This window comes from Diabrotica undecimpunctata, chromosome 8, assembly GCF_040954645.1.
Source record: "Diabrotica undecimpunctata isolate CICGRU chromosome 8, icDiaUnde3, whole genome shotgun sequence".
NCBI lineage: Eukaryota > Metazoa > Arthropoda > Insecta > Coleoptera > Chrysomelidae > Diabrotica > Diabrotica undecimpunctata.
Genome location: NC_092810.1, coordinates 4,842,477 through 5,130,834, shown reverse-complemented (window position 1 = coordinate 5,130,834; position 288,358 = coordinate 4,842,477). Strand labels below are relative to the sequence as shown.

General features: G+C 33.5%; 1 protein-coding gene across 1 annotated transcript; it reads right to left on the bottom strand.

Annotated features, from left to right (window-relative positions):
* Positions 1-43,680: 43,680 nt before the first annotated feature.
* On the bottom strand, positions 43,681-44,780 carry LOC140448298 (zinc finger BED domain-containing protein 5-like). The gene is made up of 3 exons (XM_072541386.1): positions 44,604-44,780; positions 44,273-44,495; positions 43,681-43,991 (listed from the first exon to the last, which is right to left on the bottom strand). The coding sequence occupies exons 1-3, from the start codon at positions 44,778-44,780 to the stop codon at positions 43,681-43,683; spliced, it is 711 nt and encodes a 236-aa protein (XP_072397487.1).
* Positions 44,781-288,358: the final 243,578 nt, after the last annotated feature.

Below are 288,358 nucleotides of genomic sequence, written 5' to 3'. Positions count from 1 at the left end.
CTTGCTCATCTAATTTTTTTGAAGTAGTTTGGAAACATTTAGCCATTGAAGTTTGATGTTTTCCTCCTATTTTTCCTTTTTTTTGCAATGTGTGAAGCAGTTCTCACATGTTGGTCTATCTGAAATTTCTTCTCACATGCTATCTATAAATAAAAATAAAAACCTTTATTTTAACCCAACCTTTAAAATATAAAAATATACAAGGTGTTTTTGGTTAATCAAATAACTGGTTTGGAAAAAAAACACTCGCTAAGTGTTTTAAATGCAGTATTAATCCACAAATTAGTTTTTGTTACTAACCATTAATACATCATATAACTTATTTTAAAATTCAACAAAAGTTTTTTGTTTGTTAATTCAATTACAATAAAAATAATTGTGTTTTAGAATAGCTGACTTCATAAAAAAAAGTAAAGGTGAAAAATTTTTCTAAATACACACCATTGTATTGTACCTTGGACAATTTTTTCTCACTAAAGGAAGCTATTTTTCATTTAAAAACAACCTACGAGTACTAAATTTCAAGTAAATACGTTTATTGGTTTTAAAGTTATTGTTGTTATTAACTAAAAGAATTTAATTTTTTTTAATTTTAACACCCTGTATCTCGAAAAGTAAATAAGTTTGACCCCTCGTTAACTATATCGTTTTGTTCAATTTTTCGAGAAGTATCTTTAGTCAAACGTTGTAAGTGTCATTTGGAAACACCCTCTATGTATGAAATATTAGATATTTAATAGAAAATATTAGATACTTACAATTTTGCCACAGACTGAACAGTAGATTTTTCCCATATCCATAGACAGCTCTTTATAAGGTTTAATCCAAGTTGAAGCACTGGTTGTTTTAGGCATTATAAAATCACAATCTTCCTTTTTGTTACGCACAACGAGTGTTTACGCTTTGAATATCAAAACAAAAATGATTTACAAATCTGAGCATCAAATTAGAAATGTTTAGGTACCTAATTCAATAAACTGGGAGATTTTGGAAAATCCCTAAATTAGGAACAAAACTATTAGCCGTTTACCTGCTGTTAAGATACAATAAATTGTAGATAGATTTGGGGATTAGATCATAAAATGCAAATGAGCGAACCCTTAGCGATTATCTAATAACTGAATGCCTCAGTGACTGAGACTTTCTAAGAATGTTGAGGGCTACTTAAATTGATCTTCTTTGAAATTGTAAATGTTTTGTACCTGTAGAGATTACGTACTTAGATTATTTCTTGATTAAAATGACTACAAAATTTTATACAAGAATTGAAATAAATTGGTATGTTTAAAAATTTTCAAATACAGTATAAAAATCTGAACTTTTATGCACTTTATGCAAACTTTTATACAAATATGCCAAAATATGAAATATTTGCATAAAATATGCACAATATGCAAAATATGCAATATACATATTTGCCGAAGTCTAGTCATCATTGTCATTGTCAGTGTAGGCTCTAAGAAGAGCCGTTGATTCTCGTTACTTTATTCGGATCCAGTGGTGGAAGGATTGGCGGCTCGAGGGGCGTTTTCAGAGAGCGCCAGTGACATTTTGTTTTTATAATATCACTTGCGTCGAGGCTCCTTCTATGCTCCCATTTGTATAAATTGTATGAAAGCCTCATTTTAAACCGCATCCAGGAAACATTAGATGCAAAACTAATCCCACAACAAGCAGGCTTCAGACCAGGTAAATCATGCACAGGCCAAGTACTCAACCTAACAGAATACATAGAGGAGGGATTTGACCAGAAAGAGATATTGTGAGTAGCCTTGATATACCTCACAGCTGCCTATGATACGATAAATATCATAAATCATTAGATCACTGTTGTGTAATAAGACGTTTCTACATTGTGCTAAATGAAAAGAAGAGCAGATGGAGAACCCAAAAAAATGGCCTACCTCAAAGAATCGTTCTTTCGCCGTCCTTATTTAACATCTACACCAACGACCAATCAATGCACCCTCAGACTGAGAGTTTTGTCTACGCTGACGACCTTGGTATAGTCGTAAAGGGGAAAACACTCACACAAGTAGAGTCGACAATGGAAGAGGCTTTAAACATGATGTCAACCTATTACAAACAAAACTCATTAAAGCCAAACCCTACTAAAACCCAAGTATGTGCATTCCATCTCAACAACCAACTGGCGCATGTAAAACTGAATGTTTCTTGGGAGGGACAACGCTTGAAACATACTGATAGGCCCAAATATCTTGGAGTAATACTAGACCGGCCACTAACGTAAAAATTCCACTGTCAGAGCACAAGACAAAAGGTTTCTAAGAGAAACAACCTTCTCCGGAAACTTGTAGGGAGCAAGTGGGGTGCAAACCCCCCAGGTCTTGAAGACACCAGCTGAGGCCTTTTCTCAACAGGGGCTACGGACTCGTGGTGTTTTCAAGCAACTCAGTTTCGTTTAGAAGTAAATCGACAAACTTATCGCGAAAATTGAATCACTAGTGGTATTACTATTGATAATTATTTACTGACAAGCAGTACTTCGCTCAGGAGCGAACCTGTTACATATCTTCGCTAAAGAGTATTTGAACATTTTTCTCGTTATTTACTCTCAAGTGTACAATTTTCTTTAAAGTTAATAAACAGCTCTACCTGCTTTATTTTCATATTACATTTTTTGTATCCTACAATTAAATAAAAGCAATTTTATAAGCGGAATAAATTGCAGTGTGTAGGAGTAACTTAAATTTTAATTTTAAAAGATCACGAACGGAAACCTTTCTTGTCTAACTTTTTTGATTTTCGTGTAGAGTTTCTAGAAATTATTTCTTAATTTTTAAGAAGCCTTTATTTAAAAGTGATTTTTTACAAAACAATTAGCTTCCACCTACATTAAACGTATAGCCCAGTCTGGTTAAAAAAAAGGTCGAAAAATTTTTCGCAGATATCTGAAGCTTTTAAGACATAGGTGGGGGTTACTAGATGACGAATAGATGAAAAAGTACTCGTATTTTTACCTTGCGTTTTTTTTAACAATAATTTATGGTCACAATTTGATTTTTTGTCTATAAGTTTTTTCTCTTATATTTTACATAAACAATATTTATATCAAGAATATATTTATTTTCCTGTTTTTTAAATTAAAATGGATAAATAATTTACGGAGATATTTACAAAAAAGCAGTTTTTTTGCACTAATTTTTAAAAAATTATGGGTGGGGTGAAAATGATGTCATCATTATGAATACTGCGACAGACTATTCGAGCCAAACGGTGAATTTCAAATGCACTCAATTTTTCCGAGGTTTCCCATATTTCCTGGCCAGTGAAAACTATGTAGTTATTCATATTTCAACCAGCTACCCCAGATTAAAAAAGAGGCTTCTAGATGTAATGGAAGCCGAGATAATGTAAATTTTTGCTACGTGTTTCAATTTCAAGTGCCGATCTCGAAAAAAAAAACGGAGCTGAAACAGTTATCCCCTCCACTTTCCTATATCGATCTTTCGAAAGTACCTTCGTTTCGAAGGGCTGTAAGTTTCGAAAAATTTAATGAATTTTATAGCTATAAGTTTCAATATAAAGTTTAAATTTTATATTAAATATAAAATTATATATTAAATAAACGTGCTAAGTCGTTCTTCCTTCATGGTATTTCTAAGGAACGTTTTAATTCATTTTAACGTTGAAAGACAGCGTTCTGCTTTAGATCTTGATATAGCAATGGTAATTAAAATTCTAAAAAGTTTAATAGTTTCTTTAAATGTACATTTGAAACATTCCTCATTTAATAAAAATGAGTACGAAACAGCCCCAGAGGTAGTACCTACGTAATTCGTCTTTTTGATACAGTATTTGTAGATTTTATATAATTTATGGAGATAAAAAGAAATACACACAAAAAATTAACACGTTTTAAAGATAAAAAATATGTTTCTCCGTAAAAATACGGTAGTGCCATGGTTCTATGGCACTATCTTACATGCCAGCCCTGCCGTGAGGAATGTGTATTGCTTATCATCTTGAAAGAAAGCTTCTTTAAGTATACATGATTTTATAATAAATGATTTTTTTTTATTTATTTGAATCTTCTTCTTCCTACTTTATAAATAGGCAAAATGCCTGTTTAACTTGTTTTTAGCCTCAATTGACGTTGTCTGACCATCTTTTCCTCGGTCGTCCCAATGATCTTCTTCCATTTGGCGTTTTGTCTCTTGCTATTCGTACTATTCTATTTTCTGTCATTCTTTCGATGTGTTGATTCCATTCCACTTTTCTTCTTTTGGTCCACGCGTTTATTTTCTTTATACCACATCTCGCTCGTATTTCCTCACTTCTTACTCTGTCTCTTAGAGTTTGGTTATTTTTCGTAAGACTTTCATTTCTGTTGTTTCCAGTAGTCTTTGTGTTTTCGCCGTATCTGCTCTTGTTTCCGCTGTGTACGTCATTATCGGTCTTATTGTGGATTTATATATCCTGGTTTTCGTTTCCGTTGTGAGGTATTTGTTTCTCCAGATTGTGTTGTTGAGATTTCCTGCTGCTCTGTTTGACATGTTCACTTGTTTTTGTACTTCTTCTTCCACTTTTCCGTAGCTTGACAGTTTTATTCCCAAGTATCCAGTTTCCATCACTTGTTCTATTATTTTGTTATTTACGACTAGTTTATATCTTCTCGGTTCCGCTGATATCACTATCGCTTTAGTTTTCTCTGTTGAGATCTCCATGTTGTATATGAGCGCCGTATCTTCGAATTCTTTAATTAATCTTTGTAGGTCATCTTTATTTTCGGCTGTTATTATGGCGTCGTCGGCGTAGCATATTATCCTTATTTCCTTTTCTCCCATTCTATATCCTCTTCTTTTTTTAACTTTCTTTATGATTTCATCCATTATCAGATTAAATATTAATAGGCTCAGCGAATCTCCTTGTCTAATGCCAGTTTCATATTTGATAGGTTACGATAGTTTTCCTTTATATCTTACCATAGCGCACCATTTATTAGAATCCTAGTTCAATTTGAATTTAGATTATATCGGATTTTAGGAGGGTTCGTTACGAATTTGTATCCAAAATGCCCAAATACCTCGATAGCCAGAATAAAATATATTCTAAAGAGACAAAATGAAATAAGAGAGAGTATTTTTAAAACACGTTTTTATAAAAACAGCAAGATTTAAGGTAATAAAATATGTTTCATACTTTATGTTAAACCATTTATATCCAAGAAGTATTTGATTTTAACTAAGAAATAACATAAAATATATAACGTACTTTGCCCATTTTGGAGCACCATTTTTATTAAAGTTTGTTTACAAAAACAATTTTTTGTGTTCATTTTAATAAAATATTGTATACTCTGAGAAGCTTTTAGAAAAGAGGAAATAAAACAAAAAGCTTCTTCAGTAAATATAATATTTTTCTCTAGTATAATACTGCAATTAATTAAGGGAATAGAAATAATTTCTTACCCTGATAAAAATTTACGGCACGATTTTTATAGGTACAATATTCATTTAATGAAAACAATCTTAAGATAAAATAATAGAAGAAGTTAAGTATTGTTGGAAAAGTGTGTAAAAGCGTCCATAAGTATTTCGGTCAATATGCGCAAAGATGTATTAACTTTTAGTTAAATTATCACATAAATAATAAACATAATAATATGAATATCATCAGAGACAGTAAGTTCTAAGTAATATCGATTCGATACGCGAAGTAATTGATTTATTTATTCTTCTTCAGGTACCATCTCCGCTACGGAGGTTGGCAATCATCATAGCTATTTTAATTTTTGAGGCAGTAGCTCTAAAAAGTTGTTTTGAGCTTCATCCAAACCATTCTCTCGGGTTCTCGAGTCATGAAATTCGTCTTCTTCCGATGCTTTTTCTGCCATCTATCTTTCCTTGTATTATGAGTCGCAGGATGCCATACTTCTCGCCCCGCATCACATGTCCGAGATACTGTAGCTTTCTTTCTTTAATTGTTAGTTCAACTTCCTTCTTTACCTATTCTTCTCAATACTTCATTATTCGTAACGCTATCTACCCAGAAACCCACATAATTCTTCTATAGGTCCACATTTCAAAGGCGTTAAGTCGTCTCATTGTGTCTAGATTTAACGTTCATGATTCCACTCCATTTATTTATTGCTGCCTTCGAAAATAGACCCTCACCAAGTGTTACAACAGTTGAAAATACCATTAAACATTTTTAAACTTCGGGATGTGTAAACAGTTGTAAAAAATGTCATGAAGGTAATGGACCACGTGTTAGACCTGTCGATGAGGAGCGACAAAACAGGGATATTAATATTTGTGCTTTTGTGGAAGCTAGTGTGTCCAACACCACAAGTTAATGCAGATCCTCAAGAAAGTTGATATAGACCAAAAAGACATAAGATGCATTGAAAACTTGTACTGGCATCAAACGGCACAGTTAAAAATAGACAATTCTATATCCAAACCACTACATATAAAAGGGTCGTTCGACAGGGATGTGTGCTTTCCCCTCTTTTATTTAACATTTATTCGGAAGCCATATTTCAAGAGTCTTTGGAGGATGCAAAGATGGGAATCAAAGTGAATGGAGTATTGATCAACAACATACAATATGCTGATGATGGTGTCTTAATTTGTGACAACATAGTCGATCTTCAACAACTTGTCACTATAATCGGAGAATACAGTAAGCGAATGGGATTAGAGATTATTACCAAAAAAACCAAATTTATGATCATCTCCAGAAACTTGGATGCACTTGAAAATTCCACCATAACACTGAATACTAAGTCTATTGAAAGAGTGAGTAAATTTAAATACCTAGGATCGTGGCTTTTTGAAGACTGGGCATCGGACAGGGAAGTAAAATGTCGCATTGAGCAAGCTAGACAAGCTTTCGTAAAATTCAAGAAGGTACTGACTTGTTCAGAGTTCGATCTTCAACTGAGACTAAGGTTTACTAAGTGCTACGTGTGGTCAGTGCTGCTATATGGCGTAGAGGGCTGGACACTCAAAACGAGGGATATAAACAGATTAGAAGCTTTCCAAATGTGGCTCTATCGCCGTATCTAAAAATACCATGGAGCGAAAATCACAAATATATATGTCCTTAAAAGAATAAACCAAGAACGCCAACTTTTCGAAACCATCAAGAAAAGGAAAACGGCGTATCTAGGTCACATCATGCGAAATGAAAAATACCAGTTCCTTCAACTTATAATCGAGGGTAAAATTGAAGGCAAGAGAGGAATGGGACGCAAGAAAATGTCCTGGCTCCGAAACATAAGGCAATGGACAGGGATTAACGACATATAATCTCTGATACATATTCCAAGAAATAGAGAATTAATGGAAAATGTGATCGCTAACATCCATTAGTGGATTTGCATCTGAAGAAGAAGTGGAAGCTAGTGAGCCCTGCAATAGTGTACAAATTGCTAAGAAAGTTAACGTGAATGTTCGAACTGTTCAGCGAGTTCTCAAAAGGAATGGGTATCACTGTTTTAAGATACAACCAACACAAGAACTGTTTCCGGAAGATAACTTTAGGCGGATGGAGTTTGGTGAATTTATCTTAAATAAACAGAATGAAAATGTACACCTAAAAAATATTTTATTTTCTGACGAATCTTCATTTTCATTACATAAAAACACAATCCATCCGTTGCAAGGTATTATTCTCGGAAAAATAAGCACCTCAGTATTGCAGTGCCAACGCAGCATCCGCAAAAGTTAAATGTTTGGGCTGGGATGTTAGGCGACCATATTGTCGGTCCATTTTTTATCGGTGGAAACCTAAACGGGCTCAAATATTTACAACTTTTATAGAATGAGATCATTACGGCAGTTCGACGCCTTCCTGTTAATTTTCAGGAGGTTTATTTCCAACAGAATGGGTGTTCGGCTCACAACTCTAGAGCAACTATTGACTTCCTCAATCAAACGTTTCCTGATAAGTACACGTGGTACAATTAAATGGCCCGCTAGATTCTATAACTTAGCGCCAAACGATTTCTTTTTTTGGGGTTTTCTCAAAGAAAACATTTATAGGTATCAGTTGGAAAGGGCCACAAACCTAGTCGAATTAAGGGCAAAAATACTTCATTTCTTTTCAAGCATTACACCAGCCCTTCTCCAAAATATGAGGAGAAATCTGTATGACAGATTTGGTTACTGTTTAGCACAAGGAGGTGGAATATTTGAGCTCTTAATTCATTAATCTGCTTTCCTAATTTTTATTTTTTGTTAGGTACATTTTACGAAGTTTGTAGGTTCTTAATTAGGTAGTATTTTTTATGTTTGTTTGGAAGAATATTATTGTTTTTTTTTATTTAAAAGCACAAACGATTCTTATTCTGATTTTTTTCTTCTTTCTTGTCTTTGTATGAATTTGTACAATTTTCAGTGACAATAAAGCATATTAATTATTTATTTGTATTACTATTAAGGCTAAAAAAATAACCAAAAAATTAGTTTTAGAGCATTATAATAAATATACTTTATAATACATCTTATAGAGATGGGATTGCAATAAATCTTAATTCTTATGGTCAACAAAACAATGTCGTTATCTGTATATTAATATAAATAAGTTCGTTTAAGTAAATATAATTTTTATTTAATTGGTTATAATTAACGCCCAACAATCACAAAAATACTTCCGTAATTTAACGGATTGGAGGGTAAAACTTTATCGCGATAGGGATCTCGGAAGAATATTGACCTCGAAAAGAAACATTGTTTCAGTAAAGTCCAAAGTTCCGAGATGAAGTTATAACCGAAATCGGAATCATTTATTCCAGTCCATAAAGCCGAAAAATGAAGGAAAGGAAATCGTTGGAAAAACCGCAAAGCCCGCGACCGCTTCTCGCGTAAATGTCACACTGAGTTGTCGCTTCAACTTTTCAATATTCAAAATTTTGATTTATTCTCCGATAAGGGGCGCATTAATCACAAATGCCACGGCGTCCGAACTTTTCCAAATTAAATGTAATCTAAAGGTTAATGCCGAACGAATGACTTGATTATCTTGAATCTTTAATTAAGCCCAGGTCGTTTTGAAGCTAACTCATAATCATAAAATCGAAGATGAAACATTTAACTCTAGACATTTTTAAGTTCAAGCGTGGTGTGGTTGCGTTATCAGATAATTAACATCCATATTTTCGCAAAAATAATAAAAGGTTTCACGAAAAAGTGGCAATTGAGCCGCCTAAGCTCCCTGGGGTGGTTTTGTAAATTGTTTTGATAATTTGTAGCCGATTATTAGGGGTCGCAAAACCCATTTTATTCAAAAAATAAATTTAACGATTTTTCTTTGGTTTTTCTTAAATAGAAAGATGTGATCATTTAACTAAAACCAATAATTAAATTTTAAACCAAATTATTTTAAATTTTAATAATTTACAAAGTTAAAATTCAGGTTATAAAAGACCAATAAATCCGTAAATATTAGATACAAATTAACAATGATGTTTTAAACTTATTCGGGGTAACTATTTTGAGGTTTAGTTTAGTTTTCAATGTGGTAAGGTGGGGTAAGTACGTGAGCGGGGCTAGTCTTCTTCTTATAGTGCTGTGCACCTATAGTGCGTTGGCGAATTATCTTGTAACGATATATTTTGCCTACCATAGGGGTATTACTATTAGGGGTAGAAGATGAAAGATAGAAATTCTTGGGGCGAAGATAGGGTAAGCAAAATAAACGCTACTTGTGCGAACGGGCACTCAGGGGTTAGTTGGAGAGCTGGGGTCGTGGATAAGTAAAAGACAAGGGGGTTTTAATTGGGGCAACTACAGAAAAATGAAATAAAGGGTCATAAATCTCTTGGGACAAACAAAAACAAAACGAAGCAGGAAACACCTCAAGAAATTTAATATAGGGCGCCACTTGAGGTGCCTAATTATACCTATTACAACCAGCTAGTTGTAACTGGAGATCTACTTATCAGAAATGCAAAACATTCAAAATCTTTTTCAAATTAAACTCAAAAAGGGTTAGTTAAAAAAAAAATAAACAAATGTTAAGAAACAAAATTTAACATTTATTTTTGTGTCACCACAAACAGTTACAAAATATAGAGAACACAAGAATGCTCAAAAAAGACAATACAAAATTATAATGACAAAATACAAAAATACAAAAAAGACTTACATGTGTCATCTGTTTACAATTTCCAGGAGTTGGAGATACTACAAAACTTACAATTGTTAATGGGCGACAATTTGTAGCAGAAATAAATTATTACAAATCAAAAAAATATCTTTTTAAGTGAAACTATGCATAGTGATTAACCTTCTTTAAAAAACAAAAACAAAATCTCAAATATGATTAGGTATTTACCAAATGTCAAAAATAGTGCTAACTGTCATACGTTAATACTAAATCTTAAAACTAAGAACAATTAAAATGACAGCAAGCTAGGCCCCGCCCTAACATCTACAATTTTAGTTATTACAATTTCTTAAACTTTTATGAAAGCAATTATTATTAGAAAATGTTTATTTTTCCTTTAAAAGTTCAAACAAAAAAAATTACCTGGGTTTCACTAAAATTTCTGGGGTTACGAACTTTAGTTACACTGGAGATTTACTGCCACCCAAAAAACTACATCTAGTCTGGAACGACGACCAAGGACAAACAAAATTGAGGCTAAAAGTTGGCAGTGGACACAAACTTCGAAAATCTGCTTCTTTAAAAAACTGGAACCATGTGGGTATTTTTCAAATCTGTTGGAAACGCCGCAAATCTCTTAGATACAAATCTTTTTTTCAGCAAATTTGCCGGCTTCTTCAAACCACACACACCGACATCTGCTCTCAATGACCAATCTTTTCAACCTCATTTTAACTTCACATACAACTGCTACTATACTATACACTTTCCCATGAAAAAAGGCGAAAAACACAAAACATTACGAATTTTAAGGAAAATTCGAACTCCAATAAAACTAAACACGCCTTTAACAGCGGCCGGCCTTACCGAGAGTGACGAAATTTTCTTAAAAAATTGATGGCATAAACTAGAATAAGCAAAACGCCAACATAAACAAAACACAACGAAAATTAAGACGTAGATTAATTTAAAAATGCAATATCGGGCGGTTTGAACAAAGAAATATCGAAGAATTTGCGCCTGTGACATAAATAAACAATAAAATGATTCATGATCGACGGCGGCGACCTAAAAAGACGAAAGATTATAAATTGAAGGATACGAACTAAGACACATTGAAAAAATTCTTCGTTATGATAATGCATATATAAGGAGATTTCAATTAACACATATACGAGGGGATTCCAATAAATTTCAAATGCTACAATCTTAAGTCCAGACGTCTGTCTTTTACGACATGCAAAAGATCGCCAGTGTTATTTATGCCTGTCCAGTTCTTTATGTTCTGTAGCCACGACATTTGTTTGCGACCTACTCCTCTCTTGCCTTCAATTTTTCCCTAGATAATTAACGTATGGTCCTAAAGTTTTGGGAACAATTTCAAAAGCATATAGCTCTGACCACAATAATCTTATATTTTTATTAAATTATTCAACAATATAACTTAACTATCCTTATTATAAATCAAAATTTAAGTGATAGACAAGGGACCATTGTTTTCGATTTGCCTAATAATTCCCCTGACACGTTGCATCATTCTTTGGACGACCTCGGCGTCAATTTCTCTAATTTTTGTATATATGCGACGTCTTAACTGTTCCTGATTTTGTGCTTCCCATCCGTTATTATAGACTTTCCGACTTAATATTGCCCAGAACTCTTCAATTGGACGAGCCTGAGGTAGGTTGGGGGGATTGTCTGCTTTCGGTACAAAGGTAATGTTGTTAGTTTCGTACCAGTCCCTTGTGATCATTTGACTATTTGATCATTTGCATGATGTGTGTTCACAAACGGAAGCAATTTAGAGAGACATCTTTGAATATAAATATTTGCGTTTAAGGCTTCGCCTCGAACAACACCAATGTAGGGCTGTGAGATAAAGCCAGCCTCAGAAATTGCACACCATACCAACATTTTGTCCTCAAATTTTTTCTTACTTTTGAATTTTATTTCATCAGGTACATTTTCGTAATCGTTCGTGTAAAACCCATCGTTACCCTTCATCTCAGAGTTGGACAAAGAAAATATTTTTCATCGTCCATCACGATCAACTTGTTGACGAAATCCACTCGCCTTAACGCGCGGCAACATCTCGGAATTCTCTCTAATTGATCCTCTGTGTATTTTGGAGCTTTCCTTCTTTTCCGGTAGATAATATTGTTACTCGATAGGGTCCTGTATAGTGTAGTCTTTCCAACATGAAATCTTCTGGCCAGTTTTCGCTGTGAGACCCCAATTTTGTTCTTAGCTGCTTCAATCAGTCTTGCCTCTCTTATATGGTTCAAAATCCGCGGTCGCCCACTTTTACGCAAGTTAACACATGGTATCCCTTCTTCACATTCTCTGATTGTGCGATAAATTGTCGATTTGCTTATGTTTTGATCTCGATAAATATTAACAATATCTCGTTTCGACATTCGCCCAACCATATTATAAACACCTCGACGAATATCAGTTTTATAAGACATTTTGCAGAGCACAAACCAAAATATTCTGCTTTGTTTATTAAATGTCAATAACTGATGACATTTCAATTCCATGACCTTCTTTGTTAAATGCATTTTGCTTCTCAATCAGACCAGGTGAAATTTTTCCCAAAACTTTAGGACCATACGTTAGTTGAGGGACGGGGGTGGGGCTAGTGCATCAATCTTATCTGAATTTTTATTACGAATGTATTAGCTGCTGCCATCTAGCATCTAACGTTGGAAATACATTATGTGAGTCCAGCGCGCAAACAACCGACCGTCAGTCTTAGTTATTGTTGATTCTCAACGAAGCGAAGTTCGTGCATTAATATCATCGCATGGTATAAGGTGACCCTGAAAATTTCATCTTAATTCATCGGTTTCACCTATGCGTTTAGAAGTCTGATTTTTGGTGAGTAACTAGAACTTTTATATTGTTTTGTGGTAACACCTATATTTTAACGTTTTATTGGTTACTTTATTTAAAAAAAAATTAGTGCGCTCTTGCCCCAGTCAAAAACAGCGTTGGGGCTAGTGCGTTATAATTAAAGGGGGCAAGTGCGTTGTGTAGTACGCACTAGCCCTAATGTGTTTTTGATATTTTAGTTTAATCTTGTTTCTTTTGTTTCAGAATTCTAAAATCAGGATGGTGCGTAATTATATTCGGAAGAGTAATAGAGGCTCCACATATAGGAAAGAAGACCTAGCCACAGCAGTATCCGAAGTAATAATTGGCCACACTACTATTTACCGCGCCAGTAAAATTTATGACATCCCAAAGAACACATTGACAGATCACGTTAAGGGAAGAAGGGGAAAGAAAAGTGATACGTATGAAAGAAGGTCATATATCTTATATACTAAAACGCTAAGCCCTTTTCTTGTCCACCACTTTACTCAAAAACCATATTAGATAATTAAAATATTTTTTCGGAATATTATTAGTATTACGTATGAGATTGTCAAGATATACTTTTGGTACAAAAATTCACTTCCGGTTTTGAGATGACCGGAAGTTAAAATTTACTTTAAGTTTTAGACCCCACAATGTATATATGTATATATGGAAAGGTCTCGTCGAGACGAATCTAAATATGTACTTCCGGTTGCGATCCGACACCGGAAGTGACCCGAAACGCGCATAAAACGTCAAGATAGAGCAAATCTGACACCGGATTCGTGATCAGCATGCAAAATTAACTGCTGAATGATAACATTGTAACAGAAAACATTGTTTTCGACGAAATATTTCGTGATATTTAATACACTTTTTACATGCATTATTATTGATGAATGTTATGTATATTCTTGCTTATATTGTTTGTACTGATCTCTTAATTTTTCTCGCAAAATAAAAATTTCATTTAAAAAACTCGATGTCGAGTTGGACGGCTAGTTCCATTTAAAGATAAGGAGACCCTAGTCAACTGTATTCGACAAATGGAAAAATGGGGATTTGGATTGTTACGGAAGGAGGTGCTACAAATTATAGCAGATTATGTGAAAGCAAATAACATCAAAACACAATCCAAAAACAGTGTTCCCGGCGAAGACCGGTTTCTAAGGTTTAAAAAGAGTCACAATTTCTCAATTGAAAAGCCTTAAAGCGTAGAGTTTGCTCGCAAGAAGAATATTGATCCGTTTATTGTATACAGTTACTTCGAACTTTTAGACGAAACTTTAAATAATTTGGGATTGAAAGAAAAACCTGCACAAGTATGGAACCTTGATGAAACCAGTTTTTGTGCAGATCCGTCGAAAACTAAAATTATTGGACAAAAGGGTATGCCAGCAACCAGAACAACTAGTGGTCCGGGAAAACAAAACAACTATTCTTATAGCAAACATGTTTGGGACCAATGGGTAGCAAAACCTGAGACTGAGTACCCAAATACTACATATGCCGCAACAGTTAATGGCTGGATGGAAACTAATCTTTTCAAAAATTTCTTCGAAAAAGGCTTCATCAAGAATTTGTCTAAAGAGCGTCTCGTTCTTGTTATATACGACGGACATACAACGCATATTGGTGAGGATTTGATAACACACCAGCCACTTATTACAACCACTAGATCTATCAGTATTTAAGTCTCTTAAAATCGCTGGGATGCTAAATTAGTTCAGTGGCAGTGAAAAACTGTTGTGGTAAAACTCCCAACATGTATGTTTTCAGATTTAATTGCAGAGATCTAGAGAGAAACGGATCCAGGCATATTGATAAGTGATTTTACTACAGCTGGAAATTTTTCCTTTAAATCATATTGTTATTCTTCTTCTTCTTAGTCGTTAACCTGATGCAGGTATCGTGATATCATGAAGCTATTAGCTAAATTTCCCAATGTTCCTCCACGTTTTTCTATCTTCTGCCATTCTAGCACATTCTGACAATGGAGCGCCAATGGTAGCAACAATATGGTCCGTGTATCGTGTGGGAGATCTACCTCTATTTCTTCTGCCTTCTACTTTTCCCTGGATGGTAAGTTTTTCAAGACCATTTCTTCGAAGCACATGTCCGAAATAGCTTATTATTTGTTCTGATATTTGTGTTCTTAATCTTTTCTTTATGTTTAGCTGGTCCAGTATGGATTCATTTGTTCTTCGGGCCACCCATGGTATTCTCAGCATTCGACTCCAGCAGTACATCTCAAATACATCTATGTTCTTTTTGTCTTTCTCAGTAAGGGTCCAGCATTCCGATGCATAAGTAAAAACTGGAAAAACTAGACTTCTTACTAGTCTCATTTTTGTATTGGTAGTTATTTCATGGATTTTCCAAATTTTTGTTAATTTTGCCATAGCGCTTTTTGCGATTGCTGACCGCCGCTTTATTTCTTCAGTACAACCTCCTTTGTTGGTTATTAATGAGCCCAGATACACAAATTTATCTACAACAACGATATTGTTTATCATGACCAGATGATTTTGATTGTTGTTAGCTCTGTCAATTATCATGATTCTCGTTTTATCTCTGTTTATTTTAAGGCCCATCGTTAAGCTTACGTCTTCTATCCGTTGTAGCAGGTAAATCAATTCAGCTTCAGAACTAGCGAGGATAGTAGTTATACCACGGGAGTATTTCGATCCCTTAGCTTTAAAACGATGGTATGAAGACATACAAAAAAAACTGGGACTATCAACCGAGATACGGAGTCTCTAAAAACTATTTTGACCGATTCACCAATTCTATCTACTTCCAAAGACCCAGCTCACTTAACAAGCGAATACGAACTTTTCTTACCAAGCTCATCACAGTCAAAACATCTTACATTTGAGGAACTTCTAATAAAAGCTGTGAAATCTGATGCGACTCAAACAAAAAATCCCAGGAAAAGAATCTCTGTTGGAGCTGAAATAATCACACAAGAAGACGTACTACAACGACTGATAGATAACACTAACAAAAACTCTGTCAAAACTAAAATATGTAAGCAGGCGAATACGCTTAACGCAAAATCAAGAAGGACCTTGTTAAATATTTCGCGAAATTTATATCAAATAAAAAACTAAAAAATACGTTTTCAATTTTTTTTGAATCTATCGAATATAGTAAAATATTGTACAATTTATTTAAATAAGCAACGATTTTATAAAAATATTAATTGGTTCGCTAATTTTTGGAGCAGTATATGTTTTTGTACGATCTTTTACGAATCAATAATATTTTATCATTACCATTATTTCAAAGAACGTGTATTAAGCACCAATCTCCTCCAATTCGAAAAATTTTAAATTGAAAACATTCGTAATCATACTGACAAATTTTTGTGTATATTCCAGAAAACATTTCAAATATTTAAAGAACATAAGCATACACTTTCGACTCCAGGTGATTATACTCCTACTCTAATGTTCATAAATCTGTCTTAAAAATAATGTTTTCTAAAACTGTTCCTCATTATTTTTACCGAATGAGATCCATATACAAATAGCAGGGGAAACTCATTATACACATATCTACCATAAGATGTTTTCCGTTTTTCCCGCTACGCTGAAAATTCCATATGGATTTGAACTTCCTCTTCCGGTATGGGTTGTTTCCGGGAATGGGTAGCGCAAAAAATGTATTGTAGACGAGAAGTAGAGATGTTTTGCCCGATTAATAGAAAAACCTCAAAAGGTTACTAACGAATTACTTTTTCTTTAGAATTCATAGTTTTATAGAAGATTAGTTCTAGACTGAGAATGTTTTGAAATTATTTAAGAATGTTTATATTGATATTTTTATTATTTATAATTGTATATACATACATCAAAATAATCTAGAAGACAAAACCAAAATGCCAGATTACAGAAGGATTTCAAATAATTTATTTCACATATTTTTAATAAAAAGTTATAAGCAAGTGTCCCAAATGTAAAATAAATATTTTTTCTTATAATTATCGCAATAGCTCTTAAGAAAATTAAAAGAGATCTCCATGAGTCAAAAAATAACAACAAAAAAAATATAAATCCAATTTGTTGCCCCTCAACTCCCAACAAAGTAGTCTTTAGGTTAAGTTAGTACGGGGCCTGCGTAGCGCAAGCGGTAGGATGCTTACCTCGCATGCCGGTGGTCCGGAGTTCCAATCCTACCGCCGGCAAGAACAACTAGACATTTTTAAAAATGTCTATAGGCCCCAGGTCGACTCAGCCTGAATAAAATAAGTACCTTGGGTAAAACCAGGGGTAATAATAGGCGGTTGAAGCGTAGCACTGGCCATGTTACCTTCCTTGTATACCGTAGGCCCTAGATATAGCAGACTACCCTGCTATACTCCCAAAGCCGCGAAGCGGTATAAAACGGGAGACTATTATTATATTATTAGTATAGTATATGACCTCCACGGTTGTTGATAGCTGTTCTGTATACGATATAGTGCCGCTTTGGCAATGCTGCTATATTTGTTTTTTCTACGAAACCATATTTGCCATCTCTACTTACCAACAAGCTCTCTTACGTCACAAATAGTGGAGCTGTTTTACCCCCACCACAAAACGCTCAAAAAATGAGCAGAATGGATCTTAAGGCTCTGATCAACAGGCGAGTAAAACCGCGGTTTCAGGAAATCAGGTCTTAAAGCAAAAGCTTCATCGACACTATATACAAATGGTAGTGGATCGGAATCCTGAGTTGGCTTTTTTGGCGGTGGTATATTCAAAGTGCCTTCATCCAATCGCTTGTAAAATTCTGTTTTCTTTAAAACTCCTCCATCTGAAATGCGGTCGTTCGTGCCTACATCTACATATATAAATGCGTACTCACTGTTGACAATTGCCATAAAGACAATGCTAGGGAAGCTTTTGTAATTAAAAAAAATGCGAGCCAGCGCCAGGAAGTGGAACTATTTTGACATGTTTACCATCTACTGTACCGAGGCAGTTTGGGAACTGTGACTTGTTTTTGAATTGCTCAGCTATCATTTTCATTTCTTCTACATTTTTAGGGAACTGAAACAAGAGAAAAGTGTACATAAATAAATGTTTTTTTTTATTATATATATCTAGTCCGTCCCCATCGGTGAATTCACTGTCTAATTTTCTTCCTCCAACTCCATCCACATCACTTGGTACATCCTCATTTTCTGTCTTGGTACGTTTTCCAAAGCTGCTGATGAGGCGGCAAATTTTGTAGTTGTACCTGAGCGGCAAAACCTTTAGGCTCGGCATTAGTCTCGTTGTGATAATAGAAAATTATAATTATTATTGTAGCTTTCTTTCTTCATAATAAGAACTTTATCTATCCCCTTTGACTTTGACACACCTGTATATCTGTTTTGATCTTTTCTAACGTTTTCATCCCACACGTAAATATTTTTTAGGATATTTTGCATAAATCAGAATCTTTATTACTTTTTCCACGTAATCACGTCGCTTATCGAGAAAAATCAGAAATCACCTTAAAAAGTTCTAGCAATATTTTCTCAAAGTACTCAAAATCACTTATCGGACAAAGGGATGATTTATTTCGGCGCAACCCCATACACTGAAAAAACTTCAGATCAATTCCCCAAGTGGAAGCGAACGACTACGGAGAGCTTTTCAGAGATTTCTCGTGATTAAAAACTTCTCATCGGAACAAACACACGTCCCGGAGCATCTGCGGTAGCAGTGAAGACTCTGAGTAGGCTTCCGAGGTGGAACTAGCGAGTGAGGGTTCACCACTGCCTCATTACGTGAAATCAATCACTGTTTCTCACCAGGTGCGGTCGAACATTTATTTTCATAGGAAATCAATTTTAAATAAAAAATGCGAGAAGTATATTATGCTACTAAATAGATATATTTATACAGGGAAAATATTTTGGTTAATAACAAAAAGTAGCCGATATGTCAATGGCATAGGTATGTATTTATTCCATCTGACGATTGTTTTTCGTGGCCAGTTTCAGCTTTTGCGGAGGAAGAGTTCTGAACTAAGTAGGGATTCTTCAGCGCTCCGCAGAAGACAGACTGGGCGGGGAAGTCCTCAACCCCGACACGGCGGGTCCCATATGGCTGATAGGGGACGTCCTGTATATTATACAGGATAGGTGCGAATAAGGTTCGCCAAATAAGCAGCTGTGGATCAACTGAGGACATGGTATAGGGCAGCAGCTATGTCATTACTAACTCCAAGGCTGGGGAAGAATGGCTTCTTAATAGGCTTGGAATAAGATACTTATGGACGACAATCAGATATTGGTTTAATTGGTTATAATACTGCGGTGTAATAAAAATTACAAGTTAAAAATTGGAACCTGGAATGCAAAATGGACTCCCAGAATTACGAGAGGTATCCAATTTGTTTATAAGCCTAATATATATATAAAAAATGTTTAAAACTTTAAAAAAAATTTCTAGGCTCTTCTAGTGAACCGATTTGAATTTTACAAAAAGCGTTTGAAAGTTTGAGCCTTCCTTTATATGTAAAAAAATTTGCAACTATCTGAAACCTTATTAAGGGCCTACTATAAATTTGAAAATTTGCGATTTTTTTCCAGTATTCTGGATTGCAAAATTATTATGCAAAACCTATCCGACCGATCTTAACAAAATTTAGCAAACGTTTTAAACATATTAAAAAGTTTTTCTAGGCGGAATATGGAGCTTGTAAGTCAAGTTTAGAAAGTCGAAAACATTTAAAGGATTAACTTAATTTTTTTGTACTTTTTTTTCAATTATTGCTATTTTTCAACAATAAACATTAAATTTTCAATGTCTAGCTAACGAAATATTGTGTAAAATTGAATAACGAAACTTTTAACTTCTTATAATTTTTTTCTCTAGGATCAATATTTTCCGAATTATAAACGAAAATAGGAGCAAAAAAATTTTGTTAAATGAAAAATTTAGCACAGGGTTTGCAACTGGCGCATATCGTGATTATCGATATTGGGCACATCATCCTGAAGGGATTCTAGCAAAAAAATAGCTTCCTATGGAAAATGTCCATTATGGTCTGAATTTCTACAGATCCCGCCTAGTCTATTATTGCCACTGTCTTTTACATCTAAATTATAACTTTTATTTTATTATTAAGTTTTCTGTGAACCAAACTATTTTATGGCAATAATTTAAATTTCTCAACAATTATAACAATTCGGAAATTCAAATAAATTTGAACACTGTTTTTGTTTTGCTTTTTTTTTGTTTCTTTCTTATTGTTCGAACTTGTTAAATTTTTTCTTTCCTTAGAGTTGATCCAAAATAATTAATTTTAAATAAAACGACATCCGACTGCACGGAATTTAATTAGTTCTGTAGAGAATAATGCTGTCTTTGTAGAGAAACTTTCTAATCAAGCACTATTTTCTGCGAATAATTCTTCTTCTATTCCTAATTATTTCCTTCGAATAAAAAGTAAAAATACGCGCACCTTTTATGAAAATTCCTTTTTGAACACTCCAAAGCCAAGGTATTATTTCAGGCTGCTGATAAATGTTCTAGGGGCAACAGAGATATAACTCCGAACACTCGCCGTCATTTTTCAAATTCAATGAAATGTAATTGCAAATTGTCGGAGATTCAAATGCGATTAAATTTCTACTCTATGCAATCCCTCCAAAAGTGGCTGTAAAGCTCCGCTGACACAGCATATTTGCCCAGGGGCGGACTAGGAACTGATTTTGAAATTTTTGAAGAAAATGCATAAAACAAAAGTATATCTACTACATACCGTAGGTAAACGTTTGGAAATGGGCTCAGTGTCGCTCAGATAATGTTCTAGTAAACCCATTTGTTGCCAGTAAGTTGCCCATTGCCAGTTGCCATTTGTTCTAGTAAACCACATTCAACAATGACAACTCGTTGATTATAAAACAAACATAACATATATTAAAAAAACACAACAAGAAAGAAGATACAAAGAAATAAACGTAAATATAACAGAAAGGCGGTCTTAGATTTAATTTCAATGCAGGGCATCTGCCTGCCGCTTATACGTATTTCAACCTCATTGAGTATCATCAGAGCGATATATGCAGAGGCTCTGTTAACGTAAATAGTTTATTAGGCTAGCCCTCTACTTGGCGATTTGTAGTCGCGTGATTGTTAAGTGGCAAAGATTGAACATTATTTTGTTTTAAATTCAAGTTAATCCTTCTTCTTCTTTGAGTACCGTGCCCAAGTTTTAGGCGTGGGTACCTTCCATGACGATTTGCCGATATCTTCTTCTGATAAGCCAGTCCATTGACGAAGATTTCGAAGCCATGAGTATTTCTTCCTACCAATTCCTCTTTTTCCGTCGATCTTTCCGTTGAGTATCAACTGCATTATCCTGTATCTGCTTCCTCTCAATATATTCCCCAGATATTCGAGTTTTCTCTTTATTATCATGTTTATTAGGTCGCCTTCACCTTGACCTACTCTGTTCAAGACTTCTATGTTTGAAATGTGTTAAACCCATGATATTCTGAGCATTCTACGATATAACCACATCTCGAAGGCTTCTAATTTGTTCATCAAGTTAACCTTCATAATCCAGGTTTCACATCCATACAGTAATACAGGATACACATAACATTTTAGGAACTTAATTCTCAGGGTACTAGGTTCCCTAGGTACTTTCTCCTCCTCTGTTATGGGAAGCTGTACTAGAAATATCCACAAAAATCTTTAATGTAGTGGTTTCTCCTGGCCTTCGACATCCTGATGCCGTTGACGATTTCTTGGTTCCTCCGCCTTTGAGACCGATTTCTCGGTCTCAGAACAACAGAGTGCCCTACCATTCACCAACACATCCGCCCGAAGCCGTTGACCAGTAAGTGGGAGATTGCTTCTACCGGCAATCATTTGGTTTATCTGTAACCCTAGACAAGGGGCTCTTACAGAGTGCTATCAGCCGGGCCAGCTGAACTGTATTGGTTTTTTATAGAGGTGTTACTCCTCTCCCCTTTTCTTTTATCCGAGCTTGGGACCGGCTGTATTAGGAGTAAAGCTACTCAGTTCACCCGACGCCTAATACAGGCAGAGCTGAATACAAGTCGATCCATTTGCGACTAAATAATCACAGCGATTAAAAAAATGCAACCTGTCTTATTTTTACCGCAATGCGATAGCATAGACACTTACGATTGTTTAGTCCAATTTTAAGGTACATCCTGCATATAGAGTACTTCTACATAATTTTAGTTGTAAGAAAACTCTCTTAATACAAGAGAATTTTGAATATAAGAAAACTTCAAACTCATACGGTACTCTACATCGTCAGAAGCACTCCGCTGATAGCAGACTTGAGTTAAATCTCTAGTTTGTGGACTTTCGGAACGTTGAATTAAATAGTAACTTTAATAAGAAGATATAACCAAAAATCTTTCGTTCCTCTTTCAGAGCGATGGCTGGAGATCATCTACAAACTAATACCAAGGCGAATGAGCCAATGAGATGACAATATCTACCTAGATCAAAATCTAAAACTTGAGAAAGAGAACCAAAGTGTGGTAATCACTACAATAGCAAAATAGCAAATAGTGGAAATGGCAATATTAGGTATATGACGTTCAGATAGAAAGAGAGGTCAAATCTTGGGAGATGTCAAACATTAAATTGGGTTTCAGGTTATCCTGGATGATAACAATATGTACTCTTCAAAACTCGGCTGCTTATTTTTCACTCAAAACCATGTAGGCCCAATTAGGCCTCAGAAACGCTGTTATCAGATAACTTGACATGGAATATAGCAATAAACAGGTGATTATCTCACTTAACAAAGACTACCACACGGCATTTCGAGATTAAATCACCTTATTCTAACCAAACCTCATTGAATTAAGTGAAACTTTGCCGGATTTTAAAACTCTACGAGAGCGATGTTTTCCCGTTCAGACCCCAAGCTGTATGACAAAATTCTTCATGACTTCAACAATGAAATAGACTACCCTCGCAGCTGGTTCACCGAGGAGTGACATCATCCTCCCAAAATTATTCTCTTGTCAGCATACATTTTCCCACCAACCTAAGTGGAAAGATTCATATTTATTTCCAGCGTAAATATCTAGGCAGAATCAATATTAAAAGAAAAAACAATTTGTGTTATTATAAACAGACTAAAAAAATGTTTATATTATTAATCTCAGAGACGCAAAGAGATTAAGAATCTTTTTTGGTGTTTTATGATATATATGAAACAAAAATGCTACAAGACCACAGATAAGATGGATAGATGATATCAGAAAAATAGCCGGAACGAACTGAAAGTATGTTTGTTGTATTGTTTTGCTTACATTGTTTATTTGTTTCGTATATGAATCGCTAACTGCAGAAAGGCATCATGTCCAATATGTACGAATTTGGTGTATTTTATTAAAATTGTTTCCAGTAGCAAAACGCAACGTTTACTACAAAAAGGAAACACGTCCGCATATTAGTATTGACATGGCAACGCTTTCAATATTCTATTTACTGCAGAAAAGAAACTAGTCCAAGACTAGTCTCTTTCTGCGGTAAACAGTTGCGGCGCTAGAACTGCGTGGCAAATATTCGAACTATCCTCACAGCTGAGTTTAGTCAGACAATATTGTGCTGTGTTTATTGATAATTGTTGTCGTCTTTACTGTGATTAATCATTAGATTAGAATGAGTGGTTCAGATGAGGAATGGCGTGTAAACAAGAAGAGAAAAGGTTTTACGAATGATGACAAATATAAAAGGAACATAATAAAGAAGTCTAAAGTGGCTGGACAAGAACACGTAAACTGGGTTGGCAAAACTATACCAGCTAAAAAACCAGGCTCACATTTTTGCAGGTAAATATTGTTTTATTCATTGTTGTTAATTTGTACATTTTGGTTTAAATACCATTTTACTGATAATTTAATCTTGTATGTATTTCGAAGTAATAATAGGCTACTAAAATCTAACCTCAAAGCCATTTACTTATCTCCGATATCTTTTTCACTGAATTACTGTTACAATAAAGTCTTTTGTTGTTTCAGTTGCAAATCCAATTGCCTTGGAGTTTTCACTGAAAAAGATATGATTGAAATATCCCCCAAACTACATAACATAATAACCAAAACGGAACAGAACATTTACATCCAATCTGTTATGGAAATTAGTCAGATTGCAAGGGAAAGACCCAGGTCTAGTTCGCCAACCGCGAAACCCAAGGCTTTCAGTGTGATTTATTATGTAGTTCACAATGGAAAACTTACAAAAGTATGTAAAAATGGATTTATGAAAACCTGTTAATACACTGCAAAGCAGTGTTATCGTTTGTCCCATCTATTGCAACTAAATGAAACACCAACTGACAACAGAGGAAAAACCGTTTCAGGAAATACAAGACCTGGGTCCGTACTGTCTAAATTAAGGGTCCATGTAGAATCATTCCCCACCAAAGTACATCACTATACAGGAAAAGTATTTTTCAGTTAATATGAATTTAAACATCATGTACATGTTCGTTAAAACAGTACATAATTTCCTTATTTCAACATTAGGGACTGAGAAAAGGCTCTCCTACAAGTTTTTTTTAACATATTTCAAGGAAAATTACCCTTCTATTGGCTTTGCCCAACCAGTTAAAGATGTGCTACATGTGGGGAACTAAATTTAAAAATAAAAAGTCCTGTTTTGAATGAGAATGCAAAGCGAACAGCTGTCGCTGAGTTAACAGTACACAAGCGTAAATCTAAAAAGTTCTATGCATCACTAAAAGAAGTGACCACGCATTGTGTCAGTAAGCCTGAAGAAAATGTTGGAATCTGCAAAGATTTTATGGTCAACATATCTCTACCTTGTATTCCTGTCCAAGATACCTATTACCTTAGACAGCTCACTGTAAACGTCTTTGGTGTGCATAATCTCGCGACACGGGAATGTACAATTTTTATCTATCATGAAGGTGAAGGGAGTAAAGGCTCCAACGAAGTTTGTACTATGTTAGATTGGTACAAAAAAAAACAAAATTGGCAGTGGTGTAAAAAACCTTTATCTGTTTGGGGACAACTGCGCAGGGCAAAATAAAAATAATACTGTGATTCGCATGACGATGTACTTGTGTGAAATAAAAAAGTTTAATAAAGCCAAAATAACCTTTCCTGTTAAGCGCCACTCTTTTATGCCAAATGACAGAGATTTTGACATCATCAGATAAAAATTAAAGCAAGAAGAACGATATTTTACTATTAATGAGGTTGAAGAGCTTATAATGAAATCATCAAAAATTTACGGCAAATTTTCTGTTATTAAAATGACTGCTGATGATTTCATTGACTTCAGTTCATTGTAGCCCAAGTTTTATAAAAAAACCTACCTAAGTGATGATTCGTATGACAAAAATGTCCCAAGAAACCAAAAAAGGGCTTTTGCCATATCACAATACAGAGAAATGACTTTTTCATCAAAGAATCCTAACACGGTTCAATGTAAGATGAACATCGGCGGCTTCATAATGGATGAATTCAAACTACGGAATGCAGTACAGTCAATTCATTCCTACTAGAAGAGCATATTCAACTGTACTTCCAATTAACAACAAAAAAATGGACAACATGAAGAAAACATTGGTATACATCCCGGAAGAAAAAATGAATTTTTGGAATCCGATTTTGTCATGGCCAATTACACCGGCATTTACAGAATAAAACTAAAAACTTGAACTGAAATTTACTTTTAATTTATGATTTAATTGCTTTATTTCATGCATAGGACATTGTTTTATTTCATTAAAATTAATTCTTATAAAATATTCTGTTCGTATATTGATTGTTTTCCTTAGAACTTCTTAGAGTTTCTTGTTTACGGCAGAAAGGGAACATGTCCTTAGCACACAAAAAAATTGTCTACCCTCTCCTCTGAAAATATTTAAATATTTTATAAGTATGTAGTAGTCCAGAATACCCAATTACATAAACCTTAAATGCAAAAAAATTAATACCAGTAGTTTGTTTAAGTTTACAAAGTTTTTTGTCTCTCCTGAAAAATTGGCAAAACTGGACTTGTTGTTTTTTGCCGTTAGCGATTTATATATTAATAAAAAATGTACTAAATGCTGATATAATATGTTAATTATATGTAAACGTATGGGCAAGTGCTTCTCTGCTTGGTGATGATAATATATAATACCTTTCCGAGTGGCGGAGGAGCCCGATCTTTAATTTTAATACTGTTGATAAATGTGGGACATTTTCATTTCCGCAGCCTGTCTGATTAAGGCCCGATTTGCATTTTTCATTTTATGCGTTCGCCAGAGGCTTATATTTTTGAATATTTTAGAAGATTTATTAAATTATTTTATGGAAACTAAATTTAGCGAAAACGTTAGCTATTTCGCCTTATCAAAAAATAATATCGCTATCTAATTCACGCCATTTAACATTTTTATACCAGACTAAAAGTATAAATGGCACAGACGTTTTGACTAATGTCTTTTTCAACAAGATTTTTATCTTTTTCAAAATCTTTCGTGGGGTTTTTACCACTGCTTTTAATGAGAAAAAATATCAGAATAAAAATGATTGAATTTTTTAAAAATATTTAAAAGATTGTAATGATGTATTCTACAAAAGTATTACTAATAATTATGATACGATAATAACAAAAACATTGACTAGAAAATATAGTCATACTGAACAAAAGAAACAACAACAATACACCATGGTTCAGAAAAGAAATAAAAGAGAAACGAGGGGCCTACACGAATTACAAAACATCAAATACTCCAGAATGCCGAGACACTTATAGAAGAATACGAAATAAAACAAAGCAGTTGGTAAAAAGAACAAAAAATGAATACTGGAAACAGTTTACAAAAAGGATGGAAAGCGACTTTGATTGAGATTGATATTGAGATTCCTAAGAAACCAACGGAAAGAAATGGCAGAATTGAAGGAATACAATAATATACAAGCAAACGAATGGGAAAGATATCGTACGGAACTGTTTAAAGGACAGAAAAATAATAATCAACGCAATAGCACACCTGAATTAAGACACGAAATAGAAATCAGTATTCAGGATGTAGAGATAGCCATATCTGCCATGCTGACAGAAGATCGAACAGAATTCCAAGATATTGGCTACCAAAAATATGATATTTCCTACCGCGAAGAAACTGAAATAACACCAGAAGAAATTAAAAAACACGCTAACGCTATGAAAAATGGAAAGGATCCAGGATCGGGGGGAGTACCCATTGAACTGATTAAATATGGCCCTGACAAACTATTTCAGCTATTGGCTTATACTTTTAATTTATTCCTGAGAGGAGAAGAACTACCCCCAGAATGGAAAACTGCATATATCAGCAATCTATACAAAAATAAAGGCGACAGAAAAGATTGTAAGAACTACCGAGGGCTTAGTGTAACTAACTCAATCTGTAGAGTCTACGGGAAGATAATTAAAAGCCGAATTGAAGATTGCTGGGAAGACGCTGAAGATCAGAGTGGCTTTCGTACTGGTCGTTCTTGTATAGACAATGTGTTCTGCCTAAAACAAACAATAGAAAAGGGTTTGGAACATAATATGGAGACACACATGGTATTTATTGATCTTCAAAAAGCGTTTGACAGTGTCCCATTAGCCAAGCTATGGCAGGTGCTAGTAGACAAGAATATTCCACCGATTTACATTAATGCTGTAAGGGAGTTGTACGATGATATGACGAGTGTAATAAAGATTGGACAAAAAGTGACAAAAAAGATAAAAGTGACCAAAGGACTTCGACAAGGCTGCTGCATTGCACCTACACTCTTTAAGGTTTATTTGGAGGGGGTTTTGGATATTTGGAAAAGAAAATGTGAACCTATGGGTGTTAAAATTGGAGACTATACACTGTACAGCTTGCATTTTGCTGATGACCAAGTAATACTTGCAGAAGATCAAGATGATATCCACTACATGTTACGAAAAATAGATGAAGAATATACTAAGTGGGGCTTATCAATTAATCCATCAAAAACAGAGTACGTAGTAGTGGGAGGTGAAGGAAAGCACTTAGAACTAGGAAGCAAACAAATTCAAAATACTGATAGCTATAAATATCTCGGTGTAAACATTACAAACAATGGTCGGAATACAAAAGAAATAGCTACTAGAATTGGTCAAAGAAATTCAGCAATACGTCAACTGAATAGTATACTTTGGAATAACCACATCACCCGAAACACAAAAATTGGGATATACAAAAGTATCATAGAAAGCATTGCTACATATGGTTCAGAGCTTTGGGTAATAAATAAAAATGACGCATCCAAAATAAAAGCAATGGAAATGAATTATTGGAGAAGATGATGCCAACTCACTAGAAGAGATAGAGTAAGGAATACTGAAATCAGAGTGCGTATGGGCATAGACATTGACGTCCTGGAAACTATAGAATGCAAAAGGCTGAAATGGTATGGCCCTGTAGAAAGGATGAATGATCAACGATGGCCAAAGAGAATCTTACAGTGGATCCCCACCAACCGCAGGAAAAAGGGAAGACCAAGAAGATCGTGGAGACAAGAAGTAAAAGATGTAATGGAAGATAGGGGTCTACAAGTAGATGACTGGAACGATCGCAAGCGTTGGAAGCTAGGTTGCGAGAAACGGCGGCAGCTGTAATAAACTCGTTATATATATATATATATATATACATATAAATATATATATATATATACATATAAATATATATATATATATATATATATATATACATATAAATATATATATATATATATATATATATATATATATATATATATATATATATATATATATATATATATATATATATATATATAGAGAGAGAGAGAGAGATAGCCATAAATTCACTTAAAAATAGAAAGTTACCAGGACCAGACTACTACTAGAGATGACAAAACATACAAAAACTTATATTGCACTGCAAAGACAAATCACAGAAAAGGCCATCGAGTACAATAAACCAGCATATCTTTTATAGACCTGACAAAGGCTTTCGATCGTATTCAAGTCGAAGACGTCTTACACCTAGTGTATGTAAGATACATACCAATCAATATTATACAGAACATCGAAAACATCTACTTCCATAATCGAATACAGGCAAAGAGAACTGGAAAACTAACACAGTGTATACCAGTACAAAGCGGAGTCAGACAGGGTAACTCGTTAAGCCCACTTCTCTTTAATATAATAATGGACGAAATAATACCAGTAGTACGTAAAGGTCATGGTTACAGAATGGGGAACAAAGAAATCCAAATATTATGTTATACAGAAGACGCCACATTAATCGCCGAGACAGAAGACGAGCTCCAAAGATTAATACACATCTTCAATACAACAGCCAAAAAGTACCATATGATAATATCAGCAGAAAAAACTAAATGTATGACAACATCCAAATACCCACTGTTTCGTACTTAATGTACAGGACTGTTTTTAATTCACCTTTTTGTTTAAATAAAAATTTACAAGAATTTCGGTAATTGCCTCTTTATTCTTTTTTCTTATATATATAAAATCTAACCTCCCGATCTGCCAAAAACCGGCGTTTACACTTATATTTTTCCATAGGCAACACTAACTACATTACGTTATATTGGTTGCATAACCAATAGGGTATGAAAATTAGGTAAAATTAATAAGGCGTCAACACCCCCTACGATGTGAAATCGAAATTGATGGGAAAATAATAAAACAGGAAGTAAGGTTTAGATATCTAGGAATAGATATAACTAGTTACAGATATGTTGCAGAAGAAGTACGACAACAAAGCTTAAAAGTAAGTAAAGCAGCGGAATCTCTTAATGACACAATCTGGAAGAACAAACACCTAAGAAAAGACACAAAAACAAGAATCTGTAAAGCAGCCATTAAACATACACGGCGGAGACAAGACTTGACACATCTAAAACGAGACGACTACAAGAAACAACAGAGATAAAAATACTTCGACGAATATCAGGAAAAAGTCTGTTGGATAGGGAAAGAAGCGAAAACATAATAAGAACGTGCAATATAGAAGACATAAATGGATGGGTGATAAAACGGAAACAGGAGTGGAACGAACACATTAGTAGAATGGCAGAGGATAGCATAGTACGAATACCACGAGATAAGTCACCAAATGGACGAAGAAGTATTGGCGGACCAAGAAAAAGATCGTGCGATAATTTAAACAATTTAGGAAGCTAATACTGAAAAAGAAACAGGCTCTAAAGCCTACATACAAGAAGGAAGAAGAAAAAGAAGAAAATATATAACTTAATTGTCAAAATCTTTAAACAATCGGAGGAGAAATTACAAACATTTTACAGACTTACTCTCCGAAGACAAAATGTGTTAAAAGTCATTTTACTTCTACTTTTTCGAGAGAGTCGAGTAAGTCCTTACGCGACTAAGGACTCTAAGGACAACTAGGCCGCATTTACCATTTTACTCCACTGTTGCCGATCTTCACAGCATCCTTCCATTGCTGCAGCCCCATTTTACGTAGATTACTCGTTACTGCACCGTTCTACCTTTTTCTTGGGCGACAAGCTAACCTTCTGCCATCGAGTCTTTTCCGGAGGATTGTATTTAGTAGTCTTTCATCATTCGCTCTGAGTACATATCCTGCCCATCATACATAATTTGTCTTGGTGTGTCGTACTATGTTTTCGCCTCTAACTTTATAAATTATTCTTTGATTATTGAAGTATTGTTCCTTGATTTTCTTTTTTCTTCCATGAGTTGCAGTATATTGTCATTAATCAAACTTTTCCTCTTCTCTTTATTTTCTATTAGATGTTCTTCTCTGATCTTGTTAAAGGTTTCACATATATTCTGGAGTAATTCTTCTGGATCATATGTTTGGTCCATTTTACTAAGCTTTTCTGAAAGAATCCGTGCGATGGTTTCCTTTGTTTCCTTTTTTTAGTCTTCTCATATCACATTTTGTGTTACTATTCTTTTCTGAAACCTTTTTAAATCTAAACCTATATAACAGGAATATGATCTGACGATACGTCAGTACCAGGGTAACTTTTAACTGATAGGCATCCATTACGGAACCTCTTGTTCACCATTATGTAATCAATTTGATTCCTAATTATGTTTCCTGGTTGATCCTGCGAAGATACCTAAGTATATAAAGGTCTTGGTAATAGTTTGAAGAACGTATTTCATCATTTTGGCTTTACAACCCTGTGTGGGTCCTAGCCTCCCCAAGAATTTTTCTCCAGTCGTCCCTATCCATCGCCTTCCTCCGCCAAGTACGTATTTTCATATTTCTCATGCCTTCATCGATGTTATCTAGGAATCTTGTTCTTGGTCTTCCTCTTCTTCTTTGACCAATAGGTCTATCAAGGAGCGTTTTTCTAGCTGGGTCGGTTTGCTCCATCCGCATTACATGGCTTACCCACCTCAGACGTCCTATCTTTATGTGTTTTACGATATCTGGTTCCTGGTATATTCTATAGAGTTCGAAGTTGTATCGTCTTCTCCAGACACCATTTTCATTTACCGCTTCATCGATGCGCCGTAGTATTTTTCTTTCGAAACATCCTAACATGTTTTCATTGCTTTTTGTTAAAGTCCAGGTTTCTGAACCATATGTTATGACTGGGCGTATTATTGTTTTGTAGAGTTTTACTTTTGTATTTCTTGATATAACTGTAGATTTAAAAAGGAGATAAAGCCCAAAATAGCATCTATTAGCCGTGCAAATTTTGCGGTTTATCTCTGCGGTAGTGTCATTTTCTGCTTCGATGACGTCGTTTTCTATAACAAGTGACCGTAGTATTTGTGGTTGCGTACCTATTTTCATGTATTTCGTTTGATGGGTGTTTATTATTAAACCCATTTTTGTAGCCGCTTCCTTTAGTGCTACGTACGCCTCTCGTGCTGCGTTTTCCGTTCTCCCAACAATATTGATATCATCAGCATATGCTAGGATTTGCACAGATTTGTTATATATTACGTATTACTTTTTCCAGAGCTAGATTGAATAGTATACAGGAGAGTGGGTCTCCCTGACGTAGCCCGTTATTTGTTTTAAATGGTTCAGAGAGTTCCCCCTGGATTCGTACTTTGCATTCAACTTTTTCAAGGGTTAGTTTGGTTAGATTTACCAACTGATTTGGTACTCCTAGGTCTATCATTGCTCTTAACAATTCTCTTCTATTTACAGAGTCGTAGGCTGCCTTGTAGTCTATAAATATGTGGTGCGTGTCTACACTGTATTCCAGTGTTTTCTCTAGAATTTGTCTCAGGGTTGAAATCTGATAAATTGTTGATTTACCACCTCTGAAACCAGCCTGGTATTGTCCTATTATTCGCTCTGCATATGGTGCCATACGATAGCATAGTATATTGGAGAATATTTTATATGCTGCATTTAGGAGCGTAATTCCTCGATGGTTAGAGCATTCAAAGATATCTCTCTTTTTGTGTATGGTGCAAAGTATTCCAATATTCCAATCATTGGGAAGGGACTTCTGTATCCATATTTCTTTTATAAGCTGCTGTAGCGCTATTATGATATCGTGGCCACCTTCTTTATATAATTCCGCTGGGAGATTATCTATTTCGGGTGATTTGTTTCTGGCTAGTTTGTTTACAGCGTCTTTAACTTTCAGGATCGTTGGTGGATCCTCCTCCCTCTCGTCTGCTCCGCTTACCTCGCAGCTTTCGTCTTCCGGGTTTTCTTCTTCTTCCTCTATATTAAGTATCTGGTTAAGATATTCCGTCCATCGGTTTAGTACGTCTGTTCTTGTTGTTAATAGATCGCCATTTAAACTTGTTGTTGAGGTTTTCTATATATTGAAGTTCCTTTTTTAAGTGGTTTCGTTTTTTCATTCTGTGTATTTTCTTTTCTTCTCTTCTCTTTGTCTGGTAATTCTCTATACTTGTTCTAGTTCGGCGGGTAAGCATTTTTGCATAGGCTTCATTTTTTTTCTGTGTTGCGTCTTTGCATTCATCGTCAAACCAGTGATTTTTTCGGGTACAAGTTCTCTTCCTATTTCATCTTGTGCTGCTGACTCAATATCTTCCTTTATCCTGTTCCAGAATGAGTCTATATCTCTCTGGTCTTCTTCGCCTAGACTTTGATTTCTTAACCTATTGGTAATATTTTCCCAGTACTGTTTTGCAACAGTTGCATCTATCAGCTTCTGTACATTCCATTTCTTTCTATCTATTTCTTTTTCTTTGTTGGAGTTTGAAATTCTAGCCCTTAGTGTTGAGATCACTAAACAATGGTCTGAGTCTATGTTTGCGCCTCTATAACTTCTGCAGTTTATTATGTCCATTCCGTGTCTTGAATCTATTAAGATGTGATCAATCTGACTAGATGTTCTTCCATCAGGGGAGGTCCAGGTTACCTTGTGTATATTCTTGTGTTCAAAATAGGTGCCAGCAACGGTCATGTTCAGTGCTGCTGCTAAGTTTATCAGTCGTAATCCATTAGAAGAACGTATTTAGTATTGCAAATTCTTCTTCCTCTACAAATAGTTTTAATCTTTTCCCCCTTTCATTTCTCTTTCCTAGACCAAAATCACCAATTATTCCATTTCACCGACACATTTATTATTTAAAACAAAGTAATATATCACATAATATAAAAGTTTAAACCTTACCATTTTATATAAGCAGAAGGTCAAAGAAAAATAACTTTCTATCAAGGTTTCCTTATACGAGCTGTTAAACAGAGATTGATAATTCCAGAGGGAGACAAGGCCAATCAAGATGATGTATAAAAGCAGGTAATAGTTACGGGGCTGCATCCCACGAGACATCAGATTAGTTCCTGTAAAAATCCGAGGTAAATATGTCTTGATGTATTACATGCTGGGAAATTATTTTTCCTGTGGCTGTAAGGTTCCCTTGTTTATAAAGTTTTCCTCGAAGGAATCGATAGCTTAGTCTCGTATTAAATCTCTTTTAATCTCGTGTAGTAAATTAATATCGGTGATTTATTTTTTTATAAAAAATAGATGGAACAAAGGAAAATGAAAACACGCGAAATAATATTTGTTTTTTATTTGTACCTTTGGGATAATAATGGAGAACTCTTGGTTAATCTCTGTGCTTTTACCGAACTGAGAATCAATAATACATTTTTCGAACATAAGCTCCAGTATAAACATAACTCCAGGGAGCACAAATCTATGATTGATTTTATAGTCACTAATAGAAAAATTCACCAAAACCAGATTCTGGATATCCGAACTTTAAACTTTGGTGACAGCTAGAGATCATGTATACTTTTTTTTATTGCATTTTTAATTTTGAAATGAAGCTTCAATTACAGCCTTAGACTCTTCATTTGGCTTACAGAAGGTATTTTTTTGAGCAGCCAAATGAGATTTTAGTGCTTGAAGTTTTTTACTGATGTATTGCAGATTGAGCAGCAACAATTTTTTTTACCTTAATAAAGAAACATTGTAGCTCCCATTCTTGGTGAAAATAATAAATTTTTGATGTTTTGGAGCTGGTCTTTCAGACACCTAGTGAAGTAAACAATGATGTTAGTAACCAGTACTAATAGTAGAGAAACCAAAACTTAAACATTGTTGTTGATTTCAGATATAAGAACAACACAATATCAATGTAATTAAAAAAAGTAGAAATAATAAGCTTTACGTATTTAGAAATATTAAATATCTTGCTTGTTGCTTCATTAGAAATTGAAACCTCTCCTAAAAGTCTTCTAAACACTCGATATCGCAAAGTCACTGTTGTCGCTATGGTATTTCGCAATAAACTGATTTAATCCCGCGTTCACCCGCTTTGTTGTTGAGTCGCTTGCGATGATCGATGTAAGATTGCTAGCAGTCCAATAATTTTCGTAATATTTAGGACGGGAATAGGTAGGTATATTATACCGATAATTTTTCCTTGCCCGCGATCGACTGACCTATACTATAATTCCACTATTTTGAAGAGTGATTTCATCGTTTGAAGGTAGAGAAGTGGGGAAAGACGTATGAAAATCCAGTGGCGTACACTCACTTTTATTTCAACGTTAATTATATCATATTTTTTAAATATTATTTGTTCGATATAGGCCACAATATAAATTCATTTACAGGTTTTTACTGACGTTTCGATCTCTATATCCAAAGACCGTTTTCAAAGATATATACGATAGTTACATTTATTTTATTTGTTTATTACTATATATTTATATAATATTATTTATATAATTATATATTATTTATTTTCTTTTTTTTCTAACTTTAAAAACGGTCTCTGGAATGGAGATCGAAACGTCAGTAAATTAAATATTTGAATATATTTTGTGGCTTATTCCCTACATTACCCTAAAATACAGAATGCCATAAGCAAAAAGCTATAATTGATGGATTCGACGGTTACTTGATGGAAATTCATTTTATGTAACAATAAAACACTGAAAACTTTATTTTCAAAACTTGTACAAAATTTATTATAAAATCTTATCACTACAGCTGTTTCGGCAGAGTGCCGTTCTTAAGTGACCTATTTTTGGTATGCATTTACACTTTAATTATGCAAGTTTAATTTTGTAGAGTTTATTAGCCGAGTGCAGTGAGGTTAATAAATCGCATAAGCGATAAAAATTGCCTTATTGCAACGGTAAATATTAAAGCAAAGAGACCACTGAGCTTCCTCTGATTTGAAAATTATTTATCGCCTATTTTTCATAACTGTGATAGAGGCGAGACCAAAAAAGATTAGAAGACCACATAGAAAGGCACTAGATTTAAATAAACTTAGAAACAAAAATATACGACAAGACACAGGAGATCGATTGATTCAATTTTGCCAAAGTGAAGACTTCGTAATAACAAATACCTTTTTCAAATTACCTCCTCGACGGTTATATACATGGACATCTCCACAACATACCAAAGAAAAAATAGTGGGAAATCAAATAGACTACTTTATGATAGCAAGGAGGTATCATAATGCTGTTAAATGTACTAAGACGTACCCAGGAGCTGATATAGGCTCAGATTATAACCCGGTAGTTACTGTGATAGAGGCGAGACCAAAAAAGATTAGAAGACCACACAGAAAGGCACTAGATTTAAATAAACTTAGAAACAAAAATATACGACAAGGAACAGGAGCAGAAATAAATGAAAACCTCCGTTCAGTGCAGCAACAAATTAACGATACAAACAACATTAAACAAAAATTAAAGTACATAAATACAAACAGCAGGAAAGAAACATCTTACAAAAACAACAACAAAGAATAAGGGGTGGATGACACAAGATATACTAGACTTGATGGAACAAAGAAGAAAGATAAAGAATTACCCAGACAAATACAAAGAAATAAATAAACACATAAAAAAGAGAATAAAAGAAGCCAAAGAGGAGTGGATTAAAGAACAATGTGAAGAAATGGAAACCTATGAGAAAAAGTACGATGCGTTCAATATGCACAAAAAAGTAAAAGAGATAACAGGAAGCATAAAGAAATGCCAAATAGGTAAACTTAAAAACAAAGATGCAAATCTTATTGTAGATCTAGAGAATAAAATAAAAAGATGGACAGAATACCCGAATGAATTATTTGAAGACGATAGAAACAACTTAACTCAGATAATCAATGCAACTGGGCCAGACATATTGAAAGAAGAAGTAGAATACGCAATAATAAACGCTAAAAATGGAAAAGCAAATGGACCTGATGAAATTTCTACAGAACTGTTGAAGCTTTTGAATGATAAATCCGTAACCATAATATAAAATTTTGCAGCGAGGAGCTAAAACAGTTTCCCCTCCACTTTCCTATGTCGATCTTTCGAAAGTAACTTCGTTTCGAAAGGTTTTAAGTTTTGAAAAATTGGATGAATTTTATAGCTATAAAATTCAGTATAAAGTTTAGATTTTAGTTCAAAATTTGTGCAAGTTTTACTTCTTAATATTTATAAACAATGGAGATATAATTAACAAAAAAATTGTCGCTAACTTCGTTCCTATTGTTCATAGAAGGTTTATTTTTTTTTGTTGAATGTGAGTTTTTTACCAGCTATCTAATGGTTGTACGTACAAGTCTGTAGCTTGAAAAATATAGAAGTTATTACAATTGTTTATAAGTAAAAAGCATACCGCTTTTTCAAACGTTTATTTTGTAAATAATTTCGATGAAAACTCAATATTCATTTAACTTCTGAGATATTATAAGTCTTAAAGAATCCTATGAAATTTGTTAAATGTGTCTAGCATCATTCATAGGGCAAGTTCAATGGTTTAAATAATTAGTCCCAGGGATAAACAAATTGAATAACTTTTAAACTATTTGACCTATCAGGGGGAAATTTCGCAAAAATTTAAAGGACGGTAATTCCTCAATGTTGAAATGTATTAATAACATTTTATTTTGTTAATAAAAAAATTAATTAAATTTATAAATTAGTGCAAAAAAACTGCTTTTTGCAAATATCTCCGTAAATTATTTATCAATTTTAATTGAAAAAACGGGAAAATAAAGATATTCTTGATATAAAAAATGGTATAAATATTGTTTATTTAAATTATAAGGGAAAAAACTAATAGATAAAAAATCAAATTCTGACCATAAATTATTGTTTAAAAAAACGCAAGGTAAAAATAAGAATATCTTTTTATCTATTCGTCATCTAGTAACCCTCACCTATGTCTTAAAAGCTTCAGATATCTGCGAAACATTTTGCCGTGAAATCGATGATTTCTGTATAACCAGACTGGGCTACAAAGGTACAACACTGTCCCCTACCTAATATAAGTTATCTCTAATCTTCATTATAAAAAATGTTATAATTATCTATTTAAAATAAAGACATATCAGGAATAATCCAAGTTTCTGTTGGGCATATACAGTCAAAATCAAGTGTTATCTGTTGCATATTTAATCGTAACTGATCTAGATTTTTATTAATGCTTCTAATTAAAAAAATTAAAAAAAATATTTCAATTTAAACAAGTAGTAAATCAGATAAATATAGTATTTCACTGAATAATGAAAGTTTATCATAACAGAACGTTAGAGTTTTTATTTCATAAGAATTGTGCCAGAAACCACAGAGTAAAGCCAAAATGTAAATGTAAAAGTGATCCATCAAACCTGGAATTACCCTACAAGTTTTTGATAGTTATATATACCCTTAAAAACTTCACGAACGTAATATCGTTCTTCTGGTTAATTTTCTCCGCTAATGCCTCATATCCTTTATGACTTTTCAGTCATCGGATTTGTACTGAAAATTATATTAATAATAATTTCCTATTAAATAATTTATTATGACTTTATATATAGTCTCACCCTTATATCCATACATAAAATTGCCACCTTTAATACCCAACAAACGAAAATTATTAAACCGAAATTGCTTTGCACAGCGAATAGAGGTCCTTTTAGTAGGGCATCATGTATTAGTCGTCCCGGTGTGCAGTGCCTGTAAATATTCTAATTAACTCCTTTTCTACCTGTGAAGGGTGCTAGAGATGTTTCATTCGCGGACGACTGAACCTTTGTGACGGAATATCTGAGCTGAATCACTGATTGTTACCCTAACCGATCTTTGTCAATCGTGGAAAAGGGTGGATCATTTTAATTTTCATTTAAATATTTGAGATCAAAATAACATTTAGAAAAAGTTTTCCAGAAATTTGGAAAAGAAGCGAAAAGATACGGATTATATGGAGATGAGAGGATTATACGAACAAAAACGCAATATATGGAGATGAGAGGAGACAAATATATCAAAATGAAAGGAGCAGAGACTGTCTATAGTTTTAAAAAAGTGTCAGAATTTGAATACTTAGGAGTAACCATAATGAACATTGGAAAAGAAGAAAAATACATTACTGAAAGCAAAAAATGGGCCAAGAACAGCTAAACTGCGAGTCTACGAGACGGTAATTAGACCCACAGTGATTATGCCAGTGAAACGTAGATTATGAACCAGCAGGAAGAAAAGAAAGTAGATATCTGGGAAAGAAAGGTGCTCAGAAAAATCTTCGGAGGAATAAAGACGGCAGAGAATATGGGGAGAAGACGAACGAATAAAGAAATAATGAGGATTTATGGAAAACCAGCAAAACCAGATAATCGAAATGTTAAGACAATACTAAAGGAGGGAAGGAGTGAAGGAGGGAGGGAGGGAAGGAGGGAGAAATGAGGTGTTGAAGAACCACGTGTTCAACTCGGGTAAGGAAGCATGTTGCTCTTTAAGTATTAACAATTGCAACCTTTTTCATCGACCTAGGGTCGCGTTATAATTTAAATTTAAAGATGTAAACTATATATTGATGTCTCCACTGCAATTTTAGTGTTATCTACAGGTACCAAAAGAAGGCAATGAGGATGATCTGACTCAGATCGAAAACATTAGGCATCTATAAAAAATTTTGACGACACTTGAGTGTTATTTCTTGGTTTTTGGGGTGACGCATCATTTTCCACTTCGGTACCAAGTAGTTCTTTGAACTGCTCAACCCATCTGCTTTGTACTGCGTCAGCGGTACTGACTATATGTCCATTTTTGTCTCTACACATCGTCAGCCGTGGTTTAAATTCTTTTCTTGTCTTATTTAGGATATTATAGAACTTTCTAGTTTCATTTTGCCCCTTTAATGATTGAAGCTCTTGCATAATCTGATTTTCGAAGGTCCGCTTTTTCCTTCGATGTATGCGTTTTTCCTCCTTCCTAAGATCTTTGTACATTTGCTCCTTATCCCGTGTTCTTCTTTGTTGCATAAGTTTATATGCATAATTTTTTCTTTTAGTGATATCTTCACATTCATCGTCGAACCAACTGTTGCGTGGGGTGGATTCTTCTGGTCCTAGGACGTTGTTTGCCGCTTCCTTAATTATTCTTCTACATATATCCCATTGCTCGCTAGCTGTTAAATTCTCATCTGTTGTGCTTTCATGTTCAAGGTAATTTTGATACCTTTTTAGTGCACGGGGCTCTTTCAAGAGTTTTAAATTGTAGCGAGTACTTTTCTTGCCCTTTTCTTTTTTTGCATTTGAGATTCTTGCTCTTATTTTTGCGCCTACTAAGAAGTGGTCTGAATCTATATTAGCTCCACGATAAGTACGTACATCCATTAGATTAGAGAAGTGCCTGGTTTCTATTAGGATGTGATCTATTTGATTTTTGGTTGTACCATCAGGCGACGTCCATGTTACTTTATGGATATTCTTATGGGGGAAGTAGGTACTTCCAACGACCATGCCCTTGGATGCTGCAAATCCTATTATTCTATTTCCATTGTCGTTGGTGACGTCATGAGCACTGCATTTTCCAATGTATGGACTATATATATTTTCTTTCCCTCAAAACTATACCTCAAAGAATTGTGGATGTCATTAAACATAAAGGGATGTAACTTAGTGGTAAACTTTCACTTTTTTTTTGTTAATATTACATATTCTGAATGCATTAACTCTTCTAAAATTTACGCTGCGCTTTTAGTTTTGTTCTCTAAAATGAAATTTTCTTATCATTATAACGTTGGGCCAACTGATTTGGGATGGGGCTCGTATACAGCAAGGTTAATTATGCCTACAAACAGCTTTACAAGAGAAGACCTATGTCCAAAATTGTCCGATCAAATGAATCACTGTAAATATCCGATTAGACGCACCTCTACGTACACTTCCTGATGAGTAGATGGGCGTAACTGGCGTACCACAGGTGGCGTTAAATTAAGTTTTATGGCCTTCATAAATAAACAGTGATGAAAAAGTCTTGTTTCATGAAGAAAAACAACAAAAATTTAGATTAATATGTCCTTGCATGAAACGTGAGCTTCCTCATTTATAATACATATATTTATAAAACTTTTACCGTGTATATAAAATATATTATTAGGTTAGCGTTGACACTGCTCGAAATATACGACAAAGGTCATCAGATAAACTACCGAAAAAGAGATTTCCACAAAAATAGTTTAATTTACGTTTCGAAAATAATATATTATATTTTTTTTCCATAGCTAATGTTAAAGTGTTGCTATAACAACTATTTTGAGTAGATAAAGTATCATTTTAACCGCAAGGGTAGATGAAGTGACACTTTAACAGCAAGAGTAGTTAAAATGTTTTAACTTTTTTTTATTCAATAAAATTTACAAATTCAAACACATTAAGGATTAAAAACAACTGAAATTTTACAATTAACATTATTAGAAATATCTATTTTTGGAGCATCACAACTTGTATTCGTTTGCTTAAACACTTGATTCGAGGTACTGAATTGATTTTCTGGTCCGCCAAGTATACACTTGGATACAGCAATCTTATTGCTTATTGACTCTTCAATGTAAGATTCTGCAACAGATGACGATTTCTATCCACCTAAACCTTTAACTTTTACCAGATCAGCTTCAGAATTTGCGAACATAGTAGCTGAAGAACGACGGAAACAATGCCCCGTGTACATTTCTGAATTTGCAAGTTTCAAAAAAATCTGCAATCTTCTTGGGGATATTATATATAGTGTTAATCCCCACCGGTTGAGCAGTGCACTTTTGCTGTCGGTAATTTACAAAAAACTTACTGTGAGGTACGTTTTTGGGGCGCAAGGCAATATACTTTCTCACAATTTCCAAGAAACTCAGTCCACTTTTCTTGTCAGTAATACAAAACGACCTTTCCTGCTTGGTTTTAGTATCAGATAATGAAACGATTATCACCGATTTTCTGTCGTCCACGTTAAACACTTCTAACTTGTACAATTCATAGGACCTAATCGCTCCATGCACACCAAAAATAGCAATAACCTTCATCAACAAATAGACGTCATCAGGAGCTTCTGTCAGAAATTTAATAATGTCATCTGACTCCAGGATTTTGGACTTTTTAGCTTTGTATCCTCCACTCAGGTTTTTTAGTAAGGTGGTTAACTTGCTGAATTTAGAAATGTCACAATTTTCATTCACCAACAACGTACGCTTCAGCATCGAATAATACGATCATAATGACGATGGCATCGCTTTCTTCGACTTTTCAGAAAAATACGCCAGAAGTATTTTTTCACTTACGCCATTGATATTCTTAATGCTTTTCCACTTTTTAAAAGACTGGTATTCTCTCTCAAACATCATCCTAGATTTTTGTGGCAACAATAAACTTTCTGCTTCCAACGCTGCATTTTCTACATCTGATGGCAGGTTTTCCTTTTCTTGTGTCAATTCTTTTCCGTACATTTCGTATTTATTCACTTTGTACACAAAACGCAACAATATTCTCCGCAAAAACCAAAACGTAACATTTGTTTGACATTTGTTGACAGAGTAATTCATATCCCTAGCAACGGAGCAACACAATTGCGATTTTTGTGCTAAAAATTACAATTTTCTTTGAAATTCTATTTTTCACCTAAACTTGAAGTCTTGCTATAGAAAAAAATGTTGTATTGCACACGACGATAAAATCGCATTATCTTCTCGAGCATAATTAGCGTCTCGACTGACGTCTCGACGCTAAAAAACGCTCTCGAAGATAAAGTACAATTTTATTGTCTTGTACAATAAATAACTATTATAACCTAAAGAAAACAAGTATTATATAGTTTAAAGCAACTTGTTGGTTATCAGAATTATATTGGTCTCTTCTAATATACCTAATCATTTTTATTCTTTATCTCAGTGGTTCTCAAACTTTTTGAGTCGCGGCACCCTTGTAGGGCTAAAAATATTTCGAGTCACATCAATCCTTGAAGCGATTTGGGAAACAACAAAAAATGAAAAAAAAAAATACAATTCTAAGGCTAATTTGATTTTATTATAAACTTTATTTCAGTTCAATAAAATACAGTACATTTGATATTCAAATATCATCCTTACTTAATGTGATGAATTAAACTGTTTGGATGATATTTTCATTATATCCTTTATAATTATGGGAATCTTTGTATGTTTGACCCTCAAATCCCTTGATGCTTGAAGTTTGATTCTGTATTTGTTTTTAATGTAAGCATATGCGGAGAAAGAAGACTCACAGAGATAAGTCGATGTGAAACACACAAGTTTTTTCACTGCAACCTTTCCAACAACATTATTTTCTGAATATACCTGCATCCAGAACTCTTCTTGGCTTCCTTCACTGTATGAAGAAATGAACATATTGTTTTAAAATATAAAATAAAAATGTAATTCTTTAGACTTTTCTTAGTGTAGAATAACTGAAATTGTCACTTCATCAAGTTTGTTCGCGACACCGACTGACTGGCGTCTCGTCTGACCCTCTTAAATATTTTTTCACACCTAAATAAAATAAGAGTAATCTTCACGCATCAAGTGGTAATTTATCAGTTCAAGTTTACATATTGCCATCGAGGCATCGAATTTTTAAAAACTCTCAATTCACGTATTAAATATTTCTCTCCGCCGAAATCGGACATTTTCTCAACTGGTGTTTTCTTTTACGTGTTATAAAGAAAAAACTTTTGATATTGTATAGTAAGCTACGGTCGTGTTGGGCCTCTCTACTCATAAAAGATTTAATTATAAATCGATAAACTCAAAAGTGCTATTATCTCTCAGGAGCTATATTTGCTCATATTAAGAATCCTTATTCTTCAACGGTCACTGAAGAACCAAACCTATGGAGATACATTCATTCATAAGTCCTTGTAGGTAGCCAGTTACAAGGCTCCTTCACTGTATTTGAGTTTAAACTGCTATTTTCGCTGATCTTAAGTGGATTTTGAAAAACTTCATTTGTCATTCCGACAGGTTTATTTTTTGGGTCGCACGAAAACGGGTCCATCATCCAGCTATATAAGTCATCTGAGTCAATGTCAGGAAAATAGTTTACTTTCTTCCAAACCTTGCAAATGAGCAATAACAATTTCAAAGAAGTTTGTTCGAGGATTGATTTCATTTGTTATAACAAATTCCTGTAATCGAGAGACATTTGTGACGTTCCTCTTTTCAACACATGCTTTGAAAAATGTAACTTTTTTACGCAAGGCTTTGATTTTATCTAATTGTACTCCTCCTTTGCCTTGAAGCAAAGTGGTGGTTTTATTTATTATTTCGAAGATGTCTGAAAGGTATCCCAATTTTAGCAGCCAATTGACATCTTTTAATTCTTGGATGAAAGACTCCTCTGTAAATGTAATAATCAGTGGATATTTTAGTTCAAATAGTCTCCCTAAAATTGTTCCCCTCAATAGCCACCAGACCTCTGTGTGGAGCAAAAGATAAAAGTGATCTCTCTGATTGAAAAGCTCTTCACATGGTTAATTATTTTCACAGAACTATTCAATACGTGTTTTAAATTTTGCGGGATCTTTTTAGTTGCCAAAGAATGACGATATAAGATACAGTGACTGCTGGAGGCATTTTCTGCCACTACCTTAATTCTAGACACCGTCCTTCTAATTTTACCAACCATTGCAGTCGCTCCATCATTGCAAATATCCACATATTTACTTCTATCCATATCATTTCTTCTTATATACTCGTGGATAGCCGTGAAAATTTCTTCACCAGTAGCATAACTTTTAAGCTCTTCACACATAAGGAGTTCTTCTTCTATTTTCATCCCGAATTCAAACCCCACAAACACAAGCAGAACAGCAAGTCCAGCAACGTCGGTACTATCATCAAGCTGTAAACTTAAAAATTCATAAGTTTTTAATCTACATATAAGCTCTTTCTCTGCAAAGTCTCAAATAGTGTGAATTCTCTTGCTTATAGTGCTGTTTGACATCTGCACATTATGAATCTTCTTGGTCATATCTGGACCTAACATGCATTGTACGACATCCTTCACGCAAGGTTTAATCAGTTCCTCTGCCATGGTATGGAGTTTTCCAGCTTTTGCAATGTGCAAATCAACAATAAATGATGCTTCAGTGGCGATTTCGTTTTCATTTTTGCAGACTCTTTTCATCATACATGCTCTGCCTGACGAGATAAAGCACGCCGTTTAAAGGTACTTTCCAAATGTCTTTTTAATTTAGATGAAACCAAGAATCCATCAGTAACTTAGTACTCTTTGCGTACAATACAAATATGTAGGTAATTTGTTTATAAATTAATTAACTAATAAACAGAACCTTATTAAATATCATTGCTTATCTTCTATAAATTTCGCACATTAAAATTGGCTATATTTATATTTTTTATCAAAGATGAGGTCCACTTGCATATGATTATACCCAAATATTAGATATCTGTGTGGGAAAATCATTAATTTACCCCATAACGTTTGAGTCAATAGCCATTTTAAAGATTAACTTGTACATATCTTAATTTTACCTCTCTTAAATTTGATGATAGTCAAATCTCGCAAAAGTCCCCACAAGCTTGTCTAACGTCCATCTGCGTAAATAGAGTGGTCTCTTCTGATAAAGAGGTAGAATTCAATAAGAATTCGTGACGAAAATATCTTCTCTAGTACTTCGTCAGAATCTCAGCTTGAAACGTAGAAATCTCATTACTGCTCGCGTCATCGCAGACCATATTTTTTTACTTCCTGCGAGGATGACGATCATCAACGCCTGTTCTTATTAGCTGCTATTATCTACATCATTCAAAGGGTAAGTGGCTTCTATTTTGTACTGATAACAATTTATGAGTTGTGCCAATCGATTTGTTCTTATATTTACAATCATATGCGGCTTTAATGGGGCTCATCTATACATTAATGGGAAGCAGATAGAGCGAGTAAAACAGTATTGCTACCTGGGAACTATTATAAACAAACAGTAGAGCAATGTACAGGAAATAAAGTGCCGCGTAGGAAAGGCAAGAACGGTCTTTAACAAAATGAGCGCCATCTTCAAAAGTCACAACATATCCCTAAATACAAAAATGAGACGTTTGAGATGCTATGTTTTCTCTGTGTTGTTGTACGGGGCGGAGGAATGGACGCTTTTAAGACAGACACCACCACTATTAAAAAAACTTGAAGCATTTGAGATGTGGCTTTATAGAAGAATGCTGAGAATAACATGGACAGCAAGGATCACGAACAAGGAAGTTCTAGAAAAAATGAAGAAGAAACCAGAGATTGTGTTTACGATCAAACGCATAAAATTGCAATATCTGGGACACGTTATGAGAAATCAGCACCGTTACTCCCTGCTGCAGTCTATATTGCAAGGTAAAGTCAAAGGTAGCGAGGACCCGGTAGAAGGAGAATATCATGGCTGCAGAATTTAAGAACATGGTTTAAGAAAACCTCAACGGAGCTGTTTCGAGCCGCAGCGAGCAAGGTCATGATTTCCAATATGATTTCCAACATCCGAAACGGATAGGAACCAGAAGAAGAAGAAGCGGCTTTAATTAATTAACCAGCTAATTTTATATCTCCTATATAACATGCTGGCATACCAGTACTTATATACGTTTATGACCTTTAAGGGGAAAACCGTTACTTTTATCTTTATATTGTGCATATTTTTTAAAATTCATTTTTCATGGTCATGCATTTGTATCAAGTAAAGATATTCTTAGTTTCATACTTTAAAACATATATGTTACCATTTTGGTATAGAAAGTAATAATTTTAAATCCTAGATCCAGATATAAATTAAAAGCAAATCTCTATATTTCTCTAAAAACATTTTAGCCACGTCGAAATAATTTACTTTTTTACGTAAACACAAGTCACACAGTTTTATTTGCACAGAACAAATAAAATAAGCAACAATTCCGGGATTTTTTAGGGCTTTAGTTGCAATCAACGGAATTAATTAAATGCTCCTGCGATTGAATAGAGTTGCGGTGGATTAATGAGAACAGTGGACGGTTACGTTGGCGGCGAGCGATGAGCCAGCTACACAGAAGGTAGCACTGAGCCGTGGCGATAGAGGTGAGCAACATGTCGATATCAGGTATGATTTTACGATTAGTCGTCATATGTCATTGGTTTTATCCAGGACTTTAGTATAGCCCACTGATTTTTGTAATTTAATTAATTAATTAATATAAGAGAGAATACAGAGATAAACGAATCGTAACATACGTACGTAACATAATAAATATTTTATTTACGGGAATAATAAACCACACTGAATTGTAATAAAAATTACACATTTTGTTTTTTGTTGACGTTTCTATTTCTAATTCAGAAATAGTCCTCAAAAAATTTCTTATTTATCCCTAGAACAACAACCTGAAAGTAGGGTTATGATACTAACAACGTATATGACTCCAAAAGAACTGGCCGTAAAGCATAGCCAAAGTACATTATTTTTTAAATAAAGTGTTTTTAATTTTGGTTATAAACATATATATTCATAAATTTTAAACAAAAATGTTTTTGCATAAATAACAAATGAGATACTTAAAATAAAACTTCTAAAAATTCCAAAGCCATATTGGTAGTTTGGTATTAGGTTATTTTCCAAGATTTTGTATAACAATCATAAAGAATTTTTCAAAAACTTTTGCGAGAGTTGGCAGAAGATTTCTCAGACGGTATGATGAGAATTCATTTGGGTCTTCGCCAGGTTTTGGCACCATAATTATCATAGCTACTTTCCACATGATAGGAAAGTAATATATTTTTACAATAACGTTAAAAATATACAGTATTAGCCTGTTAGCCTTTTCAGAAAACTTTTTAGTATTAGGCCCATGATAAGATCACAACTGGTTGCTTTTTTGATTTAATTTTGCAATGATTTCTGTGATTTTACTTTTTTTTTGAAGTTATACTTCTATACGCACGGTCGGCGTTGGAAATTTGCATGAGAGTGAATCTGTCAAACCATTACATATGTAAGATAATGAGTAAGAGAGAGACAGAAGATATATTTTCTCTCTCTTCCTCTCTAGAATAAAAATGTTCCTTTTGTATTATATTTAATATTATATATATTATATATAATATTGTATATATAATATTATATATAATATAATATGTATTAATATTATTATTTATGTGATATGTTTTGTATTATTTAAAATTAAACGTTTATAATTATTTTAGGCTTTTGTATTTCAAAATAATCACTGTTTTACCGAGAACTGTCAATTTTGAAATCCGTTAGTGTCATGTCTAATTGACAAATCCTTTACGTGTTTGGTTCATACGCTGGTGGTTGTGAGTTCGAATCCCAATTATGAACTTTCTTTTTTATTTTTGAAATATTTAAAAACCTCACGTTAATCTTATTAAATATATGTGATATACGCAAAAAACATAAATTTTAAAATAAAATGAAAATTTACAACATATCCGAGTTGTTAGTTTTTTATTTTTATCTTCGTAAAGTAAGTTATGTATATTGGCAGTTTTAAATACTTATGAATATTACATTTTAATTTATATTGAATTATGTTGCAGTGTATTTAATGTATTGTAATTTTTATATTAATAACAAAATAAACAATGAATTTTACTGCAGAGTATGTGTAATTTTTTTTGCGTTCAACTCCTTTTATACATATATAAAAATAAAAATATATATTTTCATTAAAATATTGATACAATCCTTCATTTACTATACTCCTATTAAAGGTGAAATGTTTATATACAGCAAATAATGCACCATATACCTATATAACTAATTCTTTTTCTCTTTCTGCTCTCTCTTACCTATAGCATTACATATGTAATGATTGTGCAGATTGACTCCTATATAAATTTTTAACGGCGACCGCGTGTATAGAAGTATAACTTCTACAGTTTTAAGTTCTTTACAGTTTAAAAACTTTCTAAGTTTTTTATTTTTTTAGACGGTAGACTTATCTGACATTGGTTTCTCGTAGTGTTTCTAATGAGATTGGAATACAGACATAAGATGTTCCGCATAAGTAATTGCTTTATCTTCATCACTACGAGTCCAGCTACCATCATCTTTCTTTATAGGAGTCTTAGTTCGTTGTTGAGATTTCAGTTTTCCTGTCAGTTTCCATAGAGAGTTTTCATTTACAGAAAAGTTGTATAAAAATGTTTAATACCAGCCTCTATTTATTCAGTTAGTGCTTCTTTAAAATGTGTAGTTCTACTAAGATTTATTTTTTCTATTGAAGCTCGAGTACTTCACCATTTTTTCTTAGTTTTCTTTTTTCACAAATCATATTGTTGATATTGTCCAGATATGAGTCTGGTTTTTCTTTATAGTAGCTTTCTAAAGTAGCACCTCAGGCAGCTTCTTAGATTAACCTTGTTAGGTGTTGCATCGTCAACATACTTGGTGGCTTTAAGTGGCAGGTTCACGTTGATTGAGTCAGAGGCCAATTCGTTAAATATGTTCCAATTTGTTAAGTATGTTCCATTGTGTAGAATGTGCCAGACGCTAGTAAAAATCTTAAAGTATATTCGCTAGAGGTAACTGTTAAACAGTCTCATCTCTACATAGTATCATTATCTGGAACGATTAACAATTGAATTGTGAACTGTTTCCTGACAGAATGGTAAATGGTATGATGTTTAAAGGTAAACAAGTTGTTTCGAAAACTAACTTGATGAATGCTGCTAGGCGTTATTTCGATTTTGTTTGCAATTCTATTTGATTGTGGGCGTTAAATCACCATCGACATCATTCAATAACAAGTGTAAGTCATATGGATAATATTGCATATATTTATAAGATTGTTAAGGAATAACAAGTTGGTCTTAATAAACTATATTATGTAGGGTGTATTATGAATAATATACGGTGAAATTTTAAAATTATGTGTAACTTTCATCAAGAAATTAAATACAACACCCAATAGTTTGTATTTAGCAAAGAACCCATGTTGTGCTAAGTCATCGAATGTAAATATAGGTACAGTATATTATGGGCAGCATCTTTAGCAAGTTGGTCAATCAGTTCATCTTCCTTGAAGTCAATGTGACTTTTTACCCAAATAACTGTAACATATTTGTTATAATTGATGGAATCGACCGTTACTTGATGGAAATTCATTTTATGTAACAATAAAAGACTGAAAACTTTGTTTTCAAAACTTCCACAAAATTTATTTTAAATTCTTATCACTACAGCTGTTTCGGCTGATTTCCTTTCTCAAGTGATCTGTTTTTGGCATGGGTTTACACTTTATAGTCTCTAATAAAATAAGTTGAGGACAGGTGAACTGTTTGTCTCCAGCTGGTCATTCAGAATTATATCTGTGTTTTTTAATTTGTTGATTTCCATAGATTCTAACAAAGATAGCTTAAGGCCTTTATTTTGAATGTGGAGAATTTTAAATGTTTTAAATTAAAGAGAGTTTTAAAGAAAAATTTTAAAATTAAAGAAAGTGAAGTGCGTATGTAGAATCTGTTTTTCTATTATGGAAAGTCCTTTTATGTTCTGCTATTCGTTTATTAAAATTTCTACCCGTTTGACCAATGTAAGTTTTTGGGCAGTCGCCACAAGAAAGAGAAAGGCAATCAGCCGAAACAGCTGTAGTGATAAGAATTTAAAATAAATTTTGTGGAAGTTTTGAAAACAAAGTTTTCAGTGTTTTATTGTTACATCTTTGTTATATTTATTTTTAATACCACAAAGGATACTAGTTCTTTATGTTGAGTCACACTTAAGTTTAATCCTTTAATCATCGTACAACATTCTGAAAATAACTAGAGAGTTTTATAAAGACTTCTATACGAGCCAAAAGCCACAAGACAATTTCCCGAAACGAGTAAATACTCTCTAAGATGAGTAGATAAACAACAGGGTTTTCGTAGTGGAAGATCGTGTACAGATGCAATATTCGTTATAAAGTAAATTACTGAGAAATCACTAGAATTTAATAGACCAGCATTTCTGTGTCTAATTGACCTAAAAAAAGCGTTTGACAGAATAAGACTCAAAGATATAATCTATTTTTGTATAATAGAAAAGTTCTCCCAAATATTATAAAAATTATCGAAAACATCTACCAAAACAACAAAATGGAAGTCAGAATAGATGAACAACTTACATAACCTATAGAAATAGGCAGCGGAATAGGACAAGGGGATACAGGGGATTCTGAGCCCCATGCTCTTCAATTTGGTCATGGATGAAATCATTAAAAGCGTTAACAAAGGAAGAGGATACAGGATGGGAAACAAAGAAGTAAAAATACTCTGTTACGCAGACGACGCAATATTGATAGCCCAAGATGAAGATGATCTGCAAAGACTGATCCACAGATTTAACATAAGAGCAAAAGAAATTAAAATCTCAATTTCATTTCAGAAAACTAGAACAATAGTAGTCAGCAAAGAATCAACCAGACGTAAAATAGAAATTGATAGCATGAGTATTGAACAAGTAATGGAAATAAAATACTTAGGAATTACACTGTATAGCTATAAGGACGTGGACAAAGAAGTGAGAGATCAAGTACAAAAAGCAAATAGACTGGCAGAATGCCTTAATAATACTATATGGCGAAACAAAAAGATTAACTGTAGTAATAGGCCACATGGAAAATAAGAAGAGGCGTGACACGATGAAGTTAGACAGATAGAGATAGAGGTTAGCATAAAAAGATGTAACGTGTGTATTCTTAATCTTATACCTTTATTAAATATAATATTTAATAAATACAGAGTATTATTATTACATGGCGCAGTCAGTACAAGAGCCAAAAGTACAGTTATCCAGAATGGAAGGAAAAGTGCCAGAATCCATGAAATTCGAGAGGAACCTTCATGAAAATTTTAGACGGTTTTACCAAAATTTTGAAATGTATCTTATTGCAACTGAGAAAGATGACAAAGCCGATAGAGTAAAAATTGCTTTGTTTTTAAATATGATTGGACCAGAAGGAGTTGATATATATAACATTCTCAAAATACCAGAACCGAATAAATTTGATAGTGTCATATCAGAATTTAAGAAATATTGTGCTCCCAGAAGAAATAAAACATATGAACGTTTTGTATTTAATAAAAGAATTCAAGCTGCAGATGAACCTTTTGATAGTTATCTTAGTGATCTAAAAAAGTTGATACAAAGTTGTGAATATGACGAACAGGAAGACAGCATATTGACAGATAGGTTAGTTTTAGGAACAAATAGTCCATCAGTTCAAGAAAAATTATTAAATGCTCAAAAGTTAACGCTTGAAACAGCAATAGAGATATGCAGAAACTCTGAAATAACAAAAAAGCAGTTAGAATCTGTAAGAAACAATGAAAGTTTGGAAGTAAGTGCAGTAAAAAATAGACAAGACAGTGGAAATACACAAAGTGAGTTAAAATTTTTGTGTCGAAAATGCAAACGTAAACATGTAGCTGCCCAGTGCCCAGCGTTTGGAAAAAATTGCTTTAAATGTGGTGCAGCAAATCACTTTAGTAATGCGTGTTTTGCTGAAATGTCCAATCAGCAAAGATATAAAAGGCAAAATGTTAAAAAAGTTAAAGAAATTAGAAGACATGACGAGAACATTGATGGCTCTTCAACAGATGATGACATGCATGTGCATACCGTGAAAGGAGTTGGGGCAATCAATAGTACAAGTCGTAATCAGTGGATCGAGGTAGTCAACATAAACAACCAAGACATTGAGTTCAAGATGGACACTGGATCAGAAGTAAATATATTACCCAGTGATATTTTAAAAGTCATATTCAGAAACAGTAAGTACAAAATTGAAAAGTGTAATACTGTATTAGAAGCTTATGGAGGTACACGTTTGAAAACTTTAGGGAAAATTACTTTAAATTGTAAGAGGCTGGATAGGAATTATAATTTAGAATTTGCAGTTGTAGATTTAAAAGTCCAGCCAATTTTGGGTTTAAAAACATGTTATTCTTTTAACTTAATTAAAGAAACACAGAGTGTAAATGTTGATGAGGAAATTACTAATAAGGAACAATTATTACTAGAATATAAAGATGTATTTGAGGGAATGGGCACATTCACAGGTTTTTGTAAAATACAATTAAAAAATGATAGTGTTCCAGTAGCTAGACCAGCTAGAAGAGTACCATTTACTATAAAAAATAAGCTAAAAGAGAAATTAGTTAAATTAGAAAGTAGAAATATTATATCCAAAGTAACAGAAGCATGTGAATGGGTTAATAATATAGTTATAGTTGAGAAGCCAGATGGTTCACTGCGTCTGTGTCTAGACCCTCAAGAGCTTAATAAATGTATTGTTAGGGAATATTTTGAAATTCCTAGTTTAGAGGAAATAAGTTCAAAACTTTCAGGAAAAAAATATTTTTCAGTATTAGATTTCAAAGATGGCTTTTATCAAGTTAAATTAGATGAAAAATCTAGTTCCTTAACAACATTTGCAACTCCATTTGGGTGTTACAAATTTCTCAGATTACCATTCGGTCTAAATCTGGCCCCAGAATATTTTCAGAAATTAAATTGTAAAAATTTTGGTGACATTGAAAATGTAATTATATATTTTGATGATCTATTAATTGCATCTGATTCCATGGAGGAGCATGATAAGACACTTAAAAAAGTGTTTAATAGAGCTAGGGAAATGGGTGTAAAGTTTAAGAAATCAAAATTTCAGTTTAGGCAAATGACAGTGAAATACATGGGACACATTTTTAGTGAAGATGGTATGAAAATAGATAATGATAGATTGAGGGCTATAAATGACCTAAAAAACCCATCAAACAAGAAAGAGCTTCAAAAACTACTGGGTGTGGTAAATTATGTACGAAAATTTGTCCCGAAATTGGGTGAGATTGCAAGCCCACTGTATCAATTACTGAAAAAGAATGTTATTTTTCAGTGGCTTGGAGTTCACAGTAAAGCACTGGAAGTGATAAAACAGGAACTTGCTAAAAATATATCTCTAAAGAATTTTGATTCTAGTAAAGATATTGTAATTCAAACAGATGCGTCTCAGTTTGGTTTGGGATGTTGTCTAATGCAAGGTGGAAGACCTGTTGCTTATGCTTCTAGAGGTTTAACAGGTACTGAGGAAAATTATGCTGTTATAGAGAAAGAGTTATTAGCCGTAGTGTTTGCATGTCAAAAATTCCACAATTATATTTATGGTCGCTCTGTAAAATTCATAACAGATCACAAACCTAATGTAAGTATCATGAGTAAGCAAATAAGTCAAATTAGTTCTCCTAGGTTGCAGAGGCTAAAACTGAAGCTACTGAAATATGATATACAAATTCAGTATGTACCTGGTAAATATTTACATATTGCTGATTATTTGTCTAGAAATGTTAGTGATGAAAGTGCAGAGAATGATGCTGATATGAATGAAATGGTGCATTCACTAGAAAAGCATTTAAGAATGAGTGATACTAGAAAGATTCAGTTTAAAGCAGAAACAGTAAAAGATAATGTACTGAGTAAAGTCATTGAGTGTTGTCTGAGAGGGTGGAAGAATACAAAGTATGAAGGAGAGATGAAAGTTTTTCACCAGTTAAGAAATGAGTTGTTTGTTAATGATAATCTTTTATTTTTCAATGATAGAATTGTTGTACCTAAAGTTTTGCGAAAAGAGATGCTTCAAATTGTACATGAAGGTCATTTTGGTATAAATCGTTCAAGCGATCGAGCAAAAGATGTCTTATTTTGGCCAGGGATGAGTGTGGATATTGCGAATGAGATACAGAGTTGCAAAATTTGTGAAAAGTATAGGTATGCAAATAGTAAAGAGCCATTAATATCTCATGATGTCCCGGAATTGCCATTTCAAAAATTGGGTGCTGATATTATGGAACATGGTGGCAAAGCTTATTTGGTTGTTGCTGATTATTTAACGAAGTGGCTAGAAATAATCCCTATAAGAGGTAAACAATCGTCTGATGTTATAAATGCACTCAAGCAGATATTTGCAACACATGGTATACCAGATGTAATTATAGCTGATAATATGCCTTTTGGATCGTATGAATGCAAAAAGTTTGCAGATAAATTTGAGTTTAAATTTCAAACTAGTAGCCCCCATTACCCTCGATCGAATGGTTTAGCTGAGAAGTTTGTACAGATATCTAAAAATATTATTAGAAAATCAGATGACATGTGGGTTGCTCTAATGAACTATCGTAATACTCCTGTTACTGATCTCAAGAGGTCACCAGCTCAACTTTTATTTGGCAGAAAACTAAAAACTAAATTACCAGTTGTTGAAAAGCAAAATGATAATATCAAAGAAGTTGGGTCAAAATTAGAAGAAAGAAATAATACTTATAAGGAATATTATGATAGACAGACAAGAAATAGGCCCGAATATAAGCAAGGTGAAAATGTGGTATACAAAGATAATAATCAATGGAGTCCAGCTGTTATTGTCAATAAACATGAGTCTCCAAGGTCTTATTTAATTGATACTGGTAAAAATGTCTTACGTAGAAACAGCTGTCACCTGCGTAGGTCAAAAATTGATCATGATATTAGGCAGACTCAGAATTTAAGTGATGACAATGATAATACACCTAGTTGTAGTAAAGCTCAGAGTTCTAGCAGTTCAGAGTGTGATACTGACATGAGCTTGAGACCATCACGTACTATCATACAGCCTGCCAAGTATTCTGATTATATTTTATATTAGTACAGTTTACTCTGATTGTATTTTGTATTAGCATAGTTTTTTAGTTTTTTTTGTATGATTAAAGTTTGTTAAAAAAGTGAAAAAAAAAAAAAAAAAAAAATGTAAAAGGGGGAGATGTAGTAATAGGCCACATGGAAAAGAAGAAGAGGCGTGACACGATGAAGTTAGACAGATAGAGATAGAGGTTAGCATAAAAAGATGTAACGTGTGTATTCTTAATCTTATACCTTTATTAAATATAATATTTAATAAATACAGAGTATTATTATTACATTAACACTGAGATGAAGTCAAGAATTAATAAAGTCCAATAATGACACATGCCTCAGAAACAAGACCCGACACAGCCACAACGCAAAGGCTTCTGGAAACGGCAGAGATGAGGGTACTAGGAAGAATTACAGGAAATACGTTCAGAGATTGAAAGGCATTAGAGGAACATGTTTTGTACATTGTATAAATGAATGGACACAAAATAACAAGCAGAATTGCTTATAAAGAGGAAGAACAAGAAGAAAAATATTTGGGGTTACATGACTGTAATCTACTATGCACACAACACATCCATGTAGTTGTAAAGAGATATCAGTCTATCCCACATATTACCTTTCATTTGTTATGAGTAGACTTCGGCAAATATGCAAATAAAAATGTAGAAAATATGCGCATAAATATGCACGTGTTTACCCGAAAATATGCAAATATTTTACAAAATATGCATACAAATAAATAAAAAAATCGTAAAATAGTAACAATTTTATTTAAAAAAAAAAAAGTGTACATAACTAAATATTTCCTACTATTCATTAAGATTTACATTTATTTTAAGTAACTACATCATTTTTAAGTATGAATAAACTTATTTAGAATTATGGTAACAATAAATGACCAAGTGGTGTTCAAAATTTTCTAACAAAAACTTGTGGCTTCTGTCTGAGTACATATATTTATATATGGAAAAACTTCGTTCAACATCAACTGATGTAACGGGAGCATTTTTCAAACTAACCAAAACATTTGGTTCTAAATTAATTGTTTCCGAAATATTTCCAGCTAGAACACTGACTACTTCAGAAAGAATATGGTAACCTTTATTTTTTTCCATAGTAGCTTAAAATTTTTTTAAAATATCTTTTCCAATATTACCTCTAACGTTCCGACAACATGACGCAAATTCTTTTATTAATGCTGTACTTTCGAACAATGACAGTTTTGGTGATTCTAACTGAGTAATTGTTTTTTGAACAAAACTAAAATTTGATTTTATAAATGAAAGTTCTTGTTGAAGCAAGTTACTCTGAAAAGTTTGTTTAGAATCCAAAAGAGATTGGGAACTTTCATCTGTTAACGTATCAATTATGTTCTTTATTTTAACAAAATGATCTACATAAAAATTAGCTGCTTCTAACCATGTTCCCCATAGCGTTAAAATAGGTTGTGGTGGAAGAGGAATGTTAGGTAGCATTTCTTTATAAAGTTGAATTTTTATAGGAGATTTAAGAAATACTTTTTTGACACTGGATATCATGGTATTTACAAGAGGAAACTTTTTTCGTATTTCCTCTGCAACTCTGTTTAATCCATGCGCTACACAAGTAACATGTATTAAATCTGGGAAAAATATTTTTAAATTTTGTCCTGCTTTCACCATATAAGGAGCAGCATCCGATAAAATAAGCAGTAATTTATTAGAAGGAATAGTTGTCGGAAGAAAAAAAGTTGCTAATGTTTCTTGTATAAAACGCGAAATTGTTAAAGCATTTGTTTTCTCAAGTTGCTGGCATGAAATAAGATGAGATTTTGGTAAGGTATCTTCTTTAAGAACCCCAATCAATAAATGAGCAATATACTTTCCTGAGGAATCAGTGGTTTCGTCTACAGATATGTAAAAATAATTATCTGCAATTTCTTCCTTAATATTAATTAACATCGACGAGTATAGCCCGTTCACATTATTTCTTCTTAGAGACCGATCACTTGGAACATTAAGTTTGCAATATTTTTTTAGAAACGAACTAAAATTTACATTTGCTAATTTTGAAAGCGGTATGTTTGCAGACACTAATGCGCGACACAAGTCTTCATTAAAAGTTTCTTGCTCATCAATTTTTTTGAAGTAGATTGGAAACATTTAGCCATTGAAGTTTGATGTTTTCCTCCTATTTTTCCTTTTTTTGCAATGTGTGAAGCAGTTCTCACATGTTGGTCTATCTCAAATTTCTTCTCACATGCTATCTATAAATAAAAATAAAAACCTTTATTTTAACCCAACCTTTGAAATATAAAAATATACAAGGTGTTTTTGGTTAATCAAATAACTGGTTTGGAAAAAAAACACTCGCTAAGTGTTTTAAATGCAGTATTAATCCACAAATTAGTTTTTGTTACTAACCATTAGTACATCATATAACTTATTTTAAAATTCAACAAAAGTTTTTTTTTTGTTAATTCAATTACAATAAAAATAATTGTGTTTTAGAATAGCTGACTTCATAAAAAAAAGTAAAGGTGAAAAATTTTTCAAAATACACACCATTGTATTGTACCATGGACAATTTTTTCTCACTAAAGGAAGCTATTTTTCATTTAAAAACAACCTACGAGTACTAAATTTCAAGTAAATACGTTTTTTGTTTTTAAAGTTATTGTTGTTATTAACTAAAAGAATTTAATTTTTTTAAATTTTAACACCCTGTATCTCGAAAAGTAAATAAGTTTGACCCCTCATTAACTATATCGTTTTGTTCAATTTTTCGAGAAGTATCTACAGTCAAACGTTGTAAGTGTCATTTGGAAACACCCTGTATGTATGAAATATTAGATATTTAATGGAAAATATTAGATACTTACAATGTTGCCACAGACTGAACAGTAGATTTTTCCCATATCCATAGACAGCTCCTTATAAGGTTTAATCCAAGTTGAAGCACTGGTTGTTTTAGGCATTATAAAATCACAATCTTCCTTTTTTTTACGCACAACGAGTGTTTACGCTTTGAATATCAAAACAAAAATGATTTACAAATCTGAGCATAAAATTAGAAATTTTTAGGTACCTAATTCAATAAACTGGGAGATTTTGGAAAATCCCTAAATTAGGAACAAAACTATTAGCCGTTTACCTGCTGTTAAGATACAATAAATTGTAGATAGATTTGGGGATTAGATCATAAAATGCAAATGAGCGAACCCTTAGCGATTATCCAATAACTGAATGCCTCAGTGACCGAGACTTTCTAACAATGTTGAGGGCTACTTAAATTGATCTTCTTTGAAATTTTAAATGTTTTGTACCTGTAGAGATTACGTACTTAGATCATTTCTTAATTAAAATGACTACAAAATTTTATACAAGAATTGAAATAAATTGGTATGTTTAAAAATTTTCAAATACAGTATAAAAATCTGAACTTTTATGCACTTTATGCAAACTTTTATACAAATATGCCAAAATATGAAATATTTGCATAAAATATGCACAATATGCAAAATATGCAATATGCATATTTGCCGAAGTCTAGTTATGAGTGTTATGACTATTGTTGTTGATTTTTAATATAATCATTGCACCTTTTTCTTTATTTGTTACAAACTTTGCGACCTAGTTTTAAACTAAAACCTTTGGTGGAAATTTCATAAAGACACATGAATAATTAAAAATCTTTTACTGTTTGACAATTATTAGATCTTAATTTATAAGTAAAAGTTTATTATTAAATATCTATTGCGCCGCCTATGTTTTACAGAAGGCATCCACACTCTTATTAAATTAAATTTTTGTTTTTATACTTGTTCAATTAACATCGTATAAACTATACCACATCTCTATAAGGGGTTAGTAATAAGGAAAAGAAAAATATAGGTTTAATTAAAGTTATTTTGAATGAATATTTTATTAACTATCACATCGGCTTCTTTATATATTATTTATAAATGGGACATACTCTATAATGCATTTCCTTGTTTAATTGATGTTGTTACTAGTCTAACATGTACTAGTTGTGTTAAATAACAAGTGTTAAATAAAATAAACTAGAAAGAGGCCTAAATTCTGCACAAAGTTGTTCAAGTACTTTTTTTTATTTTTTTTCAAATAAAAGATGCTGGAGTAAATTTTTAATATTAATCTTATTCACACAATAAATGATAGCTTAAAATTATTGACTATTATTGACTGAACTGTTTGTAATTATTGTATCCGTAGGAACTAATTGTAATTTAATGACCAACTAGGAAAAAACTAGTTTTTCGAAAAAGTGATAAGAGGCAAAAAAGTTTTAAAAATAATATGTTAAACTAATGACGCCACAAAATTCATTTGATTTGAACGTACACAAAACTCAAAAAACTCCATCACGTCTACAAAAACCTATCCAGGCACTGATATAGAATCGGATCACAATCCGGTGGTGGCTGTAGTAAATATAAGATTCAAGAAACTACAGAAAAGTGCAGTTAAACAAAAGATAGACGTTAAGCAACTGAAAAACGCAACTATACTGGAAAGGACAAGAGAACAGGTAAACAACAATCTTAGAAATATCGCTGCAAAAAATAGGAACACAGGTAATGTAGAGAATAAACGGATGGACATAAAAGGCCCTTATGACAGCTGGTGAAGGCTACTTAGCTCCAAGCAAAATTAAGAAAAAGGAATGGATGACAAACGAAATTTTGCATCTCATGGAGGAATGGCGAAGAAATAAAACCAACAAGACAAAATACAAAGAAGTGAACCGTGAAATTAAGAGAAAAATTAGAGAAGCCAAAGAGAACTGGGTTCTGGACAACTGCAAGGAAATAGAAGAATATGATAGAAAGTACGATAGCTTTAACATGCATAAAAAGATCAAGGAAATAACAGGTAAAAAAGTAAAACAAGCATCCATAGTAAAGGACAAAAAAGGTAAAATAATTACAGATTTAAATGAAAAACTGGCAAGATGGACAGAATACATCGAGAACTTTTTGCAGACGAAAGACCAGAAATAGCAGTGGCAGAACCTACAGACGACACAACAGGGCCTGAAATCCTAAAAAGCGAGGTAGAATATGCTATAAGGAACACAAAAGGGGGTAAAGCTGCAGGACCAGATGAAATTCATGTGGAATTATTGAAACTAATAGACGACGACGCACTTGAAATAATGGTAAACCTCTTTAACACAATTTATAGAACAGGCATCATACCAAAGAAATGGCTCTCCTCTACTTTTGTCACAATCCCGAAGACGAATAACGCCAGAGAGTGTTCAGACCACAGAACTATAGCATTGATGAGCCACACACTAAAAGTATTTTTTAAAATAATTCACAAAAGAATATTTAATAAATTAGAAGAGGACATAAGCGCCACACAGTTTGGATTCAGAGGTGGACTGGGAATACGGGAAGCTTTGTTTGGTCTGAGTGTGTTAATGCAAAGATGTTTGGATGTCAACCAAGACCTCTACGTAGGTTTCATAGATTTTGAGAAGGCCTTCGATAAAGTCAGACACCAAAAGCTGTATGAAATCCTAAGAAGCAAAAACATCGACAGTCGCGACATTAACATCATATCCAGGTTGTACTGGGGACAAACAGCAAAAATCAAAGTTGATAATGAGTTAACCGAAGAAATTGAGATTCGTCGAGGTGTGAGTCAGGGTTGTGTCCTTTCTCCACTATTATTCAATATATATAGCGAAACAATATGTCAGGAAGCGTTCCTAGAGCAAAACATTGGTATGAACATTAACGGAGAGTTAATTAACAATGTACGATACGCTGATGACACGCTAATAGTAACAGATAACCTAGCAAATTTACAGTTTTTGATGGAAAACATAAACATCCATACCAAAAAGTATGGTCTAAAACTGAACATCAAAAAGACTAAATTCATGATTGTAACAAAGAAGCTATACACCAATGTGAATTTAACCATAAATAATCAGCCAGTTAAAAGAGTTACGTCCTACAAATATTTTGGGGCTTGCTTCACTGATACTAATGACTAGACAAGAGAAATCAAAAGGCGAATAGAGATAGCGAGACAATCGTTTGTCAAAATGAAAAAGTTCCTATGCAGCCGAGACATAAATATAAACTTAAGAACGAGAATGTTAAGGTGCTATGTTTTCTCCGTGCTGCTGTACGGCATGGAAGCCTAGACACTGAAAAAGATAAACATCAAAAACATTGAGGCATTCGAGATGTGCTGTTACAGGAGAATGTGGAAAATACCATGGACAGAAAGAGTAACAAATCAAGATGTTTTGCTGAAGATGGAGAAGGAATGCGAAGTCATAAAAACCATACAAACGAAAAAACTGGAATATCTGGGCCACATAATGAGAGGAGAAAAGTACTCTCTGCTTAGACTCATAATCCAAGGAAAAATCTCGGGAAAGAGAAATGTGGGACGTAGTAGGATTTCCTGGTTGCGAAATTTAAGGGAGTGGTATGGGTGCAGTTCAATACAGTTGTTCAGAGCTGCAGCCAACAAAGTAAAGATTGCTGTAATGGTAGCCAACCTCCGATAGGAGACGGTACTGCAAGAAGAAGTACTCAAAAGTTTGGGGGGATTTAGGGCTGCACACTTCCCTTACAATTTTTTTGTGCGCTTAGATTTTGGTGTTTCTTTTAGGTGTATCTTCTGCTTAGGTGTTGCTTAGGTGTTTCTTTTTTGTGAAAAATGCTTTCAGAACAAGAAAATAACGTGTCCATTTTTATTATAAAATGTCAAGTAGTTTAGGAGATAATGCAAAAAACAATTTTATTTTGTAACTTCAAAGGGCTGTAACTTTTTTGTGTACACTTTTGTACTAAGGTAAGTTGGATTCAATCAATTTATTTTTGTCCCCGGAATGCGTGATTTAATTTATGACATACCTTTTTGAAAGACCCAGTATATTCTAAATCGAAACAAGTTACTTCCATATCTACAATAATCTGTGCCTCTTAATAATAATACATTCAGTTGCCTTTAACAGAAATTATGCAATAGTAAAATATGCCGCCTTAACGCCCCTGTTCGTCCTCTAGGAGTAAATATATGCGAAACAACTATAGTCCAGAGGATTTCCCTGACCGCCATCTGTCTAGTCTTGTAGTCCTAGTTTTCTCGTCCAATGCTGATGACATCTGAGGCCCTGGTGACTTTCCGCACCTACTGCAATCATAAATCTTATTTGTTTTTGCCATTTGGGGCCTGTCCCTAAGGCGAACATTTTCAACCTGCTAAAAGGTTCAATGTTTGAATGACAGGATTTAAAGCTTAATATCCACGTGCTGTGAGGTATACAGAACGAAACGTCGCGTCGGACGAAAATGGATACACAAAGCTTTACTTTGTCGGTGAGATTCAAAGCAGTAAAGTAATAATTTTCGGCATCGTATTAGTAAAATTGATTTTCAGAAAGGGCCTATATATCTTTTACTAGTGTTAAGGATTTGTTAAGTTGTGTACTTTTTTACACTCTAGGTTCATTAGTTCAGACAAAACTCTATCTCAAACCCGAATTACCATCATAATTGTTGTTTAATATTTTATTTTTAAAATTCATTATTTTCATTCCTTATAAGAAAATTTACCCACAATTGAGAAGTAAAAAATACCTTGCAAATTTCTTATTTTATGATGTTCATTATTTTAGAAAAAAAGCATAACCCTTTGAGGCCGGAATTAATTTTTTTAAGAAAAACAAAGGTTTAATCGTTTTTTTTATATTTATTAGGGTTCTTTGCTTACTTCGAAAGCGCATGGTTAAATGCTACATTTGGTCAGTCCTCTTATACGGTGTCGAAGCATGGACATTAAAAATATCCACCATTAATCGTCTGGAGGCCTTTGAAATGTGGCTGCACAGACGTATACTAAAAATTCCATGGACGGCTATGCTGACAAATGTGGCAGTCCTTGAGAGAGTAAATGCTGCTCGCGAGCTGCTTGATAACATCAAATGTAGAAAGATGGCCTATTTTGGAGAGTAAGGGGAGACCGATATAATATTCTTCAACTTATTATGATGGGTAAAATCGAAGGACGCAGAGGAATTGGTAGCAACTCTTTAGAATAGCTCAAGACAGAGACAGTTTCGCCATGTTAATCGCCAACGTCAAGGGGACTTGATCGGGCACGTTAAGAAGAAGAGGGTTCTTTGAACTTACAAAAACATATTTTAATCTTTTCAGGACAACGGCTATCGCTACAGGATATGGTTACCAGTGGTAACCACTAGGCACTAAATGCAAAAAGAAGAAAAAATAAAAGTGGATTTAATAAAAAACAGCTTACAATCTAAGCCTATTTTGTATGAAATGACAAAAAGCAGTTTCTTTCTTTGTTTAGGCATAACCCAACTTACACGCTACACATTTCCAAATGGTGCAATGAACACCGTTTTTGTTACTACAAAATGCGCAACGTAGAGAGCTGCAGCGTTGTGGTAGATGCGCAGCTTTATCATAACGTAGTTCTTGAGGAACAATCCTTTTAAACTTATTTACTTCTTTTGGAAATGAGTTTCCACTAGCAACGCACATCCTAAATTCATTTAGACTGATGGATTTTGGGGATTTGCTTCTTTTTACATACAAAATATGGGCATTAGTAAGGCAAGCGTCCACGAAATAGAAGAATATTCGATCCCACCACTTGTGTGACTTACGGTCAATTTCGTAAAGGCCTTTCAGCATATCAAACTTATCGACATAACCCATATGGTCAATGTAATTATTCACCATTCTTGGACAACTCACTTTTTCTATAGACCCATCTTTTCTTTTGCGAGAAGCAACTTCTTTGATTGCAGGGTTTTCAAAATTTGACAAAAAAAGAACACTTCCACGGTTCATTCATTTCAACGCTGCAAGTCCTTCATTTGATATTCTCCAGTCAGAGTCATCTCTTTGTATATTTTTATCAGTTTGGAGATCAGGAAAATTTTTTCTGCCTTGCGGATCGTCCCGGAGGCATAAATTTGATTATATAACAAAGAGTTTTGTAATTCAAAGGAATTAAAATAATTGTCAAAGAAAACTTTATGATTTTTGCCAACTAACTCTTTTGTCAGATCTTTCACAACTCGCTTACCCAAATTTTTTTCTGTACTATTATTTATTTTCCTACATTTGGTCCAGTTTCTTCCCAAAACTCCTTAATTTGATTCAAGTGTGAAACGTCAAGTGTTCATTTTATGACCTCTTTTTGGAGTCTACTTTGTCTTTCAGTCAGAGGCAAGTCGTCATCACTTTCCTCATCTTTGCCTTGCTGAGGAACAATATTTTTTCTGTCCGGAGTACTCTAAAACTTCCAGCTCATCGTTCATTACATTCTCCAAATCTGGGTCACTTATCCAGAATCACTTGGTATTTCATCCAATAACGCCTCAAAGTGGAGTGGATTCATATTTTCTAAGTCTCTTACGGACCAGCGTGTCTTTGATTCTAGAAAAAAAATAACACTAAGTTCCTAGTGGTTAGTGTGGTTACCAACCAAAAACCGGCAATAAAACGTGCCGGTAACCGTTACATCAGATACACTTTTTATTCTTTTTATGTTGTTATTACATTTTCTAAACAATATACTACTTACCTGACATATTTTAGACACTTTTTATTAAAAAAACCACTTAAAATAAATAAATACAAAAAGCAAGACACATAATCTGTAAACCGCTACTGAAATACCATCGTGGGGTACATAGGCAACCAATTATACAGAACGGTTTTGGTTAGAAGCCAGCAGGCACATAAAGAGAAATTATTTAATTTGTGGTTAGCAGCGGTAACCACCAGTCCTCAAAGGGATAAGACGTAGCTATGAAGACTGACGACTCAGTGTCGAAATTAGAACTCTAAAAATAGACGTTTTATAGCAGACGTTTTATAGCAAGTCGAGGACGTTGCTATGATGTCTATTCTGATTACAGAATGAATTTTGTAGGTGCAAAATCCTATCTAGACGATATTAACTCACATTTTGATACAAACGACGTCATTACATGGCATTTAAATCCTGCTGTAGCTTAAAATTTTGGCGGATTGTTTGAAGCTGGAATAAAAAGCGTAAAAACATACACTCAGATGCAAAAAAACAAAACGGAGAAAATTTTGGACAAACTCAAAGTATTTTTATTTCAGTTTTTTTATTTTTAGCCCTATTTTGATGATTTTTTTAGCAAACTGTGTAAAAATTTATAAATTTTAATTTGGTATAGTGAGTTCTTTAATAACATTTTGTATTTGGTTTATTATACGGGGTTAATCGAAAGGTGGTTTTTTATCCTAACTTTGAAACATCCTGTGGAATAATTCCCTTAGCGGATTTTCGTAAAACTTTGTTTTTCGGTTGCAACCATACCTTCTAAGTATTACGTCTTCTGTTTCATGTGAAAATATGGATTGGTTTAATTTTAGGAGCGAAATGACTTTGCCACACACAATTCTCGACTTTTCCTATTATTACCATTATCTTTTGTATTAATTTATAATACGACGATAGGGGCTTTGGTGACTGATAGCCAAGGTATGTCATATCGACATCACAGAAGCATTATATTTAAATAATGATTAAAAGCAACGACATGATCTTGGTTTTAATGAACAATGATAACAATAACAAAACATAAAACAAAATCAACTTAAATGTAACTTAACCTAAGTACGCAAATAGCTTAAAAATAACGCAAAAATTGGAATCCAACTGGCCACCGTTCAGTCAATGTCTGATCAGCACTTGCAATCTATTTATCTTGCACAGCTTTTCTTACAAAATGTCACTCATTAATCCATACTTCAGGAATCATAAACAGAACTCAATATCTAGGAGAAGGTTCTTTTATGTAATTATTTCGAGACACATCTTATAAATTATTTTAATAATCAATTAGTTTATAACGTTCTAAGCCGTCTTCTGATTTCCAGCCTCCATTTATTCTTGGTCGTTCCAAAGGTTTTCTTCAACTTCTCTCTCCCTTAAATCTTTATCCATTCCTTCTTTACAACTTAATCTCAGTCTACCTTACTTTCTTCTTTCATGCGGTGTTCAGTTCAATACTTTCTTTGGTATTTTGTGTTCATCCATTGTTTGGACGTGTCCATACCATCTTAGTTGATTTATTCTGATGCCCTCTATTATATTGTGCTTAGCACCCATAATTTCTCGTATTCTTTCGTTTCTAACTCTGTCTAATCTTGATTTTCAAGCCGCTCTTCTCCAGAAATCCACTTCTGTTGCTTCTAATGCTTTTAATTTTTTTCCTTTCAGTGACCATACCTCACTTCCATATGTAACAATGCTTTTTATAATACTGTTATAGATTTTGTGTTGTGTTTTCTTTGGAGATTATTTTTCCCACAATACACTTTTTAATTTCCTAATGGCTTGTCTTCCCTAATTATTTATATGTTTAATTTCTTCGTCAAATTTGCCACCGTTGGTTATTCGCATGCCTAAATATTTGTATTTTTGACAGTGATTTATTTCTCGCTGTATTTCTTCCAAAATTAGATTTTGTTGAATTCCCCTAATACACATGTATTTAGTTTTTTTGTATGTCTCAAAGTTCTTCAAAGGCTCTATAGCTGTGGGTGCCCCTCTCACCAACTACGACGGCGAAATTGCAGCTATACACGAAGCTGCAAAAAATCTTGAGAACTTCTAACACCCCCAAAAAGTTGCCTTCTTCATCGACTGCCAAGCCGCAATCCTCGCCCTGTCGACTAATCGATACACCGACTGTGCCAAAAGAATATCTTGCCGCGTCCAACTATCGAACTTGATGGAAAAAGGGTGGCTGATTACTCTACAATGGATCCCTAGTCATGTCGGATGAACTTGCAAAAGAAGGCACTACTCTTCCACAGCCCCCTAGCTTCCAATCGTACACATCATCAAAGTCCACCATTAGAAGAGGAATCAAAGCGAAGATAAAAGAGCAGCAAGCCGGTGCTGGAAAATCTTGGGCCCACCTAATAGAGTCACCAATCCCTCGCAACTTGCCGAGACCCATTAGCGTAGCCGTGTTCAGAACAACTACGGGGCATGACTACCTGGCCTCCAATCTACATCGCATCAGCGTCCGCGAAAATGACAACTGTCCACTATGTGATCAGCCCCAGATGGATGCTGCTCACCTTCCAGAGTGCCCAGCCCTGAAAACAGACCCACCCGAGGAGGATGAAGATCGCCTACGAGAAACGGCTCGTCTATACTGGTCAGCGCGCCACCAAATGGCTAACATGCCAAGGGTGGGCGTTGGCTAGTAAGTAAGTAAGTAAGTTTTTTTGTTCGGTTTACGGGTCATATATTCGAGTTCTTTATAATCTTGAGCCATCACTAGCGGGTCGTCTGCAAAACGCAATGTGTACAATATTGCGTCGTTTAGAGAAATTCCCATGTTTCTGCATTTTCTTGTCCACGTCATCATCGATTGCTCCGAGTAGATCTTAAATAAAGACGGAGACAGCATCCTAGAATTTGCCTCTGGGGGGGTTTTGGTTGGTAACCGAAATTTTTTTTATGATGTTACCTCCATTTTGAGTCCTTAAAATGTGTGAGTAACAGTGTCGGAATAGGGTTATGGGGTGGGGGATTTTAACCCCCAAAACCCCCCCCGGATACGCCACTGCTCTGACCTTTCTTTATTTTACTTGTATTGTTCTTGTAGTAGAGGTCTTGAACAGCCTTGATTAAGGTTACTAATATTTGTTTTCTTGAGAGCTTCCCAGAGGTTTTTTTGTGACACACTATCAAAAGTTTTTTTAAGGTCCACGTAGAGGAGATGTATTGGTTGATTCCGTGCTACTTTTTTTACGATTAGCTGGGTAACAGTAAACAGATGGTCGATAGTTGATCTACCTGCTCTAAAGTTCTTCGGTCTCCATTCCACAGAATTCATCTTCCATTCTCTTTTTGATGAGTTTTCCGTAAACTCTCGACTGGGATGGACTGCGATTCCTCGATAATACTCACAACATACATCCTTACTTTCCTTCTTATGTATTGTCGTGATAAACAATGTCCTCCATTCCTTCGGTAAACTCCCTCCGTTATTACATTTTTATTAAAGGCTAAATGTTAATACATTTTTATTTTTGTTAATTACCGGTTTTATGAAGCCTACCCCTCTACCCCTACTGTACCGGGTAGCTGGATTTGCATCACCAAATGACCGTAGATGCGCCTTACAATATGTGGAGAAGTTCAGGCAAACTTTCGATGAAAGGCACCAATTATACGGGTTTGGCGAACCGCCAGGAATCAGCCGACTTAAATCAAGGAAAAGGTTTATGAGAAATGTCAGCGTCGAACCCCCTACATCCAGAACGACCTAATGGAATTAACCTGCACTGGAGAACCTGGCGGACACTCAATCGCATACGCACAGGTGTTGCCCCTGTAAAACAGAACCTCATTAAGGGGCATCAAGACAGACAGCGACGCACTTTGTGAATGTGGGGAAATACAGAACGTGGAGCACCTGAGAGTATGCAGACTTTGCCCATCACAGTGCACCCTCGATGATTTATGGCTCGCAAATACAAAGGGTGTAGACGTAGCCCGATATTGGTCAGAAAAACTGTAGTCGGATCCAGACACGAAAAAGTAAAAAAAAGTAAGTGTTAAAGGCTGGCTAGCTGCTTATAAATTATTTTATATTTTTATAAATACTGTAATTTATAGATCAACAAAAGTTTTGTTCTATGCTAGTTGTAATATAAACGAAAAGCACAATCACAAAAAACATCACTCCCAATTGAAGTTCGATTCATTTTTCATTCACTCACTAACAATCAATTTGATTATGTGTGCTCCTTTGAGCACGTCATTGGTGTGGTCATTGGATTCTATCATTAGCACTGTTAACGGTGTACACACTGTAGGCATGGTGACTTGGATGACGATTACGTGATCAATACTATGCACAGTGGACAACGGCCACAGATACTAAGTGCATATATTCGTGAAATCAATATTCTTGAAAATGATCTCCAAAAATTATTCACCTCTAGATAATACAGAAAGGCTTATTAAATAATTATGGAAGAGTGTTTATATTTGCATATTATACTACAAATATATAATTCGAAAAAAAATGTCAATATTTATAATTTATAAAATACGTTTCCGTCGAAATCCAAACTGATAATTTAGTATCCAGACTGCTACAGTAAAGTTTGGATTTATTCTTTTTATTAAAAGTTTTTCTACTAATTTGGAGATTGTTGATAACAGACTAATAGGTTGATAAAATAAGACTTCACCGAGATTCTTTCCTGGTTTTGGAAATAAACATATTTATGGAATTTTTAGATTGTTAGGTCAATAACTACACTTTAATATTGCGTTAAAGTATACACTGATAAAGTACAATACCCTTTTTGGGCAATTCTTTTAGCATTTTTGGGTAAATTCCTGGTGACTTTTTGATATGTAGTATCAAGATCTCTTCTTTAAGTTCTTTTGGCGTTATTAGTCCTATTGGCTTTACTGATGGTTATTATGAATTTAAATAATTAATAATTTCTAGATCTTCTTCATTGTTGTGTGGTTGGAACACTGTTGCAAAATGTTTATCACTTCTTGCCCATTGGTTCTGTGTGTCTGTGGTTTTTGTACTGGTGGCGATATTGTTTTAGGTTTTAAGGTTGATTTGATTGGTTTCCATATTGAATGGTCATATATATTAAATTATGTTGCAATTTTTAGTTGTGTTTTTAATTTATTAGTTAAGCGATTGGAAAACGTTTTATCTGCTGTATTCCGACTCCTTTGCTATTTGGCTCTTGCTCTTCTTTTTTCGGGAACGAGCTTTGTAATTTCTAGTGGAATATTTATTCTATCTCCAAATTTATTTTTAAATGCACCATTCGGTGTTGCTACTTTTGCAGAAAATTCATGCGCTAGAGAAAAGAGAAGGCCTTCTACCGTATAAAACAGCAGCCGCCGCACGAGAAAGGAGAGTCCCGTCCGAGTATTGATCTCATAACAACTCCCCTGGCCCTAGGGAGTTGACTAAAGACTAACCGCTTGGTCTTGGAGTATTGATTTGAGACAGACCTATTATTTCCTGTGATTGGGTACACTTCTTCTTCTTGCAGTACCGTCTCCTATCAGAGGTTGGCTACCATCACAGCACTCTTTACTTTGTTGGCTGCAGCTCTGAACAACTGCATTGAACTGCACCCATACCACTCCCTTAAATTTCGCAACCAGGAAATCCTCCTACGTCCTACATTTCTCTTTCCCGAGATTTTTCCTTGGATTATGAGTCTAAGCAGAGAGTACTTTTCTCCTCTCATTGTGTGGCCCAGATATTCCAGTTTTTTCGTTTGTATGGTTTTTATGACTTCGCATTCCTTCCCCATCTTCAGCAGAACATCTTGATTTGTTACTCTTTCTGTCCATGGTATTTTCCACATTCTCCTGTAACACCACATCTCGAATGCTTCAATGTTTCTGATGTTTATCTTTTTCAGTGTCCAGGCTTGCATTCCATACAGCAGAACGGAGAAAACATAGCACCTTATTATTCTCGTTCTTAAGTTTATAACTTGGTACACATTTTTGCACAAATTTTATCCTAAAGGGGTTTTTAAAGATGTACTTTTAAGTGCCTTTTAAATCCGCTATAGCCTTAAAAGTATCGCACTCATTTCCTCAAATTACTGATTCAAGCTAATATTTTAAATTTTGCAGATAATCGAAAATGATATAATACTGACTTTATCCTATGCAATCATATAATATGCAATATTACGTTTGTTTACTAAACTAATATGTGTAGTAAATATTAGCGAGATGTACGGCTTAGGAGAAATAGTTAATCTCTTAACCTTTCCTTATTACCGCTTCCCAAACAATTTCCGCAGCATAGTAAAAGTAGATGTACATAATTTGGGTCAAGTATACCCATGGGACTTTAAAATTATATAAATGTGAGGGTCGCAAGGCAAGATTGGTATTTATTAGCATTGATGATTTAAACTAATACTTGGCAAACTTGGGCTATTTTAGACTAAGTGACATTGTATAATCAGCTGGGACGTATTTTCTTACAAAGAGTAATCTGATTAAATGACTTGAAGTAAATCTTTAAGTATCGCATCCATTACAGAAATTGGCATTTATCTCGATTCAATATTTTGAAGTAGCTATTCTAAAGAGTTGTTTTAACTGCAAAAATACTATTCTTTTAGGTGTCTTAGCCAAGATATTCATCTTCTTCTCACGCGACTTCCGCCCTTTATTTTCTCTAATATTATATCCACCATATGCCATAATATTTTGGCTTTGGCCCCACCGTCTCTGATGCGTCGTTTAATGGTCACACATAGACTTTGATAGTTACAAGTTAATTATATTTAGTTTGATATTATTTGTAAAGATGTGCTGAACGTTCGAACCATTTCCACGACGAGACGACAAGGTGGGGTTCGGAGCGGGTATTTAAGGCGAGCTACTGGCGGAATTGGAGGAGTCTTGTGGCTAACGCTCTAGGCTCACTGGCTCGCTGGTGTATTGAATCTGCGAGCCGACCCGGATAGAGACACTTCCGTATTGAGGATTTTACTCTGTCCTCAATCAAGCAGAACCTGTGGGTATCGTGCATTGAACGTTACCGTCAACTCTAACTCAGAGTAGAGCGTGGATCTGCACAACCTAATATTATGAGTGCGTTGGCGCTTCTGAAGTGAGTATAAGTCTGCTTGCGATTGAATTCGCGTATTCCATTTTTTTGTTAGTAATAATAATTTTTCTATTACAGGCGTCCGCCAGGGAATTCACTCTCGCGGGATCCAGACGGGGACATAGAATACATTTTATTTTTATTTTTGTATATACGTGGAAATTAATAGATTTATTTTTATTTTAACTTGTGTTTTACCGTTACATATTTGAGCTAGTATCACATCTATGTATGCTACAAAAGATATTTTTCATTTTTATAAAAGTGGCACTTGCTTTTTTTTTAATTTTAATTTTCCTTTCGACAATGTACATTAGAACGAAATAACTATACATAGAACGAATATACGCAAAGCTGCTGTGTGCAATAGTATATTTCTATTGGCATTTTGTACTTGACAACACCGGTTCACAATGTTAGGACTTATTCCGGTTGTCAACTGTCACTTGTATATATGTCACAATGTTATACACTTTAAAATAAATAACTATCTACTATTAATTAATTAAATTACTAATGAAATTATAATTTCTGTTTTCTTTAAAATAGTTCTTCTGGAAAAGCAAACTGTCTACGGCTTTTGGAAAAACACAACAACTACGCCTTTGGAAAAACCCTTCGTCCAGTATTTTGGCACTGACATGTGAGACTCTATTCAGGTTATATCAAATCAAATTAATGCCCAGTTAGTTAGGGCGGTACGAAAATATTTGACATGCTGTTCCATTATATGGAGTGGATTGGGCGGGAAAATTATGTATTTGTTGTGATTGGACATTTAAGTCATCGCAGACTGATTGATGGTTAAAATTCAAGTACAATGAATACCGGTTTAGAAAAATATTATGTTAAAGTGAGTAAAGCAAGGGGCTGTAAATGACAGGAATAATTTTCTGAAAAATTGTATACCTTTCAAGAGTATTGTTTACACAGATTAGGTTTTATTCAAATAAGGAGATTTTTATAAAAACAATTTATTAATATGGTTGACAATATTATGTAATGTTAAACGTTGATAACCAAATAAATATATAATTTTCTCAGGCGGAAAAGCTATTCGCGTTCTCAAACGACCGTATGTGGCAGCACTTGTTTTAAAAGATGGCGGGCACAATAGGAATATCGTTTGTTACCATTGTTAATTTAATAGGGTATTTTAAAAGACCCCTAGTTGAAGAGCAAGCAATTTTAGATTCCAACCTTATTATTACTTGTGGAATATTATCATGTAGTGGGAAGACCGTAGTGATATAAGCATTGTGCCTTCAAACAACCAATTTGAGAGGATTACCCCACCAAATAAAAGTGAAAATTGAAGTAATTAATACTATTAAAAACATTGTTTGTAATAATTGTACATACGAGGCCGGAAATTTAGGGAAATGCAAACATATAATTGTCACATTACTTTATATTTTTCGGTAAGTGATTACATAGTGATTTGATAAAAATAAAAGAACCATTTTTCTATAACTTTATGTTTATAATTCTTTTTTTTTATTACTTACAGGTATACGATGGAACAATTGGACAAATTAAGGACCATAGACATCAAGTAATAATGGGGACAATTAAAAAAACATAATGGGTATGAAAGTATGGTGCCAATTAACCAGTTTTGCCACATGAAAAAAAAAAAACACTGCAAGAAGAGAATTAGATACGCGTCTATCAAAACCAGCAGACACTAAGATATTAAAGATATTACTCTCCTGAACAGAAGATTCAGAATTAAGTCTGGTTTTAGAAAGTGTGGTTCCTATACATCAAGATACAAAGTTCTATAAGGAAGAAATGCTTGAGATATGTTTATATCACAATATTATTGGCAACAATAAAGGTCTACCAGTCCCTGCTGATACATGGGCTACTGATATTGTACTAGAATATGATTTAGCTAAATTGTATGCAAATAATATTGAAATAAACTACAGTAATTCTGTTAAAATGGGTTTAGCTGTTCTAAACCAAACTGGAGAAGCGTGGAAAAACCTGAAGCGACTGAGAGTAACTGGAACCACTTTACTTTACTGAAAATAGTAAAAATAAAAACCCAAATTGGCCACTTAAAGTCAACCAATTGTATAATTCTAATTTAAAAGGAAACACTGCAACATTACATGGGAAAAAATATGAATCAGTTGCTTTAAAAATGTATGAAAAAATAACTTAAAGTAAAGTTGAACATTTGGGAATTCTTATCTCATATGATGTACCATGGCTGGCCGTAAATGTCGATGGAATTGTTTCAGGAAAATGTTGTGTAGAAATAAAGTGTCCTCTGGCAGGCGAAATAAAATCTGCAATACATTTTACGTGACCTTAAATGTTTATGCATAATTGAGGAAAATAATATTACTTTAAAGAAGATCATATGTATTATGGACACGTACAATTGCAAATGTTACTTACCGGACTACAAATATATCATTTTGTAGTGTTTTGTCCATTCGATAAGTCCACACTTATTATCAAAGTACCATTTGATGTAGAATTTATACAAAACATGTTAAAAGTTTTGATAGGAGTATATTTTTACAATGTATTACCATATATGCAGATAGGTAAGGGCATCCCTGGAGAATAGGACAGTAATGTCCACTCTGGGTAAAGCAACCATCAAAGCAAAAGTAGGTGAAGGCTGTCTACAAGGAGGAGTTCTGTCCCCTTTACTTTGGGCAACCTTGGTAGATGATCTCCTCAGATATCTGTCCACAGAAGGCTTTTATTGTCTAGGATATGCTGACGATATAGCAATCATTGTCAGGGGCAGGTTTGCTCAGCTTTCAGTTTTTTAAATCGTTTACCAGTCCTTATATCTAAAAAATAAGTAACACGTTACTTCATTTATTAAGAAAAAACCAGGCTGAGCTTCTTCTTCTTCAAGTGCCCTCTCCGCTACGGAGTTTGGCAATCATCATTGCTATTCGTATCTTTGAAGCTGTTGCTCTAAATAATTGGTTAGATGTGCACTGGAACCAGTCTCTTAAATTGCGCAGGCTGAGCAAAGGTTACTTAAATAAATTTCCTATCAAATATGATTTACCTGGAAAACAGTAATACAATTTCTTAAAGTGTCGGCTGTATACATTTATGAATTTTGTCACAGGTTTCACAATACGAAGAGCTACTTGCCAGTTTCTTCGTAATTTCTCGTCCCTTGGAAAGTAGTGGAGATGTATATCTTTCGTACATCGAGCAGAACATCGGGGCACAACAATATCTATTACTTTTCTTCTTATCGCTCAATATTTTTAAAATTTGATGAAATTTATATCAGTTTTAAACTCTAATTTGTTAAAATTTTTGATATTTGTCCATATTTTATTAGTTATCTATTTTGAGATGATAATCAGTGTATATAACTTGTCGTCCTAGCCTTTTATATAGATAGATATAAATTAACAAGATTACATAACTAATTTAGTTTATGCAACTTAGCGACATTCTAGTTATTAGTTCTTGGCGACATGCATTTTCTATATTATATCCTTATATAAAATAAAACAAACTACATAATCACAATCACTTCTAATTACATAGGAAAGTTATTAAAGTTTTCATTTTCACCGTTATGTTGCACCGAAGACGTTTAATATGCATCTAGATCCTTTAGTCCAGTCAAAAGTAATTTCGTTTGGAAAATGCAATATTTGTTTAAACCAATTCAACTATGCTTTATTATAAAACAATAATAACATACAGTGTAACAGTTAATGACACTTTGCTTACTCAATTAAAGTCTTTTAAAAACAAAAGTACACAAGAATACACCACAAAGATAAAAGTCGAAAGCTTACAGAATGACTCCACAAGATACCTATTCCAAAAAAGGGTAACCGAAAAAAGCAGAAACACATATATCATACAAAGTGATGGAGTCGAAGAAAGCTGGGCAAAAATTAAGTCTAATATCTTAGCCAAGGAAGTTCTTGGTGAAATAAATTTAAATAAAAATAAATCAGGTCAATAAATAAAGGTGAAGAAATCCATGGTTTTGTACAGAAGTGTAGGGAAAATGTAAAGAAAAGAAAAAAACTTACCTGAAATACACGTTAACCAAAACACAAGAAGCATAGCATAATTACAAGACAATTAGAAACGAAACACATGCATTTGTAAGAAAAATAAAAACTGATCACTGGGAACGCTTTTCGAAAGAAATAGAACATGATTTTTACGGTCTGCAAAAGGAAATATGGCGCTTCATAAGAGGTCAAAGAACGGAGGTAAAGGAACTAATAGAACCAAAACATATAGAAAAGGATACGTGGATTGACTATCTAAAAAAGCTATATGCAGAGGAAGAACAAACGACGCTAGAACCGGAACTAGAACCGGAAACACCAGCGATTACCACAAATGAAGAACATAATATAAATGTACAGCAAGTTCGGAAAATACTTGAAAACCTTAAGAACGGCAGCAGGTAAAGACGGGATACCAAACGAGTTACTGAAAAATTGTGGAGCAGCAATGACAGAACAATTAACAACATTAATTAATAAAATTATAAAACACAATAAAATACCGGAAGAATGGCAAAAGAGCGAACTAATTCTACTATTCAAAAAAGGAGATAAAAAACAGCCAGAAAACTACAAAGGTATAAACTTGTTAAATACTACGCATGAAATAAAATAGAATAAATGGAATAAATGGAATAAATGGAATAAATGGAATAAATGGAATAAATGGAATAAATGGAATAAATGGAATAAATGGAATAAATGGAATAAACGGAATAAATGGAATTAATAGAATAAATGGAATAAATGGAATAAATGGAATAAATGGAATAAATGGAATAAATGGAATAAATGAAATAAATGGAATAAATGGAATAAATGGAATAAATGGAATAAATGGAATAAATGGAATAAATGGAATAAATGGAATAAATGGAGTAAATGGAATAAATGGAATAAATGGAATAAATGGAATAAATGGAATAAATGGAATAAATGGAATAAATGGAATAAATGAAATGGACTAAATGGAATAACCACATAAGCAGAATGAAGGAGACTCGTGTCGTCAAAATAGCAAGAGATAAGTCACCAATGCAGAAGAAGTATCGGACGACTGAGCAAAAGATGGAATGACAACCTTCCATAGAGGTATTGTAACGATAATATTTTGCCTACCACACGGGGCATTAATACAAGGGGTAGAAAATTGGGGGAAGAAACTACTGGGAGTGGAGAAGGGCAAGCAAAATGATCGAAACATATGCGAATGGCACTCAGGTTTTGGTAGGAGAGCTGGGGTCGTGGATAAGTAAAAGACAAGGGGGTTGGATTGGGGCAACTGCAAGTAAAATAAATGGGTACTTATACAAATCTCTTGGGATAAACAAAACAGAAAGAAACAGGAAACACCTCTAGTAATTTATATAGAGCGCCACTTTGAGGTGCCTAATTATAACCATCATAAGAGCTAGTTGTAACTGGAGATATAATTGTTAAACATAAAAAACATATCTTTTTCAAATAAAACTCAAAAAGGGTTAGTAAACGTTAAAATAAAATTATAAGTTTAGGGTAGGTAGTTAAAAAAAATAAACAAATGTTAAGAAACAAAATTTAACATTTATTTTTGTGTCACCACAAACAGTTACAAAACATAGAGAACACAAGAATGCTCAAAAAAGACAATACAAAATATTACCACAATAGTCGCAAAATACTAAAAACCTACATGCGTTCTACTGATTTACAAATTCAGGAGATGCTACAAACACTTACTAATGATACTGACGTATAAACTGTGGTAAATATAAAATTTTTTACAAAAAAAATTATCCTTTCAAACAATGAAAGCAACTATTACTTTAGCAAAAAAATGTCTGTCTTTACTTTAAAATTTAAAACATTAAATATTACCTTGATTTTTCACTAGTAATTTTGCACTCAAACTTCTGAAAATCAAACAGGAACTTACTGGAACAACAGGAAACCATTTCCATAATCTGGAACGAAGATATGACGTAGATGGAGTTGGATCAAACAGGAAAATGACAACAAAACTGGTGGGACATCCTATATACTGCTTCAAAATTTCTAATTTATACAGTATTAATCCGCCAATAAACAAGCAGAATTGCTTATAAAGAGGAAGAAAAAGAAGAAGAAGAAGAAGAAGAATAAAAAGAAGAAGAAGAAGAAGAAGAAGAAGAAGAAGAAAAACAAAAGTAGATCATCTGTAGCAGCGTTTCCCAAACTTATTTTTTCGTGGCCCGGATATTTTTGTGCTTATCCTTTGTGACCCACTAATTTTTTGCATACCCTGGTGTGTGTGTACAAGAAAACACATTTAAATATTTACTATAGTTTTATATATTTTAATAAAGAATCATTAGCTTTAACAAAAATGTAATAAAACAAAATAAAAATCAAATACTTTATTAATGAGAAGTATGCAGTTGTTCCTGGTTAACTAAAAACTTCATGTTTGAAGGAAAAGATGTTAATTTTATCCTCAGTCCGGTTCGGTTCCAAACGGTTCCTATATTTATTTTTGAGGAAAACTAATCTTAAAAACCCTGCCTCACAGTGGGTCGTAACAAGAGGAAGTAGAAACGTTATCGGTTTTTCTGCTAAAACTGTAATAGGTACTGCCTCCTCCTGTTGTTTGTAAGTTAAGAACTCGTTACTGTAATTTTGGTTGGATGAGAATTTTTGATAGGTATTAGCTAGTTCATTTACTATATCCTGTGGATCAGTTAGTAACGTCCCTTTTTTTTCTAGACTTACGATTTGTTGGTAAGTATGCTGTCCTGTTATTTTTTTAACTTTTTTTCCAAACCGATGATATATTTGTGTTGCTGTTAATGCTAGATATCTATTTCTGTCAGGATAATTGTTTGCTTTTTTTATGATTCTCCTTGCTTTATCTCTACATTTTTTTGTACTTCGTTAATAGATCAATATTTTTGTAGTTTTTGTAGCAGTTCCAAATTGTTTTACTTAATTGAATAGCGGCCTATGAACTGCTTTGTATTTCTTTAAAAGTTCTATGGCTATATCAGCAGCATGCAATACAAGCTGATTAAAGCTTGTGAGTGTGTCGTCAATCGACTCTGAAATTTTAATCTGATTCAATCTCTGATATAATTTTTTCAAATTCAAACCAATTTGCTTTCTTAGTTTCCATTTTTGAGTTGTTTTTTTATTTGTATTTAAATTAACGGCATGTTTTATTAAGATTGTCAAGTGGTCACTACTATATAAATCTTTTAGTGCTGTCCAATCGAGTTGGGTGAGCCATGATGGTTCGCATATGGAGAGATCTTCTTCTTCTTCTTGATGTGCCTATCCGTTACGAATATTGGCGATCATCATGGCAATTTTTATCTTATCTACAGCAGCACGGAAAAGCTGCACATATGTTGTATTGAACCAGATTCTGAGGTTCTTTAACCAAGATGTTCTTCTTCTTCCTGGACCTTGTTTTCCAAATATTTTTCCTTGCAGGATGGCTTGAAGGAGAGCATATCTGGATTCATTTCGCATAATATGTCCAAAGAACTGTAACTTTCTTAAACATTCTTCGATATAGTCACATCTCAAATGCTTCCAGTTTTCTGCACATATCTTCGTTCAACGTCCATGATTCAACACCATAAAAAGGACAGAAAAGACTTCTTAGCTTAGCAGCATTCTTACTTTTGTATCAAGAGAGAGGTTGTGACTCTTGAAGAAGGCCCCCATCTGATTGAAGGTGGATCTAGCCTTTCTGATGCGTGCTCTAATCTCCTGGTTGTTGGTCCACTCTTCATTTATTATGGTGCCGAGGTAGTTGTAGTGCGTTAGTCTTTCTACAGGTGATTGGTTGACGTAGAGTTGACCTTTTGTTATTTTTTTCTTGCTTACTTACTTACTTACTTAGTCCTAAGCCTTTCTACCGTTAGGTGTAAGTCTGGTGGGGTTAAGATTTGCACTGTTGTCTCCATGCTATCCGGTCTTGTGTTAGATTTCGTGCAATTTCCCATGTCAATCCTTTTTTCTCAACTTCTTTTCTGATTTCGTCTACCCACCTAACTCTTGGTCTTCCTCGTTTGTTTTTCCCTTGCATTCTCGTTTCAAACACTCGTTTTGTTAATCTTTCATTCGACATTCTACACACGTGCCCGAACCATCTTAGTTGCCCCTCTACTATTTTTTCGTTTATTGGTTCTAGTTTTAGGTTTTGTCTGATTGTTTCGTTTCGTATTTTGTCTGTCCTCTTTCTGTTTGCTATTTTCCTCAGGAACCTCATTTCCATAGCATTGACTCGAGATTTTTGTCTCCCAGTCAGTGTCCATGACTCGCTATTATAGATGATTGTAGGTCTAACTACTGATTTAACGACTGCCGTTTTTACCTTTTCCGGTATTTCTTTTTTCCCCAAAAATGTTGTTTTCATAGTGTTAAATAAGCTTCCTGTTCGTCCCATTCTTTCATTTATTTCCATGTCTTGTTTACCGTTTGATTCAATTATTGCTCCTAGGTATTTAAAATGTTCCACTTGTTCTAGTTGTTTTCCGTTTAATTGTATTGCGTGTGTCTTTCTCTTATTTGAAATTATCATTGTTTTTGTTTTCTCTGTATTTATTTTCATATTTATGTTTGACAGTTCTTCTTCTAGGATTTCAAGGTTGTTCTGTAGGTCTTCTCTGTTTTCTGCTATCAAGACCATGTCGTCTGCAAATAGAAGCTCTGATAGTTGAGTCTGTTTCATTTGTCAGTATCCTAATGTTAGATTTCTCATTCTTCTCTTGGCTTTCTTTATTGCTTCATCCAGTACCACTGAGAACAGCAGTGGGCTCAACACGCATCCCTGTTTGACGCCTTGACTTGTAGTAAATTCTTCAGATTCCTCGTTGTTGGTTCTTACCGTATTTGTATTATTATTGTACATATCCTTTATTACATCAATTGTTATCCTGTCAACTCCTCTTTCCTTTAATGTCCTCCATACGTCCTTTCTTTGTATTATGTCAAACGCCTTTTCCAGATCAATAAAGCATATATGTATTTCTCTATTTTTATTGATTACTTTCTCACTTATTTGTCTTATTGTGAATATGTGGTCTTGCGTGCTTCTGTCCTTCCTGAATCCACATTGTGTATCTTCCATAGTTGGTTCTATTTGGGTTTTTATTCTTGTTTCTATTATTCTTGCGAATACCTTCCCAGGAATACTTGATATAGTAATACCTCGGTAATTATTACAGTTTCTCTTGTCGCCCTTTTTGTGTATTGGTAGTATAATGTCTTTCTTCCAGTCCTGTGGTATTTCTGCTCTCTTTATGATTCTTCATTCATTAGTTCTTTCATGCTGTCCACTTCCTCTATTCCCATGAATTTTATCATTTCCGCGGTGATATCATCCTTGCCTGGTGCTTTGCCTAATTTAACTCTTTCAAGAAGGTGTGCTTATAGTTTGAAACATCTGTCACATAAGAAAAACATTAAGTCTGAGAATAAATACGAACTAAATAAATCAACTCAGGAACTGGTCTAAACATATTCTACAATAAAGTTTTGTTTCAAAAGTAAAGTCAAACTGTCTAGCTCACCGCTACCGAAGTTGTTCTAAAGTGACACAGTCTCAGTTAGCCCGAGGCGTGTAATAACTTTCAGACTGCAGTTCTACGTGGTTTTGCGCCAATCTCTCCTTAGCCAGAGATGGATTAAATTGTTTTCGTGATGAAAAGTCACGGGGTTTACTTTTTTAGTATATATTGAAAATTTCATAGATTCAATTTGAAAGAAAAGCTTTTGAATTATTTAAAACCGCAGCGCACAAGATGGATCCATTTTGAAAGGAATATTAGTAGCAACTATTCTTCGTTCACAAATTGTTGAGAGCACGAAATATGCCTCAAACTCATAAAACGGTCGTAAATCATAGGCGTTCCTGAGGTGTTTATTCATTAAATAATAATATAATGTTTTAATACTGTTATATATCATATTGATAATATTTTAATACTAATATATTTAGCAAAAAAACAATTAAAACTTTCACGGCCAATGTTATGTAATTATATTATATTAATAAAAATAAGAATTTAACCATTAACAATTTTGTAAATAAGAATACCTTATCTCTTTGGATATTTCAATACTAATCTTCGCTTTTAATCACTTTACTAGAAAACTTGGAATTCATATCCGAAGGTACTATTCGTCACAAGATAATTAAGATGGAATTCCCCAGATTTTTAATATTATAATTATATTCGAAACTTAACTTGAAAGGGTGAAGTTATTACGAACGAAAACAATTTTTTTGTTTAGTCTGTTTTTGATCGCATGTAATTTACGGCTCGTCGGTGTTTCCGCGTCTACGGCAGTAATTAGCGTCTCGAATATTTCTTTTGCGAATTATATGCAGTGCGTGAGTGATTTTTTATTCCATATACCTACGAACATATACGTACCTTTCGCTCGTGCTCGTTTTGTTGGATTGTTTGTGATGGTTTCATCATCAAGTTAGAGACGACCCGGATTTGCCTCATATCGGACTAACTAAATTGTGGCAAGTTTTAAAAGAATTAAATTTCCGGTGGGAGAAATCAGACCGAAAATCACTTTTGATTGACCGGGAGGAGAAGATGATGTTGGAGAAGAAATTATCTAATATTCATACGAAAATTCCGGGCTGAAGAAAGGCCCATCTTCTACCAGGATGAAACGTGGGTAAACTCAGGTCATACTCTAAAAATAATTTGGTCAGATAAAAATATATTAAGCTCCAGGCAAGCCTTTATGGAAGGTTGGTCTACTGGTATCTCCCCACCTTCTGGTAAAGGCAGTAGATTAATAATTTCTCACATTGGCAGTGAAAAAGGATTTGTTAAGCATGGTTTGTTGGAATTTCATTCCAAAAGCACAAAAGACTATCACGAGGAGATGACAGCTGATATTTTCGAAGAGTATTTTGAGCAAATGATTATTGAACACATACCACCAAATTCAATTATAGTATTAGATAATGCACCTTATCATTCACGACTAGTAGAAAGACTTCTAACGAATGCGTGGAAGAAACAGGATATTCTTGTCTGGCTGCGAAATAAGTATCTGCCTTACGAAGATGGAATGGTAAAAGCAGAACTTTTAAAAATTGCCCGGCAACACAAATCTAAGTTCAAGAAATACGTAGTTGACAAAATGGCGGAAAGGCGAAACATCACAGTCTTTAGACTTTCACCCTACCACTGCGAAATAAATCCAATTGAACTCATTTGGGCACAAATGAAAAGTTATGTGGCTAGAAAAAATACGTCATATAAAATACAAGTTGTACGTGAATTGTTATACGAGTCTTTATAACATATTACAAAACAAAACTGGAAAGATGCAGTAAGACATGTAATAGAAGAAGAACAAAAAATATGGGATCTTGATAACATAATTGATGCGATCGTAGAGATTATTAACCTAATTATTAACCCTCAAGACGACTCGGATTCCGAAGTTGATCCTATTTATTTTGAATTTGAATAGTTTTCTAATCGTAATTATATAAGGTAAGTAATAGTAGTTGTAATCGTAAGGTATTAAAGGGGAAAGGCGCAAAATGTCGCCTGTCAAAATGTTCAATGTGTTTTAAATGTATCCATTTTTTTTTCAAATCCTGAGAAAACTAAAAAGCATTTTTGAAAAATTTAAAAGCAGAATGAAATATTTTTTAGAATAAATAAAAAGTTTCTTTTGCATGCAATATTTTCAATTAAAAATTATACTATATTTTCTCTTTTATTTTCACCCCTGTTACATAACATATTAAAATAAACATTGTAGAAGTTTTCAGGGAGTTTCTGCCCTGAGTAATAATGTAATCTTTCATTCTGCGTTTAAATTTTTCAAAAATATTTATTAGTTTTCTCCGGATTCGAAAATAATGGATATATTTAAAACACATTGGAAATTTTGCCAGGCGACATTTGGCGCCTTTTTCCTTAATTAAATAAATGTATCTTTTACAAATGGCAAGAAACTTTTTATTTTTGAATAAAATAAATAAGTTTTATTAAAAAATACAATTTACATAAGTACAATTTAAAAAATATATTTATTTAGTTCAAATAAATGTTTCAATCATATACTCTACGACACTGGTCGTTCATCTCTAACCATTCAAAATACCCCCGTGATAGGATTATAAGGTATTGTATTCCTTCAGATATAAGGTGGGTTAGTCGAAAACGTCTTAAACCGTCAGTTTTAGGTTGGTTTTTACTATTATATCGTATTACCTATCCTCTCTGTATTTCAGTTTTCTAATTAAGGTTAAACTTGTAGTGAGCTATCAACAAATTGTGAACCGACTATAGGTTGTCCTTATAAATTAGTATAAGGTTTGTTTCACACATACGGGTTTAGCTATTGATGTTAAAAAACATAGACGATATAATAAAAATAATAATAAAATAATAATAATGTTTATTAGTGAGATTCTAATGTTAGTCTTCTTTTTTCCAGATCTAGTGCTATTTAATAAACTAACAAGACAAACAACATTAATCGATGTGGCGATACCTAACAACAATAATCTGCATGTTAAGTACAACAAAAAGATTGCCAAGTACAGAGATCTGGAAATACAAATAAGTAGACAACGGAGAATGGAAAGTACCCAGACGATACCTATTATTCTTTCTCCTAGAAAACATAAAAAGCTGGGTCTAAATGAACATCTATATAAGATCATGCAGAAAGCTGTGCTACTTTCGACGTCCAGATGCGTGCGAAAATTTTTGGGAGATACACCGACGTAACAACTCACCAAGGACTCGATAACATGGAAAGAGTCCCACCAGAGCTCAATCCTTTTGATACCGTAGGTATCTGGGATGATTGAATTTTTCCCTTAGAAGGAGTGTGAGCCGTATGGCTAAATCTGGATGTTTATTAGAAAGCTTACGTAGATTACAATAAGCAAAAAGCATAGGGGAGCACGGGGCACAATGAAACACAAATTTGTTTTTTATTTCTCCTGTTTTTGCATGTAGGTATATCAGTTTGAAATGTGTTTTAAAAGATGTCCTTCAGTACTAGAAACAGACTTAGAGTAGTATCAAAAACTTTATTATTAACTGTTTTGAGTAATAATCAATTCAAGTTTAAAAAAAAGTTTCATTGTGCCCCACCACTGGGACACAATGTAACATACATAGAGGTATAATGTAACATATATAAAAGCTACACAGTTGTACAATAAACCAATGAGATTGCTTTAGAAGTATGCCCAATAAAAGTGTTATCCTATAGTTTTATTCCAATAATACAAAAAATTATATAAAATCAAAGGAAAAGTAATTCAAACGTTGAATATAGTAGTTAGCCAATATTTAAATTCGTCGATAAGACGATTCCGAAAGAAATAAATTGTTTTTGGAGTTGGGTTGATCCCGCAAAAACCGGGTTCTCTAAAATCATCTTAATACTATTCTCTACGGCTATTGATACATCTGGAACTGGTGGCTCTACATATATATATATATATATATATATATATATATATATATATATATATATATATATATATATATATATATATATATATATATATATATATATATATATATACATCTAGCGGTTAATCTGAGCTCCGTTCTAAAACGGTATTATACTAACTCCAGTAGAATATACACCGTGTATATTATTATCTAAGTAGCGCTTTATGTAGACTCCGACCAACATGTAGGATTAAGTGGACTCCACAACAGGATAAACCATTTGTGGGATCCGTATTTACCATTTTGCGTACACTTCTAATCTCCTGAGATGTTGCCAATAATTGTATTAGTAGTAGATTTTCAAATTTTACAGATGGTACATTTTGGAACTTGAAATTTATTTAAATATCCATCAATTTAGTCATGGAGGAATTTCAGGATTATTTGGCTAATGTAGTTAAATATAAATTGTTAACCGACACATAACTTTATTTTACTTTTTAGTTTTAATAAACAAGGCGGTAATTTATATTACTTGTTTTATATATTTTTAAACATAAGAAAGTGTCTATTATAAACGTGGAAAAGTTAAGTTTCCATTTTTATTAATTAGTATTTTTTATTAAAAGGCATTGTCACTAAAACATTTAGTTCATAAATGTACGTAGATCGGATAGAGTAATCGTGTAACAGATGAAAGTAGAAGCCCCTTCGGTAGGATTATAATGCTTGTTACCCTATTAATATAATTAAAGAAAACTCAAACAACAGGGAGATCTTTGTAATTTTTGGATTACTGCCGTTTATGACATGCAATGTTTGTTTTATAGCGTAGTTGAATTTAAACTACAATAATTTATGAATCAATCTTTAATAACATACTTTTTTACTGTCTAATTTCAATAGATAAGTCGATTTTGATTTAAAATATTTAATGCGTTAAAGTCGCGTAGAGATTTTCACTAAACATTTAATTTTAAAGCTATTATTATAATAGTCCAAAAAAAGTATAAAAGTCTAGGGAATTCAATATCCCACTATGGATTTGTTTTATAGATTATCGTAAAGCGTTCGACGGAGTCAACTGGATACACTTATGACTGATACTAAAAGAATTAGGTGTACAACAACACCTAATTTTGCTTATAACTGAACTTTACGAACACACCACTGGACCATTTAAACTAACATTAAAAGAAGATTGAAAATCAAACTAAATATAAGTATCTGGGAAAAATTTCTCAAACGATATTAATATTAAAAGAGACTTTAAAGAGCATCTGACAAAGCATGCTAAACCTTAAGTCGACTAAACCACACAAAATGGTTATTTGAGAAAAATTATAGCTCGTTCCAGAAAGAATTGTAAATATAATAACATTAATGTAGATTAAGAAGAAACGCTGAAGAAAAAAACAGTAGCGGTTAGCCTAAGTAAAGAAAGGCAAAAAGAAGATGTAGTTTGATGTTTTGAAAAAATCTGATCCGAAAACTATATGAAAAACATTTCATAGTATAGACATCGAGCGCGGCGGTGCCTCTGCCGTCTGGCGGCCTATATCGGAAACTTTTACTACCATTTGATTATTTGTGTACAATTTTGTGTATGGTTAAGTGGCACACCACAAAAAGTGTTTTTATTTTCTCTTTTGTTCAGTAATTAAAATGTATGCTATACTTCTAGATGTTCCAATACAATAAAGGATAATAAACATAAAGCACAGGGTAAAAAATTTTATTATTTTCTATGCGCTAGTTATTATAAACACATAAGCTATACTACAATTAAAAACTATGACCACTATGAAAAAAATACGGTAGACTATGACTACATTTGTGCTTTAGCACTATAGTAAGAACAAGATAAAAATCTAAATTCCTTCATAATTATAAAAACGAGAAGTTAATAAAACTTTTGTTCGTTATCAGTAAGAGAAAGCGCATTTCAGAATATACCTATAATGAAAAATGTTGTTGATATTACAATATCAGATGACAGGAATACAAAAATAAAAAACAACTTACCTTTTCAAAACAACAATCAATCACTTCATTTTATCACGAAAAATTTAAAAATTGCAATGTAACTGAACCCATTTTGCGAGCTATAGTTACATTGATACTTATGTGGCAATTAGCTGTAAAGTCATTAGTCTTTTCCGTCGTATCATATTTTCCTAATATTTTTTGTAGGCAAGCGGTTTAGTTTGTGTAATATAATATCCCCAATTCGTCTCATAATATTTAGTTTTCAAAACAGCTGTTAATAATTCGTTCACATTTTTTAGAGCTCTTTGCAGTACATTTGAAAATAAGTCGACAGTAAGATACTTTACTTGTAGATTACTCCTTGTTAAATTAGTTTATTAGGTAAGCCTAGTTCTGCCATGGTATTTCATAGTTTTATTCTTATGATTATATCAGTGTTTGTTTAAAATCTATAAATAACTAGTTTAATGTTTTTTTTGTATTCCCAACATTTCTCATTAACTGCCTAATAGTGAATAATTGATCAACGATTTATTAGTTTTTCTTATTCCACACTAATAGTCTCCTATTTGATAGTTCACCTATTCACTCAATCGTTCCAGGTGTATTAGAAAAAATACTGTATATCCTAATAATTAATAGATATATAGCTTATATATAGCTTATATCGCTATAGTTTGTGCAGTACATTTTATTATCCCTTTTGTGTATGGTATGCTTTTCAGCAAGTTGGTACTTGCTCTTACTTCTAAATTGACAGATCAGCTGTTTAACTGCCTGTACTGAACTTTCTTCTTCATTTTGCAAATATATATAAAAATTAATAAAACTCTGACATACCGTTAATTAAAATATTGGATACCCTATACTATTCAATCAACGGAAATACTAAGATCACAATAATCTATCTCTATCTAATTAGCCTTTTTCGGTCCATCTTTGGACATAGGCCTTCCCAATCCTTTTCCATTCTTCTCTGTCTGTCGGTATAGTCATCCACCTAGAGCCCACGTGCTTCTTGATATCATCTGCCCATCTCATTTGGGGCCTTCCTCTGCTTCGTTTATATTCCCACGGTCTCCAACTTATAAGAATTTTGTTTCATCGGTCTTCTTTTTGTCTTATATTGTGACCGGCAAATCTCCATTTCAATTTTGCAACTTCTTGTCTAACATCCCTCACTTTTGTTTTTTCTCTTATCCACTCGTTTCCCTTTTTATCCATTAGTCTTATGTGCAATATTTGTCTTTCCATTGCTATTTGGGTTTTTATGGTTATGTCCATGTTTACTTTTGTAAATGTCCACGTTTGGGAACCATAAGTTAGAACAGGGAGTACGCATTGATTGTATACTTTGGTCTTAAGATGCTGTGGATATCTTTTGTTTTTAAGAATGTAGCTTAGTTTGCCAAATGCCGCCCATGCCAGTCTAACTCGTCTTTTTATCTCTGCTGTTTGGTTTTCTTTGTTACGTTTTATAGTTTGACCCAGATATATATAATCCTGAACTTGTTCTACTTCATCTTGTCCGATTCTCATTGTGATGTTTTCATCTGTATTTGTTATAATTTTGGTCTGGCTGTAATTCATATTGAGGCCTATCTTTCCAGCTTCTACGTCCAGTTCTTTCATCATTTCAAATAATTATTCTCATTTATCTGTTATCAATGCGATGTCATCAGCGTATATTAGATGGTTTAAGCGTTGTCCACCAATTTTTATACCTTTTTCATCCCATTTTGATCTTTTAAAAATATCTTCCAGAGCCTGATTGAAAAGTTTCGGTGATTGTGTCACCCTGTCTCACGCCTCTATTTATTTGTATTGATTTTGTTTATTCATATACTTTAATTGTTGTTTTGGTTTCCTTATATATATTGGCTATTAGTTCCGTATATCTGTGGTCAATTCATTTTCTTATTCATTTTTCATTATTCATTTGCTCGTTCTATAAGTATTTTCATACTTAGTAAATGGTCACTTGTGCTGAATCCCTTTCTAAAACCAGCTTGTTCTTTTGACTGGTATCCATTGAATTTTGTCGTCAATCTATTGGTTAAAATTTTTGTTAGCAGTTTATACATTACATTGAGGAGTGTTATAGGACGGTAGTTTTTTATATCTGCTTTATCCCCTTTCTTGTGTAGGATAATGGTTACGGATTCCTTCCAGTTATTTGGGATTCTTTTTTCTTTTAATATCTTGTTAAAAACGGAATGTAGAGTGTTAATTACCACTTTTCCACCATATTTCAGCATATCTGCAGTTATTCCATCTTTTACAGGCGATTTGTTGTTTTTCATTTCTTTCAATGCCTTCTTTATTTCTGATTTGCTTATTTCTGGCTGTAGCTCTGAGTTGACATTTTTTACTTTAGCCTTAAGTTGGTTTTTAATTGTTTCTGGTGGTTCCTTTTTTGTTTTATATAGTTCTGAGTAGAAATGGTGGATAACATTTATAATGTCATCTTTAACGTTTGTTTCTAGTCCGTTTTCATCTTTTTTTTTTTGTTTATTTCACACTTACCTAATTTCGATCTTAAGCATTTCATATTTTTGTTGTTTTGTATTACTTTTTCTATTTTTATTTCTTGTTCTTTTCTCTTATTTTTTCTTATTATTCTGCTTATTGTTTTATTGATTTCTACATATTCTATAGCTTCCTTCTTTTATCCATAAGCTTCTTTGTTTCTGTTGATATATAATTGTTCTTTTTTAGATCCTTTTTTGCTATTTCTTTTTCTGATGTAATCATCGTTGCTGTAAGTATGTTGTCTATTTCATCTATATCTTTGTCATCACTGTCTAATTTTTAAGTAAGTTGTTCTTTTAATAGGTCTTTGTATATCTCTTTATATTGCCCTAGTTTGTTTCTATCTACTAGATCCTAGTTTTTAATTATTTTTCTTTTCATTTCATAGTTACCGTCAACACTAATTTTTGCTCTGACCATCCAGTGATCGCTACCTGTTGTGAATCTGTTAAGAACTGTTACATCTTTAATGATATATCGTTCCGTGGACAGTATGTAGTCGATCTCATTTTTTGTGGATCCATTAGGGCTGACCCATGTCCACTTTCGTTGGGGCTTCTTTTTGTAAAAGAAGTTCATTGCGTATAGATGCTTTTCTTCTAGGTAGTTCATCAAAGTAGCACCTCTATCATTTCTCTGACCATAGCCGAAATCTCCTATTTTAGTTTCTTCATTGTTTAGTTTTCTACCCAGTTTGGCATTGAAATCTCCAATTACTAGTATAAGACGATTTTTATGTTCTTCCATAGTCTTTGATATATCTTCATAAAATAGTTTGATATCTTCGTCATCATAAGCTGTCGTGGGGGAATATACCTAGATAATTTTAATTAATGTTCTTCTTATTTTAAGTATGACATAGGCTGTATTCGGGTTTCTTCTTTTCGTCGAGTTTCTGATAGGCCTATGATATCTCATTTTATGTTTGTTAATTCTTCTTCCAGTTCATGTACTTATTCATCCGTAGACATCGATCTAATATTGTATGTCCCTATTGACAGGTTGACGGATTTTTTTGATTTATGTTGTGTTCGTCTTAGTGGGTTGTTGTTTATATCTATCAAAAGCGAATTATTGCGTCTCCCAGATACAGCGAGGCAGACCTTTGAGGTGTGGAATATTATGGGTTATTTCTGGTTTCGTCATAATTTACACTGAAATTACTAACAAGATAGTGCTCTTACTTCCACATGTTCAAATTGATATATAGTACCAACAGATGCTAGTTATATACCATCAGTACTAATAAAATGGAAACTATCAAATTAATGTCAATTTCATTGAATAATCAAAACAATCGAAAATATAAAATATACCAAAACAACACAATAAAAGTAAAAGTAAAAGAAGAACTAACCGACCCTATTGAAACTGGTAATGGGATAAGACAGGGAGATTTCCTGAGTCCTCTATTGTTCAACCGGATTATGGATGAAATAATAAAAAAGTAAGAAATAAAAGAGGATACCAAATGGGAGAAAAACAAATTAAAATAGTCTGCTATGCAGACGACGTAATACTATTATTTCAAAGTAAAGATGATTTACAACGTATGCTACACCAATTTCATATAACCGCCAGAAAATTTAACATGTTAATTTCCTCAAAAGAGACAAAATGCATGGTTACAACAGCAAGTTTACTAATATGTTAATTGGAGCTGGAAGGTCAGATAATAGAACAAGTGATGAAGTTTAAATATCTAGGTATCACATTATCTAGCTACTGAAAGCTCGAAACTTAAGTGGAAGATCCACTGAATAGAGCAAACAGAGCCGCAGGCTGCCTAAATGAAACAATATGAAGAAATAAAAATATCGGGAAAGAAACCAAAGGCAGAATTTACAAAATTTACAATAATGACATACGCAGCAGAAACAAGACCTGACACAGAAGGACAAAAAGGATGTTAGAAATAACAGAGATAAAAACACTTAGAAAAATTGATGGTAAGACACTATGGGACAGAGCTAGAAGTACAGATATACGATGTAGATGCAAGGTGAAGAACATCAAGAACTGGTTAAGAAATAGAAGAGTAGAATGGAACGATCATATAAGCCGAATGACAACAAATAAAGTAGTAGACACGCCAAGAGACGGTTACCCAATAGGAAGACGATCAGTAGGAAGACCACGAAAACCATGGAACGGCAACTTACTGGAGGCACATTGAAAAACAGACAGAGTCATGTCTATATAAAAAAAAGAAGAAGAAGAAGAAGAAGAAAAAGATACACAGGATAAACATTAAAATAGCTGCAAGAAAGAGAAAATGAATCAGTCATATTAATGTAGAATAGCAGAGGACAGAATGTTTAGAGAAAATAATGAATCAGTCATATTAATTTAGAATAGCAGAGGACAAAGTATTTGTCATAGCCTTGGACAAGTGCCCAATTAAAAAAAGACCACAGGTCGTTCAAAAAAGACGGAACTCTAGAAAGAAAATAGAATAGATTTAAAAAAAAAAAATAAAAGCATAAACGTGTCTTTTCCTACTCTTTTAATATTGAAAATACGCAAATAGAACCTTGAATTAAAATGTAACCTTTGATATCTGTGATAAACCCATCACCTGAACAATGGCGCCGATGTATGAAGTTGAAATTTTTTACACCTATTTTAACTGTTTTTATTTTTTTATTATCTATATATGTGTTGCGAACGATATCACAAACTTATTTATTTTCCACAAACAGGCTCTTTAATACCTTAAATTATTACTATACAAATCTGATTCGAAATATCGTCAAAAAGTAATACACGGCATGTAAAATTTAAATTTTCAATAAAAAGTAAAATATTAGGCATTACTTATGGGGTTTAAAGAACGAGCCTTTACGAAAATTTAAGTACTAAGAAAACCACCACAATCGTGTATACCCAGGGTAATGATTAAATAATTAATCGGCTAATTCTTCAGTCACCCCTTTAATATGATTTTGTCAAATTGGTCCTTTTTAGGACAAACTATTCTAATAACATATGTTTATAACTGTTAAGGGTATATCTAGAGATCAAGAAACTTTACTTTACTTAAACTTATCAGACATATGCGCTAAACACGAATCTGACTTATTTCTAGTGCAGGAAACACATATAGGGCCTAACGTAGGGTATTTGGAATAAAGCTTATCGCTGAAAACCACATTATGGATATAGACATGCTATCTCTGTCGGAAAAAAGCAAAGAATAACTCAAAGTAAGAAAGGACAAAATCAGTCAGCTTTCAGAGAAACTTTCAACGATGTTGAGCTTGGATCCACCATCTACATATTTAATGAAAAATAATACAACTACCGACATTGAGGATCTGAGCACAAAGCTTATTACGAAATCTGGACCAAAAACACCACAATGGCTTATCCGGATGATGAACAACTGTATTCAAATTATGGAAACACCCAAAATCTAGAGACAAGCCAAAGTTGTTACCTTGCTTTAACCTGGCAAAAACTCCAACGACCACAAAAACTATCGGCCAATATCTTTATTTTGTCAGCTATTTAAAATAATTTTGCACAAGATCGTTAATATGATTTCACCGATATTTGAAGAAAAGCTCAAATTAAAAGACAAAAGTGGCTATAGATAGGGAAGATCAGGTACATTACAAATGCTAAATCTTACCCAACACATCAAAGACGGGTACGAAAAATATCGGGTATCAGGGGTGGTATTTTTCAATCCAAATGCCGCTTACGACACCTTAAATTACAAAATATTTCTCGAAAAACTATATGATATCCCCTTAGATAACAAACTCACTTATATTATTTGCGTATGCCTACACAAGAGAATATTTTTTGTATCACTCAATGTTAAGAATATCAGATGAAGAACGGTCTCGCTTGGGGTAGCATAAAGACACCTACACTGTATAACATTTACACAAACAAACGATCCATACCGGTAAATACTAGGACTTCTATTATATAGGCGAGACACCTATTATTGCACAATAAAAATAAACTATGAATCAATTTTCAGTCAAAACCCCTGAAAAACTCGTGGGTGCTCCTTCAATTTCCTCGACATAGACGTTTTCACAAAACTGAACATCCAATCTTGTCATAAAATCATTGAACTGTAGACTTCCTATAAATTCCTTGATAATAGTTTGTATCACACCGGGTCAGTCACAGATTATTGTTTAAAACTAAAAGGTAAATTGAGGACCAGAAATATTCTTCGCAAGCTTGTCAGCTAAAAATGAGGCGCACGTTCTTCCGCCCTTAAAACATAGACGCTTGTACTATATGCTTCTGCTGCCGAATATACCTTGTTAGACAAATTAACCATTCTTTCTTTTGATTTTAACACAAAAATATCTATTGTAGCACTTAACCATATTTATTTTGAGATAACCTTCTATCAAGATATCATATGTAGTACACAAATAAGACCAGAACTAAAATATTAAAAAAGCTTTATACAATATATCGCAGAAGATTGGATAAAATAAAAGTAGTTTTTATTATTCAGATGCTTACATAAAATGTACAAAGACATACTCACGTAAACAAAATATATTACGAAATTTCTGTAATTAAAAAAAACATCAAATTCGGCATTGAACTAATAAAATTATATTAAATAAAAAAACAACATCTTTAAAAATACAGAAAAAATAAAATTTTCGATGCAAGCGAACATTCCATTCAATAATAAGCCCAAATCCTTTTGTATCTACATACCTGTTTTTTAAAGAACCAGTTACATTTTAGTACTTAGTTATACCAGGTAATATGATATCCTCTGTTACACAGTGTAATGCGTATGACATTCCACTGTCTACAAACAGTAGATAAAAATAAGGAGCCCATATAAACCGTTCAAGGTATATGCTGAAAATATACGGTATAATCGCACAGTTGCCAGACTCTCAGAGCTTACTTAAACCGATAAACGTATGGTTCAAATATACAATGAAGAAGATCTGAACGACCCCTATAATATATACACGTGAACTAAGCGATATACATTTATGAAAAAGGGGTATTTACGGGCTCCAAAAAATTTTTATAAATTATTAAACTCTACATGTTGATGAATCGACTGAACCAATATTACGGAATTGTCAAGTGAGCTCCGTATATCGGTATCCACTTGACCACGGAGCTCAATTGAACCTGAATTTTAACATGGGCGGAGTTCACTTAATGCCGTAGATATATATATATATATATATATATATATATATATATATATATATATATATATATATATATATCAAAATCATCATTACTGAACTTCTAAAGTAGATTAACTTTATACTGCTGAAATTGTTTTTCAAATATTACAAATACGACCGAATAAGTGTTAGGAGGGGTATCAATGTCAATAGAATATACTTACATTTAAAACTTTTTTATCCCTCTTTTAGTGCCTACCACATATCTTGCTTGTTAATAAATGGCTTCATAAAATCCAACTATGTAAAATAAAATATATAACACACAGAAACATTGAAACTTAATAAAATTTTCAAGTACGTTTAATATTTTATAGGAAACGTTGCTGTGCCATTTTCTTCGTTTCCGCTCACGTGTATTATAAAATTTTATTGTTTTTATCACCGTTTACAGTGTACGGTACAAAGCAACGCAAAGGGGCTGTTTAAACACTGGAAAGTTTTGTATAAAAAATAAGTGAAATTTTTATTTTCATAAGAGAAACCCCACACATCAACTGATAAATATTAAAGGCAAAATATCCTCTAAACATACAAGAAGAAGATATCTTCTACAATTCTTCTAAAAAACCATATCTTTGTCTATTCGATTATGAATGAATTCTTAACTATTGTTACAATAAAAAGCAAGTAAAATTGCAATTAATTGGACAAAATATATGAAGCGTGAATTTCAGCATTAGCTATATTGTTTGGTTAGTAGAGAGTGGAAATTCTATACAAAAAACTAGCACATATTTTGATCTATTCACTTTGATCTATTATTTCAACATTTCCCAACATTTAATCGAATATTTTGACAATTATGTGCCAGTTTTTGCAAATTTGCTTTCATTATTTATTACGTTTATTAAAAAATGTTATGTTTATTAATAAAGTTATTTAATTAACAGATATTAACATTTAATGAAATATCTCGTTACGGTATACAATATTGCAAGATTCAATTACCTCTTTGTGGTAACCAATTAATTCCATATAATCAATTACATTATCTTCCAAGACTTCAACATTATTACTACATAGAATCTCTATCAGATCTAATTAGTTTCACCATATTTACCATCTAACCGCTTAACTAATTGATTATTCACAGAAAATTCGACATGAATCTTAGTAAATTAAAAGCTTTGCAGTAAAGTTGTTAGTATGAATATGTACTACACTATTATATAAATATGTTAAAATTCAAGATTAGTATTCAAATACAACTACAAAAAAATACACTTTACAATTTGTAAAAAAATTATATAAAGTCATATCTAAAAAATTCAAAGAAAGGGGTAGAATAGAGAAATATGCTTTATTGTCACTGAAAATTGTACAATTGAAAATACGACAATTTTATGGACAAAATTTATTTTGTATTACCATTTATACACTCGCGATCATAAAATCCGGGTCACCTTGAAAATTTCAAGTTTTTGGAATATTTTTGCCTCTGATGCAGTAATAACCTTTTTTTTTAGGCTAACGTATTTTTTATTTGTCATCAATTGTTTTGAAAAAAAAAAACGGTTTTTTATTGTTTTTATTGAAAAAGCAGAAAACAAACCAAATTGTTGATAAAACAGGCATACGAAAAAAAATGGAAAATACAGAACGTGGTAAAATGTCAGTGAAATTTCAATGACTAATATCGTGTATTGCCTCCACTTGCTCTAATGACCTCTTGCAGACGACGGGGCATACTCTCAATTTTTCTCCGGATTACATGGTTGTGGTATGTTATTCCACTCTCTCACTAACAGATCCTTAAGCTCCTGTGCGTTGTTATGAGGAGATGTTAGGGGTTGAATACGTTTTTTCAAATCGTCCCAGATATGTTTGATGGGATTCAGGTCCGGAGACCTAGCTGGCCAGGGTAATCTCGTAATTCCAACCTCGTCCAAGTATTGCATACTGATCGTGGTAACGTGCGTTCGTGCGTTGTTCTGCATAAAAACTACATTTTCTCCAAGCCTTGCCATGGTATGCATAACATGTTCTTCCAGAATCCCCGTAATGTCCCTTCGTGCAGTTAAGGACCCATTTTTGAAGGGTAATTCTGTGCGGAAGTCGGAAGATACACCTCCCCAAGCCATGACCGAGCCTCCACCAAATGGCATTCTTGGAGCAATGCAAGCTTGTGAAAATCATTCACCGGTTCTCCTCCAAACTCTTACACGTCCATCGGATCCAGTTAGGCAGAAACGGGATTCATCTGAGAATAACTCTTTGCTCCAATCGTTAATTCCACAATGCGCGTATTGTCGAGCAAAACCTAGTCGTGCAACTCGATGCGCCAAGAAAAGTGGCGGTCCTGTAGCCATTACCCCAGGAGATAGTCCAAAAGAACGGAATCTTCTCCTGACTGTTGAAACGCTAACATTGCGATTTCGTACTTCCTGTAGACGATTTCGATGTATAATCGCAGTTGAGGTCCGGTTTCGTAAAGCCTGAAACACAAGAAAACGGTCATCTCGTACCGTGGTCATTCTTTTTCGTCCAGTGCCAGGTCGTCTGAATAGCAAACTCTTCTCCTGAAAGCGTTGAAGCACTCGTTGAACCGTAGAAATGCTTACGACAACAGTTCTTGCAACTTGCCGTTAAGTGTGACCGTCTTTCAGAACCGCAACAATTTGTACCGTTTCAACAACAGTCAAGGGTATTTTTGGCAAATAATAAACAATAATAAACACTAATAATGGGACTAATAAACACTAATGGTGGCAATAATAAACGTTTGTTCGTTGCGTTTGAACATAAAATTGAAGCACAAATGAGATATTTAAAACAAGCGGCAGTTACAGGTACCGTTCATTTTGGGAAGTGTGCAATTTTCCGCGAAATCGGCACTATTGAAATTCTTTGTTGCAAAGGAAACCGCTAAGCCGACAACAATTCTCAGAAACATGCATTAGTTTGTATTTGTGTTATTATTATTTACGATAAAGCTCGTTAAAAATGAAATATCGGTGATTTTCAAAGTGACCCGGATTTTATGATCGCCAGTGTATTTGTAACTGTTTGTGGTGAGATAACCATAAATGTTTAATTTTTTTCCCTAAACCAATTTGTTTACTTCTTTTGTTAAAAAAAGTTTACAAACCCTTTTGTGTTTTTTTTTGAAGGAAAAGCCTTTTATTTCATCCAGCAGGAAGATTCCTTAAAGCGGCGTCCTTATTTTAAATAGCTTGGGAACCTTCTTGTGTTTTGTTTGTCCGGGAGACTTATCTGAATACCCTTTTGTTTCATTTTTGTAGTTACCGCAATTCAACCATCCTGCCATCCACTTATTCACAACCGAGCTCTCCAAATAAAACCCTGAGTGCCGTTCGCCAAAGCTGCGATTGAATTTTCAACCCCCTATAATAATACCCTATGTGGTAGGCAAAATAATCGTTAAAGAATCATGTATTAATGATTCTGATAATGAAGATATATTCTCAGACTCAGACGTAGATACTGATGACAGCGATGAGGATTTGATTTATAATTACAAATCTAATTTTTATTACAATGTTTGTATTTTATATTATTCTATACGGCAGACGATGGAAATTCCCTTATTTAGCTAAGTGATATTAGTTTCAAACCATCACAATACATTTATTTTATAATTAAATACCATTGCTATAAAAAGAGCTCATTAAGTCAAAATTTCTTGATTTCGAATATACAATAAACAACATACGATTAACAATTAATCACTTAAACATCTAGAATAACTACCCGCTCTATAAAATTGGCCCCCTTACCTCCGCTATACCAGGCAGCTGGTTTTGTATCACCAGAAGACCGTAGATGCGCCTCTTAACATGTAGAGAATTTCAGGCAAACTTTTGAAGAAAGACTCGAATTATAGGAATTCCAGGAACCGACAGGAACCAGCTGAGATGATGAGAATTGTTAGCAGCGAATCGCGCGAATTGTTCTTTCTACACTCAGAGCCACCTTACTGAATGGACCAGACTGACGGACATTTAACCACATTGTATCGGTTATATTTCCTACCACATTGGGATCACTTATAGGGGGTTGAAAATTGGGGACAGAAATTACTGGGCTCGAGATAGGGTAAGCAAAACAAACCGGGACGTTTGCGAACGGCTACTCTTGGTTTAATTGGAGAGCTGGGTCGTAGAGAAGTGGATAAAAGGGTCTGGAAAGGGACAACTACAAAGGAAGAAAATCAAAAGTACTTATATGGATTTCCTGGACAAAACAACACAAGATTGTTCCGAAGCTATTTAAAATGGACGCTGGTTACAAGAATTTTCCTGCTGGGTAGAAAGATAGGCTTTTCAAAACTTCTCGAAAACATATAGACATCTTTTAAACTGAATCCAACCTCATTAACTGCACTTAAACTCCACACTGCTACTATACTGCACATTTTCCGATGACAAAAGACGAAAACTGAAAAACATTACGAATGAGAAGCTAAATCCGGACTAAACAATGAAGTGACCACTTAGGCGATCCATTCACCCAACTCGGTAGGTATAAACAAAGCATGTAAACGTGAATATTTCTGTTTATTTGACGCGCAAAATATCCTAAAACGACATCTCGATCAAAAAAATACCCATCTGTGTTATATAAACAAACTTGAAATGTGTTTTTTATAAATCTCGGCGACGCAAAAAGGATGGAAATAATATTTCGGTGTTTTAACATGTGAAATAGGAAATAGAAATACATTGAAAATATTCCTCGGTGCTTTAATACATACAGGGTGATTTCAATACATGCAAAAGAAAATACAAATGCTACAACATACACACCAGAGCCGGCATTGCTCCCGTAAAACAAAACCTAATTAATTAGGGTAAGAGGATAGATATCGACGAACTCAATGAATGTGGGAAAATACAAAATGTGGCTTGAGAAGAAACAGTTCTCTCCTCCTAAACTTATTTAGTTAGTAAGACTATAAAGTGTTGAACGCATAACAAAAATAGCTCACTTGAAAAAGGCACTCTGCTGAAATAGCTGTAGTTATTTAAAATTATAATAAATTTTGTTAAAGTGTTAATAACAAGAGTTTTCAGTATTTTATTGTTTGGTAAAATAAACTTCGATCAAGTAACGGTCGATCAAATACTATTTACTTTTCCAAACAGATACAACTTGTATCATTTACCACATGTCAGATGTTTTAAATTCCAATTAAGATTAATTAATAAGATCTGTCATAATCTTCAGGATTAGTACTATTTAGTTTCTTTTCAATTACTTGATTTAATATCTTAAATCAAAAAAATGATATTAAATTACAATATTTTCATCAAATACTTTAATTTGAACACTAAAAAATTTTTACTCGATTTCATCTACTCTTTTTTGTGTAACATATGAAGCTAACATCTTTCTGTTGTCACTTATAGCAGGATATGATGTATTATACGTACATGTACAAATTTCTCCCATTCCGGCAATAACATAAGCAATAACTCACGGCAATAAGACGGATATCAGTCCAATAAATTTCTTGATGAAATATATTATTAGCAGACATGGCCACTCCATTAAACTCCTTGCAAAAATCAAGGTGTAAGGAGAGCAGTGCGTGAGCCGGTGGATTTAATCGTGATGAATTATGACGTATGGCGCTGGAAAACATGAAAAGTGGTCTAATCTCGAATACGTGCACCAGCTCTGGAAACTTTTCCGACGAAATCACATTGCAAACTTGATATCGCTTTTAAAGTTTAACAGCGAAATGACAATTTAAGTTTTAACTGATTTTATCAGTTTGTCTTATTTTTTGAAAGACCTAATTAGCAAAATATGGGCCGCACTTTTAAAATTACTTTTAGATTATGCTGTTTTTATACTTTTAAAACAATTATTATTTTTTAAACCTAGTCCCTTAAGTAAGCCAGCTGTGCAAAATGTATGTGTCCATTTTATGGCTTTTACGTACTAGCATTATCTCAAATTATAGAGTAAAATAGAATAAAATAGAAATATACCTTATTGTAACTAAAAATTATACAATGTTATAGACAAAGCTTACAAAAAGTAAAAAAAAACAACAACAATTAAAATTTACTAAAATTACATAAATCGTCAATATCACAAAACAAAACATAACAAAATATACAATGCAATTAGATTACGAATAAGTTTAAGCTGCTGCATGTGATACCCAAATATATATATACAAAAATACTTTCAAGAGGTAAAAGAAATAATAAATTAGACTTACTCATAATCAATTTAATTTACCTATCCAGACGACCGGTTTCGCTTTCTACAATATGCAAAGCATCTTCAGGTCTCAATACAAAGTTAAATAAATGCTGAAATAATAAACCCATATTAGGGTGTTGTCTAATAAAGATAAACAAAAATAGATGATATAAATTACAGTAATTATGCCAATATTACATGTCTGTGGTTTTTCAAAATGAATAAAATGTTTAAGCAGACAAGGTAAGACCCACAAATTGGTAAAATAGTCTATTAAATTGTAATAAATTAATAAATGAACAAATAAATAAAACATTACTTACATGCCGGTACTCTATTTATTGATGGTTGAAAGAACATGGTTCAAACTATCCTGTATCGTTGAATGGAGAACTTAAGTCTGCTATTGTAATTGTTTGACAGTAAACGGGGAAGTTCTTGAGGAGACAGATTTTATCTAATGAAGTAGAGATAGTTGTAATGTGATTGTTTGTTAGATGAAAGTAATGTTCCATACCATTGAGTTATTTAAAAGTTATTTATATTTATTCTAGAGATATATTTATGAAATGTGTGTTATTTATTGTTAACAAAAATCTAATACCGTCATTCTGTTTTATTATTTACTTCGTTTGAAGTACCAGAAACTGAATTCACTACGAATTTTGACCAGGATAAACGGCTTGTGGAATGCAATTTTAGATTCCCTTGCCGAGTAATTTATCCAGCTGTTTGTTTCGCAAATTTTAGGAAACACAGTGGTTAATCGGTAAGATAGTTTCGAAACAAACTCTTTAACATCTTTATCATCGTCTGGTCATGTCTTGCAATTTTTAGAAGGCTCCAGATTAAAGCAGAAATCTGAATTTGTTTCGAAACTATCTTACCGATTTTTCTATCAGATGTCGCTATTGCGTCCATAACGAAGTCATGTTATTGTTACTTCTAATAAGACAGAGAATTTTATTTTTCACGTTAAGAACGGCTATGAATAACTATTCTGATGAGCTTTATTAAAGCGAAATACGTATCAATAGATACATAGACGCTTTGAACGTGAAATAAAATCTTTTCTGTCTTTTTCATTTACAGTGGTTAATATTTGAATTCGGTTTCGCTAGGCAGAAATCGTTTGATTTCTATTTTTGTTTTAATTCTGTTTCTCTTTCTGCTATGTCTTACCTATAGCATTACATATGTAATGATTGTGCAAATTGACTCCTAAATAAATTTGTAACGGCGAATGCGTGTATAGAAGTGTAACTTCTGCCGGCAGTCCCATTGGACTGCCACACCCGTTTTTTTTAGTAATCTTAAGAAGATTTATGAAAAATATGCATTAACACCTAGTCAGGTATACAATGTTGACGAAACAGCACTAACAGCTGTGCAAGATACAGGAAAAGTAATAGCCAAAAAGATACAGAAACAAGTAGGCCATATATTCCAATTGAAAGAGGCACTTTGGTAACCATATGCAATGTAATAAACGCTATATGTAATTCGATTCCGCCGTTTTTAGTGTTCCCTAGGAAATTTTTTAAAGATTATATGGTTAAAAACGTACCTCCAGGCTCCCAGGGGTGTGCTGCACCATCTGAATGGATGACAGCAGAATTATTTGAGCAGTGGATAATACATTTTGTCAAACATACTAATCCTACAAAGGAATCTCATATTTTACTAATCATGGACAACGATGAGAGACATGTTTCTTTAGCATCTATTAAATTTGCAAAATATTACTCACATGGTTGTCAAAATTGGTTATTTAAAAAATCCTCGAAAGAGGATAACAATTTACGACTTACCAGAAATTTTGAGCGATGCTTTCTGTCCCAAAAATGTGCTTTCAGCTTTTAAAGCTACTGGAGTATTTCCATTCAATGATAACATTTTTAATGACGATGATTTTTTGGCTTCAACCGTAACAGACATGCCAAACATACATCAAGAAGAACAACAGCCAAGTAATTCAAATGTTAGCGATATACCACAAATAGACATTCATTTTCCTTCAACATCAACTTGTCCAGATAAAATACCACAAAAAAATCAGAAACATCCATCGGAAATATCACCTGAAAAGAAAACTGTTTCTTATGAAGCGATGGCAACTTCCAAGGACACACCCGAAAATCGATTTATTTTCCCTGTATTACTGCAACCATACCCTAAAGCTACGTTATTGCCATTAAAAAAACAAAGGAAAAAGAAGACTACTGAAATTTTAACTGATACACCAATTTATAAAAGAATAGAAGCGGAAACAGCAGAAAGAATATCAAGGCAAAGTAGAGTGAAGAGAGCTAAGATAATAGTAAAAAGAAAAATTGATAGTTCAAACAAGTCGAATAGAAGTAATACAAAGAAAAATAAAAGTATACCCAGTGATGACAGTAACAGTGACATTGAATTGTCTGATGTTGTGGATTCCAACGATGTTAGTCTATTTTCACAAGTAGATGAAATTTCTGACGAATACATATCCTCACGAATGGTGGAAGTGAATTCATTTATTTTCGTGAGGTTTCAAACGAAGAAAACTTCAAAATTTTATGTTGAACAAGTTACAGAAAGTTTTTTCTTCTGGTCAAGAATACAATGTAAATTTTCTAAGGCGTCACCGAATACAGTTTTCATTTCTTACAGTTACAGATTCTTCCACACTTATAAAAGAAGATGTTGAACTCATTTTAACCCAACCGAAAAGTGCTGGAGCAACACAACGAACAGCAAATTTGTATACTTTTAAAGCGGATTTATCATCTTATAATATTTGTTAAAGATTAATATTACTTTCCTTTTTTTATGAATATTATAAATAAAAATATAAGAATTGCAAGTAATTATCACCGTACCTTACCTTTGTGGTCACTGAACCATCTAGTTTGGTAGAGTGGCCACATTTTTTGAAAAAACAAAATTAGTTACTCCTGCATAACCTGTAATTTTTTAGGGATTACAGAGTACATTTTTAATTTACCATGTGCTTAGACATTGTTTTAGGTTATACTCAATAATATATTATGATTTATATTAAAGTTATCTTGAATTTACTCGAAAGGTAGCCACCGTAGCAGCTTCTCCCCTACTAGTCTAGGCGGGATCTGTTTTGGATTGGACATTTTTCATAGGAAGCTATTTTTTGCTGGAATCCCTTCAGGATGTGCCCAATATCGATACTCACGATATGCGCCAGTCGCAAACCCTGTGCTAAATTTTTTATTTAACAAAATCTGAAAACAATTGAAAATTTCTCATTTTTTTGCTCCTATTTTCGTTTATAATTCGGAAAATATTGATCCTAGAGAAAAAATTATAAGAAGTTAAAAGTTTCGTTATTCAATTTTACACAATATTTTGTTAGCTAAAAATTGAAAATTTAATGTTTATTGTTGAAAAAATATCAATAATTGGAAAAAAAGTACAAAAAAATGAAGTTAATCCTTTAAATGTTTTCGACTTTCTAAACTTGACTTAAAAGCTCCATATTCCGCCTAGAAAAACCTTTTAATATGTTTAAAACGTGTGCTAAATTTTGTTAAGATCGGTCGGATAGGTCGTAATAATTTTGCAATCCAGCCTACTGGAAAAAAAATCGCAAATTTTCAAATTTATAGTAGGCCCTAAATAAGGCCCTCAAATAGTTGCAAATTTTTTTTACACTTAAAGGAAGGCTCAAACTTTCAAACGCTTTTTGTAAAATTCAAATCGGTTTACTAGGAGAGCCTAGAAATTTTTTTAAAGTTTTAAACATTTTTTAGGCTTATAAACAAATTGAATAACTTTACGAGCTTTAAACATTTCATTTTTAAAATTTATACACTTAAAGAACATTAAAAGACGCTTCTTTAAAAAAAAAAGATACATTCGGCTTACTGGTTGCCGAGATATTGAAGGTCAAAGTTGGCATACATTTGCCGTGTAACCATAAGTGATATAGGGCTCGTTTTTAAACAAATACCCTCGTCTTGTCAAGTACTTTTTATATCAAAAGTTTTACGTAATGCGCTTCATGGCAACATCCATAAAAAAGAAAAACCGTTTTCGCGTAAAATGTCGCTCGGAATGCATGAGAGGTGGTGGTGGGGGACATTCACTCGAAATGTGAATCGGCTAGTTAAAAATCATAGCGCGCGCTAAAAATTGCATTATCTCGGCTTCTTGTTAACCAATTTTCCTTTTTTTTTAATCGCTGTCTCGGACGACAAGGATTTCAAATATCCAATTTTCAAATACCATTTTTAATTGCAAATTGGTAAATTTGCAATAAACAATTGTATGTTAAACAAGTAATTTCTTCATGCATTTTTTTTTGAGCTTGCAATTTATACATTGAAGTAAATTGTTACTTTTAGTAAACAAATATGTATTTATAAATTGTTAATAAATAATTTAAATTGTTAAAACAAAGGCGAACAAAAAAAATTTTTTTTTCATAAATAAACTTTATTTTGACTCAATCTTCAATAATTTTTTTTAAAGTCTTTTTCTTTTTTTGGAAGGATATGTTTAAAGCTCGTAAAGTTATTCAATTTGTTTATATGCCTAAAAAATGTTTATAACTTTAAAAAAATTTCTAGGCTCTCCTAGTGAACCGATTTGAATTTTACAAAAAGCGTTTGAAAGTTTGAGCCTTCCTTTAAGTGTAAAAAAATTTGCAACTATCTAAGAGCCTTATTTAGGGCCTACTATAAATTTGAAAATTTACGATTTTTTTCCAGTAGGCTGGATTGCAAAATTATTATGCAAAACCTATCCGACCGATCTTAACAAAATTTAGCACACGTTTTAAACATATTAAAAGGTTTTTCTAGGCGGAATATGGAGCTTGTAAGTCAAGTTTAGAAAGTCGAAAACATTTAAAGGATTAACTTCATTTTTTGTACTTTTTTTTTCCAATTATTGCTATGTTTTCAACAATAAACATTAAATTTTCAATTTCTAGCTAACGAAATATTGTGTAAAATTGAATAACGAAACTTTTAACTTCTTATAATTTTTTCTATAGGATCAATATTTTCCGAATTATAAACGAAAATAGGAGCAAAAAAATGAGAAATTTTCAATTGTTTTCAGATTTTGTTAAATAAAAAATTTAGCACAGGGTTTGCGACTGGCGCATATCGTGATTATCGATATTGGGCACACCCTGAAGGGATTCCAGCAAAAAAATAGCTTCCTATGAAAAATGTCCATTATGGTCTTAATTTCCACAGATCCCGCCTAGTCTATACCTTCGATTTTTCGAAACTAGAAATAACAGTTTGGTGTAACAACATAACATTATTCTAATTCAATAAAATTGTAGTTTTATCCCATATAAATACAATATTTATCTTGAACATGCCACAATAAAACGGTTTCAGAACCTGTAATACAAAATTTTACAGTTTTCTTTCTCACTATAAAGTACATATATCCTTTCCTGGAACGAAGTTTAATTTGGCTAAATTAACTTTTGACCAAGAAAGGTGTCAGGACCGTAACAAATGGCCAAAATTTGCGTGTCTTGGGGTGCAATCGAAGAAATAAATTACACAGAGTCTAAATGAACCCGTTAAAACACGCGAGATATCTATTATTCCGATCAGATATTTGATGTAACCTAAATTACGCGGAAACTTAACAATGGGGGTGAAATTTTCAATTGTTCTAACATATTAATATACATATTTATAATGTGTTAAAATTGACTTTTCTAATAGCTTGCTATAAAATATTTTATGTAAAATGATTCTAGGTATATTATAAGAAAAAAGTATATAAATATAAGTTATAATCAAAGAAGTTAATTGCATGTAAAATATGTAAAAAATTAAATACTAGGCGAAATTAAATAAAAAATAAATGTTTCTGTACGAAAAGAAAAAAAAATGTTATCTGTATTTCTTAGAGAACCGTTATATATTTTTCCGACTTTATGACGATGCCATCTAGTCAAGTCACGTCATCACGCCAAGTGGCTTTGTCATGACATTAATTTTACACACAAAAGTGCTAATAAATATTTTTGTTTAAAATTATCTCAGCTGTAATTTTTATTTAAAACATTTTTTCCACGGCGAACAGATTCTTGAGAAATCGATTTTTTTCATTTTTCCTCTCTACGAGGGGAAGCATTATGGCAAAGCCTTGGGGTAAAGGTGGTATGCCATTAGTATTCTGCCAAAAGATAAGCAAGCAAGTAATTTGATTAAACCCAGCCTGTGAGAAATGTTCACCCCTAAGAATTACGTTCGGGTGTAATAATTCATTGGAGCGAGATGTATTAACTCGAGTAAAAACAGGAGCAACTCCACCGCGCTCCAATGTTCCAGACTATCCCTTTCCCCCCTATAGCACTCTGATGACACTCTTCTTCTTCTTCTTGTGCCACTCTTATCGGAGATTAGAAATCATCAAGGCTATCCTGACCTTGTTTACAGCTGACCTAAAGTGTTCATTAGTGGTACAGCCAAACCACTCTCAAATTATGCATCCACGACACTCTTCTCTGATGCGCGATAGGGGCACAACTATCAGCCAAATGCTCTTCATCTGGGAGTCCTTGGTAATAGAACCCCAACATGGTTTCCTAACTGAATTCAAAACTCAGGACAACGCATTGTGGCTATAATCCTGTTATCTTACCGCGGCTTATCCGCGAACTATAATTGCTTACTTGAGCCTCAAGTCTCCGCTCTGAGCTAGGCTCAGTTCGGTGACTTGGTGGTCAAGGGGTTGGGCCCTACGTGCCCGGGTTGTTGGGGTTTTTTGTTAGTTGTTTTTGTTCGGTTGCGCCGGTTTTTGTTAGTAGTTTTTAATTTTTTTGGTGGCCGAGGCCGTTTTTTGTGTTTTTTAATTTTTTTTTGTAGGTAGTGTTTTCTTAAAAAAAAGTGTTTTCTCTCTGGTGTTTTGTTTTCTCTCTGGTGTGATTGTTGATTTTCTCTCTAGTATTTTGATTTTATTCTACTATTTGTTGTTTGGGTCTTTTGTGCTTCCATCTGTGGAAAGCGTCGTACCTCATGATCACTCGCAGTATGGGACTGGGATGATTCTCTATCTCCGCGAACTGTGTCCTTGCTTTTTCTTTCATTACATCAGTAAGTTCTCTAAAGAGGAATCTTTCTGCAACGTATCTCGGTACGCTGTCTGCTTCTCTTAGGCTGTTGTGTGCCGCTTGTATTTTCTTTTTTGATGTATTACATATGTGTTCCCATGCGAGAGATGCAGATGTTAGTACAGGAAGAATTATTCTATTTCGTAATCTTATTTTTGTTTTCATTCTAAGTTTGCTTTTTCTTCCTGCTAGGCGTCTTATTGATGCTCTTGCCATGTTGGCTTTTTGTAATGTAGCGTCTACATGTTCACTAAATGTTAAGCCTTTGTCCATGATTACTCCGAGGTGTTTTGCTTCGCTTTTTCACTCGATGTAATTGTCTTCCACAGTCATCTGTTCTTCTGGTTGTTGGTGCCCCTTTTTGAAAAGTACAGCCTGTGTCTTTCGGAGTTTATGGCGATTTTCCAATTTAAATTCCATTCTTCTATGTCATCTAGCTCTGTTTGTAAGTTGTTTACCGCTATGTCTACATTTCTGTGTTTGGCCGCTATCGCTGTGTCGTCGGCATAGAGGCTTAGTAGTGCACCTGGTGTTCTAGGTATGTCTGCTGTGTATATCGTGTACAGTAGAGGTGACAGTACCACTCCCTGTGGCACTCCAGCCTCCGGATTCCCGAGTTCGGATAGGACTTGTCCTATTGGAACTCTGAAACTACGATTGCTTAAGTACGAAGAGATTAGTCTTGTCATTGCTCCGCTGTAAAATGCTTCTCATTTTGTAGATAAGTCCTTTATGCCAGACTCTGTCGAAAGCTTTGCTTAGATCTATGAAGGTAGCTCTTATGAATTGTTTATTATTAAATCCAGCTGCTATGTACTCTGTTAGTCTGAGTACTTGTAGCTCACTGGAGTGTTCTCATCTAAAACCGAATTGGGCTTCGGGTATTATGTCTAGTCTGTCTGTTTCAGCTTGGAGTCTGCTGAGTATTACTCTCTCTACAATCTTGCTGATTGCAGGTAGTAAGCTTATTGGCCTGTAGTTTTGCGGGAATGTGCTGTTTTTTCCGGGCTTTGGTAACTTTATGACATGGGCCTCTTTCCGTTTGGGAAGTTCTTAAATCTTGAATCGCATTGATTATATTTGTTAAATATACTATGGCTCTCGCCGGTAAGTAGTTTAAAGCCTTGTTCGTTATTTGATCGGGACCAGGTGCTTTTTTCGGCGATCTGTTTTTAATTAGCTCGTTTAACTCCTCCGGTGATGTAGAAGGGATGATTTCGTTTGGGTTTTTGGGTCTTTCTCTTTGTGTTTCGACTTCTTGCGGTATATCCTTAAATCTTCTCGTGTGCATTTTTACTTTTTCTTCTGTAGTGCTGTTTTTGAGTGCTTGTTGGATGATGTTTTCCAACTATAGGACTCTGTCTTCTATTTCAAAAGACAACTTCGCCTCAAATTTCATTTTTAAACTAGAAGACATTCAGCTCTATTATAAAATATAATTTCATTTTACGATAACATTTTGTATTTTGTAACGTTTTTTCTTTCATAATCGTTTTTGTGTAAGTGGCCTTAGTAGCCGAGTACATTAATTTTAAACAAAAAAAATTGATATTCTATAAATTCGATCTTTTACCGTAACATGCATATTTTGCTGTATACACAATTATTTTGACTGTACGATAAGAGTGAAATATTTATTATATTAGTTCTTTGTGTTACTCTTACATTCGTAAGGAAAAAACCTTGATATACCGATTTGATAATTTTTTTTGTCAAATACTGTTTTTTTGTTTGGAAACATCGCTTACCTGCATATCATGGGAGTGTTAAGGTAATTAAAATTAAATATGAATTTGGTTGAAATATTTTGATATAATAATAATTTATGATCAAATTAAGTATTATGCCATGATAATTATTTTTCTATAAATGTATCTTATTTAAATGAAATACTCGAAAAAATGTCCAAAAGTAAACACGTTATTGAAAATATGATCAGATTGTACCTACTCGCTATTGTGTTGTATGAATACTCGTAGTTCGAATATTTCAATATTTGACTAATATAGCACGAACTCAATAGCGACCGTATTCAAACTTCACCTAAAAGATTTCTTTGTTAGGTTTGAAATGGAAGTATGTATTATGAATTGTACTTTTGATAAAAATATGTTTTCAAAATTGATGAATTATGTATTATTCTGAAATTAATCACAGGAACTTACTAAATTTAAATTTATTTTAATTTTAAAAGTTTAAATTAATAACCAAATTTAACTTTCTGTAATAAAAAAGTTTCTATAATATGTTTCAGCAAAATTTACTTATCTTTGTAGCTTTATTTTCGGACTATTATCTTGATTAGACGCTTGTTAAGAAAAACGGAACATTTGTCAACGATTGGCACAATTTTGGTACAGGTTTGGACCACTAGTTGGGTCAATGGATTGGTGGGTCAAGGCATTGGTGGCCAGCGTTGGCCTACAAACCGAATTTTCGTTCTACCAAACAGCGTTCACAAGTTGATAGTTGAGTTATTCCATTTCTCTGGTACTGTTTTATATTTTTGCGGCGTAAAAAGTCTATTTAACAGTTACAATAATGACATTTTGAAATAATAAAGAAATTTTCAAGTTTTTAGAATTGTACTAAAATGTACCAATTATTTTTAGTTCTAAACATAAATAATGTAAAAATAAGAACAAAGTAAGTAGTTGCGGTTACCGAGCACTGGCTTGAAGTCAACAAGCTTTTTTTTGTAGAAAAATATACCACAATTGCTAGGTATGATCGTTTAAGTTTAGATCATGGTGCCATTCTAATTCTTTTTACAAATATTGTTTTCTTTCCTATCAAAAAAGGTATGACTTTCTGTTGAATGAATCCTTTTTTGAGTTTTCATTGGTTTATAACAAGAATCTTAATCTATACATTCTTTGCATGTATAGATCACCTGATTCTTCCACGAAGCTATTTTTTCAGAACCTGTTACATTTGTTAGACGATCTGCCCAATAAAAGCACACAGATTCTATGCGGTGAATTGAATATTAATTATGTTCCGAAACTAAAACAAAAGAAAGAAACTGCGAGGCCAATCAAATCTAGAGCTCTTACATTTTTTGACTTTTCAATTTGGTCGGGTTCACGATATTATCACTTTTGTGTGAACGCATTAGATCCTTTAACGCGAACACGCACACATCAACGTGCACACACACGAACGAGCATACACATTTGATTGAACTTTGTGCTGTGACAATAAAGCGCGTGAGTACTTGTAATTTAATATAAACTTTATTGAATAACAATAAAGTTCAAATTGACTCTACATTTAGTTAGAAAATCTTTGTATGGGAAAAAGGAAAGGGCTGTTTTAGGGTTTTCCCGGAAATTATTCGAATTTTTCTCGCCGTAAAAACCATCCTTAGACTTCAAGGAACATTTTAAAAAAAGAATTGTTAAAATTGGTATATGCGTTGTTGAGTTATGCGCTTACCAACACATTTTGCGATTTATTTTTATAATATAGATTCAGAGTCACTTTTTTTAGATCTGTTAACTCATGGTCTGATTGCTTATCATTAGACTTCGGCAAATATGCAAATAAAAATGTAGAAAATATGCGCATAAATATGCACGTGTTTACCCGAAAATATGCAAATATTTTACAAAATATGCATACAAATAAATAAAAAAATCGTAAAATAGTAACAATTTTATTTAAAAAAAAGTGTACATAACTAAATATTTCCTACTATTCATTAAGATTTACATTTATTTTAAGTAACTACATCATTTTTAAGTATGAATAAACTTATTTAGAATTATGGTAACAATAAATGACCAAGTGGTGTTCAAAATTTTCTAACAAAACTTGTGGCTTCTGTCTGAGTACATATATTTATATATGGAAAAACTTCGTTCAACATCAACTGATGTAACGGGAGCATTTTTCAAACTAACCAAAACATTTGGTTCTAAATTAATTGTTTCCGAAATATTTCCAGCTAGAACACTGACTACTTCAGAAAGAATATGGTAACCTTTATTTTTTTCCATAGTAGCTTCAAATTTTTTTAAAATATCTTTTCCAATATTACCTCTAACGTTTCGACAACATGACGCAAATTCTTTTATTAATGCTGTACTTTTGAACAATGACAGTTTTGGTGATTCTAACTGAGTAATTGTTTTTTGAACAAAACTAAAATTTGATTTTATAAATGAAAGTTCTTGTTGAAGCAAGTTACTCTGAAAAGTTTGTTTAGAATCCAAAAGAGATTGGGAACTTTCATTTGTTAACGTATTAATTATGTTCTTTATTTTAATATTAATTATCGCATTAAAATAGGTTGTGGTGGAAGAGGAATGTTAGGTAGCATTTCTTTATAAAGTTGAATTCTTATAGGAGATTTAAGAAATACTTTTTTGACACTGGATATCATGGTATTTACAAGAGGAAACTTTTTTCGTATTTCCTCTGCAACTCTGTTTAATCCATGCGCTACACAAGTAACATGTATTAAATCTGGGAAAAATATTTTTAAATTTTGTCCTGCTTTCACCATATAAGGAGCAGCATTCGATAAAATAAGCAGTAATTTATTAGAAGGAATAGTTGTCGGAAGAAAAAAAGTTGCTAATGTTTCTTGTATAAAACGCGAAATTGTTAAAGCATTTGTTTTCTCAAGTTGCTGGCATGAAATAAGATGAGATTTTGGTAAGGTATCTTCTTTAAGAACACCAATCAATAAATGAGCAATATACTTTCCTAAGGAATCAGTGGTTTCGTCTACAGATATGTAAAAATAATTATCTGCAATTTCTTCCTTAATATTAATTAACACCGACGAGTATAGCCCGTTCACATTATTTCTTCTTAGAGACCGATCACTTGGAACATTAAGTTTGCAATATTTTTTTAGAAACGAACTAAAATTTATAATTGCTGACACTAATGCGCGACACAAGTCTTCATTAAAAGTTTCTTGCTCATCTAATTTTTTTGAAGTAGATTGGAAACATTTAGCCAATGAAGTTTGATGTTTTCCTCCTATTTTTCCTTTTTTTGCAATGTGTGAAGCAGTTCTCACATGTTGGTCTATCTGAAATTTCTTCTCACATGCTATCTATAAATAAAAATAAAAACCTTTATTTTAACCCAACCTTTAAAATATAAAAATATACAAGGTGTTTTTGGTTAATCAAATAACTGGTTTGGAAAAAAAAACACTCGCTAAGTGTTTTAAATGCAGTATTAATCCACAAATTAGTTTTTGTTACTAACCATTAGTACATCATATAACTTATTTTAAAATTCAACAAAAGTTTTTTTTTGTTAATTCAATTACAATAAAAATAATTGTGTTTTAGAATAGCTGACTTCATAAAAAAAAGTAAAGGTGAAAAATTTTTCTAAATACACACCATTGTATTGTACCATGGACAATTTTTTCTCACTAAAGGAAGCTATTTTTCATTTAAAAACAACCTACGAGTACTAAATTTCAAGTAAATACGTTTATTAGTTTTAAAGTTATTGTTGTTATTAACTAAAAGAATTTAATTTTTTTTAATTTTAACACCCTGTATCTCGAAAAGTAAATAAGTTTGACCCCTCATTAACTATATCGTTTTGTTCAATTTTTCGAGAAGTATGAAGAAGTCAAACGTTGTAAGTGTCATTTGGAAACACCCTGTATGTATGAAATATTAGATATTTAATAGAAAATATTAGATACTTACAATTTTGCCACAGACTGAACAGTAGATTTTTCCCATATCCATAGACAGCTCTTTATAAGGTTTAATCCAAGTTGAAGCACTGGTTGTTTTAGGCATTATAAAATCACAATCTTCCTTTTTGTTACGCACAACGAGTGTTTACGCTTTGAATATCAAAACAAAAATGATTTACAAATCTGAGCATCAAATTAGAAATGTTTAGGTACCTAATTCAATAAACTGGGAGATTTTGGAAAATCCCTAAATTAGGAACAAAACTATTAGCCGTTTACCTGCTGTTAAGATACAATAAATTGTAGATAGATTTGGGGATTAGATCATAAAATGCAAATGAGCGAACCCTTAGCGATTATCCAATAACTGAATGCCTCAGTGACCGAGACTTTCTAAGAATGTTGAGGGCTACTTAAATTGATCTTCTTTGAAATTGTAAATGTTTTGTACCTGTATAGATTACGTACTTAGATCATTTCTTGATTAAAATGACTACAAAATTTTATACAAGAATTGAAATAAATTGGTATGTTTAAAAATTTTCAAATACAGTATAAAAATCTGAACTTTTATGCACTTTATGCAAACTTTTATACAAATATGCCAAAATATGAAATATTTGCATAAAATATGCACAATATGCAAAATATGCAATATGCATATTTGCCGAAGTCTACTTATCATACATCGGATTTATTATAGGCAGTTTCGTCACAGTCCGTCACCACCTCTTTCATCAATTTTTTTTAACCACTCCTGCTGTGTTTCGTAATAATACATGTCTATAATAAGTTATAAATGAATAATTCAGGTAAAAACAACTGTATTCAATAATAAATACTTTTATAAATACATTGGTCACCGCACTACAAAGAGTTGGATTGGATGAGAAGGACATTCGGATCATCATGAATTTATACTGGAACCAGCGTGCTCAAGTCAAGGTCGAAGACCAGCTGACCGACCAAGTGAAGATCATGCGAGGAGTAAGACAAGGATGTGTGCTATCGCCGACTCTTTTCAATATATACTCTGAGGAGATTTTTAATGAAACCCTTACAAACCTAGACATGGGAATCCGAGTGAACGGTGAATACATCAATAATATCCGCTACGCCGATGACACTGTGTTACTAGCAACCAGCCTAAACGATCTGCAGGCCTTACTAGACCGAGTGCGAACTGTGAGCGTAACATACGGACTGAACCTTAATATTAAGAAAAGTAAATTCATGGTTGTCAGCCGTACAAATTTAGATCCCGGAGCACTAATGGCAGGTAGCGAAGAGATCCAGAGAGTCGACAGATTCACTTACCTCGGAACTACCCTCAACGTACAATGGGACTACGCTCAAGAGATTAGATCCAGAATTGAAATGGCACGGTCTACATTTATTAAGTTGAGATCCTTGCTGTGCTGCAGTGATCTCAGTTTGGGAACCAAGATGCGAATAGTGAGGTGCTACGTTCTTCCAGTGTTACTGTATGGAGTTGAAGCCTGGACACTGACGCAAGCCACTGAAAAACGAATCGAAGCCTTCGAGATGTGGATATACAGAAGGATACTAAAAATATCTTATGTGAACCATGTCACCAACGTTGAGGTCCTATAGCGCATGACAAAAGAAAAAGAAGTGCTTAATTTAATTAAACAACGCAAGCTTGAGTACCTCGGCCACGTGATGCGGAACGAAGAAAAATATCGAATTCTTCAACTTGTTATGCAGGGTAAAGTATTTGGCAGAAGAGGACCGGGACGCCGTCGTATCTCGTGGTTGAAAAATCTCCGACAATGGTTTGGGATGACCTCAGCGGAGCTGTTTCGCAGAGCAGTCAACAAAACCATGATAGCCTTGATGATCGCCAACATCCGGACCGGATAAGGCACTGAAGAAGAAGAAGAATAAATACATTGAGGAACTTAGAAAAACAGTACACGAGTGGTGACCCCGGTATCACAGACCGTTTAACCCTTTAACAGTCAGATGCAACAATAATTACTAAGTCACTTACAGTACTGTCTTTTAGCCCACGTAGATGCAATTGATTTTGATCTACAATAGCTATTTACCTCGTGCGCAACACTCAAAGGCTTCTATAGATGCCACTTGCCCTAGCTCCTCCAAAGTAAGATACAAGTAGCTTCGATGGGTGCCACTAACTGTTGCGAGCTGCTGTTTAATTTTGAAAGCACGTGTAGCTTGTGTACGTATTATTCTGCTGTGCTTAAATTATTTATGTTACAGGAAATTGTAAGTATAATTTTCATTGCACAATAGTGTTAAACTCAATTTCTGCCGCATTTTGGTAAAACAAAATATGTGTTATGAAAATACAGCGGGTCTCTTGATTATTTGTCGTATTTTTGGTTATGTTTTGTATTCTGAAAATTTGTAATATTATTTTATTTTTATTGCAGAAAATGACTTTAACTAGAGACAACATTACTATCCAGGAACTAGAATGGTTATCTGCTGATCAATTGTATGAGTTTAGTGATGGCATAACAGATGCTATGACCGAAGTATCTGCCATTGAGGGGAGGAGATATTGACGCCGAAGACAATGTGTTAGTCTCTACACTTAGCGGATCTAGTACATTCCGTTCTTCTAATGTTACTGTAATTGAAAAAGTAGAAGGAGAACACAGACAAAATCAAAATAAAAATTTCTACAGAGAAGTAAGACAACATAAGAGAGGCTCGTACATAAGCACACCCAATTTCGTAAGAGATAAAAATGGAGAAATGCTGGCTGCCGAAAACAAAATAATAGAAAGATGGGCTGAATATGTTGAAGAGCTCCTGAATATCCAAAATTTCACTGATGAAAACAATGAAAATGGTGGAAACAACGGAGAACATGAGTATCAAACGGTCGAATTAGAAATACCAACACCAAGCATGGAAGAAATTACGCATGCCATAAAAACGCTTAAAAACGATAAATCCCCTGGTCTGGACAATATTGATGCCGAGCTAATTAAAGCAGGCGGTCATGAACTCATAAGTAAAATCTATCAATTACTAGAAATGGCCTGGCAACAAGAAATAATGCCGAAAGAATGGTGTGGTAGTATTATTGTACCAATACACAACAAAGGAAAAAGGAATCATGCATGAATTACAGAGGGATCTCACTAATCAACACTACATTATAAAATATTGGCTTCGATATTATTAAAAAGATTAGTACTATACGCCGAAGAAATAGTTGGGGACTACCAGTGTGGTTTCAGGCCTGGCAGATCGACTATTGATCAAATATTTACAATAAGACAAATGCTTGAAAAGTATTGGGAATATAATCACGACGTGCATCAGATTTTTATAGACTTCAAACAGGCTTATGATTCAATTAATCGTGCAACATTATGGAAGGCAATGATCGAGCTCGGCGTACACAAGAAACTGCGGTAACACAAATGTGTGTAAGTAACTCTTTTGCACAGGTTAGAATAGGGGAAAAATATCAAATACTTTCTGCGTAAATTCTGGACTGAGACAGGGAGATCCGTTGTCCCCATTGCTGTTTAACCTGGCCTTAGAATATGTCATGCGAAAAATATATCCAAAAATCAAACCAGACATAACTGCTCGGGGAGCAAAAATCATACTCGCCTTTGCCGATGACGTAGATGCAGTAGCACAATCAACATTAGAAATTAAGGATATTTTCTCGAGCTTTGAAGAAGCTGCATTAAACATCGGTCTAAAAATAAATGAAGACAAAACAAAATACATGGTCGTCTCAAAACAAGAACGACGGCGAATAAGGCAAAACATTACTATAAATGATCACAACTTCGAAGTGGTTAAAGAATTTAAATATCTAGGAGCAACAATCACAAATGACAACAAATTAGAGAGAGAAGTTGAAACGAGAATAATGGCAGGAAACAGATCTTTCTTTGCAATGCAACATCTAATAAAGTCAAAACTTCTTTCACGAGACACAAAAATCCGGATATATAAGACCATAATACGACCAGCAGTCGCGTATGGAAGCGAAACATGGACGCTAACAAAAAGAGAAATAAATAAATTGCTGGTGTGGGAATGTAAACTTCTTCGAATGATATATGGCCCTTGCAGAGACAGCGTGACAAACGAATGGAGGGGCAGATACAATAACGAGCTAGAGTCTCTATTTGGAAAAGAAAATCTAGTCAGATATATAAAGGCCAATAGACTCATATGGGCAGGGCATGTGATACGCAGTAACGACAATCGCCTTATTAACAATGTGTTCTGGGAAAGGCCAGAGGGAAGAAGGTCTGTAGGGCGGCCTAGAAAAAGGTGGAAAGATGCAGTCAAAGAAGATCTAGAGAAAATGGGAGTGCGACAATGGGAATTACTGGCACAGGACCGACAAGCATGGAAGGCAATAGTAAACGCGGCAAAGACTCACGAAGAGTTGTAGCGCCATTGATGATGATGATAATGAATGTTACTGTACTGGACGAGTAAACCTACTTTTTCCTAAAAATTCAATTTTTTATATCAAGTAACAATGAATTTTGCTATTTAACCAAGGTTGAACAAGGACATTCGAAAAAATGTTGTATTATCGAAAAAAAAACTGTCGTGGGATTAAATGGGTTTTAAATACATTTTTTGCAATTAATACCTATGTTGAAATCTGATAATTGTTCTTATATTTACAAACATACACATTCTTTTACCTTTTTAATTAATTAACCAGCTAATTTCTTAGATAAACCTATACGTAGGGAGGATTTTCTTGATGATAACATTGGTACAGTAATGTAACTGCAAATACCTAATTGATGAATATTAGGACATCTTTTTTGGACAACCTCTATAACAAACTTCTCAAAAAGTGATTTTCAAGTCCCCTACACATAATTTACTGTGAGGCACACAAAAGATTTTAAAGCCAAACTTTCGATTGGAATGACAACACCATTCACCACATGAAATTTATGATGGACTTCTCGACCTGAAAACACCTCCGAAAAAACAATAATTTTTCTCTTACCTAAGAACAAGCCAAAAAGTTGTTGAATGACTGAAGTTTCCCCTTTTTGGGAACTTTTATGAATACCCGACGCAATTCTTAATTATTTTCCGCTATTTCTTGGTTTACCTCGCAAATATTAAGCATGAAACTTTTATATAGTATGTGGGATACATTTTATATTTTGTGTTGTTTTGTTTTGTTAAATATTTAACAATCAAAACTTTTAGCACTAGGACATACTCATTAACATTGGGAAATAGTTTAGGGATTTCATACTCATTAACATTGGGAAATAAGAGAGCAGGAAATCACAAAGGAGCTTGTAGAAAAAAATATAGATATATGTGCGCTACAAGAGACAAACAAAAAGGAAAGGGTCAAATTATGCTATACTTGAGAATCAAATTTATAGGCAGTAAATTCTCCGAACTGTGAATGCGATAAACCAACAACATCGTTGCCAGTTTGTAATGATAGATATTCTAGCAATTTATCATTTAATCATTGACATGCAGCAAAATTATCATATTAATGATCGTTTTGTATTTGTTAAGGTATAAAATAAAATGTATTTAGTAACATCAATATTTATGTATAATATTATATTTATATACAATACTTATATATAGAAAACATCTAAAGTACGATAATATTCTTTGTAAAAGTCATACATGACAACATCGCATTCTAGGACCGGTAGAATGGAATAGTAGATCAACGTTGTCATAATATAGAGAGATATAAATTGCTCATTGACTTCCTAGCTTAGCATTCAGTAGCGTATTGTTCACACTGTTGCAGTGACTTTTAAAAATTAATCTTAATATCATATGATATGAGACTTATATTTAACTTTGAAGTGTATACTTCCTATCACAAAAAAACACTTACTTTTAAATTCCATAATTTTGTACAAAACATACGAGACAAAGAAACTTTCTACGACATTTAATGACAAACTATAATTTTTTTTAATGACATTTTTTGTTTGTTACAAAAATTAATTATCAAAAAGGCAGGTAGAGAGATTTACCCTGCTGTTATTTCAATGAAAGGTTTCTTTTCATTGGAATTATTTATATTTTAAGTATACTAATTTACATAATTATGAAAATCCAATTCTGAACTTGCCGATTACATGAAGTGAACTTTTACTTTTAGTGAACATATAAACACTCATATATATTATAATTAAATAAAATAAATCGAATCGAATATACCTAATATATATATAAGAAGTATTCATTTTTTTAAGAGCAAAGTATATTGGTACAAAATGTATTTTAGTTTGAAAACTAGGTTAACAAAACAAACTTACTTACATACGAAAGTAATCTTAATAAAATGGTTCGACCTCCACAGGAAGTTAAAATATTAATCATCGTATGAAGACGACTCGTCGGCTGATGAAGAGCTATCGCGATCACTATTATTTACATTGATAATTAATGGTTCAACCGAAATGTCCACTCTTGTGTCTTAGTCGCACATTCTATCTTCTTCTTTTATAGTGTGTCTTATACAATTTTTCCAAGACTCAGGTGTGACATTTTGTATGGCAGTAGCTAACAAGCACTTCACCTCCTCCATTTTAAAACTCAAGTTTTCCCTTGCCACTTGGTTTTTTATTTGAGCCCATATAAGCTCGATAGGGTTCAGCTCACAATGATAAAGAGGGAGGCGATGTACAATTATGTTGTTTGCACGAGCCATTTCATAGACTGCATATTTCTTGAAAACGGGTATATGTATCCTCGCGAGGTTTAATAATTGTACTTTCAACATGTTGTCATTGAATGGTATATTTTTTTGAGAGAGACAGTTGAATATTTCACCTTTTTGCCAGGCAGTCGTTGGTGATGGCTCCAACCGTCGACTGTGGTATGACGCATTGTCCATAACAACGACAGAACTTGCTTCAAGGCTTGGTAGAATATTTGAAAACCAACCTTCGAATCTTTGAGCGTCCATTTCCTCATGGTAATCGTTGGTTTTCTTGGATTCGAATAGTAACAAGCCGTTGTCCAAAAAACCCGAATAGCTGCTTATATGTGTTATTATGAGCCTCCGTCCTTTACCCACTGGTGTTTTTAATCCTAATGAAAGCTCTTCAATGAAGGCTTGTCGACGACTTTTAATTTCCAAATCTTACCACACCTTTGAGACAGTATGACCTTGATTTAGCCAAGTTTCATCTAAATAGTATACTTTTTGTCCTTCACGACGATACTCTCGGATTTTTTGTAAGTAATTTCTCCGCCACAAAACAATTTCATCTTTTTCTAAAAGAACACTATTCCTGCTTCTTTTTATATATTTAATGTTCATTTGTTCTAATGTTCGCAATAAAACATGTCGTGATATTTTGGGTATTGAATTATCGGAATTTATTTCAACTTCAACTTTCTTTAAGGTTTGGATTTCGTTCCGAAAAAAGAAAGCATGGAATTTCCTCCGAATAGCATATTTGGTATGATCTTCAAGCAGAATGCGTTTTCTACCTCTGGTTTTAATGGTTTCAACAGGTCCATCATTCAATTTGCCTTCACTTTGTTTAAAATTGTTTACAATTCTGTAAACACTTCTCGTCGAAACTTTAGTCAAATCACTACACAGGGTAACTACATCGTTGAACATACTTTTATTCCTTTCACGGAGTCCACAATACACATCGAATATAATAGTTTTTTCTCCCATCGAAAAATTTGGACGTCGTTTACTTTTACTGCTTTTACTTTCCATATTACTCACAACAATAAAATAAGTGTTCACTGCTTAGATAATCTAATCGATATGTGAGTCATGTCCTGCGGTGGGGCCACGATGAGTAGAATACTATTTTGCTGACGTCACGTTGCGTAGCAACGACGAATAGAATCGACGGTTGCTGGGCAACGTGACGTCAGCAAAATAGTATTCTACTCATCGTCATCACACGACTGTTTACTTCGATAGCAAAACAACTGAATACCTGAGTAGCCGACTTTCACCGACTATCGCGGTTTTAGGGAGGTGTAACTATTACCGTCTAAACTAAAATTATTATTTATTGTAATTAATTCAAATTTATAAAATAATAATAAAAAGTAATGGGTTGTACAGCGATGTAGTATATCTTTTCTAAGTAAAAATATTAAGAGAATAAAAGTTTTGATTCTAAAAGTATGTCGAGTGGGAGATAAAAAAAAATTAAACGTATTAAACGAGCACTTAAAGATGTATGTGGCGTTCTTCATCATTTTTAGTGGCGAATTTTGATTTCTCGTCCCAAAAAACTCTAGCTTACCAAATTTCATGTTGTTATCCCATGCCTATCACGAAATATTTAAAAATAAAAGTTTAACTTTGACCCCCTTTATTTTGGTTATTATCAACTTTCGTACTAAAGTAAGTTAGTTTAAATCGGCTTATTTTAATCTCAGGAATCTAAGATTAAGTTATGGCCATTCGTTACCAAACACCATGTATATTATATTAATATATATAATAACCCAAATGTCAACAATAATCATATTAAAATTAACATAATTATAAATAGGTACATATTTATTTAATACAAATAGCTTTGTCGTAACTTCTTATGATATTTTTCGTACGCCATTGGAAGACCTACAATAGAAATGAACCATCACTAGTACTTCCAAGAATTTACTGCCTAGATTTCTGGATTCTGACTATAGATGACTATCTGATGATTTACAGTGGCGTTGCGAAAGAAACCAGAGCCAAAGAAAGAGTCGCCCTGTTAGTACACAGAAAATTTTTAGACCAAGTACAACAATGTAAATATACCTCTAAAAGAATATTAAGTATAAAAATTAAACATGATGTCAAACCTCTCAATGTGATAGCAATCTATGCACCAGAGAACAACAGAGATACCACCACAAGGGAAAACACCTTCAGATTGTAATAAACGAGACCCAAAATGATAAAAATATAATCATTATGGGTGATTGTAACTCCCGTGTTGGCAATGATATAGTTCCAGGAATAAAACAGCGATACAACGAAAATATCAGAAATGAAAACGAAGACCTTCTGACGGACCTTTGCAGTATAAACGAGATACGTATTAATAATACATTTTTGCCTCAAAAAAAAAAAACAATACAAATACACTTTTGAAAATAGTATAGGACAAATTAAAATACTCTGTTACGCAGACGACGCAATATTGATAGCCCAATATGAAGATAGTCTGCAAAGACTAGTCCACGGTAATATTCAATCTGTCACCATTTTTTAAGTTCAGATGATAGTTCAATCAAAAATAAAAAAGAACCGGGACCTGGAGGCATCTCACCTGAGCTTATAAAGTACGGCTCAAAAAAATTACACCGGACGATAAAATGGATATTTCAAAAAGCCATAAATGGAGAACAGCTTCCAAAAAAATGGACGGAGGCATATATGACATCTATATTTAAGAAAGAAGCTATAAAATGATTCGAAAACGACAGAGGAATAAGCGTAATGTCATCAATAGGAAGATTACATGGAAACATACTGCAAAAAAAAGATAGAGCAAGCGATAAAAGGCAAAATCGGGGGGAATCAGTCAGCAGGAAGATCATGCATAAACCACACACACACTGGAACAACTTTTGGAAAAGAAAAAAGCAAAAAATAGAGATATACAATTGGCATTTGTGGACTCTGCACCAAGGTCAGAACTATGGAAGGCAATGTACAAATTAGAAATACAGACGGAACTCATAGAAGCTACAAAAGCTCTGTATAAAGGGTCCATTAATCATCATCATCTTCATAAGTGGCTCGACAATCCGTTGTGGATCTTGGCCTGCTCACAAAGAAGTCGCCACTCCTGTCGATTCCTGGCAACTTCCCTCTCGCTTCTAACCCCTAGAATCTGTAGGTCTTCTAAAGTGTCCATTAAAGTGTCCAATAAAATGGGAACAAGAATCATAGTAGACTTCACCATAACAAAAGGGCTCATGCATAGTTGTTCCACATCTCCAATCCTATTCAAAATATACTTAGAGAAAGCCTTGACTACATGGAAAAGAGAATGCGAAGGCATGGGAGTACCGGTATGAAACGAATACCTATATACGTTAAGCTTTGCAGACGATCAAGTAGTGATTGCACAAGACTCAGAATACCTCAGTTACATTATGAAATAACTACAAAAGAATATATTAAGACTGGCCTAGATATTAACCTAGCGAAAACAGAGTACCTATCTACAAGTGAAGAAGACATAGAAGATCTACAGATTGACGACAACGTAACTAACAAAGGAAAGAATAAATTCAAATACTTGGGGTTTATAATCACGAAAAAGGCAACAAAAGAGAAAGAAATTAAGCAAAGATTAGGACAAACAAGAACAGCAATCCGACAACTTAACTCAGTATGGTGGGATAGATACCTAAATATGAAGGCAAAAAAAAAAGAATTATAAAACGAGATATTATGACATATGGGGCTGAAAATTGGATTATAAACAAAAAAACAGCATTAAGATAGAAGCAACAGAGGTGGAATCCCTGCGAAGATGCTGCAGCGGAACAAGAATAGATAGGAGAAGTAATGACGAAATAATGTAAAGAACATCAATGGCAACAAACATGTTAACATATATAGAACAAAAATATCTTTTTAAATAAAACTATTCATGAAGAGGTTAACCTTTTTTAAAAAACACAACGAACCAATGTCAAAAATGATAAAACTAGCTGTCATAAGATTTACAATATTAATTATCAAAATTTAAATTGTTATGAAAGCAATTATTATTTTTTAAAAAATGTCTGTCGTTACTTTAAAATTAAAACACAAAAAGTTACCTGGATTTCACTATAATACACATTTTATAATGTCTGGGGTCGGAAACTGGAACTACTAAAATTCCTGCCACTCGAACAAACAAAAAAACTACATCTCACACTGCGATAGGACTAACCATTTGAGGTTGAAGCTGGCACCGAACACAAAACTTGGAAATCTGCCTGTTAAAAGGACTGGAACAATGTGGGCATATTTCAAATTTGTTTTAAACAACACAAATCTCTTAGGTACTTAAAAAAATAGAAATAGAGGTGACTCTTTTCTAAACTGACATATTACATAGAGTCTAGTCCACTATTTTCATCAAATTTTGCCGATCTGCAAAAGTACATAACGACGTCTGTCTTCAATGGGCCATCTTTCAAATCTGACTTGAATTCCCCTCGACCTCAATCTTATACCGGCAAGGGCTACCGTTTCCCTTACCTCTCCACCGGTTCTTGTCATCAAAAAACCCAAAATTCTTGTTTTTAAACAGACCTCAACTATCTCGCAAAGCGACCTTGAAACAAACTACTTTTCAATTCGTAGAAATAACACGTATTATATTGATAATTTTAACGTTCTAGTTATAACCGGAATTTGGAAATCTTTTCTTTTAGCTCACAATGTAAACAGAGAATTAGGGGATTTGAATGTAAATAAAGACAACAAGATTTTTATACATATAGCCCAGGAGTTATTAGAAAATTTTTATATTTGCATATCGATATTTTAAGTAATTTCAACATGCTACAGTATTATAGTCGGTTCGTTATATTTACGCGGGTTTCGGATTAACAAAATTATGCTAATTACTCATTGATAACCAGTTGCAGTAAACGACTTCCCAGAAAATTAGGTAAAAACTGCATTAATGGTCAGTTGAATTGATTCTTTGTCAGTGTTGACATTGTATGTTTGGTGGAAATATTTAAAAATGCCTAGACGTGTGTTAGATGTAGATAGTCTAATTTGTAGTGTACATAAGTATTTTACGGACGAAAAAGAAAATGGCGGTCCATTAAAATCGGTAATTTCTGTTCAACAACGCGTATGTGATGCTCTAGGAATTAGTGAAACCAAACTAAGAGGAGTATTACAAAATCGCAATAATGAACGGCCGAAAGAAGATCACCGAAAAACTCGCCTATCATTGAAAACGAAAGATATTCCAGATGGAAAAAAATTTGAAATTCGTGATACCATTTATCGAATGAGAGCCAACAAGGAACATGTGACCTTAAATACAATTCTCTCGGAATTAAAAGATAAAAAAGTTGACGAAATTGGCAGAACAAGTCTATGGCAAGTGATACATAATTTGGGTTTCAAATTTCAAAAGGAGGATAACAGAAAAGCCATTTGTGAAAGAAGTTCTGTTGTGCATAAAAGAATTAACTTTCTAAGAAAATATTCTAAATTAAAAGAAGAAAGGGCAAATTTTATATATTTAGACGAAACATGGATATTTTCTAGGGGTGCAACCAAGAGAATATGGCAAGATGTTAACGTAAAGTCTATCAAACATACTGATGGAGAAGGGAAGCGACACATAATTTTACATGCAGGAGGGAAATCGGGTTTTATAGAAGGTGCTGATTTAATATTTTCATCTAAATCAAAATCAAGTGACTATCACGATAATATGAACACAGAAATGTTTGTAAAATGGTTACATGAAAAACTTCTCCCAGGTTTAAGTGTGCCCAGCGTAATTATTTTAGACAATGCACCTTACCATTCTGAAGTATTAAACAAAAGTCCAACGAATTCTTGGACTATTAATAAAATTAAAGAATGGTTGACAAAGGAACATATACCATTTACACAACATATTTTAAAATCAGAATTATTACGCTTGACAAATATCCACGCAAAACCAAAAACCTTTGTTGTGGATCAGATTATTGAAAGTTACGGTCATCAAGTTTTACGTCTGCCACCGTATCATTGCCAGTTTAATCCCATCGAATATATATGGGAAACAGCAAAACAATATTATGACAACCATATTGGGCCTAACGGTTATAGCGACGACGCAGTTCGGGAAACTTGGCGAAAGGCACTTTCAATTGTAACTCCAGAAGTGTGGTGCAACTGTATATTCAAGTGCGAGAAACTAATAGAAGATTGGTGGACTCGTGAAAATAAAATAAACGAAATAAGTCCAATCATAATAACAATTAATGGTGAGGACAGTGATGATGATGATGATTATGATATTTTTGATGATAATGACTGATTTTCATTTTTGTTGGCAAGTTAAATTTTTTTATTTTTCATTAGAAATTCTCTCCATGGAACAAATATACATAGACCATATTTTCTGTGTGAAGTGTAATATAAAATTATTATTAGGTTTATATTAGCCACATTAGACTCCATTAATGAAGTAATTCTGCTTATTATACTGTCAATTATATAAAACATTTTACATTATTATTTAATTAAAAAAAGTTATGGATTATTGTTCATTTCATTTGACCAGTTGATATTTCCCCAAAGAGCAGGTAATTAAAACTTGGTACTTACAATAAAATTTTTAATCCGAAACCCTCGTAAATATAGCGAACCGACTATAATATACTTTTGTATGATTTTCTATTTTATTTAGTCAAAGTATTCTTGGTTTTGTTATAAAAATAAATGTTTTAATAATGATTTTTATAATATTCGTAAAATTTGCGACTGTGTAGTAGTAATGTATATCAAAACTACTATAGCATTCTAGTCTTAATTGGCCGTCCCGTATAAGAGCGACACCAATTTATAAAATAACATATTTCTTATCAACAATTTATTTCAGTTCTTTATTTTCTTTGGAGAACAAAATCCATTCTACTTATAGTTCGTACTGCGAGAACTTCTAGTTTCTAAAATAAAGTTGAGGCGTGTGGACTATAAGTCCGTAGTATAAAATATGATCGTCTTATACGTCACTTCGGTAAAGTAGGCTGAACAGAGAGTGAACAGACGAGAACAGCCACGTCGTCGACGGCCCTAAGGGCCATAAATCTAGGGCTTCAGGTGGTCGTGAGCCGGCGGCAAAAGGGCTGCGGCCCTCGAAAATAGCGGGGTTAATTGACTGTAACCTTCGACTTGTAGTTGACAATAGGCTGCCTGCCGGCAGATGGTCCACCTTTATTAATAGTCCTTTCATTAACTTTATTGGTATCAGGACCATCAGGACTCGAGCAGGATCTTGTTACAACTTCGCTGAGAGGGTGAGTAGTGAAGCCTGAAGGAAGGTTTTGTGAAATTTAAACTTACGATATTTACATAGTATTGGTAGAATATATAGGCCTCAATCTACAAGGTCTTTGCTATAATATGTATAACGAGTAGGTTGTAATACGATAAAGAAAAGTACATTTAAGTAAGTCTTAGATTTGAGCTCCATATGTACAGTGGTGTTAAAAAGTCCTGCATCACCTTACCAAATATGTACATGAAAATAGAAGTTTAAGGCATTTATCTTAAATATTTTTTAACCATTTACTATCTACATCAAACAAGCACTTAAACACAATATTATAAAATGGAAACACAGCAAAAATTTTGATTAATAAAAAAAATGTAGTTCGGAAAATTTTTTATTCAATATTACAAAAATTAGGCTATTTACATCAAGACGATATTGTACATCACATCGAAGTAATTTAAACTAATTTTAATATTTAATTGGACAGCCCTTTTTTTTAATAACTAGTTCACATCTTTTGGGCATGGAGTTTATTAATTTTTGCAGTTCCTTCATGGAAATACAGTGATGCCAAGCGTGGATTAGAGATTCGATTAATTTCGTTTTATTTGTGAGTTTGCTCTTGGAAATGATGTTTGATATCCTTTGCCACAAATTCTCGATGGGATTGAGGTCCGGGGATTGCGTTCTGTCCAGTCCATCCTATCAATTTCATTATTCTCCATCCAAGCTTTAACCAATTTTGTTCTATGGCAAGAAGCATTATCATCCTAAAAAATAAATTTTTTTTCGCCAATCCGGTCTTTTCCACTACGCAGCATCTTATTCTGTTGTACCTCAATGTATTTGGTAGAATGCATCATCCCAGAGACAACGTGTAGGCGATAGGAGCGGACATGCAACCCCATATCATACCGGAGGTTGAATGTTTAATTGTGGGAAGAACACATTTTGGAGAAAATTCTTCACCAGGAAATCTTCTGGCCCCAACCATTCGGTGATCGCTACTTACTGACGCCTTATTTATTACTGTTACGTCCTGTATGATATCTGTTTTGTTACACAGCAAGTAATCTATTTCGTTCCGAGTTTTTCCGTCTGGAAATTCCGTCTGGGGATAGCCACGTCCACTTTCTTTGAGGTTTTTTCTTATAGAATGTGTTCTTTGCATAGTATTTGTTAACCGAGGTTTCTCCTCTCTCATTTCTAAGTCCAGAGCCGAAATGTTTCGGGTTTTTCAAGTCGTTGTCCGATTTTAGCGTTGAAGTCTCCTATTATCATCGTATACATGCTGTGATAATTCGTGCTAGTTTCTGCAATTTTCTCATAAAATTTGTCTATCTCTTCATCGAGATGTTCTGCGGTTGGAGCGTATACTTGAATAGTATTCAGGGAGATGTTCTCGTTTACATTTAGCCTAATCATTGCAATTCTTTTAGATATTCCTACAAATTACCCTACTTTATGTGCATACTTCTAGAAATCCTAGGCTATCTAGGCTTTGTTCTTCTCGCCCTTTGTAATATAGGATGTTACCGGACTCTAGTGTTATGCACTCTTCCCCTTTTATTTTTACCTCTACTAGACCAATTATGTACCATTTTAAGTCTTTGGTGTCTTCTTCGAATTCGTAGACTTTTTCATCTTTGCTTAAGGACCTTATATTTAGAGTTGCGATATTCAATCGTGTGATTTTTAGCGATTTCTTGCTTCCCCCAGACCCCATGAAGCTGTCCTTTTTATTTAAAAGGAGTGGCATTTGCCATTACTGTATGGTCTACCCACCTGGGACCCATTCCTTTTGTTATAGATATCGCTATGTTCCAGTTAGGAGGTTTTTTAGCCTTAAAACACCACGCTGGCTAGACGGGTTGGTGAGTAATTTTGTTCAATCCCTAAAATCAAGGGATTGCCACTTCCGCCATCCACACCGTACCGAAGGTATACTTCTCCGCCGTGGCTGCTGTTGTGGACTTCATCCGTGACCCTGTAAAAGGGACCTCTAAGCAGGTACTAGTTTCCCGGGTCAGGAAACACCTGGAATCTGCGAAGGCAGGGATTGATTCATTTTCCCTGATAGGACTTTACAAAGGAGTTCCTACTCGCTACCCATTTTGATTTATTAGCACTTGTAAAATTTTAGTTGTAAGTTTTAGTTTAGTATTTAAAAAGTTTATACCTCTGTAGTTTTTTTGAATAGTAGAATTAGTTCGTTCGTCCTCCATTCTTCCGGTATTTTATTGTGTTTTATACTACTACTACTAAGGATTTCCACAGTTTTCACTGTCTTCCTTCACTCAACCGTTTTCTCCAATTTTCCCTGTCATTCCAGTCTCCATCTCGCAGGGTTCTTTTCTCCATAGCCTCGTCGATTTCATCTCTGAATGACCTTCGGGGTCTTCCTCTCTTTCTTCTTCCAATCGGGCTCCATTCTGTGATTTTGTTTATCCAGCGTCCTCTGTCCGCTCTTCTGACGTGGCCGTACCAGGATAGTCTCTTCTCCTCTATATAGTTGATTATGTCTGATTGCACTCCCATTCTCCGCTTAATCTCTGCGTTTTCAATTCTGTCTCTTTTTGTAAGTCTACAGCTTCTCCTCAGGAACTCCATTTCTACTGCTCTTATTCTACCTCTATTTCTCTTGTTTATTGTCCAGTTTTCGGACCCATATGTCAGGATACTTCTTGTCAGGGTGTTATATATTCTCTTTTTTGTCTTTATCGTAATGTTCTTATCCCACAACACTAAGTTTAGTTGTCTTATACAGTTTCTTGTTTGTCTCAGTCTGTTGTTTATATCTTCTTCTGTTGTTCCCTGGTTCGATATTATGGTTCCTAAATACTTGAATTTATCTGTTCCATTTATTTGTCTTCCCTCGTCTATCTCTAGGTTTCTCATATCCTTGTTTTCTGTTGTTAGGTATTCGGTTTTCTCTAAGTTTATTTCCATTCCGTTGTTTTTATATTCTTCTTCTAGTTTTCTGAGCATAAAGCTGAGATCTTCTTCATCTTGTGCGATGACTACTTGATCGTCGGCAAAACTTAAGGTGTATAGGTATTCGTCTCTTACTGGTATGCCCATTCCTTCGCACTTTCTCCTCCATGGTTTGAGTGTCTTTTCCAAGAATATTTTAAACAGAGTAGGGGACGTAGCACAGCCTTGTAGAAGTCCTTTTGTCGTCTTAAATGGATTGTAGGCTTTATTTCCACATTTAATAGCTACTTTGTTTTCAAAAAAAAAAAAAAAAAATTGTGTTTTATAATTTTATTAATTAATTTTGTTGATTGTTCTGTCAATGCTGCTCCAAAATATTTCAGTAACTCGTTTGGTATCCCGTCTTTACCTGCTGCTTTTCTGTTCTTCAGGTTTTCAAGTATTTTCCGAACTTCCTGTACATTTATATTAAGTTCTTCATTTGTGGTAATTTCTGGTATTTCCGGTTCTAGCGTCGTTTGTTCTTCCTCTGCATATAGCTTTTTTAGGTAATCAATCCACGTATCCTTTTCTATGTGTTCTGGTTCTATTAGTTCCTTTACCTTCGTTCTTTGACCTCCTATGAAGCGCCATATTTCCTTTTGCAGACCATAAAAATCATGTTCCATTTTTTTCGGAAAGCGTTCACGGTAATCATTTTTTATTTTTCTTACAATTGCATGTGTTTTCTTTCTAATTATCTTGTAATTATGGTATGCCTCTTATGTTTTGGTTGACATGTATTTCAGGTAAGCTTTTTTCTTTTTTTTAAATTTTTGCTTCGCGTTCTTTGCGTTGGGAACGATTTACTTTTATTTATATTTCTTTCACCAAGAACTTCCTTGGCCGAGGCTAAGATATTAGACTTAATTTTTGCCCAGCTTTCTTCGACTCCATCACTTTCTGTGATATATGTATTTCTGCTGTTTTCGATTATTATTTTTGGGAATAGGTCTCTTGTGGAGTCATCCTATAAGCTTTCGACTTTTATCTTTATGGTATATTTTGGTGTTTTGGTATCACATATATATGTGTTTTCATTCGGATTTTGCACAATACCAATTTATGATCGCTCCCTATTTCTGCTGATGTTAGTGCTCTTACTGTGCTGTAACTAGTAATGAGCAAAGTCGCTATTTTTCAATAGCACTGCTATTTGCGATTGCTATTTTTAAATCGCTGCTATTTTTACTTGCTATTGCGATCGCAGTTTTGTTGCGATCCTATATATCACATAACGGTTAATAGCAGGTAGCGATATAATATTAGCAGCGAAGTTGAACATTATGGGGATAAAAAGAATGATCGCAGTCTTATTGTAGGCATCTTATTTATGATCTCACATTGTTATAGTTACGAAATTAGCAGTGACGGCGAACGATTATTATTATGATAAAAATTATGTTAATGATAATAATAATTATTTATTTCTGAAACAACAAAAAATGATTAAATAAAAATAAAATAAACCACATAAACTTGTAATATAAAATATTTGTGAAAATTATTGTACCTACTTAAATAAAAATATTTCTCTAGAATAAAACCTGATGCTTAAGAAATAAGTGTTGGTTTTTTTAATTATGTTTGGGTATTATTGCGAGTAGTTAGTATTTATCATTTTTTATTTTTTTATTTGAAAGTTGCATGGTCAAATAAGTTATAATTTATCTAATTTTAGCCTCGATATTAGCTTATACCTCGATTATATCACTTAATTTACTGTTTTGAGGTACAATACTAAAAAATATCCAACCAGCATTTTGAATTTAGTATTAGTCAATATTATCACAATATTGGTAACTCATGTTTAGAAATAATAACATTTTGGTTTTCTTATCACTGAGTATAGTTCTTCTTTAATTTAGTACTTGCCCAGCTTCTGAAAACAGCCTTTCACTGAGGAAACCAAAGCACATAATTTTTCTTTTGCTATTATTGATAAATTATTTCTTGGTAAAATTTCATCCTCCAAAAATCTTTGTAACTCACTAATGGCACGAAATTTGCTGGTTTCCCGGGGTTGAGCTACTGTCACAGACTTGTCGAAAGAGCTCCAGATTGAGAGTTCATCACTATCAGTGGAAATAGTTGATGTTGTTTCAGGACATAAATCTGTTGCTGAAATATTTTTTTTGCATATATAAGTTCTTCTACATATTTTTCTGAAACTGCTGCTATAATACATTGTTTGGGATTCACACATGAATTTATTTCAGAAAATCCAAACGTTTTAAATCTTGGATCTAAAAATGTTGAGATAATTAAAGTTTTACTTTCTTCTACATTTCATAGCCGCTCAGTTAAGCCAATCAGAATAGTTCTTAGATCTTAATAGGTTGGGAAAAATCTTTTTTATTAAATTTCTGTAAACACTTATCAAACCATTAGACATGGGAATTACTAATGATGCAGTGTAGTATAATTATCCACTAATAATTTTTGTACCATTTTTGAATGGTTTTAGAATACTACATAAATGTTTAATATTTTTCTAATCAGCTACATTTATAATCGGAACTTCTTCCAACATGTAAAAAGTAGAGTTCCAACAAACTGGTACAGCATTAAGCAATTTTAAAGGGATTTTTCCCAGGTTACGCTGATAAGACAATAACCTCTCATTAGCCGTATAACTCTTTCGGAAATGAGTTACAATCTTGACTTTACAAAGAATTTCCATAATTAATTTGTATTTTAAACCGTCTTTGACAATTAAATTTAGTGTATGTGCCATGCAGCCAAAATGATTCCAGTTTAATTTAGAAATTATTGCATTTTTAATATTATTGGCATTATCAGAAACTGCAAGCAATATTTTGTTTTCTATACTCAAAGCCTTTACAATTTGCTGAAGCTCTTTCGACAAATTATCCGAAGTATGAGTTACATCAATAGCACTACATTCTAACAGAACAGAGTAAAACTTAAAATTTCAATCTAAAAAATGAGCAGTTACACCAATATAGCTAATGGTATTAATAGATGTCCAACAGTCAGTAGTAATACAAAACTGTTAAATATTGCTATTCGATTCGCATATTCTTATAAATAGCTATATTTAGAATCGCGGCTATTTTCATTTTTCCATAACAGTTGCTAACTGTGATTTTCAAATGGCAGCTATAAAATCGCCGGTTGCGATATATTGCTCATCACTAGCTGTAACTCTCTATTTGAGAGATTATAGTCTATCATAGATCTTTGTCTTCTACTATTTTCAAAAGTGTATTTGTATTGTTTGTTGTGAGAGAAAAATGTATTATTAATAGGTATCTATCAAAACAAAACAATGGTAATTTTAAAAAACACACACCAGTTATAAACATACTAGTCAACAATAATCTAGTTAAACAAGTGAAAAAGTTTAAGTATCTAGGCTGTTGGATACATTAAACTATAGACCAAGAACAAGAGGTTAAATGTAGAATAGAACAGGCAAGAAACACCTTCTTAAAGATGCGACAGTTACTCACTACCCGTAATCTTGATTTGTCCCTACGATACCGCATGATAAAGTGTTATGTATATAGTGTACTATTACATGGCGTGGACGTTAACAGTCAGCTCATTACGACGTTTAGAGAGCTTTGAGATGTGGGTATTTCGTCGTATGCTGAAAATGCCATGGACCGACCGCGTTAGAAATGAAGAAGTTTTAAGGCGTATGAATAGAGAACGTGAACTCACAGAAATTGTCAAGAAGCGTAAAACGTCTTATCTAGGACACATATTTAGACACGACAGGTATAACTTCCTTCAGATTATTATAGAAGGGAAAATAGAAGGCAGACGCGGCCCGGGTAGACGACAAATAACCTGGCTGCGCAACATCAAAGATTGGACAGGATTAGACTTTTAAAGTTGAATAAGGAAAGCCCAAAATAGAGAAGACTTTGCAGAGGTCATCGCCAACCTTTGCTAAGAAGACGGCACCTAAAGAAGAAGAATAGGTATCTCGTTTATGTTGCAGAAGTCCGTCAGAAGGTCTCCGTTTTCATTTCTGATATTTTTGTTATATCGCTGTTTTATTACTGAAACTATATCGCTGCCAACACGGGCGTTAAAATTACATCATTAGCCTTTGTTATTAGACCCTTTGTTCATTCTTCGAAAGTTAGTAGTCGTCTGGTTAAAACTGCTGCGTTTTCGAATATTTAAAATTCTTAAATTCTTTAAAATAACCGTACTTTTTCCACAATTTCGTTACAGTAACATTGCTAACATCTAACTGCCTAGCAACGCTTCTACTTGAACTCGTTGAATCTACCTCTATTGTTGCACAACTTTGTGTATCCCGGTATTCTCTTTCTTCAACTTTTTCTAGTGACACTTTTTGAGCGTGACAATTTCTGCAATTTTTGAGGCAATATCAACTTTCAGAATTTGTAGCAATATTATGAACTGACTGTACGCAAGGAATTGGTCAGCCCTCAAAAAATATAGAAAATAAATCTACACATTGTTGTCCAGAATTACCACCACTAAACCATTTTATTATTTGAACCTTTTCTGCAGGCGTATAAACACACATGTTGTCTTCAAAAATAAATTAAAAATCTACGCTGTTTTGAACAACCACTGTATAATGACAAATTATTGGCGACGGGGCAACGACGGTTCGTGGAAAGTCGACAGCGCAGTGTTGCCATTGATAGTGTGCATATCTAATTTAAAACTTAACGCACTGTACATATCAGTACTTTATCATTGATATTTCCCAAAAACCCATTTTTATTTTATGGGTTATATCAAAAAAAGTTACTATTTACTTTATTTTCTTATAGTTTTACATATGCAACTAAAACAGCCTCCTTGTTAAACACTATCCTTAAATGGAGAAAAGTTGTTAAGTATTAAGTTATTAAGTATGCAAACAGAGTTACTTTTTTTCGACAACTGCTAAAAATCTATTACATATATCATCTACGGTAATTTCCCGCCAACACCTGGAATTTGTCGTAGCCAGTAGCATCAACATCACTGCGGGATTCCCCTGACCGTTGCTAGCAGCATCGCCGTCAGCTCGTTATGCGCCACCCCCCGTGGAGACGGTGTGTCACATCCTGCAGGACGCCAACGCCGCATACATAAATCCTAGTGGTCGGCAGGAATTCTTGGGCGACAGACAAGGGACAAGGGAATTGGGATGTCGGGATTTGAGGTAATGAGTTAGTGGAATTGCTTGCTGCGACATGACGATATGGCGGCAAAACAGGGACGGCCGATAAAGTAATTGCCAATTAGACAGTGAGAAAAAGTGTTGGGGGTTTGAGGTTTCCCGCAAATATTTCTCGACGTTTAACTCAAATTACTATACCGTAATTATCATCTCTACCTTGTATAGCTGTAATCTCCTTTTCTGCCTCTAGTTAGAGGCGGAAAAGATGATCACAGCTATTTAGTTTAACATTTAATAAAATAATATTTAAATAACATACGTAAAGAATATAGATCTAGTGGCAAGAAGAACTAAATTTAATATTAACCTATTAAATATATAAAAACTGAAAAAGAAATATTCTAATATTCTAATCTAAGTCTTTTTTATAGTGAAGTCATTTTACCCTGTCGTATTTCGGATTAACGTCCGAAAAATAATTTATGACTTTAGTTACAGCCACTCTGTTATGCTCTCCCTTTTCTACCTGCTTTGTGGTACCGAACCTCCTACTGGTCGGCTGTAGTACTTGAGGATAAATCAGCCCTACCAAAACAATTTTTTTATAAATCGTGAAAAAACGCAAATTGGATGCTTTGTGATGATTTATTTATTGAGAAGACTATGGGTTTTAGATACAAAAAAACCAATAATCGTAAAGTGTTGAGCGAGCTGTCCAATGTTGTTGGAAAAAGGTGGAAATTTATAAGAAACTATTTAAAAAACACGAATTCCGAATTTGCCATACAATTTGTGTTTCTGGACGAAATATGGATTTTTGCAAATGGAAATAATACCAAATGATCCTGGCAAGATGATTCTACCAAATGCTATTCGAGTACTAGTGCGAGTAATGGCAAAAGATATATTATATTGCATGCAGGAAATACGGAAGGTTTTATACCCAATGCTAGTCTTATATTTTCTTCTACAAAAAAAACTGATGATTACCACGGAAATATGGACGCCGATATTTTTGAACATTGATTTGAGGAAAAATTATTAAAAAATCTGGAAAATCCATCATTAATAGTCTTAGATAATGCTTTGTATCACACCAGAGAGGAGGAAAAGTTTCCCACAAGCAGCTGGAAAAAAGAAGACTTAAGAAAGTGGCTGTCGGAGAAAAATACAGAACACGAACATCTAGTTTTAAAAGCTGAATTATTAAATAAGTGCAAAGAACACATTACTGAGAAAAAATTTGTCGTTGACCAAATGGCACTAAAATATGGTCATGAGGTCCTAAGACTACCACCATGTCACTGCCAGTACAATCCAATTGAATTGGTGTGGGGCATCACTAAAAACTACTATGATAAACATGGATGTAAGACCACCGACGAAGCCAGCGTTTTACAACTCTGGCAAAATGCACTAAACCAAGTCAATGAGGAACAATAGCGGAAATGTATTGAGCATACTGAAAAAAAAATTTTAGAGTCATATGAAATAGAACAAGTTATTGATGGAGCAAGACCTTTAATTATTCGTAATGATGAAGATTCAGATGAATCGGATAGCGAGTCACATAGTGATGATACCTGTCCATAGATTAAGACGTAGATAGAAAAATTAACACAAAAGGGTACTAACCACAAAAAAAAAACAAAAAAAAAAATAAAACAAAAACCGCTTGCAGGAGAGAGCCGGAGGCACGCCGCACGACGCTCTTGAATGCAAGCACCAAAAAAATTAGATTAGCTAGTAAGGTAGATTAAGGACATGACTGGATGAATGACTGGGTATTAGACGACGGATGAAAGGATTCAATGCTTGCTCGCTCTCGACTGCACTTGGTGCAGAAAAGGGAAAGCAAGTATCGGCACACACAACCATCATTAGATCGCCGAACAATTGCTTTGACCGGTAGGGATGAAGCCAAATGGGCTAACCTACCACTTAAATGTAAATACACGGAAATCTCCCATTGCCTGACGGGGGATACCGCGAAATAGTCGAGACCTGGTTCCAAAGACCAGGGGGCGGAGGAAAGCCGGGGCTGGTTTGGAAAGCCCTACCTCGGTGGGTTTGGGAAGGTGTGTGTGGAAAGTAGAAATAGTTTTTGTTTTATATAGATATATATTTTTATAGATATATTTATAAAATATATAAAAATAAAAATATAATACAAAATTTTGAACACCCAAATTTTTAATTATCAAATTTTTTTATGCTTAAATAAAAATAGAGTTTAGTACACGCTGAAAACGAATTTTTGTTTTTTCAGCATAAATATTAACCACAATATTAATTTTTGAAGTTGCATATGTAATATGAAAAATTTTTCAAAAACTTTAAATATCTCAAAAACGGCTATTTTTTCGAGAATGGTATCCCAATAAAAATCGATCCAGAATTTTACGTAGATTCCAAAAAAAAAAAATAACAAAAAGCGCAGTTTCTATTTAAAATAAGAAACTTAATGGTGACTTCCGGTATAACCGGAAGTGCTAGAAAAATGAAAATATGTAAAAAATGAAGAATGCTTTGCATAACCCATTATTCCAAGTTTGCAGAAACCAATGACGACCAGAACTTTGAAAAGTTTTAACCAACATGTTGCGTGAATGACCCTGTATATTTCATACTCAATGTTTATCAATTTACATTATGATATTCAATTATTATACATAATACAAAGTTATTTTATTAAAAAAATCCCTAATGTTGTATTATCAAATTAAGAAAACCGTACATTTTTTATTTGAGAACCGCTGACTACCTGAGGCAAATCTGAACAGACACTTTTATTACTTATGCGACAGGCTAAAACGATCCTACTATAAGGCATCGAGACCAACAGTCGGTACTATGATTCTTCTAATTACCTTTCTCCCCTCTTAGAAAAAATATTTTTTTATGTAATGATGCTCATCCATATTTTATTATCTCTGCTACTATATCGTCTTCACCTTATGCCTTGCTTTCTGATTTTTTTTTTATGTTTTTGTATTTCGTCTGCTCTGGTATGACTTATACGTGCGGTCTGCTCTGGTATGACTCCCGGTACGAGCACGTAAACGGGAATATCGACGACTGGAGTAACATACTCTTTACTGATACGTCAAGATTTTGTTTATACACTTCAGATCGAAGAATACCAGTTTATAGACAAGATGGCGAGCGTTATTTTCAATGCAACCTAATACCGGCGACAAACTTTGGAGGAGGATCTATTATGCTCTGGGGCGAAATATCTCTTAGGGGTCAAACCAAATCCTTAACTGCTGATAGGTACATAAGAGAAATTTTGGAGATGCATGTTGTTTCTTACGCCCCATTTATTGGCAATGACTTTGTTTTAATGCATGACAATGCACGCCCATACGCCGCAAGAATCGTTACCGAGTACCTTCAAGAGGTAAATTTACAAGTTTTGAATTGGCCAGGGCACAGCCCGGACTTAAATCCAATAGAACATGTTTGGGACCATCTTTACAGAAGTGATGTCTGGTAATGTGACGCCAGCTAATCTTCAAGACCTGCAACGGTTGTTAACTGTCAAATAAGATAATATCGATCAAGATTATCTAAAAAAATTAATTGGAAGTATGCCACAACGTTGTCTAGATGTTATAGGAGCTAGAGGAGACAATCATCATCATCATCATTTTGGCTTTACAACCCTGTGTGGGTCCTAGCCTCCCCAAGAATTTTTCTCCAGTCGTCCCTATCCATCGCCTTCCTCCGCCAAGCACGTATTTCCATATTTCTCATATCTTGGTCTATGTTATCTAGGAATCTTGTTCTGGGTCTTCCTCTTCTTCTTTGACCAATAGGTCTATCAAGGAGCGTTTTTCTAGCTGGGTCGGTTTGCTCCATCCGCATTACATGGCCTACCCACCTCAGACGTCCTATCTTTATGTGTTTTAAGATATCTGGTTCCTGATATATCCTATAGAGTTCGAAGTTGTATCGTCTTCTCCAGACACCATTTTCATTTACCGCTCCATAGATGCGCCTTAGTATTTTTCTTTCGAAACATCCTAACATGTTTTCATTGCTTTTTGTTAAAGTCCAGGTTTCTGAACCATATGTTAGGACTGGGCGTATTATTGTTTTGTAGAGTTTTACTTTTGTATTTCTTGAGGAGATACAAAAGTAAAGAGAGGAAGTTCTAGAAGAGACAATACGTCTTACTAAATTATCATTACTTTTGATTCTTATTTTTTTTATTCATTTTTGTTTGTGCGCTTACTTCTAATATATGAAATAAATTAAATAAAACCTTTGTTTTTCGTACATTCTGCATTTTTCCTTTAATACTTGTTACGTACTTAAAAAATAAAAAAAAAACAACAGTAAAAAATCCATGTTTTAAATTATTTTTAATACAAAATTTGCAGTTTCATAGGTAATGCGATATTTTTTGGCGAAGTGCTTCTCGTATGTACTCTTTCCATCGTCGTAGTTTTTGTTCTGTCTCCAGTATAATATTTCCATTTTTGTCCAGCAATATATTCGAGGTTCTTCTACTTCCTACTCCGAATAGTTCTTTAACTTTTTTATGTAGATTAAAGTTGTCATATCTGCTTTGCAGTTCTTCTATTTCTTTACATTTTTCAGAGAAGTAGGTTTCTTTAGCCTCCCTGATTTTTCTTCTTATTTGGTTTTAAAGCTGTTTATAGCGCATCGTATTGATGGTTTTGTTTTTTCTCCTTTCATTCATCAACTCTAGAATTTCCTCGGTCATCCACTCTTTTTTCTTACATTTGGTTGTTAAAAGTACTTTCTTATTTGGCTCCAATATAGAGGTTTTGAACAATTGCCACTGCTGCTCTACGTTCCAATTATTTCTTGGGTTTCTATCTAGATTTGGGTTGATTTCGTGTTTCAGATTTTCTTTTGTTTCTTCTGACTTTAGTTTCTGTATGTTAAGTTTATTGTTGTTGCGGCTTTTTTGCGTCTTTTTTAGTTGAAGTTGAAACCTAGCAATGAAAAGACTGTTATCAGAGGATACGTCTGCTCCTGGATATGCCTTTACTGCCTGAATTGAGTTTCGATATCTGTGTTTTATTAGGATGTAGTGAATTTGATTTCTGACGATTTTGTTGTCTTTTGTTGTAAATATTTACTTTAATAATAATGAAATAAAATAACACTAGGAATCATAAGATTTCCTACTTGGAGAAACTAAATTCAAATCTTTACCACTGTGCTTTCTAAAACTTTCAAAGCAGACACATTGATACATTAGTCGACAAGGGAATCTATAATTTGCATTTCACATGCCGGTTATCACTGTCAAATAAAATATTACAAAACAAATTGAAGCGAACTTTGAGACCCAAACGCACAAATACTGCCTAATACCTGAAGTACAGAAAACATTTAAATTTTGTCGGAAAATTTCAACATTCTTTAATTGAAAATATTTGTAAATGCTGCTGTTTTATTCTTTGTACAATGGCATACCCAAATACAGACTATAAATTAGATAGAATCAGCTTGGAATCGGCAAGACAATTAACCCTTCATCCAAAAAAGGGTTCAAAAGGGAGGTAGAAATGAGACATAAGTGACAGTAAGGTTGTCGCGTGCCTCCGCTAATAGCTTTGGGGGAGGGGAAGAATTTGTGGACAGCAAGGACGTAGCACAAATTTATTATACCGATATTTCAGAAGGGACGGCATTTTATCTGGGTTAGTATTAATATGGTTCTTTTGTTGCAAATTTGGTTAGGAGTAAATGGCCAAAAACTAGTCCAAACCAAATATTTGACATTTATATTTCACTAATATTGTTCTAAAGCTATTTTTTGTGACATCTTAAAGCAATTACTAATTTTATTAGGAATAAGCCGCAATTAAAGTTTACAATAATTTTATTGACACTACTTTGTTTCAATTTCTACTTTGGAAATCTTTCTCAAAATACAAACATTATTAAATTGAACAAATTATTTTTTGTTACTTAGTGAATAATTCTTCTAATAATTTAATTTTAACTGACTCATTTTTAGTCTAGGCGGGATCTGTTTTGGATTGGACATTTTCCATAGGAAGCTATTTTTTGCTGGAATCCCTTCAGGATGTGCCCAATATCGATAATCACGATATGCGCCAGTCGCAAACCCTGTGATAAATTTTTTATTTAACAAAATCTGAAAACAATTGAAAATTTATCATTTTTTTGCTCCTATTTTCGTTTATAATTCGGAAAATATTGATCCTAGAGAAAAAATTATAAGAAGTTAAAAGTTTCGTGGTTTAATTTTACACAATATTTCGTTAGCTAGAAATTGAAAATTTAATGTTTATTGTTGAAAAAATAGCAATAATTGGAGAAAAAGTGCAAAAAAATGAAGTTAATTCTTTAAATGTTTTCGACTTTCTAAACTTGACTTACAAGCTCCATATTCCACCTAGAAAAACCTTTTAATATGTTTAAAACGTGTGCTAAATTTTGTTAAGATCGGTTGCATAATAATTTTGCAACCCAGCCTACTGGAAAAAAATCGCAAATTTTCAAATTTATAGTAGGCCCTAAATAAGGCCCTCAGATAGTTGCAAATTTTTTTACACATAAAGGAAGGCTCAAACTTTCAAACGCTTTTTGTAAAATTCAAATCGGTTCACTAGGAGAGCTTAGAAAATGTTTTAAAGTTTTAAACATTTTTTATATATATTAGGCTTATAAACAAATTGAATAACTCTACAAGCTTTAAACATATCAATTTCAAAATTTATACACTTAAAGAACATTAAACGACGCTTCTTTAAAAAAAAAGATACATTCGGCTTACTGGTTGCCGAGATATTGAAGGTAAAAGTTGGCATACATTTGCCGTGTAACCATAAGTGATAGAGGACTCGTTTTTAAACAAATACCCTCGTCTTGTCAAGTACTTTTTACATGAAAAGTTTTACGTAATGCGCTTCATGGCAACATCCATAAAAAAGACAACTAAAAAACCGTTTTCGCTTAAAATATCGCTCGGAATGCATGAGAGGTGGTAGTAGGGGACATTCACTCGAAATGTGAATCGGCGAGTTCAAAATCATAGCGCACGCTAAATCTCGGCATAAATTGCATTATCTCGGCTTCTTGTTAACCAATTTTGCTCTTTTTTTTTGAATCGATGTCTCGGACGACAAGGATTTCGTTTTTTCATAAATAAACTTTATTTTGACTCAATCTTCAATAATTTTTTTTAAAGTCTTTTGTGGACGGAGTAAGCCGAATGTATCTTTTTTTTAAAGAAGCGTCTTTTAATGATCTTTAAGTGTATAAATTTTGAAATTGATATGTTTAAAGCTCGTAAAGTTATTCAATTTGATTATAAGCCTAAAAAATGTTCAAAATTTTAAAAAATTTTCTAAGCTTTCCTAGTGAATTTATTGCTATTATATTGCCAATTATTGCTATTTTTTCAACAATAAACATTAAATTTTCAATTTCTAGCTAACGAAATATTGTGTAAAATTGAATAACGAAACTTTTAACTTCTTATAATTTTTTCTTTAGGATCAATATTTTCCGAATTATAAACGAAAATAGGAGCAAAAAAATGAGAAATTTTCAATTGTTTTCAGATTTTGTTAAATAAAAAATTTGGCACAGGGTTTGCGATTGGCGCACATCGTGATTATCAATATTGGGCACATCCTGAAGAGATTCCAGCAAAAAAATAGCTTCCTATGGAAAATGTCCATTATGGTCTGAATTTCTACAGATCCCGCCTAGTCTATTATATTGACAATTCAGACATAGACTCCCGTGAGTTCGATCACCTCGGGTCCGAACCCTAAGCCGATTTTAAAAGTGGACGAACTAACCCATGCTTATATCTAAAAAAATGCCCATTTATTGTTTGTATGGATCTAGCAAAAACAAAACACTTGTACAATAAGTAAAAGACAGAGGAATACTCTGTCATATATTTAACACATATGAAAACATAGACCGTTACAAAAATACTTTAAAACAATACTTACAGGCCTATTAAAATTTAAAAATATTATTGCACATTGGTGGTTTGGCTTCTTAAACACTTAAAAAAAGTCAGTAATTTTTTTCTGAATTTTTTTTTCTAATGATTTTTTATGTGCAAAGTTACGCCACTTTTTAATAATCATTACATCGATGCCAGTTGCTTCTTTGTGCTGTTCGACGTAGGTAGCTGCCGGTTACAAAACTGCTTTGCCTTAAGCGTAACTCATTTTATTTTCTTCATCTTCCTCTTCATTATCAATAGCATCTGTGTCGTTATCCTTCTCATTTTCTTGGCTAATGATACACTCGGCGATTTCGTCGTCGTTCAAAACCTCGTTGTGTAGCTCCTTTTCAAAGTTGATCCACTCCAAAACATCTTCTTCAACAATGGTACCACCGTTCTGTAGTTACTAAAGGTCGTGCAATAGAGCTACATGGTCATCAGGTTCGATAACAAGAATAATGTTTGGCTCATCTGCTAATGTGTTTGCTTGGTCAATATTATCTTCTATATTTGGCCAAAGTTTTTTTCAAGACTTTACAAACGTCGACGGTGGTATTTCGTCGTATGCCTTGGGCGATATGTACACAACATCCTTCATATTAAATAACTTCAGCACTTTTAAGAGGTCTAAGTTGTCATCAGCATTCAATTTGGAAAGAACTTCAGAGAGCAGTTTTCGACGATACTTTCTCTTGAAGCACTCAATGACTCCTTGATCCATTAGCTGTTGAAGATTGGTTACATTGGGTAGCAGGAACAGCAGTTTATTAACTTTTTCGTTGTCACACTGAAGACCTTCCTAGTGAGTTGTCAAGCAGTAGAAGTGCTTTGATGAGCAGATTTAATTTTGTCAAATGGTTTTTCACTTTCGGAACAAATTCGCACACAAACCATGTGTTCATCCCTGCTAATTTCTGCGACCGGTAATACACTGGTAGAGTTTCCATGTTTATGTTCTTAAACGCTTTCAGTTTTGCTGCTGTGCCAATGACAAATAGGGGTATATTGTGGGTCTCCGAGGCATTTGAACACAAGGCGACTGTTATCCTCTCTTTGCTGACTTTAAATCATGCCGCAGATGTTTCTTGTGGGGTGGCAAAGGTTTTTTTGGCAGAAGACTAAAATTTAACCCAGTTTCGTTGATGTTGTAGATTTGCTCTGCACTCAAGTTTTGGTCACCAAAGATTTTTAAAAATTCTGCAAAAATATTTTTGGCCGCTGTTGAGTCTGCTGACAGCTTCTCGCCACAAACTCCAATAAAATGGACGTCTCTTTTTACATCGGGAGAGCCATCCGTCACTAGCCGAGAACGCCTCTTCTGGTTGAAGCTTTGAGTGCAAGATCATAGCCTTCTCTTTAAGGATTGGTTTACTTAACGGGGTTCCTCATCTTCGTTCTTGAACGAACCACAACCACAGAGCATCTTTCACCAATTCGTGTTTTGCTTTTCTCAGAGTACAACGCTTTTGTAGAACTTTTCAGTCTTAATCTGTGCACAAAAGCCTTCGATAGTTTTTCTATTGCGCCGCCAGTCTTTGATTGTACTTTTGCCCACGTTTAAATCTTATGAATGAAAATTACTAAGTTCTCGGGAAGAACCGCGTTGAGAATTGAAAACTCGACGTTTCGGCATCTTGTATCTTGTTGTCGGCAGTATCTTGTTCTGTATAAATACAAGAACCGTCAAACGGCATTGAGGTCTCAATCTGCCTACTCCTCAGTGTCGAGTGACGGCCGGTCTTACCGGTAAGAACAAATAAAGAAGGAAAAGGCAAAGAATAAGGACACGACTATAAAAATCAAATGGGTAAACATTTAAATATAAACGAAAAAGATTAAGCTAAAAAGGAACAAACAAAAAAATATAAGTTAAGAAAAACCAAATTAAAAATAGCCACGTGGAGTGTTAGAAATATTTATGAAGAGAGAGGAGTGAAAAACTTAATTGGCACCAATCAGTGCGTACTGAACTATATTGCTAAGTTCTTCTCAGGATCCTTCGTTCAAATATAAGCAGGAGATTTTCATCTGCCTTGGAAATGGTCTATGTCTCCGATCCATATGTAAACACTGGTTGTATAAGGGTTTTGTATATGGTTATTTTTGTTTTTTGGCTTAAGTTTCTACTTCTCATATATCTACTAAGTCCAAAGTAGCATTTTTTTGCTAGGATTATTCTTCGCTTGATTTCTTCCGTCATGCCGTTCTCCTTGGTGATCAGGGAGCCTAAGTATGTGAATTTGTCCACCACTTCAAAGGTAGAGTTATCAACCGTGAATTGGTGGCCGATGTTTCTTGCTCTATTGTTGGGTGTTGAATCCATTATCTTAGTTTGATCTTCATTTACTTGCAGGCCCATCTTTTTTGAGGCGTTTTACAAGGTGGTATACATTTCTTCTAGCTTGCGTGTTGTGCGGGCAACTAGATCGACATCATCTGCATATGCCAAAATTTGGGATGATTTATTAAAAATGTTGTCTATTTGGGCATCCCTGACTGCCTTTTCCAGAGCTATGTTGAACGCTAGCGCATCTCCCTGTCGCAGCCCAACATGCGTTTCAAATGTCTGTGATTGTTCGCCCTGTATTTCGACTTTGCAAACAACTTTACGTTATTGCAAATTGTATTTGTAGCGTTAACTAATCTTCAGTTTATCTTCATACTTATTAAATAATATAAATCACCATTTAAAACCGTTAGAAATAATAAATGTTAATGTGTTTTGAGCTTTTACTTTTTTAACCGATCTTTTAGACACTTTTAGCCATTCTCTTTCCACTTCCCTTGTTACCATTTTTTACACAAATATTAGATATAACTTCTTCTATTTTAGTATATTAACATACAGTGTCTCATGCAACTATATAAACAAACAACTTCCTCTAAAGTACCTAAGTAAGCAAAATACATTCTTACGCATAACAAAATGAACAGAACTGTGGTTTCCATCTTTTGGTAATTTGCGCAAACTGAAGAAAACTTTCACAGAAATTTTTTTTTAACCATTTATTGTAGTTTGGTGAAATATGATTGATTTATGTCAGTTTTCTTGGTCTTAAAATGGGATTTAATGCATTTTTGTTTGGTTTTAATCATTCATATAGCAATATATATTGGGTTTAAAGCACATGGCCTGAAATTAATAATTTACAATGTAGATTGAACAAAACCAAGTACTACAACAAGAATGTCATATTTTACAATTTGTACATCTTCTTCTTCTTCTTCTTCTTTTTATATATACATGACTCTGTCTGTTTTTCAATGTGCCTCCAGTATGTTGTCGTTCCATCGTTCTCGTGATCTCTGATCGTTCTCTGATCGTTCTCTGATCGTCTTCCTATTGGGGAACCGTCTCTTGCCGTCTTTACTGCTGTATTTGTTGTCATTCGGCTTATATAATCGTGTTTTTATCTCTGCTGTTTAAAACATCCTTTTTGTCGTCTGTGTGTCAGGTCTTGTTTCTGTCGCATATTTCATTATTGGTCTGATGACTGTTTTGTAAATTCTGGCTTTCGTTTCTTTCCCGATATTTTTATTTCTTTATATTGTTTCATTCAGGCAGCCTCTGCACCAGCTCTCTTGGTGCGAGAATTAAGTTTATCTCACACCAAGCTCCGGTTAAAGACTTAACGATGTTTACAGTTGATTGTGAAAGATTCCATTTGTTTTTCCGTTCACTTGTCACTCTTTCTTTAAGGAACGATTTGTAGTCAGTAACAGACACTAAGTTCACTATAGTCGGTTCGCTATATTTACACGGGTTTCGGATTAACAAAATTATGCTAATGACTCATTGATAACCAGTTGCAGTAAACGACTGCCCAGAAAATTAGGTAAAAACTGCATTAACGGTCATATTTTAAAATACATTAAAATAACATTAGGGTAGGTATAAATTTGTTACAATATTGTAGTTGAATTGATTCTTTGCCAGTGTTGACATTGTATGTTTGGTGGAAATATTTAAAAATGCCTAGACGTGTGTTAGATGTAGATAGTCTAATTTGTAGTGTACATAAGTATTTTACGGATGAAAAAGAAAATGGCGGCCCTTTAAAATCGGTAATGTCTGTTCAACAACGCGTATGTGATGCTCTAGGAATTAGTGAAACCAAACTAAGAGGAGTATTACAAAATCGCAATAATGAACGGCCGAAAGAAGATCACCGAAAAACTCGCCTATCATTGAAAACGAAAGATATTCCAGATGGAACAAAAATTGAAATTCGTGATACCATTTATCGAATGCGAGCCAACAAGGAACATGTGACCTTAAATACAATTCTCTCGGAATTAAAAGATAGAAAATTTGACGAAATTGGCAGAACAAGTCTATGGCAAGTGATACATAATTTGGGTTTCAAATTTCAAAAGGAGGATAACAGAAAAGCCCTTTGTGAAAGAAGTTCTGTTGTGCATCAAAGAATTAACTTTCTAAGAAAATATTCTAAATTAAAAGAAGAAAGGGCAAATTTTATATATTTAGACGAAACATGGATATTTTCTAGGGGTGTAACCAAGAGAATATGGCAAGATGATAACGTAAAGTCTATCAAACATACTGATGGAGAAGGGAAGCGACACATAATTTTACATGCAGGAGGGAAATCGGGTTTTATAGAAGGTGCTGATTTAATATTTTCATCTAAATCAAAATCAAGTGACTATCACGATAATATGAACACAGAAATGTTTGTAAAATGGTTACATGAAAAACTTCTCCCAGGTTTAAGTGAGCTCAGCGTAATTATTTTAGACAATGCACCTTACCATTCTGAAGTATTAAACAAAAGTCCAACGAATTCTTGGACTGTTAATAAAATTAAAGAATGGTTGACAAAGGAACATATACCATTTACACAACATATTTTAAAATTAGAATTATTCCGCTTGGCAAATATCCACGCAAAACCAAAAACCTTTGTTGTGGATCAGATTATTGAAAGTTACGGTCGTCAAGTTTTAGGTCTGCCACCGTATCATTGCCAGTTTAATCCCATCGAATATATATGAGGAATAGCAAAACAATATTATGACAACCATATTGGGCCTAACGGTTATAGCAACGACGCAGTTCGGGAAACTTGTCGAAAGGCACTTTCAATTGTAACTCCAGAAGTGTGGTGCAACTGTATATTCAAGTGCGAGAAACTAATAGAAGATTGGTTGACTCGTGAAAATAAAATAAACGAAATAAGTCCAATCATAAAATCAATTAATGGTGACGACAGTGATGATGATGACGATTATGATATTTTTGATGATAATGACTGATTTTCATTTTTGTTGGCAAGTTAAATTTTTTTATTTTTCATTAGAAATTCTCTCCATGGAACAAATATACATAGACCATATTTTCTGTGTGAAGTGTAATATAAAATTATTATTAGGTTTATATTAGCCACATTAGACTCCATTAATGAAGTAATTCTCCTTATTATACTGTCAATTATATAAAAGATTTTCCATTATTATTTAATTAAAAAAAGTTATGGATTATTTTTCATTTCATTTGACCAGTTGATATTTCCCCAAAGAGCAGGTAATTAAAACTGGTTACTTACAATAAAATTTTTAATCCGAAACCCGCGTAAATATAGCGAACCGACTTTAACACTGAAGAGTCACTGTGTATTGGTTCGCTGATATGAAAATCTGCTTTTTCGTTTCCTTGAAGTCCAATGTGTCAAGTGGCTTATTTCGTTTTATAGATTTTAGTTTAAAAGTGACCTAAAAATTAAGAACAATAAAATAAAAATACTGTCAGTTACTTTTTACGTTTTAAAATTTTAACCCCTTTTTCAACTCCGTTCTCGTTCGTGAAACACGAACACGTAGGGTTAGAGAAAAATGACACTTAGCGCCCGTCCGGTTCGCATTTTAAGACATTAATAATTCCCAGCGTGGGGGAGATCGGGTCGGGTCTTTATTTAAGTATAATTGAGAGAAAAAAATTTAATGATGATGACGCCCGTTGGTTGACGCTCGTGGGTTTTTACGAGGGTTTAGGGGAATGACTGTGTAAGAGCTCTTTTTCAAATTGCCTACATTTGCGTTTTATTTTGAGTCCGGTTGTTTTGTTGGGTACAAAATGCGAGAAGTTACTATATATTTTTTGCAAATCAAATTCTCTTTTGTGAATAACTTAGCCATACATATACAGGGTAAGAAGTTTGAGGAATGAACATGTTGCACAGTTTTATATATAGATCTGTGCTATTGTTATAATTCTGGTAAATGGGGAGACACGAGCGTTTTATGAATATCAGAGAGATAAAGAAAGCAAAAACCTTATGTTATTTTTCTAGTCATCATCAATGGCATTACAGCTCGTTATGAGCCAAAGCCTTCTTCAGAACAATCTTCCATTCGCCCCTGTCTCTGGCAACTCTTCTCCATCTTTAACTAATGGATTTTAGATCATCGTCTATGTTATCTTGATACCTAAGTTTTGGTCTTCCTCTGGCTCGTCTTCCCACTGGTCCTCTTCGGTCGAGAATTTTTCTGATCGTTGCATCTTCATCTCGCCTAATTATATGTCCTATCCATCGAAGGCGTGCTAATTTAATACATTTTACAACGTCAGGTTCCCCAAAACTTCTATATAACTCAAAGTTGTAGCGCCTACGCCACAAACCCTGTTCTTGGATTCCTCCATATATTTTCCTTAAAATTTTTTAGAAGACTTTAGTTTAGAGCAACAATGGTACAAAACACATTTATTTAAAACATTATTTATATATATTTTTAATTAGAATTACACACCTGTTAACTTACCCTATGACAATTGTGCTTTTGTATGTATGTATATGGAAGCATATAAGAGAAAGCTAAAGAAATTTTCAACACATAAAGAAGACGGAGGAAGAAACCTAGAAGCTTCTACAAACTACTCGTATTATCAAGATAAACTAATTCGACAAGGTACAGTAAGCATGTTTCATGTTAATTTGCAGTGTTTTTCAAGTGAAGTCGATATGATCAATGCTTTTCTTGCCGATCAAAATTTATATGACGCACTATGTTTTTCGAAGCACTGGCAAAGTGAAGAAAATTTAATATTAATTAGTATATCCAGCTTTTCATTAGCTAATTTCTTTTGTAGGTAAAAAAGAAACAAGGTGAAGGTGCAATTTATGTAAAAGACAATCTTATGTATTCGAGAAGTAAAGACACGTTACTTAAACCTCGTTTAGGCGCCTCTTCAAGGTAAGGGCTCTCTGGCCAGGGAGAGAAGTGGTGAGAGCAGACGTGAGTCTACGATTGGGAGTTTGTGTGTGTTTGGGTTAATTTGTGTTGTTTTGTAGTGCGTATTGGTGTTTGTCGAGAAGGTGTTGGTTCATGAGTCATACAATTTGGAGGAGGTACCTCAGCATGTTACCAGCTATACATTTGGGAACGGCTCTTTTTGGTAGAGCATTTTTGGCTTGTAGATGATTATCTACGATATCTTAGGGGCGTCGCTTCTAGGATGTTGAAGTACTCATCAGGAAGTTCGTTTGTATGTGTCCTAGGCGGTGGCAAGAAATTTTGAGGACCTCTTTGGCTCTGGTGTTGAAGCTGGTTAAAGTGCGAAGTGTGTATCTTTTGTTGGTGTATGATTACTGACGGAAAATCAGCTCGCCTTCTCATGATCTTTCTCAAGATCTTTCTTTCTGTGGCCATAATGGCGTTAAGTTGGCGGTTGTTCAGTAGGGAGAAAAGAACCACCCTGTACTCAATAATGGGTCTGATGTACGTTTTGTACGTTTTGTAAGTGTGGAGGAGATTCTTACTGTGTGCCCCCAATCTTTACCAGTGTAACGGGATTTAATTAAGCATCAGATCTAAGTAATTCAGTTTGAAATTTAAAACCCTTTTAATAACAACTACACTATTATTGCTTAACGCAATGCTTGTATTATTGCTTAACGCTTGTTTATTTATGACATTGAAAATATCGTTGTAACGAGGACGCACGCTGACCTAGTGAAATTTACAATGTAATCAAAAGCTTATTAAATAATGTGTACAAATTAAACAAGTAAAAAACAATAATATATCAACAAACGCACGTGAGTTAAAAAGCTGGAATTAAGATTATTATTAAGAATGAAGAATGCAGAGAACGGTCTAAGTTAGTGTCGTCCGTCATTCCGTCAACTGAGTACTATCTGTTATTGTACTTGGAGAACTAATAAACGGAATTATGAGTATCTAGTGTGTTCAAGTAATTAACCACCTGCAAAGGGTAAACTACCCTGGAGTTTCACTATATGGAACTCTTGATAGAATCATTCCCATAAACGTTACAAGAACATATATACAACATTATTATACCATCTAGAGCTCCAAGGAGTTTAGGCCTTCCTCTCACCTTGTTAAGGGTGAGGTTAAGCTCAGTCTCCCAATTAAGATTCCTCTGAAATTGAACTCCCAAGTAGTTGACTGAACTCTGGAAAAGGAGTCTAGATCCGTAGAGCTCCAGCTGGTTACCATCCTCATCGATCCTGTAACCCGGGTATCTGAAGAGGATGGCTTTTGTCTTGGTAGGGTTGAGCGTGACTCTCCATTTGTTACACCACTCGAAAATATTGTCAAGTTGGGCTTGAGACCTACTGAATGCAGAGCGGCTCCTTATTGTTTCCTCTACTGTGCCTGAGGCGAGCAATGCTGTGTCGTCAGCATATAGGAGGATGGTTTCGTTTAGATCATAGGAGCGTGGGAGGTCACTGTTATAAACTGTTTAAAGGATAGGAGCTAAAATTGAGCCTTGTGGTACTCCAGCAAGTGGAGTGAACGGGGTAGAATTTTGGTCACTGATTTTAACTCTTATAGTTCTATTGGATAGACATGAGTAAACGGTTCTTAGAAAAGTAGTAGGCATATGTATTCTTCTCTTAAGCTAAATGAATATAATGTACATAAAAGTTCAAAGTTTTGTACAATTTATGTACCTTATGTCTATTTTTTGTATAGTCTTCCATGTTTATTTTGAGAAATATCATAAGTTTGTGGCTTATTAAGGAAATTCTTCTGTACTAGGAGCATTCTGTCGCATGTACTGACTGTAGTGTTACAAACGTGGACATTAACCAATCTTCGGGTATTACTTCTGTTGTATATACTTTGTTGAACATATTCAAAACTATATGCAGTGTTTCTTCATCAATGCATTTAATTAGCGCAGTGGGTATCTGATCTGGGCCTACTGATTTTGCGTACAATCTATGGACGCATATGGTAATATGTTAATACTTTTTTGCATGTATATTTGTTGACATCTTGTAAACATATCCCATCCAACGTACTCTTTGCGCTTTTACTTTTTGTATGATGCTAGTTGTAGAGCTCCATTACTTCCTTATTTGTTCTTCTTCTTCATACGCCGTCATTGTCCTTTATCTCACCATATATCTTGCGTAATATATTTCTTTCCCATAGTTCCAATCTCTGTGTAGTTTTATGGCTTAATACCCAAGTTTCGCTGCTATACATAAACGACGGTGGAACAATAATTTTTTAAATCCCAATTTTTGTATTTCTGGATATTAACTTAGATTTGATCATTATCTTGTAATCGGCACTCCAAGGTATCCGAATTGATCCGATTTTCCAAAAAAATATTCCCTACTTCCACTACTTATTCTTTGAGCTGTATTTTCTTTGCTCTCATTTCAAAGTATTTTGTTGCATTACTTAAAGAAGTCACCCAGTCCACCCAACCGAAGAAGGTTTCCCAATCCACCCAACGAGAGGGAGAACAACACACAAATTGCTAATCAGGGAAACGCCAACAGAAGCACCAACTAAACACTCATGTTGATGTGGTGCCTCAACTGAACCATATGGAAAAAAGGCTGCTCCAAACCAACCTATCACAACTGGGGGGAAGAATTGGTAACAAGAAAGTGCGAGCTCTCGTAGACACTGGTGCATTTGCTAACTTTATTGGTGTAGATCTCGTACATTCTGAAACTATAAATGGACAGCCCGTGGACCTACAGTTGGCGCTTAAAGACCAAAAGTTTCGATGTCTAGGAACCTCCGAAAATACCATTAACATCAAAGACCACCAATTTACTGCAACCTTCGTTGTCCTTCCAGAAATTAACCATAACGTAGTGCTGGAAATGTCATGGTTGAAGCAAGAAGAAGTTTTGATAGACATACCACGAAGATGTCTACACGTGGACACTTCAAGCCTAAATACTATCTACTGGTAGTCTCACATCCGAAGGACACGCCAAGAAGTTCAAGTCGCAGTAGACCATTTGCACTGAGAACGATTCGCAAACTAATGGCGGAGTACAACAATGTCTTCAATAACAAACTGCGCCAACCAACGACCAAGGCCACTAAGATGAAGATACAACTCCCCTAAGACAAAACTGGGACCTGCAAGGGATATAAGTATTCCCAAGAGAAGCCGTTTTATTGCCGCATGTTTTATTGACTATAATAAAACATTCGATAAAGTACGACAAAAACATTTAATGAATGTCCTGAAATCAAAGAAGATTGACTACAACGACCTCAGGATCATATCAAATTTATACTATAAACAGCGAGCAAAAGTACGTGTTAACGAACAGCTGTCAGAAGAAATTGAAATTAGATGTGGAGTAAGACAGGGATGCGTATTGTCGCCAATTCTTTTGAATGCCTACTCCGAAGAGGTCCTGAAAAAAGCTCTTGAGGGTGAAACAGCTGGAATAAAGGTAAATGGAGTTCCCATTAACAACAATAGATATGCGGACGGCACTGTGATCTTAGCCGAAAACATTGAAGATCTTCAAAGACTGGTGACCAGAATAGCAGAGTATGGAAAAGAGTATGGTCTAACAATGAATGTCAAGAAGACGAAATTTATGAGAATATCGAAAACTCAAAGAAATAACGAGAATCTTCTAATAAACGAAACCAACGTCGAACAAGTGGACAAATATGCATACCTGGGAACAATGATTAACTCCACAAATGATTACAATCAGAAGATAAAAATAAGAATAGAAAAGGCTAGAGCAAATTTCAACAAAATGAGAAAAGTTCTATGTACCAGGGATTTAAAACTGGAACTAAGAGTTAGGTTGGCGAGGTGCTATATTTTTTCGACTTTATTTTATGGAATGGAATCTTGGACCTTGAATGCGACATCAATGAAAAAACTGGAATCATTTGAGCTGTGGGAGTACAGAAGAATTCTGAAAATATCATGGACAGAACACGTCACAAACAAAGAGGTTCTGGGAAGGATGAACAAAGAAATGGAATTTTAAATTCAATAAAAACAAGAAAATTTGAATATCTCAGACATATTACACCTTGCTCCAACTGATTATGCAGGGAAAGATCCAAGGAAAGAGAAGCATAGGGAGGCGTAGAATGTCATGGCTGCGCAACCTGAGAGAGTGGTACGGATGTATATCAAATGAACTTTTCAGAGCAGCCGTCTCAAAAGTCCGAATAGCTATGATGATTGCCGACCTCCGCCGCGGAGATGGCACTTGAAGAAGAAAAAGAGAAGCCAAAAATAATGTACCAAGAGATACGTGTCAACTACAGAAAAAATAATGTTTTTTATATTTTAAAACGTGTGTAATCATCAAAATAATAAATCACCTATTTATTTTTATTATCAAATAATTTTTTTTAATTTTCCTCAATGTTGTAATTAACTACAAATGGAGTTTGTGCAAGGATCGCCTCTAAATGTACTATTTACAAATATCATTAAATTTTACTTTGAAATAAAACACTAATTATTTGTAAAATATATGTTCAAACATTTTCCGTGAAACTAAAAATGGACTAATCGAACCCCAATCTAACACCTTATAAATAAATTCATATTAAGCCCTCACGTATTCTTTTGAACATATTTCCAGCCAGTTCTTTGTGAGTGGTCATTTCCTTTTGGGGGTACCGCAAGTCTAATAACTACCCACATTCCCTCCCTTTCCTGCCGGCCCTCCTCATCGTTCCGCTTATATATTATGGATGAAGGCGATCAATCAGACGTGGGGCATGGGGCGATAGAGGGCAAGTAAAGGCAACTGGGGAGTTGAGTCGGGAATCGGGAGTTGGGAGCGAGAAAACAGCACACGGTTCGAACGTTTCACAATTTGTTTTTTGTCGGAAAGGTAGACAAGGTCATAAATAATCCAATCATTAATTTTTTATTTCTCATCGGCAACCAGATTAACTGTAATTTCTCGTGCTCTGCATGTGTACAGGGTAGTTTGACCTGAATTTAAGATATGTATCGATATATATTGTGATTTAAACAAAAATGATGGAGTTAATATTTACATTAAATCCTCTATAATATATAAATATTCTGTTGTACTATTGAGTCCGCTAGATGCAAAACTTTATATTTACTGTATAAGTCAAACTGAGTTATTTGCAAAAAACTGATAAATTTTGCAAAAAACCTTAGACATAATAAATGGCACTTTTTGTGATAGATAAATGCTTTATTAGGTAAAATATAATGATTTTTTTCTTAGAAAAGTTATTGGGTTCGCTAGAAAAGAAAGAAAAATTTGAAAATACCGAGTTTTGCAAGTGAACTATGTAAATACAGATTTATGCAACTAACATTTGCAAATACATGATAATAGTCAACCATTAACGATATTAGTGGTTGTTATATTAGTATTAGTAGTAGTTAGTGGAACAAGAAGAAGAAGAACCACCAGCAAAAATACGAGGAAGGTGCTGTTGCTGCGGAAGGCGTAAAAATAGAGTGACAACCATTTCGTGTCAGACATGCAGGAGAATGGTTTGCAAAGAACATTCCACCATTATTTGTCCTGAGTGTATTAACTCAAATAACCAGGAAGAAGACGAAAGTGAATAAAGACTCGTATGTGTTTATTTTTCTACCTAGTGAAAAATTTAAAATTTTTCGCATATTTTTTTAGGTTGGTGTTTCAATATGTAATAAATTTGCACAAAGTTGTGCAATTTTGTTTCTGTAGCTATTTGTAACTGGTGTATAGAGTACACCGCGCCCGTATTTGAGATTCATGGTTGGGCACCCGTAGTTAAAGGTTAAGGCAACCGGGTTCACTTTGTGTTTGGCGATAGTCCATGAGTGTTTTTGAGCTACGAACTGTCTTCTTTGTGCATTGTTGTTATTTTTGAAGTATATTCTCTCTATTTTTTTTCTCTGGTATTATTGTTTTAGTCTACTATTTGTTGTTTGGGTCTTTTGTGCTTCCATCTATGGAAAACGTCATACCTCATTATCTCTCGTATTATGTGACTGGGGTGGTTTTCTATTTCCGCGAACTTTATCCTGGCTTTTTCTTTCATCGTGTCAGTCACTCTGATTTGTTGCAATTCTCTAAAGAGGAATCTTTCTGCAACGTATTTTGATACGTAGACTGCTTCTCTTAGGCTGTTGTTGTGTGCAGCTTGTATTTTCTTTTTTGAGGTGTTGCATATGTGTCCTTATGTGAGGGATGCATATGTTAGTATAAAAAGGATTATACTATTTATTAGTCTTATTTTTAACATACAATTTACCTTTACAAATACAAATAATACATTTATGTATTTAACCAAACTGGTATTTTACATACAAATGACTCAGTCATCGTCAAGTAAGTCTCCTGAATAATCACTTTTAGTATTACTAGTATGCTTTAAGTTTTCATAAAAATCGTGGCAAAATTTAGGAACAGATGACTGTAATGCCAATAAATGATTATACTTTTGTTGTGATATAGGTATTGGACTTTGTGATACCGGATGCAAATCTGATTTGGATTTGCAATGTATGGTGTCGCCTTCGAAACCTAACAAGGTCAATCTGGTGATTTTCATCATAAAAATTACTTTTCAATAACAGAGTTCCCATGCTGTTTTGTTTTACTTGCAGTTTAACAAAGTTTGACAGAAGAACTTGTTTGTTAATGTCTCCTTTTCCATTAATCAAAGGCGGAATTTGAGATCTTTTGATATCATACAAAGTCCTAAAATTTTTAAAATCTTCTAGTTCCATATTATGTACGACATATTTCATTAAGTTTTGTCTGACTAACTGCTGCCTTTCCTAGGGTTTTTTAACTTTTCGTCTATCAGCGCATGGACAGTATCCGCCTCCATGTAGGTGTGGTCCTTTAGTAGAAAATTCTGAGTGATGATGATTCATTAAATGAGCCACCTATTTTATTTAAATTAGTCAATTTACAGCAGGTAATTGGTTATTTACTTGACCAATTACTTCCCGATATCGTCTATAATGCTTTCTATATGTTTTCGTGTCAACTAATTAAATCCAAGTATGTGATTCATTGTAAGTGTTTGGTTCAAATAATATTTTTAAGATTGGACGTTTAAAATTACTGCTTTTTTGTGATTAGTCGATAACGAACCTGTCTTTAAAATGTATAAACTATGTACAAAAAGAAAATAGAAAGAGTTGTTTTATGATTTGTATATTATTTAAAATATTTGTATTGTTTGGTTATATTTTCTAATATATTGTGAGTTTCGTTAATGGGAATTTCCATTGTGTTGTATATAATTTTGTACAAATTTTTTTTATTAGAAAAGTTGTTTATGTTAGTAAATTATAACCATACCAAACAGTAATAACATTGGATTGTGAGTATTTGTGTGTACTTTGCTAGTATAGTTATATGGCAAATTTATTTTATTGGATTATTTTTATCATAAACATTTTCGTTACTGATTTTCTTTTAATGAAACAACAAATCCTGAATATATTGTTGAAAATCGAACTGATATTCTACTGATGCTCATACAAGGATTGAATAAACTTCTGAGTGACGATTTTTACTTGAGGATACTTATTGAGTATCCAAAAAAAAAAACACATAATAATGCTTACTTTCTTATTCTGGCCGTACCGACCATAGTATGGTTTCTTCTATCTCACTGCCGGGAATGACGGTATCTGCCCATTGCAGTAATGCAGATCCGATTTTATTTCTACCACGAGTAGTTCATCATACCTTTTGTCTATATAAAACTCATCCTCTTTATCAAAACTCAAGGCATCTCTAATAATATGCTCTTCATTTAAGACATCATTGCTTGGCGTATTATTTTATTCTGAAATAAAACTAGGCTTATAGTATTGGTTGTAGAATATATTTTATAATATTGCTAGTCTACGGTTGGTACTTAATCACTTTATTAACTTTTTGAGGTTATGTTTGTTAATAATATAAAAATAATGAGCAAAAATGGTAGCTTACCTGTAAATGCAGTACAAGAATTCTTCAGTAGTTAAAAAATCTTTCTCTCACGAGAATTATGTACATTATTTATATTATTACTAACAAACAACAGTAAACACACCATAAATGGCAAAAGTACTATATTAGCTCACTTACAGTCAAAGGAAGAGCGCCCACCAAACTGGCATGACAAGTGACAAGTAGTAAGTAGCGCGCGTCTAGCATGTTACTTAAAATGTAACCAATGCAAACGAATTTGCAATTTGCTTCGCTACGTCGTTAAAAATAAAGCTTGTTCTACTTTTTGCCACGTGCTACTTGCATTTTGTATGTTTGTTTGTTGAAAAATATAAATATGGAAGACAGTCCAGAATTTAATATTCGTTTTGTCTCATTAATCGAGAAATTCTAGGTATCTATGACAGCACAAGTCATTCAGTCAAAGTTATTCATCAATAACTTTTTTGATTAGCCGATCTGTTTATTTCTTCAATGGCTAAAAATATGACATGTTTTTATTTTCAAGAAGTCTAATTTTTATCTAGATATTTTAAACACGGCCACACTCTTAGAGTTTTGTCTAGACCAGAGTCATACCTCACAAGCCGGTGTAAAACTAATCCGTTTATAAAATTGAGTCAATATATTTTTTAATAGCTCATCTATCTGACATTTTCGTAATGAAAAAGAAGCTGAATAAAAAGCTGTTGTTAGCTTGTATTGTACAACCATAATGGTTACAATAATAAAACTATTTGTTACGATGTTTGTTACGAAAAAAACGAATAAGGCAAAAGATGAGAGCTAAAAACACAATACCTTTTTACTAGAATACCTTATTTTTATTTACCTATTTAGACATATGTATGCACAAAGCTGTAAAATACAGTGGTCATTCTGCCAAGGCACCAGTAGGCTGATTAAAAAAACTACATGGTCTATTTCTTATCTCTAATGCACCATTTGTTGGCCTGCGATACCTCCCTGGTGTTGTTGAATATTTATTGGCTATAATTCTTTCAGTTGAAATATGAGGTTAATAAAAACTTCATCATGAACACGTATCAAAATCTGTAACACACAAATAGCTTAAATGATGCCTGCAATTTTGTGAATATTGCAACACATTGGCGTCTCCAATACTCTAAACATTGAAATTAGCAAACCAAATGCACACTGAATAGATCTTTACCCTCTAAAAAGTCTATAATCAATTATTCGTTTGTCATTTGTTAATTGTCTTCTGGGATATGGTTTCATCACACGATCTGAGAGGGGAAAAGCTTTGTCCGCTATAAAATAGTAAGGCTTGCATTATCATTTTCTCCTGGCCACGGTTTAGGTTCGGGAAGATCAAGTTGGTCGCTAACTACTGCTTTTCTAAATGCACTTTCTTTGAATGCTTTGCAATCACTATTTCGTCCATATTCCCCAATATCAACCGACAACAATAGCACGTCTGCGTCAGCCACAGCTAACAATACAATAAAAAAATATTCTTTGATCAGATAAAAGGCATATATCGAGCACAGTTTAATTTAATCTTGCCCAAGTACTTTCGATCCCTAGATCATCTTCAGGGGCATTTCGTCAATTTCGGCCTATCCGACAAGAACAAAATGTCATAAACATATAAATGTACATCACACTACATTACAAAAGGACAAACAAACACTTTAAAATTATTTAAGAAAGGCTACATTACTTGCAGAAGCCGGAGACAGAATGCAAATAATGCTTCTGCAAGTAATGTAGCCTTTCTTAAATAATTTTAAAGTGTTTGTTTGTCCTTTTGTAATGTAGTGTGATGTACATTTATATGTTTATGACATTTTGTTCTTGTCGGATAGGCCGCAATTGACGAAATGCCCCTGAAGATGGTCTAAGGATCGAAAGTACTTGGGCAAGATTAAATTAAACTGTTCTCGATATATGCCTTTTATCTGATCAAAGTTCATTTATTCGAGCATTCAACCTTATATTTATTTAAAAAAATATTCCTTGTACTTGAAATATGCTGACCCAGATTTTGGGGAGCTTTAATCCTGAAATGCTTTCCATCAATAAAGCCACAGCAGTTAAGCAAATTCCAAAGTTCCCAGTATCTACTCGCTGTTTTAAGCCATAATTCCCTTGATCGTTTGGTCAGATATTTTGGCTGTAGTATTGTCCAAATTTCGGCGGATATATATTTAATTCTTTAAATACAATAAATCCATTATGCCCTTTAATCTCTTTTCAATAAGAGTGTACCCAAAACTGACGTTGCGGAGAAGTTTTGTTCTATTGTTTACGTTTAAAAGCGGTAGCATAAGTTGATCCTCAGAGGACAAAATTATGAATTTTGAAAAAACTAGCCTTACTAATGTTATGCTACTTTAGTGTGCGCTACATGCTACGCCAGTGCCATGCCCGTGCTATGTCACTGCCATGTTACAGGTCACGCCAGTGTTGTGGGCGCTCTCCCTAATTGTCATCATAGAGGTATGCAACACTTTGTACTGGGTTAATTCACATGTGTAGAGGAATAAAACTGTCCACATGGTGTTCTATCCCTCTAAGTGAAAATGGACTTAGTATTTTTTTAAAGGTCACTATTTCAATTTGCAAATGGTTTAGGACCTAGTGATCTATTCCTTTAAAAAATAAAGTTATGAAAGTTGAAATCATTTTATTTTTCATTCATTGAATGTAAAAAGCCAAACCTGTGAATATCAAGTATCAAACACACATTAACAGGGTTATAAAATACACACTTTGTAATGACTAAAGGTCTGAAATTACGATTTTTGATAGGACCCATTTTTTCTAACTGGAAACTCATTGCTCGTTTAATTGAATTGATTCGACTGGCATGTGTAAACAGCTTCCGTCCAATAAACGAAAATTGCTTTTAATGCGGAAGTTAATGGCTGAGCTGGTTTTAATAAAACAATTCGGTAGTAAATCGATGTTAATGGTGTAAGATAATATTTGTAGAATCTTTTAAACTATTAAATGTTTTTAGAGGTAATTTTGCCACTACTCAAAATATTAGATGAAATTATGAAAGTACATTGAGGCTATTCGCGTTCTCAAACGACTGTAGATGGCAGCACTTGTTTTGATAGATGTCGGACGAAATAGGGATATCGTTTATTGACATTGTAAATTGGATAGGCAATTACTTATCTTCTGATTATTTTCTTCTTATTGCTCATTATTTTTTAAATTTGAATGAAATATTACCTGCTTTAAACTCTAATTATTCAAAATTTTTATTTGTTATCTATTTTGACAGTAGTTGGCAGCACCGTCACAGAATAAATAACAATCAGAATGCCCACTCTCAGATCCCGCCTTTGAAGTATGTCAGCACGCCACACTTTTCGTCATATTTTAAACGGAGACAATAACTCGAATTAAGAAATTTGTGACAAGCTACGACAGAACTGTAATTTAAATTTTTAGAGATTAATAATTTATTAAATTTGAAATAATTTAATCGATTCTTTAACTAAAAGTACGAATAAAGTAGTATTTCTATGGTTGACGTAAATAAATTAAACCGGATTAATGTTTCGATGCACATCAGATAAAATGTCAATGAACAGCACTGGTTCCGTTTAAAACATGGCTGATTCCGTCTGCGCGAACGAGATGCGCATACTTATCTTGACAAGCAGATTGGACATTCTGATTGTTTATTATTCTGTGGCAAGGTCGTTTGAGATCGCGAATTAAGTTAGAGTAAAGAAACAGTAGACCTTTTTTAGCTTAAACCACTACAAATTGACAGTGTTATTTAACATAAGCATTGACATTTAGATTTTGATATATAAAGTCGGTTCAATAATCCCATTTTCAACTGTCGAGTGATTTTAGTAATTATTTTTTGCAACGTTTTATTTGGACATACTAGAAGTGACTGTAAAGTACTTTACAACCAAGCACACGTGCTCCTAGCCCATATTAATTGTAAACAAACATTAATTTATAAATAAATGAATAAAATTTAGAACTGGCAGGTATCAGAGGACATCTCTATGTCTGACCACCTCTGACTAACCTACAATATTAGCCTGGAAAAAAAGCTTATGAAATCTCTCGACCCCAAGAAGGCGGATGTACAATTCTACAACCGACTCTTAGAAGATGCTCTGCGGAATGAAACGGCTTCAATTCCAGGAACTAATACAGAATTGGAAAGATATACGATATCTATCCAAAACAAAATGAGCTATGCTTATAAAAAATCCTGTCCGATAAGGATGGTCCAGGAAAGTCGCAAAACCAACTCTTGGTGGTGTACTGAACTAAAACACCTACTTGGAGAACCTACTGTGAGAAAATTGAAGATTTCTCCCAAGTTTTTAGGCTACAAAAAGCTCTCTTAAAGGACCCACATCGTCATATCGACATTTTAACGAAGGAAGATGAAAGAAAAATTTCCATCCTTTGAGAAAGTGCTAAAACCGTTATGAAGACACATTTCCTCGGTTCTAGCGCCTCAACAGCACCAAACTGGATGAAAGAAGCAATCACACCTTCACTGAATGACTAGCATATATTCAGCCCTATAACGGTGGGACTGGATATCCTTCTGCCGCACCTTGTGAAAGAATTCAGGACCTCTTTGGATCTGAGATATATTTCTAGAAAGTTAAGAGAGGTACATGGGGTCTTGATACCAAAACTAGGTAGAATGGACTACACCCTACCAAAGGATTTCCGACTAATTAACCTAACGTCTCAGCATGCATATATATTTCGGGAAGATCTACCGATTCTACACTGCATCAAGTAGTGAAAAATGTAAAGGTCTCAGGATAATAAAGAATTCAAGCTGGGTATATTTATAGACGTTGAGAGAGCGTTTGATAAAACCACATTCCCTAACATCCCAACAGCTTAATGTCAGGAATGCTCCCCTGGCCGTGAGTGAATGGATATTCAGTATGCTCTCTCAATGAGCAATGATATTAATGTAGAAAATGTTTCTGTTAGAGCCATGGTTACGACAGGTTGTTCACAGGGTGGGATGCTATCATCAAATTGTGATAACGTAGTTATATAGAAGAACGTAGTTCCAGCGGTTCTAGACAACTCAGCAGCAACGGGTTCTACACAATATATATTCAGACGATATTGGTGTCCTGCAATTCGGTGAGTTTAAGAGCACACTATGTGAGAGATTACAAGTTGTTCTTCGACTAATAGAAACATGATGCAAGAAATACTCATTATCTATAAATCCTAAGAAGACAGAAATGGTCCTCTTCACCAGGATTCTTAATCCTTAATATCCCCAAGGATTCTAAACTGCAGTCTAAACTTTTCTAACGAGGTGAAATACCTTGGTAGTACGCTTGGCAGGAAGTTAACATGAAACTCCAAGAACTGAAGTCGCACCTGAAGCCTTGCGCCTAGGATGATTGCCTGGATCTGCACTGCTTTTATTAGACCAATACTAACTTACGGAGCTATTGCTTGGATACCAGAAGTGCTACAGACAACAGATATTAACAAACTAAACCATATTCAATAGATGGCTTGCATAAATATAACAGGTACCATGAAAACAACACCAACTGCTGCAATGCAGTTGCTGCAAATAAAAATACCTGTTTTTAACTCATGCATACTTGCAATTTTGATAACACTAACGCTGGAACCAGAATTTTAACCTTGTTTAGGCTGTCGCCTCTTCAAGGAAGAAGAACTCCTTTTTTTGCGGAGTAATGGGGGTGTGACAAAACGTGATGATTGATGTTATAGTGGAAAAGTAGTAGACGACTAAGAAGCTTGGGTTCAGAAGGTGGCGTATATGTGTGGACGATATGTTATGAAGCGCATAAGAGGAATTTTGGTGAGAGAAGCCAAACATGTCAAAGGAGGCGAAGGAGGTACTTCAAGGGTTACCAGTCATACTGTAGGAACGACTCTTAATCAGTATCATCTGCGATATTTAATGGGGAATGTTTCTAGGATACCAAAATACTCATCAGGAAGCTCGTGTCCAGTGTGTGCCAAGTTTAGATGGAGGGAAGAGAACTTTTCTTTGAAGAAATCTGGTAAGTATTTGCCCTCGGCGATTACAAGGCTTCTTTAATATTTGTTTTGCTCGATTATTCGAGCCTGTGAGGGATAGGATTCTGTCCTTAATAGATGTTATATTTGCCAATATGTTTAGGTGAGCTGCTGGATAGTGACTGCACTACCTCATGCAGAATCTAAGAATTTTTCTTTCGTTAGCCATGATGGCGTTGATTTGATAGGTGTTAAGGTACATGCCTTGTATTCGATAATAGGTCTAATAAAGGTTTTATAGGTGTGAAATAATGTTTTAGATGACGTCTTGTCTATTTTGCCGCCTAGTACTGCCAGGAGTTTAAACTTCTTTCTCACCCTGTCGAGGGTGTCTTGAATGTCGGTTCTCCAGTTGAGAGTCCTAGTAAAATGAACTCCCAAATAGAAAACCGAGTTTCTGAGAATAAGGTCCTCTCGTAACAGAGTTATTTGGCCACACTAACGCTCAGGTATGTATATATTTATAGGACCGGTCAAAATTTAAAAACGCAAATATAAAAACAATTTTATGAATATTTTCCTATTAAGAACAAAATTATGGATAAGCAAACTTTTTAAATTTGGAAAATTATTGGGATAATATATAAAACCAGACATGTAATATTATATAATAATAATACAGCCGTTGAGCAATTGTTAGATCCTAAGCTATGCTGAGGTTTGTGTTATTTCTCCAATATCATGTCATTGTGTAAATATAAACGTAATTTTAAAGATATCAAAACTCCTGCTGCATTCCTGTCTCGAAATATTTCAACTAATAACAATGAGAAATGATAAGTCACGACGGTATTATATATCATAGGCGGACAAATATTTTTCATTTGAACTATACAATAAACAACAAAAGCGTGTTTTACATTATACCTGGAAAATAATAAAAGAAACTATAAATGACAAATCAAGCGTCGTAATTGGTCAAAAGTAGCCGAAATCACGTGTCTATGTTTTTACTTGTTTATGCTTTTGCCTCTTTAACCCTCCGTTGGTGTGGTGTCTAAAACTTACGTGTCTGGTGTGGTGCGGTGTGACATACCCCATAGTAAAATACGTCTTGGAAAACTCAATACTTGAGTATTTGCATCAAAAGTATATACTTTTCGTCTGAAATAGTGCGTACCATTAAAAAAATTGAAAAAGTTTTATCAGCTCAGACAATTTATTACACAGTTCAAAAATAGCAGAAATAGCAACTTAAAATCATTACATTTTTCTGAAATGAAAAAAAAAAAACTAAAGACTTCTGAACACAAAACACAACACAATTTTCTTTATTGACTTATAAACAAAATAAACATTATAAAGAATAATACATACATCAACAAAAGTTACAACATCATTTACTGACTTTCCTCGTTGACGCAAGTATCGCATTTGAAACATGCGTGTTCTAAACAAACAAAATGTCTGCAATCATAACACACGTAGAAACTTGGATATTGGATAATGGATATTGTGTACATTCTCAACCCTTAAATAATCTTAAAAACCACCCCTTTTAATAAAAATAATTGTAAAAAATGGTTTAACAGGTTCAAACGCTTTTGTAGTGCGTTTATATCATCTACAATGTAATTCTCTGCTTATATAAAATAATTTTGGTTGATTGCAACACTTCAACCCTTAAAATCTACCCCCTATGTCAAAATATATAAAAAAAATCTTTTTAAACAACTTCAAAAGTTTTTAATGTACATTTATATTCAAAAATTCCTTTCTTATCAATAAAATATTTTTTGATTGGTTGCTTATTTTCAACCCTTAAAAACCACCTCTATGCTCACGAAACAAATTCCCCTTTGGTAAATGTCTAAATAAAAAAATTAAGTATACTCATGACGTTTTTATTGCAAAAAATTATGCATGAAAATACTTTACATTAGAAAGTATAAAAAAAATATTTACAAAAATAAAAATTATTTACAATATATCAAATTATTCATTGTCTGAAATGTCATTCTCGTCGTGTTCTAACTCCACCTCTTCGTCTATTGCAGGACAGTTTTGACAATTGTCGCCAGAGCATGTTCCACACGTAGCATTGCAAAATAGACCTAGTCTACGACAGCCACACGCTGAGCCGCAACCCTTTTTGCAATTGCAAAAAATCATTTTTAATAGTTCTTCTGGTGCAGGTGAACTTTTCATTTTTATTGGTTTTAAAATATCATCACTCTTGAACCATCCCCAATCCGTTATATCAATCTCTTTGTTTCCAAGCCATATCTGAGTTTGTAAATAAACTCTTTTGATATTTTCATCCAGGCTCCACTTACAGTTGGTACAAGAGATGATAATTTAATGAGTGTTAGTGTGTCTGGTACCAGTTTTTCGAATATACTTGAATAAAGCATTTATATATATACAGAAAATAAGCTGATGCTCCAAAATATAAATAACATGCTCCAAATTGTTTTTAGAATAACTCCGTTAATTTTTAAGCTACAGTGTCCATTAAAAACATATTTTGAAGGTAATTTCAAAAGCTACAAGACTAAGCAGATTAAAATATGTTAAAATTCTTTCTTTTTTAATAGTAAAGGGCCAAAGTGCTGATTACAGGTGTGTCAGCCGCTTATCTCAAAATTCAATTGGCTATATCTCTATTATTTTTCGAGCTACAACAAAAATAAAAAAATCAAAATTTTTGTTAAGAAAAAAACTACATTTTGGTATAGAACCATTTTTCACGTATCTCTTATAGTTTTAGATTTATTTTGAAAAAATGTAAATTTTTAGATAATTAAAAAAAAAGATTTTTTAATTTAAACATGATTTTTTCAAAAAATACGCATTTTAAACAGGTTAAACTTCTAAAACTTATAAATAACACTAAAAAAATTAATTGTAGAAGATATATGTTTAATTTCAATTCTGATCGAAATAGTGTTACTTATACTGCTCGTTTTTTTTTAAATTAGTGATGAGTAATTCAAATTCTTTCCTTCGTATTTCGCTTTGTTTTAATTGAAATGGCTTTTAACATAGCTCATTTTAAAGGTTTTTTCTAGCTCTTTAAAAAGTGTTGTATGAGTTTTTATCAAAAAAGATGTCCATTTTTCGATATTTGATGTTAAATGCATCGAGTATAGTATCCCAAAAATAAAAAGTCATCTTCAAACAATTATAAATCGCTTAGTATTGTACTTATAAAACTTAATAAAAAAACAATCTCTTTGTTTTTTTTATAAGCTTAATTTTTGTTTATTATAGATTTTTCAATAAAACGCTTTGTTTTTGAGTTATTCGTACAAAATCATTGGAAAACATGTTTTTTTTGCGAAAAGTTTACTTTTTCAAGTGGGTATAACTCAAAAAGTATTGATGTAGCGAAAAAAATTTATATGACATTTTTTGTTTAAAATTTGATTCGCTATCAATTCCCGGGGTTATTGTGAGTGTAAATAGTTCAACCCCCTAGATGGGGTGCCAACCACCCCAGGGGTAGAAGCACACATCGGCACCATAGAACTTATGTTTTTTGAGTAATTTACTACCCACTGTAAAAATTTCAGATAAATCGGTGCAGTTATAAAAAAATTAAAGGGAAAATGCCACAGTAACTGGACTATCTACCTTGTACTTTCTGACGTTTAGGCAACGGTTCATCACAATCTGCAGTCTTATAGCCCGGTGTCTCACACAGTTTTCTCGGCAACCGAGGATTCTGTTGTCTTTCTTCCATATAATCTGCTATCAGTGATAAACTAAGATATTTCAAATATTTTCGACGCTTCAATGTATAGTCACTAGTGTTGATCTTATAGATTACTTGGAAGTTAATTCCATACATATTCAAGAGCGTGGACAATAAAACAGTCTGAAACCAAAAAATTAAACTCCTTTGAGATGTGGTGCTACAGAAGAATCCACATAATATCGTGGAATGAAAAAGTAACTATTATAGAGGTGTTACAAAGAATGAAGAAAGAATGTGAAGTCATAAAAACTGTTAAAATTAGAAGGATTCAATATCTGGGTCATATAATGAGGGCCGAAAAGTACGTATTACTTAGATTAATTATGCCAGGGAAGAGAAACCCAGGACGACGCAAAAATTTGAGAGAGTGGTTGGGTTACAGCTCATTAGAATTATTCAGAAGGGCCGCCAATAAAATACAGTATCATCATAATCCCATCTAAAGTTCTTAACCTCTATGTAATGCCACGAGACCTTGTGCCGCCTGTCCCATGTCATAGTCCTGTCAGGACTTTATATTCATGAGCTATTCAGTCTCATGACAGATACTATTTTAATGGGAATAAGTCGCAATTGAACGTTAAAATAAATTTATTGACGTTATTAATAATGACAAGCATTAATAAACTTGTTAATATTTTAAAATAATTCATTAATTTATTTCTTTGCTGAAGTATAACCATACGAATAATATTTTATTACTAAAAATTTATGCATATTCAGCTGTCCTCTATAACATATTTGCTTTTACTTACAAGTTTTAAAAATAATGCTTATGCTACTTTATCTTTATATCCATAGTTTTTTTGACAAAGCTTCAAACTTATTTAAATATACGTTGCTCAGCTATTTTAAATGTATTTATTATTAATTTTAATTAAACAGTGAAAATATTATACGTTTATGAATTTAATAAAGCTTAATGTCTCTTTTATTACGCCTTGGTTATATTATCCCAGATTTTGTGGAAATTTTATCACAATATAAGTAGGAGCTCCTTTTTTTGCTTTCTGTATTTCATATTTGGGCATACAAGGATTCATTAACTTGATAGCACTCGAAATACCGAAATCTAAAAACGAAAATATTTTCTGCGTCGGTTTGTTCAGGCGCATCACAGGTTGGTGCTTTTATCATAATTAATATGGCAAATCATCCTGAAAAGGATATAATTTCGACTAAAAATAGCACATACCAACACAAGCTGAAAAAAAATGGACACTGAATAAAGAGGATAAAAATATTTGTACGACTTTTCAAGCTATTTTATTACAAAATCTTACTTTTATATTTGAAGCATTCTACCGAACAACGTTTTTAGAACATGTTGCTTTTCTTGAATTTGCTGAGGGAAAATCCAATATAGACATTTATTCCAGAATGAATAAAAATTTAAGGCGTTTATTGAAATATGTATTTTATGCAAAAACAATTATTAAGAGGTAATCTAAATAAATTAACATAAACAAGTTGTCTGGAACCATATCCCCCTTGATAATGGCTCCAAAAATGGTGCCGAAACGTCGAGTTTTATATTCCCAACGCGGTTCTTCCCAAAAACTTGTGTTTGATATCATAATAGCATTAAGCTTGTATTTGACAAGTCGCAGAATGTGATTGGTCGAAAGAAATGGCGTCTTATGTACGATATGTGAGTCTGATTGATGAAAAGTAAAAGAAGGGATTGAAGTGAGTGAAGTCAGGTTTTTTTCCAGAAAAAGGAAGATTACTGTGATTTGAACGTCGGAAGAAGAAGCAAGTTATTTTTGTTCCATATCCTGCAGTTAGAGTTCTTGTCAAATAAGAATTGTGAAAGGTGTTTGGTGTCTGTGGAACGAACCCCAAGGATTGGTAGCAGTAGACAACGAAAGTATATCCTGTAATAAACAAACAATTGTATAGTATATTTGGTACTAGTCGATTAAGTGAAAATCCTTTCGATTAGAAAGAAATTGTGTTCCATGAGGTAGGAGTTTGGTCTAGGAGCTTTTGGAGAGAAAACTTTTTAAAGATGGTTACACAGAATTACCGAATGAAGTAAATTTGGGAGCTGCTAGTAATGTTGTAGTTCGATTGAGCAGAGAAATACCGTCCAATAAACACCACAAACTCTTTTACGATAATTATTTTTCAAGTATACCACTGGTATCATCTTTATCAAAACGAGACATACATTCTATCGCAACAATCTGTACAAATCTGTAAAACCGTTGTTTCTACTACTATTCCTACATACATATAATCGAAAAACGTGCTTTCGAAAGAAGTGAGGTTACGAATATTGAAAATGCTGTCAGAATTATAGAATATATATTACAATGAAAGTTCTCACCCCAAGAAAATTCTGCAGACCATAAAATGAAGCTTATATTAATTCCTACCTTCTTTTATAAATTTTAATTACAGACAAAAATAATCCCACTATGTCAGAAAAGCTGATTGATAGGGAGACTGAAATGAAGTTAGCAAAGATGTCATAGGATTTATGCCTATGTTGGAATTAGTTTTTCTGTCAACACAGAACAGAATATTTAGTCTACCGGACAGAGAGGGAGAAGGCAAATATTTATTCTACCGGACAGAAATAGAAAGAAAAGAGAGACAGAGGCCAAATACTTTTTGAATAAAAAATAGCAAAAACTAAACTGGATATAAAGGAATTAATGAATTAATAAAGAAATTAAAATAAAATCGAAAAATAGAAAGGAATTAATGAATTAATAAAGAAATTAAAATAAAATAATTATATAAACATAAATTAATAAAGAGTATTCTTTTTTTGTTGTAACCCAATATTCTTTTTTTAATTTATAAAACAAATGTACTTTCAGATGTAGAGATAAAAAATTGTATGTTCTATTTGTAAATATTTTTACTAATTGTTGAGAGCATTAGCTACATTCAACATTTCATACAACTAAACTCAGTAAACAGCCATATTTCTTATAGTCTGTTTTATACTTTTTAAATACAATTTATAGCAACTGAACAAAGAATATTATGCTGTACAGCTCCCTGTTTTTTTATTTTGTATCTAAATTACTACAAACTTTTAAAAACGCTTATGAAATATGAGAAAAATTTTCCCTTTGAATGTCTCCCAGGTCCCGGATGAAATTCCCTGCAGGTTTCCTTTTGTAAAATTCTCGGAATATCTTATTTCGCATTCACTTCTTTACAATAACAAGTGATATTTGATGTCCTACGTTACAAAAATAAAGGGTAAAAGATAAAAATTGTTTGACATATTTTTATTAAATTTGAAATTACTTTTCTTTATGACGAATTGGGAGGATTCAATTGTTTACTATAATAGTTCAAGATTCGGTGACTACGCTTGGTAGTAGCTTAGTCGCCTGTTGAATGACGCAAATTAGGAATGTTCTTTTGAAAAACACTTTTTTAAAAAGCAAAAAACTTAAAATAAACTTTCATTTACAGTAGTAAATGAAATGAATTTACACAAGTAGTGAGGAAAACTGGACGAGAATTAAAGACATCTTAAAGACTGCTCAAGAGACAAAATTGAGTGCCCTAAAAGCAAGAAAAAACAAGGGTGTATGACAAAAGAAATACTGAGACTTATGGATCAAAGAAGAGAAGTCAGAAATAAAGATAAAAAGGAATACAAGAGGATCCACGCAATAGTCAGGCAGAAGATAAGACACGCGAAAACACAATTTCATAGTAAAGAATGTTATGAAATTGAACAATATGAAAAGAAACACGATACATTTTATCTGCACAAGAAATTAGAAGAGGTCGCTGGAAACAAACGGAAACAAGTATCCCAAAGTTTAGAAGACAGAAGCGGACACAGAATATTAGACATCAATGAACAGTTAAAAGAATGGGAAAACTACATTATTGAATTATTTGAAGATGAGAGAGTAGAACACTATACACCGATTGCTATATCAGGTCCATCTATAACAGAAAGTGAGGTTACACGTTCAACACAAACGGCAAAAAATGGAAAAGCACTTGACCCCGATGAAGTAAGTGCTAAAACACTAAATTTTTTGGGAGAATTAAAGGGAGAATCTGTTAAAGTTCTTTAACGGAATTTATGACACTGGGATATTACCAACTGATTGGCTAAAGTCGACATTTGTCACAATACCTAAGAAACATCGTCCAAAGACATGCGGTGATTATCGGACAATAAGTCTGATGAGTCACGTTTTGAAGATCTTTCTGCGAGTAATACACAGCCGAATTTACACGCTGTTAGAGGACAGAATTAGCAATACTCAATTTTGGGTTTAGGAGTGGCTTGGGTACAAGAAAAGCCTTGTTTGGTATAACAGGTACTAGTACAGACATGCAGAAATATAAATCAAAATGTGTACATTTGTGCAATTGATTTTGAAAAGGCTTTTGACAAAGTCCGACATAACAAAATGCTAGAAATATTGGAAACAGCTGGATTGGACTATAAAGATCTACGAATAATTACAAATCTATACTGGCATCGAGTGGCAAGAATAAAGGTTGAACAAAAACTGTCGGATGAAATAAATATCAAAAGAGGAGTGAGACAAGGTTGTATATTGTCGCCTTTACTTTTTAACTTATATTCGGAGGAAATATTTAAGGAAGCCTTAATGGAGACAACCGAAGGTATTATTGTGAATGAAGTAAATGTCAAAAATATTAGATATGCCGACGATACCTTAGTGCTTGCTAATTGTGGAGAAGACCTTCAAAATCTAATCAACAAAATAAAACAGACTTGTGATCAGTATGGATTAAAACTCAACGTGTAAAAATGAGAAACGTATTTTGCAGTCACGATCTTAGCATTGACCTTAGAGTTCGAATGACATCTTGCTACATCTTTCCTATCCTGCTGTATGGAGTGGAAGCGTGGACTCTAACTGAGGCTATCCTTAGACGCTTGACAGCCTTTGAGATGTGGCTATACAGACGACTACTGAAAATAAGCTGGGTCGACAGGGTTAGAAATGAGGAGGTCCTTAGACGGCTGAACCAAACAACACAACTGGTCAATATAATAAAGAAACGCAAGCTGAAATACTTCGGTCACATTATGAGACACCCTGAGAAATATGATCTTTTACATCTGATCATTCAGGGAAAGATCCAAGGTAATCGTGGTCATGGTAGAAGAAGGACATCGTGGCTGAAAAATCTAAGGCAATGGTATGGAAAATCAACTACATCGTTATTTAGAGCTGCTGTCAATAAAGTCACGATAGCGAATATGGTAGCCAACATGATATCCAACGATCGATAACGGTCATGTAACTAGAAGAAGAAGAAGATTTACACTAGCAAAGATTTTAGTTACAATTCAAAATATATTATTCAGACTTCAAATAAAAATATACTGTCAGACTGTTAGACTGAAAATAGAATTATATCAGTTTAATATCACTAATGTCAGACTAAAAAACGGAGGTTTTACAATGCTTTGTTTATAATAATTCCACTTGCTGAAGTTACTGTTCTAATTCGCCGCAATTCATGTTGATTGACAGTAACGTGTTATTGAATTCGCGTGATCGAATTTACTGGATTTTAGCGGTCATTGTAATACAACTCGGAACAGTACTGGCTTAACATTGACAATGTGAAATTCGGTTAGGTCTATATATTTTGTCAAACATTTTTTTAAAAATTGAGTAAAAATAGTATTCAGCACTATATTTGTAACGAGCCATCGACATTAGAATACAACAGCCCAGTTCTACTGGTATCGAAGAGGTCGACAGATAAAAATTAAGTATGGAGGATATGCATACATTTCTGACAACTTTACAAAAAGATAAATGCTCGTTACCGAGGATAGACTTAATATTAATTTAAGTAATCAATGTTAGAACTCACTTTTAAGCAATATTTATTTCGAGCACTCCAGCTGTGCTTTTAATATCTACTTATACTTCTTCTTATTCTTTTTCTTCCTCTTTATAATTAATTCTGCTTGTTCATTGGCAGATTAATATCTCTATGAAAGGTTGCCACTGTATCTTTTGTGCTCCGTTCGGCTCGCGGAGATAAGAATACAGCCGAGGCGAGAAGAGCCTGCCTGTCGTAAGAGGCGACTAAAGGGTAGGAATCGAGAGGTGGAGAGACGTCGCTTGAGGTGTCGTGTTTGTAGAAACGCACACGGACGCTTAGGCATCGCGGTCACCGGTCTACACTCCTAGTATCCGAGACGAGACTCTCAGGGACCACTCTACTCTCATTCCAAGAGAACCAGGCGAGGTTGAACGAGCTGGGCCCGTACACAAATCTTTTGGCCTTACACCAATCGTGGTGTTGGTGTCCCGGCACGTACCCGCTAGGAGATTTAAGAGTGGTAGAGGAGAGGTCCTCGGCGGCGACCTGTCTACGTGCGAGGTGGAAATTCCTCTGCCTTCCTCACCTGTCCGCCTGTGGGATAACGGATAGGTAAGGTAATCGCAACACAGGTACTACGGGGAAGGTGGAGCCCCACGACACGTGCCTTGTGTACGTGACGTGGCACCTTCATTTTGGTGTCGGAATCGTAGGGGCAGTGGAGGCGCTTACAGTCGTATGCCGAAAGGCCAGGTAGACCAGGGTCCTGCCAAAATTTATTTTGGAGGGCACAAAGCTATGCAATGTATCTTTTTCGCGGTCGTCCGATACTTCTTCTGCAGATTGGTGACTTATCTCTTGCTATTTTGACGACACGGGTCTTCCCCATTCTGCTTATGTGGTTATTCAATTCTTTATTCTATTTTGTGTCCATTCATTTGTACACTGTAGGTTACATTTTCTTCTAATGTCGTCACTTTTCTGTCAATATCTCAGCGTATTTCCTGTCATTTTAATTTTTCTGTTTTAAATTTAATGTTAACATAAGACAGCTCCCTAGTTACAACTAGTTGTTGTGATAGTTATAATTAGGCACCTCGAAGTGGCGTCCTTTTTAAATTACTAGAGGTGTTTCCTGTTTCTTTTATGTGTTTTGTTTTATTTGTCCCAAGAGATTCATGACCTTTTGTTTCATATTTTTGTAGTCGCCCCAATCCAAACCCCTTGCTATTTACTTATCCACGACCCCAGCTCTTCAAACAAACCCTGAGTGCCGTTCGCACAAGTATCGATTATTTTGCTTGCCCTATCTCCGCCCCAATAATTTCTGCCCCCAATTTTCTACCTCTTATAATAATACCCCATGTGGTAGGCAAAATATTTCGTTACATAACTTAATTGAAAGGACATTTTCTGTATAGGTTCAATAAATGTGATTTAGAATAAAAATAACTCTTCTTATCTTATCGGGTGTTAACGTTAACACTCGGGTGTTAACGTTAATTTAACTAGCATGGGATTTTAAGACTTTATACATTTAAAAATAATAAGTTGGTTTGCTGGTTTTCTTGCTAGCGGGCAATATAAATTACCAGTACGAAATTTATAAAAAGTTCAGTTATACTTAAAAGTAAACGAAACAAGTAAATATTTAGATTAGCATAATACTTAAAGTTCGCTGTTTATTTTATGTAATTTCATAATTTTCTGCGCATTGTTTCTGACACAATCATTTTTTCGCAGCGACCAACTCCAAATTACGGAAGTTCAACTAACTTCAGAACAATTAGTTTTCATTCTGTGAAAGTAATTACTGAATGTACTAAGCTAACTGCATAACAAAATTTATACCAATTAAAAAGTTTTACCAGAATTCCGTTTCAAAAACATGTAACATTTCTGCACGGATAATGATGGTATCTGCAATTATTGTAGAAGCTGGAAATTGTCTTTTAAATTTATTCTTAGTTGTGGGTAGTTTTACTGCTGCAAATTAAGCAAGCTGTAAACGAGGAGTTCTAAACAATAACACGACATGTTGGTTTACGTCAAAAGTAATAAACTATTTACAAAGTTGAAATCAACTAAATGGTGAAACTCACTGGGTAAATATTTATTTATTTATTTATTATAATATATTTTCCGTCGACCATCCATTTATGATTAATTTTAACACCCTCAAAATCATTGATTAATGACCCCTATTAATGAATGATTTTCTATTAATGAACGATTTTATTATATGCAACACAACATACATTGCTTGTATAAATTAATTTAACCACATTTAACGCTCTGTGATTGGCAGTGACCTGTGGTGTAGGCAACCAAACATATAGGTACCTATTTATTTTCCCACTAAAAAATTATTTAAAATGACATAGCCGCTGTAAGTACTGTCTGTCATTGTATGTCATTATTTATCGTTAAGTAAATCAAAATTTAAACTAAGATATTTTTATTTCTGAAAAGTTCGGTCGACGGAAAAGTTTTGTTACGAACTCGTGAATTAAAACGGCGATTAACAATTTCGAACATTAACGTGCTCGCTTCGCTCACGCGTTAAAATACCTCAATTGTTAATCACCCTTATTAATACACTTGTTGGTTAAATAACTATTATATAACACTACAGGCCTTGTAGACCCCTGGATTTTAAAAACTTGGTTATTTCCCTCCATTTTTTTTCGGTCCTTTGCCTTCTTCTCCAATTTCTCACGCCTATTTCTGACAAGTCTTGCTTTACTGCTTCCAATCACTTCTTCTTTGGAAGTCCTCTTCTTTTTTCCCATTTCTTCCTCCTTCGATATTGTTTTAATATTTCGATTCTCTGGCATTCGTATAATGTGACCAAGCCAGCTAGCTCTTTGGGCTCTTATTTTTGCTGTAATTGCTGGTTTTCCATACATCCTCATTATTTCTTTATTCGTTTGTCTTCTCCAAATATTCTCTGCCATCTTTATTCCTCCGAAGATTTTTCTGAGCACCTTTCTTTCCCAGATATCTACATTCTTTTCTTCCTGCTGGTTCATATTCCACGTTTCACTGGCATACATCACTGTGGGCCTGATTACTGTCTCGTCGACTCGCAGTTTAGCTGTTCTTGACACATTTTTTGCTTTCAGTAATGTATTTAGTGACACTATCGCTCTGCTTTCCTTAATTAATCTTTTGTCTATCTCTTTTTTCTACATTTCCTGTGTTCATTATGGTTACTCCTAAGTATTCTGACACTTTTTCAAAATTATAGACAGTCTCTGCTCCTTTCATTCTGATATATTTGTTATAATTTGTTATGTCCTCTCTCATTTCCATATATTGCGTTTGTGTTTAGTTTATTATTAATCCGTATCTTTTCGTTTCTTCTTCTAATTTTTTGACAACTTTTCCTAAATATTTTTTTTGTTCTAGCTAGTATCACCATATCCTCCGCGTACGCTATGCACTGTTCCCTGCTATTGAAAATAGTCCTGTTTGTGCTTATATTTGATCTTCTTACGATTTGTTCTAATTCTGGGTTAAATAAATTCGTTGATAGCGGATCCCCTTGTTTTAAACCTCTATTCACTGTGAACTGTCTTGAAAAGCTTCTTTTTATTGTTACCCTATGCATCATGTTCCTAAGCGTCATTCTCACTAGCCTTATAAGCTTTTTTGTTATTTTTAATGTGCTCATGGCCTCATATAGCATCGTTCAATTTAGAGAGTCATATGCTTGTTTAAAATCGATAAATAGCATATGTAATCCCAAGTTTTATTCTTATACCTCGAGTGCTATACCTCTATAGTTTTCGCACTTCGTTTTGTCTCCTTTTTTATAGGTAGGACAAATAAGAGCATTATTCCATTGTTTCGGCATTTCTTCCTTTTGTCAAATTATAAGTGTCAAGTGAAATATCCTTCCCTTCAATATTTCGCCACCTTCCTTAAAAATCTCAGCTAGGGTACCACTTTCTCCTGCACTTTTGTTATTTTTTAGGTCTCTTATTATTTCTTTGACTTCATTCAGAGTTAGTTCCTCGCACGTTCCTTCTTCATCTTCTTGCCAATGCTCATTTTCCTCGAGTTCCTCTTGTTGGTCTATATTTAATCGATCTTTAGAAATATTCCGCCTATATGTTTAATTTTTCTGTTTTTTCACCTAGAAGTAAGTCTTCTTTGTTTCTGCAATAGGTACTGTGGATTATTCTTTGTAGTTTCTCTGAATTTCTTAACTTGTTGGTAGAAATTCTTCACCTCTTTGTTTAAGTAGGCTTTTTCTATGTTTTTTAATTGCTTTTCTAGCTGTTCTCTTTTCTTTTTTCTGCAAATTCTTTTCACTTCCCTTCTTCTTATCACACAGTATTTTCTCTCTTTGTAGTTTTGCCATGTTTCTTCTTGCCAAAACATTCTGCCATTTTTCATCTATATCCTGTTTGACTGGATTCTCTAGGTCTTGGTTTATTTCTTCCTTTAGTCTGTTTACAACCTGCTTGTATTAAAGGCTCTCTAATTGGTAATTTAATCTATCTCTAACCGGTTTCGGTATTATTGGTAGTTCTTGTTTTAGTTTTGCGATTATTAATCGATTATTGCCTTATTATATTTGCTTTCAATTAGGACATGATCTATCTGATTTTTTATTTTTCCATCCGGAGAAGTGCAGCAGTAAGATAGTAGCAACAGAGATGGAATGCCTGCGAAGATGCTGCAGAGTAACAATAATGGATAGGAGAAGTAATGACGAAATAAAACAAAGAACATCAATAGAAACAGACATACTAACATATATAGAACAAAAAAGACTAAAGTGATATGGACATGTAAGAAGAACTAGCGACATCAGATGGATAAAGAGAATAACCGAATGGAGCCCCATAGGAAGGAGGAAAAGAGGACGACTCCGAAAAATCCTGGAGTCCATGTTACCTTATGAATGTCTTTGTGATCAAAACTTGTGCTAGCTATCTTCATTTTGTTCTCTGTAGCAAATTCTATTAACTTTTTCCCGTTTTCATTTGATTCCTTATGTAAACTTAAACATTATTCCATAACTTTTCCTTTTAATAATATTATAAGAAAAGTAAAATTTTGCAAAATAAATATTAATTTTAAATTTTCACTAAAAATTTACAAAAACAAATTACATTTCTTGTTAATAATTGCGAATTCTTATATAAGAAACTTCGTTTATTCGCGCCAGCTCCTTTATAGCCGAATAGTTAGTTTATCCTTTACAGCTCATAACTGTTCCTACCCCGACACACAACATTACGGAAACAAGTTTATTACATCTCCTTTACCAGGCCCTTTTACCCTAACACAAATACACCTCCAAAATACCGCGAAATACCACGCTCATAATACTCCAATGAATATAGTCCCAAGATGACTCGAAAAATATGAATCCCTCCTCATAATTCCATAGACAAGATTCCTTGTGCCTCTAAAGGTCGGAAGGTAAGTGAAAGGTCTGATAATGCTCAATGCCCTTAGGAAAAAAGGGTTTCTATTTAAGGACCAAAGAACATAGAACTTGAATTTACACTGGGTCGGGAAAGTTTTAGATATTTTGCAGATAAAAGGATTTTTATGAATACAAATAGGTCACAAACTTATATATTTAATCTAAGTCTATGTGTATGGCTCCAATTATAAAATTTGTTAAAACAATTCATTTCTAAGATAGGGCAAAAAATAAATTAAATTAGGCAAATGTGGACTATAATAATAATAATAAATTGATTAAACGCCTTTAAGCCGGACACGGTCACGTTTTTATTAAAAAATCTATCAAAATTGTTTTGGTCCATAATTTTAAGGAAATTCGGCAACATGGCTCTGTGCTTCGGAGAGGATCGGGTCAATACGTAGGTCACACAGTACGATAAACGTGCAATGGTTTGTTGGGCAGTTATAATAGACTCGGAATTCGCCTAGAATATATACACCGAAAATACTTTGATTCATTCTGGCAACATCGTGTGAAGAACAAGAAGTGCAGTACATTCAACCAACTTCGCAGAAAATCTTTCGTTGCTTTAAATACTTTACAATGGAAAGAGACAATGGTGGACATTTAGGCAAGATGTATCAGATGGTCACGCGTTTTTTTTTATTCCGAGTTTGCGAGAACGCAGCATCGTTCCGCAGCATTGTGAACCGACACAAAACTGAATTCAATCAGGAGTATCGATTTACAGAGAGCTTCTATCTCCAGACCTCTGAGTACTGATTAAAAGTCACCCTTTAGATCGTACCTGTCGATCGAGTATTGATTTATCGCTTCAGTTTTTCATCTGTGTCGAGTATTGATTGACCAGCACCGTACCACCTCTAGCATAAGATGAGTAGTTGTCAGTAGTTCCCACGGTTTTTGGGTATTGACCGAAGATCGTCCTTTACCTCACCTATCCTAGTGCTTAGTATTCATTTTTCACCGGTATCTAAGTTGGACCACAGCTTCTTTGATTTCATTTACAAGGATTCGCCTTTTTATTTTTATTGTACGTATCATACATAAGTAAATTTTATTTTTTTTTATTTATTTTTATTTGGATTAAACTTGCGTTTTACTGAGTCTGATGTCTAGTACAGCTAATAGAGTCGTCACAATAATAATAATAATTTCTGATAAATAAGTTGTCGACTTTGAGAATGGGAGTTTGGAGTAACTCATTAAGTGGAATCGATTTTTTACGTTTCCAACATAATATGTATTTTAGTTTGAAGACTTTGAAAAAGTTAAATGCTAAAAGCTAAAATTGTCAAAATTTAACTGACTGTATAGAGCAGTTAGTGTATCTAATATTTATCAATTTGTCTATCCTGCGATTTTGCTTTTATTTCAAATTGAAACCTAATTTTAACCAATTAGACTAATAGAATATTCATATTTCCACAGTAAATTATTATGTTAATATGTACTATATTCGAGTGATTAAAATTTATTTTCACTATGGCCATATTTTGAAATATTAAAATACGTTTGAATTATGTACATTAGATTTCCTGTAATCAGTTTAGATTTTATTTTATTGCTGTATTTAAACGAGTTTATCTATTATAAAGATACATTCAATAAATGTTTTAATTTTTGTCTAACTAATTGCACCAACAAAAAATCCACCGATATTTTTGTCGTTATTTTAATATAGATGACAATACGAAATTACCTTGTCTATTACATTATATGGGTCCTGAAGCCTATGATACACTATGTTTACAGTCGCCCCTTTGGAAATTGATGCAATTTACAGATTTCCAACCAGAAAACAAGCCGAGGGAGAATCAGTGCAAGACTTCTTACTAGCATTACAGAAGACAGCAGTAAATTGCAATTATTAAGCATATCTAAAATCTGCTATAAGCAACCAATTTGTCTTTGGATTAAGTTCCAAAATAATACAAGCAAGACTATTGAAAACAAGGAATAAATTTTAGAAAGCGAAACCGGTCGTTTTTGGGTATAGTGTATTTTTATGTATGAGAGAGTAATAAAACAATAAATTATGTATGCAAATCCCTAAACTGTTGATACGGGTGACTCAATGAAAAACAGATATTTGTCAACAAGTTTACAGAAGTATATAGGAAAACAATTTTAAATTGAGTATGACCACCAGGTATAAAGGTTGGAGCAGAATAGAATACAATAGTTGTGAGACTTACTAATCCCTAAATAAGGTTGCCAGTGTCGGAGTGATGGAGGTTAACAGGTACTAATGAATTTGCAAGAAATGTAAGATGTTTATTTTATTGGTTATATATAACCAATAAAAGTTTAATAAGTACCTACCTATTTGCAAAATAAAGTTTAATTCTTTGCCTATTTGCAAAATAAAGTTTAATTCTTTAGATAAAATAAAACGTTTTATTTTATCTGAAATGAGTGCATTCCACGAAGTAAGGGTTTCAACAATCAAACATTTAATTCTTTAATTCCAGGAATCTACGACAGTAATTGACTAGATAATTACCTTCTAAACTTATTCCACAGAAAATGTGATAGTGGGTTTTTCCATTTTGTATATAGAAAGGTCCAAGTGGCGTATTCAAAATTCTTAACAGTTCACTAAAAGTAGGTACTTCAGTTGCAAGGTGCAGTTTATTGTGTATACTAGTGTTATGGAAAATTTGGAAGTGCCGTGTAAACGCCGAAAAATTGGTCCTCTAACAGTTAATGAAAAAACATTAATATTTAATTGTTTTAAATCATTTACAGACAAACGTTTATGTGAAAGTGTTGATGAGACCGTTGAGTTAGTTAGCAGTACACTTGGTGTTGGGAAATCTACGATTTACAGAGTTATTAAAGAAGATAAATGTGGTAGTTTTCAAATGCCACGTAATGCTCCAGGGAAACCAAAATTTCAAATAGAGTATCATTTTAAAGAAGGACTTCGACGGAAAGTGCATGAATTCTTCTTTAGACAAGAATTTCCAACATTGGATAAAGTTCTTGTCTCAGTTCGAGATGATAAGGATTACCCAGAAATGAGTCGAAGTACGTTATGGAAACTTTTAAAAGAAATAGGCTTCCGCTGGAAAAAGAATCCCAGAAAGTCTATTTTATTAGAAAGAAGCGATATTGTCATATGGAGAAGACATTTTCTAAGAACCATAAAGGAAATGAGAAACCAAAAAAGAAAAATATTTTATCTTGATGAAACATGGATCAACGAGGGTCATACACCAAATAAATTTTGGCAGGATGAAACTGTTACAAGTCAAAGGCACGCTTTTGTAAATAACTTATCTACTGGTTTAAATCCACCATCAGGAAAGGGACGCAGGCTGATAATAGTACACATTGGCAGTTCAGACGGTTTTGTTGAAGGTGGTTTATTAACTTTTGAATCAACTCGTACCGGTGACTACCATGAAGACATGAATGCTGATGTCATTCAAGAATGGTTCGAGCAAATGATAGATCTTCTTCCTAAGAACTGTGTAATAGTAATGGATAATGCAAGTTATCACTCCAGACTTATAGAAGGACTTCCCACAACCAAGTGGTTAAAAAAAGACTTGCAGAATTGGCTGAGTTCAAAAAATATTACGTACCATCCCGGATCTATAAGAAAGGAACTTTATTCGTTGTGTGCCCTTCATAAAGAAAAATTTAAAAAATACGAAATTGATGAAATTGCCAAAAATCGTGGAATGACAGTACTTAGATCCCCACCATATCATTGTGAATTAAACCCGATTGAACTGGTATGGGCACAGATAAAGAGTGAAGTTTCAAGAAAAAATACCACTTTTAAAATTCATGATGTTAAACAGTTGTTTTTGGAGGCCGTAAATAATGTAAAACCTGAAAACTGGGAAAAGGCAGTAAATCACACTATTAAAGAAGAGGAAAAAATGTGGAAGCTGGACAATATTACTGATAAAATGATCGAGCCAGTTATTATAAATCTTGGTTCTGAAAGTTCATCTTCTGAATCTGATTTGGATTTGTAACAAGTAGCTGTAAGTTTTATATTAATATTTTTATTCATCTATTTAACATACCTTAGACGGTTTTAAAAACTCTTTTTCTCTTTTGTAATTTTTAAAAATTAAAAAAAATGTGAATTTTTTAAAACCCTTTTAATGTAGGCCAGTCAGTTCTAATATAGTGTGTGATAAAAGAGGTCACTTTTGTTTACATACACATAACACTTTATAACACTGAAATAATTCATTTATTTTTTACAATTATTCAAAGTAATTTTTCAATTAATCTTGAGCACGCCCATGGAGTGGTCGGAGCTACCAGTTAAAATTATGCTAATTACTCTCTCGTTCATAAAAATAAACTATAGTAAAATTAAATTGATTGTATGTAAGTCTAATTTATTTCTTTTACCTATTTGAAATGGACTCACACAAGCAACACATTCATGATTTAGTTAATTTTATTTTAACTATATCTCTATAAATACACCAGCTATTATGTTAAAGTTGCGTTAGAGTGCTTTTTCTTAGTCCATATTAAAATAAAAAGTTTAGTTAATTCCGCTACTACAAGTCTTTCCCTTTATATAAAAATTATCTTTTATTTTGATGTGATTGGCCTCTCTTTCTGGGCACCGATGAGTTTACCAATACATGACTCAATTTCGCGTGTTTATCGTATTCTGTTTTACACCGTAGACACAAACGAGGCATGCTTTGCTTGTAAGTGTGAGAAATCACGCAACCTATCTATTACATCAATCACAAGTTCTGCATGAAATAGTGCAATTGAAAAAAACTGATCGATAGTCTTACCTACTAAATTTAGAAAAAGTTTTAAGAAGAAGGGTAATGTAATTACATTATATAATGCGAATCAGCCAAGATAATAGAGATATTAATGAAACAATGGATTATTTTTCACTATTAAGTCAGAAGTAAACCGATGAAAAAAGGGAAAAGCCTGAAATGATCAAAAGAGTAAGACCAAAAGCCAATTGTTGCAAATGAAAAGAGAAAAAAACAAAGTGTTAATCTTTTAAGTGGAAATTATATTGAATGAAGATAAACTGTAGTGAATAAAAATATTTATGGTTAAAATAAATTGTCAAACAACAGGGAATGTAACCAATGCAAAAGAAAATATGGAGCTTACTTTAAACACTACAAGAGAATCAGCTTGCTTGCCTGTAGTAACTTAAGATAATTAGATCAATCCTAAGATGATATTGAGATGGGCGCCAAGGTGAATTTTAAAAATCACTTAAATTTGGGATATATGTAGTTATATACTAACTGAAAAATAGAAGATGATAGGAAACAAAAAAATATGACCCGAAATATAATTCTATACAAAAAAATTGATCTGCACAGTCCTCTAACAATGAGGTAAATGTTAATTCTGTTCGAATAACTCACATGGAGTAAATAGTAATTAAAATATCACAAAAAGAAAATAAAATAATTATACCAGTTAATGCACGGCAGTTTAAAAGTATGGCAATAGTCAGTTAAGTAATTGGAACAATACTACATCAATTTGATATGTGAAGATACATACAAATTACCATAAAAATTGGATAATATATCCTGACAACTTATTATAAGTGTTATATAAAAATATTAATAAGTAAATAAATTCAAAGTATATAGGAAATAATCAAATTAAAGTAAGTTAAAGGATTCAAAGAATTGAGGGTGCTACCAGGGATTGTGCACAAACCTGTTTCGTAACCCACTTAGGCTGAAGGCCTAAGTATCCGAGGATATAGATGTGTGTTATATAAAAAAACAGTTATAAATGGTTATTAAATTTCACATTAATTGTACTTGATAACCCTAAGGGATGATTGCTGGGAAGGAGTTTCCTTCATCAGCTGTCTGACGTCCAGGTAAAGGGTGGGCTCTGAGATGGCTCAGCCTACGTTTAGTGGTAGTAGCCTGGCAGACCAACCAGAAAATCAAAATTAAGATTCCTTCTGTTTCCCAACTCAACGTTCAATTCTTCCCCAAATCCCAATTACTACCAAAAAATTATCAAATTATTCTTTCCCAAACCAAAATAAAAGGTCCCATTACTTCAGGTTGAAGCCGGCAGGCTACAAGAGAACAAAAAACCTTGTTTTATTCTGTGTTCTTATAAGGTCGGTACACATATACGAGCCAAACGGTATGCATACGGTATGCGAACGCTATATTCGTTAATGTGTACGGCAGAGAAAACCGCTTGCGTACTGTTTCATCGTGACTCGTCGCGAACCAAATTGTTGCGGTTTATTCCACGACTTCAAAGGAAGCTCGTCTTTCAGTTTGGACGGCGCTTACTAGACGCAGCGAACATTTTTATTGTCTCATCAAATCGACATTGTGTGAATGACGTGTTCCTTCCTAGAGAGACGTGAGAAAACAGTAAACTGATTATTGTACATATTTTTATTTTTAACAAAAAGAGAAATCAAACGATTTCTACTTAGCCAAACCGAATTCAAATCTTAACCACTGTGTTTGCTAAAATTTGCAAAACAAACAGCTGGATGAATTACTCGGCAAGGGAATCTAAAATTGCATTCCACAAGCCGTTCATCCTAGTCAAAATTCGTAGTGAATTCAGTTTCTCGTACTTCCAACGAAGTAAATAACAAAACAGAATGACGGTATTAGATTTTTGTTCTGATACAGTGCAGCAACAACCGCTGATACGTATTTCGACCTTCTTAGGTCTCTTCAGAACGGTATAGTCACTGCTCTGAGTGACTATACCGCTCTGAGTCACTGCTCTGAGTGACTATACCGCTCTGAGTCACTGCTCTGAGTCAGAGCAGTGACTATACCGTTCTGAAGAGACATAAGAAGGTCGAAATACGTATCAGCGGTTGTTGCTGCACTGTATCAGAACAAAAATCTAATACCGTCATTCTGTCTGATTTTTATTTTTGTTAAACAACCAAAAACAGAAACATAAATCAGTACCCAAATTATAAATAAAATGAATCATTTCGCACATGTGTGTTCGTTGTTGGTTTGTCGCTTTCCATGGATCGAGATAAGTATGCGATCAGTACGATGTAGAATATTTTTCAAGGATCTGTACGCGTACGGTACGTATACCGTTTGGCTCGCATATGTGTACCTACCTTTAGAGTTTTTGTTCAAAGACAAAAACTAGAATACATTTGTCATTAAGTGACCTTGACTCAAATATTGAATGTTTCCACACTGGAATGTACTTATAGCTGTGTATAAAAATGATGGTTGGTTATTTATACTAAGGTGCGAAAGTTTAGATGAGAAAATTGCAAAAACAAATGTGATGAGCAGTGTAAAAAATTTGATGGGGAAACAATATTTCGTAAGTTTTACGTTTTACGTAAGTTTTTATTATGCCAGTTAATCGCCATAGAAAAAATATTATTAAAAATAAATGATATACATTTGGTTACCAAATAACGTGTCAGACGCGTATCAAAACTGTCGGTAAGACTGCCTTTATCTCCCTTTACCAAATATCAAATAAAAACTCATCACTCATTCAGAATTAATAAAAATCAGAATTTAATTTGTCTTTTGTTTGTCTGTTTATCTGTTTGTCTGTTTTAGCCAGAACGCATGCGCTCAAAAATTCAAGTATACGTTCTGGCTAAAACAGAACCTCACTTTTAAACTTTCTAAAAATCAAAAATTTAGTTATTGCTGACAATTCAAAGAATTACCTCCTTTTAAATGTAGTTACATTGGGTTTTTCGATTAACCTTGGGTAAACCTTTGCGTGTTAAGTTCAAAGCTACCATACATTTCAAACCTCAAAAAAAACTTTTTTGCACATAGTAACAAAAAACACCACTATGTTACTAGCAAAGTTTTTTTAATATTTTAACTCTACAATTCTAAGTTACGGTAAGATCAATAATATTTTAATAGATAATATACGGTAGCTAATTATAATTTATTCTCTTTCAGCCCTGAAGAAGCCAAATTAATTATCTTTGGCGAAAACGTTCGGTGAAATAATTGATACTCATTAGAGTCTTTCTTGCAGATTTCCCCAATATTTAAGAGTTTACTATTTAACTTTTCTGCAAAGATTAAATTTCTTTTCTATATATATATATATATATATATATATATATATATATATATATATATATATTAAATGGCCAAATATATGGCCTAGGAGGACAAATTCGTTAAACTTCCCGTGCTCGAACCGGTATCAATAAAGTATTATGATCATTTCGGCCTATCCCAGCCTCATCATACACTTGGGCTGATACAAATTCAAACTCGGAAAGTCCAACGAATGTCTCCCAAAACTTCACTACAACAGTAGTTATCTTACAAAGGCGCCACCTGTTTTGGTGGCCGTGAACGAAAACGATATGATATTATCGTTTTCTGTATCCTCTGCGCTATGCGAAATGTGTAAAAGATAAAATCTTTTAGCGAAAGCCGCTATCGCTTTAATAAATTAAATGGCCAAATATATGGCCTAGGAGGACAAATTCGTTAAACTTCCCGTGATCGAATCGGTATCAATAAAGAAGTGTTATGAATCATTTCGGCCTATCCCAGCTTCATCAGACACTTGGGCTGATACAAATTCAAACTCGGAAAGTCCAACGAATGGGCGCCTTTGTAAGCTAACTACTGTTGTAGTGAAGTTTTGGGAGACATTCGTTAAAGACTATCAGACTAAACAGTTATTTTAAATGTACTAATGCCTTTTATATGACTTAATAAAAATCACAATACATTAAAATATGTTTTCTTTCATGTTTACCTGTAACCTGTATAATTAAGAGATATTTTCTAGATATACCTAAATTATTTTTATGGTAATGTTTGTTCAATGTGTACAATATCATGGATAGTCTATGTAATTATGTAATAGGTTTAATTAACGAAATTCTCGAGCAACAACTCGAAGACAATTACACCAATCTCTAAGCAAACATTAAGTTACCTAAGTACACATCTGCAATTAGTTTAGTAAACCAATTTATTATATCCGTATTTGTCTTGCATATACAGAGCGAGCTACTTCAGAGAAAAGATATTTTTGAGACGTTTCTTCATATTTTTTTAATGTTAATCGTTTTAAGACGATAAACTATACTACGTCTTCTACAGAATGATTATACTTTATACAGTACTTATACGATTTCTATAGGTCGAACTTCAAGAGACTTTCACGGAGTTATCGTCTTATAGGGGATTTTGACAGACGGATTTTGATTCGACATAAAGAGGTTGAGATTCAAGTAATTTTAGGTTAAAAAAATTAAAGAGAGTTATAGAGGTAACCAACATTTTTATTTGTTATAAATCAACATTATTTCAAAGTCCTTCTTCCGGTCCTCCAGGAGGGGGGTTGAAGCATCGGATTAACCCCTCGATACTTGCAAAAAACTTTAAAGGTTAAAATTTCCAGTACCAGACCTCGATAACGATTGTTCAAACGAAGACGACTTAAGCTTAGAAAACGGAGTATGGATATTGGTACTTGAAATGTTCAAGAGCTCTCCAATAAACTTAATGACGCAATTTCTGAAGCCAATTAATTAAAAATGGATATTTTAGTACTTACCGAGACTAAAAATAAAGGTCAAGGCTCAGAAAACCTAGGAGGATACGACAACTTTTTTTTTCAGGAATACAGAGAGAAAAAAGAGCTTAGTTAGGAGTAGCCATACTTATAAGAAAAAGCCTTAGAAGATGCATAACATCCTGGGAAGCAGTGAATCAGCGCATCATCAAACTTAACCTGGCCATGCATGGTAGTAAAGTCACCATTCTTGGATTTGGAAAATATCAAAAATAGGAACATCAAGAGAAATACTTCTATTAGGAGACCTAAATGCGAGAACGGACAAAAAAGTTAAAGATAAAATAGTTGTTCTGAAGCTATTTTCTTGTGGCATTTTAAATTAATTACTATTTAACTGGGAATAAGCCACAATTAAAGGTTAAAATACGTTTATTGACGTTTCAATTTCCACTTCGGAAATCGTTCTCAAAATACAAACATTAGTAAATTAAACAAATTTTGTTTTTGTTACTTAGTGAAAAATTCTTCTAATAATTTAATTTTATCTGACTCATCTATATTGACAATTCAGACATACATTATACATTTTAAAGTAGACGACTTTAAAATGATATTGCCAATATTGTTGAGTTGCGTTCCTGGGACGACTTCACTTATAAGATAGTTCATTCGATTACATGAAATCAACTTTAACTTGAGAATATCTGTCAGAAAAGATCATAACATGTAATTCGTCTTTAAAAAGACAAATACATGTCATGATGACAGTAAAATTCTCCTGTTAGTGATTCCATAGTAAATTATGAGGGAAAAACCAGGAAAAAAAAAAACCTCATAATAAAATAAAATAGTTGGTTAATTCGGAGAAGATACTAGAAATGACAATGGAGATAAACTTATCAACATATGTGAACAAAACAACCTAAGAATACTTAACGGCTTTTTCCAGCACTGAGAAATACATAAATTCACGAGGGTCCAACAATCAAGAAATTTAAAATCCATTATAGGCTATGTGATTGCCCGATAAAATACGCAACTCAATATACAAGACGTAAGAGCGTTTAGAGATACCACATATGAAAGTGACCACTACCTAGTAAAGGCTAAAATAATGCCCATATGACTAGCCAAGAAAAAAGAACATAACAGGAACAAGAGCAAAAAACAATAGAAACCAAATACAACTTGGATAGTCTCAACCATGAAAGCACAAAGGCACTATACAAAAAGCGACTTGATGAAAAGCTTTTACAAGAAAACTTTGATAGTGTTGAGCACCATTACAATTACATTAAACAATGTCTCAAAAGTGCAGCAAAAGTGAATACGAGAAATTATGGGTGTTAGGCACAATATATCAGAGGATATCATAATAACTCAACTAAGATGGTATGGACACGTCCAAAGAATGGATGAACACAAAATACCAAACAAAGTATAAGAAACTGGACAACGCATGAAAGAAGAAGGAAAGCTAGACCGAGATTTAAGTTGGAGAGAAGGAATCGATAAAGACTTAAAGGAGAGAGGAGTTGAAAAAACCTTTGGAACGACCGAGATAAATGGAGACTGGAAATCGGAAGACAGATTGATTGATTGATTGAACATTACTTTAAAACATCCTTAAAATACAAAAATATGTTATTAAAAAAGTCAATATTTTCTTTGGCTTTAGATAATTTCATTTTTCCCTTTCTATAGCATTGTCTAAGATATTAAAAGCAGAAAATTCTTGTTCTTTAGAGAATTAAAAACCCATGGAACGCAAATTGTATTACTCAAGTCCTCTATGTCATTTAAATCATTATTATCTATTTTCTGAGCTACTGAATAAATAATTTCGTTATCAGATTACGTCCAAGCAGTCATAACTCCATCATCGGATGCCACAAAGTACTAAAAGGATACACTTGATTCAGACACGACTGTATTCCATTCTGCAAACGGTAAAATAGAAATATTTTCGTTACAGCTTTCTCTGTTGACAACAATGAAAAACCACAGTGTACATATAACAGTTGTTTATGATAGTTAGGTACATTTCGCCAATCTTGATTAGGGATTATCATGGCTTGCAATACATCTACAGTAGAATCCTTGTCTTCTTTTCTATTATCCAACATGTTACTGATGACATCTTTTTGTTATAATGACTTAAAGCTTTTATTGATAGGTACCGTGATCTACAGGCTGTAGTTTTGATGTGGGTTTGGCAGGTACATGTTGGATTTTAACTGCTTTTATTTGTGAAATCATTATGGTCTGTACAATTATGAATGAATAAAAAGATTTTTTTTTGGTCATTTTCTTATCAATATTTATGAACCAGTTTTTTTAATCTGTAGAAATAAAATCTGTAGAAATGCCGTTATATTCACTTCGAAGATGCTACTCTATCTAAAGAAAACAGCATTAGATCAGTGTAAACCACCAATCGTGACATACGGATGCGAAACTTGGATACTAAAGAAAGAGATAATAGCGAAACTAAAAATCACTCAAAGGTTAATGGAGGGATACATAAAAAAATAGAATGGATTAGACAGAAAATCAAGGTCACTGATGTAATCCACAGAATTCAATTTTTAAAATGGCAGTGAGCGAGACATTTAGCGAGAAAAACTGACCATAGGAAATGGAACGGAAACCAAAAAGAAAGGAAATGGAACGGAAACAATGGAAGACCATATCCACTGCTGGAGCGGAGTTAATAAGGAATGCAGAGCAAAGGTAGGAGTGGGAATAGTAATTAAAAATAAGCGAAAGAACAGGGTTAGAACATAGGAGCCAATCAACGAGACGATAATTCAAATGCATCAAGACATATACGGTAAAGAGACAGTGAGTATCCGCACCAACAGAAGATTTCCCGAGAGTAGAAACAGAAAATTTCACGAAACAATTTCAACGCCAAATAGAGCTAATCAAGACGAACGAATTATAACAGGAGACATTAAACAAAATGTGTCATGATTCAGTCATAATTAATTTTTTTAAAAACATTTTTTGAGCGCCTCGGCTAAAACAGACGTACTTTATTGACACACTCTACCAAATATTTATCATTATTTATAATTGAAAATTATATTGGCTGTGACATAAATCAGTACTTCAAACTTTCTCAAATTTGTGATTAAAAACGAACAATAACAAATTCAATATCGGGACTTTACTGCGATAAAAGCGGATTCAATTCATCGAATGCAATAAAAATAAAAAAAAATTGACAGAGTTGCTAAAAACCCGAGAAGTGGTCAGTTTTTTTTTCTCTTCTACGGCTCTATTTCCTTTTGTTGTTTTCATAGGCGTTACTGACAATTTTTAAAATTGAAAATTCGTAAATGTTTCTACAGAATACATATATAAAGATAATGTATGATTTTTTCTTATATACAGTAAAATAATTTGCAGGCAGAATGCGTTAGGAAAATACTTATACCAATATACCACATAGTTTAATTTCATTAATTAATAGAAGAAAATACGATAAGTAATATACGGGGTAATTTACTTCTCGTCTAGGGGGCCATTAAGTCAAAGAAAAGATTGTTTATCTACACCAGCAGTGGTGTTGGGTGAACCGAGTCGCTTAACAGTATTATTGTCGGTCCAAGCCCGAGTTAAGTTGGAGGAAGCTTCCTCCAATGCATTATAGCACCATACTGATGGATTATAAATATTTTGATCGTAGACACGGGGTTATGCCTCGAAACAGGACAGCTTCAACGATGACGACCAATGCAAGAAAAAGGATTTTATATGAAACGTAAAATCACTATCTACAAGAGAATAAGACATAACCAAAGAACTTAAAGAGCAAAATATTGATGTTGATATTGATGGGAGTTTATAAATTAGTTCAATTACAGAATACACCCCAAAGATAAAATGTAAAAATCTGCAGGACGTGTTTATTACTAATATTTATTTTTCTTGGGCAAATTTGACAAAACTTTCTCCTCCATCATTGCGTTCGCCAAGGCCATATTCTCCAATCAAATATTCGCATTTTCAATGGGCTGAAAAAAGCACGGAAAAATTTGGATACCAAGCAAAACTTTCAAAACTCCAGAACACCCTGAACTTTTGAAAATAATTTTCTGCAGATTCAAGTGAAGCTATGGAAGTATGTGTGGCTGCCGATAAATAGGCCTCAAATGCTCTGCAGGGACCCCAATTGTTTTGGCGAAACCTGTTTTTTTTTGAGAAATACACCTAAACTGTTCCATTAAGCCCTATGTTTATTTATTTCTTTTATTTTATAACATACATATCGGTTTATTCATTTTAAATATTATCTCTCTCATGTATAACTTATTATTTGAATTTATTAGTACTTAATCTTTATATAGTTGAATATTTCATTAGACTATTTTTAACTGATAAAACGTAATAGCAACGTCACGTTTTCTTACTGAAAAAACTCCTTCCTGCCAGTGATTTCTCAGCGACGAAATTGTGACAGATCCATCACGAAGGTGTCTGGTAATTCTATTGTTGTCAGTTTGACAAACGTCATTAAGGCGTGATTAAAGCGGTATTAAGTTGATAAGTTTTTTCTCTGTCGCCTCTGTAATTGTCCAGGCCTCCAGGAGTTTTCCATTGCATAATATTGCTTTCATCTTATTAAAAGCACTTCTAGCTATCTCAATACGCCGTTTTATTTCCGTACTTCTATCCCATTCTTCATTTAGTTCGCAACCTAAGTACTGATATCTGTGCACCCTGTCTAAAAGTTTTCCTTTAGCTTAAACACTGTCTTCCTCAATCTTGTTCTTGCTTACCACCATGATTTTTGTTTTATTTGTATTCATTGCCATTCCATACCTTTCGCAGTATTGGGTAATGCGATCAACCAAGATCTGTAGTTCTTCTCTGCTGTCCGCAAGGAGTATTGTGTCATCTGTGTATCCAAGATTATTCAGAAGTGTTCTGTTAATAAATATGCCTTCATTTACGTCTTCTAATGCCTCTTTAAACAATTCTGCTGAATACATATTAAAAAGTAAAGGGGAAAGCACACATCCTTGTCTTACTCCACCATTTATAGGTATTTCTTTCGATTTTTGTTGGTCTATTCGTATTATGGCTTTCTTATATCGGTATAGATCGGCAATGATTCTCACGTCTGCGTCATATAATTCTGTGTTCTGCAGTATTTTTGCTATTCTTTGGTGTTGAACTTTGTCGAAAGCTTTTTCGAAGTCAACTAGACATATGAATACGTTGCAATTAACATCTCGACATCGTTCGATTAGTGTTTGTACAGTAAATAATTCTTCTCTTGTAAAGCCTTTTCTGAATCTTATAGTAATTGTATATAGCTTATAGCTTATAATAATAATTGTACATTTAATATTGTTAACAAATAAATAAAGATCGTAAAGTTTCGTTGATGTGGTGCATTAATTGTCTCGTGAAATATTCTTGTCGAATATCATTCGAGAGAAAATTATTTACCGGCAAAATTTTCTTTTGGTTTTATTTAAGTTTGTTGCCTATTGGCAATTTTCGCTTATGAAATTTTGACAAAATCACTCTTTTAACTGTCACAATTTAATTCGCGAAAAATTCGTTTGTTTCCAGGCAACAAATTTTCATACCAGTCGGAAATATTGCCGGAAAAATTGTCTCTCTTATGATATTATATACGAAAATACAATAGAGGTTATAGCTATTTGAATACACAGACCTTAAGCGAAAAAATTTAACAATTAATTTGCATTACTCAAACAGAGAAATAGATAAAAGCACGATCCCCTGTTCACTTAAATTTTTAAACTTGAGGGTGGGACTGTAGTTGTCCGTATGTGCTACATATGCACGCCTATCTTAAGGTTAACATAAGGAACTTGAAGTAAATCATACACCGAGCGAATCATGCACAAACGTAGAGCCAAAAATTGTTGATGTATTTCAAAGCTGAAACTTCCGAAGCAAAACGACTTAAACTGTGTTACCCGTATCGTCTGACTGTAGCAAAACCTTTATCTTTTTATAAATTGCCGTGCAAGATCTCTTCTACCTTACTCAACTAACTGTCGGCTATTCCCATTTTTAACATTCACAATACTTTTTTGCTCTTTATTAAAAAAACTGTTTCACAATTTTAAACAGAAGTATAATAATGTAGCGTGGCGACTCATTATTTTAACTACAAAATAAGATGCTCATAAAATAAGCAATAAAATAATTTTTTATGCTTTTGAGTTCCCGACGCCTTATGTTTCTCTTTCTGTCTGCTTCACTCGATACTCCATTTAGTGCGTCTGGTTTTTACAATGGACTCTACCGTCATGTTTTATAAAGCAGCTTCCTTCTCTCTCTAACTTTGTCAATTTCCCAGCGTAGCCATATCGTAATCAGAGTGTTCACCTCAGGCTATTATTAAAAAAATAATAAATACCAAAGTTATTTAATTGAACTTAGTTTAGTGGTTTAGCCGTGGGTGAATCACGGGACCGTTGAAAAATTAAAGTGAAAATATTCGAGATGGGAAAGACTTCGTTTATGTTTTGGTAGTTAGCGAGATAAAACAAATGGTTTACATAATTCAACAACCAACATATCTTGTGACTCTTTCAATACTTTTTTTGTTGAAATTGGTGAGAATATTATAAAATCTCTTCCAAATACACCAGACGACACAATTTTGAACTATCAAAAATTTCCAGCTCCATCGAATTCATTGTTTCTGTCTCCAACCAATCAACAAGAAGTATCCACAGTTATAAAAACATTAAAAAATTCAAATTGTTTGGATACTAATGAGCTAAATGCATCTTTTATCAAAAGCGCTAGTGAAATAATTACTAAACCTTTAATACATCTCATTAATAGTATTTTTTTCAATCGGGATATTCCCAACTTCATTTAAATACTCCAAGATTGTTCCTATTTTTAAAAAGGGCGATCGTGACCTTGTAGACAATAATAGATCAATTTCCATCGTTTCGATATTCAGTAAAATAATCGAAAATATTCTGAAGAAGCGTCTTATATCGTATTTCGAAACAAATAACTTTTTTACTAGTTCACAATATGGGTTTAGAAAGGATCGTTCCACAAAATATACACTTTTAGATGTGATGAATGCCATAGTTGATGGCCTTGAGAAGCATAATCACTCTGCCATAACGCTGTGTGATCTTTCAAAGGTCAAAACATTTTGTCTAAAAAAATTGCGTTTTTACGGTACAAGAGGTACTCCTTTGGAACTGATTTCGAAAGGATAGATACCAAACAGTCAAGCACGGAAATTGTCTCTTTAAATTTAAGGAGATAAAGCATGGAGTTTCACAAGGTTCAGTTCTGGGCCCTCTATTATTTTATTTGTAGATGACACTACTTTTGTTTTTTTCTGATAAAAATCGTTTAGTTTTAAAAACCACGTCTGAGTATGTAAACTCCAATGCTCAATCATGGTTCTTAGCAAATAAACTTAAACTAAATGACAACAAATCTCAAAATTTAATTTTTTTTGTCTACCTTCGATGTGAGTGTTGAAAAAAATAATGTCAAATTGTTGGGCATAACAGTTGACAACACATTGACTTGGTTTAACCATATTGACTTAGTACCTTATTTTTACTCAGACAATTAAAACTTCACAAGGAAACTAAGTTCCTGTATTTGGCTGTATACCATATATATTAAAAAAAATTTCCAATAAAATCCTTTATAAAAAGGTATATAGAAAACCCATTTGGGTTATGTTAAATTGACAAAACGTTTTCGGAATAAGTATTGCATCATCAGTGTCAGACTAATACATGGAAATAGCCACTAAATATGGGGGTAAAAACCCTTTAAAAATTGCTAAATGAAATTAGAGTCATATGTCGCCATGTTACCAATCCAACGGTAACTTTACCATCTTAATTATAAACTAGACATAATGTAAACTAAATTTCATTTAGCAATTTTTAAAGGGTTTTTACCCCCATATTTAGTGGCTATTTCCATGTATTAACCTGACACTGATGATGGAATACTTATTCCGAAAACGTTTTGTCAATTTAACATAGCCCAAATGGGTTTTTTATATACCTTTTTATAAAGGATTTTATTGGAAAATTTAATTAAAACTTGTTACAAGTGTTGATACCTTAAAAACAACGAACTTTTCTGTTCATTTTTAAGCTATGGTGTTATTCTGTGGGGAAACTCTTACAATGCCCTAATAATATTTAAATTGCAAAAAAAAAACAATAAAAATAATTGCAAAAGTTAGCTACTTGGAATCTTGCAAACCGTTGTTTAGTAAATATAAGATAATGCCCTTGCCAAGATTATGGCTATACAGCGTTAATGTAGAAACAGATAAAAACGCTGATATTTTAATTAAACACTGACTTACATAACTATAGCACAAGAGGTGCAAATAACATCAGAACAGTTAAGTATTGTTTGAGTAAATCACAAAAAAAACTCATTGTGGGTCAGCACTCAGCAGTTCAGCGTTCGAGCGTTCACCGCTGAACAGTTCAGACATGCGAAGCGAAGCGACGTCACCGCCGAGGAGCTGCAGCGACCGAGTCAAAACCAGACTTTTCAGTCTGACCGTGATTGTAAGCACGGTTACAGCGAAGACACGGCGTTTGCAGTGGCCAAGACCAAATAAGAGACAAAAGCCTACACCGAGACGAGGTTAAACCGGAGAGACTTGTTTTTTAAATCAAGTTTTCACGGAGGCCAAAATTGAAGCATAGGAAATCGAAAAAGCATACGGGCTTTTAGCCCGTCGGGATACTCCCTGTGCCACCGTTTAGGATGACACTGTGGGATATAGTTTTTTAGAAACCTATATCTAGCAGATATGGCCCCAAGGTCAGGGAGTTGAGAAACGCAAGAGGATACCGCTCTAGTTCTGCAAAGAGTATGACCGCGTGTAAGGACACTGGGTGGCACTCAGAAACCGTGCTTGCAACGGGCCAGATGGTCGACAAAAGGCTTTCTTCCAAGAAGGTTAGGATATCCGTCACCAAAAATGGATCGCTCACGATCCACACGAAAGGCATCCATCAGTCCCTATGGTTGCATTGAGAGGAAACTCCACTGCAACATCTACAACGCGTTGCCCCCAGTAGACGACAATACCAATTATGACATATTCAACGAACTGCCAATGGACGACAGCATCACCGACGGGGACTTCAAACGTACCAAGAACAAAAAGAAGAGGACAAAAGACCGCGCGGAGGGAAACCGCGAAACCGAAACTATAACAACAGATGACGACATACCGAAAGAAAAACGGCCAACGAACAAGAGACTTAGGCAGAGGAGTAGTAAAGACGAAAAGTCCGCACTACAGGCTTTGAGAACTCTTCTAAAAGAAAAGGACGCCAAAATTACGGCCCTTAGAAAGAAAATTGAAGAATGGCAGGACACAATGGTTGCCTCGCAAAGGTCAATTATTGACCATGTGGATAATAAATTCAAGCAGTTAAACGAAGAAAAAAACAAACCAAAAGAAGATAGCCTGGAAATCCAGGTCTTAAAGAAGAAAAAGGAAAACCTGAAAACTTAGGCCATAAAGAAGACAAAATCTACGGGAGCAATCCCAAAGAAACAAACAGCCGAAAAGCCAAAAGCCGAATGAGCCGAAAAAAGGCAAAAAAAAAAAAAAATTTCCTCCGCTCCCCCCCCCCCCCCTAAGCAATAGGTCAGGTCAGCACACCAATAAACAACATTGTTAAAGATTTGAGAATTTCGGGAACACTTTTGGATTCATTCGTCTCCTGTAATAACAGATGTCTTAAGAATGCTCCTCTATAATGTCTCTTGAATGTCTCCATTACTCCCTGGTCTAACGGCTGAATTAAGCTCGTGACATTCGGTGGCAAAAATCTGACAAATGTTACTAGTTTGTATATTTTGGGGGTGAGTTGGGGCATTGTCAACAAGCAACTATTCTTTGACGGGAAGGTTTTTTGATTTAAAAAAGGATTTTACACTTGGGACGAATTCATTTTCGAACCATTCTAAAAATAAAGTGGTCGACATCCATGAGCTTTTTTGGCTTCTATAAAAAACTGGAAGTACTTTTTCAAAAATATCTTTTAGAGTTGTTGGTTTTTTTGATTTCCCAACACACATAGGCAGCAATCGGTGAGTGAAATTAATGGAATTGTTACGTTTTGCGATAAAAATTTACTTTTTATTGACGAAATTATTGAAACTGTCAGCCGTTTCGGTTAAACGATGTTTCGGTTTTCGGTAAGAAAATTTTTAGAATAGTTTTTTTTTTAAATATGTTTAGCAGCAATTTATTAACAAAATTAATTTTATTTGGTAAATTAATATATTTTTTTTCTAGTTCCACTTTTGTAAGATATTTTGTATTTTTTAGCAGTTCTTGAAAATAATTGTAAACACAATTGAAAGCTCGAGATAAAAAATAGGTAGCCAATAGCCACCTTTATTGACTCCAACCCATCCAAAACATATTTATATATTTTTTCCAAACGAGTCACTACTTCTTTTATATACATATATATATATATATATATATATATATATATATATATATATATATATATATATATATATATATATATATATATATATATTAATGTGATATTAAAAGTCAGAGATACGCCAAGCAATAAATTAGCTAATTAATTAATTAATTAAACTTATTTAAATGATGCAATTATGATTTTATCACACTATTTAATTCTCTTATCTCAGGGTTATATTCGTGCTTCAATATCTATGCTTTACATATGATAGGTAAGGTCTGAGGAATGCCGGAATAATAAACATATATGATACAAAATTATATATTGAAATAAAATTCACTCTCAAATATCTTAAACAAAAAATATCTCATACAATGATTATCAAAATTTTGTTCTACGTACGTGAACCTTCAAAAATTAATGTTATGTACTATATAATTTAAAATTTCAAATCAAAATTGTTGTTCTATATCTCCTGATAAATATTTCTATCTTTTCTGAAGCAATTAGAAAAAAAAATCTTTCTTGATAAAGGAAAAACTGACGAATGGTAAAAAAACTATCTCTCTGATGATGAGTTGTCCAAATCCTTGTTCCTTGTAGCCTACACTATCTATTCTTAGCAGTTCCCTAGGTAATCAGCAATCTTACAACAAATTATTGCGAGCCTCTCGTCTTCAATGATCTCCTTCAGATGCACTTATCGTTCAAAAGATGCTAGCCTCTTCTCCTCTCGATAAACTGAATCTCTCATTCCGGCCTGAACAGTGACTCTTGGAATATATAAGTAGAAAAGTATGACTTACAATATTTTACTGGATCAGCTTCCGTCAGGATACACTTAGTCCACGAAAACTCACAAACATTCACTTCTAATGCTTACAATCACTTGGGAACCGCCAAAGAACAACGACTGTTCGCCTTGCACCCTTCGAAAACAACTGATTCTATTTTCTCCCTCAAAAATCCAGCTAAACTCTTCTTCCTACATAGCTATCTACCTCTTTTTCAATATCCTCCAATCAGAGTTCCTCATAATTCCCACCATCTACCATTTAGATGACAAACAACAATTTTACCTACAATTATAAATTTCCTACAAACTATTAACATGCTAATCGGTTTCTACAAATTCTTAAGAACTAACGGAGAAATATAATTTCTAAATTCTACCCTATTGTCTTTATTCACTGTACAAATCCATTTGGAAAACCCGGTCCTATTGTTCAATTCACTACGTTCACTCAAATATATTTTACAAAGAAAATAATTTATGCATATCTTAAATTTTGTTTACTACAGGTAATCCAAAGATAATGGACTTTCGTTTCTTTGAAATATCTTTTATAGTTTATCAGTTGAAATATTTTGAATTATTATATTTTATAATTTGAAATATATTAAGAGCAAACCAATATTATTTTTAATTTTTACATAGCATAACAACTCTCCAGGATATCTTGAAAATCTATTTAGATGGTCTATTTAGTAATTTTAATTTTATCTTTGGCGGATAAAATGAATCATAACAATATATATATATATATATATATATATATATATATATATATATATATATATATATATATATATATATATATATATATATATATATATATGAGCATTTGCCGTTCATTCGGTTCAAAATGTCTCAAAATGAAAATGAATTTTGAATAGGTTTTTATAAGAGAATAATTCGAATTATACTTTATCTAAAACAGTATTTGTTATTATATCAGATTAACTAAAAATTTCAAATAAAAAGTGAACAAAAATTTTTAGCTAGACAAATCGGTCAGGAGACGAAAGTAGATATTTCACGTTTTCATAGGTCACTTGATCTAACGATCACCTCCTTGAATATTTATAGGTCCTTTATATCTTTTGTGAATATGGAGAATATCTGTTGCCGTATACTTTTGATATTTCTCGATATTACTCGATTCAGTAAATTCTCTATAGAAAATTGAGCAGTCCATTGAATTCTAGAGGTAGTGTGCTTAACTAAGAAGGTAGAGTAATATTTTCGTTTTGTTTATCTAGCAAGGGTATATGTCAGAAGCGACCGACATTTTAAAATGATATAAAATAATGTAACGATACGTTATGTTACGGTATATAAATATACATATATATTACTTGCATTATGAAAGTCAGTAGAAGCATAGGATGATGTGCAAGATTATAAAACTGTTTTAGAAAAATGGAAAAAACAAATATATAAAATACCACAATAATTATCTTCTCTTGGAAACAAGATTTTTTTACGTTTACAAGGAACATCTGCTTCATACGCAAAGAAAGATAAATATTAGGTATTAGGATCATATGTATTTAGTACCTTGTTGTATGGCATGGAAGCATGGACTCTCAAACACAACAATATAAAAAGCATTAAGACTTTTGAGGTTTACTTCTATCGAGGAATATAAAGGATATGTTACGTTAACTGAGTCACAAATGAAGAAGTGTCGAAGTCGAATAAACAAAAGGCATGAAGTAATACTGACCATTAAAAAAGACAAATTTTAGTACTTAAGGTAATACTTAAGAAATACACATTCCTTCAAAATATAATGCACGGAAAGATTGATGAATGAATTCGAGTAGAAGAGGAATGCCTTGTATGAGAAATTTAATGGTAGTTGATTACACTTCAAATGAACTGTTGAGAAAAGATTTAAACTAAGTTAAGGTAGTTTATTCAGTAGTTTAACTTTTATTACGTACAGCTTGTCAAATTTAAGGTGATACTTGACAAATTTGTCCACTTGCGTAGAAAATTAAGTGAGAACGCATTCGGAGGAAAAGAGATACATAATGCGCTCGGTCTCTTCGCCTCGTTGGTACACTCCGTACTACAAGTTTACAGAGAGGACCTTATTTATTAATGGAACTTCTATGATATGTCTATAATTTATGTTATTTTGACGTTTCAATTTTTCCTTCGGAAATTTTTCTCAAAATACAAAATATTTTGTTTTGTTACTTGGTAAAAAAATTCTTCTAATAATTATATTTTATTTGACTCATTAATATTGACCATTCAGTCATGTTAAAGCGGCAGTTTTTTCGAACACTTCTATAAATGTCTCGTTCTGTAATTTAATAAGAGGAATATTGGCAGAGATGAAAGCTTTACATTTGCGTTACAGTAAACTATATAAGAATAAAAGAATGGTAGTTAATCTTATACCTGGAACATACCGACGAAACATTTATTACTTAATTTTTATAGTAGAGTTGTCGTAATATTTTATTTTTTATTTTAAACTTATTTTAAACTAAAATTGTGGCTTATTCCTAATAAAAATAGTAAATTACATTATTATGCCACGAGAAAATAGCCTAAGAATAATTTTTATTTTAAATAAAAAAACACACACACACACACACAAGCGTAGAACCCAGCTCCTACAGAGATATGTGTTCCAATGGAATAGTGGGACCCACATGTCTGAAGATCAAACCGGTCACACTCCCTTCGAGTGGTACCTATCTGACCCACAAGCTATCGTTCCACCCCTCCCCCTCGCAGAGGGGACTGTATTCATTTTTTACTTTGGAGACCCTGTTTAATAGAACATCTTCCGTATGTGGTTAAGCCACCTAATTTTAGGGGTAGCTAGAAAAGCTTTTCTCCCTTTGGATGACTAAAAACTGAATGACTACTTAGGACTCATGTTCCCTAAATGTGTTCTCCAGGCAGTGGGCTATCGCCCATCGACCTGGGTCGATGTCCAAACTGTGTGTTTGGTCACTCAGTCGTCGAATTGGCAAAATGAATTTTCTTCTCCTCGGCGACTGGGTGCCCAAAAGGCCTGTCCATCCGCCTACGTCTGTCGGTACGTGACCTCAATGCTCAGTTTACGCGTCTTTCAGAGAGGTGTTTCGGTGCCGCTGGCACTCAAACTCACTGATTAGTCTAATGTCTAATACTACTTTTAGATACAAATTACTTGACTACACAAGACACTTGAGATAGTTTAATTTATAACTTACCACAAAAGACACGATTAAAATTAAAGTTCGTCTTCTGTCTCCAAACTACTATTTTCTAGAGAATCCACACTATCAGTGTCACTATCTTTCTGCAAATGTATTATTAAATCGTCTGCAATTAAGTCTAGAGCTGGTTCCTTTTCCATTTAATAACGCTCATAAGAAATAGCATGCTCGCAATATTTTTTCCACTTATCTTGGGAAAATTTGCAGAAAAACTCATCACAATATGTTTCAACATTTTTAAATCTAAAATCTACATTTTTATTTGCCACATATTGTTTTAGAGCAGCCCACACTAATTCAATTGGATTAAAGTCCGGGTGGTAGGGAGGTAGTCTTAAGACATAGTGACCTGCATTGTTCATAATTTGATATATTTCATAAGTTTTATTTCTGGGTTTGTGCAAGAGGAATGAATATAAGTTTCATCCATGTAAATTATGGGCCGATTTTGTTCCCTATATTGTTTAATATTTCTGAGAAACTTCGTCCGGGGCACTTGTATATCGGGTTTTTCCATTAGTATTCTCCTGTTATTCTTCGCTTTCTTCCATCGAAATCCCATATCTCTCATCACTTTTCTCAAAGTTTCATGCGACCCTGTATAAATATTATCTTCATTAATTTTTTTTGTAATATGTTGCAATGTAGGAACTCGTTTTTCCGTGACATAATTTATTATTATACGCCGAAGTAAACCTTTGTCAAAATCGCCCAAGTTGGTTTTGGGGCAGATCTCATTCTTTTGTTAGGCGTCGAAAATTATGTAGAAGCACCTTCTTCTATATTTTTCTTTTTACGAGAGATCCGTTTTATAGTGGCTATACTTACTCCCGTTGCTAAGGAAGGCTTTTGAACTTTTTTAAAATCTTTAACATGCGGATTTTGCATCGCTTCTCTCTACATAAAAATAATTACATTTGCTATTACCTCCCTCGTTTGTCCAGTCAAGACTTTGCCTTCTAATTTTGAATGAAAGTCCATGTTTATAATTTAAAATACTTAACAATAATTATTTAAAAAGTCAAATCTATTGTAATACGATATTTCTTCAACACACAGTAACTTTAAACATAAGTAAAATAAAAAAACTTTGTCGCAGACTATACAAGTACCTTGCACTTCGAAGGGCCAAGAAATAATAAGGACGAATTGTGTTGTGGTCGAATGCGCATCGTGGGTGGAGTCTAATTTCAAATCGGCCAAGTATCACGTTAAATTTGACTAGCAATACAAACTTTCTTTTCTAATTGCCAAGAAAAAGAATCTTAAATTTTGTTATCTCCTTTTTGAACCAAATTTATTTAATTTAATGTGAAATTTGCTCTAATTATGACTTCTTAACGAAAAACAAATTTTAATTCTGAGCAAATATTCTAATGTTAATTTTACTTTCAAATTAATTTTTTCTGATGAATGAATTCTACTTTTTAAAACAATTTCTTTATAACTCTAAGAATTTATGGATAAATACTTTATGTGTAAATTTATATGGCTTTCAAAAACAAATGGGGAGCTGAGTATCAAAGACGGACTACTCCATTTTGTACTTTTTTCAGGAAAGCTGAAAAACTGTAGCGCCTTATATTCTCTACATCCAATTGTGGTTTTTTTATGAATATACTTCTAGCGTCTCTGAATACTTCTGAATAGCGAAAATATAAATATGTTTATGGTTTATTCCCTAAAATCAATAAAGAAAATGGAGTTGGCCGATTTTGAATCCAATGTCGACCATTTTAAAATTGGAGTTGTCCGATTTTGAAACTACATATTAATAAATAAGATTACCTTTAAATTCGGAACAATACATCGGAAAACTTCTACTGGGTATTATTTCTATTACAGTAATTAACATGTTTTAAAGCAGGTGTTAGTGAACAAAAAAATGCGCTCCATCATAAATCTTTATTTAAAAAATTTAATTACTTTTAAGTAATAATTTAAGTAAGATCATTACAATACATTAAGGACTAAGTCGTACTGAGTTTCATCCCGCAGGTCCTCACATTCACAGGATTCACCACAGTCATCCTCTTCTTGATTGATAGCATCAAGTTCAGCAGTTGCTTCATTTGATGAGCTGATAGATGTACCACTGGTAACATCAGAATACCAACGCAAACGTTCCAACTCTTCCCAATTATTTCCAAAATGTTTCTTGAGAAGAGTCTTTAAGTCAGCTATTGCCAGTGTCGGAATTGTATGCCAGCTCTCCTGCAACCAACACGTTAGTTTTAGCTTTATTGGAAACAAAACGGAAACGTTGGCACTTGGAAATGGCAAAGTGAACACCCTGTGTGGTTTTTAAAAGTTTTTTAGCTTCATCTTTCCAATTTAGCTCAGTCCAATTCTCACAAAGTTTTTTTACTTTTCCATATTTGGAAAACACCTCCAAGTACTCTGACACTTCAATTATCGTTGTCAGTTTTTTAAACTCTTTCTTCAGCATACCAAAAACTCTGTCCGCTGGAAGAAAAGAGTGACCAGTTACCGGGAATACAAGTTCTATTCCATATTCTATTCCGTATATTCCACATTATTAGGAGCATAGTTATTTAACCAAAACGCGCACATTGCTAGTACATTCATGTTTTTATTTTGGCCTGCACAACCATAGGCAATCAAATGAACCACATTAATTTCTGCAAGATCTCCAGTTCTAATTTTTTCACATAGCTCGTTAAAAACAGCAGAGGCAACTTGGTTGGACGATTTTTGCATGTCGTTTTCACACCATGTATAAATTGAGACAGAGTCTGGATTCAGTGAAGTTGACGAATTACCAGAAATGACAGCAAGATTATAGCAGTACAGTTGTCGACTGTAATGTCATTTGATCAGGTACTTTTGGAATTGGCAAATTTTTTTGCATATCGAAAGAGATTGTCAAGAGTCCATTTCTTTGCTCCCGTAAATGGTCAAAAAATGCTCGAGCGCCTGCATTTTATCAAGCTTCTTTTTGTTTTTCCTTGAATTAATTATATCAGTGTTCTTTTTTTTTGTGTAGCTTGTTTTACTCTCTCTCTTCAAACTCAAGGCAAGTTGAGCAAACATCTGTAAGAGGTGACGAAAAACTGACATTGAAATGTGTGTTAAAAATGTGTCTAAAGTAAGATTCTTTTACCTTTAAACAATTTTCGTCTATGTTTTGATCATACATAGCGTACATTTTGCTGATATTCCAATCAGAACTAAGGTAAATTCTCTTGCTTTTACCTCTACTATAATGAGACTCAATTCACTTAAATTTTTTAATAAAATTAATAACAGATGCTGGTTTTTCTACAAACGCTGTCTCTTTCCTATTGCCACCACGAGTTTCTTGGGGTACCAGAGAACCATCCTTCTTAAAACGCTGGAATACACCTATTATTCGATGCTTTGTGATCCCTAAAATCTGTAAAAAGGCATTTCTACACACCTCTATTTGAACGTGGGCCTTATTTAACACAAAATAATGGTAGATGAATGCTTTGAAAGGTCCACCTTTCTTATTTCGCATTCTTTCTGGGGCAGATTCCTTGCAATACATGAGAAGAAAACTATCTTGCTTTGTTTTCTCCTTGGAGTTGTAAAAAGCTGAATGGAATCGCGAAACATCTCTCATAGTTAGCAATTGGCAACCTTTTTTATTAATACTTCTATACTTACAAGTCGGATAAATTGGTAGTGATTTTGCAGAATACCTGAAGCAAAAAAAAACACGTGTTTAATCTTCGCAGGGATAAAAATTAAAATTTATACTTTTGTTATTTAAAAACCAAAAACCGTGTTCGTAGATAACATAAACCATGACAAGACGTAAATTAGTATACACAGACGACATGCTAACTTATCTTTTAATCTTATCCTGTTCCCGTTTCCAATTATTTTTGTCGACTAATCTCTTTCTGGCTTCATTTTTAGGTGCTTCAACTACGTTCACTTCTATTTTTCGGAAAAATATCAAAAATATTGTTAAAACAACAAGAAAACGGTTAAAATAAAGTCGTTAACTGTTGTAAACTTGAAACGCAGTGGCCACTCTCAGTAGGTTTATTCTAGTGCGGATGACAACGTGACGGAAACACTAGCATTCGATTGGCTGTAACGGAGTAGTCCGATTCTGCTACAAAATTAAGTTGGAGCTGTTCGTTTCTGAAACTGATGCAGGTTTTAAAATGCAATTTTTTGCAGTTTCTAGCCGCTTTTGAAACTAAAGCAATTCAGATTTGAATTCCTCGGAACAAATCATATAAGAATGTACCTTATAACTCAATTTTGAAAAAATGGAGTTGTCCGTCTTTAATACTAAGCTCCTCAAATATGTTATGCAATACAAACACAACTCGTACGTCACAAATACTTTGACTGACCTTTAATGTAGGCTCTAATCTCCTTGACTGTTTTATAACAAACTGTACAAGTTCTCCAACAAACGTGTTAATCTGATTCAGCAAATCTGCCTCCTCCTTTCACAATGTTTCAAAACAGCACTCGTTCGGATTTTCTCCACAAATCAAATCTCCGACTCATTCAGAATAAGACCAGTAATCTTTAGGCCCAAGGATTTTTCTCCCTGGCTTGGTGCCTCGTGCCAATTTTATATAATGCTTCTTTTCTTTACTCACAGAAACTGGAACTTCTTCAGACACAAGGAGTTTAGAATTCTCGACTTGCTCTCCTTTTCGCCTTCCACGATTCTGCTATTACCGAATTAACCATACAAAAACACAACTTGTAACAGACTGCTTGTTCTGGATGGTAAAAACACAATGATCAAAACTTTCTCATTCAATTTTACGTTGACTCTCTAATCTCCTCCCCTCGTTTTCCTATAGCCAATGACACAACATTCATCCTCATCATCCTACTTTCCAAAAAATCCCTACTTTATTTTTTTAAAGAAATCAACGATATTGTAGACAACTTGGTTTCTCTCAACTTCCTAGGAGACAATCAGAATAAAATTTTTTTTAATTACTTTATCTCTGATAACACCCAATGCTTTGTTTATTTAAGTCCCAAATTTCCAGGACCTATGATAACATGTAACTTTTTATAACCTTGTCAACATGTTGATTGACTGATAACATCCCTGATATCACTGACTAGCAGTGAAGGCACTGCTAGTGCTGCCAATCAAGTTATATCCTACATCCCCCTTTTTATACCCTAAATCTTCTTCTTGCTCATTCTCCTACATGATCTAGTTTGAGGTTGTATCTTAATTTCACTACTATCACTTTAACTGTTAATATGATTATGGGAATGGTTATCAAGTTTCTCTGGTGATGTATTAGACATACTTTTATAAGATTCTCTTGCAGACAATTGTAAACTAGGATGAAATTCAAGATGGACTTGTTCTATCTCACTACCATTTGGAGTTATACATCTGGGATTGTCTGTGTTGGTCATTGTTTTTGTTTTTGTGATATTCAATTTTAGGCCGACGTATTGGGACCTGTCTGCAGTTTCTTCACCATAATTTGTATTGCTCGCTTTATTCACAATGTCGTCAGCGAATCTGATGTGGTTTAACTTGATACCTTTAACGTTGATGCCATTATGTTGACCAATTTGTAGTTTTGTCCCAAATTATATTATATAGTCTCTACAATTTGGTATTTTTGTTTTATGACACAGACTTGTTTCAAGTCACTAACCCAGATATATTATACACGCAAATACGCTCACTCGCACAAAAGCATAAACACTATACATTTTCATTGCTTAATTTAAATCTCACAAAACATGCGGCTGTAAATTATTAGCCTCAAAATGACTCACGCCACTGGATTCCCCATATTATGCGTACGTATCCAGATATTGCGTGTAGGTAAATTTTTTTATCGCATTCATAAAAAACTATTTATTATACACAGAGAGGCAGCTTTGAAGTAGTTTATGACTCTATACCATTTTAAATTCAATTCATCAAAACCTCAAAGGTGTTATATGTGAAGTCACAAAAAGTCACGCGATATTACGCTGTCGGGTAGCGCTTCCAATATTAATGAGAAAAATTTTATTATTTGCTAAATATTTTAAAATATTATTTCATTGAAAACACGTTTTTTAAATTGCTACATGTTAATATGCAACAATAAAAACAATGAAAATAACAAATTGGTTAAACAAGATGATACGACTGGAGAATGATTCCCTTAAAAAAGGTACATTCCCTAACTGTCTAAAGACTGCCATCGTTATTCCTCTTCATAAAGGTGGAGACAAATCTGATGCTTGCAACTATAGACCTATTGCCTTGTTACCAGCACTATCAAAAATTATTGAAAGGCTTATAAAAGTTCCACTTATGCCCTTTCTCCTTAAACATAATATTTTATCGCAAAATCAGTTTGACTTTTTGTCTAATAAATGTACTAGTGATGCCATGTTTTCTGTGTTACATGATGTATATCTATCACTAAATAGTAACCTCTCCTCCGCCACCGTTTTCTGCGACTATTCCAAAGCCTTTGACTGCTTAAATCACGACATTATATTAAAAAAATTAACTTTCTATGGAATTCGGGGTGTGTCTTTGAATTGGTTCAAAACTTACTTGGTAGGTACGAAACAAGTGGTTAGAATAAAAGACTCTAGTTGTAAAGACATTGAGTGTGGAGTACCGCAAGGTTCAGTATTGGGTCCCATTCTTTTTTTACTTTTCATTAAGGACATCACTTACTTGAAAATTAAAGGGAAAATTTTTCTATTTGCTGATGATACCAGTATTACTTGGAGCAGCTCTAATATTTCAACGCTTCATTCAATTATAACCGCTGATTTGCTTATAATCAAGGCTTGGTCAGACTCCAACTTACTTAACTTTAACGTGGATAAGACAGTAGCATTATCTTATAAAGGAGTCATTCAACCCTTGCTTTTGAATGAGAGCCAAATCAGTATCGTTAATTCCGTGAAATTTCTAGGTATTCTTATCGACAGCGATCTTAAATGGTCCTTGCATACTGACTCCTTAAGGAAGAAACTAGCCTCAGCTTGCTTTTCAATAAGATCTGTTTCAAAGGAACTAAATTTATCTTCTGTCAAAATGGCATATTTCTCATTGTTCGAGTCCCATCTTCGATATGGGCTTCCATTTTGGGGTTCTAGTAAAGCGGCCCAATTTAACACTATTTTTAAGTTGCAAAAAAGAGCAAGTCGTTATCTATTTGGTCTCAAACAAACAACTCAGTGCAAGACCTACTTCAAAAATCACGGAATTTTGACGCTTCCCTCTTTATTTATTTTGGAAACGGTTTGTTTGATTCGCAAGCATCTAAACATTTTTCCCGATAGACCTGATCATGGCTACTCCATTAGAAATTCGGATTGTAACGTTTATTTACCGATCCCATCCACTCAGCTAGTAAAGAATTCTATTCTATATAGTGCAAAAAAACTTTATAATCACCTTCCAAGAGAAATTAAATCCGCAACATCTTTCATTAAGTTTCGTAAGATGACAAAAATCTATCTCTCTGAAAGACCATATTATTCAGTTGACGAGTTTTTTAATGTATAACAAAGAAACAAAATTAGTATGGTTTATAATTACATTTGGATGACTCAAACTGTAGCTACAATTTGTCTCATTTGTTGTTGTCTGTACAAATTATGTAAGTGATACAATAATTTCACTAATTTAAAATTGTATTGTTCTGTTTTTTTATTATATTTGTTTTTGTTTTATACTTTTTATACTTTTTGTACTTTTTGACTGATTTTTTTTAGCTTTGTCCATAAAATTGTTTAATAATTTTCAGTGACAATAAAGCATAAAAAAAATTGCTTCTTTTTCTTCTAGTGCCGTCTCCACTAATGAAGGTTGGCTATAACCATTCCATCTCTATCTTCTGCTAAAAAACGGTATTTTGAGAACGATTTCCGAAGTGGAAATTGAAACGTCAATAAATGTACTTTAACCTTTAATTGTGGCTTATTCCCATTTAAATATTAATGAATTAATTACATTCCAAAGTGATGAAGAAGAAGTCTTATTTTTTTCAATTCGTTGATTTATATAATTTCTTTTTGCAGTTTTAACTAAAAGTCTAAATTTATTTTTATAATTTGTATATCGTTGTTTTTTTAAGTTATCTAAGGGATCTTGGATTAGCTGATAATGCAATCTATGTTTTTCATGTACAGGCTTTAAAAGTCCAATCTGTCATCCAATCTTTTTTAAAAAAGTGGTTTTTAGATCATTTTTTTTAATAATTGTATTTTTGTTTATTAAATTTAAAATTTTGTCGATGAAAAGTTTTACCGCTTCATTTTTATTTATTTTGTTGTAAATATCCAACCACTTTTGTTGCTTTAAATTGTTTTTTAGATTTTTGTAGTTGATGTAGTTCTTTATTGTTATTTTGTTTTCTTTGGTTTTGGTTAGACTAAGGATGAAAAGTGCGATTGGATAATGATCTGAAGTAGTATTATTTTCAAATACAAATGAAGTTCTTCTTCTTCAGGTTCCTTCTCCTATCGGAGGTTAGAAATGATCATCGCTATTTTAATTTTATAGGCCGCGCTTTTGATTTATTCTAATGAGCTGCAACCGAACCACTCTCTCAAATTTCTTAGCCAGGATATTTTGCTTCGTCCTGGGTTTCTCTTCCCTTGTATCTTCCCTTACATAATTAACCTAAGTAATACGTACTTTTCGCCCCTCATTATATGACCCAGATATTGAATCTTTCTAATTTTAATAGTTTTTATGACTTCACTCACTTCACTTCATTATTTCTTCATTCTTTGTAACGCCTCTATATTAGTTACTTTTTCAGTACACGATATTCTGTGAATTCTCCTGTAGCACCACATCTCAAAGGAGTTTAATTTTTTGATTTCAGACTGTTTTATTATCCACGCTTCCATGCCGTATAGTAAAGTAGAAAAAACCTAACAACGTAGCATTCTTGTGCGGATCTCTAGATTAAGGTTACGGTTGCAAAGTAAGTTCTTCAATTTTATGAACGTATTTCTTGCCATTTCTATTCTAGATCTGATTTCTTTTGTTTGATCTCCATCTTCGGTTAGCCACGTTCCTAAATATTTGTATATATTGTATATATTGTATTATTTATGATAAAGTTATCTACATTTTGTGGTTTTTTTGAGAATATCATTGATTTCGTTTTCTTGAGATTCATTTGCAGTCCGTACCTTTCACATGCATTGTATACATGTTGTATTATGTACTGTAGATCTTCCATGTCACTTGCAAATATGACCGTATCGTCCACATATCTAATATTATTAATGCTATTTCCGTTGACTAAAATACCTTCCACAATATCCAATAAAGCTTCTTGAAATATCACTTCACTGTAGACGTTGAATAAGAGTGGTGAAAGTACGCACCCTTGTCGAACTCCTCTAAGTATATTTACTTCTTCTGTCAGTTCTTCTTCGACTCTTATTCTTGCTTTCTGATTTTGATACAGATTCGATATAATTTGTAGATCTCTACTATCTATGTTTTTGGTCTTAAGAATACTTAAAAGCTTTTCATGTTGAACTTTGTCAAAAGCTTTTTTAAAATCTATGAAGCAAGCATATATGTCCTGATTCATATCCAGACATCGTTGTGTCAAAACATTGACTCCGAATAATGCTTCTCTACTTCCTAGACCCTTTCTAAAACCCATCTGTGAATCACTTATTTCTTGTTCTAATTTCATGTGTATTCTGTTATGTACGATTTTAAGGAAGGTTTTCAATGTGTGGCTTATTAATGCAATTGTCCAATAATCATTGCAATCTTAAGAATTTGTGATTTTTGGAATCGTTACAAAAGTTGAGAGAAGCCATTCTTTGGGAATGTGTCCCGTCTTGTATATGAAGTTAAAAAGGTCTACCAAGACATCAATATTATCTTCAATAGTTCAATTGGTATATTATCGGGTCCTGGAGCTTTTCTACCTTTTGTGTGTTTTATGGCATAAATAACTTCCTCTTTCATTATTTCTGGTCCCGTGATTTCTCCGTCAACTTCTAATTGTTCTACTTTTTGGTCATAAAATAGGTTTTCGATGTATTCTCTCCATCTACGAAATTTATCTTGCGTTTCAGTTATAGTGGTACCATCTGCATTTGTTAATATTCCGATTGGTTTGTTACGATTTTCTGAAATCATTTCTTTAACCTTCTTATGGGTGTTAAAAGTGTCATGCCTTGCCTCACATTTCTCAATTTCTTCACATTTAATGGACATCCATGTTTCCTTAGTTTGTTTTATTTTCTGTTTCATTTGTTTATTAATTTCTTGATATTTAATTTTATTTTTGCTTTTATGTATTCTTCTTTCGTCCATCTTTTCGAGAATTGCTTGTGTCATCCATTCTTGTTTTGGCAGCTTTTGTAAATGTTAATGTTTTCCGTCCCACAGTCTCTGTTGTGTTCTTTATATTCTTCCATTTTGTTTCAATATCTGTAATGTTCCTATTTTGTTGTTGTATTTCTTGGATACTCTGATTTATTTTATTTCGAGTTTTTTGGTATGTATTTGGTTCTCCTAGTTTATCAATGTATATTTGTGGTCTAGATCTTTTCATTAATGGCTTTCTCAATGGCTTTCTAATGGCTTTACATTGGGTTGTGGTCCGAGTTTACATCTGCTCCAGGGTAAGTCTTTACTACTTTAATAGAGTTCTTGTACCTGTTCCTTATCAAGATGTAATCTATCTGATTTCTTATTATTCTATCTTTGTTGTCTCTAGGAGCTTTCCACGTGTAGAGCCGGTGATTTGGTAATTTAAACATTGTATTCATAACTACCAGTTCTTCTGTTTGGCACATCTGAATGAGTCTTTCACCATGCTCATTTCGCTCTCCCAATCGATACATTCCAACACAACTCTTCACTTCCTCTGTCCACTTTGGCATTGAAGTCAGCCATTAATATCAGAACTTCACGTTTTTTTTTGTTTTCATTATTGTTTCCAATTGCTCGTAGAAATCTTCTATTTCTTGTTCCTCCTTGTCAGCTGCCTGTCTGTCTGTAGAGTAGGGAGGGCGAGTTAAGTTTCACAGCACTTAGGCCACAATTGACCCATTGTGCATCCTCCCAGGGAGCTGTCACTCTTAGCTCATTGTCCATCTTGCCAATTCTAGGAAGGTGGACAACTCACCAGGAGACATCTCTCTTATGTGGGCAGGTGTGGGCCAAGACTCGCCGAACGCGTACTCTCGTATTAACGATAACTCTGGGCATTCACATAGGACATGCTCTACAGTTTCGTCTTCTCGTTCACACTTCCTATATAGAGGCGTGTCTGCTAGCCCCAGTGTATGGAGGTGTTTGCTTAGTTGACAATGACCAGTTAAAAAACCAACTGCCAAACGTAGGTTTTTCCTGGTCATTCCCAAGTACTTCTTAGATGTTGACTCTTCAAGGTTACTTAGTGTTACCCTGGCAAGTTTACATCCTGTCCCTTCTTCCCATCTTTTTACGGTTTGCGCATGGGAGTGACATTTAACAATTTCCGCGATTGTTGTAGTTGACCAACCAAAAAGATCCCCAGGTCCTAAGAGTCTTAGGCCTGCCGCCTTCCTAGCTAATTGATTAGCAATGCGGTTGCCTTTATTCCTATTGTGTCCTTTAACCCACCTCAGGATGATGGTATTACCATCCGAAGCTTGGGTTAGTGACTTGTGACACTCCATTACTAAACCTGATGTGACACGTGGTCTATTCAAGGTTAGTAGCGCTTGTCTGCTATCTGTGCAGATGATTATAGTTTTACCTGCTATACCTTTTTGGGTTATCTCTTTTGCGGCTATGGAGATACCAGTCAGTTCTGTCTGAACTACGCTGGCATTTTTGCCCATACCCCACTTTATTCTTAGGTTCAGTGATCTGGAGTATATCCCGCATCCTGAGCCTTCTTTCATTTTGGAGCCATCGGTGTATATGCAATAGGCATTTGCCACGTTTGTCTCCATATACTGTCCTGTTTCAATTTTGTAGGGTTTGTTAAAGACAAAACTTTGGTTCAATTGAGTCGCAGCCTGTCTGTAGAAGTGGTAACGCATCCAACGCTTCTCGCCAGAAACGAGTTCTCAATTGTCCCATTCCTACATCAAGGTTTGCACCAGCTGAGCGCAGTCGCATCATTGTCACTAGCGCCACCTCTTTGACATATATATCTAGAGGCGTGATGCCAATAATCAACTCCATTGCAGCAGTTGGTGTTGTTTTCATGGCACCTGTTATATTTATGCAAGCCATCCGCTGAATATGGTTTAGTTTGTTAATCGCTGTTGCCTGTAGCACTTTTGGTACCCAAGCAATAGCTCCGTAAGTTAGCATTGGCCTAATGACAGCGGTGTAGACCCAGGCGATCACCCTGGGCGTGAGGCCCCAGGTGCGTCCGACTGTTCGTCGACACTGCTCATAGGCAATATATGCTCTTTTAGCTCTACCATCTAAGTGTGAGTTCCATGTTAACTTCTTGTCAAGGGTAATACCAAGGTACTTCACCAAGTCAGAAAAATTTAGACTGTCTCCTTTTCAGTTGTTGGTGCATATAATTGAATAACATTCATTTTCCCCATATTGGTGTTAATTTGTAGCATTATAATGCGATTCGAAAGCGGGGTGAAACCAAGTACGGATTTGGATACAAATGAAGTTATGTTAGTGTAATCAGTAGGTCTTTTTATAAAGAAATAGTCTATACAAGTTTGACTTCTAGGTCTAGTTGTCTTATTTATATAAGACAAGAAATTTGCTGAAGCTAGAATATTTTGGTATTCTTTAGTGTGATCTAGATCCTCAAACAAATTAATATTGATATCACCAACTAATATATGAAAATACATTCGTTTTTTACTTATGAGATATTGATGCAAATCCTGATTAAAACTATTTATGTTTACTGTCGGTGATTTATAGATAGCGCTTAAACAGATTTTTGTTTTAATATAATTTAAAATTACTTCAGGTAACTTGATGTTCCCCAATAGAGTCCGCTAGATGCAAAACTCTGTATTTGCAAAAATTGTAAAAATTGAGTTTTAGCTGACAGTTATTTGTCACATGTTATAGCTATCTGCTGATGTAGAAATTCAGCACCAAAGTAAGGTATTTACTAAGAAAAAGGCATTAGAAATCTTGAATCAGACGCAAAACTCTGTATTTGTCAGCCTATGCCAGTTGCATAACTGTGTAATTGCAATTGGCCAATCGCTTACATTGTTTGAGTCACATGACACGTCTCATGTGCACATGTCAATTATTCCATCATTCGCCATTACCGGTTTCACTGTTTGTTATTTGAGTACTAAAAACACCAAGTTTATTGCAAATAATTAACATTATGGATCTTCATGTGCATATTAGACCTTGTGAAAAAGGAAAAGGGAGAAAACGAGTTGTACAAACAGAAAAATGGAAACGAAATGTAATGAAACTTAAAAGGTAAGAGGTGTCTACAATTAACTAGATAGGTTTGTTACTTATTGTCAATATTTTTAGGCATAAACCTAAGGATTTACCCGGTTTTCCCACCTGTAACCATACAAAGAAAGTGTATTGTTGTATAGATTTAAAGATGCGAGACATTCAGCGTTTCCATAATAATCTGTATTCAACAACTGACAAAATAAAACAAGATATTTTTTTGCTGAAATTTTGTGAAGGTCAAAAGCCCAAGAGATCAGGTACAAACCTACATGAAATTTCAATTAAATATTTTGTTCCTACAGTAGAGGGTGGACTTTTAAGAGTATGCAAGACAGCATTTCTTGGAATAACTCATTTAAGTTCTGAAAGAATAGAGCGTGTTGTAAGAACGTTTGTTATTCGGGGTGAAATACCAAAAGAGAGAAGAGGGGGAGATACAACAAAAGGTAGATTTTATCCAATAAAATTATCTATCCAAACATTTATGGGGCGTTTGAACGGTGCAGAGAGTCATTATAATAGAGGACGATCGACTAGATTGTATTTACCATGTGATCTGAATTTTACAAAGCTTTACAGAATGTATTGTCAACGTCATCCACATCATTCCGTAAAGTTATCATATTTCCGAACATACGTTAATGAACACTACAACATATCATTCGGCACTCCCTTAGTAGATGCTTGTTCTGCGTGTCTCAGAGCGAAGGAAATTTTGAGAAAAGAAAATTCAGAAGAAGAAAAGTTAAAGGTTATAACAGAGCAGAGAGTTCATACGTTAAGAGCTAAAGCCTTTTATTCTTTGTTAAAAAATGAATCAAATCATAACATACAAATATTTTCTTTTGATTGTCAAAAAAATCTTTCTTTGCCAAAGCTTCCCGACCAGGCGGCTTATTTCTCACAGCAAATAAATTTTTATAATTTCACCATCGTGGCTGGAAATTCGAAATCCAATCTTTCTTCTGCAAATGTGACGTCATATGTGTGGCTGGAGTTTGAACATCCAAAAGATTCAAATGCTGTTGCCTCTGCTGTACATGATACTCTCATAAAATTCAACTTTAAAAATCAAATCGAAAAAGTTCACCTATTTGCAGATGGATGTGGTGGACAGAACAAAAATAGCACGATGATGTCTATGATAATCTACTGGTTAGTTTATGAAGCACCTGGTCACATCAAGGAAGTGGAGTTTACGTTTTATGTTGTTGGTCTTTCCCTTTTGCCACCAGATAGGATTTTCGGTATGATAGAAAGGGAGATAAAAAGAAGAACGTTGTAATAAACAGAAAAGAATATGAAGACATAATTGGAAAACACTCAAAGCTGCTGAGACTTGGTAAAGACTGGCAGATATTAGACTGGAGAAATACGAGTGACGTTGTTGTTAAAAAACCTTCCCAGTGGCATTTTAAATGTAATGCAACGAAACGATTTATATTTTCTAAGGACAAAGATTATATGGCTACGGTAAGGGGGAAAATATTTTATCGTTCTGACATAGGGTTCAGCAAGTCTATAATACGAAAAGGGAAAAAGATTTCTTTATTGAAACCAAAGTTACAACAGATTGGATGTTCACTGAAAGAAGATAAATCGTCCATAGGCACTCTCCTTAGAAACCATTTTGGTGAAAATTGGAGAGACCAGCCGGATCTCAAATTTTATAAAATTATAGATACTGGCGTACAAGCAAATAATAACGAGAGTGCTGCAGAAAATGATCATATTGATGATGAGTACCCAGAGGAACTTAGAGTTTAGGAATTAATATAAATATATACATATTATAATTTGTAATACCTTTTGTACTTTGGATAAAAATAAACTTCACTAAAAGTTTACTTCCACATGCTTTCTTCCTTATTCCTAACACACTAGGTTTAGAAAACAGACTAATATCTTCTTCAAGTGCCATCTCCGCGGCGGAGGTCGGCAATCATCATAGCTATTCGAACTTTTGAGACGGCTGCTCTGAAAAGTTCATTTGATGTACATCCGTACCACTCTCTCAGGTTGCGCAGCCATGACATTCTACGCCTCCCTATGCTTCTCTTTCCTTGGATCTTTCCTTGTTCCACCACAATAGCTTTATATTTCTTCAGGAATAGTTTTAAATCTAAGAGCAAACTCTGTATTTCAGCTTGTTCTGAAAGGTGTGGTCTCAACAAAGGTAAAGATAATTCCTTTAAAAATATCCTTCTATATTTTTGAGGATTGTTTATATTTGCAGCATTATACAGGATTTGGCTGTTAATTCCTGCGATGTTTAGGAGCTGAAAAAATTTAACCATCGGCCACCTTTGCGTTCTCCTTGATACCGAGTATGTACCGCACATTTTATCTATTGTGTCGACACCTCCTTTGTAAGAATTATAATCTAAAATTATATTTGGCACAGCTTTATTTTTTGCAGGGATATATGACACTATAGTAACCTCTTTTTGAAATCCGAAAAGGGACGATCCAACTTCTCTTTCTTTATGTGGTAGGAGCTCCAACGGCAGCTCCCGTTTATTTTTCTTTATTGAGCCAACCATTGTTACTTTATCTTTCAAAAGATCATTGGCCAATGAGTAAAATTATAAAAAACACAAAAAACCGGCCTCGGCCACCAAAAAAATTATAAAAAAACTAACAAAAACCGGCGTAAGCCAACAAAAAAATTAACAAAAACCCCAAAACTCGGGCACGTAGGGCCCAATCCCTTGAGCACCAAGTCGCCGAACTGAGCCTGGCTCAGAGCGGAGACTTGAGGCCCAAGTAAGCAATCTTAGTTCGCGGATAAACCACATTTAAGTTAACAGGATTATAGCGACAATACGCTGTCCTGAGTTTTACATTTGGTTAGGAAACCAGGACCTCAACATAAAGAGCATTTGGCTGATAGTTGCGCCCCTATCGCGCATCAGAGTGCTATAGGGGGGAAAGCGATGGTCTGGAGCATTGGAGCGCGGTGGAGTGACTCCTGTTTTTACTCGAGTTAATACACCTCGTTCCAATGAATTGTTACACCCGAACGTAATTCTTAGGGGTAAACATTTCTCACAGGCTGGGTTTAATCAAATTGCTTGCTTGCTTGCTAATACTAATAGTGACTATCCAGAAGGAGACTTACTTGACGATGACTGAGTCGTTTGTATGTAAAATATCATTTTGGTTAAATACATAGATGTATTGTATACCTACAAAATACCTACAAAACTGTAAATATTATTATGACTAATTCTGTTTTTGTTGTAGAAATTTCGGCGAAGGATCTAGACCCAAATTATGATGAATCATCCGACTCGAGGTTGCCAGGTAGGCCGAATAAAGACCGGTCTGAGCTTCTGGTTACTTCAATGGGAGATCGTCGCTTCGCCGTCATTGTCGAATAACAGGATTTTATATTTATAGAGGAATTTTGTTGTGAGGGAGTTAGTTAATATCTGAAGACCCGCGCCCGCGATTTTAATTGTAGCGTTCGTATTAAATTAATTATGTATTATTAGTGGTTAATAAACTTATATAAATTATCGTGGTTTTTAATAAATTAAAATCAGAACAATATAATAAATTAATAAAGACATTATAAATTAAATAAAGACATAGCAGTTAAATAAATTCACAACAGTATTATTTGTATTTGTAAAGGTGAATTGTATGGTTAAATAAATTTTGTAAGTCAAATATTATTGTAGTTGTTATTGAACACCCCAATCTAAGTCTTATACTAGAATAGCTTTATTAGAGGGATACAACACCATGGCCATTAAAACGGTTAAAAACACAGAAAAAAAAATTTGTTTTTTAAATATAACAAATGTATTATGTAGACAACAATAGATAGAATGTTTTGTTCAAATATTGTTTTAATATCTCAATAAATAGATGCAGCAATAACACCTTTTGGTGAAAAAAGTTTAAAACTTTACTATTGAGTGGGAGATTGATGTCTTAGGATACTAATATTGATGTGATTTTTGCGGTAGACGTTTTCGATGAGGGCTTGTTTTAAACTAGACAGCTCAGCGGGTCTACTTGCATCATCGCAAAGGTGTTTTTATCTGGAGACAAGCGTATTAATGACTGAATTAATTTGTGAAGGGAGATGATGAGAGTTGGTATGCAAGAAACGATTAGTATTGGTGGCTTTTCAATAAACAGAGTGATTCAAACCTTGGGATTGGTTTTATTTTATGATAATAACGTCGAGAAACGGTAGAGATGAATCAGTTTCCATCTCCATCGTGAACTGAATACTTGTAGGATGTATACCATTCAGATGGGTTTGACAAGACACCAAAGCATTCCTGCAATGGGACCAAATGACGAATGTATCGTCAAGATATCGTACCCAACATGTGGGTTTGAGCATTGATGTGGATAGTGCTCGGGTCTCGAAGTCTTCCATAAATGTATTCTCAATTACTAGAGATGGTGGGAGCTCATTGGATATTAATTATATTAAATAAGCTAATTGGAATTAATCACCCCATTATATATATATATATATATATATATATATATATATATATATATATATATATATATATATATATATATATATATATATATATATATATACAATAGCACTAAAGGCCTTAGAGGCCCATGGCTTAAAAAGTTTGTTCTTTCTTCATTTTCGCTTTCCTTTATGTACTGAGATCTTCTCTGGCTCGATATGTGATTTTTCTCCATTCTTTCTTGTTATTCATTTTTCTTTTCTGGCCTTCTAGTCCAATTTCTTCCATATCTTTTTCTACCTCCTGATTCCATCTATTTTTTGGCCTTCCTTTTCTCTTTTTTAAAATTATAGTGTAGTTCAGTACCTTTTTTGGAGTCCTCGTGTTCGACATCCTTTCTAGGTGACCTCTCCATCTTAGTCTCTGTGCCTTTATGACTCCTATTATGTTAGGTTGATTATATAATTTCTTTAACTCATCATTTGATCTTCTTATCCATAAACCGTCCCTTATTATTCCTCCATATATCTTCCTCAGGATTTTCCTTTCCCATATCTCCAGTAAATTTTGTTCATTTTTTGTCATTGTCCATGTCTCACTGCAGTACGTTACTATTGGTTGTATAGTTGTTTTGTATAACTGTATTTTTGCCTTTCTTGATAAAAACTTGCTTTTCAACATTCCACTAAGAGCATGTACACTTCTATTGCCTACCATTATTCTAGCTTGTATTTCTTCTTTAATGTTAGGTTTGCGTGATATTATTGTACCTAGGTATGTAAATCTTTCTACCATTTCGAATTCGTATGATAATCTTTCTTCTACTTCTACTTTAAACTTTTGTCCATCCCTGAACTGATCATCTGTCCACTGCATACATTTTGTTTTAGTTTCATTTATATAAAGTCCCATTTTCTTTGCTGCTTTTACTATTCTCTGTACTATCTCCTGTAGCTCTTTTTTTCCTCTTGCCAGCAACACTATATCATCCGCAACTGCCAGTGGTGTCTTTTATGATATAGGAGTCCTTCTCTATTGATTTTCGCTTCTCGCATTATTTTTTCTAGGCATAAATTGAAGAGTAATGATGACAAAGGATCGCCCTGCCTTAATCCTTCGTTTACTATAAATTTGTCCGATACATGATTGTTTACTTTGACTCTGTTTTCTGTATTCTCTAAAGTAAGATGTATCATGTTACGCAACTTTCTGCTAACTCCCAGTTCCTCAAGGGTCTCTTTTAATTCCTTCCTTTTTATTCTATCGTATGCTTGCTGGAAGTCGATGAATAGCGCTATCGTTGGTAAGTTGTGTTCATAGCTTTCTGCTTGTAATTCTCTGATTATGAATACTTGGTCCGTTGTGCTTCTCCCTCGTCTAAATCCGCACTGATATTCGCCTATTATATTTTCAACTTCTTTTTCTAGCTTATCTTTTATGGATTTTGATAGGATTTTATATACGGTATTTAGTAACGCTACTCCTCTGTAATTACTGCATTCTGTTTTGTCTCCTTTTTTGTGTAATGGGCAAATAATGGCTTCCTTCCAATCTTCTGGTATTCGTTCTTTTATCCATATCTCCTTTATGATCTTGTATATCCAATTATTTAGCAGTTTTCCACCATATTTCATCATCTCTGCTGTTATGTTATCGCTTCCAGGGGATTTGTTGTTTTTCAGATTTTTTATGATTTCCTCGATTTGTTCTTTGCTGGGTGAATTATCTTCTATGTCTTCTAAGTGTTCGATTCTTGCTTCTGCTTCCATACATTCTCTTTGGTTTGACTTATTATTGCCATTTAGTAATTCATGAAAATACTCTTTCCATCTTTCGGCTATTTCTGCTTCCCCGCTTATATTATTTCCTGCTTTATTTTTAACGAATATGGGTTTTTGTTGGAAACCTTTTTTTTCATTTCTAGCACCTTGATATAGGTTTTTTATTTTTTTATTTCTGTAATTCTCTTCTATTTCTTTTAGCTTATTTTCTATGTGTTTTCTCTTCTTTTCTCTCAGCACCCTCTTTCTTTTTGTAATCACGCCATTAGTCAACGAAAAACCAAATTACAACTATTTTTTTAATTGTTTTAATTTTGTTTTTTAACTAGGTAAAAACACAATTTTTTTGACAAAACGAAATATGAAGTATACACTAAAGTATATAAAGCGTATACTGTAAACAGTTTCTAGGTTCAATTTACGATAAAAATAACAAGAACAACTTACCTTACCTTGTATGTTTTCATTTTAAACTGTAAAAATCAACTTTAGTTTCCATTTCCATTCGAGTCGGATTGTTTTTAGAAATATTTTCATTATAAAGTGCTCGTATACAAGTTACATTACCGATTCAATCCAAACTTTTCCACCACTGGAAAATATTTTTAACGATCGCTTAGTTCCTATTCCAGTGCTTTTTATACTCGCTGTTGACTGCGATCAACTGTTTCCATTACGAATATAATTAAAATCCCTGACGTTTCATTGGCGATAGTTAGTTTTTATAGTTCGCAATTGAAGCTTTAAAAATGAATGGTATTATAAAAATGTATCTAAAATTTTCAGATTATTTTACCTATTTAATTGTTTATGGATAAATATTTGTTTATTTCTCCATTAAAAAAAGGAGTAAGGCAAGGTTGTATACTGTCTCCAATGCTGTTCAATTTATTCGTAGAAAAAGCCTTCGCAGAAGCAGTGGCAGACTCTAATAAGGGTATTAAAGTTAACGGCATATTTATTAATAACATCAGGTATGCCGATAATACAGCCATAGTGGCAGATACCATCGAAGATCTTCAATGCCTTTTAAAAGATCTAACGGGCTGCTTCGAAGTCCATGAAACATGCAAATACATATTTTCTTTGGTCACGGCATTTTTGTAATAGGATGTTAAGCGCAAAAAGTACCCCCCTGATTCCCATAGGATTTCTAAAACCAAATTGGATATCTTCGAGATCTTCTTCGCATTTGCCTCTAATTCTGTTGTGAAGTATTCTTAGGAAAATTTTTAGAGTGTGGCTCATTAGGCCAATTAATCGATATTCTAAGCATTTTCTCGCATTGTGTTTTTTAGGTATTGCGACAAAGATGGATTTGAGCCAATCGGTGGGAATCACTCCAGTGTTATATATGGAATTAAAAAGTCTTACTAGTACTTATATTTTATCATCCTCTATTATAGTGTATTTTTATGTATGAGAGAGTAATAAAACAATAAATTATGTATGCAAATCCCTAAACTGTTGATACGGGTGACTCAATGAAAAACAGATATTTGTCAACAAGTTTACAGAAGTATATAGGAAAACAATTTTAAATTGAGTATGACCACCAGGTATAAAGGTTGGAGCAGAATAGAATACAATAGTTATGAGGCTTACTAATCCCTAAATAAGGTTGCCAGTGTCGGAGTGATGGAGGTTAACAGGTACTAATGAATTTGCAAGAAATGTAAGATGTTTATTTTATTGGTTATATATAACCAATAAAAGTTTAATAAGTACCTACCTATTTGCAAAATAAAGTTTAATTCTTTAGATAAAATAAAACGTTTTATTTTATCTGAAATGAGTGCATTCCACGAAGTAAGGGTTTCAACAATAAAACATTTAATTCTTTAATTCCAGGAATCTACGACAGTAATTGACTAGATAATTACCTTCTAAACTTATTCCACAGAAAATGTGATAGTGGGTTTTTCCATTTTGCATATAGGAAGGTCCAAGTGGCGTATTCAAAATTCTTAACAGTTCACTAAAAGTAGGTACTTCAGTTGCAAGGTGCAGTTTATTGTGTATACTAGTGTTATGGAAAATTTGGAAGTGCCGTGTAAACGCCGAAAAATTGGTCCTCTGAAAAATCATTAATATTTAATTGTTTTAAATCATTTACAGACAAACGTTTATGTAAAAGTGTTGATGAGACCGTTGAGTTAGTTAGCAGTACACTTGGTGTTGGGAAATCTACGATTTACAGAGTTATTAAAGAAGAGAAATGTGGTAGTTTTCAAATGCCACGTAATGCTCCAGGGAAACCAAAATTTCAAATAGAATATCATTTTAAAAAAGGACTTCGACGGAAAGTGCATGAATTCTTCTTTAGACCAGAATTTCCAACATTGGATAAAGTTCTTGTCTCAGTTCGAGATGATAAGGATTACCCAGAAATGAGTCGAAGTACGTTATGGAAACTTTTAAAAGAAATAGGCTTCCGCTGGAAAAAGAATCCCAGAAAGTCTATTTTATTAGAAAGAAGCGATATTGTCATATGGAGAAGACATTTTCTAAGAACCATAAAGGAAATGAGAAACCAAAAAAAGAAAAATATTTTATCTTAATGAAACATGGATCAACGGGGGTCATACACCAAATAAATTTTGGCAGGATGAAACTGTTACAAGTCAAAGGCACGCTTTTGTAAATAACTTATCTACTGGTTTAAACCCACCATCAGGAAAGGGACGCAGGCTGATAATAGTACACATTGGCAGTTCAGACGGTTTTATTGAAGGTGGTTTATTAACTTTTGAATCAACTCGTACGGGTGACTACCATGAAGACATGAACGCTGATGTCTTTCAAGAATGGTTCGAACAAATGATAGATCTTCTTCCTAAGAACTGTGTAATAGTAATGGATAATGCAAGTTATCACTCCAGACTTATAGAAGGACTGCCCACAACCAAGTGGTTAAAAAAAGACTTGCAGAATTGGCTGAGTTCAAAAAATATTACGTACCATCCCGGATCTATAAGAAAGGAACTTTATTCGTTGTGTGCCCTTCATAAAGAAAAATTTAAAAAATACGAAATTGATGAAATTGCCAAAAATCGTGGAATGACAGTACTTAGATCCCCACCATATCATTGTGAATTAAACCCGATTGAACTGGTATGGGCACAGATAAAGAGTGAAGTTTCAAGAAAAAATACCATTTTTAAAATTCATGATGTTAAACAGTTGTTTTTGGAGGCCGTAAATAATGTAAAACCTGAAAACTGGGAAAAGGCAGTGAATCACACTATTAAAGAAGAGGAAAAAATGTGGAAGCTGGACAATATTACTGATAAAATGATCGAGCCAGTTATTATAAATCTTGGTTCTGAAAGTTCATCTTCTGAATCTGATTTGGATTTGTAACAAGTAGCTGTAAGTTTTATATTAATATTTTTATTCATCTATTTAACATACCTTAGACGGTTTTAAAAACTCTTTTTCTCTTTTGTAATTTTTAAAAATTTAAAAAAATGTGAATTTTTTAAAACCCTTTTTAATGTAGGCCAGTCAGTTCTAATATAGTGTGTGATAAAAGAGGTCACTTTTGTTTACATACACATAACACTTTATAACACTGAAATAATTCATTTATTTTTTACAATTATTCAAAGTAATTTTTCAATTAATCTTGAGCACGCCCATGGAGTGGTCGGAGCTACCAGTTAAAATTATGCTAATTACTCTCTCGTTCATAAAAATAAACTATAATTATGTACAGAAAATTTCATTTATTTTAATACTTTTTCACTTTATTATAGTACTGTTAATAGAGAATATAGATATTAAAATTATTTTTAAAAAATATATTTTGCTTAAACATTAAAAACTGATATTTCTGAATATGTAAAAAAAACAAGTTGAGGAATTATTTACTTATTTATTTTATTTTCTCGATTCCGAATACTTACTATATACCAATAATGTTTTTATTTATTTATTTCTATATAACTGGAGATCCTGACCGAAACAGGCGAACTTGTTTTTTATCACGGCATTTTCACTAAATCAAGGAGATGTGCAAAAAACGTTGCCTTCGCATGACCAGTCCCATCCGATCAGATTGATTTTGAAGGGAAACACACATTGATTGATTGCCAGTAAATGTATCGATAAAGCTCTTCGATGTGTGGTTACCAAATAAAAACGTAGAAGCTTGTGAATATTTATAATTCGCTACATAATTCTTCTAGAATTAATGTGATTATATATTTGTGAGTCATATAGTTACGTACAAAGCAACGAATCTCATACATTGAAAATAATCAATCCTAATTTAATTATAAATACGTGCAAATAATAGATATTTATAAATCAAAAGTCAGTAATTAATGTCAATACTAATAGTTTTGGGTCAAAATTGCACTACTTTCTGTTTGTTAAACTCTTCTTCTTCTTATGGTGCCCTATCCAATTAGTGGATGTTGGCGACAGTTCTGGCATACTCCTCTCGGTCTTGTGTGGCTCTAAAGAGTGCATGGGCATCGAGGTTTGTCCAATCCCTTTTATGTTTTTAAGCCATGAGTATTTCTTTCTTCCGACCTATCTTCCCTTCCATAATCATCAATCAGCCAATCCCGTCCACTGCTGGACATAGGCCTCCCTCAGTTCTTTCCAGTGTTCTCTACACTGGGCCGCTTGTAGCCAGTTTCCCGCTACTCTTTTTATGTCGTCGGTCCATCTAGTCGGTGGTCGTCCTCGGCTTCTTTTATAATTTCTGGGCCTCCATTCCATAATTCGTCTTGTCCATCGTCCATCTTGTGTTCTGGCTAAGTGTCCTGCCCAGTTCCACTTAAGTCTCGTGGTTCTTTCGATGACGTCTTGAACTCCTGATCTTTGCCTGATTTGTCGGTTTGTTATGTGGTCTCGGAGGCTCACATTCAGCATTGCACGTTCCATGGCTCGTTGTGTAACTCTTAGTTTATTCGCAGATTTCTGCGTGAGTGTTAAAGTCTCTGCTCCATAAGTTTGTACAGGCAAAACACATTGGTTATAAACTTTTCGCTTGAGACACATGGGAATTGAACTTTTTAGAATATGGCTTAGTTTGCCAAATGCTGCCCATGTCAGGCCTATTCGCCTCTGTATTTCATTTGTTTGATTGTCTCTGTTTATTTTGATCTCGTGTCCCAGATATTTGTAAGTGTCTGTTTGTTGTATGGTATTATTGTCGATAGTTATATTTCCACTCATTACGAGATTTGTCATAAGTTTAGTTTTCTCAAAGTTTATCTTTAATCCTGCTCTTTCAGACAGACTTTTAAGCGAATGTAGCATAGAAACCGTATCCTGTAAGTTATCTGCGTATTAATCGCAGATAACCCTTCCATAATAAGCTTTAAAAACTGGTACTTGGAATTTCGAAATATATGACCCAGTTAAGCAGCTTTTCTTCTTTTCATTATTGGCAGCAACTCTCGTTCTCTGCCCATTTGATTTAATACTTCGATATTTGAGGTTTCTACACCATATTATAGCAGTATGGAGTAAATGTAACATTTTACAAAGCGATATTGAAGCGTTAAGTTAAGGCTGCGCTTACTTAGCAAAGTTCTCATATAAGTAAATGCTGTTCTGGTTTGCTCAATCCTGCTACGTATCTCTATGTCTGGATCTAGATCTTCAGTTATCCAACTAACGAGATATCTGAACTCGGGGACCTTTTGGATGATCTTATTGTTTATTCTTATATTTAATTGCATATTTCGTGTTTTGCTAACCACCATTACCTTCGTCTTGTCTATATTAATCTTCAAGCCCAGTCGTTCTCCTTCAGTGTTTATTCTATCTATTAGTCGTTGTAGCGCTTCTTGGCTATCAGTTATTATGACTGTATCATCAGCATAGCAAAGATTTCTTATAGTCTGTCCGTTGATTTTAATTCTATCTTCAGTGTCACTTAAGGCTCTATCGAAAATCGGTTTCAGAGTAAAGATTAAAAATGCGATTTATACAAGCCTATACCATGACACTCACAGAGTGCTTCTTAGTGATTGTAGTACTCTGATGTAACAGGTCTTCCCCCGACTGGCATAAACAAACTTATGTCTATTACTCCCAAAGATCGAGATTCTGGTATTATATTTCCAAATTACTTCACTTTATTGCTCATCTGTTCACTCTCTCTGTGTCAAAGTCCAAGTAATGCGTTTTTCCCCTATTTTTTTGTTTAGGAACTGTTTATTTCTGGGGGTTCTTGCTCGAAATCAAATTTTACAAAACTTTCTTCTGAGAGTGCCGTCCGATATTTTAACGCCTGTTGATTTGACAAAAGCATTAATGTATTTCGCGGATCTGCGACTGCATATTCTGCGCTCATCATATTGACCAGTTTTCGGTTTTTTGTCTGTTCTCTTTGTATTTATATTGTTATCCTAGTATTAGAATATTGTTAAAAAACTTTTATTACACCTGATTTTGTAGCGCCACCACACAATTCATTTATTATTTCTGGATATGTGTAACCTTCTTGAGGAATCCTGGGGACCATTCAACACGTTTCTGGTTTCTGCGTGAATCGACGCTGATGTGTTCCTCTTGAACAATTAAAAAATATCTTATTAACCTAAAATCAATACAAAATATTGGAAGTCGCACAAAACTATACTAAACTTTCTAAATGAATTAAATTTATAAATATGTTTTTATCATATACCAATTTTAAAGAGAAATACATATACATTTTTACATCTCGATACATTTGTGTACGCAAAATCAACATTTTAACTGCAACTTCAAGTATATTTTTCTTTTCGATGGAAATTAATTAATTTACATGGACGTATTTGAATCTACAAACTAACATGTGCATATGTTCATACGTTTGCTCAAACTTCAGATGCTAACTTAACTGCAAAATTATTTCAGTTCATCATTTTAATGAAGCCGTAGGCCAGATGTACGATCTGAGTTACAAATTGAGATGGTTCAATGTGAAAAATTCTGGGGTACTTAGGTGAAAATATATAACGTGCCTATTTTTCTCTTGGTATGCAAAAAAGATATTTTTGCAGCCCTTTTCATCTACTAACAACTAGAAATAAATAAATTTAATTTTTAAAAAGATATTTTAAGTCTGTCCTACAAAAAACGTCTTAGTTCTACTAAAAATGTGAAAAGTTGAAGATTTAAAATGTTTATTTACATCAGTGATTCACCCTAAAGATAGAATATTTTAATGTAGTACGAAAACTTCCAGATAAATTTGGTGAAGTCGTAAACTTCTGAGTACTGTATATAATATTGTTGGACTGTAAGAAGTTTTCATGATTAGTTGTTTGGATATTACAGTTGGCAGCTCTCCGCTCAAATTATTTTGAAATAAAGTTTATGTTAAGAGCGTAGGCGCAAAATTTCGGGTCAATGCTTTTTAAATGCATTCATTTTTTCGAATCCTAAAAAAACTAACAAATATTTTTGAAAAATTTAAACGCAGAATGACAGATTACATTATTACCGAGGGCCGAAAGTCCCTTAGAATCAACAAAAAGAATTTTTGAATGAGATATTTGAAATTAAAAATCACACTAAATTTTCTCTTTTTTTTACCCCTGTAACTTATTAAAATAAACATTATAGAAGTTTTCAGGGACTTTCGTCCCTCAGTAATAATGTATTCTTTCATTCTGCGTTTAAATTTTTTAAAAATACTTATTAGATTGTTTAGGATTCGAAAAAAATGAATGCGTTTAAAAAGCATTGGCCCGAAATTTTGCGCCTACACTCTTAAGTTGCAACCAAGTTAGATGTATTAGATGAATGGGGGTATCCAGATACAATGAGATTTATTTTTAATCACGTTACTTTTTCTTTTTATATTGATTTGGACATTCGCTCATATCATTCGGTGGTCATTGCTTGTGGTGAACTTGTTGAGTACTGTTACAGCTTTAATTATTTGTTTTTTGTCACTTATAATGTAGTCGATTTCGTTCCTTGTTCTACCGTTTGGACTTTCCCAAGTCCATCTTTTGTGAATTTTTTTGTAAAAGAAGCTGTTCGTGTTAATTAATTCGTTCATAATTAGTTCGTGAAAATAAATTATTCTGTAGTAGGAATCCTAGTAGCGTTTCTCCTTGGTTATTTCTTCCTGGGAAAGCGAATTTTCCCAAAAATGTTTGTTTGTTCCCAAGAATAGGAATAAGAGTGCCAGTTCCTGAGTTTGAAAAACAGCCCCCAAACATTTTTTTGGTGGAGTTTGGTTAATATGGGTGGCTGAAAGTGACTCATTGGCTGCCTTTCGTACGAATTTTGATCGCTGGTCCTGCACTAGGAAGTGGGTCTCATCAGAAAATAACACTTTTCTCCAATCTTCTGCACTTCAATTAGCGTATTTTTTGCCCAATTTAGTCTTTTTTTCATCAAAAGCGCTGTCAGAAGTTGTTTCTTCTGTGGTCTCACGGCTCTTCTCCCTCGTTCTAAGTGACGTTAGGGTACCGTTGAGTCGTGAATTTTTATTCCAGCCTTAATAACTGGTTTTTCTGGGATGAAGTTTGCTACCGCGCAAAAGAAAAGCTTCACCTCGAGGAGTAGTCTTCCGTTTTCTTCCACATTTTTCTTTCCGCTGCACTTCAACTAACCCTGTTTCCTTTTTTTGTTTAATTATTTTGTTTACTGTACCCAAATTTACACAACACTCCTTTGCAATGTCCGTCTGAGTCATTGGTGTATGCTCACTAAGTGTTTTGATCCTCTCTCTCTTTTCCTAGGAGTGATATCCGTATTAATAAGTTAAACCTGATTGCACAGTTAAATCAATCAAAATAACACCAACTTGCACATAACCTAAGCTACAACAAAATATAATAACGATATAAAACACAAAGCACGTGTTTTGAACAATATACTAATAAGGTTTTTAGGTTATGTTGTTTTTTTTTGACAAAACAGTTGACAGAATAGGCACAGTAGGTGTGCCAACTTATGAAAACTGAATTTCGATCTCTGTTCACATTAATTCGCGCAATATTGTAAATTGGGAGATTGCTAGTTCCATTTGATATGGAGCGTCAAGAAAAGAATGAAGTGGTTCTTCTTGTTTTACAGGTACTTCTCTGGTAAATGAACTAAATACTTTCGAAAGATGTTTTGCGAATGTCTCGGATTTCTCTGTATCTGTTCTTGTCCATTTCCCTTTGGCATTTTTTAAAGGAGGTATTCGCTCCGTGCGTGACTATAGGGGTACTTTGAAACGATGCCAGCGTGCGTTGCTGCGAAATATGACACAATTGGACCTACCTTTTTACGCATAAATTTTATAAAAAATGTGTGCAGATACATATTGCGTATTTAATTGTGCTAATAATAGCAAAAATAGTAAGTGTAGTTTTTATAGGTTCCCAAAGATTACATATAAATTAGGTATAAAAGAAAAAGATGGATCCGTGCTATTAATATAAAAAAGTTAATATCACATAACTTCATTTTTATGCAATTGAAATAGGAAAAATTTAAATAATTTACCTTAAATGATATTTTATAAGGCTTCAAGCTAACTGCAGAGTGCCTGATGATTTTAGTTTTTATATCATAACTTTTACTATTACTGTTTTTAAATATATGCTCTTTCACGTGAAAAACTTGATTTGCCAGTACTAGATTTTTCCGTTTGTGGTTGAAAAGATATATTATGATGAATTTTGAGAAACCCAGTTTTTAATACTACATTTATTTTGTACATAAACTGAAAAAATATAATTAAAAAGTTAATTATTAATAATTGTCAATTTCGCATGTGTTTAACAATGTCAAACATATGTCATATGTTTAACCTGAAAATTGGTAGGTCCAAAACTGTCAGATAAAGGCGGTAGGTGTCGCGTCAGTCACGCACGGGGCGAATAGCGCCTTGTGGCCCTTTTAACTGTCTTGTTGCTTTACATAAAGAATAGTTTGTATCTTTGAACGGCGTCAGATTTTCCATATAAGTTTAAATTCCCTTATTTTTTTCTTCTCTTTACAGATTTTTAAGTCTTTTGGTAATTCTCTTTAGGTTTGCTTTATCAATAGGTGCGTGTAGGTTTTGTCACTTTCTTCTTAGTTTTCTTTTCTCTTCAATCAAGCTTTTTGCACCTAGAGAACAATTTATGCTTTCCTTTCGTATTGTCTGTTCAGTAGTAGCACTCCATCCCGTCTTTTTTTATAGAAGTAGTAAGATATTGTACAGTATTTTTAATTCGTATTTCTGTTTTGAGTGACAAGTTTATTGATATTTGTTCTGTAAGTGCACTTCGAAATATGTTCCAGTTTATTTGGTTATGGGTTAGGACTGGAGGCTTACTCTAAGTATGACTGGAGTCTAGGTCAATTAGAATGGGAGAATGGTCTGACGAAAGGTCCCAACATGAGTCTATTGTGCAGTAGCTAAGAAATATACCTTTAATCACACAGAGATCGGTATTTTATTTGGATCTGTAGGCCAATAAGTTGGTACCCAAAATCCTTGTAGAAAAAGTAGATATAAAAATGTTTTAAATCGATATTATTTTAATTTTCGTATTAGTAAACAACGTATTTGATTTTGCACTTCATACAATCAGTCTATTACGTTACATGGTTTACCTCATACAATTTCTTTTTAAAGTATATACCCTCTCTTGTACTGTTGTATCACTAATTTGAATGCACACAATTTCAAACATTTTTACATAGGGAGCGTGTATGTGAAAATTTCAGCCTACCCATAAATCAATGGCACTTTGCAAAACTAGAGTGCTGCAACAAAACCAACTTCGAACAATTTATGTTTAATATGTTGATATATCCACAATGAAAATGCCTACGGAAATACAGTTTTAACAAAGCCGACTTCAACGCTTGCCTTTTTATTGGTTATGATTTTAAAAAGCATACTTTATGCATACATAAGTGGTGAACTGGCAGTTGGATGTATTGCAGGTTGGAAAGAGGCATGTACTTAATAATGTTAAATTCTTAATGTCAATTTTTACTCTTTCTTGTGATTCTTAATGCGGTGCTTTATATGTACCTAATATGTAGTGTATGTAGTGCATTATGATTCAAAAATTTTCGAATTACACAAATACATCTGTATAGGGAATATCTGTTTTTTATCATTTTAATATTTCTTTAGCCATTATCTGGGCAATGTGGGTCCAACGGATCAGTCCAACTGATAAAACAAATTGTATTGAATTTTATGCATCACTGAATTTGTTACGAGCGTCGGCGCAAAATTTCGGGCCAATGCTTTTTAAATGCATTCATTTTTTTTTCTAATCCTGAGAAAACTAATGAATATTTGTCAAAAATTTAAATGCAGAATGAAAGATTGCATTATCACTCAGGGCCAAAAGTTTTTTTAAATGAGATATTTGAAATTAAAAATCACACTAAATTTTCTTTTCTTTTTCACCCCTGTAACTTATTAAAATAAACATCATAGAAGTTTTCAGGGACTTTCTGAATAATGTAATCTTTCATTCTGCGTTTAAAATTTTTAAAAATACTTATTAGTTTTCTCAGGATTCGAAAAAAAATGAATGCATTTAAAAAGCATTGGCCCGAAATTTTGCGCCTACGCTCTTAAGAAGTATGTTTTCTTTAACATTGTCATGAGCTATTTAATATATTCATTATCATTCTTCAAATTATTGCGTCGAAAGGATTTTGCATCGGACCCTATTTGTATTTATACCTAAAGTCTAAATCTTTGTTACAGAAGTTAATCTGGCAGTCAGGTAATGTTTTTGTGGATTATTAAAACGACTTTTATGATTCCGGAAATCCAATTGTTATATTTTTATTAATCTAATTTGTCTTTATTTATTATCAAAGGTTCTATTTATAACACTTACAAATTTATTAAAGTCTTTATTACTAAGTTATTTCACAATATTTATTTATATTTATTTCGGCGTACAATTAAATTTTCGGAAACTCGAATTCATGTTCAAAAATTAACTGCTCCTTTAACTAAAATGCCTCATATATATAAATAACCGTTAGTTCTGTAATTACGGCGAATAATTGATGACCTTCCATTGAAGGAACAGGTTTTTTATATCGGAGAGGGGCCCATACATCTAGAAAGTAGTCGAAGGATGTCGACATTCCTGACTCTTGGCGAAAAGACTGGAAGGACACGTCATACTGGTTTTTTAACCGAGGGGAGACCTGTGGATCTTCTTACTAGAAAATACTCGAATGAATAAGGATATTCGTAATAAATATGTTCACAGTTTTGAGTCATATGATGCGTCATTATCTATCGTAACACAATAATAAAGTTTCAACGTGTAACGAACAATGTAAACATCTCTTTGATGTGAACATCAGAAAAATGCTCACAATAGGTGTTATATTTATTCTAAATGAATTTTAAAAACTAATAATCCTTGTTGAAATACAATGAACTACATAGTTCAAACATATACATAGTTCATGATACATAGTTCAAACTATCCTGTAATCAATTACAGGATAGTTTGAAATATGTATCACGAATCATTAACTAATAATTCTTGTACCGGAATGTAAGTAGTATTTTGTTTGTTTCTAATTTATTACAATTCAATAGATTATCTCTTACCAATTTGTGGGTTTTCACTTTTATGTATATTAATAAACACAGACATGCAATATTGGCATATTTACTATAACCTTTTTTGATCTTTATCTTTATAAGACAGCACCCTAATATGGGCTTTTCATAATTTCAGCGTTTAATTTACTTTGTACCGTTTGACCTGAGGATGCTTTGCAAAGTGTAGAAAGCGAAACCGGTAGTTTGGTAGTAAAATTAAATTTATTGTGAGTAAGTCTAATTTTATTTCTTTTACCTATTTGAAATGGACTCACACAAGCAACACATTCATGATTAGAATTTTAATTTTATAGTTTTATGAGCTTTAAGATTAAATTAATGAACTTTAAGTTAAACACTTACTCTGACTCAAATTTTGCGGGAGCTCTGATAATGCGTGTGCGCCAGTAGTCGCAATCTTGATGAAGTACGTGAGCATTATTCAGGTATATTTAAGTTTCTTTTAGAGGTTGGAAATCTCGTGTTTCCTTTGGAGGTCTTATGTTTTTCACATGAGTTCTAGAGCCAAAATTCTTTGACTTACTTAATTTTTCTTTTTATCAGTTGGTTGATTTCACGGTTTTCTTTTGCTTCTACTTCTTGGAGATCTTTCGATCTGTTTAATTCTGAATTTGCCTCTGGTTAATTTCTTTTAGGTGGCCTTCCGGGAGGTCTTGAACCGGGCGAGTTGTTTTCTAGGGCAATTTTTGGTAACCTATTCTCATCCATTCGTCTTACATGATTGTAGCACATCCTCTTACGCTGCCTTCCCTTCTTACAATATCTTGAATTTTGCACTGCTCTCTGACGTTTGTATTTCTCACCCTGTCTCTTCTTGTTTTGCCCACTATTATTCTTAGGGTTTTCATTTCGGCAACCCTTAGCATCTGTTTCGTTTTGTTGGTATCTTCGCGCACTTATGTGCCATATGTCATGATCGGTCGTATGCAAGTCTCGTAAATTCTAATTTTACTATCTGTGCGCATATACGGATTTGACCAGACTATCTCCCGCAGACATCCCGACAATGCGGATGCTTTGTTGATTAGACTTTGCTATTGTCATACATTTAGTTTTGTTAGTAGAAATGGTCATATTTAGTTGGCGGCTTTTTAAAATAGCTGTCGCTGAAGATCATCTTCTGATTCGGCAATAATTGCTACACTGCTGCATCAGCTGCATCATCGATCAGGTCTGGCACACAGGCCTGATCAAAAAACTCTACCTTGCTGGACTGCCCACTCCTTTCGTTAAACTAATTAATTCCTATCTCTCTAATCGGACGATAAGGATCAAAGTAGCTGACCATCTATCCACATCCTTTACTCCACAAGCTGGAGTACCCCAGGGCTCAATACTTGCACCAATATTATACAGTCTACAACAGTGACATCCCTCGCCCACAGCATCTATCGTAGTCCCTACTCCTGCACGCTGATGAGACTGCTCTCCTCATATCAGGACCACACAGAGAGGGTGGACAATTGTCCGTATTCGAAAGGGCCCAAAATGTCTTGCGCAGAGTCATTAGGTGGTGCAATAAATGGAGAGTGACCATAAATCCCTCCAAAACCCAGTCAATTTTCTTCAAATCGTCAAATTGCCGCGAGGTCTGCGGCCGAATAACTCTGTCAGGAGAGTACCTTATTCTCAGAAACTCGGTTTCCTACTTGGAAGTTCATTTTACTATGACTCTCAACTGAAAAAGTGACATTTAAAATACCCTTGATAGAGTGAGAAAGTGGTTTGATCTCCTGGTGGTGCTATTCGGAAAATAGGGCGGAACGGCATCTAAAACACTATTGCACACCTTCAAGACATTTGTCAGGCCCATCATCGAATACAGGGCATGCATCTACGCCTCTCTCAAATCATATGAAATCAACACCATCATAGCGACCGAACGAAAAATCCTTGGATCCTGTATGAGAGTGAGCTGGCATTACCCATTAGCGCACATATACATACTCGCCAACATAATACCAATCAAGGACAGAATCCTATCCCTCAGCAGGAGGTATGTCCTTAGAACCATTGCCGGCTCGAACAACAGAGCCAAACAAATACTAAAGACTCCATGCAATTGCCGAGGGCGTTTTTTGTCCTCTTTTAAATATGGGGATTGTGATGCTCTTATGCCATTCCTCTGGTTTCTGTGTCGTTTAAGATTTTGTTAAATAGTTGCGACAGTTTACTTGCAAGTTCAGGGCCTCTATATTTTAAGAGTTCATTGGGTATACCATCTGTTCCAGGTGATTTTCTGTTTTTTAGCTTCTTGATCTTTGTTTCTACCTCTTCGTCATTCATTGTAGCACTTATATCTGCTTCGTATTGGTTTATATTCAGCGTTTCTTCAGCACCATATAGCTCCTTAAAATGCTGTTGCCATGTCTCTATAGGTACTCCCTTGGTCTGCACGAACTCGTTAACTGGTTTTTTCCTGTTCTGAAGCATTTTCCATACTTTCTTTTGGGCGCCATGTAGGTTGTAGTCCATGTCGCTGGTGAATTTACCCCAATGTTCTCTTTTGATTGATTTTATTCTTGCGTTTACTTCGTTTCTTACTTGGACATATTTGGCGAGAGCTTCTTCCGATTTTGTGCTTTTATATCACAGGTATCATTTGTGTTTTAATTCAGAGAGTTCTTTTACCTCTTGACAAAACCACGGTTTGGGGTGGTTTATCGCCCTCGTGTTAATTTTCCGATTTCCAATTGCTTCTTCTGCTGCTTGGTGGATGCATTTCCTAATTTTTTGCCAAGTATCTTCTCCTCCCCACTTTTGATTTCACGGTAGTTGGTAATATTTTTATTTTTATCTTTTTGTCAAAATCGGGTCTAGGGTTTTCTGTGTCATCCACCCATTTTTTGCCAATATTGTAGGTGTTTTAGACTCTCTTACTTGTTCTAAAATAGAATTTTGTACATCGTACTAACATACGTTATTGGTTTTTTTTGTATTAAAACCGTATGAAAATCTTGAGTACCTACCTAATGGAATATCTGAGACTGCATCTTATCATGTTACTTTTCGATCTTACCAACAGTGCTTATCAAAATCCATAACTTCAATTAAGTTTTCAATTAAGTCTTTTTAATTTTTATTCTTAACATAATTTAAATTTTGTTTTCTATGGTTATACTAATTAATACATCTGTTATTTTACTATGGTTTTATTGTGTAGGTCCTTATGGAGTATGCTAAATAACGAAGGCCCGAATCACCTTCAACTACCGGTACAACTAAAGTGTAGCAATATTGTGTCGACCATTCAAACACTAGAAGCTGCCACAAATCGCTTGGCGAATTGTTGAAAACGTAATGGTGCATTGTACAAAAAACAATTCAAAAAATTTTCATTAAAAGCGCTACGCGGTATTTAGTATGAAACAAAAACATGAAATGTCGCAATAAAAAAAGTATGGTATGTATTTGTGCGGAAACTGATAGCCCGACACACAGGCTTTGATTTTATTTCCTGGTTAGGTGTGTTTTTTATTTATTTGGATAAGTATATAAACTATCCGCAATCAGATTAATCATACAAGGTTATCACTTTTTTAAATTAAGTTATGGGGTATTCTTTATTAACTAATTTTAGCACTCCTCGAATAAAAATTTGCAATAAAAGATTAAGAAAAATGAATTTTTGTTGAAAAATCATTTTACAATATTATCCAGCATTTTTTTCCGAAAATAATGACGAGACTTTCAAGTCAGAGAGATAATTCAAAGAGATAAAAGAGTGGCCAGAATACAAAATAGTGGAGTAAAACAAATCACTGATTTTTGTTAGTTGTGGAGTATAAAAGAGATATTTTTGGAAATAAAAACAAAAGAAGTTTAGTGCACAAATTATTGTCAAACACTAATATATCAACATTTAAAATCGAATAAGCATTGTCAAGATGATAACATCTTACAAAATTTGTGTTAAATGCTGCTAAATGATATGTTTACGAAAACCCTGGGAAAACATAGAATTAAATATCGATAGTAAATATTAAAAAATCTACTCTTCGCTGACAATATCGTGCAAAGCCAGATGGTCTAAAAGAAGTCCAAGAGTTAATAAATAGACTCCACTCCGCTTACATTAAGGAAGGTTTAATTAAAAATTAACCTAACAGTTTTTAACAAACTTAGTTCCTAGGGGCAGGGTATTTATAAACGATATAATAGATGCAAAAATAAAACACATAATCTATACAGGGTGCTTTAAGATGTCTTTGTCAGATCATAATTAAGGAAATTATAAATATTTTTATGTGAAAATTAGGAAATATGAATCCATGTCCAAAAGTCCAAGAAATCCTTTTATTTCCTTTGCTGTTTTCGGAATTGGGTATTTTTCGATTGCTTCTATTTTGGCTGCATTTGGTTTTATTCCATTTTGTGTGACTACATGTTCTAGAAAATTAACTCCCTTTTTTTGAACTCACATTTACCGACTTGAATTTTTAATCGGGCTTCTCTTAGTCGTTGAAATACCTTTGTGAGATTTACAAGGTGTTCTTGCAGTGATGTTGAATACACGATTACGTCGTCCATGTAGACGAGACAGATCTCTCCTTGGAGTCCTTTTAATATGTTGTCCATCATGCGTTGGAACATGGACAGAGCATTTTTGAGTCAAAATGGCATTCTTACATATTCATAGTCTCTATTTTCTATATTAAATACTGTTTTAAAAATGTTTTCTTCAGCCATATCAATTTGATGAAATCTGCTCGCTAAGTCGAGTGTGGTAAAATACTGACATCGTCCCAATTTGTCAAGAATATTGGTAATATCGGTCTTAAATTGTTTTCTGGTTGACCTTCCTATTCCTTTTTTTTTTTTGGCATGATCCATATGGGTGACGATTGGCTTTGTCTAATGATGCCTTGATCTAACATTGAAGATATTTGTTTCTTTACTTCTTCCTTATGTGCATATGGGTACCGGTATGATTTCGTATAAACTGGCTCTTTATCTTTGGTTTTGATATGGTGTTTAACTTCGTTCGTAAATTTTAGAGGAGTGTCTGGTTGATAAAATATATCAAAGAATTTTCGACACAGGCGGCGAACTTGTTCCTGTTTTTCTTAGTTAAGATGTTCGGTTTTTATCAAGTCGTCGATGTCTTGCCTGTATTCTAGTCCGGAGGTTGTTCCCATGGAATATATATGAAAATCTTCGACTTATATTTCCTTAGCATCAAGTGGTTCCGAAAGGGAACGATGAATAGGTACTGACGAGAAATTGGTAATTTCGGTCCAGGCGAGATGGTCTTTGGCGTTGATAAGAGATTCTCGTACTACAACGCCTTGAAAAATTTGTCTTGAATAATGGTAGTTCCCTTTTCTTATTTTACTGGAACTTTGACTTGGCTAATTGAATTTGGTTCCAAGTGAATTTGTGTTTTATTTGTTGAAAATTGTGTTTTATTTGTTTCATAATATTAATAGGGATTGTAGAATTCTTTGTAACTAGAAGTGATTTAGGAAAGTTTAATTGGGCTTCAAAGAGTTTTAAATTGTCGAGGCCAATAAGGCCATCAAAAGTTTTGTGAAATTTAAAGAGATAAAATTTTATCTGGTTGTCAGAATTAAATTCTGAAAATAAAGGAATCTCAGTACTATAATTTAGTAAATAATTTTGAAAAATCCATATCATTACGACAGGTTCATGTTTTATTTAATTTAAACAATATGAAGAAGCTATTTCTGAATTGGGAAAAGATTTTGTGGACCCTGTATCAAAAAGAAGTCGTAAAGGAGGCTCAGAAATTTCGATATAGGGTAGCTCCTTCTTATCTGAAAATAAATGGAGTTCTATTACGTTTCGGCTGCTTCGCCTGAGTCCTCTGGAAAATTTACGTTTTCTTCGTACTCTGATTATTGATTGTCGTGAGCATCTTGGAAATTTTCAATATCAGGTTCATAGTACTGGTAGTTAGCATTATTTTCTTTTCTATCTCCTTGGTATTGTACATTGTAATTTTCTTCGACGGTAAAATTTGCCTGTGCTCTGAAATTTTGGCAGCCCTTGTTTGTGGCACCTGATATTCCACTCATAGGTGTCGGTCTAGGCTACTGTGTTTGTATTGGTTTGGGTGCCCATACATTTGATTGGTTCTGGGATCTGAATCCTGAAGAATTTGAATTTTGTCTAAATTGGTTAAAGTTTGGCTGCGGAAGTGGCTGTTGAAACTGAGATTGGATTTGGTTCTGTGGGTAGAATTGCCTAACCGGTCGTTGCCATTGCGAAGTTGCAAAATTTAGCTGTTAATAGAATGAATTAATAATGCAGCTCTGAAACAATGGAAAAGGAAAGTCAAAGGAATGGGTATACAATTGAACGATCAGGATTACATTATATACTTTACAGTTTGCAGATGATCAGGTGGTGATCTCAAATGACAAAGATGACATGGAATACATGCTTAGAAAACTAATTGAAGAATACCAGAAATGGGGATTAAATATCAATTTAGAAAAGACAAAATACCTCTCAATTGGAGCTGAAGCAGAACAACTCGATATCGATGACAATCAAAAAATAAATCCATGCAACGAATAAAAAAGTGGAAAAGACGAACGAGAAATAGAACATCGAATTGTACAAGCACGAAGAGCTATAGCATGTTTGAACGGAGTTCTATGGAGTAAAGAAATATCAAAGAAAAGAAAATGGAACATCTATGAGACAATGGTTAAAACTAGCCTACTTTATGGAGCCGAGCCATGGAGAATAACCGAAAAATGTAAGAAAAAGGTCGAAGCCACGGAAATGGATGCCATCAGAAGATCGATGAGAATATCAAGAGCCGACAGAATATGGAATGAAGTGATAAAACAACAAATGGGTATAGAGGGCACTATAGTTGAGGATATTGAGAGAAAACAGCTCATATGGTATGGGCATGTGAGCCGAATGGGGGACGAAAGATTGCCTAAAAAAACGATGATGTGGCAACCCCCAGAGAAGAGGAAACGAGGAAGACCACCACAGAGCTGGAACCTGGGAGTTAGGAAAGCGATTAGCGCTCGAAATCTGGACGAAGACCTAACTCAAGACAGAATACAGTGGCGTTTGGGAGTCGGACAACGTCGTAAGACGTTATAAAAAAACCGAATATATATATATATATATATATATATATATATATATATATATATATATATATATAGAATGAGTTTTGGTTGTGTACTTGATAAGTTGGTCTTTGCAGTCGACATTCTTGATAATTTTCGTTTCTTTCTGATGTTGTGGATTAAATTATCTGATATTTTGAAGATATTGTACATTGTTTGCTTCTTGTACAAATTTTATTGCTGTTGCTGAACTTCCTGGTCTCATTGCCCTATTAACGGAACCCACTGGTTCTCGTATCCCTGCTAGGAATGTTGTAAGAGCTTGTTGATGAAAAAATTCATGTTTGCTTTTTTTATATCAGCATTTACAGTATGTAGTTCTATGTAGTTGTTAATACAGGTTAAAAGTCCCATTATTTTTTCGTAAAAATGTTTAGAAGTATTTTTGAAACTTTTTGAAACGTTTATGGTTCGCGTGGCATTCAACGTGTTAATATTCTAATTTATCCACCGACTAACTATGTTTTTATGAATTTTAAATAAAAGGTTTTTTGAGAATAGAATAGAAGAATAGTCTTTCTTATTTGCTTATTAAATTTCTCAAAATAGAATTATTATTTTACGAGAATTTTGTAGCCTTTAATATTTTTTCTTGTTTTTATAATAACACAAGAGTTGGGAAGTTATTAAAACCGAGAAGAGAAAAGAATTTCTCCTACTAATTCAAGTGACGTCTATGTCATATCTTCCCAAATGGAATCCAATCATCTGATGCAGTAAGCTATTGTCGCAGGAAATTTAGCTTGTTTTTGAAACAAAGGTCTCTGGAAGTTATATTAATTAAAACAATGAAGTGTTCGGTTTAAATGAAGTCGATTTCTTGAATAGAGTTCCAGTTTTGTGTAATTGTGGATGTCAAACCAACAACGACAAGAAAGCTACGTCATTAGCGCCCTATAGAAATGAAACTTTCCTTTTAAATTCCCATTTTTGGGAAACCAAAAAACTTATTATTTCTCTAATAACGTTACTCTCTGTGTTTGTTGTTTAATATTTGCTGTAACATTTGGGAAATATTTAAATATTTTATTACGTTTATTTTTTGAGTTAATGTAATGTTTGTTTAATAAACTCTTCTTCTAAAGGGAATGAATTATAGGTAATATTATTTTGAAGTTCGCATAATGAATTTTATATTTTAAAACATTTATAAATAATTGGTAATGTTTGTACTAAACAATTAGCCAACAAAACTCAGTGCATTATTGTTAAAATGCTTGAAAACTGTTTAATTAATATGCTGATAAATGAATATTGTCTATTTTAATGCAAATATACAAATATGAATTCCAGTGAATCAAAGATTTGCATATTTTGACAAAATGTTTGTATTGAGTTATATATTTGTTTAATTCTCTGCAGCTTTTATGGTTTATTGATCGATGATTATTGACTGATGCAGTGGCCATAACGCGATTTATACATTTAAATTATATTTTTCACATAGGCAATAAATGTTCTTCTTTCTTCCTTTGCCATATATGTTTGGAAATATTTCCGCGGTTAGAACAATTAAACCTAGAGCTTAGACTAAAATCAAAACTTCTTTTTATTTTATCAAACTATTTGAACAATACCCAATCTCATTCTAGTAAATTTCTATATCGTATAACTTTTTACAAATATTGTTATAGACGAAACTCTAAACATTCTGAAAACTTAATACAGTATCTAGCAAGAACACTTATCTCTCATTAACGCTTATCCGAACAACACATTTTACTTACATAACAACGCAACTCGGGTCCATTGGGCCTACCACTGTTCTTGAATGTACTATTTATATTTACCCATATATTTCTAATATTATTTTTTGATTTTTTATTAAAGTTAATCCATTCTCCAGACAAATAAATGGTACACCAATGGGCTGCCCACTATTTCCAGTAATTGCCAATATCTTTATGGAAGACTTCGAGACCCGAGTAGCATCCATCATCATCATCATCATCTTGGTGCTACAGCCCTTAGAGGGCCTCGACCTTCTCAAGCTTTCTACGCCATTCTATTCTGTCCCTCGCTTGCATTTTCCAGTTGCCGACTCCGATCTGCTCGGCATCTTGTGCAGGCGGTTTCGCTTAATTATAGTGGTAATATCTTTACCACCAAACGTATTCTTGTAGAAATTCTGCAGTTCAAAGTTATATCTACGCCTCCATATTCCGTTCTCACAGACCGCTCCGAATATCTTGCGTAGCACCTTTCTTTAAAAATTGGATAGAGCGGATTCATCTGTTTTCGTTAGCGTCCATGCCTCTGATCCATATGTGAGAACGGGGACTATCAGTGTTCTATACAGCCTTATACGAGTTTTTTGAGACAGGCGTTTGTTAGCTAAGTACTTTGATAGACCATGATAACACCTATTTGCAATTATTATTCGCCTTTTTATTTCCTCAGATGTGTTATAATTGGGGTTAACCGATATCCCTAGATATATGAACTCTGTGACTGCTTCGAAGTTTTGGTCATTGATGATTAAATTTGTGTCAACATTTCCAGCTCTTGTGTTTGTGTTAGTCGCCATGAATTTGGTTTTATTTTGATTTATCTGTAACCCCATTCGTTCTGCTGCTGCTACTAGCTCGGTTAGGATTTCCGCAGTTCTCGCCCTAGTTCTTGTTATAATGTCCACGTGGTCTGCATATGCTAGAATTTGGACTGATCTATTAAATATTGTTCCCCTGCTATCTAAATTAGCGTCTCGTACAACTTTTTCTAAGGCGACATTAAAAAGCTGACACGCCAGAGCATCTCCCTGCCTTAACCCCCTATGTATTTGAAATGGGGTTGAGTCGTTTTGAATTTTTACTGCTGATAGCATCTTCGCCATTGTCACTTTTATCAAAAATATGATTTTTTTGGAATTCCTAACTCATTCATAGCGTTGTAAAGACTTGGTCTTAAGACACTGTCATATGCCGCTTTAAAATCGACAAAAATATGATACATATCTATGTTAAACTCTTGCGCTTTTTTCGAGGATCTGTCGTAGTGTAAAGATCTGGTTAATGGTTGAACGTCCACGCCTGAATCCTGCCTGATATTCTCCTAGAAACATTTCAGTATAAGGCTTTAATCTCTCGTGCAAAATATTTGACAATATCTTATATGCTGTATTTAGGAGAGTTATTTCGCGGTAATTATTGCATTCCAGTTGGTTTCCCTTTTTGTGTAACGGGCAAATTAAGCCTAAGCTTCATTCTTTAGGCATTTGCTCCTTAGACCAAATTCTACAAACAATTTCTCGCATTACCTTGGTGAGCTGCTCTCCACCGTACTTAAATAACTCTGCTGGGATGCCATCGCTACCTGGGGACCTATGGTTCCTTAGTTTTTCTATAGATATTTTCACTTTATCTACCGAGGGGGGTTCCACGAGTTCCTCATTTCGGTATTCCAGCTCTATATTATTAGTGGGTTCCCCTTCCAGCAACTCTCGAAAGTGCTCTACCCATCGTAAAAGGATATCCTCTTTGTTGGTAAGTAAGTTACCTTCATTATCATTACAATAGTTGATTCTTGGTTTGAATTTTTTAGCATCCATATCATTGCTCAAACCTACATGTTGGCTACGATATGTTGACGATACTTTTCTTCTCAAACCCATCTGAATTGTATACTTTTTTTGATTTCTAAATTTGGGACAACTAGGACCATTTTTATTTTGTTCCTTAGTAATTAAAACTGAAGAAAAAATAGTGTCTTCATCCGGAACGGACGTAATGATGTATTTTTAAAAAAATTTAAAAATTTAAATTGTAAAAATGTCGTGGTAAAGTCATTTTTTTGTTTTGAAACACATATATGTGATAAAAAAACACCAGAATACACCACAAAGATAAAAGTCGAAAGCTTACAGGATGACTCCATAAGATACTCATTACAAAAAAGAATAACCGAAAAAAGCAGAAATACATATATCACAGAAAGTGCTGGAATAGAAAGCTGGGCAAAAATCAAATCTAATATCTGGGCCAAGGAAATTCTTGGTGAAAGAAATATAAATAAAAATAAATCATTTCCATGGCCAAGAACTTTATAGTTCTGTACAGAAGTGTAGGAAACGAAAGAACAAAAAAAGCTTACCTGAAATATATGTCAACCAAAACACACGTGGCATACCATAATTAAAAGACAATTGTAAGAAACACAAAAAGACAATTGTAAAAAGACAAAAAGAAACGAAACAAATGCACTTTAGAACGTAAGAAAAATAAAAAATGATCACTGGGAATGCTTTTCGAAAGAAATGGAACATGATTTTTACGGTCTGCAAAAGAAAATATGGCGGTGGAAAATATTTATAAAAAGTCAAAGAACGGAGGTAAAGGAACTTATAGAACCCAAACACATAAAAAAGGATATGTGGATTGACTACCTATAAAGGCTATATGCAGAGGAAGAACAAATGATGCTAGAACCGGTGTTTCCGGTTTCCGGTTCTACCACAGATGGTATAGAAATTACCACAAAGGAAGAAGTTAATATAAATGTAAATCAAGATCGGAAAATGCTTGAAGACCTGAAGAACAGAAAAGCAGCAGGTAAAGACGGGATACCAAAGGAGTTACTGAAATATTGTGGAAGCATGCAATGACAGAAAAATTAACAACAATAATTAATAAAATTATGAAACACAATAAAATACCGGAAGAATGGAGACCAAGAGAACTAATTCTACTATTCAAAAAAGGAGATATAAACAGTCAGAATCTACAGAAGTATTTATATTTTAGCATAGTACTTGTTAAGTACTATGCTAAAAGTTACAATTAAAATTTTACTAGTGCTAATAAATCAGAGGATAAGTTTAGCAGATGAATAACAAGGTTTCCGTAGTGGAAGATCGCGTACAGATGCAATATTCGTTATAAAGCAAATTACTGAGAAATCACTAGAGTATAATAGACCAGCATTTCTATGTCTGATTGGTCTAAGAAAGCGTTTGACAGAATAAGAATCAAAGATGTAATGCATCTTCTGTATAATAAAGAACCTCCCTTAAATATTATAAAAACTATCGAAAACATCTATCAAAACAACAAAATGGAATGATCAGAACCTATAGAAATAGGCAACGGAATAAGAAAAGGGGATTTATTGAGCCCTATGCTCTTCAATTTGATGATGGATGAAATCATCAAAAGCGTTAATAAAGAAAGAGGATACAGAATAGTAAACAAAGAAATGAAAATACTCTGTTACACAGACGACGCAATATTGATAGCCCAAGATGAAGATAGTCTGCAAAGACTGGTCCACAGATTTAACATAAAAACAAAAGAAGTTATGTATAAATTAATGGACACAAAATAGAAAAACAGAATGGAATAACCATATATAGCCAATGAACAAGCAGAATTGCTTATAGAGAGGAAGAGGAAAAAGAATCAAGATGTTTTCGTTTTTCTGTTTATTTATTTTTTATTGATTTATTTAAATTTTGTAATACAGCCGATATTAGGGTAGTATTTACTGAGATGATATTAACATAGGAGAAAGAAAGATGGTGTTTAAAGAAAATAAGTTATAAGTTACACACTAGATAATGTTAGATATAAAAAGTATTTGGTTATTTTAATAAGTTATATACTAGAGAATATTATAAAATATATTTATGTGAGGGCATTTTTAAGAAATTAGCATATAATAAGTGTAAAAAGTTTTTTTTTAATAATTATGATATATTTAAGAGAGCCATGTGCATAGGCAACCAAATATACTCTGAATAAGTGACAGACAGTTAAATAATAGTTACGAATATAAAGTGGGGTCATTTGTTAATTTCAAATGTCTAGTTTACATATAGTTACGGATTTGAAATAGTGTAGTTTATTAATTTAGGTTGTTTAATTTACATATAAATTTATATTCTGATCTGAAAAGCCTAAATGTCAATAAAATTCTCGATAGAAAAGTAAAGAATTCTCTAGAACACAGAATTTAACCTTTGTTTACGGTAGAACCTTCGCGAATATGGTTATGTCTGTGAAATGGACATAATCGAACATATACTTTTTCGAGAACATTCATATATTTAGGAAATAGAACAATTCGAATATGATTTCTTGCCAGATGATTCTGGAACAATGAAAAGATATAAATACTCAGTGATTTGGATTCAAAATGGTCAGACAGTTAGTTAGTAAGAAGACAGACACAGTTAGTTACAGTTAGTGAAGTCAGTTGTTCAGTAAGTTCAAGATTAGTCAGTCAGAATTAGGAAGAAAGTATAAAGTATGCAATAATCAGTGATTTAGTATTAAAATTTGATAGTATTGGAAAGTATATTCGAAGAATATTGGTTGGAGATTGGAAGAAATTAAAAATTATATTATGATTGGAGATTAGTAGAAATCAAATTATAATAGTTATATGGTGATTGGATATTGGTATATTAAAAAGAAGAATAAATATAAATGCTATTAAGAAGAAAAATATTTTAAATTGGTGGAAGCTGATAATTGGAAAAAGTAATTTCACAAAAACAAGGATAACCGAAGCTGAGAACGAAGACATTGAGTGGTGATTAAAATCTATCATTAAAACATCATTCACAAATAATACATCATCACATTACATTGTTGTCAGATCTTCAGTTTTTCTGAAAATCTGATGAACTTTCTTGATTTAAATGAATCATCCTGTATAGTTTTTGCTTTTAGAAGTACTTTTGTAAATATTCTCTGTGACAAATGATATAAATATATTTGTTTTCTGATTATTTTCCCAATTTCAGTTCTGATTCCTGAGTGTCGGGATTTTAATTAGCTTTGGTTTGGTAAACTTTGATTCAATTATTTTACCATTTCGAATATTGTGCTTTTTGCGTAATATAGTCCCACTTAATATAAATTTTCAGACCACGCTTTATTGTCTACTTTTAGTTTCTAAACTGCAGAACAATCTAAAACCCAAAACATTTACGTATTAGTAGCCAACAAATCGCCAACCGTGTTGCAACTTCTTGTTCGTCTGGTTTAGAAATTTTATTATTACCAACTTATTCATTTGGATAAAATCCCAAACGGCGAAGTTTCCACAACTCTATGATATATTTACACCGTCGTGTTAACCGTTCTGCTGAAATATTTGTCCTTTGATAGCACAGAAGTTGCACAAATAGAAGCAGAACAAACCCTAAAAGTTTGTCGAACAACAGGGAAACAACTACTAATAATAATTTGCGCGTGTCAGTGTATTACGGTATGCATTATTCATATATGATAAATTTCGGAGTTTCATTAAGAGTTGTGAACTGTATTAGCTATGTTTTAGAGATGGTTTGGTTTTTGTTTGGGCATTGAAGTATTGTGCGATTTAAGCTGTTACATAATCAACGGTTTTTGTTGTAATAACGAATTAGAAACTTCTTTCCTTAAACTAAATTGTCATTTTAACAATCATTTCAATTATCTCATATGGTGTTTATAAAAATATACGTGAACAAGAAAACAGTTGAGAACGATTTGAACTTTTGGCGAGGTTGGACGTATTTAATTACCAGTCTAATCGCACCTAGTTTTTGTGCTTTTATTTATATCCACTTAATAATTAAAGTGTTGTGTTATTATAAATAAAAATTAGTGAACTTATTGGAGAAAATCTGTAAGTAATTTGAATCTAATTAGATACTTACTTCACAACAAGTTCATATTGTTTATACTCTAGGCGGGATCTGTTTTGGAGTGGACATTTTCCATAGGAAGCTATTTTTTAGCTGGAATCCCTTCAGGATGTGCCCAATATCGATAATCACGATATGCGCCAGTCGCAAACCCTGTTCAAAATTGTTTATTTTACAAAATCTGAAAACAATTGAAAATTTCTCATTTTTTTGCTTCTATTTTCGTTTATAATTCGGAAAATATTGATCCTAGAGAAAAAATTATAACAAGTTAAAAGTTTCTTTATTAAATTTTACACAATATTTCGTTAGCTAGAAATTGAAAATTTAATGTTTATTGTTGAAAAAATAGCAATAATTGGAAAAAAAAGTACAAAAAAATGAAGTTAATCCTTTAAATGTTTTCGATTTTTTAAACTTGACTTACAGGCTCCATATTCCGCCTAGAAAAACCTTTTAATATGTTTAAAACGTGTGCTTAATTTTGTTAAGATCGATCGGATAGGTTTTTGCATAATAATTTTGCAATCAAGCCTACTGGAAAAAAATCGCAAATTTTCAAATTTATAGTAGGCCCTAAATAAGGCCCTCAGATAGTTGTAACTTTTTTTAACATATAAAGGAAGGCTCAAACTTTCAAACGTTTTTTGTAAAATTCAAATCGGTTCACTAGGAAAGCCTAGAAATTTTTTTAAAGTTTTAAACATTTTTTATATATATTAGGCTTATAAACAAATTGAATAACTTTACGAGCTTTAAACATATCAATTTCAAAATTTATACACTTAAAGAACATAAAAAGTCGCTTCTTTAAAAGAAAAAAAGATACATTCGGCTTACTGGTTGCCGAGATATTGAAGGTCAAAATTGGCATACATTTGCCGTGTAACCATAAGTGATAGAGGGCTCGTTTTAAACAAATACCCTCGTCTTGTCAAGTACTTTTTATATGAAAAGTTTTACGTAATGCGCTTCATGCCAATATTCATAAAAAAGACAAATAAAAAACCGTTTTCGCGTAAACTGTCGCTCGGAATGCATGAGAGGTGGTGGTGGGGGAATTTCACTCGAAATGTGAATCGGCGAGTTCAAAATCATAGCGCGCGCTAAAAATTGCATTATCTTGGCTTCTTGTTAACCAATTTTGCTCTTTTTTTTTGAATCGATGTCTTGGACGACAAGGATTTCAAATATCATATTTTCAAATAACATTTTTAATTGCTAATTGGGAAATTTGCAATAAACAATTGTATGTTAAACAAGTAATTGCATTTTTTCTTCATGCATTTTTTTGAGCTTGCAATTTATACATTGAAGTAAATTGTTACTCTTAGTAAACAAATATGTATTTATAAATTGTTAATAAATAATTTAAATTGTTAAAACAAAGGCGAACGAAAAAATTTTTTTTTTTTATAAATAAACTTTGTTTTGACTTAATCTTCAATAATTTTTTTTTTAAAGTCTTTTTCTTTTTTTGGAAGGATATGTTTAAAGCTCGTAAAGTTATTTAATTTGTTTATAAGCCTAAAAAATGTTTAAAACTTTAAAAAAATTTCTAGGCTCTCCTAGTAAACCGATTGAATTTTACAAAAAGCGTTTGAAAGTTTGAGTCTTCTTTTATATGCAAAAAAATTTGCAACTATCTGAGAGCCTTATTTAGAGCCTACTATAAATTTGAAAATTTGCGAATTTTTTCCAGTAGGCTGGATTACAAAATTATTATGCAAAACTTATCCGACCGATCTTAACAAAATTTAGCTCACGTTTTAAACATATTAAAAAGTTTTTCTAGGCGGAATAGGGAGCTTGTAAGTCAAGTTTAGAAAGTCGAAAACATTTAAAGTATTAACTTCATTTTTTTATACTTTTTTTCCAATTATTGCTATTTTTTCAATAATAAACATTAAATTTTCAATTTCTAGCTAACGAAATATTGTGTAAAATTGAATAACGAAACTTTTAACTTGTTATAATTTTTTCTCTAGGATCAATATTTTCCGAATTATAAACGAAAATAGGAGCAAAAAAATGAGAAATTTTCAATTGTTTTCAGATTTTGTTAAATAAAACATTTAGCACAGGGTTTGCGACTGGCGCATATCGTGATTATCGATATTGGGCACATCCTGAAGGGATTTTGGCAAAAAATAGCTTCCTATGGAAAATGTCCATTATGGTCTGAATTTCTACAGATCCCGCCTAGTCTATTATATTACCTGATGTCATTAAAAAACGAAAATGGATGATTTTAATAGTCCAGGGGCGTCGAGGCCCCAAATGTTATTGACATCACATAAAACTTCTTCATATTCTGCAGCTTTAATCAATTCAACTCCAAAATTCCCATCCAAGAAACAAGCTATTTTATATAATGCTCTGGAAAACGCCAAAGATAAGATATATTATTTTTTTATCACGAATTTCAAATCACCGTATTTGTATTTAATTAGCTAGTGAAGAATTAGTAGAAACTGTCATGAATGCTGACAACGGAAGAATAACCATCAATCAACAAATAATTTATGCTCGACGCTTAATTACACCAAATGAAAGATTACTGATCTCTAATGTTTGCCCTAGTATTCCTCACACTTTCATATAATCTGAACTTAAAAAGTTAGGCCCCAATTTATTAACTACAATTAATTTTTTACGAATAGGTACAACAAACCCAGAATATTGACATACCCAGCTTTCGAAGACATACATTTATCTCTCCCTAAGAAGCTACATTAATTCCTCCCTCAATTGTTATAAACCACGCGCAAACATCTTATCGTATTTTCTTATCTTTAGAAAAACAGATGTGTTGCCATTGTAAACAATCTAACCATTTTGTAGCAAATTGTCTATCCTGTACAAATCCAAATCAAAACTTAACAACAACAGTGCCAACTACTACTATAAATACACTAGTTAATACTCTTCCACATGACGTCCCGATAACGTCAGCATCTTCAGCAAATTTCTTTTCCTTACAATCCTCGACTATACCTTCTTCATTAACTACACCAATATTAACTGCATCCCAAATATCACCCTCAACATCATTCCCAAGTTCTCAAACTACATGCACAGATACAAATATAACAATTACACAGTTATCAACAACACCTAATGTTTCACAACCTCATACATCAATCCCAAACGATTCCTCAACACTAGCATGCCTTATCAATAGCATATCAATAAATACCACTGATACACTTAAAATAACTAATACACCTAGTAAAGAAGTAAACACAGCTAAGCGCAGCCTTGATGAAATTTTATCCCCACCTTTACAAGAACTTAAAGAAAATTTTACAAAACCAATACAAAAACTTAAAAAATCCAAAATTATTGATAATTCTGAGACTATTGCTAACAGCTATAACACCGATATTAAATTTTGAACAACTAACTGATTTTTTTGAAAATGCTTTAGGATCTCCAGATAAATTGAGTATATCTAAAACTTATATAGAAAACACATTAGGCTTACTTAATCTGTTAAAAGAGATATATCCTCACATTGTATCAAAAAAAATAAAATCGCGATGTACTAAAATAATTAATTCAATTACTCGACAACTAAAACCTCAGCTCGATAGCGACTCCTTCATAGAACCTTCTACATAAGCTCACGTTTAAGTCTATTTTACAGTGGAATTTGAACGGTTATTATACCCGTTTAGAAATGTTACAATTATTAATTGCTCAAAATTCACCTTCTATAATTTGTCTACAAGAAACTCATTTTAAAAATAACAAAATTCATAATTTGAGAAATTGTACAAGCGTATCTAAAATTAGACAAAATCAAGAACATGCCAGTGGTGAAGCTTCAATTTTTATCCAGAATTCCTATGAATATTGCAATATTCCTCTAATAACAAATCTAGAATCTGTAGCGGTGTGCTTAGTAGGTCCACTAAAAGTTAACATCTGCAGTCTTTATCGCACCTAATTCTGATCCAAGTATAGCAGATATTTCTAATCTTTTAACTTAGATTCCTACACCTTGAATTATACTGGGAGATTTTAATGCACATAATTTATTATGGGGCTCAAAAAAATTGACAAAAATGGGAAGAAAAATAGAAAATATCCTAAATAATCTCAATTTAAATCTACTTAATGACGGCAGGAATACTCGATATAATGCAGCAACAGGAGAGCTTTCAGCAACTGATTTGTCAATTGGTGAATCAAACTTGCAACCTACTTTATCGTGGGACGCTTTACCTGATCTATATGGAAGTGATCACTTTCCCATCTTAGTTAACAATCTGTTGTACCATAAGCACAATACACACATCACCAAATGGTCCTTAAATAAAACCAACTGGACACTGTTCTCAGCATTTATTTCTTCATCAGCTATGGATCTTAGAGAAATGTTACACTTAGAGCAAGATATTAACGAAAAAACATTCTTTCTTAATAAAATCATCATTGATGCAGCGAATAAATCCAATGGAAAAACAACTTTTTATCCAAAACATTCACCTTTACCGTGGTAGAACGATGTGTGCAAACAGGCAAAAAGATGTATGTAAGACCTATGAATGTCTTTATCACTTTTGTATTTTTCTTATGCTAATAACCCAAAGTGGTTGAAGCAAAATAAATAAAAAAAAAAGAAAACAGTTGTGGGACAAGAAAAATAGGCGGGAAGAATAACTAGATTTGGATTTGACAGAAGTGCTTTCAGGGCTCTTTTTTCTGGATTAGCTAATGTTCAATAAAACTCTAGCGATGTCTTGTCTAGTTATTTCTATTAGATAAGAGGGAAGATCATTTGATTACACTATCGACATTGCAGAAACCATGAAGGACTTACAAATATTGTTGGATAGAGATTATAAGGCATGTCCCAGATGGAGCATTATTAACACCAAAAAACAAAATAAATGGCTGTTAGTCCGGTTACTGTGGCATTTTCCCTTTAAATTTTTTATAACTGCACCGATTTATCTGAAATTTTTACAGTGGGTAGTAAATTACTCAAAAAACATAAGTTATATGGTGTCGATGTGTGCTTCTACCCCTGGGGTGGTTGGCACCCCATCTAGGAGGTTGAACTTTTTACACTCAAAATAACTCCGGGAATTAATATAGAATCAAATTATAAACAAAAAATGTCATATAAATTTTTTTCGCTAAATTAATACTTTTTGGGTTATACGCACTTGAAAAAGTAAACTTTTCGCAAAAAAGAACATGTTTTCCAATGATTTTGTACGAATAACTCAAAAACAAAGCGTTTCATTGAAAAATCTATAATGAGCAAAAAAAAAGCTTATAAAAAAACAAAGAGAATGTTTTTTTACTAAGTTTTATAAGTACAATACTAAGCGATTTAAAATTGTTTGAAGATGACTTTTTGTTTTTGGGATACTATACTCGATGCATTTAACATCAAATATCGGAAAATAGACATCTTTTTTAATAAAAACTCATACAACACTTTTTAAAGAGCTAGAAAAAACCTTTAAAATGAGCTATGTTAAAAGCCATTTCGATTAAAACAAAGCGAAGTACGAAGGAAAGAATTTTAATTACTCTAGCGTTTTTAAAAAAAAACGAGCAGTATAAGTAACACTATTTCGATCAGAATTAAAATTAAACGTATATCTTCTACAATTCAGTTTATTTTAGTGTTATTTATAAGTTTTAAAAGTTTAGCCTGTTTAAAATGCGTATTTTTTGAAAAAATCATGTTTAAATTAAAAAATCTTTTTTTTAATTATCTAAAAATTTACATTTTTTTAAAATAAATCTAAAAAACTATAAGAGATACGTGAAAAATGGTTCTATACCAAAATGTAGTTTTTTTCTTAACAAAAATTTTGATTTTTTTATTTTTGTTGTAGCTCGAAAAATAATAGAGATATAGCCAATTGAAGTTTGAAATACAGCGGCTGACACACCTGTAATCAGCACTTTGGCCCTTTTTCTATTTAAAAAGAAAGAATTTTACCATATTTTAATCTACCTAATCTTGTAGCTCTTGAAATTACCTTCAAAATATTTTTTTAATGGACACTGTAGCTTAAAAATTAACGGAGTTATTCTAAAAAAAATTTGGAGCATGTTATTTATATTTTGGAGCATCAACTTATTTTCTGTATATATAAATGCTTTATTCAAGTATATTCGAAAAACTGGTAACAGACACACTAACACTCACACAAATATGTATATAATACATACATACATACATATATATGTTATGTATATAATATAGGCACCTCTAAACTGAACATTTGCTTCAGAGAACTAACGAACACAGAGAACCGACACTCCTTTGAAGTTGCGTGGGCAAGCCGCCAATGAGTGCCAATGACAGGAGTACTTCAGATCTCGAAGACATTTTAGAAGCTGGGAGATACTGTACAATTTTGCTGTATGGCCTTGCCAAAGACACCCACATGAACAAAATGAATAAGGTCGAAGATTATTCATCATTACTTGAACAAATGCGATACGAATCGTTTATTAAAGCCACAACTAAAAATAGGGCAGTTAAATTATCATCTCTTGTACCAACTGTAAGTGCCCTGAATGAGCATATCAAAAGAGTTTATTTACAAACTCAGATATGGCTTGGAAACAAAGAGATTGATATAACGGATTGAAGATGGTTCAAGAGTGATGATATTTTACAACCAATAAAAATGACAAGTTCACCTGCACCAGAAGAACTATTGAAACTGATTTTTGCAATTGCAAAAAGGGTTGCGGCTCAGCGTGTGGCTGTCGTACACTAGGTCTATTTTGCAATTCAAAATATATTTTGTATACTTTCTAATGTAAAGTATTTTCATGCATAATTTTTTACAATAAAAACAGCATGAGTATACTTAATTTTTTTATTTAGACATTTACCAAAGGGGAATTTGTTTCGTGAGCATAGAGGTGGTTTTTAAGGGTTGAAAATAAGCAACCAATCAAAAAATATTTTATTGATAAGAAAGGAATTTTTGAATATAAATGTACATTAAAAACTTTTGAAGTTTTTTAAAAAGATTTTTTTATATATTTTGACATAGGGGTAGTTTTTAAGGGTTGAAGTGTTGCAATCAACCAAAATATTTTATATAAGCAGGGAATTACATTGTAGATGATATAAATGCACTACAAAAGCGTTTGAACCTGTTAAACGATTTTTTATAATTATTTTTATTAAAAGGGGTGGTTTTTAAGATTATTTAAGGGTTGAGAATGTACACAATATCCATTAATATAATTGACAATATTTCAATTACCTAATTTGACACGATTTAAATCCATAAAATGCTTTAATATAAATTTTTTTCATTATTTTCAATAAGGGGTGATTTCACCCCTTAAAAATAAAAAGCTCACCTATCGCATATATAACTTTTGAAGAGGGAGGTAAGATAAGCCTAATTCCAAATTATTAGCAAAATCGATTCAGTTATAAAAAATTTAGAGGTATTGACCTCTTTTCCTCCACAGTGACTGGAGTATGTAGGTAAAACAAATATACAACCGGTTTCGATAACAATCTAAGGTTGCAATATTAAAATGATATCACGCTTTAGATATTTGCGAAGTTTGTTATATAAAAAAATACATGCGATTAAGAGATAACGGCGATGATTGCAAACCTTTAGGTTTAAACACGATTTCCAACTTTCCGGTGTTACAAACGGAGCTCATGTTGTTCACACATATGACTTATTTTTACGGATGTGGAACATAAACACTCAAAACTGATACCATGAATAAGAATAGAAGCCTTTGAAATGCAGTGTTACTTATAAATTCTGAAAACTTACGGGAGCAGCCATACGAGTACTGAGGAAGTCCTCAGACAGCTTAACGCAGATCAAGAACTCCTACATATTGTAGAAACCAAAAAAGTTAGCTTCTTCAGTCATTTATAATAATACGAGGCAATAAACATTACATCTCTAAGGACCAATTCAAGGAAATGAGATAGCCCAGGTGTAAAACCTGGCATGGCGCTGAAAGAAGAAGAAGAACTTTTAATTTTTAACCAATATTTATTAAATTTTAATATTTTTTTTATGAATAAATTTTTAAAAAATCCTTTATACTATTTAGCATATTTTTTTAATTTGATAATTAATACGATTTAGCTAAATGCAGTCATCTCTAATCCTTAATATTCATTCTGATTCTACAAATATTTCCCTTAAAAATTTTAATTAAATAAAAGCTGAATTATCCTAATGGATCCGTTAAAAAGTTTGAAAAAAGTTTCCAGAACAATATTTGTGTCAGGACGGTATGGAAATGTACTCTAAATTAAATAAATTAATAAGTAAATAGAAAAATTAAATGTGTTTTTTTATCGAAAAACCTAATCAGTACTCATTTGTTATCGAAAATATTTTAAATAACTGTATGAAATGCTATTAAAAAACGTCAAAGTTAGAGCTTTATTTAGAGCTTTCATTATATATTTATTTAGAGCAGAATAATTAAAAAAGTTAACCAGGTAAAAAAAATAGTGATTCCAACGCAGGGTGAAACAAAATATGATAAAACTCATGATTAAAACAGAAAAACCAGATATGTACCAGAAATGTGGAGAAAAGCACCTTTACTCCAAAAGTAAACGGATACAAGAGTAACACATCCAGAAACATCATCATTAGACTTCGGCAAATATGCAAATAAAAATGTAGAAAATATGCGCATAAATATGCACGTGTTTACCCGAAAATATGCAAATATTTTACAAAATATGCATACAAATAAATAAAAAAATCGTAAAATAGTAACAATTTTATTTAAAAAAAAAAGTGTACATAACTAAATATTTCCTTCTATTCATTAAGATTTACATTTATTTTAAGTAACTACATCATTTTTAAGTATGAATAAACTTATTTAGAATTATGGTAACAATAAATGACCAAGTGGTGTTCAAAATTTTCTAACAAAAACTTGTGGCTTCTGTCTGAGTACATATATTTATATATGGAAAAACTTCGTTCAACATCAACTGATGTAACGGGAGCATTTTTCAAACTAACCAAAACATTTGGTTCTAAATTAATTGTTTCCGAAATATTTCCAGCTAGAACACTGACTACTTCAGAAAGAATATGGTAACCTTAATTTTTTTCCATAGTAGCTTCAAATTTTTTTAAAATATCTTTTCCAATATTACCTCTAACGTTCCGACAACATGACGCAAATTCTTTTATTAATGCTGTACTTTCGAACAATGACAGTTTTGGTGATTCTAACTGAGTAATTGTTTTTTGAACAAAACTAAAATTTGATTTTATAAATGAAAGTTCTTGTTGAAGCAAGTTACTCTGAAAAGTTTGTTTAGAATCCAAAAGAGATTGGGAACTTTCATCTGTTAACGTATCAATTATGTTCTTTATTTTAACAAAATGATCTGCATAAAAATTAGCTGCTTCTAACCATGTTCCCCATCGCGTTAAAATAGGTTGTGGTGGAAGAGGAATGTTAGGTAGCATTTCTTTATAAAGTTGAATTCTTATAGGAGATTTAAGAAATACTTTTTTGACACTGGATATCATGGTATTTACAAGAGGAAACTTTTTTCGTATTTCCTCTGCAACTCTGTTTAATCCATGCGCTACACAAGTAACATGTATTAAATCTGGGAAAAATATTTTTAAATTTTGTCCTGCTTTCACCATATAAGGAGCAGCATCCGATAAAATAAGCAGTAATTTATTAGAAGGAATAGTTGTCGGAAGAAAAAAAGTTGCTAATGTTTCTTGTATAAAACGCGAAATTGTTAAAGCATTTGTTTTCTCAAGTTGCTGGCATGAAATAAGATGAGATTTTGGTAAGGTATCTTCTTTAAGAACACCAATCAATAAATGAGCAATATACTTTCCTGAGGAATCAGTGGTTTCGTCTACAGATATGTAAAAATAATTATCTGCAATTTCTTCCTTAATAATAATTAACACCGACGAGTATAGCCCGTTCACATTATTTCTTCTTAGAGACCGATCACTTGGAACATTAAGTTTGCAATATTTTTTTAGAAACGAACTACAATTTACATTTGCTAATTTTGAAAGCGGTATGTTTGCAGACACTAATGCGCGACACAAGTCTTCATTAAAAGTTTCTTGCTCATCTAATTTTTTTGAAGTAGATTGGAAACATTTAGCCATTGAAGTTTGATGTTTTCCTCCTATTTTTCCTTTTTTTGCAATGTGTGAAGCAGTTCTCACATGTTGGTCTATCTGAAATTTCTTCTCACATGCTATCTATAAATAAAAATAAAAACCTTTATTTTAACCCAACCTTTAAAATATAAAAATATACAAGGTGTTTTTAATTAATCAAATTACTGGTTTGGAAAAAAAACACTCGCTAAGTGTTTTAAATGCAGTATTAATCCACAAATTACTTTTTGTTACTAATCATTAGTACATCATATAACTTATTTTAAAATTCAACAAAAGTTTTTTTTTTGTTAATTCAATTACAATAAAAATAATTGTGTTTTAGAATAGCTGACTTCATAAAAAAAAGTAAAGGTGAAAAATTTTTCTAAATACACACCATTGTATTGTACCATGTACAATTTTTTCTCACTAAAGGAAGCTATTTTTCATTTAAAAACAACCTACGAGTACTAAATTTCAAGTAAATACGTTTATTGGTTTTAAAGTTATTGTTGTTATTAACTAAAAGAATTTAATTTTTTTTAATTTTAACACCCTGTATCTCGAAAAGTAAATAAGTTTGACCCCTCATTAACTATATCGTTTTGTTCAATTTTTCGAGAAGTATCTACAGTCAAACGTTGTAAGTGTCATTTGGAAACACCCTGTATGTATGAAATATTAGATATTTAATAGAAAATATTAGATACTTACAATTTTGCCACAGACTGAACAGTAGATTTTTCCCATATCCATAGACAGCTCTTTATAAGGTTTAATCCAAGTTGAAGCACTGGTTGTTTTAGGCATTATAAAATCACAATCTTCCTTTTTGTTACGCACAACGAGTGTTTACGCTTTGAATATCAAAACAAAAATGATTTACAAATCTGAGCATCAAATTAGAAATGTTTAGGTACCTAATTCAATAAACTGGGAGATTTTGGAAAATCCCTAAATTAGGAACAAAACTATTAGCCGTTTACCTGCTGTTAAGATACAATAAATTGTAGATAGATTTGGGGATTAGATCATAAAATGCAAATGAGCGAACCCTTAGCGATTATCCAATAACTGAATGCCTCAGTGACCGAGACTTTCTAAGAATGTTGAGGGCTACTTAAATTGATCTTCTTTGAAATTGTAAATGTTTTGTACCTGTAGAGATTACGTACTTAGATCATTTCTTGATTAAAATGACTACAAAATTTTATACAAGAATTGAAATAAATTGGTATGTTTAAAAATTTTCAAATACAGTATAAAAATCTGAACTTTTATGCACTTTATGCAAACTTTTATACAAATATGCCAAAATATGAAATATTTGCATAAAATATGCACAATATGCAAAATATGCAATATGCATATTTGCCGAAGTCTAATCATCATCATTCTGGCATGGGTCCTAGCATTCTTAAGGATTTCTCTCTAGTCGTCCCTATCCATCGCTTTCCTTCCGCAAGCACGTTGTTGCTTTCTAAAAGGACTACATATGTACCTCGGAAGGATACAATACTATACCCATTTTTATAACTTAACAGGAGAGCAGTTTTTTCACCAAAAAGTGTTATTGCTGTAGCTATTTATTGAGATATTAAAACAATATTTTAACAGAGCATTCTATCTATCGTTATCTACATAATGCATTTGTTATAATTAAAAAACAAAATTTTTTCTATGTTTTTTAACCGTTTTAATGGCCATGGTAGTTTTTACAGTGTAAGACTTAGTTTGGGGTATTCACCAACTACAATACTATTTGACTTTTTTTATTTAACCATACAATTCACATTTAACAGTTTCACTACCAGCGGTACGTGAGCGTAGCAGCACTTGTAACCTCTTAAAATCCCAAAAACCTTTCTGCTTGAACATTAAAAAGTTTTTTATTGTTTTCTGTGTTAAAATAATTATTAAAGTATTATAGAGTTCACAAAATAGTCTATAGATGTATTTTTACAAAAAATATATTGGTGGTACTCACAAGTACCGCTGGGAAAATCTGTATGTCAGTAAAAATTTTAGGCACAATACTTTTATTTAAAAAAAAATACATTTTTCAGTAATCCATTCTATGATACTCAGCAAAACAATTCTTATTTGCACTAATACACAAAAATACTTTGCACTGAGAACAGGTTGAAGTAGGTTTTGACTGGATAGCTTTTGAGCTGCATACTTCGCATCTACTGCGTCTTTCCACAAACTTTGGCCAGTGACTTCCAACTTGAGTTAGCCTTATTCCAGAAGGCACGCTATAATCATAACGTCGTTTCTTTGATGGAGTACCTTTTGAAGGAACAGATTTTCTTTTTCTGTGTGGAGATAGGTAGCAAAGGCTTCTGGTAAGATCCCTTAGAAACTGTAATAAGTTGGTGGGAAGTTCATCTAACACTTTTTTTGCAATTACAAACGAATTTACAAATTTACAAATTTGAAGCAATACTGACCACACGATTATCTTTCCATTTGAAATATGATATCCCTGTGTTAGAAATTCTAAAATCGTATTCACCCTTTTTAAGCATTTTGTCTTCTTTCATTTTAGGTGGTAAATATTTGCGATTAGTTCTTATCGTTCCACAGGCTAATGTATTCTCTCCCTTTAACTTCTCTAATAATTTCACTGTGGTGTAAAAATTGCCAAAGTAGATAATTTTATTTTTGTTCCTGTCTTCTTCTGTTAAATATAGAACTACTCTTTCGCCTAAATTATACTCTTTGTATTTTTTATCAATCTTCTCATTTTTTCTCTGATAAATGTCAAACTTTTTATTAAAACCACTCTTATCACAATAGCACCATATCTTGTATCCCCTTTTAATAGGTTTCATCGGATTATATTGCTTTAGTGCAGAGCGCCCTTTGAATTTGACGATAGATTCATCGAGAGACATTACTTGTTCCCCACAATAATTTATAAACTGAGTATTTAACGCACTTATTAACGGTCTTACTTTATATAATCGATCTGTGTTGTTTTTGGGTATACCCTGATTGTCGTTTATGTGTAAAAAAGATAATATAGCTTGGAATCTATTCCTAGGCATTGTTTCTGGCACAAGTGGAACTGAAAGGTCATCCTGCGTTGACCAATAATCAGTAATTGATGGCAGAGTGTGATACCCCATCAAAAAATTAATTCCCAAAAATGCAAGAAATTCTTCTTTAGCCATATTGTAAACCTATATCTGTTTTCCTTTTTGTTTGCAGTTGCAGTTTGCAGTTTGTACTGCATATAAATTAGACTAAAACGTTATATCCTCGGGAACATTTCCCAGCAATTTTATAAAAATATCAGGAGAATTTTGACACTCTTCAAAATAGTTTTCTTCCCAAACATAGTTTGGTTTTACATAAGTAGGAATTTCTGTAGCCTTTTCAATTTTGTTCCACTGCCTCAAAACTTGTTCTTCTGCACTAGTCAGTATGAGCTCATTAACAGCTTCTCCTGATTCGTGAACTTCAACACTGTGATCGTGAACATTGTCAGTAAATTTGTATTTCACAACTATCATTTTCATTCTCGATTTCATCATTCAAGTTAGATTTTACGTTTCTATTGGATTCCACTAGTAGCTGACTTTCCGGAAAATCTTCCTCGTTTTCAGATTCTACATCAGTGTCTTCATTGTTGTCAAGCGGTGGTAAAAATGCATCCATATCCTCATCATTTTCAATGATTTGTGCCAACTAGTCGTATGTTAGGACTTTCTTTGTCCCAACAACACAATTAGTCCCAACGGTACGTAGAAGTACCAGTTAAAGCAGATCTTGTGACGTTGCAATAATTTAAAAGTGCTGGACGAATATGAACCTTTGGCAAAAATAGACTAAGTTGGTTTATATTTTATTGTAACGTCGATTTATTTTGATGGTACTTATGCGTACCGCTGGTAGCTAAAGGGAATATTTTTGAGATAGGTCGGGTAGTTAAAGGGTTAAAAATACAAATGATATATCTGTGTATTTAAACACAACGGTATTTTACGTACAAACAGTCATCGTCGGTCATTGTCAAGTAAGTCTCCTTCTGGATAGTCACTATTAGCGTTACTAGTATGCTTTAAGTTTTTATAAAAATCATGGCAAATTTAGGAGCAGATGGCAGTAATGTCAATAAATCATTATAATTTTGTTGTGATATAGGTATTGGACTTTGTGATACCAGTTGCAAATCTTTTGGCAATGTAAGGTGTCGCCTTCGAAACCTAACAAGGTCAATCTCCTGATTTCCATCATGAAAATTACTTTTCAATAACAGAGTTCCCATGTTGTTTTGTTTTACTTGCAGTTAAACATAGTTTGATAGAAAAACTTGTTGTTTGTTAATGTCTCCTTTTCTATTAATCAAAAGCGGATTTTGAGATGTTTTGATATCTTACAAAGAGTTAAAAATTTTTAAAATCTTCTAGTTCCATATTATGTACGGTATATTTCATTGAGTTTTGTCTGAATAACTGCTGCCAGTCCTAAGGCGTTAAAATAGAAATTATGTTTATGCTCTATCAGCGCATGAATAGTGTCTGCCTCCATGAGGGTATGATCCTTTTGTAGACACTTCTGAGTTCTGAAAATTAAATACCGCGTTCGTAGTAGAACGAGCACTTCTGAATCCATATTGTGAGTTGCTAAAGTAATTATTTGACTTAAAATAGGAATAAATAAATTGTTGTTTGATAACCTTGGGTCTGATGTTTATGGGTCTGTAATTGTCAGTTTTTGAGGAATCAACGTTTTGCAGATAAGTAGTACTTTTGAGTATTTTGAGTTCTTCCGGAAATACTCCAGTTGATAGAATTAAATTAATAACATGAGTGAAAGGTGTTTAAATTATTTGGTAAGTTTCTTTTAAAATGTTGCTATTAATTTTGTGGACGTCCTTGGAATTAGAATTACTAAGAGACTTTATTCGTGGGCGTATCAGATATCATATATGTTATATGTTATGCGCTAATATGTTATTATATCAGGACTGATTTCACTCTTTGTTTGTAGAAGGTTATTGCATTGTCAGGAAATATTTCATTTATATATTCAGTACGGGAGATCCGGTCCTACAAAAGCGCAAATAGTAGTTCAGTTAACTATCACTTCATAATAAACTTCAAATAAGTAGGGAATTACAAGTTACAAACTTCAATAGAGTTAAAAAAAAATTGTAACCTTTCAGTATCTATTTATTCCACCAGCATTTAGAAAACTAAATATAATATATGTATTTTTTATGTTAATAACAATAAGTAGTTCAAGTAGAATGAAATAAAAAAAGACTTATTAAATAAATTAGTTCCTTTTGTTTATTTAAAATTTTAAAGTTGTAGTCAATTTTTATTAAATTAATTTTATTTATAGGTCAAATTTCACAAGAAAATCATTACAGGAAACTATAATACCCATATTTCGACTTCCTATAATCACCTATTAGTTCCTCGTTATCTAAAGACTGAGATGACTTAGATCAGTTAATATTTCACGTACATGGGGACAATGTCATAAATTCAGCAATAATCAAACCTGAAGAGAATTAACCAAATCCATAGACTAAGCTTCAGCACAGATCCACTATCGAACTAGATTATTCATGACACGGCTGCGGAATCAGATTGATGGTCCTTCAACCACCATGAACTCGGAAGTCGTTTATTATTTACGGGGTGGCTGAATTAATGTTCTTATAAAGTTATAGGAAAACAACACAAGGTTGGCCAATTTTCATATTGTTTAATATATCTAATCCACATAGTACTACATCTAAATAGGTAAAAATACAATTAATTGTGCCTTAATCATATAAACATAATATATATCCATAGTGTTCTTGTGAGCGATTTATGTAAAGCTAAATTATTAGATTAAGAAGAATAATTCACCAGCAATATACAGGGTCTCTCCGAAAATTGTGCGTTCCTTAAAGGTATAGGTAGCAGGCAACATTTTTTTCTAAATTCAACCGTTTGAAAACAGATATTTTGAAACAATCGTGTTTAGTGTCACCGCGAAAATGTTCTCGATTCATTAGTACCATTGTAGCATTTGCAAATCCCCTCGTATATATTTAAAATATCAAAGAATAGTCTTAGTGTATTTGTGTTTCCTTAGAGTTAATGTAAACCATTTTACAGTTTGTGTATATTTCACAGATGTATTTTTCCTCGGCATTTCTTTCAACCGAAACCGCCTTGGGATTTTTGTGCGTCAAAGAAATAGGAGTTTAACCGTATATGTTTTGGTTATACCAAGTTAAGCGAATGAATTTAAAAGATAATTAGATCACTCTTGCTGAGGCGTGGTCAAGAGCAGTGGGCTCCAGCGTTTAGTCCAAATTCTACGTTGAATTTGTATTTTTGTTTTCGTTCTTTGTTCCTTTTCATGGAAATCTAGTGTGTAGTGGCAGTGAATTGTAAAGTTAATAGTAGCAGTCTAATCAGTTTAATGGTTCCAGTTTTGTAAAAATGTGCCGCTAATTTCTTTCTACCTCACCTACGTTTGCCTCCGGTTGATCAACGTTCCAGATCATAGATTTAGTCCTTTTTGTTCGTGTGTAGCAGAAATTTCAGTATAATCCCAGTTATTTAGTGCATATTTTTTTGTGAAACTAAGGTAACTTTTTTGTTTTAAAATTTTGAATGAAAAATCTTATATACTAAAACGCTAAGCCCTTTTCTTGTCCCTCACTTTACTCAAAAACCATATTAGATAATTAAAATATTTTTTCGGAATATTATCAGTATTACGTATGAAATTGTCAAGATATACTTTTGGTACAAAAATTCATTTCCGGTTTTGAGATGACCGGAAGTTAAAATTTACTTTAAGTTTTAAAATAATAATTGCTTTCATAATTGCATAATTTAAGGGAATTGTAACAGTAAATCTTAGGGTGTGGCTATACTGTCATTTTAATTGTTCTCTGTCGTTAAATTAAATGTTGACATATGATAGCTAACCTTATTATATTTGTGACATTGTTTATTGTTTTTAAAAAAGGTTAACTTTTATAATGTTTTTATTTAAAAAGATAATTCTTCAATTTTAAGAATTTATTTTGGCCACAGTTATAGCCCAGTAACATTTGTAAGTTTTGTAAAAACGGATTTTTTTAAAAGATAGCTCATATTATGTAAGTTTTTTTTTCTCTTTCATTATTTTGGTATAAATCCTTGTAATTATATATATATTGTAATTACTTTTGTATTATCTGCTGTGTAATTGTTTGTGCTGAGACAGTAATAAATTAATAATAAATTATTTCTCTGAACCATTTTGTCTTTTTATTTTAAAAAAGTCTCCTAACCTTTTTTTGTGATTTTTATTTTAGGAAAGAAGAGCCTTTTTTCCTTTATTCGGAAGATTCGGATTTTTCAAATCGGCGTTCTTTTTCAAATAGCTAGAGGTCTTTCTTGTTGTTGTTGTTTTTATTATTTCTTTTGTCTAGGAGATTCATGTAAGTATCCATTTGTTTCATTTTTTTTTGTTGCCCCAATCCAACCCCCTTGCCATTCACTTATCCACGACCCAGCTCTCCAAATAAGCCCTGAGTGCCGTTCGCACAGTTTCGTTTATTTTGCTTGCCTTATATCTGCCCCAATAATTTCTGTCCCCAAATCTCAACCTTTTATACCAATACCCTATGTGGTAGGCAAAATATTACGTTACACTATAATTATGATGTACGTATATACATCTGAAAGAGGTACTTCTAGTTATTAGATTTCGAAAGTCTTATATTTCTACACGAGTACACCATACATTATACTGGTAGAAATAATACTTTGAATAAGGCAGTGTACTATAAAATGCATGTTAACTTTCAGTGCTTTGATGATGACACACCTCATTAATAGGAAAAGTACTTTGTCTGTTGGTACAGTCGTTTTCTGGAACAGGTTTTGTTTTTTTAACAAATATTAAATATATAATGTAAGTTTAGTAAATATTTTTTTACATTTCATCATTTACGCTTGAAACAGAGTCTTAATTTTCACTATCACTAATTTTGTAGAAATAACACAATATGCCATAACCTTAAACTTAATGAAATCAATACTTCTTATATCTGTGCAGATTTGCTACAGCTGTAAGTAAAAAACACTTTGCATTGTCAATAGCTGTACCAACTCAACGTCAAACCCTTAGATGATTACACAAAGCTTTCACAATATTCATTAAAATGAGAATATCCACCCATACCCTACATCTTGTCCAGATATACGCTCCTACAAGCGCTGCACAAGAAGAAGACATCAACAGATTCTATGGTCGTTTAGAAGAAACTGCTAGCGCTATTCAAAATCGTGAAATAATCATAATTTTAGGAGTCTTCAACGCCAAAGTAGGAGTGCTGGGCAAAAATGTACTGGGACAAAGAAATAAGAATGGAGACCGTCTAGTGGAGTTCTGTGAAGAACATTATCTTACAATTACAAACAGGTGCTATCAACATTATCTATGATGGAGATTACATACACGACGCAGCCCAGATGGAAGAACAATAAATTAATCCTTTTACACCAAGTAGATAGTGACCCTGAGAACACTTGGATCTATCTCAAAGATAAGGTAATCAAGGCTGCAAAAGACTGTGAGGCAACGGTTTCCACGGGCCGTAAGTCGTGGATATCCAATAATACGTGGACTGTGATTTATCTGTGATCTGTGAACATCTCTCAAATATGCCAAACACGGCATATTTAAATGTCAAACACGGCCAGTAATAGATAAGGAAGGTAATCTAAAGACTGATACTGACGAAATGTTGGAAACATGACGAAACTACTGTAGCGAACTATATAAAAATAACGAGGTTCCAGCAGAAAATCAATGGCCCTCTGACTACCCTAGATAACCAACGGTCTTACTTTCTAAAGCCAAAGATGCAATTAAATCAATAAAGAGAAATAAATCCCCAGGAATTGATTCAATACCAGGTGAAATACTACAGTTAATAGGTAACAAAGGATTACATATCATCCATTCTTTCTGTGTCGCTGGAATTCAGGAAAATTGCCATCTGATTGGTGTACCTCAATTTAGACCCTGCTACACAAAAAAGAAACTACTACCAAAATGTGAAAGCTACTGCACACTGTCACTAATAACACATGCTAGTAATGTAGCATTTTAAAATTCCTTGGTATATATTGAAATCCCCTCGTATATGTTAAAATACCGAAAAAGTATTTTCAATCCTTTTTGCGTCGAGGAGTTGATATAAGCACATTTTACAGTTTGTTTAAATATATCACAGACGCATATTCATTGGTTTTTTTCTTTCACTGCTTTCACTGCTGAAAACTATACAAAATAGAGAAGCAGAAACTACAATCGCCCTAAAAAGAGCACATAGGTATATGTGAACTACTATGTTACCTATAGCACTTCAATCATTTAAATTGATTATACTTTATAGCTAGATAAATAGAGAAAGGAAATAAATTAAATAACGAAAACGGAAATAATGGAAGCGCCAATATTTTTAGGAGAAATGGTGCAAAATAACTTACAAAAACAACTAAAAAGTATGTTATGATTACAACGTTATAAATTGTTATCTAACAAGCTTTTGAAAAGTTTTCATTAAAGTGTAAATGCAGTTTTCATCAAACTATCCTTTATCTGTGGTTAATTTTGTAACAAGATATGCAATGTGAAAGTCTCCCTATATACATTCAACATGAGATAGACATTACAACCAGGCAGACGAGGCTGACATTTGATTATTATTCATCATTAGCTATATTCAGCTAATAGTGACCGTCAGCAGCGCCCTAATGTGTCCGCGAGATTTATTCGCATTGCAAAATCAGTATCCGTATTGACTTTGGCAAATTGGGATTGAAGTGATTGAATAAATAATGCAGAACTTCATTTAACTAGAGATTCCAAATTAAAATTTTACGTACGTCCATATATACGTCCACAATGTCCAACAAAACAGCGTAATGTTATTATAAAATTGAAAGTGTTCTGTTATTGTGTTCTTTTCTTAACTCTTACAGTATTATGGGAATTAATGGAATCATTGTCACATTTTTCAATATTGAAAGTTGGTAACACTGTACACACATTTACAACTGACCAAGCATTGAAAACATAACCTTACTTTTTTCTGCCTTTTATTTGAGGGTGTTTTAGGACATTTACCAATAAGTTTGTGTTGTTTTGTACTATTTTGTGTTGTTTTAGGTAATTACTGAGTTTGTTTCGTTTAATTCCATCGTGGATATTACGCCTAGGAAGCATGACAAGATTATCACGTTAAGTAAACACACTTCTATGTCACAAAGAGAAATAGCAAAAGCATGTGGAGTGAGTCGAAATGAGTGAGTGTGTGAAATGAGAGAGAAGTCGAAACCGTATGCAGACATCTAAAGAATGGCAAATCACCTGGCCCCGGAAATGTAGCTCCGGAACTCATTAAACATGGACCCAAAATACTAATTCAACGACTACGACAACTTTTCCAGGAATGCATAAATAAACATGAAATACCTGAGGAATGGAAAGAATCGCATATGAGCACCATCCATAAAAAGGGAGATAAATCGAAACCTGAAAACTATAGAGGAATTGCAGTTACTAGTAGTATTAGCAGAATATATGGGAAAATAATAAAAAATCGAATAGAAAAAGAATACCAAGATATGGAAGCCGAAGAACAGGCTGGTTTTCGTGCAGGTCGATCTACAATAGACCATGTCTTCTCTATTACTCAGATAATTGAAAAGAAAGTTTCTCGTGGCCAAGAAGTCCATCTGACGTTCGTAGACCTTAGAAAAGCATATGATAGTATCCCGCTTGATAAATTATGGGAGGCACTGGGGAAAACAAATATAAATATAGAATTGATTGAAGCAGTAAAAACGTTGTACTACCAACAAACAACAAGAATTAAAACAGGAAATCTGATAACACCGGGATTCAAAGTGACTAAAGGACTAAGACAAGGATGCTGTATATCCCCAATATTATTCAAAATATACCTCGAAGCAGCACTCAACAAATGGAAGAAAAAATGTACGAATATGGGCATACCACTAATAGACTTAACTTTGTACACTCTGTGCTTTGCAGATGACCAGGTCATCATCGCACAGGACTCTGAAGACCTTAGTTACATGATGCGAAAACTATTAGAAGAGTTTACAGAGTGGGGTTTGGAAGTGGATATGGAAAAAACTGAGTACATGAGTATCGGAGGAGATCAACATAACCTTCTCGTAAAGGATAATCAAGAGATCAAACTATGTGATAACTACAAATACCTAGGAGTAAAAATCACTCAAGACGGAAAATTAGATGCAGCCATTAAGGAACGAAATACACAGGGAAGGAAAGGCATAGCCTTACTAAACAGCGTACTGTGGGATAAAAACATCTCTAAAGACAACAAAAGAAGAATATACAACACCATAATAAAAAGTATCACAACATATGGATGCGAAGTGTGGCCCCTAAAAGACAGATCAGAGAAAATGCTTAGAGCAACAGAAATGGACTTCTGGCGCCGCTCGGCGGGAATCTTCAGACGCGACAGAATAACAAACGAGAGAGTCCGAGAAATCATGGGGGTTACACATAATATTGTTGATGACATCAAAACGACACAACTCAGATGGTACGGACACGTAAGGAGAATGCCGGAGAATAGAATACCAAGACAAATTCTTGAATGGCAACCAAGAGGTAGGCGAAGACTAGGAAGGCCTAGAAGAAGTTGGAGAGAAGGAGTTGATAAAGAAATCAGAGAAAGAGAACTGGAAGACGATCTATGGAACGATAGAATGAGATGGAGATTGGAAATCGGAAGACGTCGAAGAACGTTGTAAACCGAAATTATATATATATATATATATATATATATATATATATATATATATATATATATATATATATATATATATATATATATATATATTCCAATTGAGACAATCATCTGTCAAACTGAAGAAGCCATCTCCAGTTTATCTTCCGAAGATGCTGAAATAACCAGACAAGACATCTCTAGAGTTCTTAGAAACTCAAAGCCTCCTGCTCAGAACATTAGCCAATCCGAGAAAAAAGCCCTGAAAGAACTTCGGTCAAATCCAGATCTAGTCATTCTTCCCGCCGATAAAGGAAACGCCACCGTCATCCTAAACACTTCTTCTTACATCAATAAACTTTCAAATCTCGTTAACACTCCAGACTACAAACCAATTCCTAATAATCCAACAACCTATCTGGAGAAAACAACAAAAGCCATTATCAATAAAACCTCTCTTCCTGTTGACATCAAAAAATCTCTAATTCCTCGTGAAAAGTCTTCAAGAACACCTCGAATATATGGCCTCCCCAAAATTCACAAACCCGATATTCCTCTACGTCCCATTGTCAGTGCATACAACTGCCCTACGCAACCATTGGCCAAGTATTTGGCCAAAACTCTACAACCTTTCGCCGAAAATGCTTCATCCTTCGTTAAAAACTCTTTTCATTTCATCGAACTTCTTAAACAATACCCTATATCACCGTCAGACATTCTAGTAAGTTTCGATATTGTCTCACTTTTTACAAACATTCCTATAGATGAAACTCTAAACATTCTGAAAACTAAGTACAGTATCCAACAAGACCACTTATCTCTCATTAAACATTGTATGTCCAACACCTATTTCATCTTCCAAAATCAATTCTACAGACAAATAAATGGTGCCCCAATGGGCTCCCCTCTATCTCCAGTGATTGCCAATATCTTTATGGAAGACTTCGAGACCCGAGCACTATCCACATCAATGCTCAAACCCACATGTTGGCTACGATATGTTGATGATACATTCGTCATTTGGCCCCATGGCAGGGATGCTTTGGTGTCTTTCCAAACCCATCTGAATGGTATACATCCTAGTATCCAGTTCACGATGGAGGTAGAAACTGATTCATCCCTACCGTTTCTCGATGTTTTCATAAAGAAACACCAATCCCAAGGTTTTCATTACTCTGTCTATCGAAAACCCACACATACCAATCGTTACTTGCATGCCAACTCTCACCACCCACCTTCACAAATTAATTCAGTCATTAATACTCTTGTATCCAGATCAATATGCCTTTCCGATGATGCAAGTAGATCCGCTGAGCTTTCTTGTTTAAAACAAGCCCTCATCCAAAATGGCTACCGCGAAAATCACATCAATAGGAGCATCCACAGACATCAATCTCCCACTCAATCTCAATCCAAAGACTCAGACCCTTATCATACGAAAGCGTTTTCTTCCTTACATAAAAGGTGTCACTGACAAAATCGACAAAATTCTTAAACCAAGAGGAATAAAAACAATATTTACCCCCCAACAAAAACTTTCATCTCTTGTTCGATCAATCAAAGACAATATTCCAAACGAACAGCACGGAGTTTATGAAATTCCTTGTGCAGACTGTCCCCGATCCTATATAGGCCAAACAAATCGTAGAATTCAAAATAGGATTTATGAACATTCCATTTCTGTTCGCAATTCCGATTTAATTTCAGCTCTCGGTCAACACCATCTTCATACAGGTCACAAAATTGATTTCGAAAACTCCAGAACCATAGCCCCCATCCGCTTTTATAAACCAAGAATTATCCGAGAAGCCATAGAAATAGAAAAAAGACCAAATTGCCTTAATAAAAGAGATGACGCCATACGGTTACCTTCTACATGGAGACCTCTCATAAACAAAATATCGCCCCCTCCATCTTCGAATCAAAATCCCACTGTCGGAAATGTTCGCGCCAACTCTCGCGCCAATCCCCACCCTAACCCTCACCTAGGCCACGTCACCATCGACGGTATAAATGAACCGTCCCCTGGTCCCAGTCGTAGTAGTGAACTAGTGAGTGAACTAGAAGTGACTAGTGAGTGTAGTAGTGTCTGGGGGCTCGGGAGACTGAGACCTCGGAAGCCCTGAAGAAGACATCAGAGAGGATGTCGAAAGCTCGGCAAAATGGATATCGACGCGGTTCAACCCGGAAGACTGGTGAGTTTAATATTAATTTTTATAATAATATTAATCTTAGCTCTAAGTTTAATATATATATATATATATATATATATATATATATATATATATATATATATATATATATATATATATATATATGTGGAGTGAGTCAGGGAGTAGTAAACAAGATTTTGAAGCGTAAACGAGATACGAGATCAATGGATGTGAATAGATTAGGAATATGCAGAAGAAAAGAACAGATGACAGATTTTTGTTCGGAAACTTTTGGAGAATGGTAGAAAGGCAATGCGTCCACAGAAAAAACAGCTTCTACCTGAACAAATTGAGAAACAAAGGCTATTTTGGGTCAATAAAACTCTAATTGGACCGTAAACATCTCTAGTAACGTCTTATTTACAGATGAAACTCACTTTATAGTTCAGGAACAACGGTCAAAATTCGTCAGGAAGTCTGACAACGAAAACCTTACACCATCTCATATTGATCCAACCGTAAAACATCCAGTCAAAAAATGTTTTGGAGATGTTTTTCATACATGGGAGTTGGATCTTTGGTGTCAATCGAAGGCATGTTGAACAGCCAAAAATACATATTCATGTTGGAACAGCGTTTGAACACAGAACTCTAAAAAGTCAGGCTCAAAGATGAGCGATTCCTTAACATGACGCTGCTCCCTGTCACAAGTCAAAGCAAATGATGAATTTTTTTAAAAATACGAAAATTAATATTTTATATCGGTCCGGTAATTCGCCAGACCTTAACCCCATTGAAAATTTATCGATCATTTGCGGAGCACACTAGTTCGCTTCCAAGGTCAAAAACCCTCTTAATTACATACTAGTTCGCCCCGAAAACCATAACCTAGTTCGCTCTCGTTGTCAAGCGGATTAAGTATTTATCTATTGAGTTCTAGGAAAATTAACACCAAGAAAATAGGTACTGCGGCTTTTGTATTTTATATTAGAAATTATATCAAATATTGGTAGTTACATATTTATATAAATACAGTGATAAGCGTGCTAATAATCGGCAAAATAACGCAAACGATGGAAAACATATGAAGTTGTAAGATAAAAGAGATGAAACTAGTAGAGATGAGAAATTTAGCGATAGAAACCTATAAGTTTACATTCTATTCACTGTTTCCCACCTTTAGACGTATCAGAGGAGGATGTCAACTAAAATTGTCACTGTCACAGCGGTCGTTTCCAAACTCTTACGTCTAAAGGTGGGAAACAATAAATAAAATGTAAATTTATAGGTTCTACCGCTAAATTTCCCATCTCCACTAGTTTCATTTCTATTTATCTCACAACTTAATATGTTTTTCATCTTTTGCGTTATTTTGCCGGTTATTGGCACGCTCATTACTGTTTGTATTTTGAAAAATGTTAGTGATTGATTTAGAAATTATATTAAAAATTCTTAATTGTTTTTAAAAATTACTGAAATAATTTTTGTGCCTATTCTAAAATATAGGCACAAATAAGAAGAGGCATAAGAAGAAAGCAATACAAGTGTAAAAACTAACATAATATGGAATATTCTCTACTATTACAAAATTAAACAAATATAAATTAAAACGAGGCATTTATTTCGCTAGAGAAATTTCAGAAAGCCATAAATGAAGAACCGCTATATTTAAGAAATGAGATACAAAACGATACGAAAACTACAGAGAAATAAGCGTAATATAAGGGAGGATACTGCGAAAAAAGATAGAGCAAGCGATAAAAAGCAAAATCGGGGAGGATCAGGCAGGCTTCACGGCAAGAAGATCATGCATAGACCACATATATACACTAGAATATTTGTTGGAAAAGAAAAAAGCAAAAACTAGAGATATACATTTGGCATTTGTAGACCTGAGAAAGGCGTATGACTCTGTACCAAGGTCAGGACTATGGGAGGCAATGTACAAATTAGAAATACAGGCGGAACTCATAGAAGCTACAAACGCTCTGTATAAAGAAAATAAAGTGTCCATTAAAATAGGAACAAGAATCATAGGAGACTTCACCACAACAAAAAGGCTCCTGTAGGGTTGTTCCACATCTCCAGCCCTATTCAAAATATACTTAGAGAAAGTCTTGACTACAAGAAAATGCATGGAGTACCGGTACAAAACGAATACCTATATACATTATACATACATTATACATACAAGTAGTTATTCCACAAGACCAAGAAGACCTCAGTTGCATGATAAAGAAACTACAAAAAGAATATAACAAAGCTGGCCTAGATATTAACCTCACGAAAACAGAGTACCTATCTACAAGTGAAGAAGACATAGAAGATCTACAGATTGACGACAACGTAACAATTAAAGGAAAGGATAAATTCAAATACTTGGGGTTTATAGTCACGAAAAAGAGACACAGCAACAGAGGAAAAAATTAAGCAAAGATTACGACAAACAAGAACAGCAATCCGACAACTTAACTTAGTATGGTGGGATAGACACCTAAAAATGAAGTCAAAAACACAGATTTATAAAACATTAGTGCAAAGTATTATGACATATTTGGTTGAAAATTGGATTATAAATATGAAAAACAGCAGTAAGATAGTAGTAATAGAGATGAGATGGAACGTCTGCGAAGATGCTGCAGAGTAACAAGAATTAATAGGAGAAGTAATGACAAAATAAAACAAAGAATGTTACAATGTTTCGAAAGAAAAGTATTAAGGCGAATCTATGGAGCAGTGAATGACAATGGAGTGTGAAGAAGGCGATACAACTTAGAACTTTATAGTATATACCAGAAACCTGATATCGTAAAACATATGTAGATAGGAGATCTGAGGTAGATAGGGCATGTAATGCAGATGTAACAAAATGATCCAGCTAGAAAACGCCTCTTGGTCTCGGACCCATTGGTCAGAGAAGAAAAGGAAGACCCAGAACAAGGTTCCTTGATAACATGCATGAAGACATGAGTATTATGGGAATACGTGCTTGGCGGAGAAAGAGATGTAAAGCCAGAATGTTAATGATGATGATAAGGCAAACGAGAATTTAATTATATTTGGCACACGTCTTACTATTGATCTAAAATATTGATTTCAGATTTGATTTAATTTCAACCACATTGTCGTTTAACTTATACTGAAACACAAAACTTTAAATGACAAATTTCATAAATAACATTTAAGTTCAGTTTTATATCCAGCTTCAGGCGTTACGTATTATTGCTGGTATCTCTTTGAAATACACAAATTTCATACTTTATCTTTTGTTTCTCTCGCAAGAAATGTCTACTTCATATAAACGGTACATTTTCACAAACACCTTTATCGCATTTAAGTTGCCTAGTTTGTATAAACGCTTGGTAACTGATACCTTACGTATAAAGGATAAACATGAGTACGTAAGAGCCCACTTATTTCCTTTAAATCTCAAACAAAGTTATGTGTGCTCAACTTACACCGAATTAATTTTATATGAAAACGAATTGCTCGAAAATGTGTTTTAGGGAAGTTTAGACTACTTTTGCCTTTCGCAGCGGATCCATCAAAGAGTTTGATGTAATTAATTAACTGACGTCAACAAGATGGCTGTATTATAAGCACTGGCTCAAAAACCTATTGACACAGGTGAATAGCTTACATAAAAATATAGTGGAGGCTTGCAAAATCAAATTAAACTGGGGTTGAGTTTGTTATTTGGACATTTATGCATCACTAGATCAAACGCCAAAATTGATTTTGAGATATTTGACTGCAAAGTTTTCACTCTATTAAAATTCAAGATATGTTACAATAGTCGTAATTTTTTGTTTTGGAAGACAGTTTTTTATGTTTTCTCTAAGTGCGAAATAGTAACTTGTAAACAAAAACGAAAAAAAAAAAAATAAAAAGGCTTTTGATCGACTTAGGATTTTCGCCACATTGTGTAATTGTGTTATAAGTACATCAATAGACCAAGCGACATGGAGGTCGTTTGGTCTAGGGGTTGCGTAACTAAAATATCACTTTTAGTGAATGATAAGTAGGCCACAAGCTATTTTTTCTTTTTGGGTATGACAATAAAAGTAAAAAAATATTTTATATTACTTAAGAAATTATTCAAAAATATAAAAAAGCTTGAACTCAGTGTTAACAGTTTCTGAATATTATGAAAATAGTAAAATAAACATTACCCATCTCGTATGTCAAAGTCTAAGTCTCCATCCACTCCGTCAATGGCATCTACTACTGTATTGTTATTGGAAAGGGAGCGATACAGAGGTTTTGCATCATTTGGTATTCTTCTTCTTCTTCAAGTGCCCTGTCCGTTGCGAACGTTGGCTATTAACATGGCAATTCTGATCTTGTTTGCGGCGCTTCTGAATAGTTCGACCGATGTGAGCCCAAACCACTTCCTCAGATTTTGGAGCCACGAGTGTCTTCTCCTGCCTGGCCCTCTCTTACTGTCTATTTTTCCCTGGACAATCAATTGCAATAGACGGTACTTATCGTGTCTCAATATGTGGCCTAGATATTCAAGCTTTCTTTGTTTAATTGTATTCACGATTTCTTTCTTCTTTCCGATTCTTTGGATTATCTCTATGTTGGTGACATGTTCGGTCCAGTATATACGAAGAATGCGTCGGTACACCCACATTTCGAATGCTTCTAGTTTTCTCGTGAGCGTCTCCGTCAGCGTCCGGGTATACACACCATACAGTAAGATCGGAAAAATGTAGCATTTAACTAGACGTAGTTTTAGGGGAAGAGACAAATCCCTGCTTATGAGGAGCTTTTTCATATTGCTAAATGCTGCTTTAGCTCGTTCTATTCTCGCCTTAATTTCTGTGACCTGTTCCCATTTTGCATTTACGTTGGTGCCAAGGTACACATAAGATTCTACATGGTCAATTAGTATGTTACTTATCCGTAACTGTCGAGCAGGCTGTTGCTTCCTGCTTATCAGCATCCACTTTGTCTTCTTGAAGCTGAGGCTCAGGCCGTATTCCTCACTAACTGAATAAACTCTTGCATTTTCCATACATTTGTTAAATATTTCTTCGGAATAAATATTGAATAGGAGTGGGGATAATATACACCCCTGACGGACACCTTTTTTGATCTGCACACTTTCAGTGAGTTCGTTGCCAATTTTTGCTCTTGCTGTTTGACCCCAGTATAGGTTTGCCACAATTCGAATGTCCTTGTCGTTAATACCTGTCTTTCGCAGAATATCTATCAATTGTTCATGATTGACATTGTCAAATGCTTTTCTAAAAGTCACAAAGCACAAATACACGTCCTTATCAACATCTCTACACCGCTGTATAAGCACCTGAAGAGCGAAAATTGCTTCTCTAGTTCCAAGTGCTTTCCGAAAGCCAAACTGCGATCTATCAATATTCTCACATTTATCATATATTCTTCTATGAGCGATAAGAAAGGTACAGCTAAGTACAGGCACAGAAAGTGGTTTGCCTGTGGGGCAAAGAGGAATCAAGTGGTTACTTAGGGATTACATTTCAACGCACCGTCCTTTCTGAAGTTTCTTGTGAAGATCTATTTCAACTTCACTAGTATTAAAATCAGTTTTCATAAAAATACTCAGTGGTTTATCCTTTCTTATTTCAATTTCTCTTGTTTTAAGCCAGCTTACATTACTGTTTGCTATGTCTGATTTATGGTTTGTAATCATAGTTTCCAACTTCTTTGTTCCAACGAATTCTTATTTTTTCGTTCTGTGAACTACTAGTGGGTTCTTTTTACGGAATTTCTTCATCACGTTTAGGTAATCATCAGCGGTATATAAACATTGTTAAAATTTTAGGGCATTTTCAATATCTCCAAAATTACTATCATTGGGTAAAATATGGCCAGGAAAGAGATAGCTTAATGTGATTTTTTCAATGGTAGGATCAGTTTCCAAAATCGTTTTTACAATTAAATTTATTTTGATGTTGCAGTTTTGGCCACCACAAGAGTCTGACCACAAAATTACAGCTTCTATCCAAACAATGTCCTTATCCTCCTATAACAATAACCTTTGTTATCCTTGCTGCTATGATACCAAGGTTGTAAATACATAATTGACGCTTATAATATACGATATTTGTTGGAATTTTTGGAAGGGAAAGAGTTTTTTTCTAAATCAAAACAAAAGGTTCTGGTTAATCATTGTTCATCTTCATGTCTAGCTTTCTTCTAGATTGTGCATTTTAAGCTTCTTGTATGTGCACATTTTTTGCCTTTAACTTGCTTAATTTTTCGTTATCTGTGCAATTTTTAATTTCTAATTCGATATAATCACATCTACTATACGTATCTTTGTTCAACTTTTTTCTTTGAAGATTAAATCATGTTAAAAATATTTTTTGTAAAACGAAAATTTAACAGGATTATTGTCTGCTTCTTCAATATATAATTCATGCATTTTACTTAATGTTGTTTCTTCTGTTAGGTATTCTCTTTCTGTGTTAGCTCTTCTGTAATGTGACTTTCTGTAATTTCCTTGTGTTCCAATTACTTTTTGTATACGATTATATGTAGTTCATTTTATTATGACCTTCACTTTGACCACGACAATCTCGAACACCTATTGGACGTTTCATGGCTTTCAATGCTGCATTGACTTTGCAACTTGATATTCTCAAGATCTGTAAAAAGAAAGGTTTACACACTGTCACAGCGGATATTGGATATAACCTTGTAGTATTTCTTTTGTTACTGGTTTTTGTTCTTTTACGCTTTATTGGGACTTATTGAACAAATCATAGCTCTTTTAGTTTTATCTAAAAATTTAAAAATAAAAACTTAATTTGCCGTTTTTGGAAAACAAGTTGAAAATATCTGTTTTTTGGGTAGTGTCAGGTTCAACAATTTTTGGTTTATTTGAAAATTTTAAATGTCATTAGTTTTTTCATGATTTGTACGATCGATACTGTCATTCAGCTGTAGTTGTTACGATGGTTTACATTATACCAGAACGCGTAGAGATCATTTTCATATTTGCCTCCCAGAACCAGTGTAATTTACGAACAGCTCAAATATTTCATGAAAGGCATCCGGATAAAAGTCACGTGTACGTCCGCGATTTAGTTGAAAAATTTATAGAAACGTTTGGGTAAAAATATTAGGCGATGCTATAATTGGCCCATTGTTCATACCAGGCAATTTAAGTGATGAAATTTATCTCGATATGCTGGAAAACACCATCGAACCTTTAATTATGCATGAATTAGAGAACCAAAGAGACGATCAAGGCAACCTAGCTCTAGACGAAGATTTGCTGCGCTTCCAACAAGATGAAGCACCTTCTCACTATGCAGCTCCAGTTCCAACCAGGCACTGGTCGGATACTAATTATCGGAACAAATGGAGTGGAAGGAGAGGTCCTATTGAGGGTCACCAGACTTATCGCCACCTAAATTTTTTCTATGGGGTTACCTCAAGTCAGTTGTTTATAAAACTCAACCTGCGTCACTTGGGGAATTGCGAGAAATAATTACGCAAGTATGTCGCGCTATTACTAGAACAACATAGGAAGGAGAAAAAGAGGACGACCCCGAAAATCCTGGAGGAACGAAGTAGACGACGCCATGAGTAAGAGAGGCCTAAACGATGGAGAATGGGACAACAGAGAGAGATGGAAACGGTGGAGCGACGGAAGGCAGTGAATACTGTAGAATCCATGAATATATATATATATATATATATATATATATATATATATATATATATATATATATATATATATATATATATATATATATATATATATATATATATATATATATATATGTGTATTATTTCATGACTTTGTCCTGATATCACGGATCTACACTTATTATTTTCCACGATGGTAGACATTACCCAAATTACCAGTTACTTCGCAAATACAGATACAAGAAACAAACAATTATTACGTCCGTACATTACATATACAATCATTACTGACATGTAGTTATGCTACTGACAGTCAAACAGACAAATAAACTCCGGATTTGCGCTGGTTCTTCAGATTTGGCGTCCACTGTATTTATAATTCGAATTATTTCTTTTTATGCCTAAATTAATCAAAATAATTTAGAATAACCTTATTAAATAAAAGTTATAAATATCTTAAGCATAAGACAAGGTATTCAACAAAAAGTTAATCAAAATTAAAAAAGTTGTTCATTTCGGTCGCTAGTCCGGAGCTGTCAGAATAAAGAGCAGTTTGAAGGCTTTATGTACGGTTTTACATAATAAGGTCTTATTGATGTGGAAAAATTAGACACCGCGCGGCCCGAATTACCGCCTACAACGAAATTTCAGATTACTCAGATTACAGTTTGTTAATAAGTTGAAATATTCCTTGAGATTGTTGAAATGCCTCGGAGGTTGGGGTTTGGTTTGTTTTCTATAGGGGATTGAATTTAAGGATGCTGCCCTTGACGGTATATAATCGCTTGCGTTACTTAAACCTAATTATTTTGTTTAGTTAATGGAGCTGGGGAGAATACTCGATTTCGAGCCGTGTTTTTTTGAGTCCTCCCCTATTTAACTCAATGAGATATTTTTCTTTTAAACAAAAAATTCAGTTTACGTTTTTACGTTTAAAATTATATATATATATATATATATATATATATATATATATATATATATATATATAATATATATATATATATATATATATATATATATATATATATATATATATATATATATATATATATATATATATATATATATATATATATATATATATATATCCTTGCTCTATATACACCTTGCTCCAACTGATCATGCAGGGAAAGATCCAAGGAAAGAGAAGCATAGGGAGGCGTAGAATGTCATGGCTGCGCAACCTGAGAGAGTGGTACGGATGTACATCAAATGAACTTTTCAGAGCAGCCGTCTCAAAAGTTCGAATAGCTATGATGATTGCCGACCTCCGCCGCGGAGATGGCACTTGAAGAAGAAGAAGATATATATATATATATATATATATATATATATATATATATATATATATAAGAATAAGAAAAAAGAAGTACTTGTGACTCGTTTGGAACAAATATATAACTGTTTTGGATGGGTTGGAGTCAATAATAGGGCTATTGGTTAACTATTTTTTTATTCTCGAGCTTTCAATTGTGTTTACAATTATTATCAAGAGCTAAAAAAGACAAAATACTTACAAGGTTGAACTAAAAAGAAAAAACAATTTTTGTTAACTTACCAAATAAAAATTAGTTTGGTAAGTAAAAATCACTGCTTACATCTTCAAAATATTTAATACAAAAATGTTTTTTATCTAATAAATGTTTCTCCGAAAATTTTTATAATTTTGAAAACATTTTTTTTTAAAATAAAAATAATTGAATTTATAAATAAGTTCAAATAGCAACCAATTACAAATAGCCTCAATGTCATAAATGCCAACATAAAATTTTTATTTTTGACAATTATATTGCCAAAAGTAAAATTTCGTTTAAACATTCTTTTTTGTTTAGTAACAAAAAGAAGAATATTTATTCACCGTTGACAGATGTCTGAAAGAATGTGACAGATATATGGAGAATTAAATATGACATTTTACAAGTTTTATATATAAATCATAAAGAAAGAATATAATTATAAATTTTGCTTAAATTTTGAATTTCAGATCTTTTGTTTAAACTCTTATCATTTTTGCTAATACAAACCATTTCCAAAAAAGTCCTTTTAAATTTATTACTTTCACTACATAAAATTTTAATGTTATCAAAATCCATAATATGGTCTTTATCGATTACATGTTCTGCCAAAGCACAAGATGGTTTTTTAATTCTGCAATCACTTTTGTGAGAAATAATGCGATTTGAAAGATTTCTTCCGGTCTCACCAACATATTCAGCCTCACACTGAGTACAACTAATGCTGTATACTAAATTCGTTTTTTCAAATTTGTCTATAGGATATTTAGTTTTAGAATATAAAGATGAAATAGTTTTGATGTTCTTTGTTGCTATTTTTATATTGTCAATATTCTCTACTGTAACCTTTTCCTGCAAAATTATACTGCTGGAATATAGTTCTTTTATATCTTCTCGTTAATATTAAGACTATTTGGTTTTTTAATAATCCTGCTGTTTCGTTAATTTTCTTTTGTATATTAAAAATAAGTGGTGTAATTTTACCTTTTACGTCCTTCCATTTATCCTCTAGTTTAGAACTTGGTTCCAGTACTTCGTTCAAACTGTTATTAATCCTATTCTACAATTCTCTCTTAATTTTTTCTCATACGTTAATATTTTTAAGCTGTTGCTTAAATTAGTTCAAAAGTACTGACAGCAAATATTATTTATATAAAAGAAATTTAAACGATTAGATTCTTTTGTTAAAAAAGCTTCCCTAATCCTTTGTAGTTTTATTTTATTAACTCAGGTCTTTGTCGAAAAAATCATTCAATAATTACTTCCTACATCTACATCCTTTGAGACCGTTTAAAAAATTCACTGAAGGTTCACAATTTAATGGAAAAAATCCACCCACCTACAGAGTGTCTCTTACTCAAAGGAAATTTTTATAGAGATATTTGATATATCAGAAATTTCGAAGTAGAACTTCAAAGGATCTTTAGTATTCCCTTATTCTTTTGAGTCGTGAGAAAGGGTCGTTAGACATAGGAAGTTGTTAGCAATTGTATAATCTGAATTCTGCGTTACTCGTGCAAAAATTCATTCTTTTATGCCCGTTTCGAGAAAATGCAGCTTCAGAAATTACCCGCCTTTTTATTGCGACGCAGAAAGACCATAATTTTACTGTTTCTTATTTCAGAAGCCGTGAAAATGGACGGCTTTTATTAGTTTGAAGTTTAAAGTTGCACGAGTTTTGTTACCTAACGTCTGCATAACAAAGGAGTAAAAATTTTATTTGTAGGTTCTCATGAAAAATAATCACGTTCGATTAAATCTTCTTAAAAGAGAAATAAGACATTTTAGTCGTTTTTGTATCGAAGTGAATTTGGCAAATTATTTATTTGAGTCCTACCTTTATTTACAAAAATTTAAAACCTTGTAACTCCAAAATTCGAAACAAAAGTAATAAATTAAAAAAAATCGGTTGCCTGTAAAGTCGGTTTTACGGGCGAAGATTTTACGTGACAACGTCTTTTTCTCGGTAGAATATTTATTGATATGAATATTATTAAATTGCACAATAGGAACAAGGAATTGAATGAAAATAAAAATTGCACAAATTTTAACTATAGAAATATATTTTGTTTACTAAAACATTGTACATGTAAACTTAAACTTAACTAATTTCCAACGCGCCTAATTCTCTAGTGCTGCGCGCGCAGCGGACCGATCATGTTTGAGTGGGAGAGAGACGCAAGGCATTCGCCGGTCCGGCGGGCCTCTCTCTCGTTCGGTGACTCATCGTAACAGACGTGAGCGGGCGTTACACTTTTTCATGAGTGACTCCGAGCCACAACCTAATTTAAGACGTCACGTCAAAAACAAATTTTATTTTATTGTTTTACTATAATAATTTAATTTATTATAAAAATATTAAGAATATATATATATATATATATATATATATATATATATATATATATACAAGGATTTCCACAGTTTTCACTGTATTCCTTCACTCAACCGTTTTCTCCAATTTTTCCTGTTTAGCCAGTCCCCTTCCTGTAGGTTTCTTTTACTCATTGCTTCGTCCACTTCATCTCTGAAAGATCTTCGGGGTCTGCCACTCTTTCTTCTTCCTATCGGGCTCCACTCTGTTATTCTATTTATCCACCGATTTTGTAATTTCCATGTTATTTATTCTATCTCTTCTTGTTACTCTGCAGCTTCTCTTTAGGAACTCCATCTCTGTTGCTCTTATTTTGTTTTAGGTTTTCTTATTTATTGTCCAATTTTCACACCCACAAGTGAGGATACTTCTTGTCATGGTATTATATATTTTTTTCTTTGTTTTCATGCTGATGTTCTTATCCCATAGTACCGGGTTCAATTTTCGTATGCAGTCTCTTGTTTGTCCTAGTCTATTTTTTATATCTTCCTCCGTTGTTCCTTTGTTTGATATTATGAAACCTAAATACTTATACTTGTCTGTTCCTTTGATTTGTTTACCTTCGTCTATTTCCAGCTGTTTTATTTCTAGATACTCCGTTGTTAGGTATTCAGTTTTCTTTAGGTTTATTTCCATCACATTCTTTGTATATTCCTGCTCCAGTTTTCTCATCATAAAACTAAGGTCATCCTCGTCTTGTGCGATCACTATTTGGTCGTCGGCAAAATTTAGCGTATATAGATATTCGTTCCTTACTGGTATACCCATTCCTTCGCACTTTCTTTTCCATTGTTTCAGGGTTTTTTCCAGGAATATTTTGAACAGGGTGGGGGATGTGGAGCAACCCTGTAGTAGTCCCTTTGTCTTCTTAAATGGACTGCATATTCTATTGCTCGTTTTGATAGCTACTTCTTTATTCTTGTAGCGTGCTTTTACCGCGTTTATTATTCTTCGTGGAACTTCGATGTCTTCCATTGCTTCCCATAGCTTGGTTCTAGGTATTGAGTCATATGCCTTCTTAAGATCAACAAAAGCCAGATGGACGGATCTATTTTTGGCCATTTTTTTTCTATTAGTTGTTCGACCGTGTAAATGTGATCTAAGCATGCTTTCCCCGCTGTGAAACCTGCCTGGTCTTCTCCAATTTTATCTTGTATATATATTTCTAATTTTTCCTTTATGGTCTTTCCATACAGTCTGCCTATAGACGATATAATGCTGATTCCCCGATAGTTTTCGCAGTTTTTTCTATTTCCTTTCTTGTATATTGATGTCACATATGCTTGGGTCCAGTCTGCCGGTAAGTCTTCTCCATTCAGTGCTCTCTTAAACATTTTATGTATCATACGGAATAACTTTTCCGATCCGTTTTTTAT

Excerpts from the sequence above, each read along its gene's own strand:
- LOC140448298 (XM_072541386.1), bottom strand. The coding sequence starts at position 44,780 with ATGAAAAGAGTCTGCAAAAATGAAAACGAAATCGCCACTGAAGCATCA. Across the intron at positions 44,496-44,603 it reads TGACCAAGAAGATTCATAAT|CTTGATGATAGTACCGACGT; the intron begins GTGCAGATGTCA and ends TTAAGTTTACAG. Across the intron at positions 43,992-44,272 it reads TGGAGCGACTGCAATGGTTG|AGGAGTCTTTCATCCAAGAA; the intron begins GTAAAATTAGAA and ends TTACATTTACAG.